The 255,033-nt window shown below is 42.1% G+C and overlaps 5 protein-coding genes and 1 long non-coding RNA gene across 17 annotated transcripts; 5 read left to right on the top strand and 1 right to left on the bottom strand.

Annotated features, from left to right (window-relative positions):
- The first annotated feature begins 8,640 nt into the window (after window positions 1-8,640).
- RAB8B (RAB8B, member RAS oncogene family) lies at window positions 8,641-50,548 on the top strand. Of its 3 annotated transcripts, none has more exons than XM_073303583.1 (8): window positions 8,642-8,815; window positions 35,745-35,805; window positions 41,451-41,511; window positions 42,705-42,782; window positions 43,860-43,949; window positions 45,676-45,741; window positions 48,258-48,308; window positions 49,797-50,548. In XM_073303583.1, exons 1-8 carry the CDS (start codon window positions 8,692-8,694, stop codon window positions 49,887-49,889), a joined length of 624 nt encoding a protein of 207 aa, XP_073159684.1. In that variant the 5' UTR covers window positions 8,642-8,691; the 3' UTR covers window positions 49,890-50,548. The 3 variants fall into 3 exon arrangements, with proteins under 3 accessions (XP_073159685.1, XP_073159684.1, XP_073159686.1); XM_073303585.1 differs by lacking the exon at window positions 8,642-8,815 and adding an exon at window positions 27,778-27,829; XM_073303584.1 differs by lacking the exon at window positions 45,676-45,741 and having other exon boundaries at window positions 8,641-8,815.
- A 12,177-nt stretch (window positions 50,549-62,725) lies between these two features.
- Window positions 62,726-175,044, top strand: APH1B (aph-1 homolog B, gamma-secretase subunit). Of its 6 annotated transcripts, XM_073303577.1 has the most exons (9): window positions 62,726-63,010; window positions 64,421-64,591; window positions 66,674-66,747; window positions 68,101-68,223; window positions 156,266-156,457; window positions 163,562-163,729; window positions 170,013-170,060; window positions 173,086-173,164; window positions 173,996-175,044. In XM_073303577.1, exons 1-9 carry the CDS (start codon window positions 62,898-62,900, stop codon window positions 174,060-174,062), a joined length of 1,035 nt encoding a protein of 344 aa, XP_073159678.1. In that variant the 5' UTR covers window positions 62,726-62,897; the 3' UTR covers window positions 174,063-175,044. The 6 variants fall into 6 exon arrangements, 5 of the variants coding, with proteins under 5 accessions (XP_073159678.1, XP_073159682.1, XP_073159679.1 ...); XM_073303578.1 differs by lacking the exon at window positions 173,086-173,164 and having other exon boundaries at window positions 62,727-63,010; window positions 173,996-174,077; XR_012153960.1 differs by lacking the exons at window positions 170,013-170,060; window positions 173,086-173,164; window positions 173,996-175,044 and adding an exon at window positions 160,709-160,956 and having other exon boundaries at window positions 163,562-163,635.
- Window positions 97,135-141,413, bottom strand: CA12 (carbonic anhydrase 12). The gene is made up of 10 exons (XM_073303582.1): window positions 141,323-141,413; window positions 136,436-136,456; window positions 127,868-128,047; window positions 122,814-122,956; window positions 116,045-116,140; window positions 113,680-113,743; window positions 112,008-112,165; window positions 110,058-110,184; window positions 99,896-99,980; window positions 97,135-97,244 (listed from the first exon to the last, which is right to left on the bottom strand). The coding sequence occupies exons 1-10, from the start codon at window positions 141,411-141,413 to the stop codon at window positions 97,160-97,162; spliced, it is 1,050 nt and encodes a 349-aa protein (XP_073159683.1). The 3' UTR covers window positions 97,135-97,159.
- A 3,345-nt stretch (window positions 175,045-178,389) lies between the features above and the next one.
- On the top strand, window positions 178,390-236,557 carry USP3 (ubiquitin specific peptidase 3). 5 transcript variants are annotated; one of them, XM_073303571.1, is made up of 16 exons: window positions 178,390-178,645; window positions 199,508-199,568; window positions 201,786-201,917; window positions 207,304-207,351; window positions 210,950-211,033; window positions 213,066-213,147; window positions 214,890-214,972; window positions 216,716-216,829; window positions 217,690-217,803; window positions 226,987-227,133; window positions 229,890-229,996; window positions 230,156-230,236; window positions 231,799-231,917; window positions 232,040-232,153; window positions 232,272-232,339; window positions 234,099-236,557. In XM_073303571.1, the coding sequence occupies exons 1-16, from the start codon at window positions 178,555-178,557 to the stop codon at window positions 234,262-234,264; spliced, it is 1,611 nt and encodes a 536-aa protein (XP_073159672.1). In that variant the 5' UTR covers window positions 178,390-178,554; the 3' UTR covers window positions 234,265-236,557. The 5 variants fall into 5 exon arrangements, with proteins under 5 accessions (XP_073159672.1, XP_073159674.1, XP_073159676.1 ...); XM_073303573.1 differs by lacking the exon at window positions 217,690-217,803; XM_073303574.1 differs by lacking the exon at window positions 226,987-227,133 and having other exon boundaries at window positions 178,391-178,645.
- On the top strand, window positions 178,991-182,240 carry LOC140894849 (uncharacterized). The gene is made up of 2 exons (XR_012153959.1): window positions 178,991-180,440; window positions 181,011-182,240. It is a non-coding gene; the product is annotated as an uncharacterized lncRNA (long non-coding RNA).
- An 83-nt stretch (window positions 236,558-236,640) lies between the features above and the next one.
- FBXL22 (F-box and leucine rich repeat protein 22) lies at window positions 236,641-246,073 on the top strand. Its single transcript, XM_073303576.1, has 2 exons — window positions 236,641-241,382; window positions 244,604-246,073. Exons 1-2 carry the CDS (start codon window positions 241,048-241,050, stop codon window positions 244,947-244,949), a joined length of 681 nt encoding a protein of 226 aa, XP_073159677.1. The 5' UTR covers window positions 236,641-241,047; the 3' UTR covers window positions 244,950-246,073.
- Window positions 246,074-255,033: the final 8,960 nt, after the last annotated feature.

The raw sequence follows: 255,033 nt of genomic DNA, 5'->3' as shown, positions 1-255,033 counted from the left end.
TGATCCAAAAGCAGGATGTCAACACCACGGTTGAGTTCTGGCTCTCTATTTTGAGTTTATTTGGAGCTTCATTTTGTAGTGTTCGCTGCTTACTGTGTCAAAGTGTGAGTGCTTGCTACTGTCAGCTCGGTGCTCAGAATGTCTCCATAGATCCCCCTGTGCACCCACTTAAAAGCAAATACTACAGCTGCAATTCAAATGTTAAAATAATAAAATACAAGTTTATTTTGTTGCAGAATAAGAACAGGAAATTAAAGATGTTGAATATCAACTGTGTAAGAGGTAACTTTAAAGATTCCTGAAGATGGACTGGAAACATCAAGGCCCAGTTTAATAGTAGTTATGTTTAGAAAAAGATGACTGAAAACTTTTTGTTGTCTAACAGCTGAAGTTGAGCTTCTCTAAATGCATGCATCATAGTGTCCTTTTGCTGAACTATCCCTTTTTGCATAGAATACTTCTCCATTGCGGTTGCAAGGCAGAACTTGAGTATCCTGCTTACCCTCTGTTTCACTCGGTTCTGCTCCATTCATTGCCTTTTGGAGATGGGATATTTTTCTGGGGTTTGCTCTGTGGTGTGGTCAGAGTATATGGTGGATTTTGATTAGAAATTATCTTCTTGATGTACACAGATTACAATATTATTTTTCCTGGACTTGGTCTACACCAGTGATTCTCAACATTTTTTCATTTGTGGACCCTGGAAAAATTTCAAATGAAGGTGAGGACCCCTTTTGAAATCTATTGTCTGTATATATATATAGTTGAATTCTGTTCAGTTAGTTTTCAGTCTAATACTTTCACGAATCCCTTAGACATAGTGTTGCATGGAGCACAGGTTGAGAACCACTGGTCTACACTACAGAGTTATGTGGACGTAAGGCTTACATTGACCTAATTATGTCAGTGTCTACACTAGAATGCTACTTATGCCGAAGTAAGTGGCCTGCTACACTGATATCATAACTCCACCTCCAAGAGGCATAGTGCTTATGTCAGTGTAGTAAGGGTGACGCAGTGTCCGTGTAGACCAGGGATCTCAAACATGCTGCCCTGCCCCTGCACTGCTCTGGAAAGCGGCTGGGACTGGGTGGAGAGGGAGGCACAGGGGTCTATGTGTTGCCCTGGCCACTCCTCCAGGTACCTCCCCCGAAGCTCCCATTGGCCATGGTTCCTCGTTCCTGGCCAATGGGAGCTTTGGGGGAGGTACGTGGAGGAGCGGCCAGGGCAATACACAGACCCCTGTGCTCCCCCCGCTTTCAGGTCCCGGCCGCTTCCCGGAGCAGCGTGGGGGCAGGGCAGGCAGGCAGGCAGGGAGCCTGCCCTGACCCCGGTGTGCGGCGGGCCGGACCTGCTCCCCGAACCCCTTCTGCAGCAGAACCCCCTGCTGCACCCCACATCCCTCCTGCACCCTGACCCCCTTCCCTGAGCCCCCTGCCGCACCCCACACCCCTCTTGCACCCTGACCCCCTGCTGCACCCCATACTGTGACCCCCTTCCCTGAGCCTCCTGCCACACCCCACACACCTCCTGCACCCCAGCCCCCTGCCCAGAGCCCCCTGCCCTACCCTGCACCCCAAGCCCCTGCCCTGAGCTCCCTGCTGCACCTGCACCCTTCTGCACCCCCTGGGGGCAGGGAGGCGGCGGAGTTGGGCTGGGGATTTCAGGAAAGGGGTTGGAATGGGGGCAGGGAAGGGGTGGGAAGAGGGGGGCAGGGGCGGGGCCTCATGGAAAGGGTGGAGTGGGGGCGGGGTCAGGGCAGCAGGGGGTGGTCAGTGTCCTGGGCTCACAGCTGGATCCCCCAGCCTGGAGTGACAGCTGAGCTGTGAGCCCCCTGAGGGTCTCAAATTTGTGCAGCTGTCAGTGCCACACAAGGCCCCACTTCAGTTGGTGTAAACTCTCCTGGTGAGAACATGCACCACCAGCAGAAGGAGAGTAGTGTAGACACCAGCAGCTGATTAAATTACTGCTGTAGCTGTAGCAGGTTGGCCTAAATTAAATCAACCTAATTTTGTACTGTAGACAAACCCCTGGAAAGAGATACTTATTGACTGATCATGACTTCACAATAATAATTTAATTTCTAATGGCTTGTTTAGAAGAGGGAAATTTATACTGGTGTAAGTAGATTGATGTTACAGGCAGATTTCCACACTGTAGATCTAAGTTCAGTTAATACTTAAGTTCACTTAAATGGCATGTTTGATCTGGAGACTCTGTCGGCCTGGGGTCTTATCTGTATTACAAACTGAAGCAGTTTAAGAAAAATATATTTTTAGATTGGTTTTAAGTGGACTCTTAAATGAATTTTAACTTGTCATATTGATTTAGCTTCAATTGGCAAGGACATTTGAAGCAGTTTTAAAATTGAGTGTCCAGGCAAAGTTAGCATTTATTTAACTGAATTGATTTAATAGCACACGAAAGTTAGCACTGGTTTAACTAAATTGATTTAGTAGCACACACACATGCAACTTGTAGCATGTATAAGATTCAAAGTAATGCTTTTTCTTCTTGGGGTATGGGCAGATTGAAACGTGTGCATATTTAATTAACTTTGCATTGCATTATTAAATGAGTCCATGTAACACCTTCCTAGATAGAGTTCTCTTAATATGCATATGAAAAGAGTTCACACTGCCCATCATTTGTGTAATGAAGAGCACATCTCTGCTTAAAGACTAAAAAATTAAGAATACAGAAAAATCCACTTGCAGGTAACAGCAGGGCTTACAGAAGGCACTGTCACAAGGCCTAGAATGAATCCAGAAGCACCTAGATGCAATGCAGGACCTGCTACTACAACTGAGAAAAAGATGGCAGATTATTTTGAAGTAATAGATGTAACAGTTTCAGGTGATGGATACCAACTGGTTTTAACTCACAATAGCATCTTCCCAAACCAGTCATTCTTAAGTGGAGAATACTATTATATTTAGTTAGCAGACTCCAAAAGCTGGAGAACAAAGCTCACAATGATGTGCAGTTAGATGGTGTTCATAGATGGTTGAAGCAGTTCTGGGACCGGTGGATTCCACAAGTGCTTAAAATAACAGCATCTAGAAGGGTCTAAGAGCTACCCGTGTATTTCAAACCATTCTGCTGGTGTTTGAAATCTTATAGTCTCACAACAACGCATTAAAATCTCCCAGAACTTCTGACCCCTTTAGCAAAAGATCTTAAGTTTCTGAGTTTTGCCACTACTGAACAAGTTCTGCATTCAGTGGGCCTATCGGTTTTGTATTCAGTCAGGCTTTCCTTTGAACAAGGAGGAAAGAGATATTTGAAAATTCAGAAGTGATGGTATTTGCCAGCCAAGACAATAGAAATGGGAATGGAAGTTGAATTAGATGCTTTACTCTCATACGAATTTCAGATCATTCGAGTATGTGCAGACCAATTACAAATAATTTGTATTTTTTCCTCTGTACATAAAATCGTTTATTTAGATTTTATATTTGTGACATTTTATATGATATTAGTGAGCATAAAAGGACTATTTTGCTGTGCACGTCTTTAATGCCTTTCATCCAAGGATCCCCACCGGAGTTCTTTACAAACCATCTGTTCTTCATTAAATCTTACCATAGTTCTTTGAGGAAGGTAAGGGCTACATATGTATTACTTCACCCCCGATGAGTTGTTGCCATCTCTTGGGTGGGACTTAGCAGTTGTTTAACAGTACACAATACAAAAAGATGTGGGTTAACTTAAAACTATTATAATCAGGTGATATGACCAGGGGAATTTAGTTTAAAGTTGAAATTGACTAGGGTTAGTATATGATTTGGGGTTTAAGAAAGGCTGCATTACCATTCCTTCAACATACAAATCAACACTACAACAATCTTTTCTATTTTGTTCCTATGGAAGTGTAACCCTTTAGATAGCCCATAATATTAACTTTCTTCTACCTCCCACCCTCTTTAAAAACAAAACAAAACAAAAAAACCTGTAGTCCCTCATTAGTAGATAGAAATATATCTGTCAAACAGAAATAAAATTTTCTGTCATTGCTCACATTTGTCTAGCATATGATGCACAACTTTTTTTTTTAATGTAATGCTATAGCAAAGATTGGTTTGAAACAATGGAATTTTTATAGGGCAAACGTCACAGTAGTTGTTAAGGCCTAACAGCCTTGACACTGTCCTTTCAAACACAGTCAAAGAGCTTTGTGAGGTATACAGTTTGTACAGTAGCAGTTTTCACATACTAAACAAAGGCAGGAAAAAACGTAAATATCAGTGAGTTTTCATGTCTTGTTTTTAAGGTAATTTTTAAGTTGGTGGTTAAATAAACATCTGTCTTGCAAGTCTAGCAAACTGGCACTTTTCCCATTCAGAACTGAGTACAATATTGCAAAGCACCACTGTAATTAACGAGTGAAGTGATTTTCTTTATTTTTCTATAAAATTACTCCTGAATAGCAGATGGTGAACACAAACATGTTGCTCCAGAGACATATGAAAACCTATCTGTTCCATAAAAGCCTCTTCATTGCTGAACTAGGCTGATGTGGTAATCTTTAAAAAGGCCCGAATTAGGCTATGTAGCCACTCAGGCCTCAGAAAATAAAATAAATGGAAAATGTTTCAGTGATTAGTTTTTCATTAGTAGTTTCCCCTAATCTGATGGTTCATGCTGGTCTGAAATAATTAACCTATTCAGTTTTATTGCTTCAGTGCCAGATTAGGCTGTCATCATTTATAATCTTAAATCTTGTAATAAATAGCCCAACAGCCCATCTTAATAACACGCAAACAGCCAACTACCATTGATGTAGAAAGAAAAAAACTAAGCAACCATATTCCAGAATTTCAGTTTGAACAATGCTGAGCATTACGAGTGTGAAAAAAATCTTGTATTGCTCCATTGTCTTTGCTCTGCCGACGATATCCTGATCTCCCTGAGGTGTTCGTTAGCGGAACAGACTGAGATTTCTGCTCCATTTGTTGACATGATATCCAGTTGTGGAGGTCATATAATGTTAAATCATAATATAGTAAACCAAAGGTTAGTTCCAAGTTCTTGTTGAAACAGACTTCCAACTTGTAGAGAATTTGAAACCAGATTTGTCATTGGATTTGTGTTCATAGTTTTTAACTGTACATCTTGCTCCCATGTCAGGAATCTCACAATGCTTAGACCTTTATTTAAAAGAAAGGTTTGGAATCATGTTGATTGCATTTGTTTCTTCAAGACTTCTTCTTAATGTATTTCATTGTTTGGGGCAGCTCCTGATTACATTTTGTCCAAATGCAGCAGTCCATATTCTTCTAGCTGGCCAATTAATAGAATGCTTTGGCCCTGTTTTAAGATCTCTAGGTTGGTTCCCCCATCAAATTATGGTTTAATTTCAAAGAGTGATTACGATGTTTGATGCACGTGATGTATGTTGGCTATCTATGTATGACTGAACCCCATGCATCTCAAGTTCTTTACTTAGTTCAAAGTCAGCAGGTAACATAGCTTGTCCTAACGTACATCTGTGAGAAAGGACATTTGGCAACTATGGGCCAGGTCCTAGCCCCGCAATCCTGGTGCAGTTGGGACACTTTTCACACAGATTGGCCCTAGACTACCTGTTAGGGAGAGTTAGCCCCATCCTCTCCCCCACATTTCTGGAACCCCCCTTTTCCCCGCAAAGGGCTTGAGAATCTGTATACGATGAGGGGTCATGGTTGCACATCATCTCCACAATACCAGTCCTGCGGAAGGCCCACTCAGAGATTAGTACAGCTTAACTATTGAGCAGAATATCCTTTAAGAAAGGTACCAGGCACCACTGCTTTGTCAGCAGGGCCCCACTTGGAGCCATAGTTACAGGAAAGTGAGGGAGAGCTCATAGGGGATTGGAAACTGGGGAAGGGAAGGGAAACTGGGGTCTTTAAGGCCAGACTCTTCCCCTCCAGTTAAGGGGCAATCCTTAACTGAATAATTTGGAGCAAACCGCCCCAAGACCATTTCCTGTAGGTTTTCCTGTGGGAGAGAATAATCTGTCCCAATGATTTACAATTGTATAAAGAAGAGGAGTACTTGTGGCACCTTAGAGATTAACCAATTTATTTGAGCATAAGCTTTCGTGAGCTACAGCTCACTTCATCGGATGCATCTTATGCAAAAAGCTTATGCTCAAATAAATTGGTTAGTCTCTAGGGTGCCACAAGTACTCCTTTTCTTTTTGCGAATATAGACTAACAAGGCTGTTACTCCGAAACCTGTCATTACAGTTGTATAACTCCCTGTTTCTGTTTATAGGGCACACTTTGTTATAGCTTTTAAAACTAAATTAAAGCAGTAGTTCTTTCCTATAGCTGTCAGTTGTTTTTATAGTTTTGTTTATTTTGATACAACCCTGTGACATACTGTGAAGGATACTGTAGAAATGAATAATGATGCTGACTCACTCCAGAACATTACAGGTACCAAATGAAAGAAGAAAATACTGACATGTTAACAGTACTTAAAAGACTTTGGGGAAAAAACCTATAAGTTACAATCTTCTTATCTCACTTTACACAGATATATAACCATTTAAGGTGGCTAAGCGAAATATTTGCTGCCAAAATTAAATCAGCTTTCACCAGATCTCTTTTTGCACCTGCAAAATTTTATGTGCATATAACTGAAGTATTATGTCCTCATTTATTTGTAGGTATAGCTTCTATCACTTGAACATCTAAAATACCTGATTATCCCCACAAATTTAATTTAGATATTTAGTTTTCCAAGTAGCAGTAATTGTGGAGGCAAAATTGACCCCAGTACCTCACAGGATGAAGCCATATGATCACAGGTGGTAGACAATTATCCAAGTGTCATTAAACCCTGAGTTCATGTGTCTCCATGTACAAACCTCATATCCTGGGAAGTGTAATCAGAGCACTTACATAAAAAGAACAAAGGTTAGTATGTTGACAAGTCATCATGCTTACCAATAGTATCAGAGACATATCAGTATTGAAAGAACTGATAAACCCCATGTTTTTGGTGCGCATTTTTGATACTGCACATGTTGGCATCTCTATGGGATGCCTCAGCTCAGAAGTGAAACATCTACCCTGCATTTTCTGGGTTTCTAATTTTTTTTCTAAATTTTAATGTTTATGAAAGGTAATACACACCCAATACACTATGTGCCTGAAACCTTAGCATCACCTTAAAATTTTTTTTTGTGGAGGATTGTTATATACGGATAAAAAGAAACATCTAGTGCAGTACTTTTTAAAGTTTATATACAGGCAGTTGGTGAAACATTGCTATACACAAATATATCCACAGCTATTTAATAGAGTATTGTTATGCAGTGTAAGGTTTACAAGCAGCCAGTGTAATGTTTGTATTCATAGGAACTCTAGGTATATAGAGGATATTCAAGTGCTCAGGGATATTCTTTTTTCAGATACCAGAGTGTTATAAAAATAAAATTAGTTAATTGATGCAGAATTGTTAGGAGAGTCTGTGTGGGTGTAATTTTTCATGCCTAAACCAAATACACTTTATAAAAGGAAGCTATGGATTCTATAAATAAGCGTAGGTATCTAAATGTATTTACCCAAACCACAAGGTTTGCAGTTGGCTCACTTCTGCCACTGGATGCAAAGAAAGCCTTTCATATGATGAAATGGACACATCTGTTTGCAGTGCTCCATCACATGGTATTCAAAGATCCATTAGTTAAAAATAAGCTTGGTAGTAACTGAAAGTCACTACCACCTCACAGATGTTTTGTGTCAATGTTAAATGTATTGCTGATCTTTGTCCTGGGTCTAGTGCTACGGATTCATATCACTCGGAAAATCTTAGTAGGGAGATCAAGGGTTGAATGATCATGGAGACTGAACTCTCCATTTTTAGGTGGTTCCACGGAGACATTTGCAGCACAGGGCCACAACCACAATTATGCTACTACACCTATTCTGAAAAGAGAGGGATAGCTTCTGTCTTCACAGTTACCAAAGCACGAACGTTCACCAAGGCTAATGCCACTGACAGATAAAACAAACATTTGATGTGTTGGAAACAGTACGCTCAAGGGAAGGGCAGATGCGGCTGGAGCAGGGCATGTTCACCATTTCCCCTGATACCAGTAGAGCGGCCGGGCAGTGACAGCCTCTGAAATGAATCCTTCCGGGGGGGTGAAGAGGGAGAGAGTCCAGGTGTTTCAAGCTGATCCTTAGCCAGTGTCTTCTGGCAACTAGGTAACATTCATTAGAACTAATCAGTTAATGAGTTAGGCGATATTAAATTGCAGGACACTTTCCTCACCCCAGAGCCGCTCAGCTCAGCACACCCAGGCTCCTTGCACCACCGGGGCCTTGCCCCAGCACTCCTAACCGCAGGGCGCCTCATTGCAGCCCTGCCTCTCCTCCTCCTCCTCCTCCCCATAAATTGAGTGAGTTTTCGCACTCCACGGCCCTTTCCACCCCCAAGCTACTGCCCGGGCAGCCGCAGGCCTCCTACTCCAGCACAAGAACCACTGGCCCGCGCTCCGGAAATGAATCTTTGCTCAAGAGACTACATACCCCGTCAGCCCGCTGCGTACTTCCGGCGCGTAGTGATGAGCCTCGGGGCGTTGCCGGCGGTGATTGGATGCCGGCTTTGGCGCGTCAGTGTTGTGGGTGGGGAGTGGTGGTGGAGTTTCCCCCTCCCTCGCTCCCGGCAAGCCAGAGCCTTGGCTGCGCGAAGATGGCGAAGACCTACGACTATCTTTTCAAGCTGCTGTTGATCGGCGACTCGGGCGTGGGCAAGACCTGCCTGCTGTTCCGCTTCAGCGAGGACGCCTTCAACACCACCTTCATCTCCACCATCGGTGAGGGGCTAGGCGGGAACCGGAGCCACGGGCTGCCTCGGACCCCCCGATCACTTCCCTTGAGGGGCCGGGCGAGCCGAGAGCGGAAAGGGGCACGGGCTGCCCAGGCATCCCTCGGTCACCTATCGCGAGGGGCTGGGCTGGGGAGAGGAGCCTTAGCGAGGAGAGCTGGGTCGGGGCTGCCTCCCCTCACCCAGCCGGGTTGGAGATGAGGCGCCTCCGTCCTCGTTGTCCTCTTCCTTCTGGTGAGGGGCTTCGCAGGGCGGCGGGGGAACCGGAGAGACCGGGGGAGGGGAGCTGGCTGCCCGAATGCCGCCTGCCCCCGGTACCGCTGTGGGGGCTGGGCAGAGAGAGTCTAGTGGGAAGGGAAGTGGCCTGGGCTTTCCCTCTTAGCGCTGGTTCCCCGCGGGGTCAGGCGGCTTCGTGGTGGCCCGGCTACACTGGTCGCCGTCGGGTTAGCTGTCATGGAGCGAGCGAGTGCCCGTGAGGTGGGTCTCCGCCTCGCTCGGAGCCAGTCAAGTGCCGGGGAAGCCGGGCCCTTCCGTGCTCAGGGGATCGGGGGAGAGATGCCAGCCTGGGGCACTTCCTCCTGCCCCGTGGAGCCTGCTGGTCAGGCCGCCCCTCTCCACGGCATCCCGCAAGCCCGCCTGGCTGCCCTCTGCCCGTCTGCGGGAGGTAAGAGGGAGTGAAACTTCTCCCCCTCCCGAGTCCCCTTTTCCTGGCTCCCAGCTGCTCAGCCGCCTCCTCGGAGCTGGCTGTAGGCTGCGGTTCGCACAATCTCTGGCGAAGTGCATTACCGCGCGCTGACTTGTTCATCTCCGGCTGCGGTTTCGAGACCGCTATATGCATTTCCCCCTTGTTTAGCAACTTGACAAGTCATTAGGGAGGTGCCCTTTGCTGAGCTCTCCGCCCAAACCTTGTAGCGGTGACTGGCAATCTGCTCAAAACATTGAACTTTGCCCGCTTTGTTGTTAAATCACTTTGTAAATAAGACCTAGGAGCCCCAGTCATTGATCAGGACTCTGTTGTGCTCGGTGCTGCACAAACACAGAACAAAAAGACCCCTTACCCCAAAGGAGTTAAATTCTGAGGACAAATTCTGGGCTCTCTAAGTGGAGTGGACAGTGGAGACCATAATGGATAAATATAAACTATCATATTTCAGTCTTGCAGGAAAACAAACAGCTACACCTTTTTTTTTTCCCCCTCAAAGCAGTTTCTCTGACACTTACATACCTAGCTCGTTCTTCAATCAGATCATCCAGATTTGAATGTAAAATGTTTTCATGTGACTTGAGAAATGGCTAACTGTTGGCAGTTGTATAAACTCCCTGGACCATCTTGCTCTCCCAGTAATGGAAATCACTTTAATAGGATAGGATGTTTTAGAAATGCTCTTTAAAATATTGACCCAAGACTGAACTGAAAACAAAATCCAGAACATGACACTCTTGGTTTGAAGGGGGGGGGTGGTTTTTCTAGGCTGTTCAGGAGCTGTCCTCCTAACTGTTTCCCTGTTGCTTGCGAAATTCTCTGTGATGTGCATATGCAAGTTATCAGGAAATGGAAGAAGACTCAAACTGCTTAAACTGGGTATTGCTCAAATTGTATTTTAAAAAAAACCTACTTGATTACAGGGAGTAAACAATTATAGTAATCTATAGGTTTCAGAGTAACAGCCGTGTTAGTCTGTATTCGCAAAAAGAAAAGGAGTACTTGTGGCACCTTAGAGACTAACCAATTTATTTGAGCATGAGCTTTTGTGAGCTACAGCATCCGATGAAGTGAGCTGTAGCTCACGAAAGCTCATGCTCAAATAAATTGGTTAGTCTCTAAGGTGCCACAAGTACTCCTTTTCTTTATAGTAATCTATAGTCACAGTTGAAGGCTAGTTGATTTTATTGATTATGGGTAATATTAATAATTGTCTTACTCTTTTTAGTTCCATAAGAGTGGAGTACATATGAATGTGTATATTGAGTGTCTGAGATTTCGAGTGGCTTTTCTTATGATTAAAGTTAGTATTTTTTATGTAATTTAAGAAAAATTCTCAAGGTAGTCTCTCTCTCTTTGCTTTTTTTAAAGCACAGATACTTTTGCAACAGTAGTGTCCCAAAAATTACTGAGATATGCATGACTTAACTGTTTAACATAATAGTCTGTTGTATTAGATATTTTCACATTGACTGTCAGTTTAAATTGAGCAAAGAGAATTTTTATAAGACCTTTGCTGTATTAGATATAAATGTGTTGTTACTGAAATATTAGGCTTATGTCCCAATCCTCCAAACGCTTAAATTCATGCTTAACTTTATTCATGTAAATAGTCTGATGCTACTTGCATTATGAAAGCAAAGATATGCATAATATCTTTACAACTGAAGACTAAATCTTTATGCACGTAGCTAGTGCTTGGCACCATGAAATCCATGCTCATCTGAAAGAATAAAACTTTTTATTTTCTGGAAACGTAAGTAAAGGTGACCTGGCATGGAGAAACAACGTTTATGCTCCTTGTATTTTGTGAGTAAAGAAGACCTGAAATGTCTTCTCTCTAATGATTCATGTTTTGTTACCCTGGAGACTTGATGGACTGCTGGTGTTATGAGATACTGGCTACAGAGGAAGTGAATTCTGACTAAGATAGGAAGTATCTAGTTTTAAGTAGCCTGAATGATATTTTTGTGTTAGGACTAATTAATCACCATTTGGGAGAAAAAATGTCTCTGTTAACTGAAAGGGTAGACTTAATCTTTTAAGGACTGAGAGCAGATAGTCCGCATCAGAGTTCCAAAAAGAAAAGGAGGACTTGTGGCACCTTAGAGACTAACCAATTTATTTGAGCAAAAGCTTTCGTGAGCTACACGTGTAGCTACAGCTCACGAAAGCTTTTGCTCAAATAAATTGGTTAGTCTCTAAGGTGCCACAAGTCCTCCTTTTCTTTTTGGAACTCTGATGCGGACTAACACGGCTGTTACTCTGAAACCTATCAGAGTTCCAAGAATTCTCCAGGGAAGACGAGACTTGATGCTATGACAGGTCTAGGGGTTGTTTTTTTTTTTTTTAAAGGTGGGGGGAAGGGAATTAAAACAAAGCACAAAGGTTAGATTTGTTTTAATTCTTTATAAGGAAGGGAAAAAATTCCTTGTTTCTTCTGCAGCCATTTTCAGAATGTAATAAGAGTTTGATTAGTGGCTTTTCTAAAGGCTTTTTTCCACTGTGTATTCAGTTGAATAAGAAGTTTGGGTCATAGAAATGTTTTTAAAAAGCAGCATACTCAGCTCCAAAAAAACAGTGCACAGGTTAGATACTGAATCTATTCCTGTGTTTATAGTTACAGAAAGAACTGGATAAAGTAAATTGAGCAGCATTCATATTCTGTCTCTCACAAGCTTTCCTGTTTATACTTCATGGTCTTCTGCTTAGTTCCTTAAAGCTTAAGTGCAATTTCATTGGTCTGCTTTGGATTTTAAAGATACTTTTTGTATATATATGACACTACTTTTCTCTATCTTGCCTAGGTCAGCTTAATGTGTTCCTTTTTTTTCCCTCACTCTTCCTTCCCTCCCTGTTTTTTATTTTGGGTTTTAAAAAGATGCTAACTTTAAGTCTCATCAATTTGACAAATTTACTGGTAGTTTTAAGATCTGCCCCGTTGATTGGGCTTTTACAATTGCATTTTCCTATTTTTGTAATTGTGTTTCCTCCCCTGTTGGTTTATGGAAGACTTCACAGATGGAAACTGAGTTACTATAGGGGAAACTGATTGTATCCGAAGTGCTGACAAATGCCCAAACAGAGACTGTACAAAATGGAGCATTCTCTAATCTCAGGTGTAGGTCATTGTTCTAAGACCTGGGTGTGTATGTGGTTTTTGCTTGCTTGCTTGCTTTAGTACACTGGTGGGCAACCTGTGGGCCGCATAGTTAGGCTGCCAAACTGTTTGTTTACGATTGCACAGCCACCCATAGCTCCCAGTGGCCACGGTTTGCCGTTCCCGGCCAATGGGAGCTGCGGGAAGCAGTGTGGGCTGGCCGCCGCTTCCCACAGCTCCCATTGTCCGGAACGGCGTACCACAGCTACTGGGAGCTGCGGGCAGCCATGCAAATGTAAACAAATGGTCTGGTGGCCCGCCAGCAGCCTACCATGAGGGGTCGCAGGTTGCCCACCACTGGTTTAGAACAACGTCTCGACCTTCTCCTTAAAGGGATGGTATCCTCTTAAAAGCTTGCTGTCTGATCTAACTAACAGAATCAGTTTTACAATGCTAAATAACACATCATACATGTAGTGCTGTCCATCCTGAAGGATCTTGATTGCTGTATATAATAAATTGAATTATTTCTCCCATGATTAAAATGCAGCTATCTCAAGGGTGGAAAAACACAATGCAGTATCCAAATGGGAGTAAATCGGGGGGGAAAAAAATCTAGCTACAGGAATTGAAGCTGTCAGAATACTGGCTTCATGTGACCTTCAGAAGAAGATATCTCCAACAACATGGTGATCCCCAGCATCATGTTGTGCATGGAATCTACCATAATTTGGAGCACCATCTAATACTACTTGGTGGCACCCTTAGGAGAAATGGGGTATGTCTACACTTTGATCTGGGGGTGTGAGTCCCAGCTCAAGGAGACATACTTAAAGGGCTGTCCTTACCCATATACAAAGCACGCAGCTGCGTAGGGCACGTGGAAATTTGAGTGTAGACATACTCTTTCTTAGTCTCTGTTCAGGTACTGACAAGCTGGAGCTGGCTTAATTTTTGAGATCTGACATGATATCTTTTCAATATGTGATGTCTTGCCTTTTTACTGTATGAATTAGCCTTATGCTAGACCCCATTTGTGTGGGAGTGGGTGGAAGAGGGGTTAGTGAGGTGTTTGTGTGTGGGTTTTTGGTTTTGACTGCATTGTGGTGGTCTTTAAATTTTCCTTTTCAGCCTCAGATCCATTCCTAGCTATGGAATTCTGCCTTTTCTGTGTCATAGCAGCTTAGGCCCATCTTGTGCTGTTGCAAGACATTTCTCTGGTTGCTTCTACTGTTTCCCAATCATGACCTCCATTGTCACTTAGCAGTTTCAGTCACCACAGCATTAGAAGTTATTCTGTCTGATTTTTTTTTTAATAGCTGAGAAGAAGGTGGGGAATGTGGTAATCTGTCAATTTCATTTCTACCAATTGCAGAATTAAATCACCACTGAAGTTATATGCTTGTGTCCTTGTGTGGGCCTTTCAAGACTGAAGGTGCTCTGTTGATGTTCTGAACCCTTGGTTTTATGGATTTCCCCTCCCCCCTGCCCACACTCTGGGCGGTGGGGGAAAGGAGAATATACCTCATGCTGAATACAGGTGTTTGCCTGGATGCTTGCAACTAGTCCCCCTGATTTCTGCCCCCCCCCCCCTTTTTTCCTTCCCTCCGACTACAACTGTGTTCATGCTGTCTCTTTACTTAACTACCTTTTTGTCTTTCTCCGTCTTAGAAAGAGGTCCCTTTTCCTCAGTTACTCTAATAGTAAGCAGGGTTCCACTTTTCTGTCTTTACATCTTTCTGCAGGGGAAACTCACTGCTAACTTGGACTTGACACTACTGCTTCCTTGAGTGGAAACTCTTGCTTTCACACACAACTAAAAGGGAAGTAAAATTCAATCAAATAAATGGAGCCAGCTTGCTTAGCCCAACAACTCCTATATAAAGCAACTTAAATTCCTGTGAAAGCTGATAAGATAAATTATCCAAAATATAGAATATGTGTTTTGCTGGTCCTATCAATTACTGATTCTAAAGTCTGGGTCCTAAAGTGTACACAGTGCTATTACAGAATTTACTGTGCATAGTGTTGAATGACCGTCTAATAGTCTGCAATTATCTAGCTTGCTGTTTGAGTAGTGCTGTCTAGCAGAACTGGATCCATTTTATTTCAAAAAAGTCATCTAGAGTGTACTGTACCTGATAGTTAGAACAAATTGCCTCACTTTTTAGAGGTACCTTTTTCCTTGGCTTCATTCTTGAAAAACAGGGCCATCCAAAAAAAGTTAAGCACATGTATACTGACTTTAGCTTGTCAAATTAGTGTAATCCAAAGTATACTAAATATCCACTTCTCCCTTGAATGAAACTTCAGCCACAGTAATAGCCTTTAATAGAAACTACTTCAACACATTTTATTGTTAAATTATACCAGACTGAATATTCTGATACAAGTTAGTGAAGGAGAGTTATGTAAAGAGAGTGAATTGTCATAGGCCAAAAAGAGGGAGTGCTGAAGCTTTGATGAAGAGGAAAATTTCAGTTGGGCTATTGTTGATGTCAGGAGCTATAGATGGAAAGTTCATTGCTGATGAGATGGTGGTGGAAAGAAACAGCAGAGACAGTGATGGAAGAGTAGGGAAAGAATATTCAGAAGTGGGTTGGTGGCAAGAACTTGTAGCTCCTCTTTAAAATTAGTTTTCTTAAATGAAGGCGCCAGTGGAACTGTCTGAAGGGGGTGACAAGGTGGTGCTGCTTTGCATTAGTGGGCTATGTGTGCAGGAGTCTTGAGGAGTGAGACTTGAAGACAGGACAAGGTGTGAGGAAGTGGAGGCTTGCTTGAGAGAAATAAACAATATTACAGGGGTGGTGATAGGCAAATGTGCAGCAAGAGGAAGATTCAGGATGAAGCTGCAGACACAATTGTGAGGCCTGAGTCTGCAGGAAAGATGGCATTGTGTTGTTTAGGAGACTTCTCTTGGTCAAGAGAAGCAATCTTCTGGGTGCATTATAGGTGAATAAACATATTGAGGTACCTAGCTTTGAATGTTCCACAGTGTACATTAATCAATACAGGGGACATCTTAGGTTGCAACCCTTTTTTATTATTATTAAAATGACACTACTTACACTTTCTGTGCTCTACAATAAAAGCAAATCAATGTTGAGTGAAATTGCTTGGTTTGTATTAAAAATGATATTGCTGCTTTGTCTTTGCGTGTTACCCTGAAATAACATGACAGATGTCTAACTCTTTCATCCCCACTTTTAACTGGCAGATGGAGCTGTCATGGTTGTGTTGCCTGATTATTTGACCAACAGAGGGGCAGACTGAAGCAGTGTTGGTAGCCTGCTCTGAATAAACAATTTTTGTTTAAGACTAGATTAACACTTAATAAATTTAGGAACAAATATGAAACTTGTAGTTCGTTAGCATATGCTATCAGGAATGTATTGTAAGGCATTTAAAAAAGTGATTACTATTATCTAGGCTCCTTAATAGTCTTGCTCCTGTTTTAATAGGAGTTGAAAATAACAGTTCTGCAGTTTGTCACTTTAAGCTGTCTTTTTAGTGGTGGTATTTGTCTTGACCTGGCTTTCTTTTTTAAAAGTTGGCTGAAGTTCATAGTACGATTCACATGGCGAAGAACACATGCTGTGTTCAAAGTGAGGTATTGCTTGATTTTAATCTTTGAGATTGTAGTACAAATTAACATTGTTGATGTAAACATCTAAAATTTCCTGTTGAAGCCTCTAAGGACAAACTGTCACTTTTATCTTCAAAACGTTTCAGTGTTTGCAAAGATGAGTTCTCACTTGGGGCTAAATTGGGACTAACGCCATTATTTCTAAGAAGTTACATGAGTGTAAAGCTTCTGTGTGAATATAGAGTTGCGCATCATTCGTTTTAGTTTCTTGACTTTGAACTCAAAATCAAAAAACCAAAATCTTCACATTGGAAGAAGTTCTTTCTTGTCCTTGGAGGATGCAGTAAGGGACTTTGTGGTCCTGGTGTGTGTGTATGTGATTTTGTTTTTTCCCTAGAGCTTTCCAACGGATAACCCTGTTGCATAATGGCCTGTAGGAAGTTTTCATGAACAGCTGTCAAAGTCTATACAATCAGATCTCAATTAAAAAACACAAAACTCATAGTTATAAAGAGAGCTCCTTTGGTTCTCCCAAGTTGCAACAGCAGAATATAAAATGACTGGTATTAGTAGCTTTTTTGCTTGCTGATACATATTGAGCAAACAATGTTAGGGCCCATTAGGAAAGGGATAAATAAGACAGAAAATATCATAATACATTGTATGCCCAATCTTTAATACTTCGTGCAGCTCTGGTCACCCTATCACCAAAAAAGTATATTAGAATTGGAAAAAGTACAGAGACTGGCAACAGAAATGATTAGGGGTATGGAACAGCCATATGAGGAGAGATTTAAAAGACTGGGACTCTTTAGCTTAGAAAAGAGATCTATAAAATCGTGAATGTTATGGAGAAAATGAATAAGGAAGAGTTATTTATTCCTTCACATAACACAGCAACCAGGGGTCACCCAATGAAATTAGTAGGCAGCAGGCTTAAAACAAACGTAAGGAAGTACTCCTTCACACAGTGCAGTGTCAACGTGTCGAATTCATTGCCAGAGGATGTTGTGAAGGCTAAAAAGTATTTGGCTATTAGCCAAGAGGGTCAGGGATGCAATCCCATGCTTTGGGTGTTCGTAAATCTCTGACTGCTAAAAGATGGGACTGCATGACAGGGGACGGATGGATCTCTTCATAAATTCTCCTGTTCTGCTCATTCCTTCTGAAGCATCTGGCACTGGCCACTTCTCAGAAGATGGGGAAACTAGGCTAGATGGACCATTGCTCTGACTCAGTATGACAATTCTTATGTTCTTAACAACTGTTATTGGGAACCCATTGCTGTTGGCAACAGTGAAAATGATAAGGGTGAAGTCAATTTCCCTCTGTTGTGGCTTTCGCAAGTTCTGAGCAAGGTAAAGAGGCAGGATTCAATGTTCATTGGGGTTAGTTCCCAAAAATGAAAAGGAGTACTTGTGGCACCTTAGAGACTAACCAATTTATTTGAGCATAAGCTTTCGTGAGCTGAAATTGTGGAAAAGCAGCATCACTTGCCCCATAACCTCAGCCATGCGGAACATAATGCCATCCACAGCCTCAGAAACAACTCTGACATCATAATCAAAAAGGCTGACAAAGGAGGTGCTGTCGTCATCATGAATAGGTCGGAATATGAACAAGAGGCTGCTCGGCAGCTCTCCAACACGAGTTTCTACAAGTCATTACCCTATGATCCCACTGAGAGTTACCAAAAGCAACTACAGCATTTGCTCAAGAAACTTCCTGAAAAAGCACAAGATCAAATCCGCACAGACACACCCCTGGAACCCCGACCTGGGATATTCTATCTACTACCCAAGATCCATAAACCTGGAAATCCTGGGCGCCCCATCATCTCAGGCATTGGCACCCTGACAGCAGGATTGTCTGGCTATGTAGACTCCCTCCTCAGGCCCTATGCTACCAGCACTCCCAGCTACCTTCGAGACACCACTGACTTCCTGAGGAAACTTCAGTCCATCGGTGATCTTCCTGATAACACCATCCTGGCCACTGTGGATGTAGAAGCCCTCTACACCAACATTCCACACAAAGATGGACTACAAGCCATCAAGAACACTATCCCCGATAATGTCACGGCTAACCTGGTGGCTGAACTTTGTGACTTTGTCCTTACCCATAACTATTTCACATTTGGGGACAATGTATACCTTCAGATCAGCGGCACTGCTATGGGTACCCGCATGGCCCCACAGTATGCCAACATTTTTATGGCTGATTTAGAACAACGCTTCCTCAGCTCTCGTCCCCTAAAGCCCCTACTCTACTTGCGCTATATTGATGACATCTTCATCATCTGGACCCATGGAAAAGAAGCCCTTGAGGAATTCCACCATGATTTCAACAATTTCCATCCCACCACCAACCTCAGCCTGGTCCAGTCCACACAAGAGATCCACTTCCTGGACACTACAGTGCTAATAAACAATGGTCACATAAACACCACCCTATACCGGAAACCTACTGACCGCTATTCCTACCTGCATGCCTCCAGCTTTCACCCTGACCACACCACACGATCCATCGTCTACAGCCAAGCTCTGTGATACAACCGCATTTGCTCCAACCCCTCAGACAGAGACAAACACCTACAAGATCTCTGTCAAGCTTTCTTACAACTACAATACCCACCTGCAGAAGTAAAGAAACAGATTGATAGAGCCAGAAGTTACCTACTACAGGACAGGCCTAACAAAGAAAATAACAGAACGCCACTAGCCGTCACCTTCAGCCCCCAACTAAAACCCCTCCAACGCATTATTAAGGATCTACAACCTATCCTAAAGGATGACCCAGCACTCTCACAAATCTTGGGAGACAGGCCAGTCCTTGCCTACAGACAGCCCCGCAACCTGAAGCAAATACTCACCAACAACCACATACCACACAACAGAACCACTAACCCAGGAACTTATCCTTGCAACAAAGCCCGTTGCCAACTGTGCCCACATATCTATTCAGGGGACACCATCACAGGGCCTAATAACAGCCACGCTATCAGAGGCTCGTTCACCTGCACATCCACCAATGTGATATATGCCATCATGTGCCAGCAATGCCCCTCTGCCATGTACATTGGTCAAACTGGACAGTCTCTATGTAAAAGAATAAATGGACACAAATCAGATGTCAAGAATTATAACATTCATAAACCAGTCAGAGAACACTTCAATCTCTCTGGTCACGCAATCACAGACATGAAGGTCGCTGTCTTAAAACAAAAAAACTTCAAATCCAGATTCCAGCGAGAAACTGCTGAATTGGAATTCATTTGCAAATTGGATACTATTAATTTAGGCTTAAATAGAGACTGGGAGTGGCTAAGTCATTATGCAAGGTAGCCTGTGTCCTCTTGTTCTCCCCCCCCCCCCCCCCGATGTTCTGGTTTAACTTGGATTTAAACTTGGAGAGTGGTCAGTTTGGATGAGCTATTACCAGCAGGAGAGTGAGTTTGTGTGTGTATGGGGGTGGGGGGGATGTGAGAGAACCTGGATTTGTGCAGGAAATAGCCCAACTTGATTGTCATGCACATTGTGTAAAGAGTTGTCACTTTGGATGGGCTATCACCAGCAGGAGAGTGAATTTGTGTGGCGGGGTGGAGGGTGAGAAAACCTGGATTTGTGCTGGAAATGGCCCACCTGATGATCACTTTAGATAAGCTATTACCAGCAGGACAGTGGGGTGGGAGGAGGTATTGTTTCATATTCTCTGTGTGTATATATAAAGTCTGCTGCAGTTTCCACGGTATGCATCCGATGAAGTGAGCTGTAGCTCACGAAAGCTTATGCTCAAATAAATTGGTTAGTCTCTAAGGTGCCACAAGTACTCCTTTTCTTTTTGCGAATACAGACTAACACGGCTGTTACTCTGAAACTTCCCAAAAATGGAGGCCATGGGGGAGTGGTAAAGTAGCGGACATGCCTTGCACAAACCTCTTGCAAGAACTAAGTGTTTTGATTGGTGGTAGGGATTAGAAATGTTGTCTTCCTTTTAGCTGCCAAAAGGGGTTGGAAAGCTGTAAAATTCTCTCACTGATTACCTGAAGGCTACAAAAGGTAAGTGGTGAAGCTCTGGCTGCATAACTTAACTTCCATTGACTTCAGTAAAGCAGAATTGTACCTGTAGTCTTCAAGGTCAATCCTGATGTAATTCCCAACAGCTAGGTTGTATGGCTTTGCTTTTTTACATGAATGGTGTATCTGTACACCCTAATAGTACACTCTGATGAGCATAGGGCTAAGTTTAGATTTCCAGTGAAATGTTCAGTTCTTGGAGATGCAGTGAAAAAATGGAGGTACTCATTTAAAAGGCTTTTAGAGCTAATTAAATAGTGTATTTAATTGTAACACATTTTCAAACAGGCTTTTTCCTTTAAACTTTAAGAGATTTGGTAACATGGATATCTTTCATGCTTGCTTACGTACTTTGTCCTTGGGTTACAGCTGTCAAGTAAACTTTTAAAGTCCTACTGATGGTCATTCACATTTTGTGAAGATAAACTAGAACAATAGCTTGTTCAATGTGATACTGAAACATAAAAGGGATGTTTTCTCTGAACATCTTCACATATTAGCTGGCTCCAGATTGTGGATGTCTGTTTTATCCTTGTAATTTCATATCTGCTCCACCTTTTTTAAGTTTAATTCCTTAACATCTAGCGATTTTCTTGTGCCACCTGTGGTGTTCCAGGATCACTTTAATATCACAAGTCTAATTACAATATGTGATGAACCTTTGGCCTCTTTTCAGCATTTTGTCTTCTGAGGCTCCTAATTTTATTTGAGCCTGATTAAAAGCCCTCGTAAAGCTTTTAGTTATGTACTAATCATGGCTATGCACTGAACACTACGAGCCTCTAAATTCCTCTTTTCAGGAATCTACCAGTATGTTTTCTTATATGACAGTGTATGTTTTCATATATTTCTTAGACAAGAGGTTGACCTTTACAAATGTGGGATAAGGGAAAAATAAGATTTTCATGCCCTCAATTTGACATACTTTATAACATCAGCTAAGCCTATAGATAGTTTGGATGGTGGTTCTCTTTATATTGCCCTCATCTGCCTGCTTCAATGAGTTATTTAAAACTAAAACAAAAACCAAACCACCCAGAATCAGATATACCAGGATTGTTACCCTGAAACTAAAGTTTCCATGGAAATAGTCTCTAAACGTTCCCCTGCAGTGTTTGCAAACTCTGCAACTTAGTAGGAGAATGAGATCGAGAAGTGAAATTGTCTAGATAAAAATGAAACATTATGCTGTTTTCATCCTCCCAACTGAGTAAAAAATATAAATGTTGAAGAATTAATTTTAGATGGTAATAGTCAGAAACAGTGTGGGTAACATAGGCAAAGAAAACAGCTTTTCAAAATGTCTTTTAGCCTGTGGTTTTAAATGTCACTTTACTGCTGGGGGAAAAAGCAGAAGGGGGAATAGGAAGAGTGGACTGGGCTTCCAAGCAGTTCTGTTATCAAAAGGTGCTTCAGGGGAATTCTACTTGAGTACTTGCCAAAAAAAATAAAGGCTGCTATCTCTGCAGTGATCCTGACTTCAGCTGGCTTCGAGCTGGTGACTTTCGGGTCCAATATATGCCATTCTGATGCAGGAGGCTAGTTCTTGTTGTCATGCCCACAAGGATGTGGTTAGATCCTTGATTCAGAAAGCTTTGAAGTTCCTCTAAAGCGAAAGTTACTTTCTGCAGAACTAAACTTCAAGGCCAGAGTCCTATGTTCAACACAGAAAATTTCATATGCTGCATGCCATCCTGCTTACGCAATGGGCTTTTCTCAGAGTGGAATCTTCATACATTTTAATGAGGAGGTCACTTGCATGCATGATTCTATTTGAACAATACATTAACTGTTTGAAGGAAGCTGGCTGACTTTGGAATGTCTTATGAAAATTGCATGTTGAGTTTGTAGGGACGACTACTCTAAATGATTAAGTTATCAGTGCCATCTTAAAAGGATATTGAGCTAAAAACAATACATCCGAAACAAGCACTTATTTGTTGCTAATGCTTTCTTAAATTATTACAACATAAAAATGTCAGGCTAAGTTGACTTCACCGGTGACTGTTTGCTTACTGTGGTTTGCTCATGAAAATAGACAGCGAAAACAGACTAGCTGCTTTTCCTTTTATAATGCACTAGCATAATGTTGCAGTATCTTGGTTGCAGACAGTATGGGGAGTTGTTCAGAGGCCAGAAATCCTGTTTTTCATGTTTGTTAAACCGCCCTTACCCTAAAACATGCTTTAAAAAGTGTTACTGAAGGGGGACAGTGAACGTTGACTCATGTCGAACAAAGTTACAACCAAATGAAAGTTCCTACCGCCATTGTGTCTTGTAATTTAAAAGTTGGACTCAGCTTGCTTTCAGTGTCTTAAATTATTTAGTGCAAAGGTCAATCCAAGGTATGGTGTGTGAGCTCTGCTTTCTGCAAAAAGACCTTTTGGGGAGGTATCCCTGGCTGTGCTCCTTGCTTGGAAACTGAATTTGGTTCTGGGTGGCCCTCTCCTGTTCCTCATAGCAGAACACTTGGTACATGCATTCCTTTTGGCAGTGGTCCTGACAGGATCACTGAGGTAAATAAGCCGAACCATGAGACAGTCAACTGAACACTAGATGTGAGATCCTGGTATTCTGACCTGTTTATGCTGTAGGTCACTGATATGTAAAAGACTAACAGTTTCCAAGTATACTTTAGGGGAGAATCCTAGTTCTGTGCTGATGGTTAAAGATTTAACACAGAAAGTATGTCACTTCCCTTCACTGAAGATAGATTCTTTCCTTTTTCAAACCATAGTAGGATAGCTTCTCTTAGCCAAGGAGACAGGTGCCAGAGGAACCTACAGCTAGCTTTACTCCATTGTGAGCATTGGTCTGATCTGGTTAACAAGTCTCAAGTGCTTCGGAGTAGGAAATCTTTTCATATTCTACATACACATATTTGCATTCTTTGTCATCTTATCTAAATTGGCCTTAACTATATCTGTTTTATGTCTCCCCCTACTCCACCTTTAACCTTTTTCTCCATGAAGCTGAGGGTTTTATAGTATCTTGCAAGGTGAGATAAATGTGGCTGAATGGGAGGTAGGCTGTCCTCTGAAAAAATCTTCAACTGAGGGGATCAAGGCTCTTGAAATATCAGCTTCATTAGGCCTCTCTTGGGTTGGTTAGGTGGTAGTTGCTCCACGTACCATCACATGGGAAACCAGAATTTTTGTCCTGACTTTCTTGCTGCCCAAGCTAGAAGTTAGATGAACAGGAGGGAGTGCCTAGAGTTGCTCTTGGCTGACTAGTGCTGATTGTCATTAAAAGAGCATTTTGCTGAGACTTCCAGACTCTGGAAGTAACAACTGTTCTTTTAAAAGAAAACACAAGAGAAAACCCCACCAAAAACATGGGTCCCTAACTTTCAAAAGGCTGAATAACTGGTTGCATTTGTGTGTAAAATGTCTTGCAGATGTTTGGGAGTAAACCCAAATGTTAAAGTTCAAAATGATTAGACTTCGCTCTTTTGCATTCAGCACTGTATGACGCTAAGATGTTGCAAGTGCACTCTACCCTCACTGTTATAGTCTGACCCCGCCTCTCACGCTGTAACTTTCTTTCTTACATGCCACCTCTTTACTCAAAACCCTGTTATGAGGACCTAATATAAATGCAATTTTTGTGAGGTGCTATTTTTTTTTATTTTATAGGCTCAGTATATCTTGTGTCTGATAATGAGGCAGAGTAAGATGTTCCCTCAAACTTTCCTTTTAATACAACTTAGCTGATGTTTCTAGGAATTTATCAAAACTAGGGATAATATATATCTGCTTAAGAGAGTCTAAATTGGAGCAGGCACGTACTCTTTGCCTACAGATTTCTCCTTAAGGTGTTGGATCATATTAAAGAAGTTCTGTATTAAAATCACAAATGAGTTTGATTCCCCAGAGTTTAAATTCCAGGGTATTACTAATTAAGAGGTCTCTTGGTTTTTGGTACTCTTTCTCTCCCTCTATGTGTGAAACTTGCAAGCTGCTAATTGTGTTAGTACATTCTAAGACAGAGTCTGTTCTCAAAGCAATTCACAGAGAGAGAGACTCAAAGCAATACTCTAACAACAGAAACAGCACCCAGAGACTCCCCACCCTTTTGTTGTATTAACAATTGTGATTAAAATAGAGATAGAGGATGTATGTGGATGGATGCTTGGTGTGGATAATAACTGAATGATCAGGGAGGTGCCAGCCTAAGAATCCAGTGTCCATCGGCTGAAGAAGGCGTCAAGTGGAAATAACCAGAGGACCCCCCGGAGGGCAGACTGGAATCCACCCAACAGCCTCAAGAATGGGAGAACCAAAGAACAAGATAACATCTTGGAGCCGTCAGGAATGTGCTATCTGCTGATTGATTCAGCAACAGCATGATGAAGCAATTCCCATAGACTGGCATAGGAAGACATTCCTATAAAAATAGACTCTAAAAAGTGAGAACTTTGGGGTCTGATTCTGCAAACCAACTTCCAGGAGCATCAGATGAGCATCTGACAAGGCCCTGCTCCCTCCTCATGTCCAGGCCACCTGGACAGTGGCTTGGCATGAGCAACTCTAAGGCTGGTAACTATGATAACAACCTTGCAGAACCTGTGTGTGTGTGTGTGTTTGTATGAATGAATGTGTGACTAAATATGAGATTGAATGGAATGTTATAGCTATAACTAACTAACTGCTTACTATGATTCTTTCTGTATTCACAATAAATGTGGTATTTTGCCTTTTTCCCTTTAATAAGATCCTGCTGGTTTTTATTTTATTGGTACAACAAAGGCAATGAAGCAGACATCCTGAACTCTTTAGAAATGGTGTGAGGAATGCATGTGGCAAGTAATGAGTTCTTGACTATCTTGTTGTCCAGAGAGCAACACAGCTGGCTGACTGGTGCTTGGAATCTGATTGGAAGGTATTAAAACTTTTCAACTGTCTCCCAAAAGACTCATATATGCATATAATCATATGCAGATACATCTGCACACGATTAATACTCATGCACTTAGCGAGGCATGTAAATTAGAATCTGCTTAGGGTTCAGCATTGCTTGCTTGCAACTCTTCAAGGTATAATTAAAAGCAAATGTCACTGGCAGCAGTTTGTTGTGAGAGTCATGCTTTAGTAATATCTTGGAGTGTGCTATAGGCTTGCAGTCTTGCAGAACTCAAACCTACCCACTTAAGAATCAGCAAAAACATATTCACTGTATTGTGAACATACTTTAACTTTCAGAAGAATCTAAACTATATCGCTAGTATTACTGCCGAATAGCACTGATTTATGTGCACATCTAACAATTGCTTGCTGTCACCAAAAGGCAGAACCTGTAATGAGCATATATCCTCAGTGTTTTTCCGTCAGGAATTCTACAGCAATATTCTGTTTCCAATCCATTGGGAGCTTAAACGTGAGGGGTGGGAAGAGAGAACATAATTGATTATCTTTGAACAGCTGAGTTAGAAACCAGTTTGGATTTTGTCTTTAGTAGGCCTCTGCGGTTGATAGATCCTCAGTAGCCTTCTTCCCAGCTAATATTCATAGAGGTCTAGATTGGTAGATTTATGGTGTTCACATGCTACAGTATTGGGTGACCTTTTAAAAATAAATAAATAAATCCTAAATAAGTTAAGGTGGATATCTTTTTGCTTCTCCTTAAAGTAGGCCCAAAGCTTAGATCTGTCTTAAAAGTTGTTTAATTTTACATTGCCAGTATTGTACTACAAGTGGTGGAGTTCTTCAGCTGTAACTTGACACCATACAAAAGCTGGGTTTGAGTATGCATGAACTTTTTCTCATCCTGTGCTCTGGTTCTGAGCAGGCCCATACAACAAGCTAACGATCTTGGTCTCCTGAAGAGCTCTAAGACTTTTTTTTGTAAATTTTACTCTGCTTACAAGAGCCAAAGGAACACAAGACAGCTATGCTAGCTGCAGCATGTTTTTTTTTCCCCCAGTAAAAATATGCTGACTTTAAGTTTCAAATATTTGCACTTTAAGTGAAAATTTCCAATGTTGAATGGAAATGCAACTTACTAGAGCCCAAATTCTGTCTGAAGCCTTCATTTGTACCCTATACAAATAAAATGGAACTCCTTGGCATGGATCTAAGTGGTAAGGAAGCCTTGTATGTTCAGGAGATTGTACAGCTTCTTTTAAAAAAAAAAAAAAAATCACTCAAGGCTTGCTGCTTTCCAGTCAAATAGCAGTGGATATTTCTCCTCTTAATGGTTCTGATTTCCTGTTTCAGTAAGTCTTACGAACTTGCTAGTGTAGGTATCCCTTGTTTGCTGTTACTGCAGTTTCTCCGCCTGTCTGTGTTCCTCTGGGTGTCCCAAAAGTGACTGCTTGTCCTGTTTATTAAGAGGAGACAGCAAGCCTTATCTTCCTCTGCCATCTCAACCCTGTCCTAAAAAAACAAACAACAACAACAAAAACCACACTTGGGGGCAGGGCTATACAAAGACCAGAGTCACCTTAGAGGTGAAACTGTTAAGTTGGAGGCTGCTGTGTGGACTTGGATCATAGTCCCCAACACACCCCTTAAAGGGGAAGGCAGCTTTCTATTTTGAGACTCTGTTCCCCTCTTGTAATTTTCCTGTTTATTGCGGTCCATATTCTCTGGTAATAAGCACTAGAGTATTGCTGCCCTTCATACTGGGGAAGCTCCCACTGAAAAATCTCGGTTTTTCTGGTCTGTAGTCTTTCCATTGACATTTTCAGAAAAATGAGAGAATGGGCTGAGACCATATAACAAGAATACTAATAGAATTGTCAGACTGCCTATTTAAAAGGCCATGGTTGCATTTATATGTAAATACCATAGACAAAGATCTAATGGATTTTACTTGGGGAAGCAAAGATATGAAGTCCTTAACTAACTTCTAATGTTATCTGTGCATGGGATGTAGAAAACTATTTAATTCAGCACTAAACCTACACATTGTAAATCTGTGGCAATCCCAAAGGGAAGTTCTTAACTGAGTTTTCTAGCCTACCCATGATGTCCATCCTAAATGTTCCATGATATACCTATTATGTAACAGCAATATATTCCACCTGACTGGAACTGCTGTTTGCTGCAGCTGGAGTTCACAGGAGCATCCCATAAAAGCTGTACTCAGGGGCACTAGCAGTTCATGGCAAACAGCTAATAACTGGACTTGGTAGATATTTCACCTAACTTCACTTCCCTTTCCTTTCCACAACAGTGGCTGTGTGTGTTTATGCAGTTGAGGTCCTCATCCAAAAACAAATAAAATGCCATCCTCACATATGCTGTAGTTCAGATATGCTATTGGGTGTTACTGTCCAAGGCTTTTATTTCTCTTAAATGAAGAATGCTTTCATAGTCCTTTCTGACCAGGCAGCTAGTAGCTACCACTCTGTAAATAGCTATGTCCTATTCAGCCATTTACAATTTTGCTGTATACTAGGATTCTGAGCAAGCACTGTGCAGTAGTTGAGTCTTGAGTATTTAATTGGTAAATCAAAAACTGGTTCCTCACTGCTTCCATGCAGATGGTTGGCAGTTACATGGACACTGATTTCTGCAGCATCAACTTGCCAAGAAGTAAGTATTGGCTCTTTAAATTTCTTTAACACATTAGGTGCTAGGAGTTTATTGGGCATGTATCCCACTGCTAGAAGTGGGAAGCATTGTGACTGTACACTGTGTAGAGCAGGGGTGGGCAAACTTTTTGGCTCAAGGGCCACATCGGGGTGCAAAATAGTATGGAGGGCTGGGTAGGGAAAGCTATGCCTCTGCAAACAGCCTGGCCCCTACGCCCTGACTGCCCCCCTCAGAACCCCCGACCCATCCAACCCCCTTGCTCCTTGTCCCCTCACTTAATCCTCACTCTTCTCTGTTCCAAATCTGAAAGGCTTCTGCTTGTCCAGATGTGTTGGATTTTCTTCTAGTTAAGTTTTTGGCTGGCCTGTGAGGAAGGGAGCTTATTATTCCTGCAATAAATACCCTATTCTACAGGAAAAGTTGATATGCCTAGCTCTGATAGAGTTCTTCATCTGCCAGTCTCAAAGCTCTTTCCAAAGATCATTAACCCTATTTGACAGGAGAAAAACAGGCCTGGAGGCGAAGACTTGCCCTAGATCACCCAGCAGGCCAGTGGCATGTGTATATCCAAACATGGTTTTCCTTCAAGGCTGAGTAACATTACATACTGTATTTTAGAGCTGTGACAGTTATGTGCCCCTTTCAGTTGCAACAGTACTTTGTTTATCTCTGGTTACAGTTTAAAAAAGTGTAGGGAATCTTCCAGATTAGTGTTTTTTACTTCCAGTGGATGGAAACCTCTGCTTCTTAATGTGTGGTTAAGGAGTGTGGGGGGGCAGAAATCTGCTATGTTGCTGAAATTAAAATGGATTTTTACAAGTTGGTAGGTCAACCTATGAAATGTTAGAGTCTCAGCTATATGTTATGCCATAATCTGACTTCAGTAACCAAAGTGCTGCACATGCTTAGCCATGCAGTGTATACAGCAGGAAGTGGTAGCACATGTCACTAGATCTGTGCAAATGGGTGCAGCTCACCACTTCCTGTTACTGTAGTGAAGAACAAAGGAAATGTCCATTTCTAATTCACTTAAGCCTCTCAGAATGCTGCAGTCACTTATTTGATTTTTTTTTTGTACTTTTCATTGTAACTGTGAGGCTCATGGTTTTTCTCACTACCTGTTCCTTGTTTTTAGATTCTTAAAATTTTTCACTTTCAGCGCAGATGCATTTAACATGGTCTTTTTTTGGATTCTGTAGAGCTGTTTTGTGCCAAGAAATCCTGAGTTTTAGAGTAGGTCAGATTATGGTTGTATAAATTTTTTTTTCAGGGAAAATACTAACCAGAAGAGATTATCCAGTGTTCACCAGAGTGGATCGGGGCACACAATGTGCTTGGTTTGAGTGTGCAACATATGCCCATACCTCAGGAAACCTGGCCCTTCTGGGGCTTTATTTGAAACATCTTAAACTGCAGCTCTTGTTGGTATGGTCTTCGTTTCTTGTGCATTGTGAACTAATGATTTTAAACCACGCTAGTTTCAGAACCTTTTTTTTCTTTGCTTGACACTTGTTATAATTATCATTAAAACTTCAGGCCTAGAGATGATGAATCAGGAACTCTTAAAACCCTCTGACTTAAATTGCTATTGTCCATAATATTCTTTTTTTAGAAGAGAAGTGGATATTGCATTAGTGTTTTCAGTTTTAGTAAAAACGTTAAATTTAAATTCCAACACTTGTAAAGTGCTTTGCGATGGCAGCCAAGCTAATTCAGAAAGTTTCCAAATGTAGAAACTTGGAAATTTTTTTTAATCCATTCATATTTTTAACATGTTTTTTTCCCCTCCCCGATTGCTGTAAACACACACCTCTTCAATAAACAAGAGAATCTGATTATAGAAACTAGCAGGGTGCTGGACGCACAGTGCTATTAAATGTTATGTGAAAATATGTATTTTTTTTCTAATTTCAGTTATGGTAATCCTGGGCGTAACTTGAAAGGACATGAAAATCCGTAACAGAAGTGCCTTGCTAAATTGACATAAAAGTGAAGTTGATGAACTAATCTAATTTCTCAATAACTTTGAAACTTGTTAATGAATCATGAATAATTAAATTAATATCTGGAGTTGACTATAGCTAGAGTCATTACATTAAGTTAGAACAGTGTTATCAGTAAAAGTTCATGCAGTATCAAAATATTAATGTGGTGTTTGTAGTGACAACATACATTCTTACAAACTAGTGTTGCTTTAAATTTCATATCCTCACTTCATTGCATCTGATATTGAACAGCTGAAATTTGGTGGCATCTTCACAAAATCAAAATGTTTCCACCTCCTGAGTATGTAAGTCAAAGTTCAAGTGATTCACGCATTTGTATACTGATGTGTCATCTTCAAACTCAATTGCAATATAAAAAATCCTGGAACTTCCTATTTTTAGCTGTATATAAGCCCTTGATGCTAGAAACAGAATTTTCTTCACTAAATGTAGCTGTCCATTAAATGGCTATTGTCAAATGTATATTAGAGGAAAATCCATATGGATCATAGACCGTGATTAAATGTTGGGTAATTTATTTAGGAAAAGAAATGGGGCCATGATTTTCAAACTGGATTGGTAATCTAGGGGCTGTAGCAGACTTAAAAGGGTTCTGACTTATAAATAATGGGTGCTTGGTGTCAATGTAAGAGAGCTTGATTTTTTTCAGATACCAAGTTAGACATCCAAAAACCAAGATGCCCAAATCACTAATCCATTTGGAAATCATAGTCTTAACTCCTAGATCCGTTGTTTTTATGATCACATTCTCAGATTCTAATAGGTGATATTGAAAATTCTACCCATAATATATAAAGTTACTGCCAGTTTTAACCATAGTGTATGCAACTTACTTTATTTTCATAACTACAGAACTAACGTAGCATTTCCTTACTACATTTGTGAGGTTATGACTTAATCTAGAAAACAAGACTTGGGGTAAAATTTTGAAAAGTGAACCTTGAGTGCTTTTATATACTCCGTGTGTGTGTGTGTATTATATATCTCCATGATCTATTGCAGTAGGCATCATTTACGGACCAGCCTATACATCTGGTTTGCAGATAGAATCGTAGAATATCAGGGTTGGAAGGGGCCTCAGGAGGTCATCTAGTCCAACACCCTGCTCAAAGCAGTACCAATCCCCAATTAAATCATCCCAGCCAGGGATTTGTCACGCCTGACCTTAAAAACTTCTAAGGAAGGAGATTCTACCATCTCCCTAGGTAACGCATTCCAGTGTTTCACCACCCTCCTAGTGAAAAATTTTTTCCTAATATCCAACCTAAACCTCCCCCATTGCAACTAGAGACCATTACTCCTTGTCCTGTCATCTTCTACCACTGAGAATAGTCTAGATCCATCCTCTTTGGAACCACCTCTCAGGTAGTTGAAAGCAGCTATCCAATCCCCTCTCATTCTTCTCTTCTGCAGACTAAACAATCCCAGTTCCCTCAGCCTCTCCTCATAAGTCATTTGTTCCAGACTCCTAATAATTTTTGTTGCCCTTTGCTGGACTCTCTCCAATTTTTCCACATCCTTCTTGTAGTGTGGGGCCCAAAACTGGACACAATACTCCAGATAAGGCCTCACCAATGTCGAATAGAGGGGAACGATCACGTCCCTCCATCTGCTGGCTATGCCCCTACTTATACATCCCAAAATGCCATTGGCTTTCTTGGCAACAAGGGCACGCTGTTGATTCATATCCAGCTTCTCGTCCACTGTCAACCCTAGGTCCTTTTCCGCAGAACTGCTGCCTAGCCGTTTGGTCCCTAGTCTGTAGCGGTGCATTGGATTCTTCTGTCCTAAGTGCAGGACCCTTAGGACAGAAGACCCTGCACTTACCCTTGTTGAACCTCATCAGATTTCTTTTGGCCCAGTCCTCCAATTTGTCTAGGTCCCTCTGTATCCTATCCCTACCTGCCACCGTATCTACCACTCTTCCTAGTTTAGTATCATCCGCAAATTTGCTGAGGGTGCAATCCACACCATCCTCCAAATCATTTATGAAGATATTGAACAAAACCGGCCCCAGGACCGACCCTTGGGGCACTCCACTTGATACCGGCTGCCATCTAGACATGGAGCCATTGATCACTGCCCGTTGAGCCCAACAATCTAGCCAACTTTCTACCCACCTTCTAGTGCATTCATCCAGCCCATACTTCTTTAACTTGTTGACAAGAATACTGTGGGAGACCGTGTCAAAAGCTTTGCTAAAGTCAAGAAACAATACATCCACTGCTTTCCCTTCATCCACAGAACCAGTAATCTCATCATAGAAGGCGATTAGATTAGTCAGGCATGACCTTCCCTTGGTGAATCCATGCTGGCTGTTCCTGATCACTTTCCTCTCATGTAAGTGCTTCAGGATTGATTCCTTGAGGACCTGCTCATGATTTTTCCGGGGACTGAGGTGAGGCTGACTGGCCTGTAGTTCCCAGGATCCTCCTCCTTCCCTTTTCTAAAGATGGGCACTACATTAGCCTTTTTCCAGTCATCTGGGACTTCCCCCGGTCGCCATGAGTTTTCAAAGATAATGGCCAATGGCTCTGCAATCACAGCTGCCAACTCCTTTAGGACTCTCGGATGCAATGCATCCGGCCCCATAGACTTGTGCACGTCCAGCTTTTCTAAATAGTCCCTAATCGCTTCTTTCTCCACAGAGGGCTGGCCACCTACTCCGCATGCTGTGTTGCCCAGCGCAGCAGTCTGGGAGCTGACCTTGTTCGTGAAGACAGAGGCAAAAAAAAGCATTGAGTACATTAGCTTTTTCCACATCCTCTGTCACTAGGTTGCCTCCCTCATTCAGTAAGGGGCCCACACTTTCCTTGGCTTTCTTCTTGTTGCCAACATACCTGAAGAAACCCTTCTTGTTACTCTTAACATCTCTCGCTAGCTGCAGCTCCAGGTGCGGTTTGGCCCTCCTGATTTCATTCCTACATGCCCGAGCAACATTTTTATACTCTTCCCTGGTCATTTGTCCAAGCTTCCACTTCTTGTAAGCTTCTTTTTTATGTTTAAGATCTGCAAGGATTTCATTGTTAAGCCGAGCTGGTCGCCTGCCATATTTACTATTCTTTCGACACATCGGGATGGTTTGTCCCTGTAACCTCAATAGGGATTCTTTGAAATACAGCCAGCTCTCCTGGACTCCTTTCTCCCTCATTATTCCCCCAGGGGATCCTACCCATCAGTTCCCTGAGGGAGTCGAAGTCTGCTTTCCTGAAGTCCAGGGTCCGTATTCTGCTGCTTACCTTTCTTCCCTGTGTCAGGATCCTGAACTCGACCAACTCATGGTCACTGCCTCCCAGATTCCCATCCACTTTTGCTTCCCCTGCTAATTCTTCGCGGTTTGTGAGCAGCAGGTCAAGAAAAGCTCTCCCCCTAGTTGGCTCCTCCAGCACTTGCACCAGGAAATTGTCCCCTACGTTTTCCAAAAACTTCCTGGATTGTCTGTGCACCGCTGTAGTGCTCTCCCAGCAGATATCAGGATGTTTAAAGTCGCCCATGAGAACCAAGGCGTGCGATCTAGTAGCTTCTGCGAGTTGCCGGAAGAAAGCCTCATCCACCTCATCCCCCTGGTCCAGTGGTCTATAGCAGACTCCCGCCACTACATCACTCTTGTTGCTCACACTTCTAAACTTAATCCAGAGACACTCAGGTTTTTCTGCAGTTTCGTACCGGAGCTCTGAGCAGTCATACTGCTCCCTTACATACAGTGCTACTCCCCCACCTTTTCTGCCCTGCCTGTCCTTCCTGAACAGTTTATAACCATCCATGACAGTACTCCAGTCATGTGAGTTATCCCACCAAGTCTGTTATTCCAATCACGTCATAATTCCTTGTCTTCACCAGGACCTCCAGTTCTCCTTGCTTGTTTCCAAGGCTTTGTGCATTTGTATAACCTGCTGATCGCCCCTCATTCTCAGTATGAGGTAGGAGCCCTCCCCTCACAGACATTCCTGCCTGTGCTTCCTCCCGGTATCCTGCTTGCCCACTTACCTCAGGGCTTTGGTCTCCTTCCCCCGGTGAACCTAGTTTAAAGCCCTCCTCACTAGGTTAGCCAGCCTGCTCGCAAAGATGCTCTTCCATCTCTTCGTTAGGTGGAGCCCATCTCTGCCCAGCACTCCTCCTTCATGGAACAGCATCCCATGGTCAAAGAATCCAAAGCCTTCTCTCCGACACCACCTGCGTAGCCATTCGTTGACTTCCACGATTCGACGTTCCCTACCCCGGCCTTTTCCTTCCACGGGGAGGATGGACGAGAACACCACTTGCGCCTCAAACTCCTTTATCCTTTTTCCCAGAGCCACGTAGTCCACAGTGATCCGCTCAAGGTCATTCTTGGCAGTATCATTGGTGCCCACGTGGAGAAGCAGGAAGGGGTAGCGATCCGAGGACTTGATGCATCTCAGCAGTCTCTCCGTCACATCGTGAATCTTAGCCCCTGGCTAGCAGCAGACTTCTCTGTTTTCCCAGTCAGGGCGGCAGATAGATGACTCAGTCCCCCTGAGGAGAGAGTCCCCGACCACCACCACCCGCCTCCTTCTCTTGTGAGTGGTGGTCATGGAACCCACAACCTCAGGACATCGCATCTCATGCCTTCCAATCAGCGGAGTCTCCTTCTGCTTTCTCCCCCAGACGTATCATCTGGTCTACTCTCCGCAATGGTACCTGTGGCGAGAACATGAAAACAATTACTTACCTGTGTCTGCGTTGCTGTTACCCGGACATTCCCCCTTCTTCTGGAGGTCACATGTTGCCAAGCTTCTTCACTGGCTTCTTGGCTCCGCTGTGCAACCTGCTCTAAATCTTTAGAGCTTTGTGCCCTAAGAAGCATATCATGACTTTTGTCCAGGAAATCCTCAGATTCTCGTATGCAACACAGGGTCGATATCTGTTGCTCCAGACCTTCAATCTTCTCTTCCAATATGGATACTAGCTTGCACTTTGTACAGACAAAGTCGCTTCTGTCCTGTGGAAGAAAGACAAACATGGCATATCCAGTGCAGGTCACAATAGCTGAACACCCCCCCCCACACACACACACACACACATGACCTTCCTACTATGAGCTTCCTCAGAGAAACTGGCAAGATGTAAGCCTCACTGGGCTCACCCCAGGCAAACTCCTAGGCAAACTTCTGCTGTGTGCTGCTCTGCTGTTCCCCACTGCTCAGCTGGTTCGCGGAGCTCTGGCTATTTTTAAACAGCCAGGCTTCCCTGAAACAGACAGACACCCCCAATACCCGCCCCCTGCAGGCTACCACCCAATCAGGCACTCGCTCAGGGCTTTCAAACTGCCCTCCCAGCAAACACACACTCAGATACTCGCCAATCCCAGGCAACTCCTGCTGTGTGCTGCTCAGCTGGTCCGCCGCCGCTCAGCTAGTTCATGGAGCTCTGATAAGAGTAACGCTTTCCTTTGTTTGACTATAAAGTGCCTTACCCCTCTCCTGCAGCTTCTGATTTGAAAATTTGGGCTTATTTCATTCTAAAGTAGCCACTAATATTAGAAGGCCAGTTTAAGGTTTAAGGTAAGGCTGAATTTTTCAGACGTGTTGAGCACCCAGGACTCCCATGGACTTTGGTTAAACTTCAGGATAGTCAGAACTTTTGATAGTTGGGCCTTTCTCTCTAATTGGGCACCCAAAATTTGTGGCTACTTCTGAAAACTTTGGTCCTACAGTATAAATAAGTAGAGGGATGTTGGGGTGAGATCTTGAACTGGTATAAACTAGCATAGCGCCATTAACTTCAGTGTCTAGTTTTCTGTACAAATTCAGCAGAGTAATTTGAGAGTAACAACTTCAGAATCTTTACTGCTTTCCTACCATGACCCTTACTTTTATTTCAGAGCAATGAATAGAAAATTGAATATTTGTTTCCTTTTGTCATTAAACTTATATGTTTCTCTCTGCCAGGAATTGATTTTAAAATCAGAACAATAGAACTAGATGGAAAGAAAATTAAGCTACAAATATGGTAAGTATTACAAAGCAATGTAAATAAATTAAGTTTTCAGTCAGGCTCAATTACTCATGGGCAGTAGAGTGCAATAGCATAAACAGGGCAGACTTCGGCCTGGTCTACACTATGGTGGAGGATCGATCTAAGTTGCGCAACTTCAGCTACGTGAATAACATAGCTGAAGTCGATATACTTAAATCTACTCACCGCGGTGTCTTCACTGTGGTGAGTCAACAGCTGACGCTCCCCCATTGACTCCACCTATGCCTCTCGCTCCGGTGGAGTACAGGAGTTGATGGCAGAGTGCTCGGCGGTCGATTTATTGCGTCTAGACTAGACATGATAAATCGACCCCCGCTGGATCGATCGCTGCCCCTCGATCCTGCAGGTAATGTAGACAAGCCCTGAGTGATGGAGAAGCTGTAAAACTTGTGGTAAGCTCTCGTACAATAGCTATCTGCCACCTTGTTCTTAGAGAAAAGGTTCTCCTAACAGCACAATCCTAGACTAAGCAGTGAGAGCTGCTAGGTTTTTTTGTTTTTTATTTTTTTATTTTTTTTTGTTGTTTGTTTGTTTGTTTTTAAATCTAATTTGTGTTGGATGGATGTTTAATGTATTGGTGCCTGGAGTCAGACTGCATAATGGGAAATGGGGATTGTCAAAAGTTCTTGGGTCATGGGGGAAGGAAGGACTGGTGTCCTATCATCACAGGGATTGTCAGATGGATTCAGGCAGACCACTAAATGCTACAACGGTTTTTCCACTTAAAATATCAGGTGCTTGCTGATATATTTTAAGGGGGGGCTGGAATGAGCCCTTTCTGACACTTGGTTTAATGCAGTGATACTCAGACTGAGGCTTGTGAGTCACAAGGGGCTTTTTAATGTGTTGCCTGTGGCTCTTTGCAGCACATGATATTAAAACACTGTGATTTTAATTATTAACCAATCGGGATGCTTTTACGATGTTAACCAATTACATTATCAACTTGTATTAAATTACCTTATTTTCTGTGAGAATAATATGTATAAAAATATATAGTACTATAGAAAATTAAACAGTGAATTCATACTACTGTGTGTCTCTTGGGTAATGATGATGGCGAATTTGGCTCCTGAAACACTGATGTCTGAGTATCACTGATTTAACATTTCCATGTAATGAAAAGTCACCATCACTAGCTAAATCTTCTTTTATCTGTTGGTGTCCAAATGTTATCCATATCCATACAGTGTTGAGAAATTAGCCAGCAGACTTCCACAGACATCTGGAATTTAGCTGCCTCTGGTGCAGTTGACATTCATACACTTCCTGAGCTCACTGGTTAAAACTTGTCTTATCCTCACATGGCCAGTTTCCTTGAAGCAGCATCCAAGAAACTTTACTGACTGCTATCCTATGGTGGTTGGTCCTAATTCTTAATTATGCATGAAATTGTCCTATCCTGTATTTGTTTTTAATGACTTCTTGGGGCACACTTTTTTGTTTAATACAGGCTAAAATGTATAGAAACTGCCTCAGAAGAATTGCTTACACTTGTTCCTGTAAGCAGGGCCATGCAGTACTGAGTCTCAGTTGACTGATGCCGTGTCAGTTTCTTAACTGAAAATTTGATTTCTCTTTTTTACTATTTCCCAGGGTGGACTTGATTTTAAATCCAAATTGATTTAAATCACTACTCGTGAAGACTTGATTTAATCATGGATTTCTACATAAAAGTGCATTCTTGTTGGTTTTTATAACCTTAATACATATTCTTCACAACTCAGAGAGAGATGTAGGTTTCATTTTTAGAAGGTACACACTACACATTTTTAAAGTGATTTATTTTGAAAACATTTCAGATTAGTTTTACAGCTATATCAGAAAATGAATGATTGTTTGGTTATTGCGTTTACCAAAGGTATTTTAACAAAACAAGCATTTAAATTTGTTTTTAGTTAAAAACATTCAAGTTTTTTAAAATCAGGTTTGTTTTCGTTAAAATTGTTTAACTAAAAGAGTTTAAATGAAATATTAAAAAAAAAACCCCACAAAAATTAAATCGACTGTCAGCCAGGTCAACATGAGAAACTTAAAATATTGGCTTCTGCAGTTAACTCGGTCGTCTTCACCTTCATTTTCCTGTTTCTTCATAATCTGGAAAAGAAAAACAAGCTTTCCTGCTTTTTCAGGTCCCAAAGGATTTCTCAATTTGGAATGAATTAGTCCAAAGGAAGAAAATATTCTTTCTATACCAACGAAGAAACTACTGTGTTTAAAAGTGAGATTATCACTTCAACAGTTTCTGAATCCAAGTGCTTAAGTGACTTCCACCAGTTCACTGGTGTGACTTTCTTTAAAATATCATCAGCAAATATATATTTCTTGAATGGTTCACCCTTAGCTCTGAAGTTTGTTATAGTTGGCATTATGGAGGGATGATTGCTGGATGTCCATGTCATAGCCAACTCCTCTTCTTCAGCCATTATGGTTTGACCCTGGTACCGAGTATTGAGAATATCTGCAAGAAAATGAGCTGGAGATGGTGCTTGTCCCATTCGGTTTTTTTAAATGCTTGTAATTTAACTCTGTCATTGCATATTTTTCTTTTTAAGATCGCACTCGATTCCTTACAAATTTCTACTATGTCAGCAATAATACAGCTATTTCCCTGCATTTTGTTCAAGGCTACAGAAATAGGCTTCAGGGTACTCAGCATGTGTTCAACATTTCTCTTAAGCCCAATCTTGAGAACTTTGGCTGTGACAGTGCCATCTATTTTTTTCATGATTTTGTTCACAAACTGTCATTAGATTGGGCCCGTTCTTGATATAGTGCAGGAAACACTCCACTACCGAGTTCCATCGTACGTCATATAGGAGAGTTTGCTTGGTTCCTCCCATTTTTTTTCAGAGCAGCTGCTGCAAAGTGGTTGTTATGGAAGTATTTTGCAATTTCAACGACATTAGGCTTTATTTCTGGAACACTGAAGTCTTTGGCTAGGAGGTGCACCAAATGAGCATGGCAACTGTATGTTATTAGCTTGGGACTCTTCACTCTCTTCTAAATAATTTCTTCTCATCTTGGATTCATTTGCAGCATTGTCTGTGACCAAGCTGCATACTAAACTTTTTGAATTTTTTTTTTTCAGTTTGTTATAGCTTTTACTGCTGCTACTTGTAAGTATTCTGGTGTGTGTGCATTTCCTGACGTATCAATTGTTTCTGTAAGGTAGACATTCCCTTCTTCTGTTGTCCCACAAGCACACACAACAGGATCATTGTGGACATTGCTCCATCCATCAAGACTCAGGTTAACAATTTTACCCTCTGGAGCTTTTGCACACTGCTCAATTTCTCTTTCATACACTTTCTCCAGCAATTAGCCTGCATCATCAGCTCTGTTGGGTGGACTGTATCCTGGTCTTAATGACTGGACTGAACTAATGAAGTGTGGGGTCTCAGTCATATGGAAAGGAGAGTTTTTGTTGCATAAACAAACTGGGCAATTTTTTCATCAATTACCTCTTTTTCTAATCTGCTGGTTCTTATCACAAACTTATCTATGGCTGTTTCTGGATGATGGAGATTTTTTTTTTTTCTTTTTTCTGCAGGTGATATACTGTGGCTATGTGACATATATGATGTGACTGAAACACTATCATTGGCAGATAACTCTGAAACTATAGAAAATGATGGTGATCTTGAAGGTGGATAGTCTTCAGAATCCTGTATGTTGAGGATGGATTCTCCTAAACAAAATAAATCAATGCAGTTATTTAATTATTATTACCATACTTCTCATTTAGTATTACTCATTGCATTCCTTGACACTTAGTACTATTTTAAAATTGAAATTGTAAAAGGAAGATCAGCCTATTTCAGCTATTTTTTATCACAACTGCATCTAAAATGATAATACCATAGAGTAACAACTATATTTTTTGCTCAAACATGAGAATTTAAGAATAGACCAGAAGGAAAACAGGCAGTCCATAAGAAAGAAGTATGAAATAAAAGTTTACCAATCTGAAGATCCTGCAGGTTCAGACATGTTGCTTTCATCATCTTCAACGCAGCTTTCTCCTAAGAAGGAACACTTCTCATGATGTTGTTTCATTCGGGCAGCCAGGCCTTGCATTTCATTGTTGCACTTTTTGCATTTTGCATGCATGCCTGTCTTACCCGCAGGTAGAGGAACGTCATTAAAATATTCCTGAACTGGGTCTCTCTCACGGCCTGCTGCCATTATAGGTTTTCCTTTCTAGTGAGAGAATGGTAGGGTAGATCTCAAATCAATGAAGGCTACGCTCAGAAAGACATCAAGACTTCTGGAATGTGCTGCTCTAACAGTTTCACTTTTGTTTCTACTGCCTGTAGCTCCCTTCTCACATTATCTCCAGACTTCTTTTCCTTGTCCAGATCTATTCTGCCCCAACAATCTTCTATTCATCGAACTTTTTGAAACTTTGCACTTTTAGAGAGTGGTAAGGGACTGATTCTATGTGCACAAATTTGTAGAGGGACAATAGGGTTGAAGTCTGTTATTTCTCACCTCCGTCTGTCTGTGTTTGTAAATAAATAAATAAACATTTTTGCTGTTAACAAGCATGTTTTCTCTGGAGACACAAATCCACAGTTTGAGAACTGCAAAACTAAGCATCTCAGATGGTATCTTCTAGACCAGGGATCGGCAACCTTTGGCACATGGCCCATCAGGGAAAGCTGCTGGCGGGCCGGGACAGTTTGTTTACCTGCAGTGTCCGCAGGTTCGGCGGGCCGGGACGGTTTGTTTACCTGCAGCGTCCGCAGGTTTGGCCAATCGCCGCTCCCACTAGCGGCAGTTGGTCGTTCCAGGCAAATGGGGGCTGCGGGAAGTGGCAGCCAGCACATCCCTCGGTCCCCACGGTTTCCTGCAGCCCCCATTGGCCTGCAGTGTGCTGGCTGCCACTTCCCTCAGCCCCCATTAGCCTGGAACAGCAAACCGCGGCCAGTGGGAGCTGCGATTGGCCAAACCTGCCGACACTGCAGGTAAACAAACCGGCCCGACCCACTATGGATTTCTCTGATGGGCCCCATGCCAAAGGTTGCTGATCCCTGATCTAGACTGAGCACTGAATCCCATTGGGTAGTTAGAAAGATTAACCTAAATAATATATACAGAAGCCCCTGGACCTCCATAAAATTGAGTCCCTAATCTATGAACTATTGGAACTCATTTACAAAACTTTTCTTAAACATTACATGAATATATTGTCTCATACTATAGAATTAGAATTTATAATCCCTATTCCATGATGAGATACATTATAGCTCAGAGATAGTTTTAATTAAGATATCTTTAGATAGGTTTTTTCCTCAAAAAGCGTTTTATCAAAAAAATCCTATTTAAATTTTAAAAAATTCAATGATTTAAAATTTTTGTTTAAAAAAAATGATTTTTATCCACCCTGCTATTTCCCCTCATAAATATCAATCTCAGTATAATGGTTTGTTGCTCCTTTTTTGAGTGTAAAGGAGAAAGATATACTTATTTAACCCTTTTTAAAGGGTACTTTTCTTAATATCCAGGCGTATCAACACATTCATTACCTTTTTGGTTTTTTTGGATTCTGAAAGTAGTGAAAACAAGGTTTAAAAACAATAAACAAACAAGTGTCTGTTTTCACCAAATTCTAGGGATACGGCTGGTCAGGAGAGATTCCGCACAATCACAACAGCATACTACAGAGGAGCCATGGTGAGTGAGTGTTTGGAGTGTTATCTGTTCAGGTCTAACTAAAATCGTAATTAGTTTGCTTCCTTAGGTTTAAAGGGTTCAACCTGTCTTGCTAGAGAGAAATAATAACTCAAAGATAGGGGATAACAGATTATTTCAGGACCACTGCGGTTTTTGTGAAATCTTGTTCTCCAGTTTTCTGCCCCTCCATCTTGTATATAGTCACAATCTCTCTCTGGACACAAGGCTTAATTCACCAAGTTTTGTTTTTATGCAATCAACATTTTCCTTGTTTCAAGTGATAGCAGGATAGGTGATATGTCTGGTAATATTAAAAGTGAATTTGACTGAGTTGGTTTTCCTGCTGTGTGTCCCCTTCAGCAGCTCTAGAATGCTGCCGCTAGAATCAGACATGATCAAGTATATAAATTGTCTCTAGTGCAACTGCTACTGGTTCTAGTTAGTGAACTATTTGACTTTTAAATAGTTTCTTACATTTTGACACACCCTTATGTGACAGAGCTATTCACAACATACCATGACTGAGACATCCTAGGTCAGGCATTAATGCAGTTACAGTCTGGCTTTTTTTACTTTTACTGCCACCATGTTACAGGGAGATGCACGTGCATACACACAGCTATGGAAGAGCAGATTTGCCTTGACAACATTCAGTATCAGCCTTGCTATAAAACTCTACTCGTCTGTCAAGTAGAGCTACTTGCCCTGGGCAAGCAGCATCTTACAAAAGCTGTTCCTAGACCCTTTTAAGGGGTGGGGGTGTGGTGATGCATAGTGAACATTGAATACATGTTGTAAACATGGCTTACTTAAGACAAACAGGATATCAGATCTTGGTTAATTTATGGTGGTCACAATCTTTCTTTCTAGTAAGACCAACTGCTGGCTGCCTTTTTAGTTATAGAATTTACAAATTCTTGCTCACCATAGTTTAGCTAGTTTTAACTTAATATTTTAAGAGCATAATTATCCTATGTTTAAAAACAATAGGAGACAATTAATGGATATTTATTGGGTCAAGACCATTCAAAATTTATTCAAAGAGAGATCATATAAAGTCTTCAGAAAGGGCTGTTAATTATAAAGGTATATGTGGCTTACTGACTCTTTAGGCGTTTTAACTGCAAACAAGCAATATGTACATCAAATCTAAACTAATATTAAGATTAGATTGTTTTGTTTTTCCTCCACAGGGAATTATGCTGGTATATGACATCACAAATGAGAAGTCTTTTGACAACATTAAAAACTGGATAAGGAACATAGAAGAGGTAGGTGATTGGGGAAATAAGCTGCATCTGTTGATATTCCAAAGCTATCTCCAAAGCAATGACCAACATCTGAGCAATTTTATTTTCTTTCAGCGAAGGAGTATATATGTGTAGCCAAGTTAGAATGGATGTAAACCAAAGCAGTCGTCCTTGAGCACAGGGTGGCTTTCCGGTTTACCATGGGCTGGAAGAGGAAAGTTAGAGACTGTCATTCAAAAATGATCATGTAGAGCAAGGATTTCAAAACAGCTTGCTTCCAGTGGATGCCTTTAGCTTAACCTTTGCTTTGAAGTATGGCTAAGAGATGAGAAGGAGACCTGTTTTCAGTATCTCTTGGTGAAGTTGAGAAATGCCGAACACTATTCTGGTAGTGTTTAAGTGTAGATTTAACTGCTTGTGTACATTCAATACCCTGTTGTCCAAATTTTGCCTTTGTTCTTATGTTAAACTTCAGTTGTGTTTGTTTTCCCTCACCTTGTAAACTATTTGAATAGCAAATACATTGACCATACTTGAATCTGAAGGCAGTGCTAAAGGAATTGGGAATAGGAAGGCTTGAGCATTAGATCCAAGCAAAATAAGGCTTAATCTGGTGGTGACAGAATTTTATTCTACTTGCTCTCAGAAAAAGAAACCTGCTACCATTCTCTGGTTCATTTGACTATTGGACCTCGCAAAGAAGGGACTATCCCAAGGAGACTTCTGATACATCACATCAGACTGGTCATTGGTGACAAGGGTTAGAAAAGCCTTTTACTCAAGATCAGTGTGCTTCCATTCTTGACTAATCAGGCAATTTGTGACCACTTTGCAAGTCAGTAAACATCAGTCTTATTTTAATAACTTCATTCTGAAGTCAAGCAGGACATCTACATGCTGATGCCCTAGATGTTCAAAATTAAGAAAAATACTTTATTAAGCCTTTCAAAAAGCTTTTCTTCTCTCTTTCACCACTGATGCCCTTATTAGGGTTTTATTAATGAGTTCTTATTGTCTAATGTGTGGATCTGTTTCTGATAGGTGAAGATTTATCTTTAACTCTATGCTGCTTTAACAAGAGCTTATTTTTCCCTTCAGCATGCCTCTTCAGATGTGGAAAGAATGATTTTGGGTAATAAATGTGATATGAATGAAAAGAGACAAGTCTCAAAAGAAAAAGGAGAGAAGGTACATTTTTGGACTACTAAATTCTTTAATAAAGGCCTAATATTTTCTCTGATCTACTGTTCTTAATGATGCTTGTTACTCTACTTTTAGCACCACCAAACAAAATAATCAGTCTTTTTAATTCCTTTCTGCTTTTAGAACTGGGGCAGGCAAACTTTTTGGAGGGCCGGTTAGGGGAGGCTGTCTCCCCAAACAGCCAGGTGTGGCCTGGCCCCCACACCCTATCTGACCCCCCCCGCCCAGCTTCTCGCCCCCTGACGACCCCCCTGGGACTCCTGTTCCCTGACCGACCCTGGACCCCTGCCCCTGACTGCCCCCTGCCACCCCATCCAACCCCTGCTCTCATTCCTGACTCCCCCCCCCCCCCCCCAGGACCCCTGCCACCCCCATCCAACCCCCCCATCTCCTTCCGGACTGCCCCAGCCCCTATCCACACCCGCACCCCCGAACACCATCCTGAACTCCCCTTCCCTCTATTCAACCCCCATCCCTGCCCCCTTACTGTGCTGCCTGAAGCACCGGTGGTTGGCAGCGCTACAGCTGCACTGCCCGAGCACCAGGACAGGTAGCCATGCTGCCTGGCTGGAGCCAGCCACACCACCGGGTCAGGCCACGGCTCTGCAGCTGCGCTGCCCAGCAAGAGCTCACAGCCCCGCCACCCAGAGCATTGTGCCAGAGGTGCAGTGAGCTGAGGCTGTGGGGGAGGGGGAATGGCAGGGGAGAGGCCGGGGGCTAGCCTCCTGGGCCAGGAGCTCGGGGGCCGGGCAGGAGGGTCCCGTGGGCCGGATATGGCCCGCAGGCCATAGTTTGCCCACCTCTGCTTTAGAACCTTCTACACATCGTAGGATGTCAATCTTTTTTTAAGATGGTACTTAATATATGGAATCCAATTGAGCTTCAATACTCCTCTCCAGTGAGATGTTCTAAATGTTGGCCTTCCCTATGATAACACAATTCTTCCCTTTTGAGGGAACCTAAAAAGGGAGAATAATCAGGATGTCATTTGAGTGCATTGTGGTTGATCATACTCTGAATCACTGTTTTTTGCAATGGCGAATTACGAATATGTTAAAATAGCTGTATTAAGGGTAAAGTTAGTGGTTTTAACATTCTGGGACACTTTCTAAGGATCCTGAAGTAGGGCTGCACACATGGGTTGTATATACTATAATTTCAAGTATTAGGATACTGGCTAGCGGGTAACTGGTAGGATTATCTACACCTGCATATGAATGTCTTAGACTACTATTAAGACTTTTTTTCTTAATTAAACTTTTGGTATCCATAGGAAAAGTCCTATAGAACTTGAGTGATTTGCATACAATAATTTAAAAAAGCTACAGAATAGACAAGACTTACATCAGGATCTGCCTCTGGTAATATTCTGTGGTGGGGATACAATTCAGTGTAGCTACATCAGTTTACACCAGCAGAGGGTCTGGTCCACAGTTCAGAAAACCCTTAAGCTATTCTCTCAATTTCTGTAGGAACCATTCAAGCTTCTATAGCAATTGTTGATTTAGTCCTTCATTAAATGCTATACAACTCTTCAGGAAAAGCGTAATGTTAACATTTTTCCAGTGCAAAGAAAGTACATTTGGGATTATTATATCAACTTGGTTACACCCTTAGTGGAGCCACCGCTCCATTATTAGCTGACATAATGACTTGTCACTTTGCAAACTTAATTTATAAATACCAAAACTTTTAAAAACCTGTCTTCCAGTTAGCAATAGATTATGGAATCAAGTTTCTAGAGACAAGTGCAAAATCCAGCATAAATGTGGAAGAGGTAAGATTGGAATTACGTTTTTTGTTGTCTTAAAACTTAAATACTGTTACATAGTGTTGCTTGCAATGTGATTTCTAACTATTAACTTTTCGGACCTGATGCATAATGTGGTATTGACCACTTTGCTCTTATGTCTTCATGTGCTGTCAATTTTGCTTTATTTGAGTATGTCCTTGTAGCATCCAAAACACCAGATGTCTTCTGCTAATATTTCTACATTTGTAGATGGATGTTAATAGTGACTTTTTATTAATGTTGCAGATAGTATAGTGGTACACTTACTGGTAACTAAAAGGTGTCTAGATACTTAAATTGTGCCTGCTTTTGGAACAGACTTCTATGTTTATCCAGTGCCTAGCACAGTAGGGTTCTGGACTCGAGGTGCTACCACAGTACACTAGTATTTTCTCTTTCTAGAGATAGATTTCATATTGCTACTGGATACACGCTGTACATATTCAGTTTCTCCCTGTCATTCGCCAAGAGGACCAAATATATCTTGGCTAGCAGATGGTCTGCTCACTAAGTTGAAAGAGTAGCTCAGAGTAAGTCAGGCTGTCCATATAGCTTCACTTGCTATAATTTTTTCCTGCTTTTAAATTATGATTGCCATCTTATTGGACAACTATATATTTTGCTGCAAATAGAGTTATGAGTTGAACTCACTGAGTGGACCACATCATCACTGATTGCTCAGACCTTTACTGGAAGAGGATAAGGAAATGAAGCTTGAGACTGTCGATGCTGAATTGCCAGAGAATCCCACACAAACAGTGTTTATATATACCCACACAAAATAAGTTATCTTAAAATGACCTAAAAGAAGAAAATAGTAAGGACTCCAAGAGCAGTTACTTTGGTGCTTTCTTTAGGGAGGATTAAGCTATCAGTTCATTCAAGATGGCTTAAATGTACAGATCTTTTAATGACTAGACACCAGTCATGACCTATAGCAATCTTTTTTTTTTTTTTTTTAGAGTGTTCTTAAAAACTAATACTGGTTGAAGGTAAAAAAAATAGCATAAGAGGCAAAACAGCTGGTAAATGCTTTCTTCTGGAGGCCGCTGCGTTCTAAAAGCTTTCCAAAGAATATATAAAAAGGAGGGTACACTCTCTTGTTTTTGAGGCTTCAATAAGCATTAAGTTCACAATTATGAACTTGAAATTGTGGAAATTAACATGTGCATTTTTAAAAATAGCTCAACTGATATACGATACCACTAAAGTAATTTTGTAAATTGAGAAGTGTGTGGCACATTATATAGTTCATAGCTAGAATGGATTTCTGTTTTCATTGTCCTGCATCACGTATAGCATTTGACCTATTTAAGGTTATTTCTATACCAATGCTTTTCTGTTTGTAGTGGTCTTCAGAATTGTGAAAATGAATAATGTTAATATTAATAGTGGATAATAAGGAGTGGACTTTAGATAAAAGCATGTCCCTTATTCCAATTGTTCACTCACTCTGGTATTTTTTGCTGCTTAAGTGTCAGGAGCATCCTGCAATTTCATCATTATTCCTACCCTTCATAATTAAATGCAGGGGATACATTGGCACCAAGAGCCAGAGCTCCAAGCTAGCTGCCTGGCTAACTTGTAGAATTTTCATGTTTTCCTCTCCTCTTTATTATATAAAGACCTGTAATAGGCATGTCAGACTCAAATGTAATGTGTAAATCTTGAATCTTCTTTCCAACCACTTAACTTCTAGAGGTTAACACTTAATTCTGTTAATAAGTGAATCATGTATGGAACTCAGTTTGTGCTGTTGTCATTTTTTCTCCTTTGTAAATGCATGCTTTCCCGTCCTCAGCCCCCTGACACATACTCACTCCCATTCTTTCCCTTGAGAACTTTGTCTCCAGTTCTAAGCCTTCACCTGAAATTCCACTTTCCTTTTGGTCCCTGAGAATTGAGGATTTTAGTTGCCTTAAAAAATAAACTCTGGCCATCACTCAACTTGTATCCCTATCTGATTAGCCCAACTGTCAAACAGAGCATGGCACAAACAAGCCAAAGTGGTTTTTGGCTGTGGGAGTAGGTGGGTTGGCTGGGAACCTATGTGCAAAGCATTGGCAGGGACAAAAGGAAATGGAGCTTTTGAATTTTCTGTTACAAGCTAACTCTTGAGCTTTTCCACCTTGAATGGTGCTCCTGAAAGGCTAGATTCTAACCACAGCACACAACTTGATACACGTGCTGCATGTTTGAATTCGGACTCTGGCCCTAAGTCTTTGAAAAGCAGTCTAATGTACAGCAGTGAACTGCCTCAGTAGAAGGGCTGCTCAACAGCAGAAGATGGGGTGAAGGATGCTGACCTAAACACCAGATTATAAAGCATGACTATTGCCATATGAGAAAGTATCCATTGCACACTTAGTGCCTTTGATGTAATTTTTAATATTGCATATTTTGTAGACCATGGTTTACTAAACATGTAAGACCATTCAATTTGTCTCCATTTGTCCAAATTAGACCATTTGTCTCTAATGTTCCCTTCTCCTTGGTTTCAGGCATTCTTCACACTTGCACGGGATATAATGACAAAACTCAACAGAAAAATGGTTTGTACCTTTCGCTTCACAATACATGAACCTCTGTGCATGGTGCAGGCTGTTACAAGGACCGTGTTAAAACACTTCAGTTTTATACTTCTAGGAAAACCCACTGTTTTTACAGTAATCTAACCAGAAGCTTTGTGACTGGCAAAAGAATCAGTCTCTGCATAGACTTGCGATTTACAAGTGAAGGCAGGCAATGCTGCTCTTACTGTTCAGCACTTGTGATTAAATTCTCTACAAAACTATGTAGAGAACATCAAAGCTGCACAGAAACTTTCTGTAAATGAGAAATACCAGAGTTAAGGTTCCACTCTGCCCCCTTGTGTGCATTCATTATAGCAGTCTTTATTTTACTTTTACTTTTCACACTTTCGCTCAGACTAGGGGACTGTGCAAAATATACTGCATGTGCACAAGTTTCTACTATGGCGCTATTCTTACAAATAGTATTTCCCCTCTTCCCCCCTCCCCCTTTCAGGAAGTGTTAAATTTCCTTCTCATACTCAAAAGTAGCTGACCCTCTTTTGCTCACTTTCAAAAAAATAATAAACACCTTCAGGCAGATATCATGCCTGAAAACCTTTGTTAAAAGAAACTTTGCAAAGGTACATGCATTTCACAATGAGGTATTTAACATGGAAAATGTTTAACCTTAAAGTTTCAGCTATGGTTTGCTTTAATGACTCTTGAACACGAGAGGCTTGGGAATTGACCCTAAATTTACATATCAGTAAGATCCTCTTACTGTATGGGCCCTCTGTGCATGGGAGGGGCAGAATACATAGAACAATGATCAGTCATCATTACCTATTTCTAAAAAAGGACATTGGCACAAGCCTTCTAGGTAAACTACTTGATTTCAATTTTCAGTATTTTGTCACTTATCAGTGGACAATAATTTAGCTATGCCAGTGCTATTAATGTTATGCAAACCATTTTTGCAAACTTTGTTCCTCCAATATCTTTGCTTGTTAAACAACTTCAGAAGAACAAATAATGTTTTAGTGTGCTAAATTCTATGGATCCCAGAGCAGTCTACATCTTTCGTACAGATTATACATATGGGATCTCTTTCCCACCATTAAACAACCATTTCCTGCTAAGAGGTGCATAGTACTTGTTGAGTTTATATTTATAAATCTTAGAACACTAAGTGAACACTTAGATTTCAAAAGTCCTAAAACTGTACTGCAGGCTTCACATAAATCATAAAGATGGTCCTTGCCACACTAAACTGTCCTAGCAACTCAGCTGGCTATTCTTTCAGGCTGGGATTTTCATATGGGTGCATTATTAATGTGGTAATTTGAGTTTCCAAACTATCCAGCTCCCAAGAGATTAATTGTCAGTTACCCAATAAAACTGCCCCTCTGCTTACAAAAAACAGTTGATGCCAATATTTCACTTATGCTTTGGAGGCTGAGGAGTGAAGGAAAAGGGGGAGTGCTAAGGCTGCTTTTCTCCATTCATAACATAGTTTTGTTTTTGCAGAACGACAACAGTTCACCAGGGGCTGGTGGGCCGGTGAAAATAACTGAAAATCGATCGAAGAAGAGCAGCTTCTTTCGATGCACGCTACTTTGATGAACTTCTAATGATAGACTGCAGCACACTTAGAAAAACCTTTTCTGCTTCTTTGAAAGCACAGGGTCACAAAGCCTCAGAAATAATACCACCAAGCTGCTGCTGAGAGCTTCAATGAACGTTGACTGCGTTAAACAAAATATCAAGTGGATTTTGCTCACTAAGCCCATTGACCTGTCAGGCTCCTTTTTCTCAAATGTGGAAGCAATGAAGTGGAGACACAAATGCAGGACTTAATTTTCTTCATTACTTTCTGTTTTAATGCCTGTTGCAAAAGCTGCTACATTTCTTTTAACTTTGCACATCCATATTAGCCTTTTATTGCCTGTTACTGCACAATCTAACACTTGTATTTGCACAGTTTATTGTCCTGTAAGTAAGTTCTTTAACAGATTTGTGCATTCTTTTACAAATTTATTTTACAAATTTATTTTAAAAAGCCGGAAAGAATAGATTAAATCACATCTCCAGTAATCTTTGCTCTACACATGTGAACATGTCTGCTATATGGATGTGTTTAAGGTAATGGGGCTTATTAAAACAAATTGGCATATAAGAACTTGTATAGGTTTTTATTCAGTTTTTCTCACAAATGCACAAATCCGTTCATACAGAAGCTACTGCATCTTCTATTCTGAATGTAGGATATTTCTTTTCTATTGGTTTTTACCAAACTTAAGAGAATCTTTTTAGAGCAGAGTTGTCTTCTAAATAGACGTAGTTCTTATCTCATTTGTTGAATGCACTCTTAAAGCATGTGAATGACCCCCCAGTGGTCATTCATTTTTCACCTAGTTTTCTCCTATTAGCCCAACTCATCTTTTTTATTTTTATTCTGGTTTCTGATGACACTTGAGTTGAAATCTTCAACATAGCACAGGTGGGCATCCTAGCTATCACTTAACTGACTTGTGGTAGCTAAGCTGAATGAGGGTATTCAAAACTCCTGCATTCTGTTCTCCAATGTATGAAGAGTTAACTGCAGCTCCTACGGGTGACTTACAGCAAAGCTGAGGATATTCGTGTCACACCTCTAAACCTTGACCCTTGACGGCAAAGGCATGCACAGACTAGCTTCCTGTGTAGTCACTATAGTTAAGCCCCCCCATAAAAGAAAATGGCACACCACGGCTTATAATGCAATATTATGCAGCTGATACTGAATGTGTAAAGCCTTCAGTCTGCACAGGCAATTATAGAAGTTAATCATCAGAAACTGGAACAGTGATTTAGACTGCTAGAAGCCAAGTTGAAACTTAATTGCCTTTCTAACTCCTCTGAACACCTGCAAGCTAGTTTATGTATTTTATCACTTGCTTGTTTTTCACAGATCTTTCTCCATGAATGATTAAAACTGGTGCTTTAGTTTGTTGTGCCAAACTTTGACGATTGTTAGCTTTAACTACAAACTTAACAGTCCACCACTTTGGTTATAAGGTGCAAATGGATTGGCTTGTTGACAAACTGCTAACTTTTCTGACATGTCTGCTTTGTTAACTTTGTGGTAATAACCAATCCGCTGTTTATTATGTTAATGTTTCACTCTGCTTCAGTTTGGGATGTCTGATATTGAATTTGTCATCTTGGGGGTCTGTCTCAAATATTTTGAAACTAATTCAGTGGACCATCAGCAGTGAATCCAAAAAGGACTTTGATTAGTGTCCTGAACAGACTTGAGAAACTTCATCTGGTTCCTCCAAAGTTTAAGTGGCTTTCTACACATTCTCCCCACACCGCTACTTAATTGTAATTAAAGTGATCCTGGTAATTAGATTGTGAATCACAATCTCCTATTCTTACTGAACTAGAAGGCACAGCAAAAGTTTTGAGTTAGCAAAAATGTTCAAAACAAAAACAACCCTAGCTGCTCTGGCCTACACTTCAAATTTTTCTGGGACAGGCTAATGCAGTTAAGTTTTCTGTATGGTAACAACATGCTTTCTATACAGCAACTGTTATGACTTCAGTTATGAATGTTGTTAATTTTCAGTAATTTACCTCTGACTTATTTTGGTGTCGTAACACACAGATTTTTATCTCGGAGTTGTCTGCAAACCAAAACTGACATGTTCTGTGGTTGGTAACTTTTACGGAATGCTTTGCTTATGTTGCATTTCCTCTGTCTTCCTTCTGTTTGGTTCTGTGTACAAACAAGATTAGTCTCCATGAACTTCCTTTTGAAAGAGCCTGTAAGTGAGAGTCTATAAAGTGCTTCTTGACGCAGCAGCAAATTGGGGTATCTGCTCTGTTGTATTAAAAAGAAAAAATCCTTGCTATTTTCTTACATTTAGCTATGCTAAACTGTACATAAATTTGAGGTAAGACCATAGGAAATTCACTTTATGCATGATAAAATGATGCAGTAAATATTTCACTTTGCTTAATGTTCGTATAATGCTCATCTTTCTCTATTTGTAGAAGGAGTTAGTGACAGATAATTTTTTCTGTCCCCTGCTGAAACTGAAAAATTCCAGTTTCATGTGAAAACATTATGGTTTTATGGATAAGGTAAAACATTTGATTTTTTTTCAGCAGTATTAAGTGGTTGAGGGGCCGCACTTTATCAGTATATTAACTTTTGATAATGGTCAACATAGACCTCTTTACTCGTACAGTCTGTTGTCAGACATTGAAAAATGTGCTGTATTTGAGCATGTAAATCAGCTGATTATGTTTCACTGGGAACTTTTTCTAGCTATATTTTGCTTTAGGCAAGCAGACAAATAATAACTTATGTCTGAGCATCAGTTGCTGGATGCTTCAGGTTTTTCTAATACCAGTATGAATGTTTTGTGCAGTCTTTTTTGTTATAATTTACTCAAGACTATAATCTTAATTTTTGAAAGACTCTGACTATACCTCAGCTAACTAACATTCTAATATCCATTAAAACAAAGGTGATCCAACTATTATTCATTATACAAAGCAGAAAATGTGCAGCCTGCCTGGCTCTAAAGACCTCCATTAGTCTTTAAGGAAACGCAGGCATTTCTTTGGGTTTTATTAGGACTAGAACCTACTTGCTGTCAAGTGAGGGGTTTCCTCCCCACAACTCTTGCCTTCCCTCCCAGTTTGTGCAGTGTGTTCTGTTTTTTCTAAATGGTGAGAAAATAAAACCTGAAAATATATGGTCTCAATGCTTCTTTTGCTATAGCTTTCAATCCTGTGATCAGCAAACCATGCACATAAAATGCTTAGTTCTTGTTGAGTAGACATAGAATACTTGATTTAGGTTTAGTTATTAAATCTCTTGAAGTTTGTTTAATGTTAAAACTTCGAAACCACATATTAAATGTAATGCAATTTTACCTTTATTGAATGTGGGGGTTTCTACAGTACTAGTCAAGGTTTTTGAAAAGTGCAGTTTTATAAATGAGGTATTTCCTGTCACAAGTGCATTTCCTCTTTTAGTCTTTTGTTTGTCGAGTGAAATCAAGTCCATTATTTTCACAAGCCAAAAGTGGAGGGGGCGGGGTGTATTTTTGAAATACATTTTTTTTTCTGTGAACTCTTGATGGGTAACAATTTGGAAGATATACCAATAGCATGTAAAGTGCATAAATGTGTTGCTAATTTGTGGAAATGCATCGGTCATCTGATTACATAATCAAGTGAAATTTGCCAGGTAAAAGTTTAAGGACAAGCTGTTTGCACATATTGGCTCCTTCCCTCTACTGCACCCGAGCTGCTTGTGCCACATTACTCTACTCTTAATATACCTTGTACTTCAAAATGCCATGTAAAGGCAGGACTTCCCACTTTTTCTTTACCAGTGAATTTAAACATGTTAGTGCATTCCTATGGCCTTATAAACATATATTTTGCAAATGACACTTTTCCTTGGGATTACAATTATTTTAATGCAATATACAGTTACTAAATTCAGACTAAAAAGCATGGCCCTAAAGAAAATGCTTAATTTTCAAATAGAATTGTTCTACCATATGTGTGTTTAAGCACATTTTATCTCTGCTCCAAAGGCGTAATGTGAAAATCCTGCAGATAAAGTGGACTTGTCATGTTAACTTGTAAACTTAATCATTAATTGTGTACTGATACTGTGTTAAAAAAGAATGGTTTTATTATTCCATGTGAACTTTTTTTACAACAATGTGCATCTCAAATAAAATTACATAATGAAAAATATTCAGTTTCTTCTATGAAGTAACTCCGTGTAATCAATCTTATGCAAGTTGTATTTCCACTCTATTCTAACACATGATTACGTTGGGGAGGGTCCAATTTAATTCATGCCTGAGGTTTTGTTTAGCCTGCTTGCTTCTGAAATTGACTCTTTTTTGGAGTAGCTTCTTCAAGAACTTCTATCCCTATTCTAATTCCTTCTGCATCAGAACAAGGGGAAGTTTTAAGGTGATTACTAGGAGGGAACACTTGAGTAACTTAAAGATATGTGTTAGGGAGTGGGAATACTCTCCCAAAGCATATGTTGAAAGCAAGACTAGACAAACACTAGTAAATGTAAAGTGGGGTGCAATCCTGCATTACCAGAGAGACAAGTGGGGTGGGGAAGAAGTGGACAGTATTGGGCCATCTAGTCAATCTCTAACATTTGTGATTAAATAAGCTTATGTGAGGGGGAGAAAAGTCTTTCATTCTCCAGCAGACTTTGGCAATCTGAGGCACATACAATTGACTGACCCAGCAAATACTAGGACTACCCAGGCTAATTCAAATGCTGAAAGAGTATTAAGGTGTCTGACAAAAGTAATTGCTAACAATTATATTACTAGCAGTACTGAACTTGGCAATTAATACTGTTCACTTTGTCACATGTATCTAAGCAATGCACTTGTAATTTTAAACAGGGACTAGTTGGGAAAAGATTGAACAAACAAAAGACATCTTGTCTTAACACTTTTTTCTATAATATCAGTATCCTTTATTTTAAAAATATCTTCCCCAGAAGTCATCACCCTTACTTCTGGTCTCCAAACTTAAAACCTCTACTGAATTCAGATTCTGCCAATGGCATCATAACATACCTATTTATCTACCTTTTCTGCCTCCCAGTTGGATTCTCACTTGGACACAGTGCAAATACATATCACAACTACATCTTTACCATTGAATGCAACTAGTGCCTAACAGTTGCTTAAAATCTTCCTTCTACATGTCCTTTGACATAGCGTAACACAAGAAGATATCCAACTTCTTCATTCTGAGAACTACTTCGTAAGCGCTCCTGTCATGGACACCACCTTCCCATTGCTCATTCACGCTATTGCTTTTTGTGAATCACCTAAAGACCGGTTAGAGAACTGCACGCTTAGGGCCAGGTTTTTAGATGTGCTGATAACTTGCAGCTCTGGATTTGAATTGGTTTTTGATGCTCAGCACATCTGATAATTGAGCCTTTTGTCTCAAGTCTTGGAGATATAATAATTCATTTTCCCCCTACAACAGCATCTTATTTTGTATATATTCAGTTATTCTAGTCTCTTCCCTCCGTTTCCAATAGAAACTTTATCCTTTTAAAGAAAATGGTGCTTTTATTAAAATTTGTGTAATTCTCATCTTTATTTGGGTAAAATTTAGTTTCACTTTAGTGCCTCATCTGTCCCAAAAAAGATGACTTCTTCAAGTAGTGTCCCTATGGATGCTCCACTGTAGGTGTCTGCATCCCCATGCTGCTGATCAGAGACCTTTGGTAGCAGTTTGTCCTGCCTGTGCAGGCGCTGCTCCCTGCCTGCCATGAGGCTAGCCAGTGCACACAGACAATCCCTCCTTAGTTCCTTCTGAACCGCCCCAGGCTAGAGACAGAGTTCTTTTAGACTAGCTAATTTTAGCTTCCCTTGAAGCTTTTTCTTTGTTACTTCATTTGTATTTTTATTGGGCTGTGCCTGGGAAAAAGAAAGGGCTTGTCTTCCACCAACCCTGTTGTGGGTGACCCCCCACCCCGGACAAGGGTATGCTCTGCTTCAAAGTGTGTCTCAGTTGCAAGGAATCTATCCCATTGACTGATGGACACTCGCAGTGTGTTTGCTGCCTGGGGGAGTACATTCCATAAAAGTTTGGCTTGCATCAGCAACTGAAGCCCAGATCTAGGAAAGACAGAGCACTGAAACTCAAAATCCTACTCACAGAGTCAGGCCTTCAACTGCCGGAGTCCCAGCAGGAACTCTCACCACAACCCTCTACTTCAAAGGGAGGAGAGCCAGAAAGAAAAACCACTCACACAAGGCCTCTAATAAAAGATCTGTTAGTCCCTGTAGTGAGCCCTAATGGAGCCAAAATGTTGTCCGGCTCCATCAGTACCTACGGCACCTTTATTGAGCAAATGCCTGATTCTCACAAGGATCAATTCAAGGCCTTAGTCAACAAGGGACAACTGGTGGCTAAAACATCCCTTCAGTCCACACTAGATGCAGCTGACATGGTGGCATGCTTGATTTCCATGGCCGCAGAGATGAGATGGGCTTCATTTATCCAGCTTCCCTAAAGAGGTCCAAATTACAGTGGAAGACCTTCCTTTTGAAGGGACGAAGTTATTTGCTGAGAAGACTGACACATCCTTTCACACGTTGAAGGGCTGTAGGGAAACTCTTTGATCCCTCAAAGTCTATACTCCTGCCTACAAAAGAAAGTACAGCCCTCAGCCACCATTCAAGCCCCACTCATCACAATACACATCTCCCTTCTTGTCACAGAGATCTTTCGAGCCACAGAGGAAGAAGCCTAGGTTCCCCAGATGAAAGCAGTCAGGATCTCAGCCAACTTCCTCTCAGTCCTCCACCTCAAAATGGTTGTTTTTTGATGGGTTGGTCAGGTGCCTGTAGAACATTCTTCTTGCCGTCTTGTGCTGGAAAACCCCACCCATCCCTTCAGAGACAGTCTTACCCCATTCCGCAGCACCTGGAAATGGATAACCTCTGACAAGTGGGTGCTGGAGATCATCCAGGATGGATACATCATCCATTTCTCTTCCCTCCCTCCTCCCAAACACTCTTCCCTGTTCCTCTTCAGGGACCCTTCTTATGAAAGTCTGCTACGTCAGGAGGTAAACCATCTCCTCAGCGTAGGAGCCATAGAGCCTGTGCCCAGACATCTTAAGAGACAAAGGCTTCTACTCTCATTACTTTCTAATACCAAAGAAAAAAGAAGGTTGGAGACCCATACTGGACCTCGGAGTACTCAGCAGATATATCAAGGCGCACAAGTTCAGGATGGTCACCCTATCAATGATTATTCCAGCATTAGAGAAAGGAGATTGGTTTTCGGCCCTCGACCTTCAAAACCTCCAAATTTCCATCATACTGGGTCTCAGACATTGCTTCAGATTCACGCTAGACCAAGACCACTATCAGTACAGAGTACTCCCTTTTTGGCCTCTCATCAGCCACCAGGGTTCTCTCAGTAGTGGCAGCCCCCTTATGCTCTGAGGCCATCATGATTTAGCCTTACCTGGACGACTGCCTTCTTGGGGCATGTTCTTTCACCAAAGGCCATCAAGACACCCAGGCTAAACTGAATCTGGGTCAACAAATCAATGCACAAAAATTGACTAACACTGGAACAAAGACTAGAATTAATAGGAGCCAACCTCCGCTCCATCCAGGCGAAGGTGCTGTTCCCACATCACAGGTTCCTCAGCCTCTCCACGCTGTTGGAGACAACACAATCAGCCCCCAAATTTTGGCCAGACACTTGCTCCAGCTCTTGCAGCATATGGCCCCGGGCACATCAGTCACAGCTCGTGCCAGACTACACATGAGATGCCTCCAAGCCTGGTTGTTTAGTTTGCAGGCCAAACAGAGACAGCATAAACACATTATATTGCAGTCAAGCAATCCTTGGACTGGTGGAAAGATCAGTGAATCCATGTATGGGAATCCCATTTGTTCAGCCTCCCTCATTGTTACTCTTGCCACCAATGCATCCCTCATAGGATGGGGTGTGCATCTCAATGGTCTCCCAGTGAAGACAAATGTTTGCTATCCAAGACATGCCTTCACATCAACCTGCTCAAACTCAGAGCAGTCAAACGCATGTGTTCTTTTCCCACCCCACTGATCAGACATGCACACGAAAGTCATATCTGACAGTGTGGCCTGCACGTATTACATAAACCAGGGAGGCACCAGATCTCATTCCCTGTGCATGGAAGCACTAAAGTTATGGAACTGGTGCATTTCCCACACTACCTTAATATCAGCACCTACCTGCCAGGAGTATGCAACATGACAGTGGACAACCTCAACCCAAAGTTACCATTCGATCATGAATGGGATATAAATGTGATTTGTCCTACATGACATTCCAGCAATGGGGGACACTGACAGTAGACCTGTTTGCTACTTATCAGAACAAGAAATGTCCTCGGTACTGCTGCTCCAGACCAGGGATTGGACAACACTCCATGGGGGACACTCCTCCTCCTCTATGGGACAAGGGTCATCTTCACATTTCTTTCCCCCATTCCCTCTAATTCTTTAAGTCCTGTTGAAAGTGAAAAGAATGAAAAACAAACATCATCCTGATTTGCTCCTACCTGGCCCAGGCAGATGTGGTACCCTTACCTGTCACAGCTAACACTGTCCAGCGATAACTCTCCCAATCACTCAGTACCTGCTATCACAGAATGAGGGGTGCACTCTCCATTCCAACCTGCAAATTCTGCAACTCAAATATCTGGCTCCTTCATGTTTCCAACACATAAAGATATTATGCTTTGAAGTGGTACAGGAGGTGTTGTTACACAGTAGGAAAGGAGCTACTTGTACCTACCTACAAAAATGGAAGAGAGATCAAATCTGGTGTCCGCCCAAAGGCATCAACCTGAATGCAGCCACACTACCGATGCTCCTGAACTATCTGTTGACTGAGCTGCTCTATCAGCTCAGTAAAGGTTCACTTAGCAGCAATTTCAACCTTCCACCAGCAGGTAGGATACTCAATTATGTGGATTGAAGCCTTTCAAGATCCATTGTCTGTTAAGTGCTTCTTGATTGGGCACTTAACTTGCAAATTCCTTTCTAAAGAAGCTGACTAAATGCCTTACTAAGGCATTTTTAAGGCACTTTTAAATTACTAAGGCTATTTAAAATCAAACATATATACAGCAATATTCATAACTTTGAATACAATAACGACACATGCATACAAATAGGATGAATAAATTCAGTAAATCATAACCTTTACAGAGATGTTACATGGCATATGTAGCATAAAACCTATTCCAGTTATGTCATATATATATAAAAGCATATTTCCATAAAGCCTTAGGGGGTCCACCGTCACACTCACTTTTCCATAAAGACGGCATTCCTGATTGCCATTATCTCAGCAAGAAGGATATGGGAGATGATAGCTCTGAGGGCACATTCCCTTCCTTCACTGTGTTCTTCTCCAACAAGAAAGAGTACTTGTGGCACCTTAGAGACTAACCAATTTATTTGAGCATAAGCTTTCGTGAGCTACAGCTCACTTCATCGGATGCATACTGTGGAAAGTGTAGAAGATCTTTTTATACACATAAAGCATGAAGAAATACCTCCTCCCACCCCACTCTCCTGCTGGTAATAGCTTATCTAAAGTAAGGAGAGTGATCACTTTAGATAAGCTATTACCAGCAGGAGAGAAGGGTGGGAGGAGATATTTCTTCATGCTTTGTGTGTAAAAAGATCTTCTACACTTTCCACAGTATGCATCCGATGAAGTGAGCTGTAGCTCACGAAAGCTTATGCTCAAATTGGTTAGTCTCTAAGGTGCCACACGTACTCCTTTTCTTTTTGCGAATACAGACTAACACAGCTGTTACTCTGAAACTTCTCCAACAAGGTCGCTTTTTTAGACCACATCTGAAGTTCACTTCCAAGGTGACTTCCGCTTTTCATATAAATCCACTTATTCAACTTCTGACCTTTTATCCTAAACCTCATCAGGATAACAGGGAAGCCATCCTCCATACACTCAGGGGGAGGAGAGCCTTGACCTTCTATTTGTACAGAACAAGAGCTTTCAGAAAATCTCAGACTCTCTTCCTCTCCATTGCAGATAAATCAAAAGGTATAGCAGTTTCAACTCCAAGGCTCTCCAAATGGGTATCAAACTGTATCAAGCTCTGTTGCCAGATGTATAATGTAGCACCCCCATCTTCAATACATATTCACTCTACGAGATTGGTCTTCTCTTCCATCACCTTCTCCAAGGGTATCCCTATATCGGAAATCTGCAGAGTGGCTACCTGGTCATCTGCCCATACCTTTGCAGACCGTTATGCCATCCTCAGGGACTTGGCTGCAGGTGCAGATTCGGAGTTGGTGCGATCATCTATAACAGACTTGACTCTGAAGCCCCAGCCTCCAGTGGTGGGCACTGCTCAGGAGTCACCTACCGGGATGCACCCATAGGGACGCTATTAAAAGAAAAAGAAGTTACTCAGCTTGTGCAGTGACAATGGTTCTTTGAGATGTGTCCCTATAGGTGCTCCAGGACCCACCCTCCTCCCTTTACTTCAGAATTCTAGTAGTTGACTCTGGGGTAGAGAAGGAACTAAGGAGGGATTGCCTGTGGGTGCTGGCTAGCCTCATGACAGGCGGGAACAGTGCATGCACGGTCGGTACAGACTGTGACCAATCAGCAGTGCAGGGACACAGACACACCAACAGTGGAGCACCCATAGGGGGACACATCTCGAAGAAACGTCATTACTGCACAAGGTAACTGCTTATGTGAAAACTCTTCAGTTTTTATAATCAGAAACTTTTTGTAAAGCCCTTTTATTTAGTTTGCCACCGTGGTTTAAAAACTCTAAAATACTTCTTAGGGATCTTGTATACAGTGGTGACACTCAATTTTTTAAACACTATTTATACCATAATGAATAAGTATCATCAAGACACGACAAAAATAAATGGAGCTCTTTTACAAGACCAGTTTGAATAAAGGTGTTTATCTACTAGCCGGGGTAGAGGTTGGTGAAGGAACATGGAATCGCAACCACTAAAAGTTACTGCTGTATACTCTACATAGAGTTTACTTTTCAACCGTCTACTATGATACACTACATATTAATTTTTCTTTCTAAAATTTTTTTTGCATATTCTCAATGGATGGCATATCCGTGTTAAGTTGCCAGAGATGACTGTACCCATATAATGACAGGTTTCAGAGTAGCAGCCGTGTTAGTCTGTATTTGCAAAAAGAAAAGGAGTACTAGGGGCACTTTAGAGACTAACCAATTTATTCCATCATAAGCTTTCGGTGAGCGACAGCTCACTTCATCAAGTGAGCTGTAGCTCACGAAAGCTTATGCTCAAATAAATTGGTTAGTCTCTAAAGTGCCCCTAGTACTCCTTTTCTTTGTACCCATATAGGACCTTCTCCAAGCATAATAAATGTAGAATTACAACAACATGCTTATGTAATAACTTAGTGAATCCCAGTTGCATTAAAATGTACCATTCTTTTCTAGTTCGCTCTTTATGAAACTAGTTCCATAGATTTGTTGAGCATATGGCTTTCAGTGGGATGTAATCCACTACTCGGCTCAGTTAAAATTTTCTCTTTTATTTATCTTTCTGCCAATAGAGGAAGGAGCTGACTTGTAAATTCTGCTCTTGAATCTACAGTATTATATTCTCTCCTGTAATTCTGCATGAAGGTATCATCTTCCAGCTGAATGTAAAGGAGTTCTGTGAACACTCAGTAATGGCTGTTGACTTCCTCCATTTGATTTTTAAACTCTCTTTCTTGTACTCTTTCTGAATCTGGCTATTCCGTGGCCTATGTGAAATGAATTTAGTCTTACCTATCTGCAGAGGAGTGGAGTATGCACATTACAAAATGACCACTAGGATCCCTGAAGGCTTATACAGGGGAAATAATCCCTCAAATTCAAATAATGTTGAAGTTAGGTCATCTGGAGCTCATCTGTGTAGGAAAACATGACCACTTTAGACAGGGTTTAAATTAAGTGGCCCCTCTAACTTAGTCTTGGCACTCTGTAGCAGTGTGGAAGGGCCTCTATTGCTGCCTATTCACTACCTCATCTTGGAATAAATAAGAAGGCACCTTTCATAAGTGCTACATTCATTAAACTCTTATAAATTTTCAGGGGCTTTTCTAAGAAGACTTCAGCTATGTGTTTGTCTCGACTGGAGTTCATCCATGTGACTAAATAGAGGGGAAAAATTACCTTCTGCTTCCCAAACTGAACTTCCAGTTTTTCTTATTTAATTCAGGATCTCCTTTTTTAAGCTGCATGACAGGTATATTTAGCATATTTCATTATAATCAAGAATGTTTCCAGTTCCTTAAGTTACTTTTTTTTTTTTTTCCAGGCAACATATGTCCAGCCCTTCCCTTCCTGTATAGCTGTGTTAGCATGAGTTCTTAGGTGAAGGCTAGGATTTTTGGACGAATGTAGGGGAGTTCTTTTCTTGAGCTAGTTGCTCACTATCACTTCATAACCTAGTGATCATCTTACCTAGTAAGCAAAAACACTGTCTGTCTTTAGGATGTAGTGCACGGGCCCTGTAGGCTTTATAGCCAGCAGCTTGATGGGGACCCAGGGGGTTGTGGTAGCTCCTACTGTCAAGGGACTATTGAAGGAGCTGGTGCTAAGCATACATCACCTCAAGCCAGCAGTAGTGAGGACTGTGCTGGAAAGGGCTAGCCCAGCCCTCCTCCAGCCTGACTCCTATGCCACAGCTAGAGCTTGGGTCAAGTCCTCAGGCTCACCCTGAGCCCGCCCCACGTGCACGTCTCCCACCTCCCCCTGCCAGCCCTGGTCCCACCACGAGGGCTGTGGTCCTGTGGCCTTGCGGGGGGGGGAGAATGCGCTGCTCTGAGGAGCCACACCCCAGCCAGTGAGCCGGTTCCCTGCGTGGGCGCCAGGGCTCAGCTGTTCCCTCCGCCAGAGTGTGCGCGGGGGGGGGAGACGGGGTGGCGCCCGCGCGAGGCCGAAGCCCTGGGTCGGGCTCCAGCCCACCAAGGGGCCGCAGCAGCGGTGGCTTTGGCCTGGGGGCGTGTCCAGGCTCCTCAGCCATGACCGCGGCAGTGTTCATTGGGTGCAGCCTCATCGCCTTCGGGCCGGCGCTGGCTTTGTGCGTCTGCACCATCGCCGCCGAACCGCTGCGCCTTGTCTTCCTCATCGCTGGGTGAGCCGGGCCGGGCCGGGCCGGGCCGGGCCTGGCCTGGCCTGGCCTGGGGGGAGGGGAGCGACAGCTGCCTGGGGCCTCCTGAGGCCGCTCGGCAGTGACATAGCGCCTGGGCAGCGGCAGGTGGGGAGGCCCCTAGCTCTCCTCGCCCCCACGGGCGTCAGCCCCTTTCCCCGCCTTGACAGGAGGAACCCCTCGTCCTCCTGCCTCGGGCGTCAGCCCCTCTCTCTCCGCCACCTCGACAGGAGATACCCCGAGACTGTCCTCAGCCCGGGGGCTGCCCGCCCTCTGCTGTTGATGGTAGAAGCCCCCTGACCCCACCCTGTGGCACGAATCCCACCTCCCGGCGGGAGAAACCCCCAGACCTAGACTGTATTTGACGTTGTGACCTCAGATCGCACCTGAGTGTATCAGCCTCCTGATCCACTAAAGCCGGAGAGAGGTTGCGTCTCTGTAAAACAGCAGGACCTCTCCCCTCCCCCACAAAGGTCTGACACACACCCCGGTTAGGGGGAAGTTAGGGGTGTGGGGAACACCATCCTAGTACTAAGGTATGAGCCCCGCACTTCAGGAAGTTGGGTTTAGTGGCACATGTGGGGGACCCTAGCCCCCACTCCAGCTGTGGAGAGCACTAGAGGACTAACCCTTATTAAAGGATCACATTCTCCAGTGATAGCCCTTAGTGATGTTTATATGAAGCAGACAACAGGAGCAGGGGTATCACTGGAGAATAAGGATTGGAGGGGGGCCGTGTCCAGACAGTTGTGATTCTAAGTTGGGTGAACGCCTGGGTGCTATAGACCACATAGCAATGATGACAACCCTATGCTACCAAGAATTTGCTCCCAAAGATCAGGGTTAAAACCATGTCTAGGAGCCATTCCCAAGTGCCTTGGCTCTGGTAGGAAATAGATGTTAGCAAAAATAGTTTTTCGCAGCAGTGCCCTTATAACTCCTATGGAAAATAACATAGCCCAGTCAAAACCTTTTCACTGTTGTCTCAGGCAGCATGATTGAGAGTGGTCAGTCCACTTCCTGCAACAGTTCAGTTTTCTTGTATAGTCAAGGCTCTCAAATGGTTTTCTGAAACCATTTTAATCACAGTATGCTCTGTCTACATTGGGGGTAAAACTGTTAGTCTAAGCTGTTTTTAAAATTAGTTTTTCAAATAATTTATTAGCATGGTAAATGGGGTCTGTGGGAGGGTATGTTTACTTTGTCACCCACTTCAAGACAGGTCTCCCTTGTCAATGCATCCGCTGCAGTGAGGAGTCCCTTATTAGAGATTTAAATACACAAGCTATGGAATCTTTTTATTTATTTTTTTTGGTAATTGAATAGTATGAATGATGGATTGTCTCCTCTCTTCCCTGCTTCCCCTTCCTTTTTTTTTTTTTTTTTTAACTCTAGAGGTTTCTTCTGGCTGGTCTCGTTGCTGCTTTCTTCCCTTGTATGGTTCATTGCAGTGCAGATTGGTGGGAGCAATAGTGCATCAGTACAGAAAAATTTGCTCATCTTTGGAGTGGTGTTCTCTGTCCTGCTCCAGGAAGTCTTCCGATTTGCCTATTACAAACTGTTAAAGTAAGTTAAATGTTTCTGGTGTCTCTTAGGCCTTGTCTACACTGCCACTTATAGTGCTGCGACTGTCTCGCTTAGGGGTGTGAAAAAACACCCCCCTGAGCTCTGCAAGTTTCAGTGCTGTAAAGTGGCAGTGTAGACAGTGCACCAGCGCTGGGAGCTGCTCCCCCGTTGGGGGTGGTTATTTTACAGCTCTGGGAGAGCACTCTCCCAGCACTGGTGCCGCAACTACATAGCAATGTTAAAGTGCTGCCACAGCAGCGTTTTAACGTTGCTTGTGAAGACGTACCCTTCCTCTTTCGAGGATCGTACTGAATAGGTAGCCTGTAGTATGTCAGCACTCCTCTTACGGCCTCACCAGTTTCTGCATAGTTGGGGATTTAATAAGTTTGAAGTTCTTATGTTACAAAGAAAACTTTCTAAACGTGACTTGAAAATCAGATTTGAAAGTGTTGTACTATCTTCAGATTGAAGATTAATTTGTCTGTTGGGTTTGTTATTTTTATCAATGTATGAGTGTTATCTTTCCTATAATAAGACTATCCTTGGGTATAGAAAGAATTTAAAAATAAATAACTTGGGTCTCATCTGTCAATGATCTCCATAAAAAAATCTTGATTGTTAATTAGAACAAACTCCAGTGTTTCAGCCTTGTATCTTGACATTTTTGTGAATTATTGTCATCCCCCACCTGTGAGTTTTCCAGAATTTCTGATTCCTCACTGCTATATCAGTAATTTAGTTATTAAAAACTCAGATTAAATCTTTGATCCTATATCCCTAAGCAAAATGAAGTCTGAGAAATATAGCATCTAGGAAAAAGTTTTAAAATACAATGTTTTTATTTCTTTAAATTCCATCTAAGCCTGAATACAAAATTAGGTTGGAAAACTGGGGGAACTGAGTAATAGTGTCGTATGGTAGCATTTTAGATCATGATAATTTACATCCTGTGAATGCTGTAGAAACAGCAGTTGAGTGAACATGGCTGACTGCAAGAACAACAGCTTGTCTCACTGACCTCAATAAGAAATGCATGCACAACTCGTGATTATTACATGATGATATAAGTGGTGTCATTTCACGTGACACAAATGTTACTCTCCACTGATACCATTTTTGCAAAAGAATCAGATATCAAATCCATCTTTTACAAGTGGCTTCACAATATTTAGGTGTTGGCTAAAAATATTTGCAAAATAATCAAAGTATCTGCTTAGGCAGTTTTATTTCAAAGACCAGTGAATGAGGGTAGGTAAACCAGAAGAAAATCTTTATTTTTGTTCTTGGCATCAGAATAATTAGTGTAAAACCTGTAACAAGTTCTAACAAATCTTTCCAAATTCTTATTAGTAAACTAAATTTTGCTTGGACAAAGATTCTTAAGGTACTTGGCATTAATTTGAGGTTTTAACATTTGAGTCCCTGAAAAGAGTACAGACATGGGCACTGATCCTGCAAAGAATTAAGCATATATTTAGCTTTATGCACTGTGAACAATCCCATTTAAGTTATTTAACTTAAGCATATGAGTAAGTCTTTGCAGGATCAGGACCAAGATATACTAACTGTTAGAGCTGACCCCCTCCCCCCCATTAGAAATTCCACTGAATAGGCGGAAAAGTTTGGCTTAGGTTTTCCTGGGTCTGTTTACGCAGAACTAAAATATTATAGGTGGGGCTGGTAGCACCATCTATTATGAAGGCTGCCCAACACGTCTTATTATAATATCCTGTTTTCAGTTGTGTATAACTTTGCCCATCTTCAACCACATGGTCTGAAATTTTCCATGCTGGATGTCTACCACAGGGTGAATTTTTTTGGAAAAAATTTCAGCCAAAATATTTCAACCATTTCTGAGAATGAGACTATGAGAAAATAAGTTGTTTTGCCCATGTTGAAAAATTCTGGTGACCTTTGCTTTGAAAAGCCTCCTCCCATCCTTTGCATATAATTATTTAAGTGGCTTTCGTGTTTCATTTAGATGTTTAAAAATAAGATCTGACTAGTTTGAAGTAGCAAAGTTGAAAAATAGAATGTATGGAGATTAAAATATTACTTTTAAAAATATTGTCTTTATTTCAGAAAAGCTAATAAGGGCTTAACGACTATAAGCCAGGAGGAAACCATACCCATCTCTGTCAGACAGTTGTCCTATGGTAAGCTGAAATGCAGTCAAAACTGTTTAACATGTACCCCAAAAAGTCATGTTAGGAAAAAAAAGATCATTTGTAAAATATTATAGTCACAGAAAATGTTAACTTTTGCAAGCAGACGGTGTGTTTATTTGCTACTCGTTTTTATTTGTTTCACAAAGTCTTGTAGACTCCAACAGGCATTTAAAAACATACTTTATAGATGTTCAGTTTACGTAAGGCAAAAGGTATCAAAATAATTTTATCATTAACATCAAAAGAAAGTTGTTAATGGAAAGCACTACAATTGCTAAGAATTATTTTCTCAAATTCACAGCCATTTTACAACCATTGGCTAATTAATTCTTACAGATGCCCCAGGAGTTAGGTAATTATTTTCATCCCTACTTCATAAATGGGAAAATTGACTTTTGTAAAAAAAAAAAACTTGCCCAAGATCCTAGAGGCAGTTACTGTGAGAATGAGTATTAGAATTCAGGAATTCCATATTCCCAGTTCTCTGGTTAATCTACAAGACCACACTGTTTCTCAAGATCTTTTTTTTTTTTTTTTGAGCTCAGGTCATTTGTGTGAAGATGACCAGGGTTGTGCTGAAATATGAGATGCAGTAAAACTATGATTCTACTTTGTCATGAAGCATTATGTTAATTCTGTATATATCTTTCGATGAAGTTCAGTCTCTATAGTTTTCAAAAAAGAAATATATTATCCTTTTTTAAAAAATCATGTGGATTTAGCACTTGTGAAAGATAACACGTTAACAGCTCTGAAAAATGAAGTTATCTCTCTGTAGAAGAGATGTTCTATAGTAGATGCAATGTCAGTGCCCACGTGAGCCAGCCAGCATATCTCAACCTTGACCTTGCAACCTACCTGTTACCTTTTGGGGTGAGATGGCGCTTCAGTCTCCAAGCCCATTTTGTCCTTGTCTCTTCTAATGAAACTGCCATCAATTGAGAGGAGACAATAATACCGAAGTTCTGATTCTAGCTCTGACATGGATTCGCTCTATGGTCTTTGAAAAATCACTTAACTGCTCTCTCCCACTTCCATCTTGAGGCAATGGGGATAATTATATTTGTTCACTTCACAGCAGAATTGTGAGTGTTGCTTGATGTTTGTAAAGCACTTTGAAGATGTAAAGTCCTATGTAAATTCTTTAGGAGGAGAAGAATACTTAGAACTAATTGGTTTCCAATAAAAATGGAATGTAGGAACGAAATGGAGAGATTCCTTAGAATTCTTTGGTCTTTGAATATGACTTCACTTATAAAATCTTGCCACCTGCAGGTAATGTGAGGATTTCTAAAGACTTGTAATTAGTCTCTTCTGTGTTTGTGTGTTTTCTTTGTATAGTGTCTGGACTGGGTTTTGGGATCATGAGTGGAATATTTTCTCTTGTGAATATCCTGACTGACTCCTTGGGACCAGGCACAGTGGGTATTTATGGAGATTCTCCTCAGTACTTCGTGGCTTCTGGTAGGTAAATCTGTGCATGGGAGTGTGGCCTGATGATTGTTATGGGGGCTGAGGGGCAAGTGAAGACTGAATTTATTCAGTTATTTTTTTTCTGAAAAACGCCTAACATTTCCTTGTATAAGTGGCCCATGGAAAACTTTATTTAACCCATTATAAGGGCTTTAACTGTACTGTGAGATATTTGTGTATATCTTAGTATACATTTGAGAAAACGTAACTTTCTCTAAACAGTTATGTTAATATTTGGCTCATGAAGCACAGGATTAATTAAGAATTCAGCTTTTTAAGAAATATTTTACTAGTTTTGCCTCTAGAAATTCAGGGTCCCAACCACCAACTGGTTGGAAGTCAGTCAATCTCATATTGGTAAACATCCAATATTGTTATATAGGAGGTGTATTATTTTTCTGGAACTTAAAGCCTGTTGTAAATATTTAAATTTTGGTGTACTTTATGGCTTTTTAAAAATATGCTACTTTCTTGACTTCAAAGAAAGTTTGTTTAAAGAGAAATTCAAGTGTAATACACTAGAGGTTGCAATGACATCAAATTATAAAGAATGTAAATCACTTGTATTTATTTATGTATACTGTGTAACTGTTGGCCTTTTCCTTAAATGGTATTCCTCCCACATATGAAAGTCTGAAACTACTATAACACAAATTAGGGCTTTGGCACTGTTCTTTCTTATTTTATATTTCTTTGAAGTCAGATATGTTTGTCATTCTGATCTTGATTATTGCAAAAAGAGTATCTCTTTAGGTAATGCAAAGCTAAGGTAAATACATTTTTCTGAATGAGGCTTGCTGGACACCTTGGGTGTTTATCTCATGGTTGATATATAAGTCAGATCACCAGGATCTTGCAAAAATAATACCCCTAGTAATATGAAAACACCAACTTTGAATTACTGCAGAAAAATAGAACAAGAGCAAGATATATTTCCAAAATGTCATGTTTTGGAAAGGGTATATGCTTTGATAAGTTATCCATGGTCTCTGGTGGTGTTTTCAAAAGAGACTGATTAGGGGATTCTTTCTTTAGTGGACGACGCGAGCAGTGTACATTCATTAAAACTTGCCTTCCTGTAAGGTAGACATTTCATCTGGAATTGAAATAAAATAAAAATGAAAGGACCATGCTTTAGGCCAGACTGTTTAAACATATGCTCGCTGCTAGGCTCTGGTGGAGAAAAATAAACTCTCTCTGCTGGTGTAGTGGCTGGTAGAGAGAAATAGATTCTTTGTGCAAGTTCAACTGGATACATTAAAAATTGGTAGGAAAAATTGGGTCGTTTGACTGCAGCACTGACTGGGTTTGGCTAGGTCCTTGCCTCTGTTAGGGTCAAATATTGTTCTGTTTTGCAGAAATGCTAACTCACTCATCTATTATTTTCCCAAATGGTTTTTGATCCCTCCACCATAAAGCCGAGTCTACAATGGTTGCCAGGAAAGGAATCACTCCTAGCCCTGTTACGGAAGTGTCAGTTGTCCATAGAGGCATGAATAGTGGAGAAGCAGAGCTTCTGTTGGATTATGATAAGGTTCTTCCTTGAGTTTTTTAAGGAATGTCCACTCATTTGTAAATAATTTTGGCAGTGGAGGACCTGAGAGGGTTAAAGGTACAATAGGTATTCATCAGATTTTACAAATTTTAAGTTGCCCTGTTTGTTAATTGCCTTACTTCCTAATTATTAACAATAATTTGAGTTGCCATGGACTTGGTTTTGCTTGTTGAACATCACAAAGCAAGAAATTGTTCTTTTTGTTTGTTAAACACGAAGAAAGCAAAGAACTAAGCAGAAAATGTTAATGAAAAAGTTAAAAACAAAGTCTTCATTTCAACACATTCCCTTATTCCCTCTCCCTCTCTTTGTATAGAGACTTAGGGTATGTCTACACTATGGAATAAGGTCGAATTTATAGAAGTCGGTTTTTTAGAAATTGGTTTTATATATTCAAGTGTGTGTGTCCCCACAGAAAATTCTCTAAGTGCATTAACTCGGTGGAGTGCTTCCACAGTACCGAGGCTAGAGTCAACTTCAAGAGCGTTGCACTGTGGGTAGCTATCCCACAGTTCCTGCAGTCTCCGCTGCCCATTGGAATTCTGGGTTGAGATCCCAATGCCTGATGGGACTAAAACATTGTCTCGGGTGGTTCTGGGTACATATCGTCAGACCCCAGTTCCCTCTCTCTCTCCATGAAAGCAAGGGCAGACAATCGTTTCACGCCTTTTTTCCTGAGTTACCTGTGCAGATGCCATACCACGGCAAGCATGGAGCCTGCTCAGGTAACCGTCACCGTATGTCTCCTGGGTGCTGGCAGACTCGGTACGGCATTGCTACATAGTAGCAGCAACCCATTGCCTTCTGGCAGCAGACGGTGCAATACGACTGGTAGCCGTCATAGTCGTGTCCGAGGTGCTCCTGGCCACGTCAGCTGGGAGCGCCTGGGCAGACATGGGCGCAGGGACTAAATTTGGAGTGACTTGACCAGGTCATTCTCTTTAGTCCTGCAGTCAGTCCTATTGAACTGTCTTATGGTGAGCAGGCAGGCGATATGGATTGCTAGCAGTCCTATTGCACCATCTTCTGCCGAGCAGCCATGAGATGTGGATGGCATGCAGTCCTTCTGCACCGTCTGCTGCCAGCCAAAGATGTAAAAGATAGATGGAGTGGATCAAAACAAGAAATAGACCAGATTTGTTTTGTACTCATTTGCCTCCTCCCCTGTCTAGGGGAATCATTCCTCTAGGTCACACTGCAGTCACTCACAGAGAAGGTGCAGCAAGGTAAATCTAGCCATGTATCAATCAGAGGCCAAGCTAACCTTCTTGTTCCAATAAGAACGATAACTTAGGTGCACCATTTCTTATTGGAACCCTCCGTGAAGTCCTGCCTGAAATACTCCTTGATGTAAAGACACCCCCTTTGTTGATTTTAGCTCCCTGAAGCCAACCCTGTAAGCCGTGTCGTCAGTCGCCCCTCCCTCCGTCAGAGCAACGGCAGACAATCGTTCCGCGCCTTTTTTCTGTGCGGACGCTATACCAAGGCAAGCATGGAGGCCGCTCAGCTCACTTTGGCAATTAGGAGCACATTAAACACCACACGCATTATCCAGCAGTATATGCAGCACCAGAACCTGGCAAAGCGATACCGGGCGAGGAGGCGATGTCAGCGCGGTCACGTGAGTGATCAGGACATGGACACAGATTTCTCTGAAAGCATGGGCCCTGCCAATGCATGCATCATGGTGCTAATGGGGCAGGTTCATGCTGTGGAATGCTGATTCTGGGCTCGGGAAACAAGCACAGACTGGTGGGACCGCATAGTGTTGCAGGTCTGGGACGATTCCCAGTGGCTGCGAAACTTTCGCATGTGTAAGGGCACTTTCATGGAACTTTGTGACTTGCTTTCCCCTGCCCTGAAGCGCATGAGTACCAAGATGAGAGCAGCCCTCACAGTTGAGAAGCGAGTAGCGATAGCCCTGTGGAAGCTTGCAACGCCAGACAGCTACCGGTCAGTTGGGAATCAATTTGGAGTGGGCAAATCTACTGTGGGGGCTGCTGTGATGCAAGTAGCCCACGCAATCAAAGATCTGCTGATATCAAGGGTAGTGACCCTGGGAAATGTGCAGGTCATAGTGGATGGCTTTGCTGCAATGGGATTCCCTAACTGTGGTGGGGCCATAGACGGAACCCATATCCCTATCTTGGAACCGGAGCACCCAAGCTGCCGAGTACATAAACCGCAAGGGGTACTTTTCAATAGTGCTGCAAGCTCTGGTGGATCACAAGAGACATTTCACCAACATCAAGGTGGGATGGCCGGGAAAGGTACATGACGCTCGCATCTTCAGGAACTCTGGTCTGTTTCAAAAGCTGCAGGAAGGGACTTTATTCCCAGACCAGAAAATAACTGTTGGGGATGTTGAAATGCCTATATGTATCCTTGGGGACCCAGCCTACCCCTTAATGCCATGGCTCATGAGGTCATACACAGGCAGCCTGGTCAGTAGTCAGGAGCTGTTCAACTACAGGCTGAGCAAGTGCAGAATGGTGGTAGAATGTGCATTTGGACGTTTAAAGGCGCGCTGGTGCAGTTTACTGACTCGCTTAGACCTCAGCAAAACCAATATTCCCACTGTTATTACTGCTTGCTGTGTGCTCCACAATAGCTGTGAGAGTAAGGGGGAGACGTTTATGGCGGGGTGGGAGGTTGAGGCAAATCGCCTGGCTGCTGGTTACGCGCAGCCAGACACCAGGGCGGTTAGAAGAGCACAGGAGGGCGCGGTACGCATCAGAGAAGCTTTGAAAACCAGTTTCATGACTGGCCAGGCTATGGTGTGAAAGTTCTGTTTGTTTCTCCTTGATGAAACCCCCCGCCCCTTGGTTCACTCTACTTCCCTGTAAGCTAACCACCCTCCCCTCCTCCTTTCGATCACCGCTTGCAGAGGCAATAAAGTCATTGTTGCTTCACATTCATGCATTCTTTATTCATTCATCACACAAATAGGGGGATGACTACCAAGGTAGCCCAGGAAGGGTGGTGGAGGAGGGAAGGAAAATGCCACACAGCACTTTAAAAGTTTACAATTTTAAAATTTATTGAATGCCAGCCTTCTTTTTTTTGGGCAATCCTCTGTGGCGGAGTGGCTGGTTGGCCGGTGGCCCCCCACCACGTTCTTGGGCGTCTGGGTGTGGAGGCTATGGAACTTGGGGAGGAGGGCGGTTGGTTACACAGGGGCTGTAGTGGCAGTCTGTGCTCCAGCTGCCTTTGCTGCAGCTCAGCCATACACTGGAGCATACTGGTTTGGTCCTCCAGCAGCCTCAGCATTGAATCCTGTCTCCTCTCATCACGCTGCCGCCACATTTGAGCTTCAGCCCTGTCTTCAGCCCGCCACTTACTCTCTTCAGCCCGCCACCTCTCCTCCCGGTCATTTTGTGCTTTCCTGCACTCTGACATTATTTGCCTCCATGCATTCGTCTGTGCTCTGTCAGTGCGGGAGGACAGCATGAGCTCGCAGAACATTTCATCTCGAGTGCATTTTTTTTTCTTTCTAATCTTCACTAGCCTCTGGGAAGGAGAATATCCTGTGATCATTGAAACACATGCAGGTGGTGGAGAAAAAAAAAGGAACAGCGGTATTTAAAAAGACACATTTGATAAAACAGTGGCTACACTCTTTCAGGGTAAACCTTGCTGTTAACATTACATACATAGCACATGTGCTTTCGTTACAAGGTCGCATTTTGTCTCCCCCCACTGCGTCGCTACCCCCTCAACCCCCCCCCTCCCCGTGGCTAACAGCGGGGAACATTTCTGTTTAGCCACAGGCAAACAGCCCAGCAGGAATGGGCTTCTCTGAGTGTCCCCTGAAGAAAAGCACTCTATTTCAACCAGGTGACCATGAATTATATCTCACTCTCCTGAGGATAACACAGAGAGATAAAGAACGGATGTTGTTTGAACGCCAGCAAACATACACTGCAATGCTTTGTTGTACAATGATTCCCGAGTACGTGTTACTGGCCTGGAGTGGTAAAGTGTCCTACCATGAAGGACGCAATAAGGCTGCCCTCCCCAGAAACCTTTTGCAAAGGCTTTGAGAGTATATCGAGGAGAGCCACGAATGCCAGGGCAAAGTAATCCTTTCACATGTTTGCTTTTAAACCATGTATAGTATTTTAAAAGGTACACTCACCGGAGGTCCCTTCTCCGCCTGCCGGGTCCAGGAAGCGGCCTTGGGTGGGTTCAAGGGGTACTGGCTCCAGGTCCAGGGTGAGAAACAGTTCCTGGCTGTCGGGAAAACCGGTTTCTCCGCTTGCTTGCTGTGAGCTATCGACAACCTCATCATCATCTTCTTCTTCGTCCTCAAAACCTGCTTCCGTGTTGCCTCCATCTCCATTGAAGGAGTCAAACAACACGGCTGGGGTAGTGGTGGTTGAACCCCCTAAAATGGCATGCAGCTCATCATAGAAGCGGCATGTTCGGGGCTCTGACCCGGAGCGGCCGTTCGTCTCTCTGGTTTTCTGGTAGGCTTGCCTCAGCTCCTTAAGTTTCACGCGGCACTGCTTCGGGTCCCTGTTATGGCCTCTGTCCTTCATGCCCTGGGAGATTTTGACAAAGGTTTTGGCATTTCGAAAACTGGAACGGAGTTCTGATAGCACGGATTCCTCTCCCCATATAGCGATCAGATCCCATACTTCCCGTTCGGTCCATGCTGGAGCTCTTTTGCGGTTCTGGGACTCCATCATGGTCACCTCTGCTGATGAGCTCTGCATGGTCACCTGCAGCTTGCCACGCTGGCCAAACAGGAAATGAGATTCAAAAGTTCGCGGTTCTTTTCCTGTCTACCTGGCCAGTGCATCTGAGTTGAGAGTGCTGTCCAGAGCGGTCACAATGGAGCACTCTGGGATAGCTCCCGGAGGCCAATACCGTCGAATGGTGTCCCCAGTACCCCAAATTTGAGCCGGCAAGGCCGATTTAAGCGCTAATCCACTTGTCAGGGGTGGAGTAAGGAAATCGATTTTAAGAGCCCTTTAAGTCGAAATAAAGGGCTTCATCATGTGGACGGGTGCAGGTTTACATCAATTTAATGCTGCTAAATTCGACCTAAAGTCCTAGTGTAGGCCAGGGCTTACAGGGGGTAAAATGCTTACTTGAAATTCCCTTACACGTGGCATAGCATCTTGGTGAGAAATAAGTGGTTCAGTCACTTTATGTGACAGGTGTCTATTTCTGTTGTTCAGTCCTTTTTCTTAAACCAATAGAACACAGAGAGAAGAGAGTAGTACCAAAAAAAAAAAAAAAAGGCAGCTGGTTGTAGGTTCATTGCTGAAAGATCAAAGACAAAGTACACAACATATGACCCAATTTTATTGATTCTGAATACCCTATATCAGTGATAGAAGCCTGTGGAAGATCTTGGGAAGAACAGTAGAAATGTGAATCCATAAATGTATGAAGTCAGTCTAGATCAGTGGTGCCCAAACTGGGGTTCGCGAACCCCTGGGGGTTTGCAGAACGTTACAGGAGGTTCACCAGAAAAATTTCACGAATGGCGGCCAGAGGACCCCGGGCATTGGAGGCAGCAAGTGGGACCTGGTTGCAGGGCAGACAGCCCGAGCCCCAGGGAGAGCAGGGCCGGGCAGTTGGGGCTGGCAGCCCGAGCCCTGCCCCTATGAACGGGGGAGCCCAAACCCCAGTGCTCCGTTCGGGGCTGGCAGCCCGAGCCCCAGGGAGAGCGGGGCTGCGCAGTTGGGGCTGGCAGCCCGAGCCCTGCCCCCATCAGTGGGAGAGCCTGCCGCCCGAACCCCAGCGTTCCACGCGGGGCTGGCAGTCCGAGCCCTGCCCTCGGGAGCGGGGGAGCCAGCAGCCTGAGCCCCAGGGAGAGCAGGGACCTGCAGCCCGAGCTGAGTGGAGCTCAGTTGACCAGGGCAGTCAGTGGGGTCCAGCAGCAGGAGTCCCACAGAGTGCGGAGGACATTTAAACTTAAATGCCTGGACATATTCATTTTTAGGAGGGAGTTCACGAGATTTCACAATTTAGTGAAGGGGGTTTGCAGGCTGTTAAAGTTTGGGAACCACTGGTCTAGATCCTGACATATTTAAGAACACCATACGTGTGTTGTTGATTGTACAGAAAGATCCATCATTTTTAAACATTTACACTTGTGTTGAGGTAAGGTGTGTCCAAAATTATGCACATTTTTTACAAAAATTGACAGTTGTGTAGCTAGCTTCCTAGGCTACAGTGTTACAATTAATCTCCTGATACCTCTTTAATTAACTATTGTTGCCTCTTTAAAAAGTGTAAGTGTGTGTGTGTGGGTGTGTAGAGAGTTTTTCTTCAAAACAACCATTAGACGCTTTGTATTGTGGTTAGTATATATTTATATGGTGTTTATTGCAACCCTACAGCACTTTAAGGAACTGTAAACTATAAATACACAACTAATGTTAAGTTTCCAGCTTTTTTGTTGCATAACAGGTGTGCCCAAACTTCCTGTTGTTTAAAACTTTAAATCGAACTGTTAAGTTGTACTATGAAGAAACTGAAACGTTCTTAACCAAGCTACCCAATTTAATTTAGCAATATTTAGTCCCTAGATGGTGCTGTCTCACATAACTGTGACTTCAAATGTTTGTGATTTCATGTAATTTCAATGTCTTCCTAATTTTTCTTTTAAGAGAAAAGATAAGAATTAAACTCTCCATTTCCTTTTTGGAAGTTCCACTTTTCTCAGATTACAAAATATAAATACTTTATTCAAAGAAGAACAGTGCATTATTGAAATGTTATATTTGATTTCTTTGAGAGCACCTATTTTAATTGTACCAGATGCTGTTGACCTTAGCTTATACTTTTGAAATATGAGATCTTTTTGATTAAAAAATCCCCAGAGGAAGTTCCAAACCTAAAGTCCATACACAGTTTTTCTGAATAGCCCTATTTTAATATGAGCAATTTCCAACTGGCTGGCTGCTTAAGTGGTCAGAAAACTAAATATGAGTGTTTTTGTCAGACTGTTTTGTCACATTTTCTAAGCAGCTGTAAAACTCAGCATGGTAAATGGAATCTACCTTAGTGTTTACCTGAATGTTTGTTATTAGTAAGATGTGTTTCAAGTGACAAGTAGTAAAATACTATGGTGTTCAGCTGTTTGGTTAGCTGAAGACTTACAGGATGTGAGTCAGGAATAATGTCATCATTATACAATCACAGATGTAGAGTTGTGATATAACTTCTTTCATTTTTGCAGTCTAGCCAAGATGAAGTGAGTTAAGTGAGTATTAGGACCACTTGATGTACGTCAGAAATTAAGATACAGAGAATAAATTACTTGACAAAGGCCGCACAGTAGGTCCGGGGCAGTGCTGGGTTAGAACTCAGGTAGTCCTTGTCCAGAAACAAGATGTCTGTAGGTGGATGTTCAGGGGTGAAAGTAACTTAAAGGACTTACCGGTACGCCAGAGTCCTGGGAGATGGGGCCTCAAATGGAAGAGGTGGGGCCTCTAAATCCCTGGGCCCTTTACATCAAGATTTAAATGGCCTGGGGCTCAGGCCACAGTAGCGGCGGCAGGGAGCCCCAGGCCATTTAAATTACTGCCGGACCCCCGGGGCTCCCGGCAGCTGGCTCTGGAGGCAATTTAAAGGGCCCAGGGCTCTGCTGCAGTAGTGGCAGCCGGAGCCCCGGGCCCTTTAATTTGCTGCCAGAACCCCACTGCTGGAGCCCTGGGGCTCCGGCGGTGATTTAAAGAGCCTGGGGCTCCCTACAGCAGCCAGAGCCCTGGGCCCTTTACATTGCCGCCAGAGCCCTGGGGCTCCCACCCACCACTGCTATCCCAGGGCTCTGGCAGCAGGTCTCTGGTGGCGATTTAAAGGGTCCGGGGCTCCAGCCACCACTACCGCAGGAGAGCGCCAGGCCATATAAATTGCCGGCCTGGGGAACCTGTCCCCTGCCGGTACGGTTGGCTGTGTACCAGACCATACTGGCTTACTTTCACCTCTGTGGGTGCTACAAATAATCAGTCGTCCTTGGGAGTGCGTGTGGTCTAATGGATAGGGTGTTGGCCTTGGAGTTAAGAGTTGTGGATGCCATTCCCAGCTCTTCCAGTGACCTTGGGCAAGCCACTTCCCCCCTCTGTGCCTCTTTATCCTCTCCCATCTTTTTCCTCATTTTGATTGTAATATTTTGAGGACAGAAATTCTCTCTTACTATTTGTCTGTTTGCTCTTTGGGGCTGGGACTTTCATTTATTGTATGTTTGTACTGCTCCTAACACAATGGTGTTCAATCTGATTGACAACTCTAGGTGATACTACAGTATAAACTTAAATAATAAAATAATAATGGGACCCTAATCCCAAATGGAACCCCTGGATGCTTCTTTACGTCAAATAATAATGCTGCTGCCTCTTGTATAACTGCTCATTCTGCTGCTCATAATTTGGTTATTAAATTATGGCACTTTCAGCATGCCACTGGGAAGCTAGGTACATCCAACATGGGTCTCTAATTCTGAAAATCAGATGCCACATCAGTTAAAAAGCAAATTGAATACTTTATTCCAAAATTTAACAATTTTCCAATGCATTTTAGCACCCAGTATCTCCTGACTGCATAAGCAGAGCATAATATATGCTGTGTGCTACATAAATAGTGTCTAAATATTTCATGGTTAGTATGCTGGATGAGTGAGTGTGTGTGTGTGTGTTTGTTTGAAGCAGATGTTTACAATCCAGTGTCAGTGATCACTAGATTTTAGTAATTTTAAAATGGATCAAACACCCTTTTTTGTTTACTCCTTCCTATAACTCTCGTATTTATGGTTTAGCACAGTGCTTCTCAAACTATTGTACCGGTGATTCCTTTCACAAAGCAAGCCTCTAAGTGTGACCCCCTCCCCCATAAATGAAAAATGCTTGTTTATATATTTTACACCATTATAAATGCTGGAGGCAAAGTGGGGTTTGGGGTGGAGGCTGACAGCTTGTGACACCCCATGTAATAACTTTGCAACCCCCTGAAGGGTCCCGACTCCCAGTTTGAGAACCCCTGGATTAGCATGTCCTAAAAGCAACCCAAACTACACAACCTGGACTTTTTTTGTACCTTTCCATTTTAAGTAGTACATTCAAGAGGTAACATTTAAAAACAAAGATTTATTTTCACCTTTTTATACACAAATATGAGCAGAGTCTGTAAAAATATACTAGAGGACTTCGAAAATTAACAAATATACATGACCCACAACAGGGCCGGTGCAAGGTTGTTTCACGCCCTAGGCGAAACTTCCACCATGCACCCACCCGCCCCCCCCCCGACCCTGGAGCCCTGCTGCAGCTCCCTGGCCCCCCCCCGAGGCACCCCCACTGCAGCAGCACCCCGCCCTGAGGCGCCCCCCCCGCAGCAGCTCCCCCCAGCCCCCTTCCTTCCTCCCCTCAGTGCCCCCCCTGCGGCAGCTCCCCTTGCCTCCCTCAGCCCCCTCCCCTGGGCGCCCCCCCCGCGGCAGCTCCCCTCGCCCCCCCCCCCAGCACCCTCGCTGCGGCAGGTCCCCTCAGCACCCTCCCTCCCTCGGCCTGGGGAGCCGCGTGCGGCAACTCCCCGCCCCAGCTCACCTCTGCTCTGCCTCCTCCCGGAGCACGCCGCCGCCGCCACTTCTCCCGCCTCCCAGGCTTGCGGTGTCAATCAGCTGTTTGGCGCGCAAGCTGGGGAGGGAGAGAAGCAGAGCAGTGTGGCGTGCTCAGGGGAGGAGACGGAGCAGAGATGAGCTGGGGTGGGGAGCGGTTCCCCTGCGCGCCGTCCCCCCCCCCATTACTTGCTGCAGGCGGCCCTCCCCGTGCTCCCCTTCCCCAGCTCACCTCCGCTCCACCGCCTTCCCGGAGCACGCTTTTGGCCGCTCCCAACCACTTGGCACCCTAGGTGACCGCCTAGTTCGCCTAGTGGTTGCACCGGCCCTGACCCACAAACCTAACATTAACTATTGTGGGTTCTCTCAAAAGATTTAACAATAAATCCTCTTGGTACCTGTCAGGGTTCCCTCCCCACTCTGTGCTCTGGGGTACAGATGTGGGGACCCACATGAAAGATCCCCAAAGCTTATTTCTACCAGCTTAGGTTAAAAACTTCCTCAAGGCACAAATCCTTCCCTGTCTTTGGATGAGTACTGCTGCCACCACCAAGTGAGTTAGACAAAGATTCAGGAAAAGGACCACTTGGAGTTCCTGTTTCTTCACAATATCCCCCCAAGTCCCTTCACTGCCTTTCCTGGGGAGGCTTGAGAATAATCTACTAACCAGATAGGTAAACAAGGTGAGCACAGACTAGACCCTTGGGTTTTTAGGACACTTAAAAACCAGTCAAATTCTTTTTCTTTATAATAAAGTTCTGTTTTTTAAGAAAGTAAAAGAAACACCTCTGTAAAATCAGGATGGAAGGTAATTTTACGGGGTAATAAGGTTTAAAACGTAGGGGATTCCCCTCTAGGCAAAACTTCAAAGTTACAAAAAACAAAGGGATAAACCTCCCTCTTAGCACAGGGAAAATTCACAAGCTAAAACAAAAACTAATCAAATGCATTTCCTTCCCATTACTTACAATTTGTAATCTTAGATGCTTAGTTCAGATATGGGTTTAGGAGATGTATTTTCCCTGCCCTGGTTCCTCGCTGACCCGGAGAGAACACAAAGAAACACAAAACAAAAACCTTCCCCCACAGATTTGAAAGTATCTTCTCCCCTTATTGGTCCTTTTGGTCAGGTGCTAACCAGGTTATCTGAGCTTCTTAACCCTTTACAGGTAAAGGAGGGATTTTATGCTACCCTTAGCTGTATGTTTATGACAATACCTATATCAGTTTGCTTTCTTTGTGCATGCAGTAGCGTGGACCAAGTCAATGGACTCCTCTGGAGTAAGATCTTTCCCAGTTCTCCTCCTTTGGGCTGTAAAGGGAAGCTTTATTCTTCTCTGGTTCAAGTTCAAAACACAGCTAACTCTTTTTTTCTTCACTAGCTCATTCCCATTTGAGTTACCTTTCCTGAAAGAAAAGGAGTACTTGTGGCACCTTAGAGACTAACCAATTTATTAGAGCATAAGCTTTCGTGAGCTACAGCTCACTTCATCAGATGCATATCGTGGAAACTGCAGCAGACTTTATATATACACAGAGAATATGAAACAATACCTCCTCCCACCCCACTGTCCTGCTGGTAATAGCTTATCTAAAGTGATCATCAGGTGGGCCATTTCCAGCACAAATCCAGGTTTTCTCACCCTCCACCCCCCCGCCCCACAAATTCACTCTCCTGCTGGTGATAGCCCATCCAAAGTGACAACTCTTTACACAATGTGCATGACAATCAAGTTGGGCTATTTCCTGCACAAATCCAGGTTTTCTCACAACCCCCCCACCCCCATACACACACAAACTCACTCTCCTGCTGGTAATAGCTCATCCAAACTGACCACTCTTCAAGTTTAAATCCAAGTTAAACCAGAACATCTGGGGGGGGGGGGTAGGAAAAAACAAGAGGAAACAGGCTACCTTGCATAATGACTTAGCCACTCCCAGTCTCTATTTAAGCCTAAATTAATAGTATCCAATTTGCAAATTTGCAATGAATTCCAATTCAGCAGTTTCTCGCTGGAATCTGGATTTGAAGTTTTTTTGTTTTAAGATAGCGACCTTCATGTCTGTGATTGCGTGACCAGAGAGATTGAAGTGTTCTCTGACTGGTTTATGAATGTTATAATTCTTGACATCTGATTTGTGTCCATTTATTCTTTTACATAGAGACTGTCCAGTTTGACCAATGTACATGGCAGAGGGGCATTGCTGGCACATGATGGCATATATCACATTGGTGGATGTGCAGGTGAACGAGCCTCTGATAGTGTGGCTGATGTTATTAGGCCCTGTGATGGTGTCCCCTGAATAGATATGTGGGCACAATTGGCAACGGGCACAATTGGCAATGGTCACATAAACACCACCCTATACCGGAAACCTACTGACCGCTATTCCTACCTGCATGCCTCCAGCTTTCACCCTGACCACACCACACGATCCATCGTCTACAGCCAAGCTCTGCGATACAACCGCATTTGCTCCAACCCCTCAGACAGAGACAAACACCTACAAGATCTCTGTCAAGCTTTCTTACAACTACAGTACCCACCTGCAGAAGTAAAGAAACAGATTGATAGAGCCAGAAGAGTTCCCAGAAGTTACCTACTACAGGACAGGCCTAACAAAGAAAATAACAGAACGCCACTAGCCGTCACCTTCAGCCCCCAACTAAAACCCCTCCAACGCATTATTAAGGATCTACAACCTATCCTAAAGGATGACCCAACACTCTCACAAATCTTGGGAGACAGGCCAGTCCTTGCCTACAGACAGCCCCGCAACCTGAAGCAAATACTCACCAACAACTACATACCACACAACAGAACCACTAACCCAGGAACTTATCCTTGCAACAAAGCCCGTTGCCAATTGTGCCCACATATCTATTCTATGTTAACAAAGTGAAATTTCAGTGTGGTGTGTTGTCTGGTACCTACTGCAAGACATCCTGCACCTGCCTGCATTATTCCTGGTATTTGAACATTTTCATCTTAAAGTGGCATATGACTGTCCATCACATTACTGATATTTTTTTTGTGGGTCCTGGGGGAAAAACATGGGGAATTTTTGTGTGGTTTTTGTATTATTGTATTTATTTTTATTTGTGTTTTAGTTAAATCACAGGGTATCCAAAAATTGTCCTTGTATGTTTACTTGACTGAGTTGGGAACTAACACTGGTACCCAATGTCTTGTTTGATTTTCCTTTCCAGTACATAGCACTTTTATAAAGTCTTAAACTTGAGAATAATTAAAAATGGCTTCTTTTTAAAGGGGTGTTGCCATGTGGATTATGCCTGAAGTTTACATTTTCTAAAAATGTAGAGAAATTTATTCTATGTGGTTATTTTAAAAAAAAAAACCCCAAACCCTAAATACTATAAAGCAAAATAGTTATTTGCATTTAAATTATTCCTCTGCAGTTTGGCCATACAAACCTTGCAGCATTTGCCCCTGTATAATTATGGCCCAAGCTATGTGAAATGCAGAAATAAACAGCAATAATTTTAAGAAGTAAATTTGATTTTTAAAAATAGTAATTGGACCAGAGAGTATGGAAGTGAGTGTAGAGCCCACTGGTTAGGGCACTCACGTGGAAACAGACCCAGGTTCCAGTCCCCCTGCTCCATTGAGTATTTAATTATTTTTATGCAGTGAAACAGCTTCAACAGGAGGGAGTGAGAGAGCTCTACCCCAGAATACTCCATACCCCAATGGTTAGGACACTCTCCTAAGAGGTGAGACACCCCAGTTCAAATCCCTTCTCCACATCAGGCAGAGGGAGGAATTGAACTTAGGTTGCCCATATCCTGGGTGAGTGCTCTAACCACTGAGATAAAAGTTATAAGTCAGGGGCACTTCCTCTTCTGCCCCCACTCCCTTTTGTATGGGATTTGATGTGCTCTGAGCATGCCTACCATATCAGTCCCCTCTGACAAGATAAACGGCGGAAAGCCTATTTTGAGAATCCGCTGGGGCTGAGGTGCAAGATAGTTGCCCAAGTGCCTAGACTGAGACAGTTGTGCTCACAGGCAGAAACTTAGGCACCCAGGATTCTTTCATGGTGAAAATTTAGGTGCCTTCTGACTTTAGGCACCTGCAGAGCTAGGCAGCAGCTGAGCAGAAACTTGGGGCATCTCAGTAGCACATAAATGTTGGATTGAGGTGCCTACCTTGTCAGTTAGGTGCCTCAGTTCTTTTGTGGACCTAGCCCTTAGTCCCTTTGTCCTTTTTGCTGTACAATACTAATAAGCAGGATTGTCTTTCTTTCAACTAGTTTTGAAGTTTAAAACCCATTTATTTTTTTCTTTGTCTTTGCTTCAGGATATAAATGTGTTTCAGGTTATAAACGTAACTTTTACCCACTTCCCTACCTCTTCCAAAATATGGATTTGAAATCCTCCGCTGGAAGACAAGGAAAACAGTCCCTATTTCTTATGCATAGTGAAGGAGGAGCAGTAGTTCCGATCAGTTGTGTGAATAGTTTTGCTATAATGCTGTATAAGTCCTGGGATAAGCACATCAGAACCAATTGTTTAGGTAAAAGTGTGTGTTTTTGGCTGCCTAGCTATATTACGTTTACAGCTGTTGCTAATGTGTGTGCAAAATACATGGAGTTTTTTGTTCTCTTGTGTAGACTGTTGTACAGGTATTAATGGATACTCATACTACAAGTTTGAACCAGAGGTTGTGTGGATGAATGAAAACACTGTGTGTGTGTACATTTAATGCCTTACCAGTAATGAGGACTCATGATATACTGTTTTTCAGCATTCATGACTTTGGCCATTGTTCTGCTGCACATTTTTTGGGGCATTGTATTTTTTGATGCTTGTGAAAAGAAGAAGTGGTGGGCACTGGCACTCGTCATCCTGAGCCATTTGCTGGTATCAGGTCTGGTGAGTTCACCTGTCATTATATATTCTTAAAGCCTGCTAGATTAATATGAGGGGAGGGGAAGAATGGAATAAATTTCTGATTAGGGTTGATGATCATGGCTTTAACAATCAAACGAAAATGCTAATTATTTGTAGGGTGAAAGCCAAACAAGTATTTTCACTCAAGCAATTGTTTGTCTGATTCTTAATATGCAATAATTTTCTAGTCGGGATAAATTTGTCCTTTGCATTATTTGCCTACCCCATTGTTTTTAAGTAGTCTTTCGTAAGCATTTTCGGTACAAAATAGTCTGGGGCCACAAGATACGCAGTGGCTAACTGTTGAAATGCAGCAACATCTGGAGCTGCAGTTAGGGCGCTGCCAAATGCAGAATTTTGGCCAAGATACTTGGCAAACTCTCGACATATTAAAAATAGTCCCCCTAGCTTGTTAGTATCCATGCAGAGCAGGCAGCCTGGATTTCTAAGATCTCATCTGATTAAAAGAACTTTGGATTGTTAATTTAATTGTTGCTGTTCAACTGAACTATGATTTTTCTTTTCCTTTTGCAGACTTTCCTGAATCCTCAGTACGAAGGCAGCCTAGTGCCATCTTACATTATCATGATGCTTATGGGTACCTGGGCTTTCTTCACTGCTGGTGGCTCCCTTAGAAATCTGAAACTGTGTCTGATGTGCAGAGACAAGGACTTCCTTCTAGCCAACCAGCGCCCCAGATAACCTCTAAGCATCTCGATTTTACCCATCCATCTCTACATGTTTAGTGAAAGCACAACTGGTGCCTGCTTGACCTTCCTTGAATGCTAAGTTGAGATATTTATGTATTCCTGTGTAACTTGGCTTCTTTCAGCAGCTGTCTGAACTGCATATGTGAGTGAAATCTCCTTAAGAGTACCCAGAAATTAGACAATTTACATATTAGCTGCTGCTTTATGCACTAAGTTTGGGCTGAGTTAATAGAACAAATGAACAAATATAAAACATGGATAGACTAGATTTAAAACTAAAAGGCTGTCTGCTAACTTCAGTTGTGAACTACACATCCACTTTGCTATGGAATTAATAAAGATAACATTTTATTGTGCCACACTGAACTTCTAGATGCAATAATGAAAAAACACAGTTTTCCTATGGTGTTTTAGCCAAAGTTAAGATGTTTCCTTTTTTAAAAAGTTATAATATTTAATAGTTAGGATTTCTGAATTGTTAAAATATGTTTTAGAGCATAGTGCAATAATTTCTCTGTGTAAATATTAGAAATAAATATTCCTTCAGGACTACATTGTATGTATAGCAGAGATGAGACACAAAGGACCATAACTTTTTCTGACTCCTGAATTAATTTTGAAATGCACTCAGGGTATGTCTACACTACAAAATTAGGTCGATTTTATTTAAGTCAACACTGAGCCTCTGATTTAAGCAAGTTGATTCTGCATGCCCCACTATGCACATTGTATCAGCGGAGCGCATTCTCACTAGCAGGGCTTGTATCGACTCATGGAGCGCTGCATTGTGGGTAGCTATCCCACAGTGCATGGAGCCGAGTGGAATGTTGGGTTGGACTTGGGCAATGCTTCATGGGACCAAAACATTCACGCGGGTGGTTATGGGAACATGGTATTAGCCTCCCATGATGCACTTACCTCTCTCCCTCCCTGAAATCAACAGTAAACAAACCAAGCCTTTTTTTCCTAAACCTGGATTACCCACACAGACGCCATAGCATGGCAAGCATGGACCCCGCTCAGCTGTACACTGTTGTTGTGAGTATTACAAACACCTCACACCTTATCCTGCAGTATTTGCTAAGCAGGAGCTGCCATACAGAATAATGTGATGCCATGCAAGCAGCCCTGCTGGAAGCTATGGAGCAGAGCAATTGCAGATGCTGGCGACAGTTGTGTATCACCTTGACACAGTGGAGTGCTGCTTCTGGGCCCAGGAAACAAGCACTGACTGGTGGGACCACATAGTTATGCAGCTATGGGATGATGAGCAGTGGCTGCAGAACTTTTGAATGCGCAAGGCCACTTTCATGGAACTGTGCGAAAAGCTTTCATCAGCGCTCAAGTGCAGCGGTACTAAAATGAGAGCTGCTCTGACAGTTGAGAAGCGATTGGCGATAGCTCTGTGGAAGCTTGCAACATCAGACTGCTACTGGTCAGTGGAAAATCAATTTGGAGTGGGTAAATCTACCGTGGGGTCTGTTGTGATCCAAGTTGCCAGGGCAATCAATAGACTTCTGCTAAGAAGTGTAGTGACTCTGGGAAATGTGCAGGACATAGTGGATGGTTTTGCCACAATGGGGTTCCCTAACTGCGGTGGGGCAATAGACGGAATGCATTTCCCTATCTTGGCACCAGACCACCTTGCCAAAGAGTACATAAATCAAAAGGGGTACTTCTCAATGGTGTTGCAAGTGCTGGTGGATCACAGGGGCCATTTCACTGACATCAGTGTGGGATGGTAGGGAAAGATGCATGACACGTGCATCTTTAGGAACTCCGGCCTGTTCAGAAAGCTGCAAGCAGGGACTTTCTTTCCAGACTGCAAAATAACCGTTGGTGATGTTAAAATGCCAGTCGTGATCCTGAGAGACCCAGCCTACCCCTTGCTCCCAAGGCTCATGAAGCCGTACACAGGCAGCCTGGACAGCAGTAAGGAGTGGTTCAACCATAGGCTGAGCAAGTGCAGAATGGTGGTAGAATGTGCCTTTGGACGTTTAAAAGCCCGCTGGCATAGGTTGCTTACTAGGTTAGACCTCAGTGAAAGCAATATCCCCATTGTTGTTGCTGTGTGCTCCGTAATATCTGTGAAACAAAGGGAGAAAAGTTTCCGGCGGAATGGCGGTGGTGGAGACAGATTGCTTGGCAGCCAATTTTGAGCAGCCAGACACCAGGACAATAAGAAGAGCACATCGAGGCACACTGCATCTCCAAGAGGCTTTGAAAACTAGTTTCATCGATGACCCACAGTAATGTGACACTTATGTGTGATGTTACTTACCTAGCTGTCCCGTTCATTGCATGTACTCCCCTGTAAACTACAACCGTGCTAACCGCTGTGTGCTGAATGAGTAAAGAGCCTTTTCTCCTCAATCCATTGGTTTTATTATGCTCACAAACACTGAGAGACAGCAAAGAAAAGTAAGATAACCTGGGGCAAAAGGGCTGATAACACGGGGCTGGGGGGAAAAACAAGGACAGCTTGCTTACAATTGCACTGCAGTAACCATCAAAAGTGTGGGAATGGGCGCCTTCTGGTCCTTGTACCTTCCCCTGGAGTTGAGTGCAAGGGATACCGGACTTCCTTTCCCTCCGCCCCTCCCCTCCCCCACCCCACATCCTAGGACGTCTGGGAGAGGAGGATGTGGAACTTGGCGATGATGGCAGCAGGTTCACCATAGGCTGCAGCAGGACTCTAGTGTCCAGCTGCCTTTCTTGAACCTCAGCCAGACGCCTCAAGGTTTCTGTTTGCTCCCTCATAATCGGCACCATCTCATCGTGCCTGTCACGCTCATCTTCCCTGCCTGCTCTTCTGTCCTTGTGGTCATTGTGCAGGCTCTCCAACAGTGCAATCCTCCATGTGCTGAACTCTGTCTTGTCACTCTCAGAGGCATTAACTCATTGAACATGTCCTCCCAAGTCTTCTTTTTCTGCCTTCTAATTTGGGAAAGTCTGTGCGTGGAGGATGCGCTTATGGACAAGGTTTCAGCTACAAAGAATACAAAGCACGAGGGTAGCACTGACAGTGCATACATTGTTTCTGGTGCAAGGTTAAATCTTTTTATAAAAGAAACACCCCCTCAATGCACTTCCCTGCAAGTCACAACTTAAGGAGAATCGCTGGTTACTGCAAGAGTCGGTTTGCTGCTACAGCCATGGTGAGTAAGGCCACAAGGCATGGGTGAGAGGTCTTGTGCTGCAGCTTTTGTTAAGACATACTTGGAATCAATGGTTGGAACCTCAGCACAGCGCCCTTTCCCATAGCAACCTGGATGGTGCTTGAGGACAGGCACAAGTGTAAAGACCCACAAATAGTTTGATTGTTACAAAAGCGGCACTGGGTTGGGGTGGAAGTGAGACAAACAGGAAGGGTCGCACTCCTCCCCTTTTTAAATGCTGGCTGTAATACACGGTGATCCCTTCCAAGCACACAACAGGGCACTCATGGGAAAGTGTGGTTGTGTGACCCAGAATTCACCAAATGGGGCAGATTACTTAGCGAATTGCTTGCAGTTTAAGGGCTAGCATTTAAAACCTCCTAGGTGATCATAAGCGATATCCCTTTCCTGAGGGTAACAAAAGCGGAAAGGGAGCAGATGCTGCAAGCGCTGGGTACAGACCTGGTCCTTATGCTGCAATGCTGTGTGCCACAATGATGCCAGAAGAGTTAATACCTGAGTGACGCGGGAAAGTGTCCTACCGTGGTGGAGGTATCCACGGAGCATTTTGGGGTAGTGGTGGGGTTGCCACCTAGAATCGCACGCAGCTCATCATCAAAGCCGCATGTCTATGGCTCAGAACCAGAGCGACTGTTCATCTCCCTTGTCTTCTGGTACGCTTGCCGAAGCTCCTTTATTTTCACGTGGCACTGCTGTGTGTCCCTGGTATAGCCCTTCTTCCCCATGCCTGTGCGATTTTGGGCATAGATGTTAGCATTTCTTCTGCTGGTTCGAAGCGCCGCCTGCACAGACTCTTCTCCCCAGACAGCAATAAGATCCACTGCCTCCTGTGTGCTCCATGCTGGAGCGCGTTTGTGGCCTCGAGCATCCATTGTCAGCTGTGCTGGCTAGCTCTCCATGCTGATCAAACAGGAAATGAAAATTCAAAAGTTCCCGGGACTTTACTAGTGGGGCGGTTGTTTCCTGTGTACTGGCTGAAGTGTGGTGGAGTTGAAAGTGCTCTCCAGAGCAGTCACAGCGGAGCACTGTGGGACACCACCTGGAGGCCACAGCACAGTGTCTGCACTATCCCCATGTCGACACGTGGATGTCGACTGAAGCGCTACGCCTCTCGCAGAGGTGGAGTACAGAAGTTGACTTTACAAGCCCTTTAGGTCAGCAGAAGGGACTCGGTAGTGTAGACACATACATTATTAACTCGACCTAATGCAGCATATGTTGACCTAGCTTTGTAGTGTAGATGGGCATTAGTCTTGAAAGGTATGTTGTGCCTTTATGCTGCTAGATTTCTGAAGACAAGCTAAAAAGTTTAGCAAATCCAATACACATACTGTTTAATATAGCTGTCCTTTTGAGGCTTTTTGTTATAAAGCTACCAGTTGAAACTAAGTTACAGTACATTGCCTCTCATCTCTGTTATATAAACTCTGAGGGGATACCCTGGAATTAGTTCTCACTGAAGAAAACCACATAGCTGCTATTTTAATAAACTTCTTCCAGAGTGGTTAAAAGTTTTACGTAAACCATGAAGTAAAGCAGGAGTAAGGCACCTCAAATCGATACTCATTTTTTTTACATGAAATGAATGCTGCTGAGTCTGTTTCCCACATGTATATCTACTGTATCATTACAGTATAATATAAAATGGTTAACATAAATGGGAATGGGTTAGACTCTACATTCAGACCTGGGTCTAATAAGGTGTTTGCAGTAATGATTTTTTTAGCATAAGTATCGCAAAAGCAACATTTCAGTATATACTGGGTTCCTTTGGTTTACTTGGTTTAAAACAAACAAAATATTTAGTGAATTAAGATTTATCTGCAGTTTTGTGAGTTTAATTTATTTATCATTTATTCCTCTCTGAATTATATTTTGATAGTCTGAAATGTAAGCATGTTAAAGTGACAAACTAGTACATCCTTGTAGGGCACCAAGACACACAGTGGCAAGCAGCTTGAATAGCTGTAATAACTGGTGTGCTATATCAGCACAATACATTTGTGATACTAGGGGCACTTTGACTCAGGATCCTATAGCACAGTAGATTAGTAATATGGTAAGATTTTATCACAGTAATGAAATATTTTTGTTTTATTTGAGGGTAGGTTTTATTTTTGCTATTATATTTATATATGTGTAAACATATATTAACTTTGGACTCGAGCAGTTAAAATGTCTCTTTGTTAACTGTAAAGTGTTGTGCCATTTAACAATACTGAACTACAAAGTCATGTTGATCTTAAAATGTAATACTGTGACAGCACTCTTATTTAAGCATCGGCATTTATCAAAGAGAAATAAAAAGGAGATTTGATTTGCCTTTGGTCCTATTTTATTTCCTCACTTGCAACCTTTAATTGGCAGAACAACTGTGAAACTGTTATGTGTTAATTGTTAATGTGTCAGTAGAGAGAATGAATGATCCAGAAGAGAAATGGGGGAATAATTGGTATAGGATTGGTGCTAGTTTTGTGGGCGTTTTTTTTTGTTTGTTTTTAATTAGTGTGTCAGATTTTTTACAGTACAACAAAATTATGATAAGTATAATGCATGAGAATTGGATGGCACTGGGATCAATACAAATATTGAAAGGAGGAGAGGAGATAACTTGATAAGTTTTGAGTGTCACACCTAAACTTGGTAAAAGTATCAAACTCATTTTAGACTAAATTAAACTGGCTTTTTGGAAACCTAGTGGTGATTGTTTGGTTACTGAAAATTGTTAGCAATGGTGACTCATATTAAGGCTTTAGAAAACTTTATATATGTTAATGTAATGCTGCATTGTTACATGTTTACATTTGGTCTGCACCTCAGTTTGAGTGTTGCATATATTTTAATTGTCTGTTTTCCATTTGGGTTTTGGAGGGCTCAGATGCATGAGCAGTACAATATATCCAGAGTTTCTCTGCTCATCTAAGACTATTATCTTTGCAGAAGAATCCAGGCAACTCCTAGGAAGGCTGCTACGTGCAAACTAGAAATATTGGGTGGGATCCACAAAGGTACTTACGTGCCTAAGTCTGGGATTTAGGCACCTAAATCCTGGTTTGGCTCCACTGCCATCCACAAAATTCCTGCCAAACTCTGTAGTCACCTAAACTTGGTGCCTAAGTTTTCAGGGTGAAAGTTTCCTAGATGCCTATGTTTCCTCCTCGGGCATCTGGATGCATAGAGGGAGGAGCACTGCATATGCCCTATCTCCCTACCTGAGCTCCAAAGAGATTTACAAAGCAAGGGAAGATAGGCATTGAGCAGCCTAAGGGCTAGTCTACACTGGCAACGTTAAAGTGCTGCTGTGGCACATACTAAATCAGTGTATTCACTGTAATTCAAGTAACATGCATGGGATGCCGCTGTAGAGCTCAAGAACAAACAGTTATGGATTCCCTCTTTATCATCGTGATAGTGGATGAATGCACTTAATGTCTCCAGATGATATTGCCATGGTAGAGTGTCTACATCACTTACTCACTATCTAATTCAGAAGCCATGTGCGAGAAGAAGTGCTATGGAGTAAGTTTCCTCCTGCTCCATTTTATACTTAAAATTACCGTCCACCTTCTGCTCATTCTTAAAAGGAAAAGTTTTATTCATAATTTTAATATTCATATGCATATAACCAAATATTTAATTACATGCAATACACGTGTTAATCTTGGTGGAATATTGGCCACTATCCTTAAGGTTTCCATTCTATTTTAACCCTTACATTTGCTCCTTTTTAAGTGTCAGATAAAATGCAAAAAGAAAAGGAGGACTTGTGGCACCTTAGAGACTAACCAATTTATTAGAGCATAAGCTTTCGTGAGCTACAGCTCACTTCCTCAGATGCATATCGTGGAAACTGCAGCAGGCTTTATATATACACAGAGAATATGAAACAATACCTATTCCCACCCCACTGTCCTGCTGGTAATAGCTTATCTAAAGTGATTTCCAGCACAAATCCAGGTTTTCTCCTGTGAATCTTCAGTTCCACAGCAGCCCTAGGGCAGGGGCTTAGCACCCTCTTCACCTGCCTCCATGGGCCCTGTCTCAGGGAGTGCGGAGCTGCTCCGTCCCCTAGGCACCCTCCCCTGCCGAGCCACCTCTCTGGCTGGGTTCGCTGAAGCCCCTGCTGTCAGGTTCCCTGGGCCCTGGAGCACAATGAATATCCAACTACGCAGGATTTCTTTTTAACGGGTTAGTCAACTTGATGTTAATTTGAATGTTTGTACTGCATAGTTCTGATTGTTTGCCGTTGAGCTCGCTTGAATACGAGTAATTTTACCAGGTGTCCCGTATTCAGCATAGGGAAATATGGTCACCCTAATCATATCATCTTATGAAATGCCCATGGACCAAATATTTACTTGTCTGGATTTGTTCCACACTCCTTTCATCCAGTTTTCCCGATGGTCTGTTACACAGTTGCTTGCGGCATCAGTTGCACTGGATTCAGTTTTAATGTTTGGTGATCATCATCTAGGATGCCAATGACTTGGTCACCGCTCAGTATAATTTAGGATTTTATTGTTAAAGTGAATTAGAAGCGTCCCTTCTCAGAGTTTGGATACAAAGTCTTTTGTCTATCAGTTAACCTTTGTGGAATACAAGCCTCAATGTCGTAAAAGTGTTTTAGGCTCTCTCCATACTGCAAAATTAACCGAATTTATGCAACATGTTCTTTTCACACATTTTTTGTTGACATCCTATTTACTTGAGAATATATTTGGATTGGTTTTAGGGCCAGTAGCTCTAGTGTCTATGCACGCTTTATATTGCCCTAAAATTTCTAATAAGTAATTTTTTTCTTCATACATTATCCATCGACTATATGCTTTTCTCATTTACAGTTTGGCTTTTTCCTTGTATTTTATCCATCTTCTAAATTTCTGTTATGCGGTCAATTCATCTGAACTGAAAACTTTGGGTTTAATCTTCTTCACCAATTGCTTTGTAAGTGGAAGTATTGGACAAATAAACGTTTAGAGAGATAAATATTCATTTCAGTATTTAAAATCCTAAGCGCATATATATAGCTACTGAGGGAAACCTGTTGTTTATTTTTTAAAAACAACAGCTTCAGGAGGTGATTCATAGTAATTATTTTGCCTTTTATATTTGCTGATTTGTTAGAAGCCTGTAAATATTTTGACTCCAGAGAAATTAGATGATTAAACTTAATTGGAAAATGATGTGGTGTGGGTGAATGTTTATTGCTGAGCTGAGCCCTTCGGCATTAATTGGAGCTGAAGCTTTAGATGTAGTAACTCAAATGAGCTTCAGTCAGCTATTACTTGTTTTTACTCTCTAAGGCCATGTCTATATGTACAGCGCTGCAGCGAGGCAGCTGTACCAATACAGCGATGCCACTGCAGCGCATCTGGTGAAGACATTCTGTGCCGACGAGGGAGAGCTCTCCCATTGGCATAAAAACCCCACTTCCATGAATGGCAGAAGCTATGTTGGCAGGAGAAGCTCTCCTGCCGACGTAGCAGTGTGTATATGAGCGTCAATGCCAGCGTTTATTTACACCCTGAGCAATATAAATTATGCCAGCCTAAGCTGTAGTGTAGACATCGTCTAAGTCAGTGATACGGAGGCTTCAGTGGTTCACAAGCCAAATTAGCTATCAGCATTACCCAAAAGAGCCACAGTAGTGTGAATTCATTGTTTCATTTACTATAGTACTAGTCATTTTTAAACAGTATGGTGGGGAAATATTTATTGTGTGTGTGTGTATATAATATATATTCTCACAGCAAATAAGTTAATAACTTAGTGCAAGTTGATAACTTAATTGGTTAATAGCATAGTAAAAGTATCCTGATTGGTTGTTAATTAAATCACACAGTGTTTTAATATCATGTGCAGCAGAGAGACTCATTAATGAGCCACTTGTGGTTCGTGAGCCACAGTCTGAGTATCACTGGTCTAAGTAGTTACTCCTGGGGGAATTCTGTGCCTGGCAGGGGGCGCAGAATTCATACCTTCCGCAGATTTCTTGGCTCCCTTGCAGAAAAATGGGGGAGCAAAGAAATCTGTGGGAAACACATGCCCTTTTGCGGCAGCCCGGGCACATCTGCTGGGAGCAGGCAGCAGCAGAGAGCAGATCACCTGAGGGGGGGTGGGAGAGACTAGGCATTCATGGGTCCATGGAGAGACATTAAGGGGGTGAGGCTGGGTGCCTGCCTATTTGTGAATGAGTGAGAGAGAGAGATTCACTGTGTCCCTCTCCTCGCTGTTGCTGCATCCTGGGCTTGAGGCGTAGGGCTGTGTGAAGCAGGCTCTGTCCCTGAGGCAGAGCAGAAATGTAACAACTAAGCAGGCAAGCTGCTAATGTTCGTTAATTGTTCCCATTCTTAGTCAGTTAAAGCTCCTTTACCTTGCCAGAGTGGTGTAAAGGAGCCTTACTGTAAATGACAGTAATATAATCCTCAACTAGGAAGGCCTATGTGCTTTCTCACTTTTTTTCCTGTGCCAGAGAGGCACAATGGGTTAGATTACAGCTCAGAATCTCTTTTACTTCTCCATTTAAAAAAAATCCAGGACAATGATTAGCAAAATTATATGACTTTCTTGTCTGAAAGTCTGAGCAATTTAAAGCAATATTCTACTTTACAGAACACCAAACACCAAAATTAAAAGTAATGAAATTTAAATGCATCTGAAGAAGTGGTTTTTTACCCACAAAAGCTTATGCCCAAATAAATCTGTTAGTCTTTAAGGTGCCACTGGACTCCTTGCAATTTAAATGAAAATGCAGGATTATAACTGAAATGCGGGGTCTTGGTTACCAAGTACAGTATTTGTAACTTAACTTTCATGGAAAAACAACAAGGAGTCTTGGTGGCACTTTAGAGACTAACAAATTTATTTGGGCATAAGCTTTCGTGGGCTAAAACCCACTTCATCAGATGCATGGAGTGGAAAATATAGTAGCAGGTTTATATACACAGTCCATGAAAAGATGGGAGTTGCCTTACCAAGTGTGGGGGGGTCAGTACTAACGAGATAATTCAATTAACAGTAGAATACCAAGGGAGGAAAAATCACTTTTAAAGTGGTAATGAGGGTGGCCCATTTCAAACAGTTGACAAGAAGGTGTGAGTAACAGTAGGGGGAAATGACAAAAACTAATTTCCCCATACCAGTTAATAGGGAAAAGGGGAAGGATGATGATAATACCAGTCAGACTATTAACTGCATAACTTATATCAGTGTGCTCAATTTATAAGTTCAAACATATCATATTCTTCGTAATTATGGTATTACTAACTGTCCTCCTTCCCAGTGCTAATTCTTCAGTTCTATATGCCAACAGTAGCGTACGCTTGAGCTACTCAGAAGGGAAATGGGTCCAAGCTCCAAAGTTCAGATCAGAACTTCCCCAGTGTTCATTGGCGTTCAGATCTGGGATTGTGTTTCAGACCCATCTCCACTATGACTGAGTTCCTGTCTGGCAAGTCATGCATGAGCATTTCAAATTGCTGAGATGTTACCCTAGTGTTACACCTGAAGTTTCAGCAATACAGGTTCCAGAGGGATTCCCTATATATGGAGATTGAGATTATTAGCTTGATTTTGTTCCCACTGAAGTCAATGATAAATCTCCCATTGTCTTCAATGGAAGCAGAGTTAGTCCATGTTGAACACTTTTGAAGATGGATAATGGAAATAATGCTGGAGCCAGTGAAAACTTTGTGTACTCATTTTATGAGATCTGAGATGATAATTCTAATTAAATTCATTTTCTCTTCTAATAATTAAATTGCTAAATTCAGACAACTAATTCATCAGAGCCATTTACTATGCAATCTAATAATACACGCTGAGTATTAGTCAATACTCATTTCATACAATCAAAATAATCAGCTTCATGATTATAATGGAAAGCAGACTGATTAAAAGTAGTAATTGCATTATCTCCCCACTATTCAGGCATACATTTTAAATAAAATTAGCACAATAAAATGTGAGGAAGGGTTTAGATTATATCTATGGAAATCACACAAGGGGAGTATCATTTTCATCACCCTTTAGCAATTGACACACGTAACAGGTAAAGAGTCTTATATCGCACCTAGCTTAGGAGTCTTTAGCTCAAGTAGTAGAGAGACATATGTGTCTAGCACTGGAGGTTCTAGGTTCAAACACCACTGACTGCTCAAGAGGCTCTCGTTATAGCTATGCTAGCCTCTTCCCCCTAATATTTCCCCACTGTTGCAGCTCCACCAATGGCTGTGCTAGCACGGAAGACTGTCCACTGCAATTAGCAACTATCGTCTCAACCATGTGGTTAAAATGCCACTGGCTGACCTACACTAGCAGGTCTAGGAGACACACTGGCACCTGGTCTACGCTAAAGCGCCCACTGTTGGAGAAGCACCTAGTTTGATTTTTTTTATCAGGGAAGTGGATATAGGCAATCCCATACAGTAGTGATAACCGATTAATGAATATCTTTAGACTTCAGTGTTTTGTGGGAAATGTGGCATGAATAGCCGATAAAGCTCAAGTTTATGATTGATTAATTAATATATTAAAAAGGCCCAACATGCAGCCAACATGAATTTCTCAAGGTCCCTTCCTGCCCTGCATTTCTAAGGTTCTATGAACATAGTATAGTGAGATATTTGGCCCTCAAGTCTAGCCAGAATACTGGCTGATTACTGGCTCTTGTGCAAATAGACAAGCATTTGATTAGATTGCTTGCTCCAGGTAATTTAGGACAAACTTTAGCAGGTGTGAAGTTTTTGGTCCTTTCTTCAGGTCTGTGACATTTTGTAATATTTGACACAAAAACAAAAAAGTTCTCAGTGACTGCTTTTCATGCTTGAGAGAAAACTGGTTTGGTTCAGGTGGGCAAGGACTACCACAGAGTGTTTTGGCTGCTTTGTTTTAAAGGTGCATCCAACGCTTATAACTGGCTGGAGAGAGGAAACATGTTGCCCGAGGCAAACTTCTCTCGATGCCATGAATGAAAAGAGAGTTCTGTGGCAGAGTAGGAATTCATACTTTAGAGGTGTTGTCATCCTCTTTGTCAATGGCTGGCTTGTAGATGACTCTTCTGTTGTCTTCTCGTTCCTTTTTGCAACTATAACAAAATAATTATATTAGCAAAGTGAAATTGTAAAAGCATCCATGACTATTTAAAACACGTTATTTTTCAGGGTATGGGGTAATTCTTTCAGTACTAGTGCACTTTGCACCACACACTGGGGCCAGTACTTAAAAATATGTAGGGATAACAGTTTATGCATCGTACAAAGCTAGTGTTCATTACAAGGAAAAACTTTGAGTTGGCAAAGGGGAAATAAGCAACCTTGGTCTCTCCTCCAGAACTAACGCAGACTGATTGCTATTGTCAAGGTTCCTCCCCCACTCTGAACTCTAGGGTACAGATGTGGGGACCTGCATGAAAAACCTCCTAAGCTTATCTTTACCAGCTTAGGTCAAAACTTCCCCAAGGTACAAAATATTCCACCCGTTGTCCTTGGACTGGCCGCTACCACCACCAAACTAATACTGGTTACTGGGGAAGAGCTGTTTGGACACGTCCTTCCCCCCAAAATACTTCCCAAAACCTTGCACCCCACTTCCTGGACAAGGTTTGGTAAAAAGCCTCACCAATTTGCCTAGGTGACTACAGACCCAGACCCTTGGATCTTAAGAACAATGAACAATCCTCCCAACACTTGCACTCCCCTTTTCCTGGGAAATGTTGGATAAAAAGCCTCACCAATTTGCATAGGTGACCACAGACCCAAACCCTTGGATCTGAGAACAATGAAAAAGCATTCAGTTTTCTTACAAGAAGACTTTTAATAGAAATAGAAGTAAATAGAAATAAAGAAATCCCCCCTGTAAAATCAGGATGGTAGATATCTTACAGGGTAATTAGATTCAAAAACATAGAGAACCCCTCTAGGCAAAACCTTAAGTTACAAAAAAAATACACAGACAGAAATAGTTATTCTATTCAGCACAATTCTTTTCTCAGCCATTTAAAGAAATCATAATCTAACACATACCTAGCTAGATTACTTACTAAAAGTTCTAAGACTCCATTCCTGGTCTATCCCCAGTAAAGACCAGCATATAGACAGACACACAGACCCTTTGTTTCTCTCCCTCCTCCCAGCTTTTGAAAGTATCTTGTCTCCTCATTGGTCATTTTGGTCAGGTGCCAGCGAGGTTACCTTTAGCTTCTTAACCCTTTACAGGTGAGAGGAGCTTTCCCCTGGCCAGGAGGGATTTCAAAGGGGTTTACCCTTCCCTTTATATTTATGACAGCTATAAAAACCAAGTGCTCTCAATATATATCATATAGGACTCTGTCCCTTAATTGACATAACCCTTCCTGTGGTAGGGATTTATTCTAAAACTCCACTCTCTTCTAGTCTGACTTCCTTTCCAACTGCATATGCACAGTAGCAGATTCAGAGAGCAGCTAAAAGCAGGTAAATTTTAAGCAACAGAAATGGGATCAGGGAAAGAACAAATAGAGGGAGGTGAGAGATGGCAAATGCTGGGAGAGAGCACATCATCTAGCCAGCTGTCCACCCCAGAAAGGTAGGAGCTCATTCCCTAGCCTCTGCTCCCTGGAGCTATCCAGGACCGAAAGCATTTCAGTCCACTCTCCATAGATGCATGCTACAAGACTTTTCCTCATTTCTGAACTCCTTATCTTTGGGGCTGTCATAAATGTAAAGGGAAGAGTAAACAACTTTAAATCCCTCCTGGCCAGAGGAAAAACCCTTTCACCTGTAAAGGGTTAAGAAGCTAGGATAACCTTGCTGGCACCTGACAAAAATGACCAATGAGGAGACAAGATACTTTCAAAGCTGGGGGTGGGGGAGGGTGGAGAAGCAAAGGTTCTCTCTGTCTGTGTGATGCTTTTGCCGGGAACAGAAAAGGAATGGAGTCTTAGAACTTAGTAAGCAATCTAGCTAGATATGCGTTTAGATTCTGTTTTGTTTAAATGGCTGATAAAATAAGCTGTGCTGAATGGAATGTATATTCCTGTTTTTGTGTCTTTTTGTAACTTAAGGTTTTGCCAAGAGGGATTCTCTATGTTTTGAATCTAATTACCCTGTAAAGTATTTACCATCCTGATTTTACAGAGGTGATTCTTTTACTTTTTCTTTACTTAAATTTCTCTTTTAAGAACCTGATTGCTTTTTCATTGTTCTTAAGATCCAAGGGTTTGGGTCTGTGTTCACCTATGCAAATTGGTGAGGATTTTTATCAAGCCTTCCCCAGGAAAGGGGGTGTAGGGTTTGGGAGGATTTTGGGGGGAAAGATGTTTCCAAGCAGGCTCTTTCCCTGTTATATATTTGTTAGACGCTTGGTGGTGGCAGCAATAAAGTCCAAGGGCAAAAGGTAAAATAGTTTGTACCTTGGGGAAGTTTTAACCTAAGCTGGTAAAAATAAGCTTAGGGGGTTTTTCATGCAGGTCCCACATCTGTACCATAGAGTTCAGAGTGGGGAAGGAACCTTGACTGGGGGTTTAATGTGAGCATTGCTGAGGTATTTTGGCAAAAAACTGAGCACCTCTGTAGGGGTTAGGGTAGAGGGACAGGTACATTGGGACAAAAGTCATCTCCGGTACACCAGCTTGAGTTCATATTTATTCTCTGTTTTCTATGAAATGGGTTTCATCTGCTTAGGTCCACTAGTCATAGAGGAGAATCAACATATTTACCATGTTTAAACAAACAAAGGTGGGACAGCAAAATCTCTTACCTCTTCTTCCTAAGCAGCCAAAGGGCTACTGCAAGCATGATGATAACTCCAAGAACACTGGCTAACACAACAGAAAGTACAACACCTAGGAAAAGGAGGAAAATGCACAGGTTTGTTTTCTTTCTTTCTTTATTTCATGTACAAAGTTACTTAAGGAAGTAAAATGGCAAACTTATTCCTTTACTAGGTAGACTTCTCAAAAGATGCAAATCTGAAGACCCCATCCTGAAATCGGATCCACACAGGCATACGTCTATATTCACCCAGAGCCCCAAGGAGCACTCAATTGGCACAGGAGTCATGGAGCAGCTTACAGGATCGGGGTTCTTTATGCCTGCTGTCAGTTAACATCTCTGTTCAGTACAGGCAAAATTCAAGAATCAGACCCAAATGAGAGAGAATGCCAAACTAATTCCTGCTCTCTTTCCATGACCAAAGAACACAGCTGAATGTAGTCCTTGCTGCAGGTGGTGTGTTTTGTAATTGAGAATATTATTTTCAGGTGTTGCTACAAAGGTTAAAGGAGGTGGAGGATTAAATCATTATATTAATATAACATTTAAAAAGTATCATTAGTTCATGTCTGTAAGCACTTCGGAGATGATGTGTTGGATATCCCTCTCAAGCTTGAGATTCTGCAGATTTGATATTTGTAAATAATTGGGGTGAGTTTAATCATCATCAACAAAGGGCCAAACGCTGGCTTGACATGCATTTCTGCACTCCATGAAAACAGCACAATAATCCCACCTTGTATCCCTTATGCTCAACAAGAGATGGCTGTCTCTATTCTTGCCTCTCTGGAAGTCAGAAAGGCTTCTCTGTAGGCCTGCTGCTATTGGAGTCATGGATGTGCACAATAAGGTTTTGCTCTACTGTGGCTGCCTGATAAAAACACATCCCTATGCACTTCCCCACCATCTCTTCCACCTTCCAAAATGAAGTTTGTTCCTGCTCTTAGCAGAAGTGGTTGTAAAAAGCTCTGCATCATGCTGCTCTCAACTGGCATAAAGATGCATATGTTAACAGTGCTCTTGCAGGGTTGTTGGTTTTTTGGTTCATTGTCCTAGTAACCCCAGAGACTGTTCCTGGTGTGAGAACAGCAGGATGTACTGTGGGGTACATATTCGGAATGTCTTTAAAGGAAATGTTGCTTACAAACAGGAGCTAAATTATTTGGTTGTTTGGATGGACTGGGAGACAGGAAACCTAAACTCTATTCCTGGCTTTGACACTGACTCTGTGTGATTTTTGGGCAAGTCACTTCATGTTCCCTGTTAGATGGTAACAACAATGCTTACACCATTTTGTAAAGCACTTGGAGATTATGGGTAAAAAGTATATTATTTGATTTGTTTTAGGTTAATTAAATCATGTATTATAATTCAATATAATTTAGTGTTAACCATAGGGCAGGACTTACAGCAAAAAGGTACACTAGATATTGAAAGGTCACTTTAAGACAGAAATGGAAAATGACATAGAAAGAGAAGCTCAATCAATCTGAATCACAAAGATCACTGTTGTGTATATATGCTGTTAGCAATCCAACAACATACCCGTGCTCAGTCCACCAGGTACTGAATCTTGACAAAATGAAGGGGGCAGGGAGGGAAAAAGTGAAAGGTTAATCACTAAGGTTACACTGGAAATGAGTATTAAAGAAATATAGATCAGGTATTTTCCTCATAACTTTTTGTTTCTTGGTAAAATGGTGCTGCTTGGCTACTAGTCTTGTAGACATTTTTAATGTGTGACTTTTAAGACAGACCCTACAGATTGCCTGTCACTTAAAGCACTGCTATCTGAGAAATTTTAAAGTTAGTATTGCAATTGCTGCTTCCTAGACACCTTAAAATCTTTGCACATTGTTTGGCCAGAACAGAGGTTTGGAGTGGATCACAGACAGACATACTGGAGCGCACCAGTTATTCATTGTCTGACAGTGACTAATTCTGGAAACTTCAAGAAAAAGGCATAAACTCCTACTATATACAATTGTATGCTACCGCTAATCATCTGATCTTCTGAAGCATGAGACAGTAGGAAGTGCATTGGTCTGACTTCGAGTTCCTTTGTCCTATTATAGCACAGCATCAGAAGTAGCTAAGGAGGCAGAATGGCCTATGATGGCAAGAATTACCTGTGTTCAGCATAACATCAAAGAAATCTGACCTGTCACAGGAAGTTGAAACCTGAGCTAATCTCTCCCAACCCTCAAGTAAGAGGAGAGGGAATGCTGAGGATTAAGACTCAATATTCCCTCAATTGGTGGCTGGCAGAGTTGCATCTCATGTCTCAGTTTCCTGTATAGTAATGAGCCAGGTCCTCGAAAGACACCCACACACACCCCAAAAGAGAGGGAAGTCAGGATTCCTAACACTGAAGTAAAGGAAACATCAAAGTTTTTCCTTCTCTTTACCTCTTTATTATATAAAAATACAATAAAATGCACAAATTACTTCTCTTTAACAGTTTAGTAATTTTTTAAAAGGCACGTTTGCCCTGCAGGGCACAGATTAAAACTCTAGAACAATTACTTTGTTGCCGAATAGTGAGGGGTGGCAATATGTGCAAAACTTGGACAGTTACTTCCTGACATTTGAGTAAAACAGCTTGTATAGTAGACCTCTGTTTGCAGGCATTTGACTTGTTTTCTTCATAGTATTATATATACAGCTAGCACTGGCTTAGATCTATCTGTGAGAGGTTGGTTTTAGTATTTATGATGGTCTGGTAAACTTACTGGTCACTACTTGTCTATTTTGGGTAAAGCGGGCTTTGTAATACTGGAGTATTTGTAATCATAATTGCAGTGTATTGGGATATTGCTCTTCTGTAACATTAGCCTGTGAAAGTGCTAATGGTGACATGGTCAAGGGAATAGTATAAAATCCTCATTCTACCCCAAATTCAAAGGCAGCAGCGAAACTGAGTGTCGTTGGATAGACTGTTGCACTATATATTCCAACATAGATAGGCTTACATGTCTTGTTTAATTTCCACCTACTTAATTGAGGCTTGAACTAAAAATTTGATACATTGGTGAACCTCAGCAAATGTGGGATAAGGTTGTTTATATGACTAGGAAGCTTGGCCTTTATTCTTCCCCAGCCACTTCCCTCTCTGCCCATAGCAAGCCTCTTTAGGAAGGGATTGCTGCATGACAGGAAGGGCTTAGAATAAGCACTGATTTACCAATTTATTCAGTCCACCCGTGCCAGTAAAGGTTTCCCTTACAGCATATCTGCTAGAGTTTATTCCAGTTTTAAATATATCAATACTGGACTTCCATCTCTTCCATTAGACTGTGGACTAGTCTTCCAAGGGATCTAAGAGCAAGTATTCCCATGGCAGTGTTTGTATGTTTGATTTAAATCTATAGCACATGGGCATGAAGCATGTCTCTTTGAACAGTTCTGTATCTGTCAGGCACATTAAATCAGGCAGATGAGAGAGACTGACTACCACTTTTCTGTCCTAAGGAATCTGAAGTAGGAGCCTCTTTGACTGGATTGAAGATCCCTGTGTTCTTCAGTTGACAAAGGGAAAAATGGGTCTTTACTTTACTGTGGCTATATACCGTAGTGACTCCATGGCTTTAATCAAAGGAGACCATGTATACAGGAGGACAGAATAATATTTAATCAGATATGGGGACAGAGTCTAAGAAATAGGAAAAGTAGTTGAAAAAGGCCTTTGGAATTTAGTTTTAATGCAGCAGAAAGATCCTGCTTTTCCTGAACAAGATACTTGCTGCAGCTACTGAAAAAAATAAGGAATGATTGTGTACTTTCAGTAGTGGAAGGGATGCTTTGATCACAGCTTTTATATAGCATGCAATGAAAAAAGTCAAGGTGCAGAACTGCCAAAAAATTTAGAGATGACCAGTGTTTCTTGTCTGTGAATTGCACATAGTCACTAAAGTAATTTATTCCCAATGCACTCAGGGCTTTGCTTACATGAAATAAGAAAGTATTTCCAATTTATCAGAGGGGTAGCTGTGTTAGTCTGTATTCGCAAAAACAACGAGGAGTCCAGTGGCACCTTAAAGACTAACAGATTTATGTGGGCATAAGCTTTCATGAGTAAAACACCCACTTCTTCAGATGCATGCTGTGAAAATTACAGATACAGGCATCAATATATATTGGCACATGAAGAGAAGGGTGTTACCTTACAAGTGGAGAACCAATGTTGAAGGCCAATTTAGTCAGGGTGGATGTAGTCCTCTCCCAAAAAATTGATATTGACACCTCCTCATCGATTTTTGGGCCTTTTTCTTATATAGGTTCCTATTATCCCCCACCCCCATCCCGATTTTTCACATTTGTTGTCTGGTCACCCTACCCACTGTTGTAATTGGAGATAATGCAAGGTCTATAGTGCAATGATCTCTTGATACAATAAACTGCATTTAAAAATTAACTAAAAAAACCTGAGAAAAATGCACTTTGCACACCTGGGAGTTAAAAATCTTCGGTGAAATCCTAGCCCCATTGAAGTCAATGGCAAAGTTCCCACTGACTTCATGGAACCAGAATTTTACCCCATATATTTAAAACATCATGACAGTGAGTTAGGAAATTGTCTGCATCTTAAAGAGACACCATCAAGACTAGTGAAGCCTAGTAAGTTTATAAACATGAGTTAAAAGTTTTGCACGTGCCCTGGCAGCTCCCTACCTATTTGTGGTTTTACAATCTCAATTTCCTATTTAAAAACAAAAAAGTAGTTCTCTCCCTCTTGTCTGTGTGGAAGAACAACAAACTGGGGGGGGGGGGTGAGGGGGTATAGAGGATGAAAGAATGAAACTGACTGTACAAATGCATGACATAAAACTAAAATATTTTCCCCTTTCAGTCATAGCAATAGTATGTGTTACTTGTAAGAATTTGCAAAGCATTTTCAAACAACCGTGCATTTTTGGTTTTTACACTGACAGTGTCCTTCTAAGAAATACAGTGCTCAGTTTGCAAGGCTTCCAGCAGAACAAACTGTGGCTGGTATGAAGCTCCAAAGCAGAAGCTTAGAGTAAGAGCACAGTCCTACTCTCAATTCTGCAGAGCAGAGACGGATTCCAGTACTCTGCTCCCCTTACATGGGTAGAATCCCCTGATGGAAGCAATGAGAATTTTGACTAGGAGAAAAAAGTATGAGTAGGGGTCTTCCAGGAGAAGGATTCTACCTATAGTTGCTAATTAGTTGTTTTTCTTTGAGCCGGAGCAAATCAAATTTAATTTGAGAAGGGTTTACTTGGATGAATAAAAAAAACATGCAGAAGGGAACAAAAATATAGGTACATAAGCAGGGATGGTACAGTAAGTCAGATAATTAATACAGGATAGCTATAGAATGTTCCAGTTCTCAAGACTGCAGCTTCAAAAAATTTCCTGTGCCTGGAAGCAGTTTTTGATGTAGCCTCAGTGAATCACACCTCTGCTTTCCTGGTGGAGGTGTGAGTGAATGTTGCTCAGCTGTTTGTTTCACAGTAAAAATGGGCCTGGGCTAAAACCCTTCATTTTCGGGGTGCTAGACATTTGAACCCTGATCTGACTCTAGCAAGTACTTCCCTATCTTTATAGTTGGACAAACCGAAACCTGGGATCCCCTAGACCCCTAGAACTTTGGAGTCCTTGAAATTCCAGCTTGGGTACTTCTGACTGCAACACATTTGATGGGCTGTGGAGTAAATGATCAAACAAAATAGTGAGGTTGGTGAAGATTGGTTCACTAATGTCAATATTCATACTGCCAACTAAATGCTGAAGTTATTTTGCCCATATGTTAACATTTTGCATGTGATGTAGACTCAAGTTTCATACCTGATTTTTCCCATTATGAACAAAATATGATACACAAATTATGGTTCAAACCTTAGTGTATTTACAAATATTTTGACCTATTGCAAAAAAACAAAATACAGAAGAGAAAAGTCACCCTATTCCCCCTATTGTCTCAAAATAGCTGGAGACCCTAACGTTTTTATCTATGAAGAAGATTATGAACCTCACCTTTCAGAAAAATTAGCCATCTTAGCTTTTTGTGAATTCCAGCTATTAGAAACATTTAGGGCCAGATTTTCAGGTGGTGTTAATCAGCATAGCTCTACTGACTTAAATCGGAAACAGCCCCTTATTGGTTTGGGGAACGGTCAGGCCAATTTGGATTTAAGTGTTTTTACAATGTAAATCTAAGTCTAATGCCCAGTGACATAAGGGCATTATAGAAAAGGTCTAAATGTTTCAGGTATACTAAATACGTTTCCAGTTGTCTGGAGTCTTAAAATTCCATCTGTTATGTAGAAGAGTATGTCCCTTTCAGCAACTCTCTGTTACTCGGTAGAACTCACGCAGTAGAGTGGAATTTGAAAGCTTCAAGACTATAAAATGGACACCATTTCTAAAGCTGGGCACTTAAAACTGGGTGGACTTCAGACTCATTCTTTATAGTCAAAATCACAGAACTGTCCTTACAGTAATTTAGGTTTATTTGTGTATGGGCTTTTTTTTTTTTTTTTTTTTTTACTTGCACTTGGGTTTTAGATTGGGATTTAAGTTTGTAGTGTTTGAGATATTTTATCCCTTCTGTTAATAAAGATGGGAAAAAGCAGAAGCCAGGTTTTTTTTAGTTGTTAACTACTAACTGAGTTAGATTCAAGAGTCTTGAAAGTTTTATTTGTAGAAGTGCAGTCATCGAGCATTTTATTTTGACAGGGCAGGTGTGTTATCTAACAGTTCAAAGAAGGCTGGGAGCCAATACTCCTGGGTTCTGTCCCACTCTGGAACTGACTTCCTGTAAAACTTCGACAGGTTTCAGAGTAGCAGCCGTGTTAGTCTGTATTCGCAAAAAGAAAAGGAGTACTTGTGGCACCTTAGAGACTAACAAATTTATTTGAGCATAAGCTGAAGTGAGCTGTAGCTCACGAAAGCTTATGCTTAAATAAATTTGTTAGTCTCTGAGGTGCCACAAGTACTCCTTTTCTTTTTGTAAAACTTTGAGAAAGTCTTCCTGTTTCTCAATTTCCCCATCTGTAAATTGGAGATAATGAATATGCTGCCAGGGGGCTGTGAAATGCCTTGAGAACTTGGGGTAAAAGGTGCTAATTAAATGCAAAGTGTTATACTGACCTCTTTCATCAAGTGAAAAACTGCTTCCCCTTCACCATTAACGTCTGTTAACTCTAGATACATTTTACTCATACTTTAACCAAAAATGTAGGGAGGTGAGGCATCTGTTCTTAAACTACTGTCCCTCCTCAAGTGCTGCAAGTGAAAATAGTTGACTTTTATATGCACAGAAATGAGGCCTGAGTGAACCCGAGGTACATTAAATCCATGATTCAGTTTAAAGGCACGTTTGAAAGTTCCCTGAATTGCCATTAGTGCCAAAATGCCAATCTGACCTTTTCAAATGCATCTGCTCCATAAGGGCTTTCCCTGAGAGGCAACTATTTTGTAGTTCCCAGCAAGCGTGGTTAATTAATTAGAAATCAGGAGACACAGTAGTGTAAGTAGCAAAGTAGCCTTTGACACGGAAGCATTGGAGAAGACAAGGTGTGGGAATTTAATATATTCGTGGAAAATATCACAAAACTGGGAAGACATGCTTTGCTATTTAACTATAATACATCCAGCCTGCTCTGTATTGTAGATTTTTCCCCCTCCAATATAAGTAGAAAGGAATGTCTAGTTAAATGAATATTAGAACTGATCAGAAAAAATGTGCTTAAAGAGCAAGGAAATTGATATGTCTATTTATTTAAAATATTACTGTCTAGGCTATATGTAATCATTCAGAACAAGGCATTTACACATTTAATAGAAGTCTTTGTGATTGTGTTTTACTCCCGTATAGTGTGTATTAAAGGGATAAAGATGTTGCTCACAGAGGTTTTGTATGTACATCTTAGTAGAAGTGGGTGCAAGCCACAACACTGAAATCTGGAGCCTCCTCTGGATTTCACACACCCCAAAGTTTAGAGCTTTGCTTCAGCCCATTGTAGAGGTTAGGGCCAGTGATCAAATTTTCATGCATATCTGGGTTTGGATTCCAAACCCTTCCAAACCTCCATGGTTTTTGGAGCCAGAGTTTTGATGCAGCCCATTAGAGGAAGGGGCTAGATATGATCATATATGGAGCCAAACTACCCCCAATTTGGGGGGAGTTTTTAATCTGGGATTTGTTTGGGCCCATCTCTAAATTTCATATGTCTGTTTTGTAGTTGTATGTTTATCTAAGGGCTTGTCTACATGGGGGAAATTGACCAGAATAGTTATTGCGGACTAATTATTCTTGAATAAAGTGATTTATTCCAGAATAGAGTTCCCCTCTGAATACTATTGCACAATAGTTTATTCCAGGATAGCTAGTCTGGTCAATTTCCTGAGAGAGGCACAATTTCCTGCCTGTGTTTTGTTCATTTGACAAAAAGTGGAATAACAAGTAGATACTGTTGCCTTAAGATTTTGTAATGGATAGACTAACATGTGCCTTTATTAATCTGCAGACTGACTGTTTGGCTGGATTGGATTCTTAATTTGTTTTAAGCTTCAGTCATCAGTCTGAAGATGTGTAGTATTTGACTTAGACCCATCTGCCAAAGCAACACATTGAATGTGCCAGCACTCCAAGGGCTTTGTACAACTCAGTGATAGCCCACTTAATGGTTTTGACTGATTTCAGAGCAAAACATTGGTCATTACAGTTCATTTTGCACAAATAAGCCAAGTAAACCTTACTGAGATGCAGCAAAGCTCATCATCAAAGGTGTAGGCATTTATGCAAAAGCCCCTCACACACAATTGTCATTATGTATCACTACATAATAAATTCTTTAAACCAATTGTATCTTTAGACTTCAACCTAATAAGATGGCTAATTTTATATCCATAACAATGGATTGTGCAATCCATTGTTATGAGTTATTTTTACTTCTAGGTGTCAAACTCCTCAAGGACATCCTCTGTAATTCCCCATAAACAGTCCCCCTGCAATGCAAAATTATGATTCCTTTTAAGAGTGTGGTCAGCACAATAATTATCATGTACCAGCTGAGTTTGACATCACCGTGGCTGAACTCTCTTTCCAATGTCAAGGTGCAATTTTTGTTTTGTTTTTTTAAATTAAAAACACACAAGCTAAGTACCTGACCCTGCAAACACTTACAGTCTAATTCAGAGCCCATGGAAAGACACCTGTTGAGTTTAGTGGTCACTGGATTGGAATAATTTTATTCTCATACATGCTGGCAGGATTAGGCCTCAAGACTGGATCAAAAAATGGCCTTTCTTCAATCCAAAATGTAAAAGTATGTAGTTTTTTCCCCAAAGGTTAACATATTCTGCCTCATTCTAATCAGATACTTATAAAAACGAATACATTTCCACTATTCTCTGCATTACTAGATTTCCAATTTGTAACATGCCGTGGAAAGTTCTGCCCTTTCTTTTGTGTATTAAAATCAAATTGCATATCTCATGAAATTTCCCCAGGGCCCAATCCTGTCTCTATTGAAGTCAGCAGGCATTTTGTAATTGACTTTGATTGGAGCAGGATTGGAGCCTCAGCAGAAGTTTTTAAACAATACGTTTGGGGTCCAGAGATGTGGGACTGCAGTGCAGTTATGGAGTATGCTACAGTTAATTGATAAAAGCTTACATAGGCTAGTTAAAATGAGGAAAATTTGGCAACATGGAACTGGAGGGTGTAGGTGATCATAATGCCACTTAAAACAGTGACTGGAACTAAAAGATTTAAAATTAGAGAGAAAAACTGTCTAGTGTAAGTAATACAAAAAGTTATTTTCCCATTGAACATGACAGGAAGGGCTGAGGCTCCCAATACACTTTCCCCTGCCTGATCTTCCTCACTCTACTCTCCAAGATCAAAGGACAATGACTGAGTGGGATCTGCTCACTTGATCCTAATGGGTGACAAATAGAACTTTGTATACACCTTACTCTCATACAATTGCTCATGTAAGCAACTGTAAGAGGAGAAAAAGGGAGACAGCAATGTAAGGGGAAACAATACTGTGTGAAAACTCCTACTGATCTCTTTGTGCCTGAAGAAACGAAAGCAATGCTATAGGCACCTAGTATTCCAAATCCACATGCATAACTATTTACCATTTCTTTACACAGGCATTTATTTTACTTACCTTGATGGAAGGAGACAGAAACCAGCCTTTCATCAAACTCCTGAATGTGTCTGAAGTTATTAACCATTTCCAGGGGCGTGGGGTTATTGGGCTGTGTGCAGTACAGAGCTGTTTCCAGTGCCAGCAGCTAGGGACAAAACATACAATTCAGCATCCAGTATATAGAGAAAGCAAGGTGGGTATGTTTAGACATCTTCTTAGCTCAAATGACACTGAGAATCAGTTCCATCCAATGAGGGACTGTTTCAACACACGGAAATGCATGAAGGAGGTGGGATCAGTTATGCAGTAGCTACAAATGCAATGTGCTGTGTAAGCCCAAATGTAAGCCCAAATGTCAGGGGTGCTGGAACAATTTTCATAATGGGGGTGCTGAGAGCCATTGAACCAAACTGTAAACCCTGGATATGATGGAAATCATTTCAAGCCAGGGGATGCAACTGGCAGCACCTCTAGTTCCAGCACTTATGTCAAATATAATTTGGTGTGCAAACAGTTTGACGTCAATTGTCTAAAAAGCTGTTTCTCCATGTCCATATATGAACTTAATTTAATTATGTTAGAGTAACCCTAATAATTGATATTTAGCTGTCAGGAAAATGGGGAAGAGGAAGCCCTTGTTTCATGAGTGTTTGTAGACTTGTTCTCTGCTTGTTTTTCTTAAACCTCAAAACACAGCAAACAAATATCTGTGTATGCAGAACCCCCCAAAAAAGTCCCCAGACATTCCTGCTGTCTGACCTGGATTAGAATAGGTAACACATGAGTGGATCTGATTTTAAGTTAATAAAAGGACTAGCGTAGAAGAATTATTATTGAGGGAAAGTTTCCTTCCACGATTGGGTGGTTGAAATATTAGTGCAAACAGTCCAAGTCTGAAGCAAGTAATAGAAGTAATCTTAATAAGCTGGATATTTTGGTAACGTAAGGAATGCACATGCAATGGTGAGTGTCATAGAAATGAATGCTCACCAAAAGGAGTGCAGCTGCTAACTTGATCATAGATTTCTGTGATAAAACAGTTTGGATTTCTTATTTGTAAGTTGCTAGCTAAGCTCTTTCCACCTGATGTGGGTCAGAAGAAGCTGGTGTTTGGGGGTTATATAACTCAGTATAGAACATATTTCTGTTCTTTTCCTACTAGTTTATCAGCTGACCACCTGAGAGGAGGAAAAAACTTAATTAGTTTCTAAGAGATGCACATGAAGACAGAGGTTGGTAAAAACCAAGGTAGCTTTGGTTTTGCCAAATAACCCTTCACCAGTTAGGCTTTGGTTTTATGAAACCAAAATCAAAGCTAGAAGTTGTTCCTATCTAGATGTTACTGTTACATAGGATTGGCCTGGCAATTTGTGAAAGATACTTGCATGAAGACAGCAAGTGCTGAAGCAAAGGAAGAATACAGATTGACAACAAGTTTCAAACACAAATCTCTCTGTGCCTGTTTAACTGTGCGTGAAACTTTTCACCTATGATGGTTAGCAGACAGAATTAAGGTGTCCTGTATCTAATTTTCAGGGGCAGTCAGGTACTTGGAAGTTCAAGTGACCTTAAACTGCACCACCAGTTATTTTTTATTCACAAAATTGTGGGCAGAAAAATAAAGATTCTGTTAAGGAGGGACTGAAAATTTGGACCATAATGTGTTGTTCTGAATTAAAGAGCCATCCAGTCCCATGGCCTTTGCATGTCAATTGCAAACGAAGTATGATCGATCAAAGAGATTAAATAATTTTTTCCCCACTCCAAGAATAATGTTAGTAATCACATCTTTTAGTTTTATGAGACCTTATGGAAAACTTCCTATTTGAAATCCAGGAAATGAGAATACAAATTTAACATTCCTTAATAAACACCAAACAGATTAATTTATTAGCATTTAATTTAATATCAGACTTTAGGCTACAATGACAGGCTAAATAAGAAAATATCTGTTTTACTTAAACTTGCCTGTTCTTGTGAAACTTTTACTGGGTGTCGGAAAACTGTCCAGAGAACACTAGGGTAACAAGGAGGAGTTGTCAGGGATCCTTCATAGCGATAATACTCATCCAGTTGGTCAGGAAGCAGTTCTTGGATGTCAAAACCTGGGACTAGAGCTACCTGGTCTGAAAGAGAGAATCCATGTTAATTCCATATTCTTCATCACACTTCTCTCAGTGCTAGTCTACTTTGCATCATCATGACTTTCTACTGGACTGCATTGGTTTGCTGTATATCTCTGCACAGGTGAGTCCCAGTAGGGCAAATTTGTTTTCAGCAAGCATTTTGATCTCAATGAAAAAGGAAAAAGTGTACTTTGATAGATGCTAGACCCAATTTAATATAGAAATGTAGTTCATTAAACCACTTCTAAATTTGTTCTTATACAAGTCTGACATGTTACACCTGGATATCAAACCAGGGTTGTGATTAATGAGGAAAGTTGCTCTTTACTATTGAGTGCACCCTGCTCAGGTGCACTACTGGATGAATTTCTTTATAAGCAGTGCAGGCAACTACCCAATATTAGACCTCACACATCACAACTTCTTGTCAACTGTCTAAATGGGCCATCTTGATTATCACCACAAAAGTTTTTCTTCTCCTGCTGATAATAGCTCATCTTAATTAATTAGCCCCTTACAGTTTGTATGGCAACTTCCACCTCCTCTGTATATATGTGTGTGTGTATATATATTCTTACTATATGTTCCATTCTATACATCCGATGAAGTGGGCTGTAGCCCATGAAAGCTTTTGCTCTGATAAATTTGTTAGTCTCTAAGGGGCCACAAGTACTCCTGTTCTTTTTGTGGATATAGACTAACACGGCTGCTACTCTGAAACTAGACATTTAGGGTTTGTCTACACTGCAGTCACAGGTGTGACTGCAGCTTAGATAGGTGTATCTATGCTAGCTTTACTTTAACTAGCGCAGCTAAAAATAGCAGAGAGGACGTACTTGTGCAGGCTTCAGCACCAAGCTGTACAAGTACACCAAGGAGCCTGAGTATGTACTCAAGTTGCTAACCTGCGCTGAAGCTCATGCTGCCATATCTTCACTGCTATTTTTAGCTGTGCGAGCTTGATTAAAGCTAGCGTGGATATACCAACCCATGCTGCACTCACACCTCCAACCACAGAGGACTGGGTTTGAAATACTCTGTCTGCTGTTCATAATGGTTTGAGTGTGTTTGCCACTACGCTGAAGATTTTCTTGTCAACACCATGTTTTTATACATCTCGTCAACATTGTCTGCATTTTATTGCATTCACGAACTCCTTTTTTTTTTTAAAAGACACCTGAGGAAAAAATCCTGTGAGTTCTGGCCATTTGCTTACTGGGAGTGAGTATCATTATCATTATTTGCATAAATCAGCTATCTGTATACTAAATTGAGGAGCAAGTAACCAAAGGAACAGCACATGCAAGTCATACGACCTGGTTAGGAACATGTGATACTAATGAACAGAAGTGTACCTAAAGCTAGCTGTATGATCCCCTTAAGAGGAGTGCACTGTACTTGGAACTGTTCTGAAGCAGTTTTGACAAAAGCATGACATGCCCTGCATGAATCCCAATGATAAGGTTCTGATACACTCAGCCACTATTGATCTTTTGCATACAACAGCTACTCACCTTTGTATTTCACGTTCTGGAAATGACCAAAGATCTTTTCATAGGATGGATTGAATGGGCCTTTCTGTAACAAATAGATTAACAGCTGTCCAAGTAATCAGGGCTCTGTGTGCATAATCTTAAATTCTCCAGACAACTGGTGTTCAACATTTGGTTGACAGTGTCATCTTTTAGTGAAATTTTTCACCCAACAACACCAATACTGATGTAATAACATAGACTGATGTAGAAATTAAGGCTGTGCCCTGGGATTGTTTTGTTTAGTCTGTTCTATCCTTCTTCTCCATTTCAATACACTCTTAAATAATAAGCTGCAGCCTGGGGGTATTTGATTTCTTTATCACACTACACAATATTAAATTGTCATAATTATGACTTATCAGTTGTTTGCAATATGATGAATTGCAAAGTTAAAACCTTAAATAACTAAAATGTTCAAGGAGAAATATTTTGCATTAAATCAGTTCAATGATTATGTGTTAATTAAAATGATCTGTATAATAATGTTTACTGAATAACTAGGTGAAATTTAAAGGCCTGTGACAAACAGGAGGTCAGACTAGATGATCCAATAGTCCCTTCTGGCCTTAGACTCAATGAATAACAGTGGTCTTAAACTAAATAACCAGTAATATCTGACTGTAGGATAAATTTCCAAAGCATATAGCTGCACAACTCTCATTAGCTGAAACTCCACACAGTTCTTCATAAAATGTTACCTGATAGGGTCTCGTCTTGCAATCCTTTATATAGTTAGAATTTCCACTAGCTTCAGTGGAAGTGATTTCTTCACAGGGACTGCAGGATTGGTCCCTTACTGCACAACAGCGTTATGGAGCAGAAGACTTCAGACCAGAAAGGTTTTAGATGAAGCCTACATTCTTTATTCTGTAACACGCCTTATGGTGTGTGTTTGAAAAAACATGTAGCCTTTCAGTGGCTAGCCTGCTGTGCAAAGAAATGAAAGCCTGTTTCCTTTAAGAACTTTATACATGCTAATTCTATGCTGACAGGTTTCTCAGATCATGCATGGGTTTCTAGTCATAACCATAGGTAGCATATTTTGGGCTTTCTGTTGCCAACCAGAAACCGTTAGTCTGCTGCTTGCAATCCAAAATAAAGAATGATACTGTTAGAAGGTCAGGACCAGTGGTGAGAGTCATAACTCTAATATCCAATAAGAGACTGGCTGCTATAGCTTTGAATCAATGCCTGTTTTCTTAATAATTTGGAGCTGATTCTCAGCAACTCATCTGGCAACCAGAAAAAATTGTGTCCTAAGTTCAACTTTGAAAGCCACGATGTTTCTGAAATTCTCAGATGGAAATAAGTAAATAATGTTTAATTTGGAGATATCCTTATTTGATTTTTAATCAGCATTATATAATAAGCATTTTGTAGAAAAACCAGAAGACTTCTAAGACTTCTAAGAGAGTTGGGTTTTCAAAGAAACAAAACTTTTCTCAGAAAGTGTCTGCATTCCTTGAACACTTTCAGGTTTTCGATGGAAAGCTGAAACTTTTTGGGGTTTCAATTTTGTTGACAAAAAGTCAAAATGTTTTTTGGGGGGAAACACATTTTCCAATCTGCTCTACTGTAAAGTTCATTAGCTCAATGCTGAGTTTATAGCTAGCCTTTTTTGGTCACATTTACACAAAGTAATTGGAAATGTTTGCCTGGCAGAGTTACAGGAGGTTCCATCAGATTGCTGACTGGGTTATTTAATTGCCTCTGTGTCAGGGTTAGGTGTGGAAACCTGTCCCCCTGCTGCGTTGAAAGGTTTACTGAATTTACTTGTCTCATAATTTTTTCTTCACCACCAGCTTCATTGATACAAAGGAACTGTGTGCCTGTGAAGTACTAGTTGTGAAGGGTATGGTTACACCTTAGTCTTCTATAATTAATTACCTGTGTCAGGGTTCTGCCAGCCTGGTGACCCCTACTGTGTTAAACAGTGTTCCATGCTACATATACAACTGCCTTTACTATCTGGGAATATTCAAATGTGCAGACTTGATCTTCACTTTCTACTGTCATTTGTGAGAAACTCACCAGCTCCTTAGTCTGTGGAAAGCAAATTCAAAAGGATATGAACATGCCTGATATATTTTAAAATAAAATAACGAGTGAATACTCAAAATCTTTTCTCCTGCACTATACACCTAGTAAACAGAAATATAATGGAGGGCAGAATCTGGCCATACATGTGTGTGTAGGTGGAGTGGAAGAGAGAGACCACATATCCAGACATGCCAATATTGATGAACTCCAAGTTAATCCCAGTCATCTCATTGTACTTAAAGTTTACAGATACTTTAATTATAGCATTATTAAATATGAAAAAAGCACAAGGCATGCATCTTACCTCAATGAGAACAGCCAAAACTGCTAGCCCATCTGATTTGTCTATTGCTGCTGTTACATCGGTGTATTTGTCAGAGTTATAATGTACAATATGTAGCTACAAAGAGGGAGAAGTAACGGTATTATCACCTCTGGCTCATGGTAGCATTTCTATTGTCATAAAACAATCCAGGGCCCTAGACACCACAACATAAGGCCTCCTAACATCTTCCCCTTTAGCAGTGGCAGGAGGCCCTCTCCCCTTTCAGAGAAGCAAAGGCAGTGTTATGGTGCTGCTTTCTTTCACCCATGATTGGCGGGGATCCCCTGTCCTCCAGGGAGAGGCAGAGTCAATAGCAGGTGTTCTCCCCGCCCCCCCAGTACCTGCCACAGTAATCAAGGTGTATCTGCTTGGGTGGGTGTGATGGGCACCCTGTACTCTTCTCCTGTCACACAGAGTCCTCTGCTGGGGTGGATTTGGTGGGAACCAGAGCAGTGACTCTTGGGGTTAACTCCCATTGAGACTCATGGTACAGTTCACCCCTTTAAGAGCTATTGTTTCACACTGCCTGCAGACTCAGGCAGATGTCACTGCATCAGTTACCCTGGATTACATTTTCAAGCTTTCCTTTATGACCATGAGGACGAGAAACTTTATTTTATTTAAATTAAATCACACAGTGCAGGAAGCTACTGCCTTCAGCATGGGCCTGTGGTGTCTATGCCTCATACTGACCCTGAGACTGATCATGGAGAGGCCAAGTCATTTAAAAATAATCCCAGCCCAAACTTGAAATGGCCAAGTGAACACACTTACATGCACATCAATCATGCATAAAAATTCACTCTGAATTTCTTTATTGTACTTTAATTACATTAAAACACCTGGCCTGTGATTCTTTTTCATCAGAAATTGAACAGTTTTAGAACTGCCTTGTAAAGTTAAATATTTTGAACAAGAAATGTTAACATGATGAAACTGAAGCTGTCAGTGTGGAAATATAAATAAATAGGCTGCAAGAGAATGAGGAATGGGGTCTACCAACAGCACCGTTATTTGTGCTTATTGGAGAACTACAAAAAGGACATGGAAGAGAAGGGTATTTAAAATTAAGTCCTCTACATACCTGTGTTTAACAAATATTCTGATTTTTTTACAATAACTTTTTAAAACAGTTGCAAAAAAGGTTTTGGATCCACTTTTGTACCATCAAAGTAGATGGAAAAATTCTAATGGTTCAGGATCAGGCACTCACATAGTAATTTGCAAGAGAGAACAGCTGCATGACGGGTGACCGTACTTAGTCTCTCAGTTCACAGTGATTTGGGAACATAGAACTCTAATACTGAATTTTGATATGCTTACTGTTTTCAAAAAAGAATCAAGAATTTAGTGTAAATAGTGTGTTCAGTTTATTGTTGCTAAGATTTCCAGAGACCTCATGTATAGGTACCTGTCAATTAAAGATTATTAGTAAAAACAAAATAATTTTCTGGAAGCTGATGCTTGGTTGGGTCTTGCTTGATGGATCACTCTTTAACAATCTGCAAATTTTCCACTAAAACATCAGATGAGCACTGGGAATTCTCTGATGGAAGCCTGACTTACTAAGGTTTCCCCTGGGTTTTGCTACATACCTTACCCTACTTTCCTATCCAACATGAAACATCATCTGTTAACTGTTACTATATAACATTATGCAAACTCTTCAGCAGTTATGCAGTTAACTTGCTTAACATGAGCATTGCATGTGTTAATTGGATAATATTGTGGTTTGGCTCTCTGATGTAGTCTCGGATAGCTGAGCAAGTTACCAGCTGTGCAGTTATTTCATGTTAAAGTGTGTGAATCAAGCCAAAACCAGATTGGCTATACCCTTAGTTGCTACATGTAGGAAATAGTCAGTTATAAAACTATGCACCTAACTTGTAGGTGGCTATGAGCCAGATTTTCTTTTCTTTTGCAGCAATATAAATCCAGAGGAATTCTACTGAAGTCAATAGAGTCAATCTTGAGTCATGCTGGTGTTCGTGTGAGAGGACTCTGGCCTCATATCTCCTCCTAGGGCCAAACAGCATTGTTCTGTGCCAATCGCAAAGCTATTTATTCCAAACCAGAAAATTTCCTGGTAGAAGTTTTATGAATTACCATATGAACGAAGTGGCCTCAGATAGGCATTAACTTCCCACCCTGACAACAACCCTTCCCTGCCCCTATTCCAACCCATAACCAGCTAACATATATACATCCAACAGAATGAGCCTTCATTAATGAATTATGTTTGACTGGACTTTTCTCCAGCTTCACCGTTGCGATGACTTGGTATGTGTAGAGCAGGGATTTAAGGTAACAGACAAACTTATTCTGAAAAATATTTGAACTGCACAGAACCCCTTCCCACAGCCACTGAAGAAAGGGAAGTCTCCACTTTTGGAGTTAGCCTGTAAGAAAGAAATTGCCTTTCCAATAGCTTCAGCAAAGGGTATGGGTATTGTCCTTAGCCTAAAATTGTAACTTTAATCCTACTTCAATTTCAGATAGATTTGTAATTACTCTGGGACTATGAATTGAATAAATTAAGCATATAATTATTCATTGCTAAATCCAGTGGCCGATTACTAAAATTGATTTCCATTAATTGTGCTGTATGCATTTAGAACTGATTGTCACCATTACAGACCCCTACTGGTCTGCGCAGGTGCACCCCCACTCAGGCCTCAAGCAATCACTGCTCTTGTGGTGGGGTCATGCAATTCTCCCACTCTCAGATCAGGCCTTGGACTGCCATTCCCAGGTGCTAACTGTGATTACCTCAGCAGGCCTAATTTATAGTTCATAGCTGCAGGTCTGTTAACACCAAGAACACTGGCGGTGGTATCCAGTAATCAGACAGCCGAGCATTATTTGTTTAGAACAAAACAATTGCAGAGAAAAAGATCTTAAAACAATAACAGATTATGTGCATGTCTAGTTTACTAGGTGCCTACCCATCTGACACATCAGGATGCTGGTAGGTCTAAGTTTCCTACAGGCACCCAAAGACCGCTATAGTCTGTGATGGTTTCTTCCCATAACTCACCAGTCTTTTCTCCCCACTGCTTCAGGGAATGACTCCTTTACAAGCTGCTCAGTCTCTTCTCAGAGAACGTGTCTGTTTTAAACTGTTTTGTACCTCTTTGATCTGTTAGTGTCCAGAACTGGCAAAACAACAGTGTAACTTCGGATTGGAGGCTGGAAGTAGGCCATTTTCCTGTAATTGCCCCATAAATATTTTTGGAGTATGGCCTAGCTAGATCCATTGCATTGCTTCCCGGCTTGTTTCTCCAACAGCCCCCTATTAAGCTAGACTAATACATTCATACGGGAAATTCTGTTAAACCAATCTAACTATATAGAACCTTATGTTGCCGACCAGGACCCAGACATTATTCATATAATGATTACATAGCACCTCCATATCTTCTACACTGAACCCACGCAGAACTGCACAGAGAGTATTTGAGTTTGTGTCATGCAACAAAGAGCATAATTACACATTGTTACTTAAACAGTGGTCTGCATCATCGCTAGTCTCCAGTTAGAATTGGTGTTAAGCAGCAGAATTTAGAGTATCTGCATGGTACAAACATTTTAAGTTTACATGTATGTGAACCTCGAAGCAAAACACGTGGATCAATTTTGAAAAGCCTTATGAGTGTTATCTGCAGCAAGTATGCAAATCTGGCAACATAGATTGTAAAATTTACATTTAATCTCACAACTAAGTCCAATAGTTAAAAGAAAATATTATTAGTTGTAATTATTTATATTAAGGTAGCACTTTAAGGCCCCAGTCAGGACTGGGGACCCATGATGCTGGGTGCTGTACAAATAGAAAAGAGACTAATTCCTACCCTGAAGGGCTTACAATGTAAAGAGCTTTCAAGGTGAAGAGCTAAAGCAATAAAATCAGTAGCCAAACATTTTGATTCGGTGCTTTCTCAGGTTTCAGAGTAGCAGCCATGTTAGTCTGTATTTGCAAAAAGAAAAGGAGTACTTGGGGCACCTTAGAGATGAACAAATTTATTTGAGCATAAGCTTTCGTGAGCTACAGCTCACTTTATTGGCTGCACTCAGTGGAAAATACAGTGGCGAGATTTATATACATAGAAAACATGAAACAATGGGTGTTACCATACACACTGTAACGAGAGTGATCACTTAAGGTGAGCTATTACCAGCAGGAGAGCGGGGGGGGGGGGGGGGGGGACACACCGGGAGGGGACCTTTTGTAGTGATAATCAAGCATTTCCAGCAGTTGACAAGAATGTCTGAGGAACGTGGGGTGGGGAGGGAATAGTTTTACTTTGTGTAATGACACATTCACTCCCAGTCTCTATTCAAGCCTAAGTTAATTGTATCCAGTTTGCAAATTAATTCCAATTCAGCAGTCTCTCTTTGGAGTCTGTTTTTGAAGTTTTTTTGTTGAAGAATTGCAACTTTTAGGTCTGTAATCGAGTGACCCAAGAGATTGAAGTGTTCTCCAACTGGTTTATGAATGTTATAATTCTTGACGTCTGATTTGTGTCCATTTATTTTTTTACATAGAGACTGTCCAGTTTGACCAATGTACACGGCGGAGGAGCATTGCTGGCACATGAGGGCATATATCACATTGGTAGATGTGCAGGTGAACGAGTCTCTGATTGTGTGGCTGATGTGATTAGGCCCTATGATGATGTCCCCTGAATAGATATGTGGACACAGTTGGCAACGGGCTTTGTTGCAAGGATAGGTTCCTGGGTTAGCGGTTCTGTTGTGTGGTGTGTGGTTGCTGGTGAGTATTTGCTTCAGGTTGGGGGGCTGTCTGTAAGCAATGACTGGCCTTTCCCCCAGGGTCTGGGAGAGTGATGGGTCGTCCTTTAAGATAGGTTGTAGATCCTTGATGATGCGTTCGAGAGGTTTTAGTTGGGGACTGAAGGTGATGGCTAGTGGCGTTCTGTCATTTTCTTTGTTGGGCCTGTCCTGTAGTAGGTGACTTCTGGGTACTCTTCTGGCTCTGTCAATCTGTTTCTTCACTTCAACAGGTGGGTATTGTAGTCGTAAGAATGCTTGATAGAGATCTTGTAGGTGTTTATCTCTGTCTGAGGGGTTAGAGCAAATGCGGTTGTATTGTAGAGCTTGGCTGTAGACAATGGATCGTGTGGTGTGGTCTGGATGAAAGCTGGAGGCATGTAGGTAGGAATAGCGGTCAGTAGGTTTCCAGTATAGGGTGGTGTTTATGTGACCATCGCTTATTAGCACCGTAGTGTCCAGGAAGTGGATCTCTTGTGTTGACTGGTCCAGGCTGACGTTTACGGTGGGATGGAAATTGTTGAAATCATGGTGGAATTCCTCAAGGGTTTCTTTTCCATGGGTCCAGATGATGAAGATGTCATCAATGTAGCGCAAGTAGAGCAGGGGCATTAGGGGACGAGAGCTGAGGAAGCGTTGTTCTAAGTCAGCCTTAAAAATGCTGGCATACTGTGGGGCCATGTGGGTACCCATAGCAGTGCCACTGATTTGAAGGTATACATTGCCCCCAAATGTGAAATAATTATGGGTGAGGACAAAGTTCAGCCACCAGGTTTGCCATGACTTTATCGGCAATACTGTTCCTGACGGCTTGTAGTCCATCTTTGTGTGGAATGTTGGTGTAGAGGGCTTCTACATCCATAGTGGCCAGGATAGTGTTTTCAGGAAGATCACCGATGGATTGTAGTTTCCTCAGGAAGTAAGTGGTGTCTCGAAGATAGCTGGGAGTGCTGGTAGCATAGGGCCTGAGGAGGGAGTCTACATAGCCAGACAATCCTGCTGTCAGGGTGCCAATGCCTGAGATGATGGGGAGTCCAGGATTCCAGGTTTTTGGATCTTGGGTAGGAGATAGAATACCCCAGGTCGGGGTTCCAGGGGTGTGTCTGTGCGGATTTGTGCTTGTGCTTTTTCAGGGAGTTTCTTGAGCAAATGCTGTAGTTTCTTTTGGTAACCCTCAGTGGGATCAGAGGGTAATGGCTTGTAGAAAGTGATGTTGGAGAGCTGCCTAGCAGCATCTTGTTCATACTCTGACCTATTCATGATGACGACAGCACCTCCTTTGTCAGCCTTTTTGATTATGATGTCAGAGTTGTTTCTGAGGCTGTGGATGGCATTGTGTTCTGCACGGCTGAGGTTATGGGGCAAGTGATGCTGCTTTTCCACAATTTCAGCCTGTGCACGTTGGCGGAACCACTCTATGTAGAAGTCCAGTCTGTTGTTTCGACCTTTAGGAGGAGTCCACCCAGAATCCTTTTTGTAGTTTTGGTAGGAAGCTCTCTGTGGGTTAGTATGTTGTTCAGAGGTGTGTTGGAAATATTCCTTGAGTCGGAGACGTTGAAAATAGGATTCTAGGTCACCACAGAACTGTATAATGTTTGTGGGAGTGGAGGGGCAGAAAGAGAATAAACAACTTGCTTGAAGTTACTGAGCAAGTCAGTTTCAGTACTGAGAGTAAAACTCAGATCTCTTGATTCCCAGTGTCATGCTATAGCAAAAAAAGCCATACCATTTACTGAGTCCAGCCTCAATCCAGAGCACCTTGTAGCATCTTGATATGGGATATATTAACTATTAAGAGCATAGGTGCTTAAATTAGTGCCTGTTGGCCTTCTTTGGCAGAATGTACTTAAACACAAATGGTGAATACATCAACCATTGTCTATGCAAATTTTAGCTTTGAAATAGTGGAAACTGTCTAACTTTCCCTTCAATTTTTTGTGACTTGAGACCATCTTACCTCTGCTGCAAAATGCCTCCCACTGACTGTGTGCTCCGAGCCTTCTGGCTTGTTCCTGTTTCCCCAGTGTAGGTGAAGCTGAGTTGCAGTGTATTGGAAAGGGAGCTTTCTGATGTGCATGGTAGGAAACAGGCTCATTCTTACTGCAAGTAGACCAAAAATATGGGAGAAGATTATATTGCTGTGTTGACGCATTTGGTGCACAGAACTAGTGTGTCTGGCTTTATCAGATACAGAGAATTAGAATAGCAGAATAAACTATTCAGGTTCTTAACCCAGAATCCAGCACATGCCAACGTTATAGTATCTGGAAGATGATCATTTTTAGCAGTCTTTGGAACTTTCCAGGCAATTCAAGGGAGTCTTGAACATTTTCCCCCTATATTCTTGTAGAATGTAATACATGGAATGTGAATTGAATGGGAGAGTTGTGATCTCTCTGTCTGTACTGGAATTTTCTCCCTTCCCTGAATTCTGCTAACCCATCATAAGCTTATGAAAAGGGATCTCTGAAGCAAAACAACATTTTTTAGCCTTTTTCTGCTCTTTTGTGACATATAAAGATGGCTTAATAAACTAATATTTTCCCCAGATTTAAATAAGTATTTTGTTAACATTTGACATTAGGTTCATCTCTCCCTCTCCTTACTTGAGAGCCTTGTTATGAACCTTAAGAGTGATGTCAAGAAAAGCTACAGCCACAAACTTAAGAATCATCATTCTTCTCCCTTCAGCTTGATGGAGGGAATTCTGCAGCTCAGGTTACAGCCTGGCGTAACATTCCTAAGGTCCTCCAGCAAAGAAGGGGAAGGGAGAGGTTGTGTTCTTTCTTGTGTAGAATTAAAATTAGAAAAGAAACTGTATGTAGGCTTTAGTTTTTTTATCATTAAACTTTGACAACTTCTGAACATCATAAAGAACTGTAAAAGATGCCCCTTTCTTTGCAGTTCACTTTGAGGTGACTTCCAGAGGGGTAATGTTTTGTCCCTGGAATGCCCCAGATTTGGAACAAAACATGCATTTCACACTTTTTCCAGAGGAAGACATATCTGGAGCCTCTACAAAGGACCATCGCTCAACACATGAATTATTCAGCTGGTGTTAAAGAGCTTTTCCTTGTGCTCCAGTGTTTTAAATCTAATTTAAGTAGATAACTGTATCTAGGGGAACCAGTTACGAAGCACTCTAATTATATGTAAGAATTAATATGACACCACAGTGCTTTACAGGCCATTGAATAGGTTTGTGGACATAAGGGACTATAACAGCATGTGCTATAATGATGTTCTCCACAACAGAGACTGAATTTTTTATTACGCAAAGCAATTTAGGGTTTCTGTTTGAGTGCTGGTTCCAGACAACTAGCTCTCCTTGTCCTTTATTGTTCACCACTTTAGAGCCACTTGGTTTGGGGGAACAGGGGGAGACCAGAGGTCAGACCTTAGAAGGTTTGGTCTTACCTAAAGAATGGACTCATGATAAGAATGGCCATAGTGCATCAGACCAAAAGTCTATCTGGCTCGATATCCTGTCTTCCGACAGGTTTCAAAGGGGTAGCCGTGTTAGTCTGTATCAGCAAAAACAACGAGGAGTCCTTGTGGCACCTTAGAGACTAATAAATTTACAGTGAACAGTCCCAGATGTTTCAGAGGGAGTGAACAGAACAAGGTAATTTATCAAGTGCTCCATCCACAGTTGTCCAGTCCCAGCTTCAAGCAGTCAGAGGTTTAGAGCATGGGGTTGCATCCCTGACCATCTTGGCTAATAGCCATTGATGGACCTATCCTCCATGAACTTATTTAATTCTTTTTTTTTTTTAAACCCAGTTATACTTTAGACCTTTACAGCATTCCCTGGCAACAAGTTCCACAGGTTGACTGTCTGTTGTGTGAAGTACTTCCTTATGTTAGTTTTAATTCTGCTGCCTATTCATTTCATTGGGTGATTCTGGTTCTTGTGTAGAATTCCCTATCCTTCCTTATTCACTTTCTCCACACCATTTATGATTTTTACAGACCTCGTATCATATCCCCCCTCAGTCTCTTTTCCAAGTTGAACAGTCCCACTCTTTTAAATCTCTCCTTATATGGAAGCTGTTCAGAGGTGCTTAATGACTTCTTTGTTTCTGTTTTCACCAAGAAGGTTGGTAGCTATTGGACATCTAACATAGTGAATGCCTGTGAAAATGAGGTAGGATCAGAGTCTAAAATAAGGAAAGAACAACTCAAAAATTACTTAAACAAGTGAGATGTCTTCAAATCACCAGGACCTGATGAAATGCATCCTAGAATACTCAAGGAGCTTATTGAGGAGGTATCTAAGCCATTAGCAATTATCTTTGAAAAGTCATGGAAGATGGGAGAGATTCCAGAAGACTTGAAAAGGCCAAATATAGTGTCCATCTACAAAAAGGGAAATAAGGACAACCTGGGGAATTACAGACCAGTCAGCTTAACTTCTGTATCCGGAAAGATAATGGAGCAAATAATTAAGCAGTCAATTTGCAAACATCTAGAAGATAATAAGATGATAAATAACAGTCAGCATGGATTTGTCAAGAACAAATTGTATCAAACCAACCTGATAGCTTTCTTTGACAGGGAAACAAGCCTTGTGGATGGGGGAAGTGGTAGATGTGGTATATCTTGACTTTAGTAAGGCTTTTGATACTGTCTCGCATGACCTTCTTGTAAACAAACTAGGGAAATGCAACCTAGATGGAGCTACTATAAGGTGGGTGCATAACTGGTTGGAAAATTGTTCCCAGAGAGTAGTTATCAATGGTTCACAGTCATGCTGGATGAAATTCAATAAGGACAAATGCAAAGTACTCCACTTAGGAAGGACCAATCAGTTGCACACATACAAAATGGGAAATGACTGCCTGGGAAGGAGTACTGCAGAAAGGGATCTGGGGGTTGTAGTGGATCACAAGCTAAATATGAGTTAAAAGTGTAACACTGTTGTAAAAAAAGCAGACATCACTCTGGGATGTATTAGCAGGAGTATTGTAAGCAAGATATGAGAAGTAATTCTTCTGCTCTCACTGATTACACCTCAACTGGAGTATTGTGTCCAGTTCTGGGTGTCACATTTCAGGAAAGATGTGGAAAATTGGAGAAAGTCCAGAGAAAAGTAACAAAAATGATTAAAGGTCTAGAAAATATGATTTATGAGGGAAGATTGAAAAAAATTGGGTTTGTTTAGTCTGGAGAAGAGATGACTGAGAGGGGACATGATAACAGTTTTCAAGTACATAAAAAGTTGTTACAAGGACGAGGAAGAAAAATTGTTCTTAACCTCTGAGGATAGGACAAGAAGCAATGGGCTTAAATTGCAACAAGGGTGGTTTAGGTTGGACATTAGGTAAAACTTCCTGCTATCAGAGTGGTTAAGCACTGGAATAAATTGCCTAGGGTGGTGGTGGAATCTCCATCATTGGTGATTTTTAAGAGCAGGTTGGTCAAACACCTGTCAGGGATGGTCTAGATAATACTTAGTCCTGCCTTGAGTGCAGGGGACTGGACTAGATGACCTCTTGAGGTCCCTTCCAGTTCTATGATTCTATACCTGTAATAATTTTTGTTGCCCTTCTGTGTACTTTTTCCAATTCTAATATATCTTTTTGGAGACTGGATCAGAATTGCGCAGCGTATTCAAGGTGTGGGCAAACCATGGGATTTACATAGTGGCATTATGATATTTCCTGTCTTATCTATCCCTTTCCTCATGGTTCCTAACATTCCATTAGCTTTTTTGACTGCTGTTGCACATTGAGCGTCTGTTTTCAGAAAACTATCCCCGATACTCCAAGATATCTTTCTTGAGTGATAATCGCAAATTTAGACCCCATCATTTTGTATGTATATTTGGGATTATGTTTTGCAGTGTGCATTACTTTGCATTTAACAACACTGAATTTCATCTGCCATTTTGTTGCCCAGTCACCCAATTTTGTGAGATCCCTTTGTAACTGTTCACAGTCTGCTTTGGATTTAACTGTCCTGAGTAATTTTGTATCATGTGCAAACTTTGCCACCTCACTATTTACCCCTTTTTCAAGGTCATTTATGAATATGTTGAACAGAATTGGTCCCAGTACAGGTCCTTGGGGGACCTGGCTATTTACTGGTATGGTACAGAGCATGTTTATCCCACAGAAACAGTGAAAAAAGAGAGACTTGCCTGTCAAGCTCCTTTTAACAAAGCATGCTAGGAAGGGGGAAGTCGAGGTATTTTATAATGCAGGGTTTTTTGATGCCTTGGCAGTACTGGGGAAAGATATGCTGCAGGAGAGCCTTGCTGCTGTTCTCGTTTGTAAGTCTCTAACTTGTTTCTAGAAAAATTTGTGGGGAACTGGCTTATAAGTATTCTACTTTGTGGTGTTGAAATATTCTGGAGTTTTAAGAGACTGCTTCTGTTCTCATCCCTGTTGTTGTTGGTAGGGTATCTTGCCTTAATGCTACAGTGGAGGGCACTAGGCGTGTGTGTAAGCTGATCCTAATGGTTATATATGTCTTTCTCAAAAAGAAAAGGAGTACTTGTGGCACCTTAGAGACTAACCAATTTATTTGAGCATGAGCTTTCGTGAGCTACAGCTCACTTCATCTCACACTTAAGGAAGTTCTCTGTCTTCATTCAAGTAGTAGAGGCGTTTGCTGAAACTCCCAGGTTTGCTTGATTTTGTCTTAAATTCAGTGAATCACTTTTTATCTTTCCAGTTGATTACAATATCTATTAAGGGTGACTTCATCCAGATTTACTGACTTTTCCCTTCTTTCTAAACAAAAAGCTGCAAATTCTGTTCCTATTTCTGAGTATTTTAACCAAATTAATAAGAAAAACTTTTCACAAGCGTAAGTTAATCTAAAGTGCCACAGCTATATTTACACTGATGTGTGTTTTATAATTACAAGTTTCTTTAGATAGTTATTGAAGATGTTTGTATTCTACTGCAAGAGCTTGGTCCATCACAGCCAATAATGTAAGAAATTAAATATAAGTCCAATAACTCTTTCTTTCAAACTCTCTTGCTGCACATTTGGTTTCCTTACCTGAATGACCATTATTGGTCAACATAAAGTGGTCAGTGGAGGACACATTGTAGCCTACAAGCTCTAAAGGTAAGAGAGTGGTATCATATTGGAGAATATCATTATGAAAATCTATTGGAGACTGGAACACTCCTCCACAAAATGGATACTTCTTGGGCCAAGTTTTCTCTCCATCAGGACCTGAGAATGTTAACAGAAGAGACAGGTTTAACAATCTTTGTTGTCGTCTTCATTGGTACTTTTCCTACACACTAGTAACAACTGGTTTGGATAATATAAGAACTCCCCTGTTTTCCCTGAATATTCACCCAAAACCCAGAACAGAATCTGACTCTCCTTTTCTTGATTTAAAATGTCTTGTCATTTTGTGCTGTAGCCAGGCAATTTCACTGACACTTTTAAAAGAAATGTTAAAAATGTTGATTTGGTAGTTAATGGTGCTGCTTTGGTGAATAAAATCACTTACATACATGTTGGCAAGTTTGGGCCCTAACAGAGTATATTTTTACCAGATATGTTATGTTTTAATTTTCTCCACTTCAGTGTCCACCCACTGAATCTTGTTATACCTTTATCTGCTAAATTGAAGAGCCCTCTATTACCAAATTTCTGTTCCCCATATAGGTACTTATAGACTGTGAATAAATTACATCTGAATCCTCTCTTTGTTAAGCTAAACAGAGTGAGCTGTTTGACTGTCACTGTAAAACATGATTTTCAATACTTTAATCATTCTCGTGGCTCTTCTCTGATCCCTGACCAATTTACCAACATCCTTCTTGAACTGTGGGTGCCAGAATCTAACCTAGGTTAGAACATTGATGTCAAAACTAGTTCAAATATTTTAAAAAGGAAAACTAATGAATATGAAAATTATTGATAGATGCTGGCGTTGTTAAGGTTCAATGATCTGGGAGCTTGTCTTCCATAAATATAATCTAAACTGGATCTCACTTAGTGCTGGAGTAGCTTCTATTTTAGCTTCCATTTCACTGCAAATCACTTTGATTCTTTATCTCCCAGATTTTCATGGCATATCTTAAACAGCATTTAAATTCTCTTCAGTGGATTTGAGAACTAATAAATGGTGCACTGAAACTGTTGAAAGATGAATGCTGTCCATCTTGCATATGTTTTAGGAAAACACTGACCCATTCATCAGAACATAGAACAGAAATCTGAATGATGTACTATTTGTTTTGGCACTGGGTTATGGGATACACACATTTTGAGGACATAACCCAGCTCATCTGGAAATGAGAATAATTGGCCCCTTGAGGTTGAGACGTGATGTGCAAGTCTTTATTAAGCTTTAGTGCAAGAAGTGAAAGCTGTATTTCAACTTTTGTTAGATTTGACAGTGGCAAATATACTACAAAATCTGTTTAGTTTGTCTCCTTCCCCCAAATGTATGACATCAACTAAAGCACCTACACCAATTTTGTCCTCAAGTGCCATCCCTTTCACTTCAATACGAGTTCTTTTAGTCTAACAAAATAGAATTCAGCCCTTTCTATCTTATTCATGCATTTCAGATGGCATGGGCCTGATCCTGTAGTCACTATTCAGAAAAAACTTCCAGGGTTCTCCCTGGCCTCTACACTACAAAACTTCATACCTGTTTTCCAACACCAGTGCAGCTGTAGTTTCATGACTGACAGGGTGTACCAGGCATTTGTTGGTTTCTGCCGGAGGCCCTACCACCTTGGTGCACCCTGCCTGAAGGAGGTGTCCTTTTGGGGAAGAAGAGCACCAAGTTTAGTCCTTCGTGAGCGGCCTAGAGAGGTCACCAAGGATCAGTTACAGGTGGAACCAATGAAAATCAGTTCTCCAGCAGCTAGATGGGCTAGGACCAGGCAGCAGTCAGTTAGGGCTCAGCAGGCAGGATAAAAAGGGATGTCTGCTTCCTTGAATCAGGGGCTAGATTTCTGTGTGGAGCTGGGACAGAGGAGGAAGGGTTGCCCCAGTCTTAACCCAAGAAGCCCAGCTGAAACTCTGACTGCACCTTGTTAAGGTTTGGGTTTCCAGGAAGACATTAATATCTTGTACCAAAAAGATTATGGCAGTCGCGTGATTGCTAAATGGCTAGCCTTTAAAGATTAGTAAAACAAAAATCTGACTTCAGCCATTGGAAACCACATCATGAAGTGCAATACACTTTTTCAGACCTACTTTTTTGGAGAGATTGGGTGACTGGGGATTAGTAACAGGTCAGCAGTTGAGATTGGAGGTCATGTTTCATCTTGTAAAATATGCCAATTACTGAGGTTTTTAGGCACATCAATGACATCAGGGTGGATGTGCACATTTCTGGTAAGCAAAGAGAATGACAGCCAATGGGGATTAAACTACAGAGATTCTTGTCCATTTCCCCACACCAGCTTCAACTTGTTTCCTTGCCCATAACCAGTTTTTCCAGGCATTGCAGGAACCCTGCATATTGTCATGTAGCATTCCTTGTTTTAGTGCACCAGAACTCACTTGAAAGAGCTGGACTCTTGTCTCACTTTGTTTGCGGTTATGAAATTAAGGTTTCCTTAGCAGATAAGCAATCGCGCTCGAAGGCACTTTTTAATTAACTCAGCTGTAACAGATTCTGTGTGAAACAGAGTTTGCCTTTGGGAGCCAGATTGAACCCTGGCATATATGGGGGAAGTCACTGGAAGCTATGCCTGCATGCAGTAGGTTCAGTCCAGCTCGCTATTGCATAAGGGACATCAGGGATGGACTCAAGGAATGAGTGATAGGTTTACATGGTATTTAAATGCCAGACATTGCAGAACAGCTCTATTGTTTTAGTGCTCTTCCTTCTGGTGCAATGAGTATGAAGAGTGGGTAGCAACAGAGTGGGAATGGATTGCTATGGAAATAGGAGTCCTATGTTGCAGAACAAGGGCCAGATTCAGAGGTAAATCTAGGGAGCCTGTATTGGAACTTACCCTTTCTTCCAGATCCTCTCAACATGTATGTTGCTTAAACTTAAACTGACTTAGCGCTTGTCTACAGCAAAAAAAAATAAAAAATCTTATGTTTGAAAATGGAGAGCCCTCAAATTAGATGACATGCTGTCCAGGGCTTTGCAGTCACGGTGGACCAGCACAAGCGGTGCTTGGCAGTGTCTCCTAACACTGCCAATTGTGTTCAAATGTAAGATTCTATAACGTGGGCAAGGCCCCCAGAAGGCCTAGTGTGACTGACTTAAATCTGCTCAGGTTCAGGCCCATTTGTACACACAACCCTTACACATCACTTCCGAGTTTAGTCCACTGCTCAAGGGTGTCTGTAACTCTCAGTGAGCACTGGAGAAGACAGGAGCAGGGAAAGAAAAGCAACTAACAGCAGAGAGTAAGAAGTTGCAATATAAGGTAGATAGGGCCAGATTAAGGCATAGGCACTATTGGCTCGTGTTGAGAGCCCCAGCTCCTGGGGTCGTGCTATTACAGTAAAATTGTAGTTTTCCAAATAGAAAGTTTCTAGCCCTCATAGTTGTGAAGAAAACTTCAAAACATGACAAGTGTAATCAGTGTAGCGACAGCTGCAGCCAAACGATAGCTCAGGAGGAGTGAGCTGTCCCATGCATCTCAACGGATGACCATCCACAAGTCACTGCTCCCTACCTATGATATGATATATACTATGATAGGAGAGGAATCTGGGTGTGGAAAAAGAGTGCAGTGATCCTGGACCACTCACCCTAAAACATACCTCATCTACCAGAGGAAGGAGGGGTGCTGTTACCATGTGAGAAAGGAGGCCCCTTGCTGCTGCCTCTGCCTCTCTGGGAGGAGAAGGGACCACTGCCTCCACCATTCCAGGTGCTGGAGGATGAGGCCAGGGGTTGTCCCTGTCATGGTGTCTTTAGGACCCCAGATTACTGTAGACCATCTGCCCTGTAGATCACCTCATGTTCTAATGTGCAACTTCTAGCTCCTGATCACGCACTCCCGCACACGGTGTAAGTAGTCCTGAGTGAGTGAGTGTAAGGAAATCTGACTTTGCCCTCGTGGCTGCATTACAAGAGAAGCTTGTAAGTAAAATATTATGATTAATAAAAATTACTTGAAACTATACCAATGCACAGCTTTGTAATGAGCTGAGCAACTCACCCCAAAACCAGGACTGCATGTTGGGGTTTTTCCATCTCCCTGCCCCCACCTTGTGACCTGCATGCATACAATTGTAGCAAGCATTGCTGTCATTGGGCCACCCAGGATAGGAGCTGGAAGATGAATGCTAGTGTTCTCTGCTTTAGAGAAGTGAATGGTTTCTTCGGTATAGCAGGAGGGACTGCAGTTCATGAGACTGAAAACAGTACTAACATATATCCATGGAAATATCTCCAACAAGTGTTTGTACTAATAGCTGATTAGTATTTGGATTATTCAGTCCTTTTACTAGGGTAGTGTGGTGTAAAATGAGACCCAAGAAGCCAAGTGGCAGTCACAAATGTGGTAACATTCAGAAGCTCAGTGATCGGCATTATCTAGAGAAACCTGTTAAGTGGTCATCTTGGGGAGCTGCCAAAAACAGCATTTAACTAAAAGCCTAACAATTGTGCTGGAAACTTTAGGGATATTCTAATGTCATCAAAGTTGCACGTTTCCCACTTGAGGTGAGAGTTCTTAGCACAGGCTTCTGTGCATCTTGCTGAACTGAAGTAAACATATGGCAACAATAAAACTAAAGATTGTTCAGCTTTAATTAGAGTGTTGTTCATTTATGACACGTAAGTCATAAATTGCAGTGGTACCCACTTCCCCTCCATGTAGATGCACCGTCCCCTCACACACATCCTACACTCAGTGCCAGGTTTACAATACCGCCAGTGTCGCCATGGAGCTGTGCCCATGCTCAGAAGGAGCCCTGGCCTGTTCCGCTTGCACTGTGCCCTGAGACCTCACCAGCTCACAGGCTCCCCCCTGCTCACCACTTGCTCCTCTCGGCCTACCCGCTGGCTGGCTGAGGGCTCCTCTCCACCCCTTGACCCCACCTGCCAGCTTCTCTCTGCCTCCCAGCTGGACACCAATGCACCTCTGGCTCCTGGCAATCTCTGCTTCCCACCACCTGTGCGGCCCCACCTGTCTCCCTGGAGCTGCCTGGGACTGGTGCAGAAGCCTGGCCAGTCTTGGCCAGCTGTGGGGGCTTGGCTGGGCCCCTCCAGGCGAATGGGTCCTGAGAGAGCCTGACTAGGGCAGGCCCTGGCCTGGCTGATCGTGCCACTCCCGAGGGGCTGGAGCAAGTCCCCGTCCCGGGACCAGCGCTGGCTACACTGGTGGCTCAGCCTGGCAGACGCAGTTGCCTCCCAGAGGGCTGGTAAGTTGGGAAGCTGGGAAGGGGTTTCTGGAGGGCCAGGGGGTGGTGCTGGGCTGTGAGTGGGTAGGGAAGATCTCTGTGTGTTGGGGCACTAGGGAGTGGGGGTTCTGTGTGGGGTGCTGGGCAGTTGTGGTGGGGCTGTGGGCAGGGGGGCACTGGGCAGGGGTGGTGTGCAGGGCGTTGTGCATTTGTGGCAGGGTCTGGGAGGGTCTGGACTTAGCGGGTCCAGGGGAGCTCTGGCCATAGGGAATTTGGGGGGTGTTGGGTGTGGGGGGAGGATTTGTGGTGCAGCTCTCGCGCTGGGCTGGGCGGATCAGGGCCACCCCTGCCATGCCATGCCCCTGGCTGGCCCCTCGCTCTGGGGACCAACACTCCCCTCTCCCACACTATGTTCCATTGTCCCCATGGGGGCCCATAAATATGTTTGGCGCCGGGCCCTCAAAAGGTTAATCCGGCCCTGCCTACACTAAAGTGCATTAATAGCCTTGCTAGGATTCTTCTTTAATACTCTGGTGGAACACCAGCTAAGTTTCTGTATTCTAGCCAGCTGTCCATCTTAAAGTAGTAATTCTGTATGTTCAATTTATATCCAGTACTCCTGTATTAAGGAGGCAGAGGGCCAGCATACAAAGAGCACTGGGTCAATTGACTTTCAGCTTCTAATGAGGAGTTGCAGAAGAATTAAAACAGTCACTTAAACCGTGGCCAGACTGAACTGCTGACAAAGGGGACCTATAAAAAACACCTCTTTCTAGGGCTGGGGATGGAAACTGTCACTGATTAAATCAGCCCTGTAATTCCAGTTTTCTAGCTGAAGTTGAAATCATTTTTGTAGCTCACACTTCTAGTTCTTCTCTTATCTCTCTGACCTTTACCATGGAAAGAGAAGGGGTCAAGGAAAGGCAAACACATCAGCACTAATAGGAAATGGTTTTTGGATAGTAAGGCTTAATCTGTATAGCAGAGAGAAACACAAATTTGTTACTCAAATCAGTCTATCCCTAGCTTCAGACCTCAATGTTGTGTAAAACTGGCCATTCTTGGGACTCTTAGGGCTGGTTATGCAAAGTGTTGGGCAGTGCAGAAGCCCAGTAGGACTAGGGCCAGGAAAGTGACAGGGTATGTCTACATTGCAATTAGACACCCATGGAGGCCTGTGCCAGCTGACTTGGGCTGGCAGGGCTGCAGGGCTATTTAACTGTGGTGTAGATGTTCAGGCTCAGGCTGTAGCCTGAACTCTGGGACCCTCCCACCTCACAGGATCCTAGAGCCCAGGCTCCAACCTGAGCTTGAACATCTACATGCAATTAAACAGTCCCTGAGCCCAAGCCCAAGTCAGCTGGCATGGTCAGCTGCGGGTTTTTAATTGCATTGTAGACATCTCCTCTGTGTATGTAACAAAGGATATGTCTACACAGCTGATGTTGAAGTGCTGCCGTGGCTGTGATAAAACCACGTGGCTGTAATAAAACCACCTCCACAACGGGAACAGCTGCCAGCGGTGTAGCACTCTCTACACTGCCACTTTATAGAGCTTAAACTTGCATTGCTCAGGCGGGGTGTTTTTTCACACCCCTGAGAGAAGAAAGTTGCAGTGTAGAGAAGGCCAAAGGCACATGGTTTCTCAGCACATCTGTTCCCTTGGCCAGACCATGGCAGACATCTGTGCAGGGCCAAAAGAGGAAGGAAGGTACCAGGAATCTATCTCTGTCCTTCGGCTCCCCTGCACATGGGTGAGAACAATAGCTCCCTCTTAACATCATCTGCAGGGACCAGTCACCACAAAGAAGTGTGTCATTAAGTATTATTATGACCACTTTACTGATGGGGAGCTCTCTGAGGTGCAGTAACTTGCCAAAGGTCGCAGAGCAGACCAGAGGCAGAGCTGGGAGTGGAACATAGGTCCCAGTCCCAGTCCAGTATGTGATCCATTCAGCCGAACTGGTTCCTACACAAAGAGGCACGTTCTGCTCTCACACCGTACACCATTCTTAATGGTGTCGAACAGTACACAATTGAGCTACACTTTTATATGAGAACAGTGCAGATAGTGGAACAGTTTCGCCTTTAAGGGCACTGTGTAAAATACAGCAGGTTCCATTTGTATCCAAGACAAGTACTTAGTTCTGTCAGGTTCTCGGTTTGTTCTGGAAAGTAACGCTTTGTCAAATGCAATGGTATCCTGTGATACAGCCCTGGGCTCTAATGTCACGAGTGGTGTAGCAACGTCAGCGTTCAGTCCCATCCAGTGTTCATTTAACAAACAGTGATTTTGGTCACTAATAGCAGCCCTAGCTCTAGCATTGCTCAAGAATCTCATGGGTTTTTCCCTTGCCCCTATAACTGCGTGCTCATCTCCATCACCACGAGTGGGTATAATGCCACTGTTTTCCTTTCACTTGCTTCTGTCTTCATTTTAGTGTCTGACATCGCATAGTGAAAGGCGTGACGGGTGACGGAGGTGGAGAGAGATGACTTCCAGCACACAGAAGACATGCTTTACTGTTTTGATGCATCCGATGAAGTGAGCTGTAGCTCACGAAAGCTTATGCTCAAATAAATTGGTTAGCCTCTAAGGTGCCACAAGTACTCCTTTTCTTTTTGCGAATACAGACTAACACGGCTGCTACTCTGTTTTGATGTGGGTCACATAGATACAGTGTTGTTTTCCATACCACCCAGTAAGCAGTGTTCTAACCAGGTTTTACTGCAGTTGCATTCAAATTAAATTTCATCACAAATTAAAGTTTCTATTCCAATATTCTATTCTAATCCCAGTCTTTAAAATTGGTTTTACAATGCCGTCTTTACTCTAAAATAAAAAGTCATTAGATTAATAACATTTTAAAAATATCTTTAGCTTGGAAATTCTCCTCCAGTATGTGTTAGGGATTGGACTGGAGAATAAGAGGTGTTGTCCACAGCCCTACAGGGAGACTTGTAAACGATATGGAGACAGCACCTTCGGCGAACCTCTGCAGTTCCATGGGATAACTTCATGCTGCTGCAGTTCTTGACATTTTGCAGGTTAACACAGATCCCTCTAGCTGGCACTTGTTAGTATTGCTAAGCAATCCTTCCTGGTGCTGAACATTGACATCTAAGTAGGAGGTTTCTAGATAATGGGCCCAGGTCAATCCTGGTATAACTACACTGATTCCAGTGTGGTGTTGCCAGGTTGAATTTGGCCTGTTCTCCTTAAAAGTACAAAATACAGAATTAAATTTCAGCGTATGAATTAAAATCACTACTTACCAATGTAAGACCACTTAGATCCTGTTTAAAAAAAAACAAATACAGCTGTGAATATGTGAAATTGAGGTTATTCTATATAGTGTCAAAAAAGCAAACTGAGATTTTAAAACTCAGCTGGTGAATTTTACAGTACTTAACTGTCTTCTGATTTCAGCTGTCTAGTACAAGCAGGCCAGGTTTCACAGATTATTAAAGACTCAACTCATGTACTGTCAGTCACAATGCTCCCTGTGCTCCTGCCCACAGAGCTAGAGAATCTGTTAGTTATTTGAGTCCTTGGCAAAGGCAGTGTTTCTTAGTGGATAGACCCTTTGTCGGGTGCTCATGAGACCTGGGTTCTATTCCCAGCTCTGCCACTGGCCTCCTGGGGGACCTTGGGCAAGTCACTGTCCCCCTTCTGTGCCTCAGTTTCCCTAACTGTAAACTGGGGATAATGATGCTGCCCTCTATTGTAAAGCACTTTGAGAGCTACAGTTGAAAAGTGCTAAATAGGGGCTAGGATGGATGGATGGATTGATTTTATTAATTACCTCTCTAGAGCGAAATTTGTTTGAATGGCAAGAGACAACACATAAAAATCAGCTCTTCTCTCTGGCTGGTACAATGTGAAGCATAAATGGGCAGGCATGTGGTTGTCATTTAAGGTCACATGCATAGTTCAGATGGTTGAAGCACACCTGCAGCAAGCAAAAGGTTGATTGTCAACTGCCAAAGTGAGAGATAAAAGGAAGTCCTTTCTGCAGAATCATTCTGGGTATTCACCATGTGATGCTTGTAGGAAATGGCTGTGGTTTGTTAGGAGACAGTGTAAAGGCCTCTTCCTGTGAAGTGTGAGACCATGACTTGGTGGCTACCGTTTGCTTATTTGTTAAAATAGTCAATAGGATAAATTAATTCTTTACATTGGGGACTGAATTTGGGCCAATATCTTTGCAGGTCACTGGAAGGTCAAGAAGTGTCATCTCTGTAAGAAGCACAGCAATATTTTAAATAGTTGTTGGCTTTTGTTAGCCTGTCAACCTAAGTATCAGAATACACAAACAAAGACAAGGTTCAGAAATAAAATTGGGGAGCATAAATAACTAGCCAGGATTGATTAAAATCTTGAATGTGGTCCATAGTTTGTCAATTTACACAGCTACAGATCACACCAAATATAGTTTTGATATTACTTGCAGCACTGTACTGTAGGTATTCAGATCTGATAGGCACACTCAAAACAAACTGTCACATTTCTTGTTAATGAAATCTCTCTTGCTTCTTCTCAAAGCGGAGGTGACTGGTTAGAGTAAAATTCCATTTAGTCATTCTAGTGTGGGGTGGAAACGTTTCGCACTAAGGAACTGTTCAAATGCTTTTGTTTTTTGTATGGGGATCTATTCATATTTTTAAAACTTCAAGCTTTTCCATGGAGTTAGAGCACTTGTCCTCATGAAGGACTGACGTACCTGAAGTAGAATTGGTTCCAAGCTTATGCAAATCTTAAGTAGCCCAAACTTTGGGATATTTAGATCTGTGTTTTCATTTGGAAAAGGAACCTAACTTATGAGAGTCTGACAACTAGTGTGTATGTACATAATAAGTGATTCTTGTCTGACTTTCCAGTGTCCTGAAGTGCAGTTACCTGCATAGCCCTGCACATATACACAGTTTAAATCATCAAGATGAACTAGTAGGGCTCTGCAAAGTAGAGGTACTTAGCTCTTGTGTCCTGATTAGGGGTGGGATTTTCAAAGCAAGGTAAGGTTAGGCCTCAAATTCTGTTTCAGTGGTTGTTATGGGGCCCTGGTTCCCTTGTGCTGCAATTTTCAAAGGAGATGCAAACTTCCGCACTGCAAGTAGTAGCTGAGGTAGCAGAATTAATGCACTCTTTCGGACTTTTATTTCAGGCACCTTGTTCTCTCCTCCCCCATCTGTTAAAAATAACATATACCCTGTGAGGGGCCACATAGTAGCCAGATACAAGTCTGATAAGACTAGTAAAACTGCTAAACAGGCATTAGAAATCCCACAAGGTTTGATTGGCTTAACTCCAGCAGCTACTTTACACTAGCACGCCCATTGGCGGAGCTAGCCTGGGGTTGGGGGATTTTTCCTTAAACTGTCAGTGCAGTCACAGCTGCAATGCTTACTACGCAGAAATACCAGGTGTTAACTGTCCCATTTCCCTCTGTGGCTGCATCTATAGTGGGAAAATTGACCTCTATAGAGCTAGCTGAAAGATCTTCAGTGGGACCATTTTTCCTCAGAAAGTGCAGTGTGTCAAAATCTAAATGCTTTATGAAATTTTGCTTTGGAACAAAAAGGGATGGAGGGAGAGTTCCAATAATGTCATGAAGTTCCATTCTGGAATGAAAAGTTCTGATTTTTTAAAAACTTTTCTTTGATTTTTTTTTTGTATTTTATGTATTATAAAATTTAAAAAGTCAAAATGAAACATTTTGATTGACTGAAATTGAATTTTTTTTCTGATTTTTTTGTGAGGAGAACTTTGAAATGTTCAGGTTTAATTCCAAATCAGAATGAAAACAAATTTCAAAATCTCAAAATCCTGCTGACTTGAAGGTATAAATTGTCTCCAAATCTGAAATAGTTGTGGGTGAGGACAAAGTCTTGTGTGGACTGGTCCAGGCTGAGGTTGATGTAGAAGCTCTCTACACGAACATTCCACACAAAGATGGACTACAAGCCATCAGGAATAGCATCCCCGATACCATCACTGCAAACCTGGTGGCTGAACTTTGTGACTTTGTCCTCACCCACAACTATTTCAGAATTGGAGACAATTTATACCTTCAAGTCAGTGGGACTGCTATGGGTACCCGCATGGCCCCACAGTATGCCAACATTTTTATGGCTGACTTAGAACAACGCTTCCTCAGCTCTTGTCCCCTTACATCCCTACTCTATTTGCACTACATTGATGACATCTTCATCATCTGGACCCTGGGAAGGAGGCCCTGAGGAATTCCACCAAGATTTCAACAATTTCCACCCCACCATCAACCTCAGCCTGGACCAGTCCACACAAGAGGTCCACTTCCTAGACACTACAGTGCTAATAAGCGATGGTCACATATACACCATCCTATACCGGAAACCTACTGACCGCTATTCCTACCTACATGCCTCCAGCCTTCATCCAGATCACATCGCACGATCCATTGTCTACAGCCAAGCTCTAAGATTACAACCGCATTTGCTCCAACCCCTCAGACAGAGACAAACACCTAGAGGATCTCTATCAAGCATTCTTAAAACTACAATACACAGCTGTTGAAGTGAAGAAACAGATTGACAGAGCCAGAAGGGTACTCAGAAGTCACCTACTACAAGACAGACCCAACAAAGAAAGTAACAGAATGCCACCAACCATCACCTACAGCCCCCAACTAAAACCTCTCCAACACATCATCAAGGATCTACAACCTATCCTAAAGAACGATCCCTCACTCTCCCAGACCCTGGGGGAAAGGCCAGTTCTTGCTTACAGACGGACCCCCAGCCTGAAGCAAATACTCACCAGCAACTACACACCACACAACAAAAACACCAACCCAGGAACCTATTCTTGCAACAAACCCCGGTGCCAACTCTGTCTACATATATATTCAAGGGACACCATCATAGGACCTAACCACTTCAGCCACACCATCAGGGGCTCGTTCACCTGCACATCTGCCAATGTGATACATGCCATCATGTGCCAGAAATGCCCCTCTGCCATGCACATTGGCCAAACCGGACAGTCTCTATGCAAAAGAATAAATGGACACAAATCTGACATCAGGAATCATAACATTCAAAAATCAGTAGGAGAACACTTCAATCTCCCTGGTCACTTATTAACAGACCTAAAAGTGGCAATTTTTCAACAAAAAAACTTCAAAAACAGACTCCAATGTGAAACAGCAGAGGTGGAATTAATTTACAAACTGAACACCATCACATTAGGCCTGAATAAAGACTGGGAGAGGTTGGGTCATTACAAAACCTAAACCTAATTTTCCCCTACTGTTACTCACACCTTCTTGTCAACTGTCTGAAATGGGCCACTCTCGTTATCACTTCAAAAGTTATTTTTCCTCCCTTGGTATCCTGCTGTTAATTGAATTGTCTTGTTAGACTGACCTCACACTTGGTAAGGCAGCTCACATCTTTTCATGTATTTATACCTGCTCCTGTATTTTCCACTCCATGCATCTGATGAAGTGGGTTCTAGCCCATGAAAGCTTATGCCCAAATAAATTTGTTAGTCTCTAAGGTGCCACAAGGACTCCTGGTTGTTTTTGTTGATACAGACTAACACGGCTACCACTCTGAAACCTGTCTAAATCTCAAAGACTCCATGAACACAGAGGTCCTGAGGAGTCCTCTCTCCCCCAGATCCCTGCTGCAGTTCTCCCTTATTTCCTATATAACTGCACTGGATTTTTTTCTTAATAGATGAGAATTAACTGTGGCCAAAAGCCAAGAGGGGAGGGCTGATCACCATCTTTTTAAAAACAAAAAAATCAAGTCTAGTATGTAAGAAAGGTGGCATTTCACAGTGACTTGAACCATGTTTTTCCTCCTTAAAACTAAAGGGATGAGTATACGGTGCTCCGACTAACTTAGGGTGGGTCCCTTTTCTGCCTCTCTCCCTGAGGAGCAGAGAGATCACAGACTGAGCAGTACTGAGTGTGGAATGAGTCCATAACACAAACTCACACGCTCTTCCCCAGGAACGTACCTGCCCTGAGAAATTTCCTAACGCTTAGTCCAAGTAATCTGCCAGAACAACACTAATTAACATACTAGGGAAACCAATAATCTCTCCATTTTACTGCCCATGTTAGACATGCCAGATTAGGAATGCCAATAAAATAAAAACCTGAAAGCCTTTACCATTTAACGGTGCTTGCACTGAGAGCTGTGTCTTTTGGAAGAGAATAAGCACTGCAGCAGCTGTGACTATTCTGAAGCTCTTGGCTGGCATCTCAATGAAAGATTTGTATTCTCCCAACAGGCTTTTTTTCACTCCCTGAAGAAACTCCCTTGCAGATAGCTGGCTAACAGTAACTTGCACACAGAGCTGCTGCCAATGAGTTATTACCACTCTCTCTCTTTTGGTCTGGTTTTTACAGAGCTCCTCCTCAGACTCAGCCCAAAACAAACAATGTCATCAGAGACCTGCCTTCCAGGTCACTGCATCTTCATGAAACTGATCATTTCCTTGATAACCCCTACTCAGCTGTGCTGCAGAAGTGTTAGACCTTGGCACTTAGCTGGAGAATTGAGACGTGGAGCTTCAGAAGCCTTCAGAAGAGATGTAAATGCCTAACAAATGGAGATTGCTTCATGGGGTATTTATCCTTTGCTTTGCCAGTTCTAGCCCAGGGGCCCTCCCTCAGTTCCCACATCCAAACCACCATGATTTGGTTGAGGGGATGTGGATCCAGGTATAAAAGACCCCAGAGGCTGAGCTGAGGGAAAGGACTGTGGGTCAGACTCTTAATAATTCAGGGGAAATTTGGAAAATTCCTGTCACAAACTGTCCAGGCTGTGAGAAGGGGATTTTCCCATTGAAGCCACTGGGAACTGACAGCAGAGATGAGATAGGACAGATTGAAAGTCATCAGGATACAGCCCGAAGGCTACATCCAATATATGTATGAATGAGGGGGGTAGCGTGTGTGGGAGGGAGGAGAGGTAAGAGGGCATGTCCCTGAGGAAGGGGGTGAAGAATATTGCCCTGAGGAAGACAGGCTGCATGTGGGGAGTGCACATCATTCTCTCACAGGGGTCCCAGGCTATAGTTGTGGAAGAGCTGTTTTAGCTCTAAGGTTGTGGGTGTTTATAACAAGTATTAACTACTGATTGCAAGTAGTTATTGACTATTAAGCATAAATGGGTATTTATTTTCCAAACTATTCATCATTGTTAGCATTCTTATTGATTATTAGCATTTGATAGTACTACTTAGCATAATTAATCACTCTGTTAAAGGGATAGTGACTGTGGGGCTGTGGAGAGACTGGCTCACTTCAAAACCTTCCGGCCCCTAACTAGGGCCCTGAGAAGAGCTGGCCCAGTTTTTGCACTGTTGGAGATGTTGATCAGGGTCTCTCAAGGTGTGCTGGTCTGGCGGCTCTTCTCCCTGTGTACACACATTGCCAGCCAGCCGGCTGGCCTCCCCACTTTCAGCAGTGTGTAGGAGACAGCCTCATGGCCCAGCTCTTCCCATGGCCTCCAGTAGAGTTGGGCAGGGCTTGACATGAGCCCATCTCCAAACATTCCACTGCCCCCTCTCATGGTTCTTTGCAGTATCTTGTAAGCCTCTATTATGATCATTGATTATATTTTTGTAGGCTGGGCTGGAGGTAGTCAGAAGGGGATGGGGCTTGAGCTATAGTGATCATGTTTTTAATGCTCTGTTTGTTTTGCTGGTTGGCTGCTGATTATTATTAGTAATCTTATTTATTATGGCCAAAGGCCAACCAAGAACAGGGCCCCGGTTGTGCTAGGTGCTGTACCAACATAGAGTTTACACAGTCTGTGCCCTGAAGAGCTTACAATCTAAATGGACAAGTGAGACACAGGGTGGGGAAGGGGTCTCACGCACAAATAGAGTGAACAGTCTGATGGAGACACATGACACGTTAGTGCCATGATTTTGGGTGGAGGGTCATTTAAGAGGGGATCAGCTAAATTCAAAGGGAAGGGAAGGGCAGTAATGGGGACAGGGCAGAGGAAAAAAGGATGAGAGAGGAAGGTATGCAGTGAACCTGAGGTGAAGTGACTGTGTGGGAGGATGACAGAGTGGGATGGAGCAAATTGGCACCAGGCACAGAAAGTCCGGTCGAGTCTGTAGGAATTTCTGACCATGGGTGTGAAGGTCCCTGCTTTGGTTGCATCTGCTCTTACTGGCTGGAATTTCAGCTGGTTCCTCTCTGATGTTTTTACCCTGGGGCACATGGCAGGGTTGGTGTCACCTTTGAACCCATGTATTTCGAATGAGGATACAGTTTAGGATTTTGTTGTGAGTGTAGGTTTGTTGGGGGTTGCACGAATGGACTAAATGAGAGTGGACTGAAATGGCACAAAGGGGAAGCTGGGAGACAAGAGCATTTCAGGTGCTTTTTTTTATTCTTGAGCATCAGATGAGAGAAACAGGCAGGTAGCTGAGAGAGAGCAATCTCCCCTGACTAAAATTCAGCAGAATTTCCTTGAAAGGTTTATTGCAAAGCACACATTAGGTATCTACATCCGACTGGCATGCACCATTTTTCCCACCTGAACTTGGATATCTGTCCCCAAAATCAAATATCTTCTAAACCAAGATTTTCATTCATCAATTTCTCTGACTGCCTGAAATGTTCTGACAAGTATCTAAAGTGGAACACTGAGCGGCTCTGGGTTTTTTGTTTTTTTTTAATGTCAGGTCATTGGAGAGGCCAATGGCTAAAATCCATGTATGTAGAATAGGATATCTGTTAAGTGACTGCATCTTCTGTGTACTATTATCCCAATATCTGCTGAAAGAGAGAGCATATTTATGTGTAACAAACTTATAGAAGCAAAAAAGTAGTAAATTTTATAGGTAACTGAGTAACTAGCACATACTTAGCTACTTAGCAAGATGCAACATATCCATACTGGAGCATGTGATAACCATTTAGCTCTTGTGTAGTTGTAGTAGAGTTTAGCATTTGTTAAGTGCATTCATAGCATGATATAATCACAAAAGGAAACGTGCATTAACTGCAGGTTGTGTTCCCCTTTAATTTTCTTTATGTATAATCTCATGGCCACTTATCCTACCAGTCTTCTTACTATAGCAGTGCAAATGTTTTAGATAATGATGTGTCCAACTTTTTTTTATCGTTCCCGTTTATACATACAAATATTAAAGGATTATGACTTTCTAGGCACAAATGGTCTCAGAAGGATCTAGCTACAAATAACTGTACTCATGGCAGTACATCTTTTACCCTTTGAAATATGTTTTAATACTGAAGTTTACTTAAATTTTTTAAATGTCATTTCTGCAAAGTGAAGTGTTTAATTTGTTTCAGGGCTCTTCAGGTTCAAGGTGTTTTACCAGTGTAAATTCCAGTGTAACTTGGAGAAGTCATGGCTGCCCTGCACACTGGAATCTTTTTTTCTGGTTTAAGCATTACAGAGGTAATGAGCAGATGCCTGCCAATGACAGGAGACGCAGCCTTGCTGTCATTCCTTTGAAGAGCCTTGGGAAAGCATGAGCCAGGCTCTTTGGAAGAGAACTAAAGTGCTGGGATGGAGTGTTGTCTCTGAACTGCTACGGGGAGAAACAAGGCATAAAGAAATGGTAATAGATATGACACAGCAGAGCCTGAGTTTTCTACCTGCTAAACAGAACTACCTTAGTGCAATGGTAAAACCGAGATTATAATCCCATAATAAGGATATTTAAAGTTGAGGTTCCCATAGAAATTCTAAACTCCGTCTTTTTGCACACATGCCTTGCCTTGCAATAGGTTATTTCATTTCATGCCCCATTTCATTAGGGAAGGGAGTGTTGTCTAGCAGTTGGAGCAAGGGACTCTTGGTCAGGAGTTGTAGGATCTGTTCTTATCTCTGTCACTGTTAATTTAGGCAAGACATCTTACATCTTTTTACCTCTCTTTCCACAGCTATAAAGTGGGGATAATGTTTGCTTGTAGAGAGTAAGGTGTTGAGGCTTAATATAACATAACTTCATATCTGCAGCGCTTTTCATCTGAAGATATCGTAGCATTACTGAGCCACATTCTGAGGCCCTTACTCCTGTTGAGTAGCTTCAAAGGGGCTAATTAAGAACTAAGAATCTGGCAATAGGTTTGTAACTTTCGGAGTAGCACCTGATACCCTTGCATGTGTTAACATACATTATGTGGAAAAATACAAAAATATCATTCTGCCCAGATCTCCATGCTGCCTACCCCTCTACCCAAGCATCTTTTATGGCTATGGCTTTTTTTGTCCTTTACTCACACCAGTTATGTGCTACTTTTCATATGACCCCGTATTGTTTATCCAGGCTTCCTATTTAATATGCTGAAAAACGTCCTCCTGTACTTAAAAAAAAAAAAAGAAAAAAAAGCCATCTTTTGTGTAAAGGTTTCCACTTCTAAAGGTGGTATTCAGTGTTGTGTCTTGTACTGCATTGTACATTGTATTTTAATATTGTTAAGTCTTCAAGGCAAGATCCCCACGTATTTATTATATAGCAGGGTGTTACGAGTGCTATATAAATTTAAATGTGAACATGAGATGGCATAGCTTGAACTTTCCAGACTCTCACATTAGACCATAAATTGCTGTTGGTTCACTGAAGACAAGGGGAGACTTAAGTACAACTCAGTGGCAGGATCTGGTCCCATTATAATGATATGCCCATAAAATTCAGATCAGATGTTGGAGGTTCGGATCCAAATTCATCCATGGCCCCTCCCTGCCAACTCCCAGCTGAAATCTGAGAAAGTTCTACTTTGGTTCTGGCTTGGGTAGAAGTTAAGCTGAAAATTGACAGTTGCCCAATGGCAAAGTGCATTCTAGAGAGAACAAAAATGGTAAGACCTGCTAGGTATTGTGTAGCATACAGAAAAGTAACTGTGGGGGAAGTATTTTTCTCTAGTTGTATGTGCAGACGGAAGAGCAGAGCAGCTTTCTATCACATACAGCCTTGAAAGCCCAAGTGCTTCTCAAAATTCCTCCTTGGATGGATGCCACACAATTACAACTGAAAAATGGCACTGGGGAGGTGTGGTTTGTGGAAATGCAGGAGGAGTTGTGGGAGAGCCTGGAAACAACGTTCTTTTTCTGCAGAAAAGACTGCACATCACTGCAGTAACTTGCCATTACCTTACCAGCCATACACACCTTCGTGTATGATATCAAGCGCTTGATGGACTTGGGTGGAAATAAGTGGGAGAAGAGTGTATGATTTGAGGCCCAGACGCTCACAGCAATTTCAGATTGCAGGGCTCAGAAATATTCTCTGCATCTTTATGCCCATCTTGACCCATAGGCCCCTGTTATGGAGCATGGTGTTAGAGTGTCCCCAAACAAGTCATCTGTGGATTATGTCGCTCCCATAGCCACAACCCCTGTAGTTTGCCACATCTTGGTTTTCTCATGGAACAGATGTTATGCTGCTATTTACTATGAATGACTTACTGTATCTTGTGGATTTTCTTCATATTTAGCTCCTTAAATGCTTTTCTTGGAAAGTTGTCACATGGTCCCAAGTAAGTAATAATCAGATGAAAGGTTATCTCTATGTGTGAGGAATCCATTCTAGCAAGGAATTAAATTGGGGATCTGGATATTAAAATGGTCTCCAAAATGCCTGATCATTGGTCAATGAGGTAATTTCATTAGTTTATAAGAACATTAGGCTTTGGATAGTGTTATTCATATGACCCCTTGACAGCAACTGACCCACTTTGGAGCTCTCTTTTTGGCCCGGTCTGCAGTTCCATGGTAGCCAGCCCACTCGAAAGCCTGAAGAAATAAGGCTGTTTATTGAGAACCTGCTTTTATTAATGTGGTTTCTTATTGACCTCCTAGCCAAACTGGATTTCTAGGAGTGAAGCTTAAGTGCCTTATACAGCAGTCACTGGGAGTCTTTTTCATTTATCTTAATGGGAGATGGGTGGCTTGGACCTTCATTTTTCCTTTAATCATCCTGCAAGCACAGTGCCCATGGTGAATGTATGGCACACCTCACCCATGAAAAGCACAAGAAGATGCATCACGATGGAATTGTGGGGAGGAGTCATTCTGATTTTAAGGACAAGCGTTGGGCGACTTGTCTAAGACAGTAAGAGTTTGCATATTGCAAACTTTGAAATGGCTTGACTGAAAAATGCGTCTTTAACTTTAAAAATTAAGTGGGATTGAAATGGAGGCGAAAATCCTTTGACATGAGCAATATCAAAGTTCCATGGATATGTACCCATAAAAGAATTGTACTGATCGTATGGCTAAGTGGCAAAAGCAAACAGCTGAACAGATTTTCTATTAGGTACGGTGCATACTGGAAACAGAAGAGAAACAAAAAGATCAGCAAGAACCAAAAGAAGGAATTAATTCAGCTTCTGAAATATCAAAACCACTCTGGTTCATAGTGACACCTAGTGGTATCCTATGGGATGTTTGCTTCATAAAATGTTGAGACTAGTGCACATTAAAATGAAACTAATAGCAATGAGGCATAGTGCAGGTGGGTGCTGTGCCAGTCTTGGTCCCAGCTTTGTCCAAGTTTCTCAGTTCTGAGCTACTTTTTTATGTGGCTCTTGAGTCTCTCTTGAGAAGACACTAGATGTCACTCCGCTATCCCAGTTGGCTGGTAAGTTCTGTTGGGTGCATAAACAGAGGGATTAGGCTGAGTCTACACTTGATCTATATTGGAACATAAACTCTGGTGTAAGGCTAGTGCCAATGCCTATTGCCCCCACCTCTGCAGCATGTTTAGTTTTAAAGATTAAATAGTTTGTGTAAACCTTCCATTTTTGTTCTCTTCATCTTTGAATGAACTCCTAGAGGGGGCAGTCCATTGTTAAACTAGAACAGAGGTGGGCAAGTACGGCCCACGGGCCACATCCGGCCCGCGGGACCCTCCTGCTCGGCCCCTGAGCTCCTGGCCTGGGAGGCTAGCCCCCGGCCCCTCCCCCGCTGTTCTCCCTCCCCGCAGCCTCAGCTCACTGCGCTGCCGGCGCAATGCTCTGGGCGGCAGGGCAGCAAGCTCCTGGGGCAGCGCAGCTGCAGAGCCCGGCCTCACCCGGTGCTCTGTGCTGCGTGGCCAGCCACCAGTGCTTCAGGCAGTGCGGTGAGAGGGGGGGTTGGATAGAGGGCAGGGGAGTTCAGGGTGGTGGTCAGGGGGTGGGGGTGTGGATAGGGGTCGGGGCGGTCAGAGGGCGGGGAACAGGGGGGTTGAATGGGGGCAGGGATCCCAGTGGGGGCAGTCAGGAAGGAGTGGGGGGGTTAGATGGGGTGGCAGGGGGCAGGCAGGGGTGAGGGTCCCAGGGGGGGGGCAGTTAGGGGACAGGGAGAAGGGGTGGTGGATGGGGCAGGGGTTCCGGGGGGGCAGTCAGGAAGGAGAGGAGGGGTTGGATGGGGCAATGGGAGGCAATCAGGAGTGGGGGTTCCAGGGACAGTCAGGGGACAGGGAGCGGGGGTGTGTGGATGGGGCAGGGGTCTCACGGGGGCCATCAGGGAACAGGAGGTGTTTGGATGGGGCAGGAGTCTGGGGGCGGCCATCAGGGGCCAGAAGTGGGGGGGGGGATGGAGGGGGAAACACGCCCCCCTCCCCTAACTGGCCCTGCATACAATTTCCAAAACCTGATGCGGCCCTCAGGCCAAAAAGTTTGCCTGCCCCTGAACTAGACTGTTCCAGTTGACAGGATTTTATGTGGGGTATTTTTGTGTTGAGTGGGTTCCTTGTTGCCTTGACACTGATTTCCTTAATGTCTCTCATCCTGTTCAGAATTGCATTTATGAATTAATAGGCAATAAAGGAAGTTGTTGTCTAACATCCTTGGAAGAATCATATCCAGCCTAGTGCAGGATGATAACAATTTTTGTTGCCTGACAAGTGAAGCAGATGTATCCTTCAGGAACTAACCCTAGTAGCTGCAGCCTTCAGCGTGCACCCTTTGCCTTTAGTGCTAGAAATGCTCTCTTCTTGGAACAATGTGCACTGGCAGGTGAAAACCTGTTTACTGGTCATCATACCAACCAAGCTCTCGTTGGGTCTGGCTGCAGTGCTGGTTACAGGCGCTTCTCACAAGTGACCCAGGATCTGGCAGGAACAAGATCTGATATCTGTTTCATGTAAACATACAAGCTCTTCCTTTAATCACTGATGTAGGAGGAATAGCTCTCCCACTGAATTGCTACTGCTGCTTTTCAGCCTGCAGCTTTATTGTGGAAAGCAACAAATTGGCATTCAAGGGGGTGAGAGCAATAGAGCTCATAGCTACAGTAATACCTAGGACTCCTACTGCACTTTTCAGCCAGGTATCAGAAAGCATCAGTTCCTTTTGTTATGTGCCAAATGTAGGCTTGGGGCCTAGTTAAATCTTGCAGTATTCTGGATGGGAGATGAGCTTGCTTGAGAGAGCAGCCCAAATATATGGGGCTATAGCTCTAGTAAATAGAGGTAGGACTAAACCAAAGCCCTGAATCCAAATATCTCAAAACTTCAGGGGCTGAATTTTGCCCTCAGTTACATCTGAGTATACACCATTGAGTTCAATGGGCACAGCCAATTAGGGAAGGGAGAAGCTGGGAGGCACATGCTTTTGTGAGACAATAGGTTCCCCTGGTCAAAGCATTCCACAGTCTTTTGTCTTCAAACCCTCTCTGTCTCAGTTTCAGCTGCTGCCACTCTTATCCTGTTGCTTCGCATCTCGCAGCCACACAAGAGAAGCCCAGAAACATAATTCCAGAGGGGGTGAAGAGCAATTACAAATGGAACTGACTTTTAATAGGAATTCCAGTAGATTCAATTTGAATCTTGCATTTGGTTTCTAGTGGAGGACCAGTAGCTTGAGGAATCAATAGACCTATAGTATTGCTCTCTTCCAAAACCCAGTTCTCAACTGGGTGAGTTTTCAGCAGTAACTTCTGTTATTCCTATCAGCCAGCGCATGATGGGCAGCTATAACTTCAGTCTCTGGAAAAGTGATTGTTCAGTCCTCCAGGGTGCAAGGTATATTTGGTCACTATGACTCTTGCCACCTTAGGAGAATGAATGACGAGATCGGGAATAAGGTTCTCCCAGAAAACTCTTTGTGAATGAGGCTCTGTGTATCTGGGCAGAAGAGTCTACTGTGAAGCAAACAAGCTGGGAGGAGAGAGGGGGGCCAATTTTATTTATCAGAAAGAATGCATCAAGAAATTTAAGAGTTCTTTACAGTAGCTAGCCAGCTATTAATAATTAGTGCATGTTGCATTATGAATGATTGGCAAAAAGATTGATCTTTGAAGTGAACTTTGCACTTTCAGATAAGCAGTGTGGACAGTAGATAGTGTGTTTTCCAAGGCAAGGGGGGGATGAGTGCGAGTCCAGAAGCACAATGAACAGCTGTAGAATTGCGCTCACTGTGGTTTTATTTTGTACTTGCCTTGTTTTCTTTACATCAGCAAGATTGGAAGGTAAGAGAGCTACTTTCTTTAACATACCTTTGTATTTTGTATGATGTATAACACCAAGGCGCTGACCATTGGTCATTATAGACTACATGGTTATGGAGCTTTTTGGAAGGAATTGAAAAATCCAATGCCCTGGCCAAATCCCCACCTGTAAATTACATGCTGCCTCCTTCAAATTACCTTTGCAGAAGTTACTTTTCATCTGTCCTCTGACATTTTTTATGCAGTATCCATAGCATAATATACTTTCCATCTTCCCCCTCACAAGTATAAGCATGCTGTGATCACCTCTTTAACTGGTGTTACATAAATACAAGGAATATTATTCTCTCCAGTAAACATGATTTCATGGCTGTCTAGCAGACTATTTCAAGTGAGATTAGGGATGGGTGCTAAGTGGTTTTGGATTTGTTTCTTTTGACATGAGTTGTTATCAGTTTTAGGAAAAGATGGCTTGAAAAATATACCTAATGTTACAATCCAGTATTGTATTGTCATGGATGCAATATATTGCCACTTGTGTGACTACAAAATAACAGATCTGCATCAAATACTTTGAGCCTTGTCAAGTTTTAACTAAAAGTGCATTGTTGCTGATACTGTCTAACATTTATCTTGTAAGAAATACACTCAAATTAAGATTTTCAGTAGGTTTCTTTTTGACAATAGCTTGGTAAAGTTTCATTTACAGTTTTGGAGATGTAAGTGTTATATATATAAAATATTCATCCAAACCAGCAAATGATGGAAATCACAAACTGAATTGTATGTACAATTGCAATACTTTCATGTAGAATTTTATGCTAATGATGCCCAATTTTTAAAAAAAAATACTCCTCTAGATTTAATCTGAGGCCACCTTTTACTTTGCTGTAGGATTGTTCTGCATGTGATGTTTGACTTGATTGTTTTAAATATGCCCATTGCTCATCAGCTGCAATATGTATAATTAACCATTTGTCTACACTTTTTCCCATCCCATGCGACTCTATATAAAGATACAGAGTGCAGTGCTTGTTTTTGTACCGGTCTGCTATTAGTCTTGGTTTCCAGACAATATGGATTTTCCACACTCCTGAGTGATGCAGTTATGCTGACCTAAATCCTGGCGTAGAGAGCACTGTGTTGATGGGAGAGTGACATAGCTACTACCTCTTGGGGAGGTGGATTACCTATGACAACAGGAAAAGCCCTCCCGTTGGCATAGGTAACATCTTTCTTGAAGTGCTATAGTGGCACAGAGACGCATTGGCGCAGCTGAACCACTGCAGCATTTTAAGCATAGACAAGCCCTTGTGCAGAATGTCACAGCTAAACACAAGATGGAATAGATTGTTTAGCATAAATAGTTAAGACATATTTCAAGGTGAAGTGGCCTGTTAATACCTCTCCAGTCATAGAGAGGGAGCAGTTCGGGCGGGAGGGGTTGTTAGTGGGTTATAGATTGTTGTAATAAGCCATAAATCCAGTGTAAGTATTCAGTCGATGATATTTAATGTCTAGCAAAGTTATGAATTTCAGCTCCCATGCTTATCTCTTGAAAGTGTTGTGCAGGTTTCCTTTTGAGGATGGGGACTGATAGGTCAGATATAGAGTGATCACTTTGTGAAAAGTGTTCACCCACAGGTGATGTGATGTTTTTGTCTTTTATCGTTTTCCTGTGTGAGTATATTTGAGAGCATTGTGATTGTCTGGCTTCTCCCACATAGTTTCTTTTGGGACATTTAGTGCACTGGAGGTGGTTCACCACATGTTGTGATAGGCATGTGTAGGACCCATAGATCTTGAAAGGTGTGCTGCGGCGGGTGTTGATCATTGTAGTGCTAGAGAGATGGCTGCAGGTTTTGCGTCTGTTGTTCTGGCAGTGTCCGGTGCCGCTTTGATTTGGTGTGTCCTGGTCTGTGGGGAGCTTGAGCATGGAGAGTTTACGGGCCAGAAGAGGGGATTCAGAAAAGATTTCTTTCAGGGTGGGTGTAATGTTCCATTCTGGTGTTATCTGGACCGGTGATCTGCTAGGTCACTCCAATCCTTGACTCTGGGAGCCAGCCTTACCTTGCACTACTGTGAGAACCCCCACTCCTGGGCTGTTCATGCACAGCCTCTGGCATGTAAGCTGCTCCTTGGATTGTGCAACCGAATGACACTAGCCAATATCTCCGGTCCCAGACACAACCCTGGGAACCTCCTTGTTGCAGTGTCCAGTTATGCCCACTGGATGCTGCAAGCTTATATAAGTTTGTCAATTTAACAAAGAAATTGATATGTACCAGGCTTGTTATCCCAATGGGAGCCTCTGACACACTTCAAACCAAACACACTGCTTCAGGTAGAATAAACAAACAAATGTATTAACTATAAAGATAGATTTTAAGTGATTATAAGTCAAAACATAACAAGTCAGCTTTGGTCAAATGAAATAAAAGTAAAATGCATTCTAAGCTGATCTTAACACTTTCAATGCCCCTACAAACTTAGATGCTTCTCACCACAGGCTGGCTGGTTGCTCTTCAGCCAGGCTCTCCCCTTTGATCAGCGCTTCAGTTGCTTGGTGTGGTGTCTGTCGATGTAGGTGGAAGAGAGAGGACGAGCATGGCAAATGTGTTTTCCTTTTATCATGTCCTCTCCTTCCTCTTGGCTTTGCCCTCCCGCCCTACCAGAGTCAGGTGAGCATTACTGAGTCTCTCAAAGCAAGGTTGAGCAATTCCCCTGGTGTAGTCTCATGCAGGTGCGTCATTGCATTGTAGCTCCCTTGCTGAACAATGGCTGTTGATGAGTTGTTTGACACCCCGCCCAGCATTGGTTACTTTCCTTGCTGTTGCCTCTGGGGAGCAAATATCTGGTTGATTTCCCCCAATTTACAGCATGTTTTAGTGACAACCATACTACACAATTCTCATAACTTCATATGCATTAATGATATACATATATGGATAGAGAAATGACTTTCAGCAGGTCATAACCTTTCCCCGTTACAAGGCATGCTTTATACATAAGATCATGATTATATGAAAATGAGAAATATGGGGGTTACAGCACGCTCCCCCAAGGTAAAGAATGTCACACCTCCCCCCTTAGTTTACTGCAAGAGGGTTAGTCACTGACTAGCTTGAAGGCAGTTTGTATTATAGTTCTCTTGGCACCTACTGGGAAGCCTTGGAGTGTTCAGCACTGGCCTAGGGCATCTTGGCCATGGGATCCCATTTCCAGAGGAGGTACTGGCCAGGAATTGTGCCAGAAACTGTACAAGAGCCTAGCCAGACCAAGGGAAGCTTAAAAGCACATGAGCCCAGCGTGTATATCCAAACATAGCAGTCTGGTGAGCGTCTGGCATAGGGAGCTTGGCCAGGGCTGTCACAAGACCATTGGACTGTATCCTCTTGCTGTGTCTAGTGCTGGCCATGTGCCAGCAACAGGATGCTTCCCTGTTCATCTTTTGGTCCCCGATCTCTAGTTCTCTGCTGTGGAGGCTTCCTTTGGCAGCCAGCTCCCAGGTTCTGCCTCTATCCCACTGCCCCTGCTCACAATGGTAGGATTATTATCCAGGGGGCTGCAGTGGTAAGTGCAGCTCTTACCTGCACCTGAGTAGCCATTGTGGGCAATTAAAGTGAGAGAAGGAGCAGCAATGAGGGCTGGCCACTGACTCAGAAATGTGTGTGAGGGTAACAACAAACCAATATCAGTAATCAGTGCCTCATGACCTACGCTGATCATAGGGTCCTTGTCAAATGGCAGGGCCTGTTCCCATCAGCTTGCTTCATGTTAGTGGCTCATGGGTAGCTAAGAGTCATGTTCAGACTGAGCTTTATCCAGGAGGAGCTGAGTCTTTAACGCAATTATGGTTTGACCCGGGCCTGCACGACGAAGAATGATGGCTCAGGGCTGCACTCTCACAATCTTCATCTTGCAGGATTCTGAATTTCAGTTCCTAACATTGCCGCTGACTCTTGACGTCTGCCTCAATTCCCTGTCTGTACATTAGAGATAATGCCCACTGGTGCAGTGTGCTTCCCTCTCTGCAGCTGGCCAGAACCATTAGCCAGTGCAAAAGGAAGGAGGTGGGACAATGATTTCACTGCCCCATTCCATCCTTCCTCTGGTCAGCTTGTGCTGATAGAATCAGAGCACAGAGATTGACTATGCCTGGCCCTTTCAGGTCTACACTACAACCAAGACTGACGCTTTGAGATTGATGCACCGGTGGTCGACTTAGTGGGTCTAGTAAAGACCCGCCAAATTGACTGCAGATCGCTCTGCAGTCAACCCCTGTACTCTACTCCCGACAAGAAGAGTAAGGTAAGTCGATGGGAGATTTTCTCCCATCGACCCCCTGCGGTGTAGACCCCATGGTAACTTGACCTAAGGTACATCGACTCCAGCTACGTTATTCACGTATCTGGAGTTGCATAGAGTAGGTCAATTTACCGCAGTAGTGTAGACATAGCCTTAGAGGGAGCAGATATAGTCTCCTTGTGTCCTCCCCTCTAGCATTACCAGGCAATGGATGGGTACAATCTGGCCCCAAATAACCTTGGCTCCTCCTGGAGGGTCTACATTGCTGTGCAAAGTCTTGTGCTCTATAGTTGTCCTATAATCATATGCTCAAATAAAAAAGCCAAAAGAACAGGGAAATATTGCTCGTTATTTCTATGCATCTCTTCCTCTAATGCAAAGCAAAAGCAAAAAACTAAACAGTCTGCTTGTGATTGCAAACAAACTACTCTGCAGCTGTTTCCAAAATATCTTTAAGTTGTCTGATGTGACTCACTGGTGTCAGCTGCCAATCATCTGAGCTAACGGTATATTTTAAAATGGAACCAGACAGATAACTATTAACGCTTATCCAACTCCAAGTTTACTCACAGCTCAGTCTTTTGGGTTCAGATTGATAACAAAGAAACCTGTGCTTTAAGTCAATACGGGATGGTTAAAATAGGTTACCCCAACTGCAGACTTGTAGAACAGTTTCCACTGGTGCAGAAATTCAAAGCAAGCTGTGGTCCAGCCAGAACAGTGAATTGGTATTTTGTTAGCTTTGGAGTGAGATATAAAAAGCTTGTTTGGTTTTTGGCTGTTTGTTAACAGGGTTGGCTCTAAAAACTAACATGAAAGAAGCTACTGGCATAGCTTTTCGTCTCTAAAGGTGACCACCAAAAGGGGGGAGAGGAGAAATTTAGTTAGTGCCTTTTTTCCTGTCTGAAGGCTTGAATGATGTCTGGTTTTTAAAAAACTTTTTTACCAAATGCATTTACAAAAGTTATTCTGCTTATTTTTTATCATTAGAAATGTCAAAGCAAAATGATTTAGACAGTCTAAATATTCTAGCCTTCACTCCTTCAGGGAAGGGAATGTGTTGGCAGTGCAGCTGTGGGGTCGAAGCAGCCTTTGGAATGGCGTTGCAGCCTCTCCACAGCAGATTCTTCCTCGTGCCACCCCCTACACCCTTTGGGGCAATGGCTACACATTGGTAAGAGCTCTACCATGAGGTCGCTCTCAGCAAGAACACCGGGCCAGCAGTCTTAAAATGGCACTTCAGTGTAGCAATAAGAACATTATCAGGCCAAATGGGGAAATTATACCAGAATAAACTAGCACCTCTTGCCATTGTAAATATTGCCAGGTAGACTTTATCTGTGAGTAACATGCTTTCCATTTTGGTGTTTCCTGGTGCAGTATGTAATGAGCCAATGGATGAAGGTCTACATGGAGACAAGATTGGGATCCGACTCTACTATGATAAAACCACAGATCGCTGTAAACCATTTGCATACAGAGGTGCTGGTGGGAATGGAAATCGCTTCTTCACTGACAGGCAGTGTATGAAGACATGCTCTACGTTAGCTGAAGTAATCTATCCAGATGATGGTAAGTCAGACTGGCTTTTATTTTGACTTTTCCATTCTCTGCATAGCTTCTTCTAATTGTAGAAGAGGCAAAGTCCATCTGTTGCTATGGAAAGTGGTGGCTGCTTAGGATCATATAGAAGCTGCAGGTTGACCATCAACACCCACTCCTCTAGCTTTACTCCATCCACATTGTCATCAGCGTATCCCCAGTGGGAACGGCGTAAGTTAAAATTGCCGCAGTAGACTGAAGGTCTCGAGAAGGTGGGGAGAAGAGGAGTTGGCCAGTTGGTTGATGGAGGTTTCTAGACATTGATAAGGGTCAGGTCCTTCACTTTTATAGCCTGACATTTGATTATATCATTTGGACCTGATGATGAGACTGAAGTTGCTGGAATGCCTTCCCTGATGTAGGATGCCATCCTAGGCACAGGCAATATGCCTGTAATAGAGGTGAGACACAACAGCAAAGACAGGGATTGATTATTGAGTGTTAATGGTAGTGTGTATTTCCTGAAACAAGATGACGTGTGCTTTATATACTACTGCCAGCTGGAGGAGGAGGTCCCTGATGGCCACTGAAATTCCCACAGTATTGACCCTGAGTCTAACTGTGTAGGACTCAGAAAGAGAGAAATTATAGTCAGTACATATTTAAAAATCTGTTAAAACTTCCTAAAGATGGTTTCCCTGGACATGATTTGAAGTCTGGTACCTCAGAGCTGGCTAGAAGCAAGTGCTCTATGTTCTATTGGACAGTTTGGGGATCTCCCCTTTACAGTTGTAGAAAAACTCCTCTATTTAGCTCTGCAGGATTATGAGATATTGGATCTTAGATATGTAACTGATGCCAAACTGAATATTGCCAACCCTGAAATAGGAAACACTTCTCTGGCTCTTCTACCTTATTATATAAACTGTCAAATGTTTGATGGAGATAACTCTGGGTTTTTTTTTTAAACTAGTCGTTTAGTTTAGTTTAGTTCCATCCTATGAGATAACACTACATTCCTCAAGGTGCTAGTAGCAAAATTCCAGCCTTTAAAGTATTTCATAACATTAAAAATTCAGTTCATATTAAATACTATAACTTCCTGATTCTCTCCTCCTGGCAAGATTTCACCACCTTAAGTACTAGAATTATATCTGGGTGTCTTGAACATTATTTTTAGTGTCTAAAGCAAGTCCAGATCCAAACTATGACTTGGGTCCTTCTCTGCATCTCAAAGTTAAGGGCTGTGGATATGAGGTGTTGGCTCATTCACCAGCACTCCACAGAAGGTCTCTATTTGAGGCCCTGTAAATTGGTGGCTGATTTATTCTCATTTGGATATTGTCAGTCAGTTCAGAGTTTGGGTTTGCTGTGTATATAAGCAACCAAAAGTGCTGGTGCTTATCTGAACTGCTTTGGGAAACTAATGAAGAACATAGTTTCTCAGGAGACTCCCATGGTTTCCCACTTCAGAGCAGGTGAAAAATCCTAATAACCGCCCCTTCCTCCGGCTGTCTTTTGCCATTTCTTCTTCCAGTTCCATCTGGAACCTGGAAACAAACCTTCAAAAGGCCTACTTTAGTCCTAGAAACAGGCAGAGGCCTGGGGGAAAGGGAGTTTGAGCCAGTTCTGCCTTTTGTATTCAGATTGCAGCTGAACACTGGGAACAACTGAGCTTGAAAAATTACTTTGCATGCGGTAAAAGAGAAGGAACTAGGAATGTTGCAAGACTAAGTCCCAGGAAAACTCCCATTTGCCTGTCCCATGGACAAGTCCATGAGCGTATGAATTAGGATTCCCCCTCAACTATCCCAGGGGGGAGGGATAGCTCAGTGGTTTGAGCACTGGCCTGCTAAACCCAGGGTTGTGAGCTCAATCCTTGAGGGGGCCGTTTGGGATCTGGGCCAAAAATTGGGGATTGGTCCTGCTTTGAGCAGGGGGTTGGACTAGATGATCTCCTGAGGTCCCTTCCAACCCTGATATTCTATGATTCAATTATGAGGCAGCACAAGTGTCATTTCAGCCCATCCTAAGTTAAGGAAGGCCTTGTGCTAGCCCTGCAAACAGTTAGGCATTTTGCCCAGAGATTCTTGCTCAGAGCTTTAGAATAGAAACTGACCAGGACAAAAGTGTTCTGAGCCATCAAACCTGTTTGTTCAGATACATCCACTAGAGCGAAGTGGCACTAGGATCAGATATATGCAGGGAACAGTGGAGAGTTATTTAAATTAGAATTGAGTATGTGCAGCACAGAGGCAGATGTCTTGGGGCTTACAACAAACAATGCAGGAGAAATATCATGCAGAATATTTTGGCTACAAACATACTTGTTTAATGTAGGGGGGCAAATTATACAGTCTGTCTACAGTTACAATTTACAGACACTGAAACAGCTGCCATGCTTCTACTGCTGTGTACTGTACAAACAGAAATTAGAGCTGGAAAAGACCCATTAGTCCATCTCACTACCAGTGCAGGATGGTTCCTGTCAGGATTTTTTCTGTGTTTGGCTTGGGACTTATATAAATAGATTGGACAAGGTTTCATCCACCACTTCCTCTGGAAGTCTCTTCCATAGCATACGAGATCTTTGCTATTAGGACACTTGTTTTTTTCCCCCCTGAGACTCAGCCTAAATTTCCCTTCTGTTGTTTTCATTCCATTCTTTCTAGTTCTACCCCTCTAAATGCTTTGGGGTAAACTAGCAACAAGCAAATAATTGTAACACATCATTTATTAGTTGAATTTTGCAGATAGATTATGAAGTGCTCAAATCTATTTCACTTAAAGTTGTTCATAAGCTATTCATGGAGGGAGGAAAATCTAAAACTTGAAAACAGTTTGAGTATTCAGTATTTTCAACGCAAAAGTCTGTGCTTTGTGTTTTGCCCCATGTGGCTTAGTTAGCTAACCAAGTTAATGGGACTTGGGCTCCTAAATTAGTTAAGAGCTCCTTTAAATTTTCTCTGTGGTTTTGTTCTCTGATTGACTGACTTGGTTAACTCCAACACAGCATGAGTGCCAAATGTTTCAGTCTAATGGACAGTGTTGGGTTACATTTCATCAGAAGATCTGTGAGAACTTGGAGTCCTTCTCTGTATCCCCAGTGCACTTCATGTAAAATGAGTCAGGCTTTTTTTATTTGTTTGTTTAATACACCCAAGCTAACTTAACTAGCCGTCTCCAAAATCTTTAGGCCAAACATGTTCATAATGCTGTAGTCATAGTGGAATGAAATTAATTGCGCTAGATAGACAATGTTCTGTTTTGACCAATGAAAGGATGTAATAAATACTCCTGAGCACTTAATAGTGTTAGAAGCATGAGTACACAACTATGATTATATTTGCAAGATTAAAGGAGTACTTGTGGCACCTTAGAGACTAACCAATTTATTTGAGCATAAGCTTTTGTGAGCTACAGCTCACTTCATCGGATGCATCTGATGAAGTGAGCTGTAGCTCACGAAAGCTTATGCTCAGATAAATTGGTTAGTCTCTAAGGTGGCACAAATACTCCTTTTCTTTTTGCGAATACAGACGAACATGGCTGCTACTCTGAAATTTGTAAGATTGCGTTTGAAGAGACTGTCACATTAAATTTACATAAGCAGTTACTGTAAGTGTTAGCAAGCCCTAAAGCTAGTTAAAGGAAATAACATTGTTGGATCTCACCCCGATGTCACTCACATTGTTGCATAGACGAAAATGGGCAGTTTAACAATTGATTAGACTGGTATGTAAAACTGCAAAACGTAGGAGAACTTTCAGTTTAAAAGAATTCCTTACCTGTTATGAATAACATCTTAGGTAATTAAAACTGGAGACTTTTTAAAAATGGAAAGTTTCAGAGTAGCAGGCGTGTTAATCTGTATTCGCAAAAAGAAAAGGAGTACTTGTGGCACCTTAGAGACTAACCAATTTATTTGAGCATAAGCTTTCGTGAGCTACAGCTCACTTCATTGGATGCATTCAGAGATTGCTTATTTCATGTACTCTTTTCTATTTTCTTTATGAAAACTGAGTGAAATGTATAGTCACTTTCACTTTTGTTTATACTCTGCAGCATTGTGCTAAAGCATAACAGAACATAAAGCAAGGTTTGGGTTACAAAGACTGCAAAGGGAAATGCTTTAGTTGTTCAAAAAATCTTCCACTGGAATCCTTGAGATCATTTTACTGTAAAATCTAGAATACAGGCCCAGATAGGCAAGGCCTTTGGGAGATCTTGTAACGGTCTGTCTAGCATTTAATTTCTTCCCCCAATGCTATTTTTCTGCAGCTGGAAAAGAGATTGCAGTTCCTTCTCTGTCTGCTGTATATAGTGCTCCACTGCTGCTAATTTCTACTACAGCTGTAAGCACTGCTGCTACCAGAATGTGCTCTATATGGGATCAGTGCCTTTGAATTCAGCTGCCTTCCTTCAGGGCTCAAGTTTGGGACAAATTTCTACTGCTCATCTTCATAACTATAATTCTTGACACTGTCCTGCCAATTAAATGGTTGATCTGAAGAGTTTCTTATCTGAAGGTACTAGAGTAAAGATTATTATTTCCTTATCCAGGTTGTTGTTGTTGTTTTGTTTTTTCCCCCAGGGTTGGAAGGGACCTCAGGAGGTCATCTAGTCCAACCCCCTGCTCAAAGCAGGACCAATCACCAATTTTTGCCCCAGATCCCTAAATGGCCCCCTCAAGGATTGAACTCACAACCCTGGGTTTAGCAGGCCAATGCTCAAACCACTGTTCTGTGGAAGTGTGAAAATGAATGTGTTTGCCTCCAATTCTCTGAGCTCACATCACCAGTTACCCAAGATCTCAAAGTAGCCTTTAAAAATGTCCATTCTAGGGATTGTATTTTGCAGATATGCTCAGAAATGACAGAATCAGGTATGTTTTGACAGTTGTCTCAAAGTTTTGAGGTGTTGTCAAGGGCAGGAAAGAGCTGTCACTCTGGGCAAAACACAAATCATGGGAAAGGTCAAGTTTCTTCTAAGAGTGGCACATCATCACATTGTGCCTTTAGTCACCCTGAGTCCCCAGTATGAAGGAGTGGAAAACAATCTTTCAATGTGGTTTAAAATAAACAAATAAAACAAGATTCTCGGCTGGTGTAAATTAGTGTATAGCTCTATTGAAGTAAGTAGAACTATACCAGTTATACCAGTTGAGGATCTGGTCTATAATTCCAACTCTGCCATAGACCATGTCAGCAGAATAAACAATTTTGATCAGGTTACCTTAATTCCAATCTGTTTCTTGTATCACATTTACAGGAACACAATTGCTCTGTAGATCTCAAAACATATTTGCATTTGAGTTGAGAGTAAATACAGCCTTTTTCACTGTAGGACTATGCACATATTCTACAACTGTGGGAATCCTTATTAGGCTATTACAATTGTAATGCTGCAAAAAATTTCATCACCACTGAGAATAAGTCACTTGGAATGGAAGGGACCACCTCAGAGTGTTATAGGAAAACCATTAAAGCCATGGATTGGAAATTCAGATGGTTTCATTCAGAGCTACAGTATAAAGAGGGAGAATGAAGAGAATCAATTCTGGGCTTTGAAATTACCTTACTTTGTGTCAGGGTGCCCCCTGGAAATACACATAGGGAACTGGGGTAGAAATAATCTATCCAAGAGAGCATCAATTGTCTCTCTACTTTGTGTGTTCTTAAATCTGAATACTGCAACAACTGCAGTCAGCTGGATCCCCCTTTTAATAAAAGAGGGGGTAGTTGGCAGGGCATGCTCTATGAGGGTCCCAGGGTTCTGAAGCTTACTCCCTCATTGTTCCAAAATGGCCTGAATTTGGTGACCCTCTGGGTGCTCTGCATTTGTTTGATGGGGTTTCTGGAGAGGGCTCTGAGTGTGTACTTCTACAACAATACGGGGGGAGGGTAGAGAGGGAGCTCCTGTAGGTGACTGGCTGGCTGAGTTGCTGAATGATTACTGTAAAGCTGATGGGATTTCATTGTATTAGTGATGTATTAGGTGGCCAAAAGCCTTGGATTGGTAGCTTTAAAATTAGCATTTACATTTACAAAAATAAGAACATGATCATACAAGCAGTTTTTTACTGAAAGCATTTCCTCTTCTTGAATAGGGGTTGTGACTTATAACGTTATAATTAAAAAGAGATGTTATAAAGAATTTGTTGGTGATATCACCAAGAAATCACATGTAATACTCTTTAAGTGACTTAGGCTTAGATTCTTAACCAGGGATAGACATCCTGAACTCGATGTGTCACTCAACATTCTCAGCCTTTCTTTCCTAAAATATATAACACTGCTGGCTTGATCCAAAGGAAAATATCTTCCCCCGGCCATCATATGCAGTGTAATATATTATAATTTCACCTAGAAGTCTCAGCTGAGATCAGGGACCTGCTATATAAACACATGAGACAGTCCATACCCCAGAGAACTTAAAATCTTAAAACAAGAATACTCCCCAGTGAAGTGATTTGCCCACGGTCACACCTGATCAGTGGCAGAGTCAGGAAACAGAACCCAGATCTCTTGGGTCCTAGGTTATTGTCCTAGTTACTACTCTACACTGCTGTGTAAGTGTAAGAGGTCTGGACCAGTAAATGAGACTTTCAAGTCCCACACCACATGTCATAGAGGAATTGATTCCTACTAACACACAGGACTAAGTTAGGCCCTTGGTTACCTGTGCAACCTCATTGAACTAATGGGTGTAACTGAGTAGACTTTGGCCCATTATACACCTGCCATTAAGCTAATCAAATCTGTTGTATATCTATCCTTTTAGTATATCTATGATAGGTAACCCTGGCTATCTTATTGATAACAAACCAGTCCGCCAGAGCCTAGACTTGATAATCTTCCAGAGAAACACTGCAGAGCCCCTCTATGCAGTTTGGGGATGAGATTGGCTGAGGAATGCATTGTAGTTGAGGGGCTTTATTACTGTATACGCTGGTCAGTAGTTAGTAGAAACTGATCATATCACTTTGAATTCAGCGGTTTTGTGGATGAAATCCTGTATTTTAAATTACTATATGGTGCTAAGCAGATCAGAACAAAAGAAAACAGATTAGGCTGATTCAACGAGTTGCTTCATCTCCAATGTTCTGATTTTAACCTTTTGTTCTTCATACAGACCGTGTTTGCCTCTTGGAGAAGGATCTTGGACATTGTAAAGGAACCTACTTGTTGTGGTATTTTGATCATGCGCTGAAGAAGTGTAGGACTTTCATTTATGGAGGTTGTGCAGGAAATGGAAATAGATTTGTTAATGAGACAACATGTTGCCAGAAGTGTGCTCAGGGTATGTATAGTGCACTCTATGGTACTTTCACATAGAGATGTGGGCATTGAAAGGTCCATTACCCACTGTCCTGATTAGATGTGACTTGCTGTAGGCAGAGCTGGTAGCACTGCCAATAGCTAAGGTTGCCTAATATGTTCCATTATAAAACCCCATTTCCAGGTACTGATAACTTGGACAAACTTTAAGTGTTTAGTTGAAATTGTCCAAGCCAGGTGTTGAGTCAGTGCAGCATGGGATGGTGACCTGAGGCAAAGAATTAATTTCATCATGTTTTTTTAATTATACTATTCTCTGTCATATCTGAATGCTTCACAAATATCAATAAACTTACCTTAACACACACAGACCCTGTGAGGTAGAAAGGTATTCTCCCCATTGTACAGATGGGAAACTGAGGCACAGAGAGATGAAGGCCAAAATTGTCAAGTATCTTCTAATTTTGGATGCTGCTTGAGATGCCTAGAGCCTGATTTTTTCAGAATATTTATCACTATATGTTCAGAGAACAGCTGCTATTGACTTCAGCTGCAACTGTGGATGCTTGGCACTTCTGCAAATCAGACCCAGGTATCTCAAGTTGGGCATCTTTAAAAAAGAACACACTTAGTGGCCATCTATAAAAACTTGGTTTACATGACTTGCCCAGTATCACATAGAAATCTGTGCCAGAGGCAGGAGTAGAATCCACTTCTCTAGGGCAGCATTCAACTGCCTTAACCAGGAGACCCTCCTTTTTCTTGCTGCAGTCCCCTGCCTTCCAAATTCTATAGCAACGAGGCCAATAGTCTTAACAGACAACAGCACAATTCCGTACACAATCTTGATTCATTGAGTAACTTTCATCCTGTGCACTGAATGAGGCAGGACTCCTGTGGAATATGGCATGAGATCATTTAATTAAAACTGTATTATAATGCTTGGGCACGGGGGCCTGAATTAACTTTTTTTGAGTGCCTGACTTTACAACCTTAAGGCCTGGTCTACAGTACACGGTTATTTCGGAATTAGCTGAGTTACCGCCAAATAAAACTGGTTCCGTCTACACGACCAAACCAGTTTTTTCGATTTAAAGGGCTCTTCACTCCGATTTCTGTACTCCACCTCGGCAAGTGGAGTAGCGCTAAAATCGAGATCGCAGTTCCGGGTTACAGGTACTGTGGACGCAATTCGACGATATTGGCCTCTGGGAGCTATCCCAGAATGCTCCCTTGTGACCGCTCTAGACAACACTCTGAACTCCGATGCACTAGCCAGGTAGGCAGTAAAAGCCCCGGGAACTTTTGAATTTCCTGTTTGGTCACCATCAGCACAGGTGACCATCTGCAGAGTCCACCATCATAGGCAACTATGCAGAGCCTACCATCTCAAGAGACCACACAGTCCTGGATTCGCAGATGAGCTCCAGCGTGGTCCAAACAGGAGGTACTGGATCTCATTGCATGTTGGAAAGACAAATCTGTTATGGCAGAACTACGTTCCAAAAAAAGGAATGCAAATATGTATGTTAAAGTCTCCAGGGTCACAGAACAGTGTCATACAAAAATCAAGGAGCTCAGGCAAGCGTACCAAAAAGCCAGGAAGGTGAATGGGCACTCTGGGTCACAGCCCCATATATGCCGCTTTTACCATGAGCTGCATGCAATTATGTGGGGTGACGACACCACTACCCCACCACTGTCCATGGACACCTGCAAGGGAGGAGTAGCACGGAGTGAGGAGGATGAGTTTTTGAAGGACGAAGAGGAGGAGGAGGAGGAGGAGGACAGTGCACAGGTGGCAAGTGGGGAATCTGTTTTCCTCCGTAGCCAGGAACTATTCTTAATGCTGGAGCCAATAGCCTCCCCCTACTCCCAAAGCATGCTCCTGGACCATGACCCTGGAGAAGGCACTTCTGGTGAGTGAAAGCTTGATCGGAGCCACGTGGTGGGGAGGAAACCCAGCCATGCTGGGCTATTCACATTTAGTTTAAAGGGCTCATCCTTGCTCAGAGCCTCATCGGAGCCACGCTGGGCTGTTCGCGTTTAGTTTAAAGGGCTCATCCCTGCTCAGAGCCTCATCGGTGTGTGTGTGTGTGGGGGGGGGGGCGTGTTGTGTGAAGCAATCATCCCAGAGAGCCCGCAGGCTGCCTGCAAGCTGAATTCTGTTGCCTGGCCGCATGTGATGGCTTACTCACACCAAAGTGGCAGGCACTTCAGTATAAGAGGCAAAATGAGACCTTGTACAGAAAGAACATGTGCTATGTACTATGAATTGCCTGTTTTACTGAGAAACAGGGTCCCCTTTGTTCTCTAAAATACTTGTTCTCTAAAATATCTTTTAAAATACTACCCTCCTTTTTCTCCTCCTGCAGTAGGCGCAAATGTTTCAATGCGGCCCCTATCTACTCTGTCCCAGAGGCTGGTCCAGGTTTGAAGGAGGAAAAAACGAACTCGGGACAACATGTTTGCCGAGCTCATGCAGTCCTTCCGCACTGATAGGGCCCAGCTGAATGCGTGGAGGCAAACAATTGTGGAGTCGCGTAAAGCGTTACATGAATAAGAAGAGAGGAGGGACGTGCGCAATGAGAGCAGGCAGGATGGTATGGTCAAGCTCATGGGGGAGCAAACTGACATGCTCCGCTGTATGGTGGATCTAATGTGGGAAAGGCAGCAAGACCACAGACTGCTGCTGCAGCCCCTGAATAACCACCCTCCCTCCCCCCCAAGTTCCATAGCCTCCTCACCCAGACGCCCAAGAACACGGGGTGGGGGGGTAGGGGAGGCTACGGGGAGCCGCACAGTCAACCCCAGAGGATTGCACAAGCAGCAGAAAGCTGGCATATCCTAAATTTTGATTTGGTTTCTGGACTTGTTCTTCCCTTCTCCTCCACCCCCCTAACCCAATACCCGCCCCTCCCCAGTCTAGCTTCTGATTTCTCTCAATGTTTTGTGCAACAAATAATAAAGAACGGTTTTTAAACAATTGTGACTTTATTTCCTTTCATATATATATAGGAGGCGGGTAACTTTAAGAGAAACAAACACAACTCTCACACCGTACCCTGGCCAGTCATGAAACTGGCTTTCAAAGCTTCTCTGATGTGCAGCACGCCCTGCTGCGCTCTCTAATTGCCCTGTTGTCTGGCTGTGAGAAAATGGCTACCAGGCGAGTTGCCTCAACCTCCCACCCCGCCATAAATGTCTCCCCCTTACTCTCACAGATATTGTGGAGCACACAACAAGCAGCAATTACAATTGGAATATTGGTTGTGCTGAGATCTGAGTCAGTAAACTGCGCCGGCGCGCTTTCAAACGTCCAAACGCTCATTCTACCACCGTTCTGCACTTGCTTAGCCTATAGCTGAACTGCTCCTTACTACTGTCCAGGCTGCCTGTGTACGCTTCATGAGCCATGGCATTAAGGGGTAGGCTGGGTCCTCGAGGATAACTATAGGCATTTCAACATCCCTAACAGTAATTTTCTGGTCTGGGAAGTAAGTTCCTTCCTGCAGCTGTTCAAACAGACCAGAGTTCCTGAAGTTGCAAGCATCATGCACCTTTCCCGGCCATCCCACGTTGATGTTGGTGAAACGTCCACCAGTGCTTGCAGCACCATGGAAAAGTACCCCTTGCGGTTTATGTACTGGCCGCCCCAGTGTTCCGGGGCCAAGATAGGGATATGCATTCTGTCTATCGCCTCACCGCAGTTAGGGAACCCCAGCGCATTAAAGCCATCCACAATGGTCTGCACATTTCCCAAAGTCACTACCCTGGACAGCAGCTGGTCAATGATTGCATTGGCTACTTGCAGCACAGCAGCCCCCACAGTAGATTTCCCCACTCCAAACTGATTCCCGACTGACCGGTAGCTGTCGGGCTTTGCAAGGTTCCACAGGGCTATGGCCACTCGCTTCTCAACTGTGAGGGCTACTCTCATTTTGGTGTCTTTGCGCTTCAGGGCAGGGGACAGAAGTCACAAAGTTCCATGAAAGTGGCCTTACGCATACGAAAGTTTCTCAGCCACTGGGAATCATCCCATACCTGCAACACTATGTGGTCCCACCAGTCTGTGCTTGTTTCCCGGGCCCAGAATCGGCGTTCCACGGCATGAACCTGGCCCAACAGCACCATGATCTCCCAATCGCCACATGCCGTGCTCTCTGTGTCCATGTCCTCATCAGTATAGTAATTGCACTGTTGTCGCTTCCTCGCCCAGTTTTGCAGGTACTGCACATACTGTTGGATAATGCGCGAGGTATTTACAATGGTCAAAACTGCAGTGGAGATCTGATCGGGCTCCTTGGCTATGGCGGCTGAATGGGTAATCCTGGAAAAAGGGTGCGAAACATAGGAGAGCCGAGTGGCAGCGGAAGCTGTACTTTGTTTGTTGTAGCCGAACAAAGGCTGAAAATGGTGTCTTCTGTGGCTTTCATGGAGGTGGGAGCCCAGGACAGACAACATGGAGAAGCTCGGAAGCGTGGCAATAGCGGGAGAGCAGAGTTGGCGGCGGAAGCTGTGCTGTTCGGTTCACTGTAGCCGAACAACAGCTGAAAATGGTTGTCTTCAGTGGCTTTCACGGAGGTGGGAGCCCAGGACAGACAACATGGAGAAGCTCGGAAGCATGGCAATAGTGGGAGAGCAGAGTTGGCGGCAGAAGCTGTGCTGCTCGGTTCACGATGGCTGGGAAGAGCTGAGTTGGAGAGGTGGATTCATAGTAGCAGAGCAGCGGTGCACCGTCTGCTGAAAGCAGCATGGCGTCTGCATGCCAAAAAGGTGCGAAACGATTGTCTGCCGTAGCTTTCTGACGACACACACCGAGAAACACCCAAGAGAATGTTTTTGCCCCATCATGCACTGGGAGCTTAACCCAGAATTCCAATGGGCGGCGGGGACTGCGGGAAAGCTACCCACAGTGCACTGCTCTGACATTCGATGCTAGCCTTGGTACTGTGGATGCAATCCACCAAATTCCGCGCTTTAGTGGGGACACAGAAGACTGAATGTATAAAATAGTTTCCGAAAATTCGAATAGAATAATTTCAAAATAATTTCGTACTGTAGACGTACCCTAAGGTCTTTCTAATATTTGTTCTGTATGTAAGTATTAGAGAGCCAACACTTTGACTGACCTCAGGTGGCCATTCTCAGAACTGCCTAAGCAATAAATAATACTAGTGACAAAAGGTGACTTATCGGTGTGGCTGCTGCTTATCCCCCATATCCTTTTTATTGCCAAAGTTGCCTGTGCTTTTCACAGACTTAGTGTCTGTCTGTCTCTCTCTCTCTCTCTTATTTCTGAAAAACACAACTGACATAAACAATCATGAAGCTGACCTTTGTGTATTTTACTTCTTTTAGTATAAATACTCTGAGTATGCAGAGTGCTACCAAGTTATGGCCAAATTCTGGCCTCAAATATTCATGGATGGCTCCTGTTGAAGTCCATGGTAGCTGTCTGCACATATTCTGTAGCAGAACATTATGCATAGGTCTTTAACTATGATACGAGTTGTGTTCTGCTATGCTCAGCAGATGGTTTTTATGCTATAGCACTGATTCTTAGGGCCACATTCTAAAGAGACATGCAGCCTGTGCATAGCTCCCATAGGATTTCTTTAGCCATAATTTTAATTAGACTGTTGCTTTCAAATTGTTACCTTACAGTCTGAATTAGGATGGTAGGATCCAGCTCTCAATCAGATGATATATATACAGAAGTTTCATGTATATTATTTGTATAAAACATAAAGGATGATTTTAATCTGAATTCCTTGTCATCAGCATTCCAGAGATCCTGTACAGCTAACCTTCCTAGTCAGATTCTCCCCAGAAATCCACATTTTATTCCTCCATTGGCAAGTGACTTGTAACACTTCCCTCTTCCAAACACTCAAAGTGGATATTTTTCAATAGAAAAAGAGATTGCATTACAAGCATACCCATTGTGTGACATTAAAATTGCCCTTTTGCAATTTCATGTATTTGATAACTTGTGTGTGCACCACTGCTCTCTGCTGGATGGAATCAAACTTGCTCAAGCATTTGTAACTTGACCGCTAGAGGCTGCTCTACAAGCTATCAGTCTGGCTGCATTCGAGCTAATGAAGAAACTTCTTTAGCTTTTCTGTTTTATTCATAAACACCACAATTCAGGAAAGTACATAAGCAAATGAGTAAAGTTAAGCATGTGTAGTTAAGTGCTTTACTGAATTGGGTATGCAATGAAACAGGAAGCTAAAAATAACACTGAATTCATTATCATAATACCGAAGACCAATGTGTGGTAATGTATGTGCTTTTAGCTCCTGCGTGTGAACAAACAGGACAGGAAGATGAAGGGCCTGATGTAGGTAAGATGACACCTTTTTATTTAATAGTAATTCACCAGTCAATGCTCTCTGAAGCAGTTATTACTTGGATTACTTTATTCTAAAAGTAATGAATTGCAATGGTGCCCAATCATTTTAGTAAGCTCTAATGGTCACCTATTACTTTCCCACTGTGCCAGAGGAGCAACTTAATTGAAAGTACATTACATTGAAGGGACAGATGCAGGTTAAAATTTATAAATATTAATCATAAATATCATCCCACTAAATTAACAAAGGCCATTTAAAAACAATTGACCCATTTGCCTGGTTGGTTTGGCTCAGATCCAGGAAGGGACGTAGGCATTGGAACGCTGAGTATCAGGGCACCTAGAAAATCAGAGAAACAACATTGCAATCCACAAAGCCTAAGTTAGGCGCCTCAGTGAATGGAAAGAGCTAGGCACCTGAGAGTGATCCACAAAGCCAGCATGCTAGAGTGGGAGCCGCCTAAGGTACCCAATGGGAGATGCTGACCAGAAGGGTGTGTGTTAAGCCCCGTTCTTCTCAGAGATAGGTGCCAAGACCAGACTGTAGGCTAGCTCTGGTGGTGGTCAACTAACTGGGGGAAGTTAGACAGTCAACCTCTTAAGTGGCTTGCAGAGCTAAAACAAAATGGCCTGTGGGCAGGGGGTGGGGAAGGAGGAGCTCCCTTATAAACTTTAGCCTAGTTAGGGTACTCATCCAGGGTGTGGGAGACCGTCAGTTTAAGTCCGCCTCTGCCTGAATGGGAAACTGGATTTGAATGGGGATCTGCCACCTTCAGGTGAGTGTCCTGACCACTGGGCTTTGGGATATGCTAATGCAGATCTTTTGTTTAGTCTGTTCTGATCCTTCCAACTTTCTGCTTCGTATACTGTTTGATGCTGAACTGCTGTATGCGCTCATGGGAATATGCAGAACCAAGAGAATCATGCTGGGATCCAGAGCTGAGGTCTTGGGGAGCTGAGATAGGGGCACCATTCTCAAGGGAGTTGAGGGGTTGCAGAGAAATCCAAAGAGAAGCACTATTTCAGGGGTGCAGGATATTTAATCTGATATGCTTAGGGGTAAGCCCTCTGCTCAGCCCCCAAAAGGGAGGAATCCTCTCACCCAGGCTGCTGTGTCCCCCACAGACAACCTGCTCCCTGGTTGATCCTCACCCTTGCTGACTGGTCCACTACCAGGCAGGGCCCCTTTGCAGAACTGCTGTGCTCTGCAGGGTGATCATACTCCCCACGCATCCCTCTGGTATCCCACCCCATTGCTTCCAGTGCTATGGGCATCTTCACAGCTGTGGAGTCAGGGGGAGGATTTGCCTCTTGTTGGATAATACTCGATGCTCTGATGTTCCCATCTTAAAGTCAAACCTTGGTGGGGGAAAAGGCAGAACCACATTCTCCTTCTGAGTGGAGGGATTCGCAGCCTCATGGAGTGGGGAGAGGGAAGTCTGCAAATCTCATGGAATCTGAGGATCTGTGGGAAAAGTGGAGCATCCCTCCTATATGCCCCCTGTACATTCCAGGGGATGTTCTTTCTTTCTGGCCTACTTTCTAAGGTCCGGTCTACACCAGGGCCACATGGCTTCCATAAGATCTTTGCTGCCATGGGCCATTCTCTCCCTTTTCCCCGCTACAAGCTGCATGCTAGACCCATCTCCAGCAGTAGTAACTCCCTTTCTCATCTGCCACCCTATTCAATCTATTACTCTATCAGAAACACACCAGGTCCTGAGGAGAACATGCTGCAGTCCATGGCTGCTCCCTGGCTATGCTCTGTCATAAATATAAAGGGAAGGGTAACCACCTTTCCGTATACAGTGCTATAAAATCCTTCCTGGCCAGAGGCAAATCTTGTTACCTGTAAAGGGTTAAGAAGCTCAACTAACCTGGCTGGCGCCTGACTCAAAGGACCAATAAGGAGACCAGATACTTTCAAATATTGGGGGGGGGAGGAAGGCTTTTGTTTTGTGCTCTTCGTTTACGTGTTTGTTCTCTCTTGGGACTGAGAGAGGCCAGACAGAAATCCATCTTCTCCAACCCATCCTAATCCAAATCTCCAATATTGCAACCAGTATATGTAAGCCAGGCAAGGCAGATTAGTTTCTTTTGTTTTATGTAAATTTTCCCTGTGTCAAGAGGGAGGTTTATTCCTGTTTTCTGTAACTTTAAGGTTTTGCCCAGAGGGGGATCCTCTGTGTTTTGAATCTGAATATTGGGGATATTTTGGGGGAAGACGTCTCCAAGTGGGCTCTTTCCCTGTTCTTTGCTTAAAACGCTTGGTGGTGGCAGCATACTGTTCAAGGACAAGGCAAAGTTTGTACCTTGGGGAAGTTTTTAACCTAAGCTGGTAAGAATAAGCTTAGGGGGTCTTTCATGCGGGTCCCCACATCTGTACCCTAGAGTTCAGAGTGGGGAAGGAACCCTGACACGCTCCCTCTCACTGAGCCCCAGCTCCATGTTCTGTCCTGGCTGATGGGCTCTCAGAGGGAGGGAAGCATGCTGTGGTGGTAGTGTTCCCCTTTACCAGGGCAATGGAGGGGACCAATCCCATCCTTAGGTTCGAGAACATGAATATCTTCCTTGTTGCTGCTGCCTGTTAATACCATGGCTGCCCATTCTAGCACAAGTCAAAATTTCTGGGCCTACGGCTCAGCACTGACGGCCTTTCCATGGGGTATATTGATAGGTGACCGTTCTTGTACTGTTCAGCTACTGCGAGACAGGGCACCTGATGTGCAATAGGGTACCAAAGAAGGTGTATCCAATATCCTGGAGGAATCAGATATAGAAGGGCCACGTCTGTCATCAGCAGAAGTAAGACAAGACAAAGTCATTTGTGGAGCAGTGGCACTGGTGCCAGCTGTGCCCTGAAGCTACTGGTGCACAAGCGGCAGTGGGAACCAACACAGTCCGGTTGCTTTCTCAGACATTCAGTCTTCTGTTCTGTCTCTGTCATCGGTGAAATGAAATGTAAAGACACAAGACACCTATTCTCTCCAGTTAACCATCCACTGATTTTCCTGCAGGCTTGGTGCTTGGAATCACTGTGGGATGTACTACAGCAGTTATCTTGGTATCTGCACTCACCATTTTCCTCCGGAAAATGTAAGACTATGCATTCCATTCAATACAGGTGTTTGGGACTCTGGCTATTGTATGAGATATTGTAAATCCAGTGATTTTTCTCCAATGGGATAAAAGCTAACCAAAAACTCACCTTCACTTTGGAGGTGGGTCGTGGCTCAAGCTCAATCTCTGTTTCCACACTCAGGGAGACTTGCACATGTATTATAAAATGAATTTCAGTGGAAGTTAGCAGGCTAAGTGTCATTGAGGATCTGTCTTTAATTCATTAGGCTACACAGTCTATGGGAATGGGTAGACCTGAGGTGGTATTTCTTGCTCCTATATGTTTCTACTTGTGAAGCAAACCAGTTGAAACAAGGAAAATTGGAACTAATAAATTGCTAGAGTTCAAGCAAAGCTGCTTTGATTCGTACGAAGATCCACATTCATGCTTGCTTTTTTAAAATAAATCAGACTTAATTTACTTTGTTTTGGTGCTTCGAAATAAAATACAGAAGAAGCTGGAAAAACAAGAGTTTTGCAGCAGCTTTATATCTTTAGCCCACATTCATCCCCAGTGTATTTATTTTACCTGTAAACATCTCCATTAACTGACTCCTGAGTGTGCTACTGGCATAACATTCTTAGCCTCACATACTTGTTATAGGAGGTGGAGCAGGCCAAAGTTAATGACAACCCATCTTGATTTCAAGGGGAGCTGGATAGGCCCAGTAAAGGTTTCTGTTGGCTTGTATAAAACAATGTGACAAATAGGGGACAGTGTTAAACATATGCATTTTTTGGAAAAGAGAATGCACCTACAATGGAACTGTTGTGCTAATTTAATCTCTCTCTCTCTTAATTGTCCAGAGTGAAGAAATATTCAACCAAAGAAAAGAAGCAAAATAACCCCCCGGCTAATGCAGAAATGTACTAACCAGAAAGAAAAGCCTTCTTATTTCCTTGGATTAATGCAGTGAATTCCTTGATTTGTATCATATGGTTTTGTAATATGAAATATTGTTTATACTTTCTAAAGAACCTATAAAATGCATACTGGGATTTGTACATCCTATTCATCCGGTCCAGTGTATGGGAGAGTTCTTATCCCATTTGAGGGACATGTGTATGAAACTCCATAGCTTAGTGTCAGGATGCACTAGTGGTAACTTAACTCAAAATACTGTATCTCTGAACTAAATCCTGCTTTTAGCTACACAGCTGGAAATGAAGAATAACTCCACTAAGCTTAGTCTAAATTGTTTATGATGTTGTGGGCAACTGGACCATATGTGCATTTAGTGAGTCTGTTCTCCCCCCTTCATGCACATGCAGAATTTCCATTAATGTTAATTAGAGTTACTTGTGTGGGACAGCAAGACAATGTTCTCCCAAGACTTCTTGTGGCTCAGTAGTGCATTGTATTAGATGCTTTTCAAACTCCTCCTCAGAGAATCTTTACTGAGATGTTAGTTCCAAAATCATCTGCATTATTAAATGGTGCTGTAACACTTAAATCACCTGCTGTACCTGTGCCAATTGTCCATGTGCAATGCAGAATGCAGCCAAAAAATGAGAGAGAGAGCAAAGGAATGCAAGGCTCAGAAGTACTGGAATGCAACAGGCAATCTTCTGCTCTTTACTGCCCCCATTATTACCATGCTCAGCGTTGCATGTTACTGTAGAACAGTGGTTCCCAAACTTGTTCCGCCACTTATGCAGGGAAAGCCCCTGGCGGGCCAGGCTGGTTTGTTCACCTGCCACGTCCGCGGGTTGGGCCGATCGCAGCTCCCAGTGGCCGCGGTTTGCTGCTCCAGGCCAACGGGAGCTGCTGGAAGGGGCGGCCAGTATGTCCCTCAGCCCGTGCAGCTTCCAGGAGCTCCCATTGGCCTGGAGCAGCGAACTGCGGCCACTGGGAGCTGCGATCGGCCGAACCTGCGGATGCGGCAGGTAAACAAACCGGCCCGGGCTGCCAGGGGCTTTCACAAGCGGCGGAACAAGTTTGGGAACCACTGCTGTAGAAAGTCTACTGGGTTTTTTTCTGTAGTACACTTGTATTGATATAATATAAGCTGTCAGATTGCTGAATCATTAAAACATGGGCTTCTATGTTGTCTGCCTACCTGCACTATTTCTTATCACTTAATTGTGACCTTTATGTTACAGAAGCAGGAAGTTTATTTAAAGAAGCCAAATTCTAAGTCAAGTAACTGTTTTTCTTCAAAGTGTAAGGTAAATATATTTGCAGCAAGAGAACAGGCCCCAGAAGGTACAGACGAAGCATCACCTTCTTATCTCTAATGTAAATTAACACACTGCACTTTTTCTAAAATAGAAAACTATTCACAAGACATACTCCTGTGAATAGTTCTTAGAGTAAGCAAGCACCATGGGCTGTACCATCATAAATAAGAGATGGTTTGAATAACTTCTGTCTCACCGCATACAAATTTCATTTAGTCTGCTTCACGCTTCCTTTTAAATGTCCAGAGCTATAGTAAATGCATGGGGGCTGAGTGCACGTGGACCTTAGAGACCAAGATGATACCACCTAATACTGGACGGGGCCTACTACTTCAGGTTAATTTGGTAGTTAAGGTTACCCAATACTGTCCCTTATAAGACCCTGTTTTTAGTGGCTTATAACTTTGCCAAACTCTAACCATTTGGGCTGAACATTTTCAGGCTGAATTTTTTGGAAAGCTTCAACAAAAAGAGTTCAGCCATTTCAGAGAATGAGATCAAGTTAAAAAATACAATTTTGATTAAAAAAAATTGTATTCTTATTTACTTCTTTCTTTTCACACTCTGATGTGCCTCATCCCTTCCCTTAAAGCTTCCCTGGTCCCATCAGCAGTCACACCTTCCACCATTGTATTGTATCCAGCTGAAATCTGTTAGGGCTGGATACTGTACAACAACCTATTTCACCATGAGGTCTCCTCAGCTTGATACTGGCTGAACTCCATCTCCTAGGCTCCTGTATATCAGTCATTTGACAGCTACGTCCCTCTGCATGCAAGGAGACAGTGACAGCTCCCTACCATATAACCAAGTGAAGGTCTTTATGCCAAGGCATCTACTTCCTTTCTCCCATTGATCTAAAAAAGTGACCTATGTTGTTAATATATAGCACTAATTACACCTGCAAAACAAGAGCTGTGTTCTATATTCAGGACTGTCAATACTACAATTTACCTATGTTGGAAGAAACAGAGAGCTAGACAAATTTCTGAGTCCAGTTGTATGACGGGTTGCTTGTGATGGTAGAGGAAAAAGCTCAACAGTCCTTGGACTCGCTTCTGGTTTGTCTCATGTTTCTAAAGCTCATGCTTCATCATTTTGGATGGCCACTACAGAGGTGGGTGGGGTGAGCCAGGGCTCAGGTGGTACAGAGCATGCTCTCTTTCAGGTGCTTGGCTGGCTGGTTCTTGCTCACATGATTAGGGTCTAACTGATTGCCATATGTTGTTACAAGGAGGAGGGAGACATTTTTTTTTTTCTTAACCTCTGAGGATAGGACAATGGAGTTAAATTGCAGCAAGGGAATTTTAGATTGGACATTAGGAAAAACTTCCTGTCAGGATTGTTAAGCATTGAAATAAATTGCCTAGGGAGGTTGTGGAATCTCCATTATTGGAGACTTTTAAGAGCAGGTTAGACAAACACCTGTCAGGAATGGTCTAGATCAGTGGTGGGCAACATGCGGCCCATCAGGGTAATCTGACTGTGGGCTGCAAGACATTTTGGTGATGTTGACCCTCCGCAGGCATAGCCCCCCACAGCTCCCAGTGGCTGCGTTTTGCCGTTCCCGGCCAATGGGCACTGTGGAAAGCGGTGGCCAGCATGTCCCTGTGGCCTGCCACTCTCATTGGCCGGGAACAGCGAACCGCAGCCACAGGGAGCTGAGGGGAGCCAGGCCTGTGGATGGTCAGTGTCAGCAAAATGTCTTGCAGCCTGCAATCAGATTACCCTGGTGGGCCGCATGCAGCCTTGCCCACCACTGGTCCAGATAATACTTAGTCTTGCCATGAGTGCAGGGAACTGGACTAGATGACCTCTCAAGGTCCCTTCTAGTCCTATGATTCTATGTTGGGTTGAGAAGGAATTTCCCCCCAGCGCAGATTGGCAGAGTCCTTGAGGATTTTTCATCTTCCTCTGCAGCATGGGCATGCAGTACACTTGCTGAGAATATCTAGGTCTCCCTCTTTTACTTGTTTCCCTGCCATTGTACTGTCCTTGGGCATGGGGGTACCTCGGTCCCACCTACTCTCTGCCTGTGGCACATAATAGTGGGCTGTAATATTTTGGACTAATTTTGGTTGTTGGGTTTAATGTGCAGGTGCTCCTGGGCTTAGTGGCTTGTGATATAGAGGTCAGACTAGATGATCTGATGGGCCCTTCTGGCCCTAAACCATGATGATGACTCTATGACAAGCCAGGCCGGGGAACAGCTGATACACACCAGAGCCTGTACCAGCACCTCTGAAACCATGGCTTGGCTCACACCTCCCACAGCGGTGAGCCAGGTGTGCCTGAGAGGGTGGCCGGGGAAGTGCTGGCAGGGCAGGGCAGGGCAGCTCGTGATTCTTCCCTCCTGGGACACAGTCCACGCCCGCTGAGAGCCCCTTGCGCTGCTTGCCGGGGCTCCTGCACTCTGTCCTCTTCTGCAGGCTTGTGAACCCAGCTCCTCAAAGGGGCTGCCCGTGGCCCCTGCTGCTGCCGGAGCCGCCGCTTCAGGGCCGGGCAACGGGCTGCCACTTCCCTCCGCCCACAGCACCCAGGCTTTTAGTGTCCGGTCATTAGAGCTGACCGGATGCTGCCAGGTTCCCTTTTCGACTGGACTTTCTAGTGGAGAACGGACACCTTGCAACCCTACTCCCCCCCCGCCCGGGCAGCTGTCCCCCACTGTTAAAAGAATCTGGGCGGAGCTTGGAAGAAGCCCCTCCCCAAAGCCTGTCCGGACGGGAGAGCGGCGCGGAAGGCCCGGCGGGCGGATCGCGGCAGAGCGGACGGGAGGGCGGCGCGGAAGGCCCGGCGGGCGGATCGCGGGAGGGCGGTCGGGTGGGGCGCAGGGCCCAGGGGGGCGGACCGCGGACGGGAGGGAGGGGCGCAAGGCCCGGCGGACGGATCGCGGCAGGGCGGTCGGGTGGGGCGCAGGGCCCAGGGGGGCGGACCGCGGACGGGAGGGAGGGGCGCAAGGCCCGGCGGACGGATCGCGGCAGGGCGGACGGGAGGGCGGCGCGGGAGGCCCGGCGGGCGGATCGCGGCGCGCGGACGGGAGGGCGGCGCGGAAGGCCCGGCGGGCGGATCGCGGCGCGCGGACGGGAGGGCGGCGCGGAAGGCCTGGCGGGCGGATCGCGGCGCTGGCTCTAAGATGGCTGTTGTGAGTGGGGCGCAGTTGCTGTGAGGAGCCGCCCGCCTGTGCTATGGAGTGCCCGCACCTCGGCTCCAGCGTCTGCATCGCGCCCGCCTCGGCCCGGTTCCCGCAGGGCTCGCCCTCCTCCTGGTGCTGCAGCGGTGAGTGTCCCCGGCGCGGCCCGCACGGCAGGCCCCAGGACCCGCGGCCTAGGCGGCGCCCGCCGGCCCGACCTCCCCTCGGGAGGGAGCCCGGGAGTCACCTCCCCAGCGCAGGCCGGGCTGGCTCCGGGAGGGGGCGCCGGGGGCCCCATTGTTCCCTGCTGCCGCCTGGGCTGTGGGGGTGGGGGCGCTCGCCCGGGGCGGGGCGGGGCGGGGGGGGGGGCGCGGACAACCGGAGAGCCGGTGCCCGGCTCAAGCTCCCCTCCCCCAGCGGGGCAGCCTCCCGCGGGGCTTTAAGCTGCTCCGCCGCCACACGCGCCCCTCAGGCCTTGGGTGGGTGGGTGGGTGGCTGGCGGAGTGTCTCGCTGTCCCTCCCTGCAGAGCTTTGTCTGGGCTCTGGGACGGGCAGGGTGTAGCAGACTGAGCTCCTGTGCCGGGCGGGGAGACTGTCTCCCCCCCCCCCCCTCCCCCGGCTCATGGCTGCTTCTCCTGCCAAGGAATTCCAGGTTTTCTGTTCCTAGCCCCCTTTGTTTGCGCGAGGAGCAAGCAGCACGCTCGTCTCTACCCAGGGGAAGCCGAGCGCAGGGTATGGGAAGAAAGGGGCCTGTGAATCTCGCAGGATCAGTATAAAAGTAGCTGCTTAGCCTGAGAGGCGCTGTCTTATTTTAGAACATTTGTATTTGTCCAGGGTTTTGCACGATGTGGTTTGGATGGGAGTACTGGGGGGTGCGTAAAAAAATACCACTTTGTTATGTAGATTGAAGGAGCCAGTAGATCGAGTGGTGAAATCATAAAGTGGAGTGTGATCCTTGTGGAAAAATCTGTACAGTATAAATGAACATTTACATATTCTAAATGGATGGTGCCGGAGCAATATAGGAGTCAACACTGCTCTGCATATTGACTTAATAACACAAATATGTATCTGTGATATTTGTATTATTTCTTCAGTACCATCTGTGTCCGGATATTGTTTGTTCAAAGCTTTCCTCTTGAAGGGTTGCTCTGCCCAAGCTGCTCTAAATTCAACTTGTTTATGGCACCATAATTACTGCTAGTTTTTCAAAAAGATGATCTCTGATGGTAGCTGTCATTTTAGTTTAGGTTCTTCTCTGTATTCATTGTCAACATGTTTAGTCTGTTGTGTTTAGCCTTAAAACAAACAGAAAAAACTCCCCAAACCCTTCCGCATTTAGTATATATAGCAATAGGCGCCCGTTTGTAACAAAAACTATGTCTGTGGGCAATGGTGTGGGGAAGTGTCATTTGAGATATTAATTTGTGGAACAATGAAATGTTAATTAAGTCGTCAGTTGTTTCCTTTAATGTGCGAGTGCTGTTTACTTTTTGTCCTATTGCATGGATGCTTTAGTGTGGGACAATTCTGCAGCTTGCTTGAGTTCTATGATTGGCATTTCCTGGAGTCAAAGTGGGGTAGTTCTGCTGCTTTCTTTGGTAAAACCAGTTATTTTACTCTTTAAAGCTTTTGCTTTTACACTAGAGTTTGTTTTTCCGTGGAATAATGAAGAGTAATGGTTAGCGAGGGAGACTGCATAAAGGGAAACTTGTTCATTTGTGTATATTTCTTTACCTGGAAATCTAGCCATTATGGTTGGATGTGTCACCTCATGGTATTGACAAAAGGCACTAAGGTTTACCCTTCAAAGAAAGATAACATTACCAAAGCTGAAAATATACTAAGCTGTTAATGCAACTGTTTAACTAAAAAAAGAGCCAGTCTCCGAGACAACATGAAAATGTCAGTGTTGTGGAAGGCCTCATTTCGTACAGAAAGGTGAAGTTTGATCGATAGACGTGCTGTTTTCTGAAAAAAGAAGTTCAGTGATTAGAACAAATTTTCCTTTGTTAGGCAAGTGCATGTCCGCCAAGCTAGCGCTTATGGGAAGATACTGTGCTGGATGCTGAACTGATTTATTACAGTTGGGGGGAGGTGGGAGGGAGTTAAACTCTTTGAGAAACTGACTAGATTTATAATGGTGCTATATTCAGGAGTGCACACCCACTAGTTCACATTTTTTAATAAAACCTAGAAACAATAACAAAATCCCATATAAATTATTTGGACAGGTAAATCAGAAGTACAGTATTAATTGCTAACAAGTGGATAAAGAAACATTTATAGTTAGTACACTAAATTTAAAGCATTCAGTAAAAACATAAGCCAGTTATCAATTACGTTGAATTCTTCAGTCCCTTCACAGGATTGCTAGATGAAACTATTCTAGTCCATATTTAGTAGTCTGAGTGACATTTCCCATGCAAGCTGCCTATCTTGATAGGCTATTATTTGTTAGTGTTACATGATCTCTGCAGTGGTGCACAGGATACTCTTTCTTATCTACAGGACAGGCCCAACAAAGAAAATAACAGAACGCCACTAGCCATCACCTTCATCCCCCAACTAAAAACTCTCCAATGCATCATCAAGGATCTACAACCTATCCTGAAGGACGACCTATCACTCTCACAGATCTTTGGAGCCAGGCCAGTCGTTGCTTACAGACAGCCCCCCAACCTGAAGCAAATACTCACCAGCAACCACGCAACAGAACCACTAACCCAGGAATCTATTCTTACAACAAAGCCCGTTGCCAACTGTGTCCACATATCTATTCAGGGGACACCATCATAATCACATCAGCCACGCTACCAGAGGCTCGTTCACCTGCACATCTACTAATGTGATATATGCCCTCATGTGCCAGCAATGCCCCTCTGCCATGTACATTGGTCAAACTGGACAGTCTCTATGTAAAAGAATCAATGGACACAAATCAGACATCAAGAATTATGACATTCATAAACCAGTTGGAGAACACTTCCATCTCTCTGGTCACTCGATTACAGACCTAAAAGTGGCAATACTTCAACAAAAAAACTTCAAAAACAGACTCCAAGGAGAGACTGCTGAATTGGAATTAATTTGCAAACTGGGTACAATTAACTTAGGCTTGAATAGAGACTGGGAGTGGAGGGTCATTACACAAAGTAAAACTATTTCCCCATGTTTATCCATCCCCGCCCCCCCGGTAGTAGCTCACCTTAAGTGATCACTCTGGTTACAGTGTGTATGGTAACACCCATTGTTTCATGTTCTCTATGTATATAAATCTCCTCACTGTATTTTCCACTGAATGCATCCGATGAAGTGAGCTGTAGCTCACGAAAGCTTCTGCTCAAATAAATTGGTTAGTCTCTAAGGTGCCACAAGTACTCCTTCTCTTTTTGCGAATACAGACAAACATGGCTGCTACTCTGAAATCTTTCTTATCTGGTTTCAGAGTAGCAGCAGCCGTGTTAGTCTGTATTCGCAGAAAGAGAAGGAGTACTTGTGGCACCCTAGAGACCCATTTCAGTGACAGTAGCATTTTGAATGATGTGCACAGAAGTCAACTTGTGGTGGGTGGTAATGGATCCCAATTTTCCTTAAGAGCTGTGATGACTCTTTTATATGAAGATTTGCCTATGGCAGAATTTCTGTGCCATGTACCATTGTTCTCAGCTGTTTTAAATAGGAATGTGATCAATGCTTTTCTTCCTTCAAAAATGAGAGAATAAAACTTCAGTTACTCCTCATTGTCACCTCTGTTTTTTCTCTTTGTCGCATAAAAAGTGAACCCCGTTAGCAGGAATCTTATTCTTTGCTTGTTCTGCTAAATGGTAATATACCATTCAAAAAGAAAATGGCTTATGTATAATTTCATACGTTGTCAAGACTTAGTGGGACTGGATAAGGCCGGATGAATGGGAGATTTCTTTATTTGTCTTTCGTTGTCCTAAATTGGAGAAAAATATTTAGCCAGGTAATTGTCTTCCCTCCTTTTATCCTGGAATTCGAGTTTCTACGATCTTTAACATGGCCCAAAAGTATCTCCAAAGGATGTGTGATCTGTCCCATTCTGAGTTAGCTGACCTTCCTCTGAAAAGGAGAATGAAGATACTGATATATAGAGAAAAGGAGTACTTGTGGCACCTTAAAGACTAACCAATTTATTTGAGCATGAGCTTTCGTGAGCTACAGCTCACTTCATTGGATGCATACCGTGGAAACTGCAGCAGATATTATATACACACAGATATCATGAAACAATACCTCCTCCCACCCCACTGTCCTGCTGGTAATAGCTTATCTAAAGTGATCATCCAGTTGGGCCATTTCCAGCACAAATCCAGGTTTTCTCACCCTCCACCCCCCTACACACAAACTCACTCTCCTGCTGGTAATAGCCCATCCAAAGTGACAACTCTCTTCACAATTTTCAGAGTAACAGCCGTGTTAGTCTGTATTCGCAAAAAGAAAAGGAGTACTTGTGGCACCTTAGAGACTAACCAATTTATTAGAGCATAAGCTTTCGTGAGCTACAGCTCACTTCATCAGATGCATATCGTGGAAACTGCAGCAGACTTTATATATACACAGCGAATATGAACCAATACCTCCTCCCACCCCACTGTCCTGCTGGTGGGAGGAGGTATTGGTTCATATTCTCTGTGTATATATAAAGTCTGCTGCAGTTTCCACGATATGCATCTGATGAAGTGAGCTGTAGCTCTCTTCACAATGTGCATGATAATCAAGGTGGGCCATTTCCTGCACAAATCCAGGTTCTCTCACCCCCTCACCCCCCTCCAAAAACCACACACACAAACTCAGTACTCCTTTTCTTTTTGCGAATACAGACTAACACGGCTGTTACTCTGAAACCTGATATATAGAGAATATTTTGGCTGCCATATGACCCACCAGTGACAACAAAACATTCTGGAATACCTTGGAGAGTGGGTCCTTAATATAAGAAGTGACTTAGAGGTTGGATTGGTTCAGGTACCCTGGATTTGAAGGCCCTCTAAATGTTAGATTGACTGATGCACACATATTTAATACTTTTTTTATCCCCGAAAAGAGTCTTGATGGCAATGACACTTCATTGTATAATGTGGAGGCATCTCAAAACATTTTCATGAAAAGTGCAATAATATAACAATGCTATCTGCACTACATAGCTGACGTTTGAAAAATAACGTTATCAGAGGCAGGGTGGTTAGGTGGAAGGTGTGCACCAGGCTGAAGAGGTGTATTGGCCTTGAAGCTAACAGTCTGTTTGCTAACAGCTCCCTTTGAAGTTAACAATCAAGATTCCTTTGGAGGTCTCTTGATTGATGATGGTGAACTGTGAGAATAATAAAAGGCAGTATTTGTGAATACACTCAGCTAAATCTGGAGTCTTCTGCTCCAAATCAAAGAATAAGGGCCTGTGCCCATTCCTAGACAGCACCTAGAACTTTAATCACAAATAACATGGCAGTATAGTTCAGAAACTGGAGAGTTTAAGTTCCACTTTTTAAAACATAGAAAGCCATTCCCCCAGATTATTATTTGAAGCCTGGTAGTGTGTTCTGTGGAGGAAGAAATACAAAAGGCAGCATGTTCCTTGCTTTGTGGAGTTTGCAATCTAAATAAATGGACAACACACAGTGCATTGTGAGACACCCACAGGGAAGTTCTATCTTAAGATTTTTTTTGATTGCTTAGAGCAATGGGTCAGTGGGTCTTGTGAAAGAACATGAAAGGAAGAAATGAGATAAATCATTAGGAAAGGCAGAAATTGTGGAGAAACATGTTGAAAATCCCTTCTAATCAGTACTGTCACATGAAATATTGTTTGCAGATTTCTGTTACTTCCAATTAGAGCTAAATGTTTCCATGCATTTTATTTTCTGTAATTTCTGCTGGGTTTAGGATATTGGTGATAGTCCCAGGCAAAACCAGTTAAATTTATGACATGCCACACTCTCAGGACTCTTGTGCAAACCATGTAATTAAAAAAAGAATTCTCAACAGCTCAGATGTGGTATTTTCCTTTCACTTTTTCACAGACTCACTCTTGTAGCCGCAGCCAACCGTATCTCACCTATCACAGCACACTTCTAAGCAGACCTGTGCAAGCTCGAAGGGTCTTGCCAACTTTTTTGGAATGGAGAAGACAAATTGATGCTTTGTGCAGTGTGAAATTGTAAAATGTTCCTCTAGAAAAACTCATGACAGCTAGGATTGTCTCTGCTTAAATATTCAGTACTTGTAAGAGGAAATGGTTGCACTTCAAATATGCTTAAAACCTCCACTACTTCAGATCACTGTCAGCTGAATACCTGGTTTTAAAAATAACACACATGGTTGTTTTTATTAAGTATTGAAGGATTCCTTTGGCTGTAGAACTGTATTTCTTGCAGAAGTTCCTTGCATAATGACAGGTTTCAGAGTAACAGCCGTGTTAGTCTGTATTCGCAAAAAGAAAAGGAGGACTTGTGGCACCTTAGAGACTAACCAATTTATTTGAGCATGAGCTTTCGTGAGCTACAGCTCACTTCATCGGATGCATACCGTGGAAACTGCAGCAGACTTTATATACACACAGAGATCATAAAACAATACCTCCTCCCACCCCACTCCTGCTGGTAATAGCTTATCTTATAAGCTTCCACGGTATGCATCCGATGAAGTGAGCTGTAGCTCACGAAAGCTCATGCTTAAATAAATTGGTTAGTCTCTAAGGTGCCACAAGTACTCCTTTTCTTTTTGCAGAAGTTCAATATATTTACTTGGAACTTGTGTTATCTTTGCATGGTAGCTTGCGATGCAGTAAAAGCTGCAACCAGCATTTGCTCAGAGCCTCTTATTGTGATGTCCACAGATGTCTGTTGGATTTTAAAAAGTAGAAGAGAGAGAGCTAGCGCTTGGGTAAATAATTTTGGCCTACTGAAATATGATTAGAGTGGAAATCCAAATGCTGAAATAGGAGACTCTTTTTCTACCCAGTTAAAACAACTTTACAAAATGGCATTGCTAATCCGCTGTCTTCCAAACTTTTATTTATATATGAGTCCAAATGAGTTCAATGCAAGTGGGAGAATGTTCAGGGATAGGAGTTTATTGGGTCTGACTGACTGCTGGTTATGTTTTTCCTTACATAAACCAGTTACACTGTTCTCTATTCATTTGGGTAGGTAGCAGCATCCTGCCACACTATTTTTTTTGGCATTGCAATCTTGGACTGTAGTAAGCAGTGCCAAGACAAATATGCTGTAAAAGTACATGTACACAGACTTTAACCTTCTCAGGTCAGCTCCATCTCCTTTCTTCTCCATCCCCATCAGTATTAGACTCTGTCATAGTTCATAATAAGGAGAGAGCAAAGTTCTAATTTTCTTTCATTCTTCCTATAATAGGGGAAAAAAACCCAGTGACTCATGTATAGAGAAAGAACCCACTCCATAGTAAGACCCTGATTCTTTAGTCAGTTTGAGATGGCCCCAGCCCTTTACGTCCCCATAGAGTCTCATTGAATTCAGTGACATTGTGAGGATATGAGTCTGTGTGCATGAGGTTTTGTTTGTAGGATTAGGGTTGCAACCAAGTTCCATTCTGTTATTTTGTCCTTTAACTTTGGCTTGGAAAATTGGTTTGGCCTAAAAATTACTAGCCTTACTCTGAAATCAAAGGAGAGAGCTTCTTTGCAAAAACATTTTTAGACTTGTTTGAGTTAAAGGTCACTTAAATAAAATTTCAAAGCCCAGTAGTGTTTTTTTAAATAATCTAATGTTTTTTTGGGTCCTTCAGCTCAAGAATGGCTTGTAAATAACCCTTCAAACTTTGTATATTGATAAATCTCCTTAAAAGCTCATGTACCAGCTGTCTCTGAAGAAAATTGGTTCTAATTAAGCAAAGCTCATTAATGTTTTGTGCTATTTAGTTTTGGACCCAATCTTGCTTCCATTAAACCAAATGGAAGTGTTTAGATGTTTAATGGATGGACAGTCCCTTCATATCTGTCAGCAGGTTGCCCTTTATTGGTTAGGTTTCAGAGTAACAGCCGTGTTAGTCTGTATTCGCAAAAAGAAAAGGAGTACTTGTGGCACCTTAGAGACTAACCAATTTATTTGAGCATAAGCTTATGCTCAAATAAATTGGTTAGTCTCTAAGGTGCCACAAGTACTCCTTTTCTTTATTGGTTAGTTCAGCCTAGAAAGAAAGTAAGGAATTTTTAGAGGTATTGGTTAGCAGAGATCTTCCTTCGGCACTAATAGTAGAGACCTGTGTTTTTCAGAGCTGAAGGATCAGAGTTCCAATCTCGGCACAGCAGGCATGTGCTTTATGGAGGGGAGAGAATTCTTTTATATTTAATGTGGCAACCCCACACTCCCAATATAATGTTGATTTTGATTCCTTTTCCAATTTCAAAAAAAGAACTTAATGTTTTCAAATATTTAGAGCTATGTCTTGTTGGATTACATTGAGTAAATACTATTTGAAATTAATATATCTTGAAATGACTTCTCTATGAAATGTTTGTGTTTTTACTACCTCAGTCTGCCCCAAAAAATCATATTGCACCACAAAATATGAAACAGCTTTTTAACCTGGGCTATTGCATGATACTGGGCTATTGCATTATACAGTCTTCAAGGACGGGAATAGATGTTAAAGGTGCTGCTATTATTTGGACACTAGATGTGTTTCTATGTCAGGGAAGTTGTCTGGGAAGAGAACATGGCAGTGAAGAATACTGGTATATATCTGAATTCACCAGGGAAACTTCTGAAAAGTGAAAAAAATTCCAGGATCTAGTTAAATCTCTTTCTGCTGGATGTTTCCAAAAGGCCCCTTTGGCGTAGGAAGAAATGTGGACAAGGAGGTTTAGCAGAGGCATATAAACTGAGGCAGTATAAACAAGTCATTGTATGAAATTTTAGTTTTTACTGACTTTACTAGTGCTTGTTATATAGCTTTTCGTAAAACTAGGCAAATATCTAGATGACTTGATGTACCCCCTGGAAAAGTTCTGCGTACCCCTGGTTGAGAACCACTGATACAGAAGTATAGATGACTTGCAAAGCAAAGATACATAGCCCACCACTATAGCACAGTGAATCATGCAGATTGGAATCAATCTAATTACAATTTGTCTAATTATAATTAGGCTAATAAAGCTCACACACCTTTCCTGCACCCTTCAAGATGGTGGAAAAGCACAAGATAATTGCAAAGTATTATTAGTCTGTTTTTTTAGATGGGGTAGTTAGGGTTTAGCTAGGTTCAGTAACTCAGTTGAAAGGTGTTGTGGTTTAGGCAGGAGCTGTGGAACTTTCCACTGTGAGTCCGAGTCTTGGGTCTGAAACTTAAGTTCAAGCAGTTCTATCCTTCTTTACCAGTATTTGGAATGAAGGTAGGTTAGGCCTTGGGGAGCCGTGGTTAACTTGACTGACACAAATAATTTAATTTTAGTAATCTGGTGCCATTTCACTTCACATTTATTTATCTTCATTCATCTGTGCAAAAAATGTTTAGAAAAACAAAACAAATAAATGACTTCCCTCTCCCCACTAAAGCAAATGCCAAGTGGTTTCCAAAACCAACTCCCTCAGTTTTGGAAACCAGCTAAGGGTTTTGTGTTTTGTTTATGTTCTGAGATTATTAGGGGAAACTGTTTTCATTTAGGTCAGAGTAGAGGCTTTTGTGTTGTGATGGAATACGCATTACTTTATACTTGATATTGATAATTTGCTTACTATGGGGGCAGCGTAAGCCTTGGTATCCTTAATGAGTAATTTCCTTGCTTGTAAGTGGGGATTTTATTTTGTTTTTGTTTTGTAAATGATATGATAGATGAGTACGCTTATCGCTCAGCAGTCTTAAATAGTTTGTAAAACAAATTCTCTTTTCTAAAACTTTTCTCTTTTGAGACCATCTATTAAATCTGGATTTCTACAAATATGGCTGTGAAATTTCTCTTAAAAATTTTTTGTTACCCATTTGGATCTAGTCAAAATAGTGACAGGTAACGTATCTAAATAAGGCAGTTTCACAGAAGGTGGATAATCTTTCTAGAATATTGCAAATTGATACTGATTTACCTTTCCTGTAAAATATCTCAATACTCTCTGAGGCCCTGCAGCTACACTAGATCTGCACAGACAGGCCCTTGTGCCTCCGCTGAGCCACATTTACACTTTGTGTAGATGCAAGTGTTTGCTCAGGCAGATCAGATTGCAGGATCTGGGTCTTAGATGGCTAATGACAACTGCTTTGTCTACACTAGCACTTTTGTCAGTAAAATTTTGGCAGTCAGGGGTGTGAAAAAAAAACACATCTCCTGCTGACATAGTTACCGCTGCTTGTTGGGAGTGGGCATAGAGTGGCTGCACATGAGACATTTCAGCGGTGTAGCTGCAGTGGTTCAGCTGTGCTGCTGTAAGGTCTGTAGTGTAGATGTAGCCTTACTTTTCTGCTTTCATTTGGTAAGTAACAGGTGGACTCTTGAAACTCACTTCCTGTATCTTGTTCACTCGGAATGTTTTGATGACTTCCTTTTTGTCGGGCAGGCAGAATAGAAGGGCATGGTCTGCAATAAATAGGCTAAAAGAAAAGGAGTACTTGTGGCACCTTAGAGACTAACCAATTTATTTGAGCATGAGCTTTCGTGAGCTACAGCTCACTTCATCGGATGCATGCTCACTTCATCGGATGCATATGCATCTGATGAAGTGAGCTGTAGCTCACGAAAGCTCATGCTCAAATAAATTGGTTAGTCTCTAAGGTGCCACAAGTACTCCTTTTCTTTTTGCGAATACAGACTAACACGGCTGTTACTCTGAAACCTGTCATTATGCAAGGCACTGCATTTAGCCATATGGAGTGGAAATCGATCAACTGCATGAAAAAACTTGTACAGATACAGACAGACATCATCTTCCTTTCCAAATGCAAACAGATGGACATCGTACCAAAAGGACTGAAGGTAAAAAATCCATTACAATCTAGGCAGTTTCCACGGTATGCATCCAATGAAGTGAGCTGTAGCTCACGAAAGCTCATGCTCAAATAAATTGGTTAGTCTCTAAGGTGCCACAAGTACTCCTTTTCTTTTTGCGAATACAGGCTAACACGGCTGTTACTCTGAAACCAATAAATAGGCTGTTAGAATCTCCCCCCAAATACGTTGTGACCTCAGACTACTCGGGGATTCAGAGGATTCCTCTCTTTAAGAGATAGGTAGGATCTTGAGAATTGCAATGCAATCTGTTCTGGTTTTCCTTGGCCTCCCTCTGAAATTGTCTGTGTCTGATTTGTTTGTCTTGTTTTTATTATTTTTATATTGGTGTAAAGTCTTTTTTTAGGTGTATGCTACTGTATTCTGTATTCTATAATATTTGTTTCCCTTACAAGGCTTGATTTTTAAACAAAAATTTTTTTTTGCAAATGTACGTACTCTTTATTTTCAAGAATGGTTAACGTGTCATTTAAGTAAATGTTTGCACTAGTAAGAATTAAACAGCAACAAAACCCTCAGATATTGATTTATTCAAAATGTGACAAACTGAGATTAAATAACAGTTTTTGAAGTAAAATCATATATGATATAGTTTGCTAGATTAAACTAATGGTGGGGAAAAATGCACTAATTATTTTCTGATGGAATTGCCTAAAAATATGGCATCTCTGTAAACTGAAAACTAAACTTTTCGCTCTTATTAAAGAAGCATCCTTGTGTAATGTTAGTTATGTTTCAGTAACCTTTTTTTCTCCACAGCCCCTGACAAAAAAGCCAGAATTGACTGACTGCCCTACTTTTAGCAGTGTCTAATTTTTGTTTGGCCTGGTTCTCTATTCTTTGTTTAACCACTTCCTCAGGAACTAGTACCTCTGTTTAGCCTGAGTTAGAAGTTAGAGCGTAATTACAGTTTTTTTCCTACCTGAGTGTCTGCTCGTCCAGTATCTGTTTAAAGAATACAAACAAATATGGAACTTGCTGCATGTTTCCATTACCAGGTTTTTCAATTGCTTACATAATCAAAAGGTATCAGGGCTGCAGCCATTACAGTTGAGTGCAATTTAGGAAGTGAATTGTAAACAGTAGAAAGTTATCTGTTGTTCTCTGATGAGCACGCTTCAATGCTAGCATGTTTCTAGCACTTTAATTACCTTATATTATTTATTCTTGGGGAATGAGTGTTTACTTCCCATCATGTTACTTTTGAATTCTTATTCAGCAGTTGTTTGGCAGTTCTATGCTCAGTTTGATGTTTCCAAAATAAGTTGACTTAGGCCAGCCAGGAAAGTTCTTGCATTAGACTAAGCATTGCTTTTACTTGCAATGACAAGTAGCAAATATCAGGACATACTGCAAATCTACTGTCGTGTATTAGTGTCTGCAGGAGTATAGTGAGAGCAGAAAAACAAAATGTGGCCCCAGCTCTTTTTCTGACTTCATCATTGCTTTTCTTTGTTTTTGATGCTTAAGGCAGATGGCAGAAGAAATGAGACTGGCTTTTTCACTGGTTTATGGTGAGGGTGGGAGGGTTACTGTAATTCTGAAAACCCCATTCGCAATCTGTAATTTTAAGTGAAGTTTCGACCAGCCAGGGACTTGATATAAACTACAATATATTGTTATGCATCTCTTTGTCATGTGAGAGCATGTGCCATTAAAAGAACAGTTAACTTATTTTTGTACAGAGTGATAAACTCTGAGAAACTAGATTCCTTGGAAGAATATTCCTTTGACAGTTGAGACATTAATTTGCCTTCTTTCCTTCTCTTCTCCTTTCCCTGGTAAATCGGTGTTAACAAAACATTTTAAACAGTCTAATTAAAAATCACTTCCTATCTGTGAGATTTCACTTTGGCCCTAGATCCTGCAGGGAGCTCAGGGGAGGCTCAACTTGTGCCCATGCAGAGCCCCGTTGGGGCATTGGTAAGATGACGACATAGTTTAGGTTCACATGGAAAAGTTCTGCAAAGGTTCAGGGATCCATCGGCAATGATGCTTACTGACGGACTGACTCTGTAAATATTATCTGAGATATCCTCTTACTAGATCTTTGGTTGTCCAGAGGGTCTTACAGGAACAACAGGTAGATGAGACTTGAATTTCTGATTGCAGTAATAAGCAGGATAATTAAAAGGAAAATACCAAACGAAAACCCCAACCTCGTATGGCTTTCTTGATGCATCAAAAATAAGCAAAGCCATCTCCTGCCCCCTCCCCCTTTTTTTTCTTTTCTTTTTTACTTTTACAGATGATTTAGTTCAGAGGTCTGTGGACCACCAGTGGTCCGCAAGCTCCATTCAGGTGGTCCTAAGATAGTTCCTTCTAAGGTGCGTGCCTGGGCGGCCGCATATGAGAGAGTGAAGGACCACCCACCTAATTAGTGGAGCCGCGCAGGCATGACTACACAAATTAGGTGCCTGGACTCAGGAGAAGACGCACATGTAAGGTGAGGTAGTTGCCTTGGGAGGAATAGGGGGTAGATGGGAGGGGGCAGTGGGGTAAGAAGAGGGGGTGGGGAGAATATGGGATGTGGAGGGCTCTGACGGCCAGAGAAAGAGGCAACTTTCCCCAGCTCCAGGGCTGCAGCTGTTGAGGAAAGATGGCCTTCCTTCCCAGCCGCAGCTCTGTGGCTGCCGCGGCGGGGAAGAGGGGGCACATCCATCACATTAGAAAGTTGTGTGCTTTTATTTGTAGAACAAAAGAAGTTGTTTAAGTTTTTTTTTATATAGCGCTTTTATCCAAAGTGCTTTACAATAGTTAGTTAACGATACAAACAACATTTGGAAAGATCATTAAGTGATCCGCCGAGACCATCAGCAATTTTCAAGTGGTCCGTGGAAAATTTTTTTGAGAACCACTGTTTTAATTTCAGCCAGGGATGACCAAGTTATCATTTTTAAATTGCAACATTTTCCCACTACACTTCCTCTTTGAGTTTTGCATAAATATTGATGCTGGATTACTTTTGCAGATTAGAAACTCTCCACAAACAACATGCACTCATACTTACTCTGCTTTAGGCCTGCTTCTTGCAGCTGGGTCTGGGCAGGCAGTCATCTATGAACATCCCCATAGTGATTATAACTCAAATATTGCGACATCAAGCCATTGCATGAGACCTAGAAAATGACGTTTACAGCTACATTTTAAAGCAGCATATAATGTTTAACTTGCCAACTCCTAGTGAAGTTGTTTAGGGTGGGGTTTGTGGCTAAATTCCTACCCAGTACTTTGAAAATTTCCTCATAACACTTTTTCCCTTTCTCTTCCTCATGCAAAACAGCTTTCATTACAATTGCTCAACCAGAGTTGATAGCATCCACTTTGTTAAATTCAAAACAGATGCTCATTTTAAGATGTGTATAGTCAAAAATAAGTGATTTGGGTGGGTATCTTGGCTTTTTAAATCCTGGAAGTCTTCACTAGATTTAGAAGATTAATTCTGTAAAATTGTAGCATTCTGCTTAGAGGTGTTTTTGGGACGCTTCTGTCGGTCTGACTTTATCATGAGTGTAAATATTAGCACTTATTTCAGCATTAACAGACCCCATGCTAAGTGTAAAATTATTTGTATGTGCTTCAGCTGCCAACATTGCTTCCATGTATGCTTGTAGCTACTCCAGTTGCATGAGGTAGTCTCCCTTCTTGTAGGTGGATACTCCTTTCAAGAGTGCCAGTCAAAGGAAACTATGGCAACATATGAATTAATAAAATACTAATTGGCATCATTAAAATCCAGAACAAGTAGTAATATTTATATATAAATCCATCAGGGTGCTGGAAATAGATTGGAAAATAATCATGAACCCAGTTAAGTATAGAAACATTCAAATGAAGGTTAAAAGGAAAGAGATTAGAAGAAAAGATAATCAATATGGAGTGAACAGCCGTTGTTCTAAAATCCATTTGGGGAGGGGAGATCTGTAAGGCACTGAAGTTGGAGGGAAGGAAGGAAATGAGATGGGTTTCAGAGGGTAATGAATGCCACACTGTTTAGCCCACCATAGCAAAAGTGCAATCAGCTCTGACTTCAGTAGTAGAAGTGGGATCCTTTCAACAGCATGTGTGAGCAGAGGTGTCTGCTAGTACAAGGTTCAAGAAGCAGGACTCAAGGGTTGCCAGAGCCAACTCCATTAAGGACTTTAACAACCAGTAATTCAAATAGTCTGTCACTGTACAGACAGGCAAAGTAAAGAAGGTAAGAGTCTAGCAGACCTGGATTCTAATCTCAGCTCTGCCAGCTACCTGTAGTGTGACGTTGGCCAAGTCACTTGACCTCTGTTTCTGAGAAATGAGGCTAGTACTTTATACAATGCTCTGAGCTCCTCAGATGGAAGGCCCTGCGCAAGTGCAGAGTTCTGTTTGATGGGAAATTTCCATCAAAATGAAACTGATTAAAGACTTAATGTATAAATTTAACATTTTTAGTGAAGTTTTGTTTTCCCACCACTATTAATCATTTCCCAGCCTTTTGGTTTGCAGCTCTCTTCTACCTACTTACCTCCTCAAGTCTTTGTAGAACTGATAGTAGAGGAGAATCTTGGCCTGGTTTCATAGGCTTGATTAGTTTATCCTGTGACACGGCATGCATCATGCAATACAGCTGCTATTTCACATTTTTCCCTGTGAGCTGCTACTCCGTTTCCGCTCAAGGGCTGCTGCTGGAGTCTGCCCAACTTGTCTTGCTGTGTTGCCAGTCTCATGTGCCAGACAGTCAAGTTTCTGAGAAAGATGAATTAGGGACATTTTTCTCAGCAAAACAGAGCAGTGGGTCGGTATTAGACAGTATGGGGTAAAAAATGGGGGATGTGAAAGCAATTCTGATGGCGCTTCCAAATATTTTTAACATTATTCTCTACATGCAACTTTCCCTGGAAGCCCAGTACTGTAGTCCCCCCTCCCAGAGTCTTGTCAACACCAGGTATATAGGTATAATTATACTGTTAATATACACTGGTCTTTCTCCATGTATGGATGCTCTTATCTTATACAGTACCAGTGGCTTTTTTTGTTACTTAGCTTGTACTGACCTAAGCGAGACTGAAAACAGGCCACTGTTTTTCCAAATAAACAGTATTTTTACACTAATTGTACAAAAAGTGTCCATATGGGGAGTCACATTAGTGTAACTACTGCTGTATACCTGTGTATACCAGTATATTTACCAGTAACTCTGGTAAATTTACCTGTGTAGTCAAGCCCTCAACTATTTTATAAAGCATGAAAGAGTGGATATTGGAAACGGTTCAGCGATCTTAATATCAGTCTCTACTCAACCAGCTTCTAGACTTCATTAATTACTGGCTGAACTTCATACTCATCCCAGAGTGTTGCTCTTGTTATGCCAATGTTTTATGGCTTTTTCTTTACCTCTATTCCATTGTTAAGGAGCTGTTTCCTCATATTCAGGTTGTGAAGTAAAGTCTGTGGTAGCCATGGCCTTAGGTTATTTCTACTCCCTGTGATTTGCAAGGCAGACCATTCGAGTTCATTACGTACCCATAACACCATATGTCAAATGCTTCCATGGGTACTGCATCACACAGGGGTTCTTTTCTTGGCACTTTAAAAGGGCTGTTTCCTGTTTGTCTCCTGTTCTTCCTGATCCTTTTTTCTTTGTGTATGTGTGTCTGAGTTAATGCGGTAGATTCTTTAAACAAAACTATTCGTAGTGTATGCGTAACGTGCCTCAGGTGGCACGTGGCCAGGATTCATCGCTGGATTTGGTCCACTGGTTGAATCATTAGCTTCCCCGGCCTGGGCTGGGTACTGATGGAGAGCGCGACATAAACGCTGATCCATGCCCCCCACAAAACTGTTAATTTGAGGCTTTGTTTGTATGCAACACATACACTGAAATTTTCTATGGTCAAAGCCCACAACTCTATGCTGTAAGGCAGTAGGGTCTTTTGTCTCTGATGTTCTTGCTTCATTGGAATACACTGGAGAGCTGTGTGAAGTAAGATGTCTTACAAGATCCATAAGTGCTCCCAGAAGAAAGAACATGAGGGTGAGGCGGGGTGGGGGCGGGGGGCCCTTGATGAGCATGCACCCATCAGCCTGCATAGAACAGAATGATTAAGGTTTGGTAAGTGTTACTCATCAGGATGGGACACAGAAACTGTGGTTGTAGCTCACGAAAGCTTATGCTCAAATAAATTTGTTAGTCTCTAAGGTGCCACAAGTACTCCTTTTCTTTTTGAGAAACTGGAAGGAACTTTTACAATCTGAACCTTTCTTCTGAATGGTCTTAACTACACAGGATTTCAGTGTGAAACTCACTGGAATAAGTCTATACATTGGGTGTTAGATTGCTTCTTGGGGAAGGGTCCATTGCTCTTTTTTTGTTTGCAAAGTGCTTTGATTGCTTTGGGTGCTATATAAATAATTAACTAGTATTCAGGTTTCACTTGTAGTGATTACACTGTAGAAGATAGCATTTTCCCTCCGTTATGTAATCGAATGTATAGTTTCAACATTTCCAAGCAAGCTGATGGTGATGTACAATGGCAGATTACTCACTATTTGAGCCAGCATTGTGGCAGCACAGATTTATTTTCCCCTCTTTCAGATACTAACATCATCTTTTTCTGAAGGCCATTCTAAAAATACAGCAAAACGGCACAGTTGGTAACTGCTGTAGCGGACACTTTAGTTCAAGAGCAGCCAAGGTTCCTGAGCTTGTCTAATGACTAAGGGAGGTGAATACTACTAATTAAGCTTTTTGCTCAGTTACAAGTCTTAAGTTATCTTACATAACTCTCTTCTAGATGCACTTTTGCAAAATGCTTTTGTTCCCTGTATTTTTAAAGTAGCATTTAAAAAAGTCAATGGCAACAGTGAATACAGGCATAAGAAAAATAGCCCAAATAATTGTTTCTCTTCTCCCTCCTCCCCCCTTCTGTTGAATATATGGTACTTTCTGTGACTTAAGAATCCCAGTGAATAAAGTCTTCTTTGACATCCAGCTAGATCTGTAGCTTTTTGCTTTGGAAGTTGGATGATAGCCTAAAAACCCTTCTAACAAGTGTGTTGTAGGAATTGTCAAGCAGCAGAGAATCTGTTTCTCCACCCTCAGTACTATGTTTTGTCAACTGCAGACAGCAGTCCCCCTCTGGTACAACTGGCCTCTACCATCCTTCTATTTGAGGGGCAATTGTTGAGGTTTTATAATTTACATGGACTGAGGAGGGATTTGTCATGAGCCTGTGCTTTTATAAGGACCAGTCTTGTTTTTTTGCACTTGAAAAACACTTTTTCCTTCCTATTTATTTTTTAATTTGAAATACAAACCAACACAGTCCTGCTCCATTCTGTCCTATCTGTTGTGTACCAGTATCATCTATGGGATCAGAACATCTTTAGAAATGGGATGTGAAATCTTCTGCTGTAGAGCCACAAAAATATCAGAAGGTCCCATGTAAACAGTTGTTCTTTAAAACAAAACAAAAAAGTGAAAATGTAGGTTACGTATTACTCTACAAGTTCTATAGCAGCACAGCATCTGCATCTACATTGGGAGGGTAGGTAAGAGGTTAGGTTGATCTAACCCAGCACTCACAGTGCAAAATGTTCATAGCCTGGAGAGACATAGCTAGGTCCATCTAAGTTTTAAGTGTAGACTGGGTCTTAGTAACAATAGTATATTTTAAAAATGAATCTTGAGGGCTTTCCTCCACCATACCCACTCAAACGACTTTTGCCTTCCTCTGCAGCATGGGGCATGGGTCACTTGCAGGCTTAAACTAGTGTAAATGGTGGAGTCTTTGTAATCTGAAGTCTTTAAACCATGATTTGACTTCGGTATCTCAGCCAGATGTTAGGGGTCTATTACACGAGCAGGTGGTGAGGTTCTGTGGCCTGCAATGTGCAGGAGGTCAGCTAGATGATCAGGATGGTCCCTTCTGACCTTAAGTCTGAGTCAGTGGTCCCCAAACTTTTTCAGTTCTGCCCCTCCCCTCCTTCCCCCCCTTTACCCAGTCCACACACCCCCAGGAGCCAGGCCGGGGTATAGAGGGGTGAGTGGGGCAGGACAGGGGAGAGGGAGCCATGCTTTTAGTGTCTGGGCTGCTGGAACCGGGGCTGGGACCGGAGCAGAACTGGGGCCAGGAGCGGAGTGGTTTTCCCCCTCCGCCCCCCCGGGGGCCTGGTCCGGGCCTGCCATGGCCCCCTGCACATTCCACTGTGCTCCCCTAGAGTGGCGCACCCCACAGTTTGGGGACCACTGGTCTGAGTCTATGAGAGAACAATTTGAAATAGTCACTGTCAAATACTGCAGATTTAAAATAAGTTTTACAACATATGAATAGGAGTGCTTTTTTCCATAGTGATTGTATTCGAGATTTTACATTTAAATATTCCTGTGAGGGGTTGTGAATTTACCACACAACAGCATTGTGCTTATGAATCTGAAAATGAACATTCTCTTAAGAAGTGAAACTGCCCTGTCTACTTTTATCTTCCTACCTGGGTGAAATTATAAAAGGAATCACACTATTAATGGTGAAAAGTCAGTTATTTAAATTTTTGGAGTTCTAAATTTAGGATGGAGTTAGGAGTTTTATTGTAAAATATGGCTGTTTTGGCCCTTTAAAGGTTGGTAAAATTTTTGGGCTTAAACTTTTCTCCCCATAAGCAAAACTGCATTTCAATATTAGACATTATATTCGCAGATATAATGAAGAGTACATTTACTAACTGTTGTGAGTCTGAGACTTGACACTAATATAGTACAAGAGCTGAATGTGCAGAAGTTCCTATTCTAACGTGTGAGAGCACAGATTTGCAACTTGCATTCAAAGATGACCTGTATTCTTTGTGTTCAAATGCACATTCTTTGGAGTTCCTGTGGGAGTTCTGTACTCTTGGTGTCAGTGGAGACCATTCCATTATAAGTTTTGCAACAGAGTTGATGTCTATTTTAAGAAACAGCCTGGAAAAATACATGTGGCTATGAGCAATGAAACATCTATCTGTTACCCTGTGAAGACATTAGTATTCAGATTCTTCAAGAGATCACAGCCAGGTCTTTCTGTATGGTCCTTTAAACATTTGGAGCATGGACAAAGGCGGATCGATATCTTCAGTTAATTTACCCTATTACCTAAATTGAGGCATTTCCCCCTAGACCTCCTACGCTTCTCATTGCTCTCTTCAGGGGTGGCATACTTTGAAGGCTGGTTAATATTGTGGCTGGTTGAGGAGAGCTATAAATGTGTGCTCAATGGTTGTGGGTCCTAGTGGATAGTAAGAAGGGGCACTCGCTAGGATCTATGGCAGGGTGTATGTGTAAAGGTCTTATGCAAGTATTGAGACACCCTAAGAACTGTAGCTTTTTTTAACCAGAACACTGAACTTTCCCTTCTGTGCTCTAGATTGGACTATAAAACAGAGTCCTTTCACGTGTCCACCATTTTGATCCAGCACATGACTGACAGGTTAAAATGTTATAGTTAAGACCTGCAGCAGCACTTGCATACAGAAATGAGCATTCAGAAAGGCATATGTTAACACACTGTACAGCTTAATGCAGTCTACTTACTACTGATGGAATTGGCAGGCCCTCTTGGAGTAATTTCTCTGAAGTAGTCTTCCTTGGTAATGGTCAAGTGCAGTGACTTAGGTGTGTTTTTTTCAGTCTTATAGGCTACAGTGATAAAAGGCAAAATAAATGCTTTAAAACATTCACCGCTGGTTTTGGAATTGTAATTTGTGATGTTTATATATTGTATTTGAAAATCAAATAGTGATCTAATGAAAGCAAAAATGTGATCCTTTGCAATATGAACAGTAGGTAAATGCCTGTGCCTGAAATTAAAAATGAAGAAAGATTAATATGCGTTGGTATCAGCCACCTCTCCTGCAGTCCCTACTATAGCTTAACATGACTATTTTGATATTTTATATAACCACACAGTCAATGTGGAACCAGAGGAGAGCTAGTTCCAGCTCACTGGATTCTATAACTGTAATATCACAGCCAATTCACCTGATTTTCTTTTTTGTTTAATAGTGTGCCGATCCAATAAAAGTCCCTGGGTGTGTCTGACTTGTTCAAGTGTCCATTGTGGAAGGTAGGTACAGCACATATTGATTTGGAAATTACTTAACCCGTCTTTTTAATAATCTCTTTTTCATCACCTTCCCTCTGCTTCTTGTTCTGTTTAAAACAATCTCCCTCCAAAGGATCTCTGAATGTCCCTGTTCCATTGTTCCTCTACACCGGAATATAGTGTCAAAGGAGCTATTGCAGTTCAGCGATTTATACACTCATGCTGAACACTCCTCTCTACTTTCCATAGGTGCGTGATAAGGTATTTTTCTTTTGAATTAAAAGCACAAGTAGTTTATTAATGTTGCAGTAGCAGTTAATATGGTTTGTCAGTGGAACTGTTTAAAGCAGAAGACACAGCTGAAGACACAGTGGCAGTGGAACTACATTTTTTTCTTGTAAAGACCTTCATAGTATTTGAAACACTTATATTTACAAAAGGAGTTTACTGCATTGACTGATAAGTAGATTGATGCAAAATAAAGCTGCTTCTGCTGTAGCAGATTAAAAACAAATAGGTATTTCTTGGTATTCTCTAAATCAAAATCTTGCCCAACTTGTTTTGTGAGATAGCAAGTATCCAGTTTAAACTGAAAAGATCTTAAATGTGTTTTCAGGGTATCTTAGAATAAAAGTTTCCCTTAGCTATATTGACAGCATCTGGTGCAGGTGGGTCTTTATCTGATTTTGATGTACATTGAAATACACAGAAATATGTGCATACAACAAAGTAGTGGTTGAGATGATAATTCACACTTCAAAAGACCTAGTAGAAATTTGCTGGTAAATGTGTTTGGAGATGTGCATGTCTAAGGTTAGTCTAGCTGGTTGTCACATTCAGACAAAGACTGTGGGAAATAAAAACACTTAAACTGAGGTCTACCACATGCACTGCCAGGTTTTTATCCTTGAAAACCACCATTAAGCTTAGTGAGTTTCTCTCTTAGATAGATCCCAGTAAATTCTATTTTCAGTTTACTTTAACTGCCTGTTCCTGTAGAGGTAAGAATATGCTAACTACTTGAATAATTTCTTTCATATCAAAAGCTTCAGCACAAAAAAAAAAATCTTTTGATTTTCCTGTATTTCAAAAGTTAATAGCTTGGAGGGAGGTAGATGGGAAATATCACCATATTATGTGAATGATCAAAGGCTGAAATCCATAGCTTGGAATATTTTACTCATTCTGTGTGTGTGTGTTTTTTTTTTTTTTTAAACTGTTGTTACCAAACCTTTGTTATATACAGTTAATAGGATTTGAATTACATTTTTACTCAGTGTGTGTTAGATCTTAAAACTGCTGTCAACCCAGGAATTAAATATACTTGAATGAGAAAGCACCATCATTGTGGTCTGGAAATCTCTAGGATGTAGGGAACCAGCAAGATCTTTTGTTCAGGTAACATTTAAAATACAAAAAGAGAAGATAGAGCCACCCATATCTTCACTGGAAGTACCACATTGTTCTCTCACCTAGATTTGGGGAGGAGAGAAGAATTACAATACAACAAAAGTATCTCTTGCATTTCCAAATTAAGAACTTTTTTCCCTATTGTTGGAGAGCCTTAGATTTATAGGAGCAGCTCAAATTTTGGGGGTGAAAATGTTCACCTTTTCACCTGGTATGCTTTTTATATACAAAGGACTTTACAGACTTAAACTGCTCTTCATTACATGACCTCAGGTCCAGTGTCTCCCAAATTCATGGACTTTACAATATAATGCAAGTGCTTCAGTTTTAAATCACTGGCTGCAGAGCAGTGGAGCTTAAAACGGATATGCTTGTATGTAGAAGTTAGTGTTCAGTTAAAGCAATTGCAGACATGGTGAACACTGGAAGGAAAGAAAGTGAGGCTGTAGAAAAAGCATACTGGGGTGGAGAAGGATAAACTAAATGCTGATGTCTTAATTTGGACAAGGAGAGCTAACATTCTTTTCCTTTATAAATATGTGGCAGGCCATAAGAGGCTTATATGCAGGGGGTTGGCTTAAAGAGACCAGTGTAGTGTGTGTGCGCATGCCTGAGGAGGAGAGATTTAAAAAGAAGCTTAGGCAGTGTTTATAATTGCAAAGTCTTTCATATTTTTTTTTATAGAGATGACTTGCATATTTAACACACGAACAGCTACATTTGGGATTACTTTTTTTTTTTTTTGAATACTATATCTTTTCCCTTAGGCTTTGGTTAAATAACCATTTAAAATACAAAGAGTTTTTTGTGGTCTCTTCTTTCTTTAAGATATGTGAATGGCCATGCAAAGAAACATTATGAAGATGCACAGATTCCTTTAACCAATCATAAGAAAACAGAAAAGCAAGAGAAAGTTCAGCATACTGTGTGTATGGATTGCAGTAGTTACAGTACATATTGGTAAGTAAATATTTGCAGCATGTCAGTTCATGACATTGTTATATATTCAGATGTGCAGATATTAGTAACCCATTTGGAACTTAGAGAAATATTATATACTTTTTAAAGTCATTGTATACATATTCCCAGCCTTGGCTGTTTCGAAATAGAAACAGTATGTGAAAGCTCTCTCTGCTTTGAGATGTATTTTAGATCTGTGATTAAAGCTAGATTCCTATGTTACAAGTGACATACAAGAGGTTTTTCCAATGTGTATAATGTGGATTTGTTTAGTTGTGGCAATTTTTGTATAGCCTTTCATGTTTACAGGTATGTAAGAGCGTACCTTTGGAATGCAAATAAGAGTACCAGTCCATTCCAGTTCCTCGTTTCATAGAGCTAGCCAGTCTTGCACAACATAAACATTTACAAATGGTTCAGGTATGATTATGGTCAGAAGAGTGAGTGATTAAGTAAAAATGGCGAATTCTTGCCCAACTGATCTGCTTGCAACTGATCTGCTCGTGTGTGCCTTTGTGTCATCTTCTCTGCTGACTTTCTGGTGGAAAGACTAGTTTTTCCTGATGGAAGCTTTGCAGAGCAATATGGCTATGAGCGAGGGAGCTAGAACGTACTTGGGTGCGAAATTAAACGGTCAACCAAATTCTTATATCTCCATTTATAAAGATTCTGCTATTTGAGGCAGAACACAACCCTGGCTGGCTTTGCTCTGCTAGCAATAGTTCTGTAAACTGAGCAAACAGATGGCAAAGGCTGGGAGTGGTGTTGTGGAAGTGATGCTCACCATCTTTCTCCCTCCTCCACCCCAAGCAGAATTGTTGACAGCATCTGTCGTTTTTTTCCTCTCGCATTCGCATTGTTGCTACATATGTGATTGCTCAAGGGGAAAGGAAGAATGGGATTTAAATAGCTGCGTAGTTCTGAATGTGATGTTCTCATAACTCTACAGGACAGATCTCCTCTGAATAAGACACAATTTTGAGTAGGTGACTTAATATCTTGGTGTACTGGATCAGCGAGAGTCCATGCTCTGGTGCCTCCACAGGTGTCCTGCTGTAAGAAGGAATGGTTCCATATTACATGTCCTCAGGGAACCCTGGAGTAAGTGGTCTGAGCCAAGAGAAATTGTTTAGTGCAAGTCAGAAAATTAAGAGTTAAGGCTTATGTAATACATGCAGCAATACCAAATGCTTTATATGAATTGATAGGCATAGGAGAATCCAGTTTTAACAGTCTTTGTAATCATACAAAAATTAAGATTTGGATCAGCAGTTCAGGAACATTTCTGTCCCTCAGACTGACCTGCATACCTAGGGTTTCACCCTACACACTATTGTAATCTTTGTATAAAATATACTTTTTGACATATCAAAAAACTAACTTCTCACTGGTCAGTAGTATAATGAAATGTGTGTAGTAAAATTTTATAAACATAAGCTGAAATTAGGTCTGAAATGTGTTTCCCAGACAAGTCTGGGTAAACCAGTTTTTCAAAGACAAAGGACAAGCTGATGCCTCTAGCCAGGTGTCAGGAAAGTTGATGGGCAATCGCCTATCAAGTGGCCATTCTTTGGCAAGGGAGGGGAGCAGGAACAAACATCTGTATCTTAGCAAACAGCTTGAAACCTCTTTCCCCCTGAGATTTTGTCTTTGTCCTCACAACATGAATAAAAGAAAAGGAGTACTTGTGGCACCTTAGAGACTAACCAATTTATTTGAGCATAAGCTTTCGTGAGCTACAGCTCACTTAATCGGATGCAAAGCTTATGCTCAAATAAATTGGTTAGTCTCTAAGGTGCCACAAGTACTCCTTTTCTTTTTGCGAATACAGACTAACACGGCTGTTACTCTGAAACCTAACATGAATAAACTTTATCTAGGGGTAATCCTCAGGAAAAAGGGGACTATAAAAGCAAGGGGCAAAAACACCCCAAGGTGGTCCTCCCTATCCATCTTTCTCTCTCTCACCTAAAGACAAAAGAAACAGGCTTTGGACTTTGGGAGCAGATCCTGGCCTGAGACTTTGTTCAGCAGTGTTACTAGAAACATGGGGTAAGGGATTTCACCTTGAACCAAGTCTAGTTTAAGTTTTAGTACTAAGGAAGCATATTTTTCTTGGAACCATTTCTGACTTTAATGGCTTATATTTGTACTCACTAAAAACCTTTGGAGTTAGATAAACTTGTTTTCTTCTTTATTCAAAAGTAACCCAGTGTTTTAAACTGAATTGTGTGGATAACTCCATTTAAAGTTGCAAACTATTGGATGTTGATCCCCTTAGAGGGGCAATGGACCTGAAATAGCTGAGCTGTTCAGGAGAGGGCTGGACAGTGCAGAATACCCATTCTGGGGGGAAAATTTGGACTGGGAGTGTGTTAGGGTCACTCTGCAAGTGGTAACCAAAGCTGGTGGAAACCAGAGTGTGACTGGAGGGTGGCTAGCAGGCTGCAGCTATACACAAACACTTTAGGGGGGTGACCAGCATGATGTTTGTGAGGGGCCCAGGTTGGAAGCCACAGCAGCAAAACATTGTGAGATTCCCCAGGTTGCAGGGTAAGGATGACACAGCCCCTTGCTGGTCTGGACTGTGCCCTGGAATGTCATACCCTAGTATTGACATGCATAGCTAAGGTATTTTAATTTGTATTTGTAGTTTGCATGTAACCTCGATATAAATCAAAACTAGATCAAATAGCTTCCTGCAATTAGTCTCAGACTCTTGGCTGTTTACACACTGGTAGGACTGTGATAGCTGCAAAAATAGCAGTGCCATAACTGAGGCTACCTTTGCAGCCTGAGAGATTAGACATTTCATAAATATTCCACATTTTGCAGAACACAGAAAAATACTTAGAAGGAACATTACATGTAAATATTTGGGTGTAAAGGATTTTGTTTTTCAGCAGATTCTGTGTTTTGCCCCCCAAGACATCAGTTTCCACACACTGAAAAATAAAATGGGATATAAATCTCCTCTTATTTCTAGAATGTGTTCTGGCTGCAGTTTAGGGCACTAGAAAGCCATGACTTCCTGCTGTAATGTTCACTCCTCTTTTTCTGGTAAGAGTAGCCTGTCAAAGGGGAATTTCCCAAGCTAGTAGAGGTGCCTTCCTTCTCTCACCGTATGTATAGAGAGGGGTCTGTGTGTAAGAAATACACTCTTGAATACATTCACGAAGATACTTGAAAATCAAACCTTCCTTTCCTTGTATGTTTAGGGTTCTGTATTTTGACTCTCTGCTAACTCTTGAAGCAGTAGATAGAGTGCAGCTTCCTATATTGGGGATGAGAGCATGAGTTTCAGGAGATGTGTAGACTCCTGAATTTCAGTTCTTAACTTGTAAACTGAAAAGCCATTTACTCTAACCAGCCACTATATGCTTACAAGGAGTAGAGGTTTTGCTTCTCGGGCTAGCACAAAATGCTTTCCCCTGCTGGGCTCTTCTCTTTTCCTGTGCACTAGCAGTAAAATGATATTCATAAGAAGCCTGCTTCCTGAAGTATAAGATTTCCTGAAGGAGGATTCTTGTAAATCTGTTTGCTCTGTTCTAACATGCAAACAGATGACTAGCACAGCAGGGGAAAGAGTCCTATTCATATATTTGCATAATATGCTTCTGGTGTGTGTGTTATCCCAGATTCAACTGGTCGGTCAAATTTCTGACTTCTCAGTCTTGTTGTTCTCTCTTAAAGCAGGTTTCAGAGTGGTAGCCCTTGTTAGTCTGTATCAGCAAAAAGAACAAGGAGTACTTGTGGCACCTTAGAGACGAACAAGTTTATTTGAGCATAAGCTTTCTTTGTTCGTCTCCAAGGTGCCACAAGTACTCCTCCTTTTTCCTCTTAAAGCAGTGGTTCTCAAACTTTTGTACTGGTGACACTTTTCACACAGCAAGCCTCTGAGTATGACCCCCCCTTATAAATTAAAAACACTTGTTTTTTATATTTAACACTATTATAAATGCTGGAGGTGAAGTGGGGTTTAGGGTGGAGGCTGACAGCTCACGACTCCCCACGTAATAGCCTCGTGACCCCCTGAGGAGTCCCAACCTCCCCAGTTTGAGAACCCCTGTCTTAAAGGGATATGGTTGTGTTGATTAAGGCTCAAAACATAGGTTTTGTAAAAAGAAGCTTTTTAATTTGAAGGTTGAATGAATGAATACAAATAAAAATTACACATTACTTTGTGATGGCTGCTATCTAAACATTTGTTCATGCTAGTGCTTGAAAACCAGTAGTGAAACTTGACGTATAAACTGTCATAGTCCACTGTGAGTGGAATTTAAAAAGCAGGTGGCATTAGTGATGAAAAGTAAGTTAAGGTTTTTTGTTTTTGTTTTTATTCTTAAATTCCTAAATTGAAGGTGTTAATATGATTAAGGAAATTTGATTATTTTAGGTTTCAGAGTAGCAGCCGTGTTAGTCTGTATTCGCAAAAAGAAAAGGAGTACTTGTGGCACCTCAGCTGTAGCTTACGAAACTTATGCTCAGATAAATTTGTTAGTCTCTAAGGTGCCACAAGTACTCCTTTTCTTTTTGATTGTTTTAATTATTCTTAACCTTAACCGTATGTCTCGCTAAACTTCATTAGGGATTTATAAAGCATCTTGAGGATCTGTCACCTAGTGGTATTGTCCAGCATTAAATTTAACAATTCCCCGGAGCAGTACATTTATGGCTTAAGGCCATTTTTAGCAGTTATGGGGGGTAGGAGGGACTAGACTGGGATTTAGAGCTGAGATGCAAAAAATAGAAAGTATATAAGAGGGGAAAATACCATGCTATACCACATAAGGAAGTATTCTTTATAGCCCCCTCCCTGAACTACACACTTTATCCCATACAACCTTTGTTAAAAGCATACTGGAGATCTGCAATATGCCAAGTAGCACACAGTTCAGTCTGTGGTAATCCTAATGATCACAAATTAAAAGAACATGTCAGTATTCACCTGGCATTTAGGTAGAAATCTCCTTATTTTAAAACTCCTTAAACTAAAAACTGGATTGGATTTTAAACATGATTTCTATTTTGATGTTTCCATTGTGCTATTGTTCCAATGCTGCTGTTGCGCTTTTTTAAAATTTTTTTTTTACTGGTTTGTTTCTAGACTTATCAGTTTCACTTTTGTTTCTAGTCAGTTTTATTTTCCACTCTTTCTGTAGTACAGTAGTGCTTGAGTTCACAATGGCTTAAAAGAACTGTCCATTTAATTCTGAAGTATCATGAAAACATCTGTATTGAAAACAGGCTTTGTAAGTCTCTTTATCAGGACTTAAAAGGACCTGAGAACTAAAGGAACAGTTAATTGTCTGTTTAGCAGCTGGCAGCCTGTTATATCCATGTTAGTGGCTTTGTAGATAAAATGTTCTGTTGCTGTTTCATTTAGGTTGGCTTTCATTACCTGTTTACAGACGGAGGCTGTTACACAATCAAGGTAACTAATGTGCCCATTCAGGCAGGAGCATGGGCATGTTGGTGCTAGGGACAACACAAGCCACCCCAGCATCGATCTGCTCCATCCTTTCCAGTGATTCAGAGTTGGGCTGTGTGTAGCTTGCCCTAAAGTAGTGGGCTTTGTTGGAAAGAAACACAAACAGCAGCACCCTGTTAGTGTGAGCAGGGAAGTGAAACTGACCAATGTAAGCAAAGTACTTTTACTTTGGATGAAAGGTAAAGCAAACTTAACAGGTCCCTTCTTTTTTCCTAATAGGGTGTCACTGGTAACGTAGATGGAGAAAACCTGTTTCTTCATTTGTTTCCTGATATTGACAATGGCCATTCTGTGGCTGTATATTTCATACTTGGAAGTACTTGTGGCACCTTAGAGACTAACCAATTTATTTGAGCATAAGCTTTCACGAAAGCTTATGCTCAAATAAATCGGTTAGTCTCTAAGGTGCCACAAGTACTCCTTTCTTTTTGCAAATACAGACTAACACGGCTGTTACTCTGATACTTGGAAGTGATAATTGGGTCAGTTTCAGTGTATAGAAAACTTAGTTGTTTTAAGAAATTTGAGTGAATTTCTTCTCTTGCATACAGCATTTGCAGAAATCCTGTGCAAGCTGATCTTGTGGATATAATTTTCTGCAAAAAGGTGCTCTGGTCCCTTCATTTTTCAACTCCAAATGTTTTTAAGCTACAACATGGCAAGTTATTTATATTTAAAGTAAGGCTAGTAATATTGCTGACTTTGTGAACTATCTCAAAGATTCCTGCAATGAAAAAATTGTGAATTGTTGAAGTGTCTCATGTAGACACTTTCATTAACTGATAAAGCACTGATTGAGACAAGCAGGGGAGTAGATACTATTATTATGGATTCACACTTTTTAAAAAATACTAAGCAAGTCTTATATTAGAGGGAAAAGGAGATAAATGGCTACAGTTCAGAAAGTAAATATTTTCAAGGAAATAAACTTAAAATATAGAAGGTGCTCTTCCTTTAGCTCTGTATATGAGATAAAATGAGGAGTGCATTTTTATTCAGTAAGTAAGGGCTAGTGTACAGGAGTGGCAGTGCATACCAGAGGGTTGTAAACTGTAGAGTGCTCTAAATGCTCTGTGTAGACCCTGCTAACACACTCTAAAAGCTAGCATGAGTCCATGTAGTATTGTCTGATTCAGTACTGTACTAATGTGCATTAGGAACTTCTAGCATGTGTCAATAGGGTCTACATAGGGCAGTTAGAATGCACTTTGCCCCTTTCTTCTCCCAGTCCCTGTACTGTACTGGTTCTCGTATGGGAAGCATCAGTGTGCAATCCTTGCATTCTGGTGGCTCAAAGTAGCATTGCATCTGCACTGACTCTGCCTCCATTGCTGAGAGGTGTTGGGAGCCTCCATATGACTGGGGCTTTTTCAGGACTGAAGTCTGGGTTTCTCTCAGATCCCTGGCTGCTGCATCTTTTTGAAGCGACACCCCCTGCCTACTTGCATCATCTCTGACCCAACAGACAGCAAAGGGGATGCAGCTGAGCGGCTCCGCATCAAACCCATGGAGGGGAAGGTTTTTCTCCTTTGTTCTGTGTGCATATGTGGGAGGGGAATATGAGAGGCTTGGCTGAGAGCAGTCGGGGATGTTCTCTTGAAGCAGTCTTCTCCGTGGGACATAAATCTTTTTTTCCCATCCTCCTCTCCATCCCCAAATGCGCGCACACACTGTGGATTTACTTGTACCTCAAGACAAAAGACAGAGTGGAGCATGTTTTTTCAGACACAGTTTTTGCAAGCATTCCCTGAAGGCCTAGTCTCCTGTTAAAAAGAGACTGCTAGCTGTGCATGTACGTTTAAAGCATTTGCTGCAAAATTCTTGATGTGACCATCGCTATATGTTTATACGGTGTCTAAACAGTGCGCTGTAATCTGAGTGAGGCCTCAGCAATAAGAAATGTTAAACAGTGACGTTTCTCCTCCCCTTTACATGTGTGCAGGATTCCTCTCTGCTTCTGGTTCATCCTTTCTAGATCTCTTCTAAGGCAGCTCCATTTCCTGCCATTGTCAACTTCACTATTGTAGACCTAGTAACTGTGATCATGAATATTGCATGCTGTAGAATTGTTCTCACTAGTTATAGCTTATGTATTTTCGTAGAGTAGACTCTTGCAATGAAGAGTTCTTTGGTGGGGGACCTTTGGAAAGCGTGAGCTGCCTGAAGAGTGGATCTTGGAATTGTTTTGATGCACTGTATTGGGAAGCTGGTAGTCTTAAGTGTATGTCAAATTACAGGATTAAAGTATAGCTAGCTGTTCGTGGGAGTGGAATATAGCTTCTCCAGAAGTGTAGATTTTGAGAGTGGACTCTGCTCAATCAGGAAAGCAGCATGAACTATCTGCCCTCATTAAGAGCTTAATCTCAGGGGAAGAATATGTAGACTGCTGTGAAACATGCATTGAAGTTGTTATATGTTTTAAGGATTCTCTGTTATCATTTGTTCATTGGCTGTGTTACAAATGTCTTGGGGCCTAATTCTCTACTTCCACGCAACTTGTGTAATCTCGCTTCTGCAGAGGGGGTGAAAATGCTGCCAGTTTGATTTGATAGAATTTTATGCTGACTTTGCATGAGGTATGAAGGCAGTTGGGGAATCAGGCTCTTTCTTTATACAAGACAGTTAATAGTTTCTGTTAATAACAACCACCTTGCTGCTGCTACTTCTCCTGACAGCTTCCAAATGCTTACTTGATTTATAGACATTTCTATGCTGCTCGCCCCCATTGTACAGCACATACATAAAACCTTCTTAGACAAATAACTTGTAGCGGAAATACATCTTACAAAAACCTATGGGATGAGCTTGTGGTTAAGGCACTGGACTGGGACTTGAAAATTTAACCAAGATCTCCCAGCTCTTCCACAGACTTCATGTGCAATTTAGGTCAAATCACATAATCTGTCTGTGCCTTGGTTCCCCACCCTTTTGTGTCTCTTCTGTTTGGAGTGTAAGCTGTTCAGGGCAGGAATGTTCCCTCTTCAAGTGCGTACAGCACCCAGCACAATGGGGCTCATGGCATGACAATGCAATTATTTGTATTGAGAAAACATACAATCGCAGCTTTCATTTGCCTGTTCTGCGTGCACTAAGTTTCTGTCCGAGTGCTATGGCTTTTCTTTGAACCAGAGCCTCTAATGCCAGTATCAGTTCCACAGGTATGTTTGCATTTTGGAGCCTTGGAGTTCTGAAGTAGGACTAATGACACTTGCTGCTTTTAGTTTTACTTTTTGGTGGGAAGATGATAGTTGGAGTCATGAATTTAATTTTACAAGCTGTTGTTTGATTGGCTGCAGTAGAGAAAAGAGAGTACAGGAGTAAGAAGCTGCCGGCACCTCTTGTAAATGGAAAAACAGTTTTGAGAAGTGGGTTAAATTCAGTGTTTTGCCTCCTTGTTTGAGATCCCTCCATCTCTTACGCTAAATACCTATTACCTCCAGTACTTGCTCCCATAGTCATGTGAACTCATCTGCTGTATCCAGGCTTTGAAGTGCTATGCGTCACTGACACCCTTTACACTTGCTGTTTGTTTTTCTTGCAGTTATCGCTGTGATGATTTTGTAGTCAATGATACCAAGCTGGGCCTGGTACAGAAAGTCAGGGAACACCTACAGAACTTGGAAAAGTAAGTAACCTGCTTACCACTCCCCACCCCGCTCTGGGTGGACTTGGATATTGTTTCATTTGAATGGATTTTCTTTTTGTACATTGTCCTTCTACAAGCCTTTTCATTACCTAAAAGAGATACCAGGATTATGGGGTTGGGATGACTTCTACATTGAATCTCATGGAAACGCGATTAACAAGCAGCTTTGTCTACGTGCTGTCTGAGGCATTCAGACTTGTCCTTGTCAAGAATGTCTTGGGAAATGTCTTGCCAAGAAGCAGGCTTGGGTTCCCAAAAGTAAGATTTGGTTGCTGGAGCAGAGAATTTAAAGTGGAAATGGAAGCGGGAAATAGCCTGTTAAATGTTAACTGGGTGGCCTGGTTTCTGAACATCTGAAGATGAGGAAAGTTCATGAACTTATAATAATTGTATACTTAGTTATAGAAGAGCAGTGTTTTATTGTGACTTATCTAGCTCTCTTCTACTGAGAAATATTATAATCTTTATCATGCAGACGCTCCAGCCAGTTCAGGAGAGCAAAATATTAGGGCTTTCATAGTTTGCTTGGAAACTTTGCAAAATACCTTGTAGAAGTCTAGGCACACACAAGTCCTTCCAAATATTGTTTGACTGCCCCAGAGTTCAGCCACCAACACCACTAACAAGTGGCTGTGATGTGGGAAAATCTTCTGATACTGGTACGCTAAATGTGTCACTTTGGCATCAGAATCTCCCGTTTGGCATTGTCCTAATCTGAGGCCATCTCCACTTCCAGTTGCTGTCTCATGTGAATGGGGCTAGGAAATCCTAACACACTGTTTTTCATTCGGTTTTTTGCTGGGTTAATAAAAGTGTACAACATGTGGATGAGGGATGTATTTAATATTTAGGGAAGCCTAGGAGAAAATCTGCAACTTAGTTTTTCAGAGGTGAAGGTTGCCACTGTCAAGGCCACTGGATGGCTAGTACTCATGTCCCAAGGTGAAAGCCCATTACAGTGACTTCATGGTCGAAAGAATTTAAACTATAGACTTGAAACGGCAAAGGAAGTATTGAAGAACGTTGCTCTAGCATCCTATGTGTCTTTAGGTTTTTTATATTTTATATTTTGCCTCTTGGCTGGTGCCAGAGCGCTCTTGGAGGAACACGGTTATCCTATGATGCACATTTCTATCAAGGAACTTGTTGTTTGGGAGTCTCCCTCACCCTGACCTGACAAATACTGATCTATTTTGCACACAGCAGTGGAGGACCTAGACATGTTGGATCACACTGCAATGGTGCACTGCATAATTTCTCATGAACCAGTAGCACCTCAACAGTTTATCTTGTGCTTCTTACAGGTTTCCAGCTGTTTTGAATAACTGTAAGATAGTTCACTTCTTACTTGGGCACTTTGTCTTCTAAAAGCTTATCGTAAAGGCTATAAAAGTACGTTTAGTGTAAGTGACTGTCATTGATTAGCAACATATGAAGCCTTTAGTCCATTACACCCAATAATTTTCTAAGAATGGACTTTTTTGATATAATGTTGTTAGTGTTTGTCTGAGAGAAACTGCAAAGCTTGTCGTTCAAGTTGTTTTCTGCTTTAAATTGGTTGACTCTGCACTTATTTTAAAGTGTCTTTCTAAAGCTCTGGAGAGACACTTCTGAAGACAAGACGTGCCACTGGAGAAATTCTATATGAAGTGTCCCTTTGATTAAAAAAATATTAAGTTTATTTCAGATCAGCAGTTGCATGCTAATTAGGACATGCTTCAGGGTACTCACTTACATTAATTCAGATACTAGACACTATTAAAATAAGAGTTTGTTTTGAGTCAGTGCTCTGGAAAAGAGAGTCTATTTTAAGACAAATATTAAGTGTTTGTTGTACCTCTATAAAAGCATACGTTGAAACCCGGGGAAGGCTTTTCCGCTGTTGAATATTAAAGATCTGTTGCAGTTATAACTGTTAGACATTAAGATGAATGGACACTCACTTTGTCCATTTTATATTGTTTTTTAATAGTAAATAACATGTTTTAACTAATTTATTCCTTTACTATAGTTCAGCTTTTACAGCAGACAGACATAGGAAAAGAAAACTATTGGAAAATTCATCTCTAAACAGCAAGTTATTAAAAGTAAATGTAAGTAAAACACTATCCGTGCTTGAAGGGGCTTCGTTAATTTACCGAGTCTCAAAATGGGCCTAATGTTGTCGTAGCTCCCTCTGCACTCCCAGAGTTCCAAGCTGCCAGCAGTGAGTTGCTGTCTTGGAATGTCTGTGGTTTTAGTTACTTTCAAAACTGTCAGGCCTGCTTAGTGTCCCTCTTCAATTGATAAGAAAATTTCTCAGGACGACTGAGGAAGCGTTCGCAATACAGGCTTTTTTTGGGCTACAGAATCACATGAATTCTCAGTGTCTGGAAAATCAGAAGTAAAACTACAGCTGATGTATAGCAATTGAGAAGACAGAATTAGAAAATACTGAGTGAAGTTTATATCCATTTTAGAGTCTGAGCTATCTTTGTTTTCTCTGTTTTATTAATACATGAACGTTGCCCAAGGCAACTGATGGTCTTTTCTGTGCTGGCACATTGGATCAGTGTCTAGAAAAAGCAGGGCACAGGGTGTTTGCAATAATGCCATGCTGTCTAACCAGAGATGGGGTGAGAAGGGTACTAAAAGGCATTGTGTGTGTTGGGGGGGTTGTTGTATGTTTGAAACAACACCTTCTTTAAAAATAGGCTCTTGCAATTACTCAACTGCTAAAATGCTGCATCTGATTAATGCTGAGTTTTCTATCTAAATATTATAAAATATTCTTATGCTGTTTGCTCTTTAGGCTTTACTTGAGACTTAAGTTTTGTATATTGTTTGTGGTAGTGTTAATTTCTCTAATGATATCAAGACACAAGCAAGGGGACGGTATCTGAATTACAGAAGCTTTCTTCCATTATCCCTACTTGAAAGCGCACTGCTTTTGTTGTCAGGACTAGAGTTGATTTTGAACTCCTGTTGTTAGAAGATTGGTTAACATACCATTCTGGAGACTGTAAGGATAAAAGTTCATCATGCTGTTCTTATGTAATGTATAAATTTTGAATAGCAACTAAAACGCAAGTGCAAAGGATTTAGAAATAAAAATAGCTACAAAACCAAATTAACCTGTGTGTAGCATTCCTCTGAACTGTCAATAGTTGGTAGGCCAACAATGTCACATGCCTGCTCTCTCCAGCCCTCCTTCCCCCAACCCCTTCAGCTTGTACAGTCTGTTTAATTTCAGTAGTTTTCCCCAAAATGTCATTTGTTTTTCTTCAAAACAAAAAAGGCAGCAACCCAGTGCTGATGTCTCATAAGGAGTACTAAAAGAGCAAACCCATACCACATGATGGTGGGAGAGTCAAGGGGTAATTGGCAAGGAATTGGATCTCATTTTCAGGGTGAGATGATTTTCAATAGTGCCTTAGGGAGATGGGCACGCAGCTCCCATTGAAAAGCTTTGGGAATTGGTACCTAACTCAGATGCTCTTGAAAATCTACCCAACAGCCTAGAGTGGATTGTTATAAAGAGTAAGTAAAACATTCTCTCAAAACAACGAAGATCCCCAAATGTCCTCAGAGGGTTTATTTAGATGGTAAAAAGGGGATTTTTCAGTCAAATTAAAGTACCCCTTTAATACCTGTGTAGATAGTTAATACCTTTGAGTATTTGAGTGAATAACTAGATCCTTTGAGCTAGTCATGTTGTAGGCTTGGCTCCCAGCTGGCTCAAACAGTCTGTCTGTCGTTAGTTCTATTTGAATGTGCACTGCTGCACAGTGGCTGTTGTGTGCTTTGGGGGTAGCTGTCTTTCTCTTTTGACATATCTATTTCTTCTGGTTCCCAGGGGAGCACTACTGCCCTTTGTGCTACAGGCCTTCGGAATCTGGGGAACACATGTTTCATGAATGCGATCCTTCAGTCTCTCAGGTATCAATCATGTTTTATATGCAATCATCAAATCAAATTCCCACCCTGGGCTTGAGGTTGATTTGGTGGTATCTGTTCTGCAGTGCTAGGCAAGAGAGGCCAGCTACTTCTCTTCCTCACTCTTGCCCTACAGACCTGTCAGAATGGGGGGTGCTGACCCGGCAACATACTCTGCCCTCCAGGAGGAGGGAGGATCTCTCCAAAGTGATCCCTGTGATTGATTCAGGAGTGGCAATGATGTTCAGGGGAAACCCCAGCTTGAAGGGTAGTGGGTCTGACATGACGCCCCTTGTGGGTGAGGGATCAGTTAGGGCACCTGCAGGGGAAGGGATTGTCTGTGCTCTGAGGGATGCAGTGTCTCCAGAGAGAGAGAGGCAGACCATTATCGCTGGGAAACGGTAACATAATTTGAGTGGCTGGTCACTGGGCCTGGTTTCTCACTAACAGATCTGTAGGTGCTCTAGTAGCATGGTACCACTGGAACTCTGACCAGAGAGGCAAACCTGATTCTTGACACTTATTGTCCAGGCCTTTGGAGACTGGGCTTTTGTGGAGTTGTGCTTGGTCTCCATTATGTCATCTTCTTGCTCCCCTCCCCCTTTAATGTACCAGTGACTCTATTTAATATGCAAGTTAGAAAATGTCACGCAGCCTGGCTGAGAGCTGCACTAAAATTTTTGTGACCTCAGTGACCCTTCCTCCACCCTATAAGTGCACGCTCTTCTCCTCATCCCAAAGTTAACACGTGTAATTGAATGATCATTGTATTGCTCACAAAAAGTAACTTCAAAATGTAACTTTGTAGAGTATTTTGTGCATATTCACAGTAAAAATGTATCAGATGGTGCATCCCCAGGGCCAAATTGTCACTGAGTAGAGACACAGTTGTGTACCTATATCTGAGCATGCAATTATATGGGCACTGGCAGGAGATTGCTGGCCTCTTAATGAAAACCAGGGCCAAATTCTCAGCGAGTGTAAATTGGCATAGCTCTGTTGATTATATTGGAAATACTCCAATTTAAACCAGCTGAGGATCAGGCCCTAGTCTTTTTCGTCTTGTCAGACCTGCTGTTTCACCCTTCTAATGATCTAGGTACAGTACTTGCCATCCATCTACCTTCCCTATCCCTCTGTAGTTCCAGCTCGATAGTGTATTACTGTATGCAATTCCTGCTCTTAACTGTTGAGTATTATGAATGTACTGCGTAATTACAGTGTTTGTGTTTCACTGAGATATGTGGCATAACAGTGTTGGGGAAATGATTTTTATATGTAGTCTGTAAATCAATTTCTAATGCTTTAAGTTCCATATATATATATATATATATATATATATATATATATATTATATATATATATATATATGAAAGTCTACTGATACATTAATATTAATGCCACTTATAGACATGGATTTGTTTACAGTGAGCATGATGTAAGAACTCAACACTCAGTAATTGTGGAACCTTGGTATTGCCTAATCAAAAGAGAAAAAAGATATAATTGTTGCAGGTAACTGGGCCGGTGAATGCTGTTTAGTGTACCTGTGCTGAGTAGATAATTATATTGTAACACTAGATGCAACTTGACTAGTTCTCTTGATGGGAAACTTGAGCTTTTCAGTGTTATAAGAACTAGTTCAAGAAGCCAAGTGAGCATCTCCAAAGAATACTGTGCAAAGCACACGTATCCTTCCTATTATCTATTCTATATGTTTCTCACTCTCATTTTTTTTCCCTACAGTAACATTCAGCAGTTTTGCTGTTACTTCAAAGAGTTGCCAGCTGTGGAATTGCGGAATGGGAAAACAGCTGGCAGGCGAACTTACCATACCAGGAGCCAAGGGGATAACAATGTGTAAGTTAACAAATGTCTTGCTAATACTGAACTTCAAGAAGCAGCACTAGAAACTGAAAGAGGTAGTGCCAGGTGCTATTTGGGTGTATTGTACAAGTGGAGATGTTTACATAATTTTCACTGTTTTCTTGTAGCTGTCACAGGAGAGGAGAAGGCTAGCATCCATCAAACAGTGCTGGAGTGAAGTTAAATATATTTAGAGCTGGAATTATTAACTTAACGGGGCTAGGTGTCACTTAGTGCTACTTAATTTTACTCAAAAAATTCTTTCCAATGTGCTCAAAATTAGCACAGAAGCTTGGATTAAAAAAAATTGGCTGAAGGACCTTAAACAAGGATAATAAACACCGTATTGAGTTGTGGGAGAGCAGGAAAAATGTCTACTAGAGTACCAGAGGGGGGTAGTTTTGGGCTTGGTTTATTAAACATCTTAGCACTAAATAATAGTATAGGTAACAACCTTGAGAGAATTTCAAGGTGAACAAGAGGACTGAATCTTCACCAACATGCAAATAATTGCGCGCACAAGATTTACAGGTACAATTTTAGAGGTGCTCAGATACTACAGTGATGAAAACTTCGATAGAAAATCGGTCCCACTTCCATCCTTAACATCTGTGATTCCACAATGTTGCTAGTCTGTCTTCTCTACCCTGTCAGTTTTGTGGATTAGATTTAGATTGTAAGATTTTTAGGGACTTGGAATATGTCTTTGTGTAAGAAGTTGAAATGATTTACCAAGTGAACCATTTTCATCAAAGAAAATTCTTTGATATTTGTACCACTGAAGTCCTGAAGATCAGCAAAATGTAGATCAGAGTATGAATCCACACTCATTCATTTTTACTTTCTCTCCCCAGTTCATTGGTTGAAGAGTTTAGAAAGACACTTTGTGCTTTATGGCAAGGGAGCCAAACTGCATTTAGCCCAGAGTCTTTATTTTACGTCGTTTGGAAAATCATGCCAAATTTTAGGTAAGTTCTGTAAGGCAAAGAGTAGTGTTCTTGAATGTAACCTTATGCCACCTGTGCCCTAATCTGGCTCCTGGAAAATACTCCATGCAGCCTCCCCCTATGCCCACACATGTAGCTTTCAAATGTGACTTCACTTTAATCTAGAGACTTTCATTCATCGAGATAATTGCTTGTTGCCAATATGCACGCTGCATATAATAGTCAGAGAAGACAAATCCCTTATATACAGGGACTAGAGTACATAATTTTGATGAGTTTGCTTGCTTTTAGGGGCAGGAGAGCCAAGATAAGGTCCTACAGTTCACCAAGAATAAGGAATTTACAGAACCCAAACTTTTGGCTATGATAGGAATGATATTTAAAAAAGAAAAAAAAAAGAGTTGCCATAGCCCTAAGTAAAGCATACTGGGCAAAACTTCCTTGATTCTCAAAACAGTCTAGCCACTGCCAATGTAACTCTAAGTAAGGGCTATAAGAGTCTATGGGTGTTACGCACACTGTCAAAAAAAAGTTACCCAAGTAAATCAACAAAGTATCATTCCTCTCCAAGGTCTCCCTGTCCTGGCCCCTGAACCTCTTTCAAAGGAGCACTGAAACCTGTTAGGATTTGGGAAGGTAAGTTGCTCCATGTTCTCAGGTAGTAAAGATGTTCTGTTATCTGTTACATTTCCAGCAGTGCTGAAAAGATGCTGTGAACACACATGCTTAGCTGAATAACCCAGATAATAAAACTTGTATTCTTCACACTGCCTAATATATATTTTACTGGCTTATGAGAATCAAGGAAGTTTAATACCAGTGGCTTCAAGCAATGGCCAAAACGTTCTAGGCATAAGAACATTATCTCTAATATCCTTGATGAGTTACCCTGTTATCAGTAATAAACCTACCCTACAGATCTTGTGTGACTGAGCAGGGAAATCTGTTCTCTAGCAAATTTTCAGCACTGTGGGTTCTATCATGGCTTTTAACATAAAGTGCTGCCCTCTTCTGGGAACTTGGCACTCTCCGGGGAGAGGGACAATTTGTGACCCATGGGTAACACCAGCTGTCTAGGAACACTTCATTAGTGAAAGGTACTAGTTGTGCACTCTGCCTTCCTTCAGCCATATCTGCCCCTCTATTGAGTGAAGCAAAATAATGCGGTAAGCTACATGGAAAGGAAAGTCAGCCACTCGCTATGTTTTCCCTTGAATTTGGAGGAGGGAGGGGCAGCGGCCTTGGCTGGAGGAGGAAAATAGATGTTCTGTGTTGAATTTCATCATGCTGTGTAAGTAACTGGTGTTCCATTTAGAGTCCCCAGTCTCCCTCTGCAATGTTAGCCAGTTCAGAGGGGCTACATGCAGGGTGGGCTTTGGATAAATGGACAGGATTAGAGCTGGTGGCATGATGGCAACAACCCAGCTACGCTGCTTGTGTTTGCGCAAGGTGGAGTGATGGAGAGGCCTTGGAGCTGAGATTTGGTTGGTTAGTTTTCCCATGAATCTCGGCCTTTAAGAGGTTTTAGCCAACTGTGGCATCTTCTGCCCACCCTCGCCACCATAGACTGGGTCTCCCTAATAGAAAAGTGTAGCATAGTGGAAAGCAACTGGAAATTGCTGTATTGCAGTATAGATCTCTCCAAATCCGTGTGGGAATAGGGAATATAGCTCATGGCTAGGAATTGTATATTATACGTTCAGTACAGTTGTGGTAAAATGATGGGAAACTGTAGTGTGCCTCTGCAGGCTGTATCTTTGCTATGAAAGCTTGGTCTCTGAGCTGTCTAATATGACAGGTCTGCTGCACACGGAGAGAAAGCTCCATAGCCTCATGGTGGGTTGAAGTATGTTTAGTATTCTTCGTGAATTCTGAGGGTTTTTTCCCCTCTGGTGACTGTTCCTTTTGTATCACTTTTTGCTGCCCATGGGAAAGAGAATGTGGATGGGCTGGATTGAATTGTTTAGGTGCACTGGGATCTGCTGTTTAGGTGCTGCTGGGATCTGTGGTCTATGTGAGAAGCTGTATTCCTCACCACAGGAACTTTGGTCATTTTATTTTAGATTGTTCAGTTCATATTACAAATATATTTGTACTTCAGTGAACGCAATACAAACCTTACAAAGTGCTATATTATAAATGTAAATACAATAAAACATTTACAAACTGAATTACATCACATTTCAGATCAAATATATGTCCCATTTCATTTAAAATATCTGTCCTTTGGCTTAAGTAATGTTGTCTGTAACACATTCTTGCTGATAATGCTATTTCCATAAATTTTCTTTCTTCTGTTGTAACTCTAAGCTATATAAAATGTGGATATATCTATTAAACTAAGCAATTCCTTTATTACTTCAGTAACTTCTAATGACTGCATTTAAACCCCAGTCTGTCTTGGAAAAGAATTCGGCCTCATTCATTTGTTCTGGAGTGATAGTACAGTTTGTATAAACATTAAACATCTATGTTTAGTATCTATTCAAAGTTAACGTGCAGATATCACATCCTTTACTCGATTATCTTTTTAATTCTGAATTCCATCTCTAGTGACCTGATAAAGATAAATACCAATCAGGAAAACTACACATTAGAAATTTTTAGATTTTGGAGTATTAATAATTTACTTCCAAAATATTTACTTGATGTTGTTGGTTTTAATAAATCTAACTCTCTATTGGGTAACAATTTGGAACCACTATTCTAACATAGTAATGGATTGAAGGTTCCTTACCTCTGCTTACATCTTGCATGCATAGTTGTTGCACAATAATTATTGTACTGTAACAAAAATTATTCTGAACATTTAGATAAAGCACTTAATTGTACCACTGATGATGTAAAAGGAATTAGAGGGGGAACCAAGCTGATCTTCTTAAGAGTTCAGGCTTCAGTTTGACGCAGCACAGCAGTAGTATGCTCTAAATGTTCTGAGTCACAACTGCCTGCTTTTTCCTGGGTTTGATTTCACAGCTCTGCCTTTCACTGCTGTTGTGGCAAAGCTAGGCAGTTTCTCTGAGTAATGCTTGCTTGCTGTGACTGCTGGTTTGGAGGAAATAGCTCTTGTTATGCTTGTTTGGGGACAAAGGAGGGAAGCCTATTTAAGGTTTTAGTGTTTGTTCACTTTAACCTTGGCTGAGATTTTGTAGGACGCTTGGTGTGCAGTGACTGCATTCTGCATTAGGCATGTCACCTTTCCTATGGGCATGTGCCAGCTTACGCATTCTGTGCTCACTCAACTAAAGAGGAAGTTACTCACCTTGTGCAGTAACGATGGTTCTTGGAGATGTGTGTCCCTATGGGTGCTCCCACTTTAGGTGTCTGTGTGCCCCTGCACCTCTAATCGGAGATTTTTGGTAGCAGTGTCCCTCTCTTGTGGTCTGCCTCAAGGCTATTTAGCACTGCATGGGCGACCCCCCCCCCACTTCCTTCTCTACCACAGAGCCATATAGAGAACTCCGAAGTAGAGGGGAGGAGGGCGGGTTGTGGAGCACCCAAAGGGGGACACATCTCCAAGAACCATCGTTACTGCACAAGGTGAGTAACTTCCTCCTCTTCTTCTTTGAGTAGTGTCCCTATGGGTGCTCCACTTTAGGTGACTCCGGAGCAGTACCCACCACTGGAGGCTGGGACTTTGGAGCGGAGTCTTTTACTACAGAGAATATTGTGGAGTCGAAGATGGTGTCAGCGGCCAAATCTTCAGCGATTGCATAATGTTCTGCAAAAGTGTGGACAGAGGCCCCAATCATTGCTCTATAGATTGGGGAGATAGGGGTATCCCTTTGGAATATGATTGAGGTAGGAACTGATCTCATGGAGTGTGTATGGACGGCAGCAAGTTGCGCCTTTGCTAAGTGATTAATGCAACTAGAGACCCAGTTGGATAGTCTTTGAGGAGATATCACAGAGCTTTTGGATCTTTCTGTGGACGAAAGGAAGAGTTTAGGGCATTTCCTGAAGTCCTTAAAACTGTCCAAGTAGAATGATAATATCCTTCTAATATCTAGCATATGCACAATTGTCTCCCAGTTGTCACAGTGTGGTTTTGGGAAAAAAAAGGGAGATGGCTCTGATTCATATGGAAAGTGCAGAAAAAGTAGGGAGAAACGTGGGAACTTTTTTTTAAAAGACAAAGGCCGTGAATGACGGGTGTGCCATCAGGGCCGCTGTTTCTCCTATGTGCCTAGATGAGGCGATGGCAATTAGAAGTGCTGTCGTCATGGACAGGTGTAAGAGAGAACAGCTCGGAGGGAGGTCTAGTCCAAGCCCTGAGAACTAGATTAAAGTCCCAGGCTGGAGCGGGTGGTGTCACATGGGGGAAGAGAGGCCCAATGCCCTTAAAGAGTCTACGCATTAGTGGTTGAGCAAACTCCCCAAGTGGGAAGCCATTTTTGCCATGAGATGTACCTTAAGGGAGCTGAGGGAGAGTTTAAAATGTAGAGCAAAATCAGAGGGAGGAAAGATGAGGTTGGGTCTGTCCATCTGGAATGGTACAAACTTGGAGTTGTTTCCATTCTGTAGATAGGTATGTGGAGTGGTCAACTTGTGGCTGTGTTGCAACATGTGTTTCAGCTTGTCAGAGCATTCTGCTTCTAAGCCTTGGAACAAAGAAAGATCCAAGCCTGGAGGCGGAGGACCCATGGGTTGGGGTGAAGGGTCAGCCCATTGTTTTGAGAGAGAGAGGGTGAGGAATGGGCTGATGTCAGAGGAACAGGAGGGCATATTGCCATCTGCGTCAGGTAAGGGTGCCAGACTTGTCATAGTCAAGAGGGGCAATCACAATAACTCTCGCTTTGTTTTGTTGAATTTTCAACGGAATCTTGGGATAGGGTAGGAAACTGGGAAAAGACATACAAGTGGGCCCTGTCCACTGGGAAAATGAGGGCAACAGCCAATGAATGTTTCCCCAAAGGGTGGCTATATCTTGAAGCACCTCTGAATTCAGTATACACTCATTGTTGTGAGAAAATTCCACCTGAGACTGTTGGTTATCCCATTCTGTATTCCTTGTAGACAGACAGCTGAGATGAGCACATTGTGATAGGTGCATCAATTCCAAAGTTTGAATGCTGTCTTGCAGAGGGAAGGAGATCTGGCAGCTCCTTGGCAGTTTATATAAAACATACAGGTCACATTAAGTCCATCATAACCTTTGTATGTTGTTGTGTAGGTGAGCTCCCCAGCATATTAGGGAGACGTGTCCCAGGGTGGTGAATGTGGGAAGTGAGAGGAACGCTGATGCTGTAAGGTGTCATTGTTCAGGCCCTGGACCAGCTCATCAGAGTGCTTATAAGAGGCAGTTTGAGAGTTCATGGACTGGGGTGCAGACTGTTCTCACTTTTGAGCCCTGGGCCTCTTACACTGTGGCTCATAACAGCACAGAGATGCTGAGTATTGAGAAGATTGTGATCTGTGGTGTGGTTGAGAGGTATATCTTCTCTTCTGTTCCACAGTGTAGATTCCTAAGGCGGTCCGAGAATACTTCAGGATATGGAGAGAAAATCTGTCCTCTCCACAGAGAGTTTGGTCCTTCAAATTGGAAGTCTGTAGCTCTTTGGGCAATCTAGAGAGGTGTAGCGAACAAAAAAAAACAAAAAAAAACCCCACAACCCACCTCAGTATCACTGTCATGGAGACTGGGTGGGCAGCTGTAACAGCTACATCCAGTGGTGTCTCTCGGACCGGTCTGGCTATTAACTGACCTTCTCTAAGAATGGTCTGAATTTGTTCTTTTTGTGTTTCCAATAATGTTTCAGAAACATCCTTGATTTCCCAAGATTAACAAAATTGTTTTGGCCATGACGGTTTGATAATTTGACTCTAAACAGTAATGTTGTTGATGAATACGCCGTCTTGCAAAGCCTGATCAGATGGAGTTGACTTGGCATTATGTTGCTTGCTTCATGCATTAACCACATCCACTATGATGGAGTTGGGTTGCGGATGATGAAAACGAAGTCTGCCTCTTTGGGTAGAGATGTAGGGTTGTTTTTGTGTACACTCTGTTGCTGGTTGGTGCAATGGAGGCTGGCTCTGCCAGATAATTTTGGTAGGATCTAGAATCAGCTAATTAATTGGGAGGGCCGCTCTAGATGAGAAGCTAGTGTGCAGAATTTCCACCAACTTGTGATGTGTATCTGCCACCTCCTGTAAGGGAATCTGCAGCTTGTCTGCCACCCTCTTGGTAAGATCCAGAAAGTTCTTAAATCTTCTCTTCATCTCTCCCAGATGAGACTGTGCTGCCCACCCCTCATCACTAGGTGAAGTGTGCTGAAGAGGTAGCTTCCTCTTCAGGTTTTTTTTCTTTCTTTCTTCTTTCTCCCCTTCCCCCTTCTTTCCTGTTCTGAAAAAGCTTTCTTCTGCCCTGGCTCAGGTGCCAGGCTGTAGCAAACCATCTGGTGGACTCTCCCTGAGAGACACCGGAGACGGTCGCGCCATGTGTGTTACAATATGGCCTTGGGAGGAAGAGGCAGGAAGGCAGGCACGGGCAGTTGGCATGATGGAATTGAGGATGACCCTTGTAGTGTGTGGGCCACCTTGAGGGGCCAGGGAATGATCTCATCCTGGCCAGTGTCAGATTCGTCAGTGGGAAAGGGTGCTGCTGAGTGGGGTATTGGCAGTATACAGCCCAGTGCTAAGAGCGATTCTGGGTGCCGGGATGTGCTCGATACTGGGGTCCTGGTACCAAGTAATGGGGATTGTGGTTCTTCCCCAATCATCAGGTTTCCAGGGTACCAGAGTTCACGCAGGACCATGGGTTCATTTGGTACCACAGAGGAGGGTCCATGGTACATTGTCAGTACCGATAGTTGGGCAGAGCACTCCTGAAATGAGAGTTTTGCCCAGTACAAAAAGTTTTTGTGCAACTTTTTTAGAGACGGTATGGTAATTGTCTCTCCCTGGGTACTGAGGTCACAGGTCTCCAGAGTATCAGAGCACCATGGGCTCCTCCAGATCCCCAGAGGAGTGTCTGTAGTCGGTATCAATGGCTGGGAAGGTGCAGAACACTTCCTAGATAGAGTTTTATTGCATCTGCTACCAAAGGGTTTCTCTATGCCACTCTTTTAGAGATGGTACGATAATTGTCCCCTCTCCTTAGGGGACGTCAAGACGGTGGAAGGAAGCAGAGCTGACAGCAGGGCTTCTCTGTGTCGCTCTTTTAGAGATGGTACTTTTAGAGATGGTATGGTAACTGCCCTCTCCGGTGCAGTAGTTGCCCACAGTAGAACTCAGAGCAGCACAGAGCTTACAGGAGCCCCTTGCTGTGCGGAGGAGCTCAGAGCAGGAAGCCCCTTCTCAGGTTTCAGCTTCCAGAGCTTCCAACGACCAGGAGCAGCAGCTGAGCTCACAGCAGGAGGTTCCTCTGCTGGTATTGTCCTACCGAGGTGGCCGCTCTGGGGAGTCCCACTGGTTGGCCAGCTACTGGGGGATTGGTGCTGAGATGGCCACACTGGGGAACACCACTCTGGCTGGCCAGTTGCTCGGAGGAACCTTTCCAGGTGGCTGATGCTTCTCTCCTCCTCTTCACCACTCGACCCCTTTTGAATTGAAGGCTCTGGGGATGATCCAGGGTCAACACTGCAGACTGAAGTGTTTTCTCTACAGGAAACTCCTGTGAGGCTGCAGTTTTAGGTGTGGCAGGTAAAGCACGTCTGTGAGAGAGCCTGGCAAGCCCCTGGGCAGGGGGTGTCCTCCTCTAGCAGGGAGGAATATGCAGAAGAACATTGTCTTTATTTTTATTTTTTTAAACAACTGAAAAAGAAAATAATTATGAGTCTACTAGATGCCTGGGGAGGGGAGGGGGAATGCTCCCAGACAGGGAAGGAAAGTGAACTTCTTTTCCTTTTTCTCTTTTCTTTTTAAACCAAAGGAATAAAATAAAATAAAACATTAGCCTGAGTACTTTTAGGGAGAACAAAGGTAACAAAACAAACACTACTTATGCTAATGACACAGATAAGGAAGGGACAACTGCTCGCAAAGGCGGTAAGGGGGGGTTGGTCCGGTGCCCTGAGGCAGACCAGGAGGGAGAGAGCACATGCTCAACGGGGACACTGCTACCAAAAATCTCTGATTAGACACCTAAAGTGGAGCACCCATAGGGACACTACTCGAAGAAGAACCGCAGGTTCTCCAAGTCTAAGATGCGTTTCATACTGTTGAGAGTTTGCATAGACACTGCCCTTTCTGTTCATGACTTTAGAAACCAGCACCCATCCCACTCAGCCACATAATATCCTGGTGGTAACTGCATCAGTTGCTTACATGGAATAGGAGAATAATATGTAATGGATTTTTAGCTTATTAGTGAAATTTAAAGGACCAGAACTGCAGAGACTGCAGCTCTCTGCAGACCATGGTTTGGGAACTTCTGTACTAATCCTATAAAGGATTGTGTAGCTATCTGTAACTCTGATGTGTCCCCCCCGCTTCATTTGGGGATGGGTGCTTTGAGTCTTAAGATGTATTCATACAGATTCCTCCTGACTTTCTTTGAATTATTACATCCTTGAGCTTACTGGTAATTTATTGGTAATACTGTTCCCCTCTACGTTGCTACAAGTTAGGCAGCCAATCCAAGTGCTTGAAGGAAGTGCTTGGGCTTAACCAGTAGCCGCCTCATAACCACATGGGTTCACAATTGGTCAGCAGTTGCAGTGGCTTGGCACAAGTGTGACTCTGCGCCACGCTGCAATATGGGCTAGCCATGAAGGTCCAGCCCTCAAGGCTGCACAGTAGTGAGAGTTACTGCCCGTCCTTTGTCAGAACTGTTCAAGAGGCAAGAATCAAGTACATGTACAATTATTGCTCGGTTTCAAGCACTCCTTTGTATTGTTTTAAAAAAAACAAGGAATTTTGCTTTTAAATCTAAAGTCTTAAAAACAAATTGGACAAGAGGAGTGGGAAGTTTAGAATTCTGCCAGTTGTACACTTGTGCATAGACAAGCCGTGTCTTTGAGATCATATTGCACTCTGATCTGAACTAATTGCTTAGCTTGTCTAGACTAGTTCACTCCAGGCTTCCAGAGATATGTGTGGAAATTGTTTCCTAGTACAGCCAAAGTATTAGAAATTGCACAAACAAGTGTATCCTGTAAGAAACAGGGTTTGGTTTGGTTTGAATGTTGGAACTACTTTGAGCCACTATGTCAGAAATAAAGATGCAGTCTCTTTAAATTCTCTGAATATTTTTGTGTTAAGGGGATACCAGCAACAAGATGCCCATGAATTCATGCGTTACCTGTTGGACCATCTACATTTGGAACTCCAAGGTGGCTTTAATGGTGTTTCCCGCTCGGTAATTTTGCAAGAAAATTCAGGTCTCTCTGGAAGCAACAAATGTTGCATGTAAGATATTGTTCTAATTCCTTCAACAGCTTACCATCCTGGTGGGGCTCCATGCATGAATCAAAGTATCCTGTGGGAGTGATCTGCCCTATGGCATCATTTTGTATATTTAAACAAATAAACTAAAGTAGCATCACACTCTGGAGCCTATTAGTCAAAGCACCCAAGCCTTATTGTGTCTTGGATCAATTGTTTTTTTCATAGTAGTTATGCGAATTGGTCAAAATAAATAAAATAGTTTATCTGGTGGCTGTGAATGTGAGGCTTTGATTCAGTATCTCTCAAAATAAAACCAATCCTATTTTTTTCTGTATACAACTGTCTTGAGTTCAGACTAAACAAAATTACACACTGATCAATGGCATGTTAATTATAAATGGGCAACAGGTTTTTTACATGAGTGGAACAGAAAGTGGCAGTACATTCAAGATTTGCCATAACTGGATTTTTTCCCGGCAATACAACATTTTGTATTTGTATCTCACCTAAGAGATACCCTTGAAGCAGCTGCTGCTTTAATTTGCCTTTGATAATGTTGTAGCATTTCCCTTCAGTTTTCCTACCGTTCCCTGTTTTGAAAGTGAAGCACTTTTGGGTGCCTTTCAAATCTTTTGGTCTGGAAATGCTGACACTTCCTGAATTATTTTTCCTAAGTGTGCTCTGCTAGATTGAAAACAGCGCTGAGACCAAAACATTTATTTTGCTTTAAGAAGGAATATTAAGTCAGTTCAGCCTGGATTTTGGTCACTGGGCAGACTCCCTATGTTAGGATTATCTGAGAGTTATGTCAGTCCTGATCTATGCAGGAAAAGGGATTACAAGTTAAACAGGCCTGAGCAGGGCAGGTGAGTACTGCATAGGCTTGATTACAGTAAGTTACTAAAAAGAAAAGGAGTACTTGTGGCACCTTAGAGACTAACCAATTTATTTGAGCATGAGCTTAAATAAATTGGTTAGTCTCTAAGGTGCCACAAGTACTCCTTTTCTTTTTGCGAATACAGACTAACACGGCTGTTACTCTGAAACCAGTAAGTTACTAGTGTTCTACAACCCACTTTTAGTTAACTCTGTAAATAGCTATTTTCCCTGAAGTCACTGGTCTTACAGGGCTAGGAGTGTGCTCTTCAGTATAAAATAAAATGAGTCAGTACATTTCTTGGTTCATGCAAAACACATGCACCACAATCAACTGAATCTAAAAACCCTATTAGATTCGGATACAGATTGTTGCAGGGTTGGTTTTAGAGTATCTGGCCCAAAATCTTGCAATCCTCAGCTGATCTGAGCCTGGAAAAACTCTGAGGCTTGAAAGGCAGCTTTGCCTGAAAAAAAGATTTGCCCCAATGAGATCAGTGTACAGATAGTGCTGTAAACTTGCCTTAAACAAAATATTGACAGTTTATTAATCAGGTCCGAAGGAGGTGGCTTGTAATCTCACAGCGCAGGTTTTCTGCAGCCCAGCAGGTGGTTGGAAACCTGACCATATAAATGAGCAAATTATTCTGGTTTCTTGTAATGTTAATTACTTTGAAATATTTGTTTTCATTAAGCATTAACAACATGGCAGTGTTAGGAATTTACACTTGAATGTTTTAAAAGGTCAGTGTCCCCAGTTGTTACTTATTTCTGTTGTCCTTCATCTTTCTCACCACCTCCACCATTGTAATGGCTTCCCGGGGTAAGATCAGGAGAAAGCAGTGCTCCTGGCAGTTAGCCTGAGGTTTTGTATCAGACAAACACAAGTTGATAGGGTGGATTTTTTCCTTTCCTCAGCAGAAAAACGGTTGCTTCTTTCTTCATATAGTACTACATTATGGAAACACATCTCATGGTGCATATAGCAGTACTGCTTTGGCCTGGTTGAATTAGCAGTCTAGCTAAGAATCTCCTTCTATTTTGGAGCTTTAAAACAAAAAGATTACTGTAAGTGCCTTATGAATGTACAAAAGAATGATGACACAACGTTTAGCATGTTCTTGCAATGTAAATGTCTTTTTGGAGGTGACTAAATGGGAGGAAACCTGCTTTAAAAAGCCCTAAAGATGTGCAGTAAAAAATAGGGAGCAGGTTCAAAGAGAAAATACACCCTAGTTCACCTAGACTAGGGTGACCAGATGACAAGAACAAAATATTGGGACACATGAGGGGGCAGCCACAGGCTCACCCCCCCTCCAACAGGGGCTGGCTCTAGGTCTTTTGCTGCCCCAAGCAGCAAAAAAAAAAAAGTGCTGCTGAAGTAAAATATCAGGACAAATGGCGTCCTGACCGTACAGCGGTCAGGACACAGGACAAACAACTAAATATTGGGACAGTCCCAATTTTATCAGGAGGTCGTGTCACCCTATGAGAGACAGCTGTTGCATAGAAAATTGCTCTTAAAAATAACACCCTTATAATAATATTAAATCATATGCGTTCTGGAGAGAATGGACTGTATATAAACACAACCTTTAAAAAGATTTGGGATGCTTATCTACTTTTTCCATTGAAGATCTGTTTCTTATGAACACCTGCATAGAATATAGGATACCTGTTTCTTCTAGGTTTCCAGTATCTTTGCTGTATTAACATTTGCTTTCTGGAATCTAGTGATGGGTGAAAGGGCCACGTAAATTAACCCAATCCTTGTTTGTTACACCCAGACCAAACTGCCTGATGGTTTTTGACGTTGTAAGCAATAAAATATTTCACATGCTAAAATGCAGCCTAAAACAGAAATTCTGATGAGTTTCTTCTCTTCATGTTGGTTTGTTTAGAAATGGAGCCTCTACCGTTGTCACAGCTATATTTGGAGGCATTCTTCAAAATGAAGTAAACTGCTTAATATGTGGGACTGAATCTAGAAAGTTTGATCCATTCCTAGGTAAGGTATCTTTTTCTTGCAAAATATTGGCTATCATGCTTAAAGCTCTGAATCTTCATGTATCTGACAAATGATATGTGATTTTACAATGAAAGACTTCAGTGAGAACTAAGTTTTTATTTTGATCTAAAAAATTCAGTTGTATTTTTTCTTTCCTAGACCTTTCACTAGATATTCCAAGTCAGTTCAGAAATAAACGTACTAAGAATCAAGAAAATGGACCAATGTGCACACTACGAGGTAAGAGTTCGTGGTGAGTGAAATCTTGGCCACCCTGAAATCAATAGGAGATTTTTCAGCTGACTTCAGTGAAGCCAGGATTTCACCCAGAATGTTTGTAAACGTGATTACTGCAACCATATCCCACTCAGTTCTTTATCTGGAACATGATAGTGCCTTTAGGGGAGGGGGAGATTTTATTTCTTGAGTTAGAGTCCAAAATTAACTATTTTCAGAATTACATGGATCCAGTTTAAGATTGCACTTTCACTGAAACAGAGATATAAGGTTGAGAGAGAAGAAATCAAAATATTAGTGGACTATTAAAATGGCTGGATTACAAGCCCTGGCTCCTGAATTCCTCTGTATAGCACCAGCAGTCAGTGTGCTTCAGAAATGAGCTGTATGGGTTAGTGGGTACTTTAGCCTCCATGTCTGTTCAATCCTTGGCCTTTATGAAGAGAGTGCCTACAAAGGGTAACTGCCCACTAGAAACCAGCCAGAACTCATCTCTTGTATACGCACGGCTTTTGTTCAAGTTCTGTGCTTGAAAAGGCAGTATTGGCACTATGCTTCTTGCATGCAGGAGGGATGGATGTTGCCTGTTCTGCCCATTTAAAAATTGTGTATAAATACTGATGAACCAATAATCCCATACTTGGACCTTCATTTAAGGAGTACAAACCTGTGTAGCTTGTAAAATGTTTAACGGGGGAGGGGATTCTTCTTTCTCTACCCACCCAGTCCCCAAAGACAAAGTATCTGTGATATGGATCAACTTTTTCCTAACTTAATAGTTTGCTGGGAAGGCTATTCAGTTTCTGCTGACAACAGGGGCACTGGAACGTTTTTAATAGGGGGGTGAAGGGGTGCTGAAAGCCATTTCCCTTACGCCTGTCCGCCTCCCTCCTTCCCCAGACAGGAGTAAGGAGTCTGAGGCTGGGGTTACAGTTGGGGGTGGGTGTGGGGCTGGCAGCCAGGACCCATGGCCAGGACCCCCTGAGTGCAGGGCCAAAAGCGGAGGCGCGGGGCTGGTGGTTGGGAACCCCAAGTACGGGGCCAGGAGCCTGCGTGCGGGGCCAGTAGCAGAGGCATGGGGCTGGCGGCTGGGACCCAGTGTGCAGGGCTAGGAGCAGAGCCTTACATAAAATCTGGGAGTGCTGCAGCACCCCCTGGACCTCTAGTTCCTGTGCCCATGTCTGATGGTCTACTAGCAATTCCTACTGTAGGTGAGAAGGAAGTTTGCTTGATACCCAGATTTCTTTATTCTTGAATTACCATTAAATCCATGCTCTCAAAGTCAAGGAATTTAGCATGATGCAATAAATGTTAGCATAACGTTGCCACAGCTGCATGAACCCGTACAGAGCTAATCAAAAGTGCAGTTGGTCTTATCTTCAGTCAGAGGTTAGATCTGAAACCTTTTGAATTCTCTAGTTGGTGAGCATAGGAGCAGTGCTGGCTCGACATCACTCTATTTTCTGTTGATCCAAATGCTAACTTTGGCATGTTTACAATAAATATTTTACACTTTTCGTACCCTTTGGCCTCTTGTCAGTGCTTCTGAATTTTCTTCCTTTTAGATTGTCTTCGCAGTTTTACAGACTTGGAAGAACTTGATGAGACAGAGCTCTATATGTGCCACAAATGTAAAAAGAAACAGAAATCCACCAAAAAATTCTGGATTCAGAAACTACCAAAGGTTAGTGCAAATATCAGTGTGTGGTGAAACTTTAAAGGAAATTAATAACTTGACCAATAAACATGTAACCATAATCAAAGACTTAACCTAATGAACTCTGTCTTTCATGTTTAATACCATAGGTGCTATGCTTACACTTGAAACGATTTCACTGGACAGAATATCTGAGAAACAAGGTTGATACATATGTAGAATTTCCTCTCCGGGACCTAGACATGAAATGCTACTTGTTAGAGGTACAGAGACTCTTACTGATATATACACTGGAAATGTATTCTGTTTTATTGTATGTTATGGAACATAGAAGGTGCCGGTTGACTTCTTAAAAGCTGTTTTCTCTACTTTGAACTGCAGCCGGAGAACAGTGGCCCAGAAAGCTGTCTATATGATCTTGCAGCTGTTGTTGTACATCATGGTTCAGGGTAAGTATGCTGAGTGAGTACCTGAGGTGCCGTACTGGCCTTACTGAAGGCAGTGGCCAAACTCCTTTTGACTTCATTTGGGGTCAGGACTTCACCCCTAATGTGCATGTCGGTTCTGGTAGCCGCTATGCTAATATGGAGATAAAAAGCAGCTTTATATTCCGATGGGGACTTTTACCAAAAATGTTAATTGTTCAAAATATCGGAGGTCACCTGCTGGGAATCTCCACTCTTGTCCCCTGATTTAATAGGTGGAAATCTGACACTTATTGAAAATGAGGCCAGTCCCTTTGCGACTTTCAAATTGGAAAGTAAAGTCATTCTGGAAAGTATTTAAACTGAGTGAAAGGTCCTATGGCCATAAAAACTGACATTTCATGTAGCCACTTACAATTAAATGTCAGTGTTTCTTCTTTGTTTGTTCAGCTTAAAAGCACATGCAGATTTATGTGAAGGGAAAGTGCTCATCTAGAACAATGTAGACTTTAGACTGGCAGACTGACAGCAGTGGTCCTCTCCCCCAGGAGTGAAGCTTTCAAACTGAGAGCCAACTGGGATGCTGTGAAGTTGGACAGTAGTTGTATTTTGAATAAAAGATATTTTGCAGCCCTTGATGGATCCTTTGAGAGTCAGGAGTAGTGACATGAGGACTTTCTTCCTCCAAGATATTGTGTAATCAAGTCCCAAGATTGAGGGATGGTGGGACAATTCTTTAGAAGAAACTACACCGTTTTCTAATAGTGGGAGTTCTTGCTGTTGTCCCTGGAACTCACTTTTCTATCTCAGTTGATTTGAGGGTGTTTTCAGCAAACATGTATTTGAAAACGTTCACTCTAGCAGGTTGCCCTTGTTGCTTTCTGCCGAAGATGAGTGGTCTGAATCTGAAGTAGTACTAAATCAAACGGTATGACTTTCAAACGGAGTCTTCATTAGGACTACCACAGAACGCCCCTGGCAGCTGCTTCAGAGCTCAGAGAAAACAAAATGTAGTTGTAATGGACATCCAGTGTAAACTGGACATGACTGGAATGGAATTAGACAGGTGTGAACTATGATGATATATAAGATACAGCTGTTAGTCATGCAAGCGTGAGATGGCCTTGTCTTGAGGCAGCATGGGTAATGAAACTTGGCTGTTTTCTGGTTCTTAATTATATGTACAAGGATTCGAGACATGGGATCTGTATAAAAACTTCAGTTAGTTTCCAGCCTATGTTCATTGTGATGACACTTTCCCTGTGCGCTTGCTTTGAAATCATGTACCTCAAACAGGATTCTGCTAGAACTAGTTGTAAGGAATTCTGAATATAAAATTAAATGACAGAACATGGTAAAACTCAAATTTTATTTCTGTTTGTAGGCTGATGATTACTTTTATCTTAATACTGAACCTGATCTTACAGAGGCAAAACTTGCATTGAAGTTCACTGGGAGTTTTGCTTGCCTGACGGGGTTGGATTATGCTAACACTTTGATAGATACCTTTTTTGAAGTCCCAAAAAGGAACCAATTGTCTGCATGTGGTTGGTATCAAATCTTGATGCTACTAAAGATGCTATTGCATGGAATATCTTTCTTAAACACCTTTGGGCTTAAGCTAACAATTATGGAGGCTGTCCAGTTTCCCCCTCTCTAACCTGGGTGAAGCCTTGTGATAGAAGATAGTCAATTAGCGCTTGCCCTGTTATCCTGTTCAGTGGAGAATGAGGTGGTAAATTTCCTTTTGTTGATCCCACTTGGTGTGTCTCTTTGCTTTCAGTGTTGGCTCTGGACATTACACAGCCTATGCAACTCATGAAGGTCGCTGGTTCCATTTCAATGACAGTACTGTAACTCTGACCGACGAGGAGACCGTGGTAAAGGCAAAGGCCTACATCCTCTTCTATGTGGACCGGCAGGCCAAATATGGATCTGATAAACTTTAATACCTCCTTTTAATCCTCACTTATCAAGTCCATCGGACAAAACATTTCCAATTCTCCATAAATACTTGATCCAAGACTATTATTTTCATTGTGCACTTTCCAACTTCCTCGTGTGGGTTTTAGTTTTGTTGCGTCAAAGGTAGCAGTTGACTTATTGAACTTCGACACAAACTAACTTTTTTTTTTTTAGTTCTACCAGAAAACCTCAGCAGATATTTTGATTTGTTGCTTTAGCTGTGATAACTCAATTTTTATATATATAGTTTCATGAACTACTTAGCTATTTGATATTATTGTTTTCAGTTCTCACTTTCTAAAGGCACATTTACATCAGAGAAGTTTTTATATCCTCTTTATAAGCAAGAGAAATGTGTTCCTGATTATGAAGAGCAATAGAATTTCATGCTGCTCTCACAGCTGTTTTGTAGATAAGATTGAATCACTTGTAAATCAAGGAATTGCTTGCACATACTGTTTGCCCCAGTGCAAGAAACTTAACAGTGACCTCTGAATAATCACTCTTTGCCTGCAGAAGAGATGAGATATCATTAAGTAGACTGGGTAATTGCTGCTATCAGTGTGTATCAAGGCTGCTGTCTTTCAGGACTCCTTGTAAATAAATAGTTGATTCAGTTGTATTTGTACTGCAAATTCAAGTGTTTCTCATTTGTACTTTTTCCCCTACAAAAGAGACATTTAAATTATTACCCTAATCATATATGTGTCTTGGGATTTTAATTTACTTTTTTTAAACTGAAATGGAATTGCTAGGGTGATGTCTCAATTTTTAGCATTTATCCCAAAGTTTGATAGCAAGCACTTGCTTTTGAAGCTAGCAGGCTCCGTGGGATTGGGCCACTGTCCCTTTTTATATCCTAAAATGAGAGTTCAATGTGGGGGCTTCAGAGAGGAGAGGTTTTGTCTCAATATAACCCCCATTTGCCCACATCCCCTTCCAACTCCATTTAGGAGTGAAAGACAGGTTTGTTATGGGTTTGGAGATAGAACTACTTGCCATGCAAAGTCTACCTAATCCAGACTCAGGCTCAAAGTGGTAGGGAAGATGTATTCAAATCTATATGCAGCGATATTACAGCTCATGCAAATTGTGGAGCTAACACTGCACCTTGAGGTGAGCATATACCCTCACTAACTGCAGTATTTAATTAGTAGTTCAACATTTCTCATGGTCTCTTTCCCAAAAGAAGAGGCAAGATATTATTTCTGATGTTGAAATGTAAGCCATCTGTTTATATTAAGCCTCTTATCAGCGTAATGGAAGACGAATTCATTGTTAGCAGCTGGAATTTCAGCTGTTCTGGTACTGCTGAGAGAGAGGAGCCCAGTATAAATTGAATGACACTTAACTCAGCTTTCCCTCCTCCTCTGTTTGCCTACTGCCTTTCACCACACTCCCATCATCTCAAAAGCCTGTGGGAAGGCTGGAGCTCCCTGCCTGCCAAGTCAGCTATCCCACCAGACCTGTCTTACTAGTGATATAGGCCCATGAGTTTACAAACGGGTGTGTTTATATTTAACTGAGTAAAAACATCTGCCTTCCCCGGTTGCATCTCCTTGAAGGGCCACATTAGTCAGCAGGTAGATGTAGTATGCATTTCAGTATTAGTTGACTAAGCACTGTGCTCCTGACAATTGCAAAAAAGTTTTAATTACCTGTTTGGTCCTTCTCAGATGGCTTTTACCACTGTCATTTAAAAAGAAATTGGCTTTGTATAAAACTGCAGAAATGTTCAATATTGCTAAACTGTGTATGAAAATATGTAAACTATACACTTACCTAAACCTAGTAGTGACTATCACTTGATATGTTAAGTGGCAGATATACCAGGATGTCTTTATTTTGTTGTTGAACAATAAATAATTATTCAATGCTTCAAACTGTAGCCATCAGCTTGTTAACTACTGTTTTTAGACCTTATCTTCTGATCAGAACCAGCAGCTGTTACCACATTTAAACAAAATAAAAAGGTAATTGGCAGAATTCATTAACTGATGGCAATTCTGGGGCTTAAACCTTGGACCACTGGCACCTGAGCCAGTGCTGTATGTTACTTAGATTGCTCTAGAATTTGTTTGTTTAATATATGTGTTGAGAATAACAATCATGTAATGATCTGGACAATTTGTTTAACTCTCAGTGAATTTAGTGCATATTGTTCAGCCACTCAGTGATGTAAATGTGCCTTTCTGTATTTTTAGGAACTTAAGTTCGTAAACTTCATCAACATTATTCCCTTCATTTTAAAGGCATTTGTTTCTCATAAGTCATCAACTTTGTCTCTTACACTTTTTTCCTCTCAATACAATTTCTCATGCATCGTAAGTGAATTGTCTTAGCCAATGGCATATGTCTTATTCTGTTTAGGACATGGCCCTCAGAACACCATGTAGTTGTCATAGTTCTTGAAGCAGTTTCTGGTACAACTTAGCCATGTGTCTATGGGACAAGTACACTGTAAATCCTTTCCTAATGTAGCTTACTCCCACTGCAAACACAGATGGACAGTATAAACAATTTGTTGTGGCAACACAAGTATTTCTCTTCCTGGTGGAGAATTTTCCTTATCCACTGTATTCTAGTCAGTGTCAAAAAAAACAAAAAAAACAAAAAAAAACCCAAGCAACTGAACCAGTAACCTATACTGTACCTGGCTTAGATAAATATAGGATATACATGTAAGGTTAAAAATTTAATACTACTTTCTTTGAGCAGATTGGGGGAAAATGTCATTTTGAGCCCAATCTGTTTCTTTTCTATTAGTCACTGCTGATCTGATTTGCCTTCTGCAAGCCAATGTTTTTTGCAGTTCAAAAACTTGGCCAGTATTCTACACCAAAAGAAAACGGTTGTCCTTGGGGGGTGTTCATTGTTTAAAGTTGCATCTACAACTGGAAATGCAGTTTATGTAAAACTAGTGGAATTCACAGTTGGTCATGCCTGCTTCAGCAGATTGCATAGTCCCATATAGTAGGGTGCTTTTCCTAGTGATGTCATGTGAAGTGGGTTTAAAGCAGAAAGCCATTTGTAAGACTTGCTGAATGGAGAGAAAGCGTGACACTTGTGGTGTTCAAAAGTCTGCCTAATGCTGTGTCTGTCTTATGAATGAGGTAATCAGCACCTTGAAAACTCCATTGTGCTTTAGAATATCCTCTAGTACTGTAGTGCCATAGATGTAATTGTTTACCATTAAGTAAGTTTCAGTGAGGACCACTGACTGTGCTAAATCTTGTGTTAGAGCATTAATGGGGTGAATGCAAGTTACAACTCAAAATCATAAAATGTTTTTATAGAATGTACTATTAAAAGCTCTCTTTAGAATGTGAAAAACTTCCTATCCTGCCTCAGGTTCTCAGTGTGTGAGTAAAACTGCTTTTTAGAAGCCTGTGCAGGGGCAATAGAATCAGCATATTTTTCTTTACCTTCTGAAAAATAGACATATCTAAAGCAGTTTTAGAAAAATGCTTTTGTGATCAGCTATTTGGCCTCTGAATGACTTTGGATCTGGGCACATACATTTATACTGAAAGTAATGCACCACCCCTCCCCGCTATGAAACAGGAATTATATACAAATCTTTACAATAGAAGTTAGCAATTCTTTGTGAAGAGGTCGTTGACACACTCACGTTGCCCCTTCCTCGTCTTTAATGTACACACAACAAAAAGCCACTGCATGAGGCACAATAACTGTTTGAGGCCTGGCCTACGGTAAAAGTTAAATCACTCATGGATGTGAAAAATCCACACACCTCCATGCCAACTTAACCTGGGGTGGACTACTACAGCAGTTCACAGGTAGACAAGGCATAAGAACAGATTGAAATCCATAGTCTTGAAAGATCCTGTTTCTCATGATAGAGACAATTTCAAGGTGCCACTAGGGAAAGGAGTTTATGCATCTTCAGTATCATCACTCATGCTGGTAAACTAAGCTCAATTCAAGGTGTAACCTTATCCATGTCACTTAAATTCCATCTGTTTGCACAGGGTGGTTTAATAGGCACTAATATTTACTGATTGTACTCAAATCCCAGAAGTTAAGTTTAGCACAGCTGCCTTAGAGGAGTAAGTAATTTACAAAAGCTTAAGATTCAACTACCTAGCCAAAATTGCCATCTTTAGTATCTAACGCCACAATATATTTATTGTAGCGTTTAACTTAGTCCTTTTCTCTGGCTATGCCACTGAAAACAGTCTTACCAGCTACCTCAGGGGTGTCCAACCTGCCTTTCAGAGCCACATAGGCTCTCAAAAGTTAATAGGCGGCTCATTGTAAAGGCACCAACTCCAGGGCACTGGCTGCTCAACCCCAGACACAGCTGATCAGGAGGGGCAGGGCAGGAGAACTGATGTGGCTCTTTTTAGCAATGTACATTGATAACTTCTGGCTTTTTCTCAGGCTAGCCACCCCTGAACTACCTGTTTTTCAAATGTCACTTCTCTCCTGTGAGCACTGCAATAATTCAGGAGGACACTTGTGGAGACCAGTCTAACACTGGTCTGTAAAGAGGCTCAAAGTGCCTTCATTAACAAATCATTGCTGGAAAAAGAGGTAGCACTACAGAGCCTCCCCTTTACTGATTGTTCAGCATCTTCCTTTTCAAATCCAACCACAGATACTGTTTTCCTATAATCCTTGTGCGCAAGCCAACATGGGCTTGGAGCTGATGCCTGCTTAATTACCATCACTTTTAGCAATGGTGCACTAACAAGCTGACCATTTTTGTTGCTTTGCCCCCTTGCTGCAGCCCCCTCCACAAGCGGAGATGTGCAGACCTAAGCCTCTTCTGAGGGTAGAGCTGTTATTTTAATGCACCACTTTCTACCTTGCATCGACCCTTCCATGGGCTAATGCATGAACAATGTTACCATGCTTAGGCCTTTTCTCCATGGTTTCAGTAGCTAAGCATTCACTTAGTGCTTTTGGAACAAAAAGGCTTGATAACTAACATAATGGCCTCCAATTAGTTGTGGGCAAACTCCAAGGAGGCAGAAACCTTAATTAGGAGAAGTAATGCAAGGAAATCTCTGCTGCTGAGCAGGAAAACCTTTCCTGGTGCAAAATGAATGACACTGTATAAAGTCTCCTAAATGAAGTGGGAAGCAGCTCCAGTGCTGGATATCTTCAAAAGCCAACTAGCCCATGTACTTATAAATACACTGAAAGGAACAATCAGGCATTCAGAGAGACATGATATTCTAATGGATGAAAAAATCCTAAATTGTGTGTAATCACACTGAAAAGAGGTCAGGGTGGAGGAACAGAGGGAATCAAAGACATTTTGTGCTGTACAAGTGAAAAAGATTTGTTTAAAAACCAAAGACAAAAAGCATAAAAATAGCAAGGAGGTATTATTCCATTAATGAGATGGAAAAAAATCAAGACACTAGGTTCAGTAACTCAAGCAAAAATTGCTACAGTGTCTTTGGCAAGGGCTTAGTAAAGCTTTCACGGTTACATAGAAGGTAAGACTATTTTTAATTTACTTAACATGGCTAAACCACAAATTCTGTATCATAAAATGCAATGACTCAGCAGGAAAGTGGCTAACTCACCATCTTGAGAATGGCCAGCAGGACAGGAACGAACCTGAGAGAGAACTTCATACAGGGCCACAGGGAACAGCAGACGTTTTCTCTTAGATTAGGGATACTTCATGTGGACTCCCTCTCTAAAAGCCCAATTTTGAGAACTGCTGTTCTAACCTTCTTGCTGTGATACGAGATACTAAATGCCATTGCTTGTTATAATTGAAGTGGCAGCAAGCAGGGAATTACACTGATGCTAAGTTCAGGTAAATGGAAACCTTAAAACCCTTTGATGTATTTAAAGCTATCAGTGTGCCCGTTTGGCTCACAGATTCACACTAAATACACATTTCCAATCACTTAAGCTTTGCTGAAGTGTTTTACTGAGGGTATGTCTTCACTAGCCACCGGATCCCCAGGCAGCAATCAATCCAGCAGGGACTGATTTATAGCGTCTAGTCTAGACACAATAAATCGATCCCCAAGCGCTCTCCCCTCCACTCCTGTACTCTAGTGCCACGAGAGGCACAGGCAGAGAGAGTCGACGGGGGAGCGGCAGCAGTCGACTCACAGTAGCGAAGTCACCACGGTAAGTCCATCTAAGTATGTAGACTTCAGCTATGTTATTCACATAGCTGAAGTTGTGTAACTTAAATCGACACCCCTCTCCCCCAATGTAGACCAGGGCTATATGCTTATTGGATAACATCTATTTCAATGTATTTTTTAATACACGACTTGATCCTTGGGCCTGTTAGGATACAAGCATGGCACCTAGAATAACAAGGCTAAAACAATAGCATTGAGAATATCATAGTTTTCACCCAAAGCAGAGGCCTGTACAGCTTTTCCTTTGCAGCTGTGGCTACTAAGCGTTCATCTCAACTGCCTCAAGCCCTTTGCTAAACATCAGGATGGACTAAAAGGAAAATAATTCCTTTTAAGGAAACATTTGATTTTACTCAATTGCTTCTTTTCTGCTTGGCCATTCCATTCCCCTGGACAAGAAATGGAACAACAGCCTGCTGCACGTGGGACTCTGAGCTGCTGCTTCTTTTTTTTTTTAAACTCCTGCACCAGTTGTTGGCCAAAAATAAACACCATTCCACAACCATATATGTTCAACAGCCCAGTGGTGATTCTGAGGCCGGTCAGGTCCCTTCAGTATTGCTGTTAGTCCACTCTGCCAGAATATACTGTCCTCTTTCCTAAGAGCACGACTCTGCACAGGCTATGCATATAACCCAGCTTAACCGGGAGTGCCTTTTGCACCTATTTTCTTTCCTGGACAAAAACAGTAGAAAGAGTTTAGCTCAGACATGTCAGAAATTACTAGAAGTGTTTCAGGATCCTTTTCTGTGGCCTGTGCTGAATTTCTATTCTCCTGTGGAACTAAAGAAGGATAATTTTCTCTTGGGACCGACTTTAAGGTACCTGTCCATCTGCTGGCATTCAAGCAGAGTCAAGGTGTGTAACATTGAGGACTGGATGAAAAATACATTCCAGAAAGACATCTGTCGCAAGCATGAAAATACGGTCAATGATTTTTTAATACAAGTTTGCAACAGGTATGTTCTTGGAGTGTGAAATTTTACATCTAATGTAAAGCTTAAGCTCATTAAATTGAAAGCATTGAAGCTTTTAACTGTTTACACATCCTTTCTGGAACAGGACACTAAATACCCAAACATTTTGGCTTTGGAGCACCATTTATTTAGTTTTAGCACCACATAAGAAATTGGTTTTAGTGAAAATGTAGTGCATTTTTCTGTTGAATTTTATTGGGCTTCCCTCAGCCCTTACTCGCTTGACAAATGCATGTGATATTCCCAGGGTATTAGTGACAATGCATGCTAAAAAAAATGTGGCTAACAAACTATTTAATAGCACCATTCTGTGCAAGACAAAAATATCCTCAGAAATGGAGCAAGAGATTTAATCCCTAAGAGAGGGAGATGCTTTTTTATGCATAAAACTGGCATCTCCCTAAACATGTTGGTAAACTCAAATTCCACTTTTCCTCACAAGTGCCAGGCAGACTCATGTGAAGGTAGAATGGATCTAAGGTTTACATCATTTTATTCTGTGTTAGAACAGCCTAACTCTCTTTCTCTGTAAATTGTTAATGCTCTTGTTATCTATGCTGAGGTTTAATGATTATAAATATATTTCTGAGCTTTATGTAAACTACTTTGGGGTCATACAGCCAAGGGGATAGCACAGTGAGGAAAAGCAGATCTCAGTGCAAGCCAGCTGTGCTAGCTAAAGTAAATGACAAAGACAAAAGCTGACACCAGTCCAAATAGCAAGGATGCAGAGGCACAGCCATTTCTTCACACAATTTAGCAACAGAAAATTGCTGCTCTTAGATTAGATCTGGAATTAAAAACTGAGATTTCCACCACCTGCACCCTGAACTGTGGGTTTATGATGCAGAGCCTGCAGTTCTAGGCGTCCGATGGGACAAGAAAGAATGCGAGAGCTAGAAATACTTTTATATTTGTGGCCTTTTAGCTTGCACTAGCTCTGAATTTGTATGGTATGTAAACACCTGTAGGCCAGCTGCAAAAGATGATCAGAGCCATAGGGAATCAAATGGATGAAGGTACAGGCTCAGATTACGGAGAGAAAAAAAAAAAAGGTAGAGGCAGGCAGAGTTGGAAAAGGCGGCTCTCTTCAAGCCATGTGTATCTAAGGCTGCACTGGTTTCACAAAAGTGACTGTGACAGAACCAGTTTTAAAGAAAAGTTTCCAGTTAATTTAGTTTTATTTAACAAAATGATTGTTGAGAATGGGAGCGGGAAACGGTGCGGGTGTGAATTCTTCATTTCCAGAGATTCCAACAGCATCCACGCTGGCTGCAGAATTGCATATCACATTCTAAGCTTTTATTTTGTTGTATATATAAAATGTTTCTAGCCAAAGCCATGCTATCCCTAAAACAATAGCTTTCAACCACCAGATTAATCTCAACGAGTTAACTCTGAAACCTAACAATGACAGCATGTACAACCATTAACTATTTCAATGCTGATTATTTTAGATTCCCTAGCTGCCAAAACTACAAACTTGTTCCCTCTTCCTGCTGCTCATAACTTCTATAATGCAGTTATGTTAATACAAAGATCTCAGGCACACGGAACATGGAAAATGGGGACAGTGTAAAATACATTAAATTGACATGTTCAGTCTTAACTCTGCATTTCCTGTCTCTCAGGTATTTTACCTCCAATGACAAGTAATCTGTATTCAAACCAATCAGAGGTGTCTGCATCCTTGACTTCCTCAGTAAAGTTTTTTGGGGCAGGAACTGAACTGCATGCAGCCCTCATGCTTTCCTCCAGAGCACCTCTCCTGCTTCATTCTCATGGGCAGAAAACGAAGCAAAGTGAAATTCCCAAGAAACCTTCTCTTTGCTAACATGACCACACTTTGTTATCTCTCCACAACAGTGGAGCAGACAGGCATGGTGGGGGATACCTGGCATTAGCAAACATGCTCAAGATTAAAAACACAACAAGCTAAATTGATTTTGCCCTACAGTTAATGACCAGTTCCCCTTTTACTGAGCAATTGTTTGTGGCCTCTGAAATCCCTTCATAGTCTGAAGACATGAAGCTTTGTTTTGAAAGGCTCACTCAGCCTATTCTAGCTCTGGCAGACAAACTCCTGAATAAAGGTCTCACCAGTCACTAGACTATAAAGCAGCATTAAACATTTCTGTAGTCAGATTGCAGGCAAACAATCCTACAGCAGCTCTATCTCAAAGCCGATTTAGTTGAATAAATTAGATAGTAAAACCAGTGCTTTTAAAATTGCTTCCCCGAGGAAGCTGTCAGAAAGACAGTCACTTTGGATGGAAGGGTTGTATTCTGCAAAGAGGCCAGATATCCCACCAACTTCTGATCCTGAAGCTGCCAGTCCTGCCAGTTTTTACATACATTTAGCACAAGTCAGTCTCGAGCTAGTAGAAGGGAAACAGGAAAAAAGTGACACTGATTCTTTTGGTTAGCATTTGGCACAAGTGTCCTCATAAGATTCTGCATTTGCCTCTGGGCAGGGTTTAAATGAAGCTTAGGAGGAGAGTGGATTCCACACATCTATTTATTAGACCTTGATTTTTATCTGTTATGCAGTAGTTTAAAAGCAAAACTACTCTGTGCTTCCTTCCTCCCTTTGCAGGGTGTGTGTGTGTGTTAATATTTGCAGGTGGTTCAGTATTGTGGCAGGAGGGAAGAACCGATGTGTACATATTAAGTAAAAGCAAGCAGTTTTGATCAAATCCAATCAATAACTCAGTTAAGTTGGCCCCAATATCCTTATTTATCCCTGCTCCTTAATTCTGGGGGACGACCATTTCTCTCTCTGAGTTGCAGTCACAATACTTATCCCCCAGCACGCAGGATGGGCCAAGCAGGCTCCTTCACTCATGCTATATCAGACAACCAAAGTCCTTTCAGTGCAGGTATCCATTAAAATCTCTGGCCAGGACCTGATGCTGGAATTCCCTAATGTGCCAGGGCACTAGAAGCAGGGTTCAGATGTTGCTGTTGACCTGAATAGATGGGCTGAGGCAGAGAGAAGTCAAGTGACTTCTGTGAGGTCGCATAGCAAGTCAGTGGTAGAATCAGGATTTATAACCCAAATGTCTTGATTCCCAGACCATTGCTGGAAGAGCTTGCTTTGCATTTCTTTTCAGAACTTGATTTTGGGAATCGCTAAGTGGGAATTGCTTTTACAGATTATACACATTATTCTTCTGTCTCACGTACAATGACCATGTTTTCAGATGCCCAAACTTGCTGTCCCTGACCCTTTCTGGATGTGGCCACGTCACAGACGATTACCTGTTGTTGCTTCTCAAAAGCTGCCCAAACCTCAAGATACTCAAACTGGAAAACTGTGTGCGGATCACTGACCAGACTCTGGAAGCTGTGATCCTCTATGGGGGCTCTTTACAAACCCTCCATGTGGATTTCTGCCGGAACATAACTCAGGCTGGTCTGAAGACTGTCCAGGAAAAATGTCCTTCAATAATGCTGAAAGCAGAGAGAAGTGCAGACATGATTCCGGACAACAAACCCCGGGAAAAACTGATGCTTGAAAGAGCAATGAGAAAACTGGTACTGCACTAAGAAGGACCAATTGCAGAAATTCAATATATGTGAAGAGAGATTGACATTTTGAGGTTCCACCCAGTTTGCAATTAATTAAGCCCATCTATATGCATATTGGCTTTGTTTATAAAAAGAATATTTTATACATTTCACAAGTACTCCCATTTCACCCAGGCAAGGAGTTTACCTTGATCGTGATAGTCTGGCACCACTGGTCCTTCATACTGGAAAATTCCCTGTGCTGGCACAAAGGAGATGGTAAATCCTGACTAGCTGATAATGACCCTGCTGACAGTCTTCCTCATTGTGGTATATTTTGCTTGGCTAACATGTATGATGATGTATCCAAATCTCAGGGCCCAAGGGGATGGATAAACTTTTTATTCACAAGGAAATATGCCTATTCTGTCATAGAAGAATCATGAATTCTGAGTAGAATCTAGCCCCTCTCTGTCATATCTTCACCTTTTCTGCTAAGGCACATCTCACTCCTGACAAACGTCACTTACTATACTTAACATGTGATCTGTTAGTGTACTTTATTTAAACCCTAAGTTCTATGAAAGTGAGCGCAAACCAAGCTTTTAACATTTACATAATGTACACTGACAATTTATGCTTCAGTTTACGTTACTGTAAACAGTAATGTAAGTTTAAGGGTAACACAAGCTTGTTTACACAACTGTCCAAGCTGAGAAGGCACTGATTTACAAAAGTGCCCTTAAACTCTCTTTTCAAAAGCCTTCTACAGCAATGATATATTTGTCTAACTCGGAGGAGGATTTTATACACCCATGTGCAGTAATAGAACACGTGGAGGGCAGTGTGCACCAATCAGACTGGTACAATAACACATGCAGAGCACAGTACCACTGTATGTGGTTTTGCTACAACATATTGTAATATACTGAAAGATTACACTGAAATGGCCAGCACTATCTTTATCTCTTGTCCAAAACTGGCCTTAGACCAGAGGTTCTCCAAGTGTGGTCCACGAGCTCCATTCAGGTGGTCCGTGGATATTTCCCTCTAAGGTGTGTATCTGAGTGGCCGTACACAAGAGAATGAAGGGCCACCCACTGAATTAGTGGAGCCGCGCAGGCATGGCTCCACTAATTCGGTGCCTGGACCCTGGAGAAGATGCACACATAAGGTGGTGGTGGTCTCAGGGGGAATAAGGGGTAGGTGGGAGGGGGAAGTGGGGTGAGAAGAGGAGATGGGTGGAATTTGGGACGTGCAGGGCTGCAGTGGCCAGAGAAAGAGACAACTTTCCCCAGCTCCAGGGCTGTGGCTGCTGGGAAGAGACGGCCCTCCTTCCCAGCCTCAGCAGCTGCTGTGGCAGGGGAGAGACCCCCTCCTTTCCAGCCCCAGCAAGGGAGAGAGGGCACATCCATCTCATTAGAACGGTAAGACTACTGATATTAAAATACAAGTTGTGTGCTTTTATTTGTAGAACAAAAAAAACCTTAATTATTATTAAGGTTTTTTTTATATAGCACTTTTATCCAAAGTGCTTTACAATAGTTTAGCTAATGGTACAAACAACATTTGGAAAGATCATTAAGTGATCTGCCGAGACCCTCAGCAATTTTCAAGTGGTCCTTGAAAAAAAAGTTTGAGAACCACTGCCTTCGACAAAATACACTGTAATATAGGTCAGATTCTTAAACATCCGGGGCTTGTATCTTGCAAGGTTTCAAGACTTATGTCCACCTCTCTGTACATTTGGGTAAAGATAAGCTAACCTTAATCTTCCTGATGCTCAGTTTATTGCACAAGTCCAGCGTACAGCAGTTGCCATTAAAAGCCTTCAACTTTTGCCTTGGGTAACATTCCCTCAGAACTTGTAATTATAATTATACTTCATACTAAACATAACAAGGAACACGGCAATACTGGAGATAACTTATCTAAGGCTTTTGAAACTTCAAATTTGTCAAGAAATGTTATATTCCGAAAGAATTATATCAACACCACACACCAGTCGCAAATAATCCCACACCTGAACCTGTTTGCCTCAGATTTTCTCTCCCCACTCACCATAAGCCTCTTAAGAACTTTGTGCTTATGATAATGATGGATGGATAAAATTAATACCTCATCATTTATCTTTTTCTGTAAGACTAGACTTGGATCACAAGGAAGGAGGCTGGACTTCCCACTTGGAAACATAATCCAGTCAGTATGCTTTGAAGTGGGAAAAAATAGCTCTACTTTATCAGATAACTAACTAATCATTAGCATCTCCTGATTAAAGCCATCTACTGAGCATAGTAACTTTGTCCTTTTAAGTATAGGGTGGGTTAGAATGAAGAGCATTGTGTAGTCACAGAAGAGAAATCCTTAGAATAGCAAAGTCATCTTTTCCTCCTCTCCCCTCCCCAATCCTCCCAAATCCAGGTGTGAGTGATATCTTTCAAAGGCTCATGGTGCTACTACAGTATCCAAGACCCTCCTACCAAAAGCAGCGTCCATTTGCTTCACCTAGTGTCTAGCAAACGAGTGACAAGATGAGCAAGCTGCTGCCTTGCAGATTTTTTTGTAGGATACGAACAGCTTTTCTGCGCATCACACAGAATGTAGTCTTACTTGATCCTCCCGGTAAGATTTTTCTCTATTATTTACATTTATATTGCAGTACAGTTTAAAGGTTGGGCCCCACTATTCTAGGTGCTGAAGTAAATCATATTGCTTACAAATAGCTTTATGCTCCTATTTAATGATGTACTTTGGCCACTCTCTTGCTCTTGGGAGGGTCAGAACAAAGAGTCCTAGATGCCGGAGTTCTTGCCAGGTAGATCTTAACAGCTCTGGCAGGTTCTAATGTGTACCAAGGTTTTTCCTTGGGATATTGAATATGCTGCAGAATGATGCCAGACCTCTCCCCCAATAGCTGTAAAACGGTGCTAGTAAGTGTGAAAGCTTGGTGTGAAAGCTTGGCCAAGGTGCTAGTCCCCTGTTCCTGAAGGGGGAGTAAAACATCTTCATTGGCAACCGACAAGTCTGGTCTTGTCTCCTCAACTGTAGTGGTACAGGTCTGTCCAAGCTTCCCTAGCACAGCTCTGCCAATGAAGCTCAGGTCTCCTTTCAACATCCTGATTATCTCAAGACTGCAAAGATTAGTCCAGTAAACTGTATGGAGACAGTGATTTGTACAAATGAAAACCAGGATATCACCACAAACTAATTCAAAATCCACACTTATTCAAAGATGAGAAGCTAGCAGCCTATATTACATATATGTATACACACACGCCTGCCTTTCATTTCCATTTAATACAAAATGCATCTCAAAACACTAACAAACAATACAACCGCAAAAATTAGTCTGAATGTCATCAGTACACCAAACACCAAGTGAACAACTGGACCCCCCACCTAATGTATTATGAAATATATCTATTGTAAGACTTTCCTTTAAAAGCTTATGTCAAGTAGGAATGCCTGAGCTTTCTTCAAAAGTAAAGCAGATAGTAAAGTTTGCGGACGATACCAAGCTGGGAGGGGTTGCAAGTGCTTTGGAGGATAGAATTAGAATTCAAAATGATCTGGACAAACTGTTGAAATGGTCTGAAGTAAATAGGATGAAATTCAATGAGGACAAATGCAAAGTACTCCAATCAGGAAGGAACAATCAGTTGTGCACATTCAAAATGGGAAATGACTGCCTAGGAAGGAGTACCGTGGAAAGGGATCTGGGGGTCATAGTGGATCACAAGCTAAATATGAGTCAACAGTTGCAAAAAAAGCGAACATCATTCTGGGATGTATTAGCAGAAGTGCTGTAAACAAGAGAAAAGAGAGTTACCTTTTTCCATAACTGGTATTCTTCGAGATGTGTTGCTCATGTCCATTCAACTTAGGTGTGTGTGCTCGCCACATGCACCGGTGCTGGAAGTTTTTCCCACAGCAGTATCTGTAAGGGACTGCTCTGGTGCCCCCTGGAGTGGCGCGCACATGCCGCGGTTTATAGGGCACCACTGGCTCCACCCACTCTCAGTTCCTTCTAGCTGGAAACACCAACTGTGGGGAAGGAGGGCGGGTTGTGGCAAGGACATGAACAACACATCTCAAAGAACACCAGTTATGGAAAAAGGTAACTTCGAGTGCTTGCTCATGTCCATTCAACTTAGGTGACTCCAACGCAATATCCCTCGGAGGTGGGTAGGAGTTCATGGATGTGTAGACTGCAACACAGCTCTGCCAAACCCAGCGTCATCCCTGGCCTGCTGAGGGATGGCAAAGTGGGCCGTGTGCACCAAGGACCACATTACAGCTTGACAAATGTCCTGGATCGGGAAGTGTGCCAGGAAGGCTGCCGAAGATGCCTGTGCTCTGGTCGAGTGGGCTCTGACGATCAGCGGCGGAGGGACTCTTGCCAACTCTAGCAGGTCGGGCACTGCATACCGAAGCCATGGTGCTTGGCGCCGTGCTGGGGTGAGGGCCAACTCCATGAGGAGCGCTCTTAAACCAATATCTCACTCCTTTTTAGTTCTTGGCTTGAAGGACTTTCAGCGATCACAGGGCTTAAAGCCTGGGGACCAGGGCTTGCCCCATCCCAAGGCAAAGTCCTGTTCAGGACCTACAAAGTCTCTAACTATAGCTAACGGATTTACTAACACTAACAGAAAACTATATACACTATAATACAAGAATTAACTAGTTTGTACGAATGAGAAAGCAACAGCACTACTGAAGCAGCAACAACTCATGGCTTCTTTATATTTATAGAATATTTATACATATGCAGTGTGCATGTATGTATGTGTGTATCTCTGTATATTTAATTGTGATAATTACTCCATTGCCTCTCTCTCATGCTCCACTGTATAACTGGCAAATAATCAATCACAGAGACTAGCATTTCTTACATGGAATCAAGATACACCAAATAAAGTGATTGCCATTTTAAAAAAGTGAACATTTGCCAAAGGTTACCACGTGTTGATATCTAATATACCACAGCTTCCCCCTACATTCAGAACAGGATGTAACTGTGGTACCTCAAATACCACAATTTGTTAACCGTTGGAAAAAGTTGGCATTTCAATGGCAAAGCTCCTGATTGACACCTTTTATTCATCAGCATCTAGAAGGCACATTCAATTCAGAACTTGTTACCAAAAAGAACAGTTCACTTACTGTAGAGTTACTGGGATTCTTTGTCCATGTGGATCCCAATCCTGAGGTGTGTGCCCCAGGAGTGGGATCCACATAGACAAATCCTCAAAGAAAAACTTGTTTTTTTTTGTGCTATTGTTGATCCTTGTTTTTCTGGCTACACAGCGAGAACTCTTATTATTGCTCTAGGCATGGGAGAATAGAACACATACATTACTTTATCCCAGTTGCCCAGATAGTCTTGAAATTAAGATTTATTTCAATTCAAGTGTTTTCTTCTTTGCTTAGTGTTTGAATAGAATGAACCACATCATGTTATCTGAGTTCTCCTTGAAGCTGATTCTTATTGCAAGGAGGTTGCATGTTTTCCAAATCTATTTTCTAATGTAAGGTAGGTTTCACACAATCCCAGTAAAACCAGATTTTACGTACTGTATCAACAGGCTCATCTTTTCCACTGCAATGAATGTGCAACCAGCTGTGGAGAAAATGAAATGGTTCTTATTTGGAGATACAGAAAGCGGAATGGGGATTTCTACAGCTTTGAATATTAACTTATTTACTGCATTTATTTTTAGTTTTCCTTTAATTTAATTACATCTTGATCAACAAAATAGTATAAATGCAAGTTAAGGGAGGGGCAATGAAGAAGTAACACACAGCCCTAGAGAACCCTAGGAGCAGTGAGTTTTAATTCATGAGGAAGGTCTCATCAGTGTCAATGGCCATCAGGAGGACTCACCATGTAATAGAATCTCACAACAGACCAAGAAAAGAATTTCAAATACTACTGCATGTTGACAACTTAATGACATTGCAACAGTGTGACTCCATAATGTTTTCTTATTGCAATGGCCTCAAAAATTCGAATAGCACCCATCAACATCCAGCAACCTAAGCAACAAAACTGGGATGATCTGAGACAATAAAAGGACAGGCAGAAATCCTAAATTGATACTTATACAAGGCGATTGCTGGGCTGTACAAAATGGCTGCAGTGTGAAAGTTGAAAAGGCCAGACAATTCTCACCTTGAGCAGAAATATACAAAGCAAGCTTTAACTATACCTATAAACCAAAACAAAGTGTAAATTAGATGCTGTCTGACATTTGGTTAATGAACACCTTATGTAGCACACTGGCTCCTCATGTAGGGTTTCTAGAAAAAACACAGACACTAGAAATCTTTCTTACTCCGAATTTAACAATTTAAAAAAACAGCTTCAAAACTACACATATCCGCACATATGCTATTTATGCCAATAGTGACCATTTTCTTTTTCTCTTAACCTTTGCCCGTGGTCCAAACAATAAGGGGGGTTCTGAACAAATGCCTTCTTGATTTAGCTGTACTAAAAGTCTCAAGATTATCTTGTTTATTCTGGTTACCTATTTCTCTAAGTAAGCGCTATCATATTTTTTCCCTTCTATGTACGAACTTCTCCATGACAAAATAATTTTGGCCACAAGGTGGCCACAGAAAACAATAGTCACAGCAAGTTAGTTAGGAATAATCTATGCATTAGTTACATTTTACAAGAACTATTCTGCAGGGATAGAAGAACACACAAGGTTTGGGCAGGTGCAAAACCTTTGGAGTTCTTTCAAAATGTTCTTGATAATAAGCAAAACATTTCTCTCTCTGGTCTAGTATTTCAGCGCTAACTAACTTCCCAAGTACATATGGCAAGGGGCGTCTTCTGTGCTATTTCACGTGGCACACACGTTCCCAATGAAGTGCAGAATGAATAGCAGCACAAACTAACACTGCTGCACAAAAACTGACTCAAATGCCAGCAGTGAAAATGTCATTTAGCTTCCAAAACTCGCAGTTCTATTATGTAAGAGGGGTAAGCAATGTCCAGTTGATCCTTCAGATAGTCACTGTGATAATATAGTTTATCTGGAATTTGAACATGTGGCAACTAGACCACCTTGAACATTATAGTATCATGGATTTTCAGATTATAAAAGTCAGAGAAGGAGTCCACATACTTTAAAAAAACACTCAGAATGTACTGAAATATTGAACTGATTGGTTTAGCTCCTGTAGCATGAAGAAAATGTTTACTTACCAGTAGTGATGCTTTTTGTAGTTAACTTCATTACCCGTCAAAGGACTGAACTACACAGCGAGTCAAACGTCAGGGAATCTACTGCCCCCTTCTATCCTTCAGGAAAGAGATGGCATGAATAACAAATGACAAGCCCACTTCTAGCCCGTACCAGACTCCTGTGACAGACACACATTTCATCCACTACTATATAGTAGAAAGACCAAGTGGGTGAGCTAATATCTTGTACTGGAACAACTTCTGTTGGTGAAAGAGACAAGCTTTTGAGCTTAAACAGAGCTCTTCTTCAGTTCTGGGAAACTCTCTCAGAGTGTCACAACTAAATACAAGATGGAACAGATATTTTAGCACAAGTAGTTGCTCCCTCCCTCCCCACTTCCTTGCCTCCCTATAACTAAGGCTAAGATTTTGTCACGGTTATTTTTAGTAAAAGTCAGGGACAGGTCACAGGCAATATACAAAAATTCACAGAAGCCCATGCCCTGTCCCTGACTTTTACTAAAAATATCCAGGGTAGGGCAGAGCCGGGGAGACAGAGTGCTGCTGGGGCTTGCAGCTACTCCAGACCTGCTGCTGCTCCTGCAGCAGGGGCTGATTGCTGCTGCTCTAGCCCCAGGGGGGCTGATCCAACCCCAGCCACTGCTCAGCAGGCTGAGGACTGCTGCTCCAGCAGCCCTGGTGCTGACCGCTGGTCAGCTGTTCTGTTGGCCCCAGAGCTGACAGCTGCTCCAGCCCTGCCCCAGAAGAAATCATGGGTCTTGAAAAGTCACAGAATCTGTGACCTCCGTGACAGAATTGTAGCCTTACCTATGACTGAAGGGATGTTAACGGACCTCTTCACCTTGAACGGTCCTTGAAATGTGTTAACTATTTATGCTGAGTAAGTTTCCCAGATCTGAAGAAGAGCTCTGTATAAGCTCAAAAGCTAGTCTCTCTCACCAACAGAAGTTGGTCCAATACAAGATATTACCTCACCCATCTTGTCTAATATCCTGGGACTGACATGGCTACAGCAAGACTAGATACTATACAGCAGAGCCATTTATTCAGATTAATTTTCTCTCCCTTCCCAAACTACCCAGCACTGTTTTCACTTGCTCCAGACAATCAAGGGGTTCTATCCAAAAGGAAAAGACCAGCCTAACTCCTTTCTGCAGAGGACAGGCTGTTTATTGTCTCTTTGACAGGCCTGCCTACCTGTTTCAACAAGGCTGGCCAGTTATCTGATTACTCAGAGGTAATCCCAGAGCAATTCTTCCTAGGTGTGGTTGCCAATTGAAAAACAATGGAGGAGAAAAGAATACCAGAAACACCAAGTGAAAGACAGAACAACAGTCTTCCCCCCACCCCCCCAAATAAATAAAAGCACAAGGAAAATTAAAACCCCCAAAATTCAAGAAGCAACAACCTTGTAAATCAAGATGCTTACTGAAATGTCAGCTGAGATGTAAGGGAAAGGTTAGGCCTTAACAATTTGCAGGATAGATTAACAAGCAGCAGATAAAAATGAAAAATAATAAACATCCCAACAGTCCCGGCTTTCATGGTACTGTCCCACTTTGACCCACAAAACCCATGTCTGGGAAGAGGCTGGCTGGGCTTGGCTCCCCACTTCTGGTGCTACGACCTGACCTTCGGTGCACAGGATGGTAGTGCTGCTCAGGTTTGGCTCCTGCTGTCCCCTCCTCCCCCGCAGGGGGGTTGTTAGGCCAAATTTGAGTGAGTGGCATTGCAATATTAGCTGTGAGGTGTGTTAACATTCAAGTGACAGGTTTCAGAGTAACAGCCGTGTTAGTCTGTATTCGCAAAAAGAAAAGGAGTACTCGTGGCACCTTAGAGACTAACCAATTTATTTGAGCATAAGCTTTCGTGAGCTACAGCTCACTTCATCGGATGCATACTGTGGAAAATACAGAAGATGTTTAAATTGGTTAGTTTCTAAGGTGCCACAAGTACTCCTTTTCTTTTTGCGAACATTCAAGTGGTTTCTTTCATGGGCCCAGTCTTGTCTCACTCAGATATCTGAGGGACAGAATGAAAACCAGCTCATGAGTTTAAAGGAATGCACAAGCAATGTGATTATAAAAATAATAGGTGATGAAAAAATGTCCAAGTCAAAACTCTGGTAAAGAGTTTAAGTGTATCTGAAATAACGTGTTATGGTGGAGCAGTGAAGGTGAAAGGACTATTAAACAACCGTCTCAGAAATAACACAGTTCACTTCAATCACCATACTTTGCCCTCAGTTACCTTCCCCAAATATCACCACTGCAGATGAACCAAACAGTGAAACATCCCATAAAAATTATCTTCTTGTTTCTGCTATACAGTAGAACCTCAGAGTTACGAACACCTTGGGAATGGAGGTTGTTCGTAACTCTGAACAAAAGGTTATGGTTGTTCTTTCAAAAGTTTACAACTGAACATTGACTTAATACAGCTTGGAAACTTTACTATGCAGAAGAAAAATGTTGCTCCCCTCCCCCCCCTTTTTATTTTTTTAGTAGTTTACATTTAACACAGTACTGGACTGGACTTGCTTTTGGGGGTAGGGGATGTCTCTCTTGCTGCCCGTGTACTTCCGGTTCCAAATGAGGTGTGGGGTTAACTGGTCAGTTTGTATCTCTGGTGTTCTACCGTAGTTCTAGTTTCTGATCTCTTGTGTCTGAGTGAAAAAGACTAGCAAGATAGCAACTTTAGTCCCTTGGAACAATTTTGTGGTGCTGAGATTCAGTGGGAATTCTCTACTTTTAAAACCTTTCTTCAATCACAACATAAAGAAGACAATATTTTCTACAGAACATTACTATTCCATCAAATATGCACATTACCGCATACAATCCAAATACTGCTGATGTAATCCAATTGTTACTGTAACAAGACAAGCCCAGAAATATGTAATTTACT

The sequence above is a fragment of the Lepidochelys kempii genome, chromosome 10 (assembly GCF_965140265.1).
Source record: "Lepidochelys kempii isolate rLepKem1 chromosome 10, rLepKem1.hap2, whole genome shotgun sequence".
NCBI lineage: Eukaryota > Metazoa > Chordata > Testudines > Cheloniidae > Lepidochelys > Lepidochelys kempii.
The sequence above is the reverse complement of the archived record's forward strand: the minus strand, read 5'-3'. Positions and strand labels throughout refer to the sequence as shown.

Bases quoted from the DNA above. Each gene is read 5' to 3' on its own strand.
- RAB8B (XM_073303583.1), top strand. From the start codon at position 8,692: ATGGCGAAGACCTACGACTATCTTTTCAAGCTGCTGTTGATCGGCGAC. The intron at 43,950-45,675 runs GTACATTTTTGG...CCTGTCTTCCAG, and splicing joins CAAAAGAAAAAGGAGAGAAG to TTAGCAATAGATTATGGAAT. The intron at 48,309-49,796 runs GTTTGTACCTTT...TTGTTTTTGCAG, and splicing joins CAAAACTCAACAGAAAAATG to AACGACAACAGTTCACCAGG.
- CA12 (XM_073303582.1), bottom strand. From the start codon at position 141,413: ATGCCAGCCAAGAGCTTCAGAATAGTCACAGCTGCTGCAGTGCTTATT. The intron at 110,185-112,007 runs GCAAGTTTAAGT...TTTTGTCCCTAG, and splicing joins TAAAAGTTTCACAAGAACAG to CTGCTGGCACTGGAAACAGC. The intron at 97,245-99,895 runs GTAAGAGATTTT...ATTTTGTTATAG, and splicing joins TGGCTGCTTAGGAAGAAGAG to TTGCAAAAAGGAACGAGAAG.
- FBXL22 (XM_073303576.1), top strand. From the start codon at position 241,048: ATGCATATAACCCAGCTTAACCGGGAGTGCCTTTTGCACCTATTTTCT. The intron at 241,383-244,603 runs GTATGTTCTTGG...CCATGTTTTCAG, and splicing joins TTAATACAAGTTTGCAACAG to ATGCCCAAACTTGCTGTCCC.
- USP3 (XM_073303571.1), top strand. From the start codon at position 178,555: ATGGAGTGCCCGCACCTCGGCTCCAGCGTCTGCATCGCGCCCGCCTCG. The intron at 178,646-199,507 runs GTGAGTGTCCCC...TTTGTTTAATAG, and splicing joins CTCCTCCTGGTGCTGCAGCG to TGTGCCGATCCAATAAAAGT. The intron at 211,034-213,065 runs GTAAGTAACCTG...CCTTTACTATAG, and splicing joins CACCTACAGAACTTGGAAAA to TTCAGCTTTTACAGCAGACA.
- APH1B (XM_073303581.1), top strand. From the start codon at position 62,898: ATGACCGCGGCAGTGTTCATTGGGTGCAGCCTCATCGCCTTCGGGCCG. The intron at 63,011-64,420 runs GTGAGCCGGGCC...TTTTAACTCTAG, and splicing joins CTTGTCTTCCTCATCGCTGG to AGGTTTCTTCTGGCTGGTCT. The intron at 68,224-84,124 runs GTAGGTAAATCT...ACTGTTTTTCAG, and splicing joins TCAGTACTTCGTGGCTTCTG to CATTCATGACTTTGGCCATT.